General features: G+C 36.7%; 3 protein-coding genes and 1 long non-coding RNA gene across 9 annotated transcripts; 2 read left to right on the top strand and 2 right to left on the bottom strand.

The window, feature by feature from the left end:
- The first annotated feature begins 42191 nt into the window (after window positions 1–42191).
- On the top strand, window positions 42192–58389 carry LOC140686962 (uncharacterized). The gene is made up of 6 exons (XR_012060975.1): window positions 42192–42216; window positions 42294–42530; window positions 54737–54953; window positions 57616–57684; window positions 57769–57854; window positions 58174–58389. It is a non-coding gene; the product is annotated as an uncharacterized lncRNA (long non-coding RNA).
- Window positions 58390–145342: 86953 nt separating this feature from the next.
- PAQR3 (progestin and adipoQ receptor family member 3) lies at window positions 145343–173213 on the top strand. 4 transcript variants are annotated; one of them, XR_012060928.1, is made up of 9 exons: window positions 145343–145729; window positions 148984–149146; window positions 154983–155138; window positions 157943–158140; window positions 160991–161081; window positions 163977–164125; window positions 164652–164782; window positions 166793–166912; window positions 172621–173213. XR_012060928.1 is itself a non-coding variant. In XM_006198226.4 (6 exons), exons 1-6 carry the CDS (start codon window positions 145545–145547, stop codon window positions 164117–164119), a joined length of 936 nt encoding a protein of 311 aa, XP_006198288.1. In that variant the 5' UTR covers window positions 145343–145544; the 3' UTR covers window positions 164120–166738. The 4 variants fall into 4 exon arrangements, 1 of the variants encoding a protein (XP_006198288.1); XR_001460449.3 differs by lacking the exon at window positions 164652–164782; XR_012060929.1 differs by lacking the exons at window positions 154983–155138; window positions 164652–164782.
- Window positions 168333–285544, bottom strand: BMP2K (BMP2 inducible kinase). Of its 2 annotated transcripts, XM_072942056.1 has the most exons (16): window positions 285183–285544; window positions 235273–235391; window positions 232374–232479; window positions 228789–228931; window positions 225756–225877; window positions 223525–223606; window positions 219730–219862; window positions 209802–209905; window positions 208259–208338; window positions 204093–204253; window positions 201618–201802; window positions 200454–200552; window positions 199544–199725; window positions 196087–196244; window positions 189000–189110; window positions 168333–174035 (listed from the first exon to the last, which is right to left on the bottom strand). In XM_072942056.1, exons 1-16 carry the CDS (start codon window positions 285352–285354, stop codon window positions 172651–172653), a joined length of 3342 nt encoding a protein of 1113 aa, XP_072798157.1. In that variant the 5' UTR covers window positions 285355–285544; the 3' UTR covers window positions 168333–172650. The 2 variants fall into 2 exon arrangements, with proteins under 2 accessions (XP_072798157.1, XP_072798158.1); XM_072942057.1 differs by lacking the exon at window positions 189000–189110.
- On the bottom strand, window positions 253299–254888 carry LOC140686924 (uncharacterized). 2 transcript variants are annotated; one of them, XR_012060930.1, is made up of 2 exons: window positions 253778–254888; window positions 253299–253354 (listed from the first exon to the last, which is right to left on the bottom strand). XR_012060930.1 is itself a non-coding variant. In XM_072942077.1 (2 exons), exons 1-2 carry the CDS (start codon window positions 254502–254504, stop codon window positions 253331–253333), a joined length of 630 nt encoding a protein of 209 aa, XP_072798178.1. In that variant the 5' UTR covers window positions 254505–254888; the 3' UTR covers window positions 253299–253330. The 2 variants fall into 2 exon arrangements, 1 of the variants encoding a protein (XP_072798178.1); XM_072942077.1 differs by having other exon boundaries at window positions 253899–254888.
- Window positions 285545–288358: the final 2814 nt, after the last annotated feature.

The raw sequence follows: 288358 nt of genomic DNA, 5'->3' as shown, positions 1-288358 counted from the left end.
TTCTGCAGAAATACCTGGGGGCAGAGCCTCAGTCAGTTGGAACTCTATGAGTGAAAACTCTCCCGGGGCTGTTGCCAAGCACACACCTCTAGTACAATGATAAATAATGTTTGTCAGGATGAGCCGAAGACAGGTTAAGAGATTGATGTGAATCCTGCCTCTTCCTAGTGATTCCTTATTTTCATCTGCCTTTACATCTTTACAAAGCCCTTTTACATTATCTCTTCTGATTCACAACAACGTCCAGGGCAGTCATCAAGAGATGATGTTGGGATCCCTATGATACAGCTATGGAAACTAAGACTCAAAAAGGGCAAGAGACTTTCCCAGGTCACATAGCCAAGACCAGAGTCTTCTTTCCTTTTCAGCACCCACTGTATTGCCAGTTCCCGCAGGCACCATTCACACTGTGTTCTACATGAACAGGCCCCCTGCAGGTGGGCAATACAGCTGCCCTAAAAATGCAGCATGATATAGTGGAAATAGGAAGGGCTTTGGAATCAAGGACCTGATTTTGCTACTAACTGGCTGCATTACCCCAGATAATTTTTAAATTTCTGTGAATTTGAGTCTCCTCATCTGTGAAATTGGGTGATGATGATATCAATCCTTACAGCATACATACATTACATTAATATACAGCAAATTATGGAAAACACCTCCTAGAGCATTTCTTTCTCTGCCTTCCTCTCCTCTATTTACCACATTGTCCCTTTAGTCCAGGAAAAGTTTAATGTAAATCTGTTTTGTAATATTCTAGCTCTTTGGAAATCAGCAAACTATATACCATAATGGTGACTCTCTCTTTAAGTGGAACAAAATTAACCAGAGTATTTCATCCCCATGCCATGCCAGATGAACATATACAAAAGTGTTACAGGCTCTGACAAAAGAATTAGTTAAAATCAAGGGATATTTTTGAACAGTATAAAATAAAAATACAATATAAGACATCTTACAATTCTTCTGCCATCCCCATCACAAGGAATTTCTCTCTAACTTTTCTTTTCTTTCATACTCATTTATCACCGTGAGAGAGGTAGGTCTCCTCTCTCAAGTGTATCCTTGCCATTCGTCTCTCCTCTTCCACATCAAGAGGTTTATCAACTCAAATTTCTAGCATTGACAGTTGACAATTCTAAGAAACTCAGTTTTTTATTAAGCAGAAGAACCATTTTGTTCTCTGAGATTTATTTTTAAAAATGTGCAAACAAAAACCTTAATTAAATAGACTTGGGAAGCCAGTAGGAGGCCCTCTCACACCCTGTGACAATAGCCCAGCCCGATAGGAAGAATAAAGACTCCTTTTCTTTCCTGGCAAGGACTAAGCCAATGAAAAGCCATAGACTCTGTGTTTACCATAGTCCTCCCAACCTCCTTTTTCTCTCTATTACAGTGTTCTCCTTCTCTTGCCAAATAGATACTTGCATGTGGTGCACACACCATGGTTGCAAACTACGAATTGCAATTCTCTGCTGATCTCAAATAAATCCATCTTTTCTGGGGAAATATCTTGCAGTCTATTTGTTTCAGGTCAACAGATTCAACCTTCACTTTTCACACCATGCTCAAGTTCTCCTCATTTGGGATTCTCATTTGGGCAAATTACCACCTTCCTCCAACCAAAAGCTTTTGGAAATAGAGCTGAAATAGAGTATAAGGGCTAAGGGCATCATTGATCCTGCCTGCAGTTGAAAATCTGTGTGTAATTTATAGTTGGCCCTCCATATACACAGTTCCTCCATATATGCAGATCTTCCATATCTGTGGTTCCATGTCTGCAGATTCAACTAAACAGGGATAATGTAACATTACAGTATTCATTATTTTTTTTTAAATCCAAGTGGACCTACCCAGTTCAAACACGTGTTGTTCAAGGGTCAACTGTATACAGGAGTAATTTCTAGTTATCAGAATGACAGGGGCCAAGCTCACCAAGATGGCAGGATACAAGTTCAATATAAAAAAATCAATTGTATTTCTACATACTAGCAATAAACATTCTGAAAATGAAAAAAGGAAAACAATTCCACTTATGATAGGATCAAAAAGAGTAAAATACATAGGAATAAATTTAGCAAAGAAAGTGTAAGACACATACTAAAAAATACAAAACATCACTGAAGGAAATTAAAGAACTAAGTAAAAGGGAAGATGTTCCGTGTTCATGGACTGAAGGACAGTATTGTTAAGATAAAAACACTCCTTAACCTGATATACAGATTCAATGCAATCTCTAACAACATCCCCACCTCATGTTTTGCAGACATGGGCATGCTGATCCTAACATTCATATGGAAATGCAAGAAACCCAGAACAGCCAAAATAACCTTAAAAAAACAAATTTGGAAGACTCATACTTTCTTATTTTAAAACTTACTATAAAGCCACAGTAATCAAGACAATCTGCTGCTGGCATAATGATAGTCATACAGGTCAATAGGATAGAATTTATATCCAGATATAACCCCCTGAATTTAAGGTTGATAGATTTTTGGCAAGGGTGTCAGGGCCACTGAGTGAGAAATAATAGTCTTTTCAAAATGATGATGGGACAACTGGATAACTGCATGCAAAAGAATGAATTTAGAGCCCTATCTCACAACATATAAAAAAGTAAAACAAACCAAAAAAAACTCTCAAATGGATCATAGAACTAATGTAAGAGCTAAAAGTGTAAAATTCTTAGAAGAAAACAGAAGAGTAAATCTTTGAAACCTTGAATTAAACAATTATTTTTTAGATATGACACCAAATACTCAAGCAAAAAATATATAAATCAAACTTCATCAAAATTAAAAACTTTTCTACTTCATGGACACCATCAAGAAAGTGTCTTTGATAAATCTCACAGAGTAGGGGAAAATATTTGCAGATTATATATCTAATAAATGGGCTTGTAACCATAATATATAAAGAACTCATACAGTTCAATAGTAAAAAAAAAAAAATTAACCCAATTAAGAGATCAGTAAAAGATTTGAATAGACATTTCTTCAAAGAATATATACAAACAGCCAATAAGCTCATGAAAACATGTTCAAAATCGTTAGTCATTAGGAAAATACAAATCAAATCTACAATTAGATACTACTTTACACCCACTAAGATGGTTTTAATAGAAAAAAATAAGTTAAAACAAGTGCTGGTGGGGATGTGGAGAAACTGGAAGCACATACGTTGCTAATGGTGTGAAATGATGCAGCCACCATAGAAAACAGTATGATAGCTTCTCAAAAAGTTGAACATAGAGTTACCACATGACCCAGTAATTCCATTCCTAAGTATATACCTTAGAGAACTGAAAACACATGTCCCCATAAAATCTGTACACAGATATTCACAGCATGATTCCTAACAGCTAAAAGTGGAAACTACCCAAATACCCATCAATTGACAAATGATAAACAAAATGTGCTATATTCATATAACGGGATAATATCTGGCAATAAAAAGAATGGAGTACTGATATATGCTGCAACATGGATAAACCTTGAAAACATGCTAAGTGAAAGAAGTCATAAATGTCACATATTATATGGTTACATTAATATGAAATGTCCAGAATAGGCAAATCTAAAGAGACAGCAGATTAATGGATTCTAGGGAAGGGAAGGAGAAGGAATGGGAGTGATGAAAATACTCTGGAAATAGATAGTGGTGATGGTTGCACAACTTTGTGAATATACCAAAAAACACTGAATTGTGCACTTTAAATGGGTGACGTTTATAGTATGTGAATTATATCTCAATAAAGCTGTTTTTTTTTTAATGATACAAACCTACTACTGGCAATTTAGACAGGGACCAAGAATGCTAGACATTCTGAAATATCATGAGAGTCCTGTTCAAAAGATATTTTTAAATGAAACACTATTGGTATTTATTTCTGAGCCATTTATTTTAGAGCTAAATCCTGCTGTTTTTCTTACCTCGTTATCATAATCAGTGAAATCAGTGTTCCATGGTATAAAAGGCACAAATTAAGAAATCAAAAAATGTGGATATTAATCTGAGTTCAACTCCCAGAAGCTCAGGCAAGTTATTTCACTCCCCTAGGCCCCTTTCATTGCCTAACAGATGAAGAATGTGATGGTTAATTTAATCTGTCAAGTTGCCTGGGCCATGGTGCCCAGTTATTTGGTCAAACGTTATTCTAGCTATTTCTGTGAGGATGTTTTGAATGAGATCAACATTTAAATAAGTAAACTTTGAGTAAAACAGATTGTCCTTCATAATTTGGGTGGACCTCATCCAATCATTTGAAGGCCTGAATAGAACAAAAGACTGACGTTCCCAAGCAGGACGGAATTCTGCCAGCAGACATTCTTTGAACTTGAATGTAGCATCAGCTCTTTTTTGGGTCTCCAGCCTGCCAGCCCACTCTGCAGGTTTTTGACCATTCTCCATAATCACACGGGCCAATTTCTTCAAATAAATCTCTTTATACACATACACATACACACACACACAGACACACACACACACACACACACACACCCCTTATTGGTTTTGTTTCTCTGGAGAAATCTAACACCAAAAATATGCCTTAAAGGTCTAAGAGATCTAAACCTCCAGCAATATTAGCATTCAAAACCATATAGGTTTTGAAAGCTGCAGGTGCTTCCAGAGCACTCTGGAAGTTCCAATTGACCTTATCAATTCCACAGAGAAAAGACAGTCATTTGGTAAATGTCTACAGAAGTAATACTTTAGTTAACTCTCTTGCCTTATAACTGTCCTCTAAAGTAGAGAGTGGAATATAATGGTCCTTAAAAGTCTGAGATCTGAATCCAAAGCATATATTCATACGGGGTAAGGATAGCCAGATGTAAAATTCAGGTGCATGTGGTGTTTATTTTTATTTTTGGTACCACTGGCCTCCTTGTTTTTAGCATGCTTTGCATATTTTAATGGCAGAGATTTAGGCACCAAGGCAAGAGAGTAACATTTGGGGAAATAGGATCAACTCAGAAACACCTGACAGAATAGCACGTATACAAATATTTACTTTGCCCATGATTAAAACAAGTCCAAACACCGTTACAGAAGCTGATGTCATCAGTCTTCATTAATCATAAACACTAAATTCTCATTTTTTAAATATAGTCAACTCTATGTTATTCTGTGGTTATCCAGATGTATATTGTTCAAAGCTTTACCTGGCAACAAGAGTTTTTGCCGTTTAACAGCTCATTTGTACCTCCATCAGCTTTGTGACACTCATTACTATCTCTGGCAAAAGATTTGGCGAAAGAGACAGTTGATGCAAATGAGATTTTTAGATTTTCCACACTGTCCCTTTCTACTATGACCATGGATAATCAAGAATTGATTGTACAAAGAGCAGAGAATGCAGTTAGGCATTAGCTAAGGAGAGCTTCACACATAAAATCACTAAGAATGCCCTAAAGGGAGTATCAAGTAAGGTGGAGTAACTATGAAATAAGTTGATATTTTCCTGTTAATGTTATCTGATGCCTTCTGAGAAGTCTTAAGAGAAATGATTACAAAATTTATCACAGTAATTCATCAACCCATTTTACAGTAGGGGTACACATACATTGAGTTGCTTTACCTAACGCATATACGGTGATTTGGTAGAGTTGTCAGGAATCATTCCATTCAAAAAGTGTGTAATTAAACCCTGCTAAGTTCCAGATATAGTTCCAGGTAGGCACTGAGGATACAAAGACGGTACGACATAGCTGCTGCTTACATTTTAGTGGAGAGACAAGTAAGTAAGTAAATTATTTCAGTTTAACTTGGCTAATTCTATGATCAGGAAATCCCCAGAGTGCCAGGACATGTGAGAGGGACATTTATCCAAGTCTGGCAAGTCAGAGAAGTCACTTTGTAGGAAGTGATACCTAAGTTAAGTTGTAAGGGATGATTAGTAGTTGGTTTTAAAAAAGGGGGAAAGGTAACTTTATTTGATTTATTTTTTATTGAGGTATTGTTGAGTTACAATATATTGTGTGAGTTGCAGTTATACAGCAAAGTGATTCAGTTATATACATTTCAGATTGTTTTTCATTATAGGATACTACAAGATATTGAATATAGTTCTGTGTGCTATACAGTGCTTTCCTAGTTTATGTACAGTAGTTTGTATCTGTTAATCCCATACTCCTAATTTACCCCTCCCTCACCCCCTTTTTCTCCTTTGGTAACCATAAGTTTGTTTTCTATGTCTGTGAATATATTTCTGTTTTATATACAGATTTATTTGTCCTATTTTTCAGATTCCACATATAAGTGATAATCATATTTGTCTTTCTCTGTCTGACTTCACTTAGTTTGATATCCTCTAGGTCCACCCATATTGCTTCAAATGGCAATATTTCATTCTTTGTTATGGCCATAACATATATATATACACCATATCTTCTTAAACCAATCATCTGATGATAGGCACTTGGGTTGTTTCATTTCTTGACTATTGTAAATAATCCTGCAGTGAACATTGGGGTGCATGTGACTTTCTGAATTAGAGTTTTCATCTTTTCTGGATGTATGTTCAGAAGTGGGGTTGCTGGGTCATATAGTAGCTCTATTTTAGTTTTTTAAAAAAGGAACCTCCATACTGTTTTCCATAGTGGCCGTACAAATTTAGATTCCTATTAACAGCACACTAGAGTTCCCTTTTCTCTACATCCTTGCCAGAATTTATCATTTGTAGATTTTTTGATGATAGCCATTCTGTCAGGTGTGAGGTGATACCTCAGTGTGGTTTTGATTTGCATCTCTCTAATACTTAGCTACACTGAGAGCATCTTCCCATGTGCCTGTTGGCCATCTGTGTGTCTTCTTTGGAGAGGTATCTCTTTAGGTCTTCTGCTCAATTTTCTGATAGGGTCGTTTGGATTTTTGTGTGTGTGTGTGTGTGTGTGATATTGAGTTATACAAACTGTTTGTATATTTTGGTTATTAACTCCTGTTTGTCACATCATTTGCAAATATTTTTTTCCATTCTGTAGATTGTCTTTTTGTTTTGTTGGTTTCCTTTGCTGTTCAAAAGCTAGTAAGTTTGATTAGGTCCCATTTGTTTAATTTTGCTTTTATTTATTTTGCTTTGGGAGGCTGGTCTAAGAAAATGTTGCTACAATTTATCTCAGAGAATGTTTTGCCTGTTCTCTTCTAGGAGTTTTATGGTCTCATGTCTTATATTAAGGTATTTAAACTATTTTGAGGTTTTTTTTTTTTTTGTATGGTGTGAGGGAGTGTTCTAATTTCATTGATTTACATGTAGCTGTCCATGTTTCCCAAAACCACTTGTTGAAGAGACTGTTTTTCCCTCATTGTACATTCTTGTCTCCTCTGTCAAAATTAAATGATCATAGGTCTGTGGATTTATTTCTGGGCTCTCTATTCTATTCCATTGATCTATATGTCTGTTTTTCTGCTAGGCCCATGCTGTTTTGATTACTGTAGCTTTGCCATATCATCTGAAGCCTGGGAGGGTGATGCCTTCAGCTTTGTTCTTTTTCCTCAGGACTGCTTTGGCAATCTTCTGTGGTTCCATATAAATTTTAGGATTATCTGTTCCAGTTCTGTGAAAAATATGGGTTATTTAATAGGAATTGCTATAAATCTGTAGATTGCTTTGTATAGTTTGCCATTTTAACAATATTAATTCTTCCAATCCAAGAGCATGGGATAGCTTTCCATTTCTTTGAATTTGCTGTAAGTGGATTTTACTATGTTGAAATATGTTTCCCCTATACCCATTTTGGTAAGAATTTTTATCATGAATTTTATCAAATTTTTTTTCTGTGTCTATTGAGCTCATCAGATGGTTTTGTCTTTTCTTTTGTTAATGTGGTGTATCATTGTTTGATTTGCATATGTTGAAATTTCCTTGTGACCCTAGAATAAATCCAGCTTGCTCATGGTATATGATTCTTTTTATGTATTACTGGATTCAGTTTGCTAATATTTCATTGAGGAATGCTGCATCTATATTTATCAAAAACACTGGCTTGTAATTTTCTTTTTTTTGTAGTGTCTTTGTCTGGTTTTGGGTGATGAGGGCTTCACTGAATTAATTTGGGAGGGTTCCCTCCTCTTGTCTTTTGGAACAGTTTAAAGAGCATAGGCATAAGTTCTTCTTTGTATGTTTGGTAGAATTCTCCCATGAAGGCATCTGGTCTTTTTTTTTTTTTTTTTTTTTTTTTTTTTTTTTGCAGGTTTTGTTTTCATTGGTGTTTGTTTTGAGGTATTTTCTGATTTTCTCTTTTATTTCATCACTGACACTTTTTTTTTTAGTAACATATTATTTAGTCTCCATGTGATCATTTTTTACCCGTTTTCCTTTCCATGGTTGATTTTTAATTTCATACTATTGTGGTAAGAACAGATGCTTGAAATAATTTCTACCCTCTTAAATTTCTTGAGGCTTGTTTTGTGTCATAGAATGTGGTCTATCCTAGAGAATGTTCCACATATGCTTGAAAAGAATTTGTATTCTGATTCTTTTGGATGTAGTGTCCTGTAGATACCAATTAAGTTCAGTGGTTCTACTATGTCATTTAGGATCTCTGTTGCCTTATTGATTTTTTCATCTGGAAGATATGTCCATTGAAGTCAGTGGGATGTGAAAGTCTCCTACTACAATTGTATGCCTGTCAGTTTCTCTCTTCATATTGGTTACTATCTGTTTTATATAGTTAACTGCTCCTATATTGGGTAAATATATGTTAAGGAGTGTAATATCCTTTTCTGGTACTGATCTTTTTATCATTATATAGTGTCTTTCTTTGTCTTTCTTTATGGACTTTGTTTTGAAGTCCATTTTGTCTGAGATGAGTATTGCTATCCCTGCTTTACTGCCATTTCCATTTGCATGAAACATCTTTTTCATCTCTTCACTTTCAACCCATGTGTTTCTTTCACCCTAAAGCGAGTCTCAGGGAAAGGTACTTTTAGACAGAAATAAGAACATGGACAAAAACATGAAGAATTAGGAGAACCTGACAAGTATAAGCAGCTCTATAATCTGGATACTAAAGTGTGAATGATGTAGAATCAGGCAATGAGAAAGGAGACATTAAACCAGTCATGGAATTACCTCAATTACCTTTGTTAAGAAGATTGAGCTGCATCCAATAAATGATGAGAAGCCATTGAAGAATTTTAACTATGAATAATGTGGCTGCATTCGTGTTTCAAATATATCATTCCAGATAGATAGAGTGAGTGGGTTTGAATAGTAGGGAAGATGATATGAACAAGGGAAAGCTGTTGAAAGTATTAAGATGAGAAGCTCTTAGCTAAATAAAAGGAAGTTCAGGTGAGGAGAAAGGGAGATACTCAAACATTTATAAGACAAATTGTCAGGATTTCTAAATACTTGGTTATAGTAGAAGAGGCAAAGGAAAGACTATAATTGCTTCTAGGATTCTAGGCAGGAAACAGATCAAGAAACAAGCGAAGAAGACTTGGTGGGTAATGAGTTCAGTACTGGCAATGTTGAGACCATCCAAGGAGAGAGAACAAACCTGCATTTTCATATTCAAGTGAAATTCAGGTTAATGATGATATACATATGGGAATTATCAGCATAGTAGATCAAAGTATGAGAGTGAATGAACTACTCAAAGAGACAGCATAAAACATTGGTTCTCAACTCTGGCTGCCTATTAGAAGCAATTGAAAAGATGCTTATGCCCAAGCATATGTCAGACCACTGAAATCAGAATTCATAGAGGTGTAACTAGAGTCTGGAATTACTGTATAAGTGAAAACAAAGATGGACCCAAGACTGTAAGCCCCTGAAGAAAACAAAAAAGAAATTATCAGAAGCAAGTATATGAAGAGAACCAGAAAAAAAGAAAATCTGCCACTACTTTCCTACTCTCAGTTGTACTCACTACAACAGAATGAATATGACATAATTGTTGTTTTAAAAATAAACACTGTGATACGCTATCATCTCATAAATCCTTGACCACCACAATAGCAACCCACTTCAAGAGTTCACATTCTACTTCACCAGTATAGAATTACTTAGCTGGCTATGCCTCATCATAAAAAAATGTGTTCCCAAAAGTTTCATTTCCTTTAAAGGATGGTGAAACACATATTATTTTAACTGATCAGATATGTTCAATAATTATAAGAGCTCAAAGATAAGATCAAAATTATTTATGGAACAAATAACTTTCTTCTTAAGGATTTATATGTTTAGCTATTTTATTTTTCTTAAAGGACTGTTATTTGTGGGGTGGAATAGAACTTGAATACATTACAGGTTGAAATTTAAAAGTTAATGTACCTATTTATATCTATATTTGTAATATTCAGCACCCAAGGTATATATAGAATGTCTGTTCCCCAAAGTTATACTATAGTTTTATTGACAGAGGCAATATAAATACACTCCTTTTTAGATGTAACTGGAAGTGTGATTATGACCTCTAACAATGGTAATTCAAGTATTAATTACCATCCATTTCAGGAACTGGCAGCATCCATCAATTATAGCATTAGCTACACAGCAATTGCAGCTGGAAAAAGTAGAATTAGTGTATAAACTACTGTCACTCACCTGAAATTTTACACTTCTAATTAGTGAGCCAGTAAAGCTGTCAATAACTAAATGCCCAATGATTGGCCTTAAAGACAGCAATTTCCCAAACCTTCCTTAAACTTGCTCATCCAACATTGTTATTGCATTTCTTCCTAGTTCAGAATTCAAACCGTCTGAAATAAAACTCTTTAGTTTGGCTTTTGGTAACATTCCTTAACACTTAAGAGGAACAACTGGACAGATGGATCATGGGTGGTATTAGAACTGAAAATTGTTTCTTCTAATCCAGGACTCTATCGCTGAGTTGAATGGACTCTTGATTTCCTTTATAAGAGATTTTTCAAATGAGCCTTTGAAGAAGTGTGGAATTTGTGCTTCTTAAATGCACGTGTTCTTCCCTCTCATTCTCAGGCTTTCATAAATGTTATTTTAGATGCACATACTCTACTATGTCCTCCAAGACTAGCTAATTCCCACTTATGCTAAAGGTTCATAGATATCTATTTGCATGAATTATTTGTATTGGGAAAAAAAGATCTGTTTTGTATGGGTGACTCAGTTTCATGTGGGTGAAGGTGTGAGGGGATAAAAGATAGTAAATGAAACTTTCAAACATTCTTCTTGGTCTGTTTCAAACCACATCTGTTAAAATACAGTATTATCTGGTAAGGACAGACAGGATATGTTTGTTTGAAATCAAACATAATCAATCTCCAGTATAATTTGCTAAACGCTGAATGATTAAGTTTTGAAATTATGGACAAAGGGTTTTCTCTGTAATATTTCCAAAACGGTTAACTGATTATTTGGGAATCAGTTCCCACTCAATGAGTATAATCTCCTTATATTTAGATTACAGGATTACCTGAAAATGTCTCCACGTCTCACATGCCACATTAGATGTTTTATCAATAACAAGATACATTCAGAATATAATATGGATATAAAGGTTGAAATGTATTAAGCAGCATTTTCACTTAGAAGGCTGAATCTGTGTGTTGTGGTGAGACATCAAATCTAATGTCAAAACCTCCTTGTAAGACAACACAATTTTTCATAATGATGAGAAATAGCAACCAAACTGATTTTTAAATTAATTTACTGGTCTCATGTGTCATTAAATAGTATATATAGATTGTATAATATAAGAAGGTTATACTCTTGCCCCCAAAGAGTTAAATCAAACACTTGGAGAGAACTGCACATCTTTCACACGCTTTTCTGACCCTGCTACAGAGTTGATGGAATATCAGGGCGCCTGGATTCTTAGGATACCCTCGGGGGTATCTTTAAAGATTTATGTAAAAAGCTATATGGCACCAATAACAAGGTAGACTCATGAACTCTCACTGTCAAAAAGAGCACTACACTGTGAATATAACAATAGATATTTTGCAGTGTAATGGGAAGCAAATGCCCCCAAACAAAAATTCTTTTAAATTAAAATACCTTTGACTAAAATGAAATAAAACTTTTTGCATTAAAATTTTTACATAATGGAACTAAAGACAGATTATGGGAATAATGGGATTCCTGATGTTTTCAGCTAGAGTTGGGTGTCTGACTGTCTTATGGAAAAGATATCCTCTGTGTCCTATTTGTATCCTCTCCATCCTCACACAATCCATGAGGCACGCCTTGTTTTGGCAGGCTCCCAGCCAGAAAGTCAAAATATTAAGAAATCAGTTACAAAGGGAGGTGACTCATCTGAAAATATTTGCATTACACTTCCCACTGAGCAAGAAGCTTAAAAAAGGAACTTAGTAATAAAATTTGGGGGGAGAAAGTCAAATAAGAGTTCAAGTAGAACTCAACTTATCTGTTCAGGAAACTGCTACACAATTTGATTCGTATAGTCTATTTTAAAAACGTATGTCCATATTTTACTGACAGCAAAGCATAAGGCTTGAGTGAAAGAAACTTGCCATTTCTCTTTGTTCTCCAAATCTATGCTTTCACCCACTAAAGTCTACAGATATTCTAATCAATCATTCTTTAGGGGTACCTTCCATTTTTCTACAGTCATGGGAGAGTCACAAAAACTTCGATGTATAACAGGAGAAGTCTCTCAGTCTATAACCAACTTGCCTACCTTTTCTTCACATGGTGATTCAGTGCTTGTTCAGACACTGATTTTCCGTTGTCCACTCACTTTGTAGTTCTGTGTGCAGTGTTTCTCACGTGCTTAGTGTTTTATTGGGACAACATGGTCCTTATGTGGGCTGATAGTTTTTGCTGGCAGCATCATTCTTTTCCAAAGCCCAGTGTTTGGTGACTCACTCTTCCTTGTTATCCTACAACCATTCCCTGGCCTGGATCTCCAAGTATTTCTGAGATGCTGTGTTCCAATGGACTTGATCCATGCACTTATCCTACAAGGAACCCACAATCGTGTCTCCTGTCCCCCAGGTGAGCCAACCCTTAAGTTGTGCAGCATGTGAACTGCACAACTGAACCTGGTTAGGTGGTATGTGGGGGAGCTGTAATCCAGCCCTGCTTCCCTGGCTAAGCCTGTGTCTTAGCTCTGGGTTGTAGCTGCCCAGAGAGTGAGCCTTTTTCTACTTTACACAAAAATCTAGTATAGGGCAGTCAGTGGTGGCCCAGGTCTAACACCATTCTGGTTTAGGCCACTCTCCCTGCAGTCTCCTCTAGGGTAGATTCTATTCTTGTATAATCCATTGAATTGCCTTAATGAGTCTGAAACAAAAAGCTATTAAGACTTTCCTGCTACCACTCTTCCCCCACCTCATAAGGAGAAGCTAAACTTTAGGAATAAAGACCTGGTTCCTGTTCTGAGTGGCTGGGGGAGATGGGAAATGAGGTAGAGCCAAGAAGTCTCTTCAAATAAATCTAAAGCAAAGTATTGAGAGAAAATGAAAAAGAACAATTAACACCTCACTGTATGCCAAACTCATGTTATCTAATTTAATCCTTACAAAACTTGGGAGATACTATAATTCTCAGTTTACGGGTAATGAAACTGAGGCAGAGAGATTACCCATGAGGTGAGGCTGAAAGTCACATACTTACTAAATGGCAGAAATGTTAGGTAGTTAGATAAGTGGGGGCACCAGGCAGATAGGTGGAGGAGAGGGGGATGGTCCAGAAGATGACATTATGCTCACCTTCAGCATAAAGGGTCTTTACTTTTCCTTAATGAGCACCAGCAAGACACCGGGTAAGACCCAACAGACTGCGTGGTATAGTGAAAAGGACTTAACTGGACATGACCTAATGTTCATTGTACTATAATTAACACTGCGAATTAGCCCCTACCCTTGAGTCTTTCCATATATACTATGAGTAAGGACATGCGCAAAGGGATTAAACAAGACTAAGCACTCCAGGGACAAGAGCCCTCAATCAATCAAAAGACCACCTCTAAGCAAGGGTATAAGAGAAAGTGGAAACAAGAACACCTCGACTCCCCCTTGAATCAGCCCACCTCCTGCTCTTAGAAGCATACTCTTCTTTTCCCAAATAAATCTTTAAAAATTTTTTTGCTACAAAACACTTTCCATCTCCCATCTGTAAATCTTATCTTTTGGGTAAGACAAGAATTGGGGTCTATTCCATTTTCCTTTTGGGTAACAGAATCAAGACTTGAACCCAAGCATTCCTGTTCCAAAGTCAGTGCAATTAACCACTACCCCATGATAACTCTATGACTTACTCTGTTACAAAAGTAATTTGGGAAAATTGTTCAAAGGATTTGTTCTCTAAAAACTATGAAGCAGATAAAGCCACTTTGGAAGACAATTTGGCAGTTTCTTACAAAGTTAAACGGTCTTACCATAGAATCCAACAATCAGTCCTGGATATTTACACGTCTGATTTGAAATTTTATGCCCCACCAAAACCTGGACATGAATGTTTATAGCTTTAACTATAATTGCCAAAAATGAGAAACAACCAAGACATCCTTCAATAGGTGAATAAACAAACTGTGTATCATCCTTACAACTGAATATTACTTAGTAATAAAAAGAAATGAGCTATCAAATAACAAAAAGATATGAATGAATTTTAAATGCATATCGCTTAGTGAGAGAAGTCAGTCTGAAAAAGCTATATACTATGTGATTCCAATTTTAATTATATGACATTCTGGAAAAGGAAAAACTATAGAGACAAAAGGATCAGTGATTATAGGGAGTTTAGGGGAGGGAGGATAGATTGAACACATAAAGCACAGGGGATTTTTTTAGGGCACTGAAACCATTCTGTATGGGACCATATAGCAAAATCCATAGAACTTGGCAGCACAAAGAGTGAAACTTAATGTATGAAAATCTTTAGAAAATCATTTAGGAAGTCAGGAGATTCCAGGAAAGAATGGTAAGAGAATCTAACTATTTGACAAAGGTATGAAACAATCTCACTGAGGGGCATGTGGGAAAAGATACTAACTTAAATAGCTTTGGAAATTAATGGAGTTGGGAAGACTAAAGGCAAACAAATGGACCATAATCACTGTACTCTACTTGATAAAGTTGTTTCACACAGGTATAGGGTTAACAATTGCGGAATTGCTGTACATGTACACTAGAATTTAATAACTAAATAGATAGGAGATGGTAGAAACCAGGTTTCTCACAGTTGGAATATAGATACATATGGTTACATGCATAAATATTTATAGATATACATTCTTTGCTCCATCTGCTGAGAAGGCCTAAAAGAAATGACATCAAGTAGCAACAAGCAGACTTTGCACCCAGATCTTGGCTTCTAATACCATTTTTCAATAAAAGAAACCATAGCTCCTTGTAGAAATGGCAAATTCTAGGACTAGGGCAGAGAATATACAAGAGGAGATGGAGCATCTTTTACTGCCAAAAAGTAAAGAAGTACACACACACACACATATACACACACATACACACACATACAAGTTGATGGGGATATGCAAAGAAAAATATGTTCCCAAAGGCCAAACTGCTAACAGTTTGGACAATAAAATAAAATAGTATTGAATTATAACACAAAGTATAAATGTAATCCAAAGGAGAATATGAGAAGATAGTTTCAAGCTATACCATTATTACCCAGCTTCTACTGCAACGTCCTAAGAACAAGGCAAAGAAAATTGGAAAGTCTAAGCTTTTTCAGGAGCTGGTGAATAGACCTGTTAAGCTGAAATAGTGACCTCATGTACAAGATTGATATTACAAAGGAAGCCAAGGCCAAACTATCGTGAACCTTTATCTTATAGGCAATGAAAAGGCTGATGAATATGAACTTCAGTGTAAATCATGAAATCAGGGACACTGAAAGTCTATAAAGTCAAGAGGATCAATTAGAAAGCTATTACAGAAGTCCAAGATAATAGATGCTGATCAAGAACTGTGGCAGTAGGACTGGAGAGAATAAACCGATATTTGGAAGGAATAATTAATAGATTTAATAGTGAAGAAGAATAAAAATGAGTCAAGGCTAACTGAAGTTTTTGAATTTAAGTGAGTGGTAGTGCCATTAACTAAAAAAAAAAATAGAAAGAAAAAACTGATTTAGGGGAAAAAAAATCACTTAAAAAATCCACTTAGAATAGAAATGTCTAACAGAGATGCAAGTTCATAATTCAATTGTAGTAAAATGCACCTGGTAAGCACTTTATAAATTCCTGTTAATAAATGAGTAAATAAACAAAATCAGAAGATCTACTTTGGAGATAAAGATTATAGAATCATCTAAATATAATAAAACTTGAAATAAGAGGCTAGATGAGATCTCTAAGAAATGCCATGTAGAAAGAAAAAAAGCTGACAATGATCAATTAGATGCCAACAATAGGAAGTAATATAAATGATATTTTCTGAAGATAATATGACAAAATTAGATGACAATAATGAAATCTGAGACTACCTACTTCTATGTATCTTAACTATCAGGTCTGAGAACAGCATCCACATGACTTTACTATTTGTTCCAGGAAATTCTTGACCAGGAATATAAAGCTATAGACCAAAAAATAACTATATCATTAATTTCAGGAAATTCTTGCAAACCAATTTGTCCAGGAAAATAGCTCTGGGCAAATATCTTTTGTGTCATTACAATAGAATATTTATGCAGGCAAACAGTTTACCTATCAAACAATAGTTTACTTATCAAGACTCTCTTCATGACTCTAACCTCATTTTATCCTCAATATTAAACCATTACGTCGTGAAGTTTGCCCAATTCAAATCACTTTCCTACTCAAAGACCTATCTTAAACCATTTGAACCCAGAACTGAAAACCCTATACAAATCTTCCACTGATCTCCTCCTTCTAATACAGTACAAAGGTCATAGCAAAGTGCTGTTCTCCCTTCCTACAATAGGTCATATATCTTTAGCTTTGCTTTATTGTCAGGTTTTCTGGTGGACTTCTGGGCAGTTGATAATTGACAAATATAAAATCAAAGAAAGTCTCACTTCTGGGGAATTTGAAAAATAAAGTTAAAATATTGTTCAAATCTTAAGTCAAAGAGGAAATCCAAACCAACATTGCTGAATGTATGTGAACATACAATACATAGGATACAGCTAAACCACTGAGCTAAGGAAAATATACAGTCTAAAATACATATGTTAGAAAATAAAAATAACTACAAAATTAACCTTAGGAAAGCAAAATAAGGGGATTAATGAAGATAAAGGCATAAATTAATGAATTAGAGAACAAAAACAGTAGGATGAATAATGTATCCCAAAGCTAGTCCTTAGGGGGAAAAAATTAAAAGAATACCCAATAAAAACCACAAAAATTTACAGTAATTGTCCTGTAATAAACATTACCAAGTTCAATTAAAACGAACAGAAACATTAAAAAATGCAAAAAAGATTTTGGACTCCCAGACTTTTTTCTGCAGAAAGCAGGCTAAGATAAATATCCAAGTTGCAATCATGGGCCATTTATTACATGAAAAGAAGAATGACTTAGAGGGTGGAGCCAACATCTACAGGCAAAAGTTCACACAAAGTAGGACCAGACCCCAGTCAAGGAACTGGAAAAATGCGCCGACATAAATTTCACAATTGCTATGGACAAAGATTTCTATGTGCATCATACTTCCCATTTGTTTAGAACAGCAATTCAATCATCTTATACCTATGTCACCACTATACATAAGATATATTATGGATCTCAGATAATCTTGTCTGCTTGGTTCACAAATGTTTAGATCAAAAGGAACATTAGTAAAGGAGGTATATCAAAGGAACAACATCTGACAAACCTTATCCACACCTGAACTTCTTAGAAAACCTCCATAATTAAGACAATAGAATTTCATTTAACACTACCAAAACTAAATCAATAATGTCATTTAAGTAACTCTTCAAAATAGCCAAAGAAAAGCCAAAACATGTCTGGAGATACAAGCACATGTAAAAATATAAAACTTGGCAGTAAAGATTTACACCAACATCATACTAGTGATGTTATGTTTGGAGAGAAGAGAAAGAGAAATGAATGAGGGAGGGATCTTATCTACCTGTAATGTCTTATGGCTTTAAAAATAGAAATCTGTAGCAGTTATAGCAAAATGTTGATATCTGTTTCATTAACATTGTGGGCTTATAGATCTCTCTTCCATTGTTTGGGGAAATTAATCTTCAAATATTTCATAATCAAATATAAACATTTTAAAAAGGAAATTGGTCCTCCAATCAACAAATTATTTGTAAAGAATTGGTATTTTTACTATGCCTACACTGACATGCACAAAATCTCAAGACCAAATGAAATAACCACAAAATGTACTTGTGTTGTTCAGTATTTATACAGAAAGGTTAGGAGTTTGTTTTTCTGTTTTCGTTTTTGTTTGTTTGTTTTTTGGTGGAGGATAACCCAGAAACAAAGGATTCCTCAAAAGTAAATTACAGAAAGTCTTGGGGATTGTGTCTTGGAGAATGCCTGCTTCCAAGCTTAACTTAGAAATTGACACACTGTAAACTGACTATACTTCAATTTTTTTAATGCAAAGATTAAAAAAATAATAAAGCTGAACAGGAGGGAAAAAAAGTAAATGAAATGACCCATGCACATATAATTAATCTACAACAAAGGGGGCAAAAATATACAATGAAGAAAAGATAGTCTCTTCAAAAAAGTGGTGCTAGGAAAACCAGACAGTAAAAGACTGGAATTAGAACATTTTCTCACACTGTATACAAAAAAAAAAAAAGATTCAAAATAGATTAAAGACTCAAATGTAAGACCAGAAATCCTGAAACTCCTAGAGGAAAAAAATAGGCAGTACAGTTTTGACATAATATTAGCAATATTTTTTTGGATCTGTCTCCTCAGGCAAGGGAAACAAAAGCAAAAATAAACACATGGGATCTATTAAACATAAAAGCTTTTGCACAATGAAGGAAGCTGTCAACAAAACGAAAAGACAACTTAATGAATGGGAGAAGATATTTGAAAATGATGTCTGATAAGGGGTTAATATCTAAAATATATAAAGAGCTCATACAACTCAGTATCAAAAAAAATGCACATAAGATCTGAATAGACATTTTTCCAAAGAAGACATGCAGATGGCCAACAGGCACATGAAAGGATGCTCATCATTGCTAATCATCAGGGAAACAAAATCAAAACCACAGTGGGATATCACCTCACACCGGTCAGAATGACTACTGTCAAAAAAACCACAAATAAAAAATGCTGGTGAGGATGTGGAGAGAAGGGAATCCTAGAATGCTATTGATAGGGATCCAAATTGGTACAGCCACTATGGAAAATGGTATGAAGGTTCTTCAGAAACCTAAAAAATAGAACTACCATATGATTCAGCAATTCCACTCTTGGGTATTTATCTGAAGAAAAAGAAAACACAAATTCAAAAGATATATACACCCAAATGTTCATAGCAGCATTATTTACAGTAGCCAAGATATGGAAATAACCTAAGTGTCCATCAACAGACAAATGGATAAAGAAGATATGTACATAACAGAATAATACATAGTCTTACAGAAGAATGAAATCTTGCCATTTGCAACAATATGGATGGACCTGGAGGGTATTATACTTAGCAAAGTATGTCAAAAACATATAATGTATGTTTTTACCTACATGAAGAATCTAAAAAATTAAAACAAATCACTGAATATAACAAAACATAAACAGACTCACAGATACAGAGAACAAACTAGGGGTTATCAGTGGGGAAAGGGGTGGGAGAAGGGGCAGGACAGGGGTGGAGAATTAAGAAGTACAAACTACTAGGTATAAAATAAATAAGCCACAAGGATATAACATATAGCACAGGGAATATAGACAATATTTTATAATAACTTTAAATGGAGTATAATTTATAAAAATATCAAATCACTATGCTATACATCTGGAACTAATATTGTAAATCAGCTATACTTCAATTTTTAAAAAGTAAATAAAATGGATTTTCAAGTGCATAATTTTGCCATCTACAAATTTATGACCAAATTAAATTATGACTACATGATAGGCAAATGTAGGAGAGTCATCTTCGTTATTTGGACATTCATACTGTCATAATTGGCAGGAAATATGGTTCCCTACTTGATGGAAAAACAGAATGCTCAGAAATGTACCAGAGTTTACTATTACATATTATATAATTGCTATTATACATTCTATAAGTGCTGAATCTAGCAATTAAATGACATAGCAGAATGTAGACTTGGAGCATATCATCTAATGTCTATACAGATAAAATATACCCAGAGAGTGGAGTTCTATGTCTAAAATCCCTCCTGTACTATAAAGCGTGTCAGTTTGCTTTATGTCTTTCCTTAGGGAGAGTAAGATGTCTACCAAAGCAGAGATCAGTTTAGTTCTCTGAATGCAACTAAAAACAGGACAGAGCAACAAATCAAATAACTGACTCCTTAGGACGCAATGTACTCGGGTCCTCTACCTCATATTGCTACTTTAACAAGTGTATAAATCCCCATCACAATTCATTTAATCTTCAAAATCATCCTATGCATTTTTCCCAAGAGGATTAGCATTGCAAGGTACTAGGTCACTGTGCTTAGCTATCCTAAAACATAAGAAGATTTTAAATTGCTTACGATTAACAATCTCATTTTCCCAGAATAAGAGAGGACTATGTTTTTTAAATTATGTACTTGTGGAAGATTATGAATTTGTCCTCTAAGTGCTGTAGATTCAAGTTATCTAAAATTGGGAGTATTTGCCAACTGGGGCTGTTTCTCCAACTCTTTTACACTCTGACGTGGATACTGTAGGAACAGCAGGTATATGATGTGGGGGAGAGAGCCAGGCTTCCTTTTCACAAGCACCGCATGTTGGCGAGAGGGGTTTAGCCCTTGTAACTATCAAAAAATCCCCAAACATAACACTCTAATAGTACCTAATATCATGTGGAAAATTTTGAAACACATTCACTGTTCTAGATATTCTGCAATATTAACCAAAACCACAATTTTTAATCAACATGGAAAATATAATCATACTACCCTGCCCAAGTAATTATGGGTCCCATTGCCCCCAGATAGTTTAGTTAAGCTATAGGTTTGCTTATTCTCCATTCTTTTTGCCCCCTCCTCTCCCGCTGTCAGCAATTTTGCCTTCAAGGTCCACATAGTTTCTTGTCCTTTCAACAAATCTCTGATTCCAACATCTTCTGAGGAAAGAGATTTTTTCCCATATTTCAGGAAGTTTAAGGCAATAAAGGAAGAAGCTGAGGAGCAGAGCACTGGCAGGGAAACTGTAATGTTAATCTATACCTTCTGCTTTTAATTATACATACAGCACATAATTCAGATTAATCCAATGCCTTAGACACCATAATTTCACCTTTAAAAAAAGTTATAGTTACTTATTTCTCTTACTCAAATACACAGAAATAAAACTCTCATAGAGTTAATCACTTGATTCCCCCTCAACACACACAGAGGTACATAAATGATCAAAATATTTAAATCTTAAATGTATTAACTTCTTCATGTTAATAAAAGATTTTCTCAGTAATCTGACAATGGTACTTTGGTAGATTACTTTCTCAGTAATCTGACAATGGTACATCTGCCATTTGAAGTGTCATTGCCGTGAGCAGAGAGGTGGTACATTAACATATGCTATACAATAAATGTCTTTCTCAGCTTCATTTCCTCAGAGAATGCTTTTAGGGTGTGACACTTACAGAACTCAGCAGAATGCAGCAAAAGCCCTATTGAAAGTTCACATGGAAGCCAAAACATCCAGACAAGCAGAGGAGGGAGGTCAGGTGTAATGCAGCTGGCGAGGGGCTCAGGAGCTGAGTGAGTGCCCCCACCAGCACTGTCAGGCAGAAAGGCCTTCTAGCATTGCTGTAAAAAAGGGAAGATGTAAGTGAGGGAGGAAACAGGGGAGAAATTGTATTAATGCCCAGGGAAAAGAACTCAGAAAGAAAATGGCTAAACCAAGGCTTCACGTGTGACAGAATATTTCTCTGCAAGAAGCACGTCTTCATCCTCTACCTCAGACCATGATATCTCTAGCTACATAGCTAGTGGTTCAAAATTCATTTCAGCCTAATAATGGAAAGAAGAAAGCGTAAAAAAATCACTGAAACTTATCAATGACTCAAATTTTGTCATTCAGATTCTTACAGATACACAAGCAATTATCATGGAAATACAATGCACCACTGTTTGAATTCCCCTCTCTTACTTATGACCTACTCTACCATTGATCAATATTTTTCATATTTATTCTTAATTACCTCTACTCCAAGTTCATGAGGTTAAATTCCCATTAGTATAGTTGCATTAAATTACCAGACTATATTAATTTAAAATATCTAAAATTAAATGACCAAAGTTAAAAACCAGCCTAACTGAATAGTTAACAGAGATCCATTTTCTGTGAATACTTGTAATTAAAATTGAAGCAAACTTTGAAAAATTTCCAGTGTTAAATTTGCCATTCACGTTTGGGAAACACCAATTGGGCTAAGGAAAACAATACAGTAACAGGGAGTAAGTAGAAGGTAGAAAGGTCTAAAAGCTGTAACTGCATTAGTGAGTGGTCATCACTAATACATTATATATGATTATATAATAGTTATATATGACTACTGAAATATTAGGCAAAAATAAATCAAAGTCTCTCCAAAAACATATTGTCAATAGTCAGATATATGACTGTTAATAGTCTATAAGAAAATTTTGGTCAATGAAATTTTGAGCTTCAATAAAGTATATTCTTCAGTTCCAAAGAAACAGAGAAAAATGTTTTCCAAAATTCAAAAGTTACATAAAATATGCTTTAAAGGAAACATTTAATAAATATTTCTTTAATGGAATTGTTGTATAACTTTAGCAACATTCAGTCAAAAGCAAGCACCACATAGTTTTATTTATTTTTGTTTGTAGCTTTCCTGCCATTTTTAGGGATTTGCGTAGGGATGGAAAACTGCAATAGCTCAGTCTTCCATTGGAACCCAAGATCCGTAAAAACCACTTAATCACTAAAAAAGAAGCTTTAAAAATCACTTTGGTAGCAATTCTTTATATAATTTATAAAATCCTCATTCTTTAAACATACCAAATGCCTATATAATTTAAGCTTGCAGCATGAAGTATAAAGTTGGATACCCAAATAAATGGTGTGGAGTAGCCTTAGAGGAAAATATTAAAACTTACACACTCAGTTCTTATTTTAAGGCTCTCCCTAGGTTAATAATATACCCCTACAGTTGTTAAAACATTTCATACTTTTTTTCTTCCTCTCTCTCCCGTGAAGGTCTACATTTTTATAAAATGGCAGCCAACATAAATGATATATGATCATAAATAAAGTGATTTCACAAGTAGCACATGGAAATTACTTTATACCTGTAGACTTGTTGGGCATTACATTTAGGACAGATGGCTTTTCTAGGCCTAGTATCTCCTGGGATACCATAATTAGTTGGATTAGAATTCTATATGCCCATTCTTATACATCAAAAAAAAAAAAACCATAAAAATGGTCTACAACTTTAACTGAAGGAGAAGTACATGGACCTTACACTGGTCTCACATGCTGATTTGCCTGACCATGTGTCTTATGTCAACATGAATTATTTATATTAAAAGGACTTTAAGATGCAAGATTTATCATCACGATGCAAGAAGATAAAACGCATTCATGTTCCAATGGATTATTTTCATGTTTACCAATGTGTTCTTAAGGGAAACTATTTTGTCTTGCTACATCACTTAGTCAGTGAAATAAATTGAAAAAAACAGTTCTGATCTGTGTCCTACCCAGAATATCCCTTTGACTAGCGTAAAGCCATTTGTCTTTCTATTTCTTCACCTAGAAAAAGATACAGGACTTTTTGAAAAGTCGAAGCCTTTTGCCTGAGCAGGAATACTGAGAAAATCCACCAGAAAAAGACAAAGGGCCAAGTAGAAGCTTCTGAGAAGGTGAGGCACCAAGTAGATATGAAGGCCCAATGTCATGAATTCCGAAAAACATGCCAGTAGCTTTTTGGCTCAAGAATAGTTTTAGAATAAGTTAAAATGATTCATAAAATAATGACTGACAATTGTTAAAAATCCCATTGAAAATAAATTCTATTCTAAATATATTTTCAGTAGTTGTTCTAATATTAATAATTTATATGTATCAACATTAATAAAATTATTTTTATTTTTGAAATAGCTATTTAAAAAATAAGAAATCTTACTATGCTATTTGCATTACTAAAGATGCAATGTGGTATGGCAGGGAAAAAAATCATGAAATACATTGGAATAATGTTGTCATGAAATGTGTGGAACTTATATGAAGAAAGAGAAGTATAAAAGATAGCATGGATAAATGAAGATAATTCCTATTTTCCAAAATGGTAACACTGAAATTATAAAGTTGATAATTCTACCCAAAGCAATCTATGCACTCAAGGTCAAAATGCCAATGGGATTTATGTACTTTTTTTAGAAGAAGACAAAATTATGTTAAAGACTAAATTAAAAAAAAAACTATTGAAAAGGAAGTGTGATGAGGAATTAATAAGCTTATGAAGTGTTAAAACATAGTACAAAGTCATAATAATAATTAAGTTAGTGTGATATTGACAGAGGAATGGACAAATAAATCAAAGGAATAAAACAACGGATGCGAAGTATTCTGTTTGTGGAAAATGTGGCAATACAAACCGATGAGGGATTGCTAACTTATAAATCACAGTGATTACTGCCAGACATATCTGTGAGTTTAAAAAACATGTCAGAGACAAGAGTTCACTGTCTGCATTTCCCTGGACTTATGTGACTAGACCCCTCTCGTCACTTTACATGAAAGCCTTTTATTCTTCATGGAGGAATCGTTCTTATTACAGAATTATTATGATCTTGTCTTAACATCTCTGATATTAATTTAAAAGAAAAAGATTGTAGACTTGTTTTCAGTACTTACGTGATTAGTGCCATTATTCTATTTGCAAATGCCGTCTGATTTTTTTTTTAATCATGAAGAATGAGGAGGAAGAGGAAGATCAAGAAGAAGAGGAGGAGAAAAGATGGAGAGGGAGGGATAGAAGGAAGGAAATAAATAAGAGCAAACACATCCACTGCCTTTTATGTGGTTCATCATGTTTCTTAAAAACTTTTATAATGAAAACTCTCAAAGAGAGATCACTTTAGAATTACTCTTGTGTTTTTGAAAAGACCATGATGGTTCATTCTGTTACAGACACATTTTATTTGTTACTGCATAAAACATCGGCTTTAGCTGTGCTACCCTACTTTCAGAAGAACTAAAAATGATACTTAATTTTTTACAATTTCCACAGAGAACTTAATTTCTAGGAATAGATCAGAAAGTCAAAGTTCTACATTAGCAGTTGTGTGAACCTTGAAATAAGAATAAATCTGGGTTATAGTTTCAAGAGTTTCTTCTTTTAATATTAAAACAGTAAGAAAACATATAAATAATACCTAAAATCAAGTCTTTGTATTGAATATAATCTTATATGGGTTAAAAAGTACATCAGTCATTACTGATACAGCATTGGATGCTTTTAAAGTGTTGCAGTAATTATTATTGACATACCTAGAGAAAATAGCCAGTACATAGATTTTATGTGTTTTTTAAAAATAGCCTTCGATTCACTTGATAAATTATTTATAGAACTTTACAATATGAAGAAAAGACTTATGTCATTATTTAAGCTGTGCTATAAAATAACTACAAATGCAACATAGGTAGAAATATTGCCAATACAAAACTCCTAATAATAAAAGATTTTATCATTAAATCTTTTTGCAAATTCAAGATGAATGATGATGAGCTGTGTGTATTGCTAATAAATCAGAGTTGCCCATTATGTTATCTGAATCCACAAGTCTTCTTTTGTTACTCCAATAAGTAGAGAGGAAAGACTCCAGTTCTTGTCATACCCGAAAGATAAAATTACAATTGGGAGATGGTGTGCTGTGTAGTGAAAGATTTTAAAAGATTTATTTAGAAAAGAAAAAGTACACCTCCAAGAATGGGAGGCAAGCTGATCCAAGGGAAGAAAAGCAGCGGGTTTTGTCTCCCCTTCTCTTATATCCTCGCTTAGAGGTGGTCTTTTGATTGACGGCTCTTCTCCCTGGAATGCTTAGTCATGTTTGGCCCCTTTGCACATGTCCTTACCTATGATGTACACAGAAAAACCCACGGAAGGGGGCCTAAAACACAATGTTAATTATAATACAATGAACTTTGGGTCATGTCCAGTTAAGTCCTTTCTGCTACTGCGCAGACGTGGCTGTCAGGTTCTAAATGGTTTCTTGCTGGCACTCATTTAGAAGTCCCTTTATGCTAGAGGTGGGCATAATGCCATCTTCCAGACCATCCTCCCTCTCCTCCATCTATCTGCCCGGTGCCCCAACTTATCTAACTAAGGCACTTTGATAGCAACAAGCCATGGCTTTCTACTTTCAATAAAATTCATAGGGAAAAAACTTAGTAAGCTTTTTATCTATTGTATTTCCATCAGCCTCATGTGCCAATAGCTACACTCACAGTTCTTTTTAGTCCTATTTCTTAATATTACTATATTCCTTTAAATCCCCATGTTCTTACAACTTAATTATTGGTATCTTGAATCTGTCAAGCTTGAGGGGGAAAGCCATACCCTTAAATCATTTTTTCCATTTTTAATGATTAAAGGGTATCACACCTTCAATTGGAAGTTTATGCTGAGATATCTTAATCCATTCAGAAGTTCAAAGCAATTTAAAGAGCTCTATACCTTAATTTGCTCATTGTCACAAGGCTGAATTTTAATCAGCTCTTATAACTCAAAATCCTTCCCAGTTTTATGTTATACCGGTTGGAAACAGTTACCTCTTCAATTCTACAAGACCTTGAATTCATGTACTCCAGTTCTACTTCTCTACTTTCAGGTTAATTCTTTTCTGACCTTGTCTATTTCATATAATTCCTTATCAAGTGTAGCCACCATCAACCAACACACACTGCTAAAGCTTTGCTCTTTAATGACTTGCCTTAAAGCTTACAAGTCCATTAGATATATTATCTTGTTTTCACATCTTTGTAAACAACTTCACTAAATCTTTTGCCACCATATAACATAGACTGCCATCCTTCCAGCATCCAAAAATAGTTTCTTCATTGCCTCCCTTCATTGCTAGGCCAGTGTCACATATTTCAGACTATGACAACATCTCTCTTAGGGAACAATTTTTGTATCTGTCAGAAAAGGCTAAATACACTGCAGTAACAAACAAAAATCATGTCTTATCACATAAAAGTCTACTTCATGTTCAGGGAGGTTCAGCAATAGTTCTCTGTTCATCACAGTCTCTCAAGGACCCAGAATGATAGAGATTTAAATTTGACAGACACGTTTAAAATTTCTGTCACAGGAAGAAAGTAACATGGCAAACCATGCACAAGTTCTTAAGATTTTTCACAAGGAAATGACACACATGACTAGCCTAGAGCAACTTAATGTTATTATGCCTAGTATCAAGGGGACAGGTTAATGCTCTCTTACTATGCATGCAAAAAGACAAGGGCTGGATATATTTACTGATCAGCAATAATAATTTCCAAAGGTATCTGAAAGAGAAGAGCAGCCTTAAATAATTGTTTGCTTTTTCTTGATTATTGTTGTAATTTTGCAAATACAATACTTATAAAGTATGTAAATATAAAAAAGGTGAAGTGGCAAAAACAATACTGAATTCCTGAAAAGAGGTATGTATACTAGTGTAAGACGCTCAAGTTATTAACTTAAATTGTCAAATCAAATCACAAGTTCAGAACAATAAACAGAAAACTTAATCTCAAGGTTTTTTGAATAATTAATATAACCCCACATCTCTATCTAAAACATAATGATAGTCAATAATGTGGAAGAACAAAATACATCAAATTATTTACTGAACAAAGATGAAGTGAATTGTTTCCATATAATTCTTTCAAATACTTATTTAGAATACCCTTAGATAATATACTACTATTTACACAGCATTCAATCAGTAACTTAATTACAAATATGTAGGTATATTCTTTAGTGTTTTCATAAATAAAATTTTCTACAGGGTAGTAATTACTTGTATATATCTTTTATCTATTTCTGTGAAGATTATAAGTCACACACAAAGCAACGTGCAACTAACTAATCTCAAATTTTTGAGGGTTCCTCATTGTGTCATTTTTAATAGCTATTAGTGGCAATAAATTCTTTACTTATTTGAACTACTAGACTTCAAAACAATGAGACATACTATAGCTACATGCAGTAAACAAATACTTAAAATTCTTTTAAAAATATTACATTACCATATCTTACAAGTCTTGCTTGAAAAATACCTTGAAATTCTAACAAATTACAATTAAAAAGCAAGACATCTATATCTTAAATTTTAAAAGGTTTTATATAAAAATAAAAAATGTTTAAGCAGGGAAAGATTTCAAGCAACAGTGTTTAATTTTCTACCAAAACAACAAAGATAAAATATGGGTATTATATATCTACTCAGCTGGTGAAGAAGAAATAAACTATCTATACCTTTTTTAAAAGTCTCCTTATAAAATTTACATCAAATGAAATGCTCAGGTTTAGGAATCTTAAGTAAATTGGCCTCTTTTCATGTACTGTAATTAGAGTAAATTGGAGAGAGCTAAAATAAGTATAGACTTTTTAGTCAACATCCTCAAGGTCTTGGAGTTAGTTCTCTGGGCAGGCAAAGTTCCTGCTCACAATAAGTTTATAACCAGATGAGTGAATGAGACTGGAAAATGCAAATAAGAATAAAAATAAGAGGATACTGCTTATAAATACATTTCAAATAAAGAGTAGAAAAGTCAAGTATCATAGAAAAAAGTTTAGAGAAAGACCAAAGATAGTAGACTGTATGTACCTGAGAAATCAAAATGGGGAGTTTGCCAATTAATCTGAACTCTAAACTCTGTTCTGAGTAACTAAATTCAAATAACCTTTTACTTCAATTTCCAGTTTTTTACTCTTACTTTCTTTTGGAAAGAATTATAATTCAAAATGTTCTTGATTGCATAGAATTAACTTGTTTATAAATATGAAATTTTAAAGCAATACATGATATTTAAATAAACAATTTTTAGAAGATTGGATGAATGTGGGAAAAATGTATTTGTATCTATCTCAACTTCTATTTTCAATTCTTATGAAATTACAGGAAAAAAGGAACAAATAAAAATTTCTGGGAAATGATAATGGATGCCATGAGAGAAAGAATAGTGAATTCTTTAAACACAGAAAGAAGATATTCCTGGATTAACAGAGAATAACACCATAGAACACCACTATGTACAACTTGCTGGAGAGGGTAAATGATTGTGGAATGATATGGTCAGGCAAACACTCCACAGATAATATTTATAAAAATTGGATAAAATAAAATAAAGAGCAATTATTTAAATATGCCATAAAGCATTCAAATGCAGAAAGAAGGAAGAGAATTTAGCCTTTTAAAAATTGTAACCAACTTTGAGTTTTTGAGCCAAAAGTACTACTATAAGAAATGTTAAAGGAAGTTTTTTAATCTGAAAGTAAATGACAGTAGATGACAACACAGATCTACAAGGAAAGAATGAAGAGCATCAGAAATAGTAAAAGTATGGGTAAATATAAAACTTTTTTCTTTTCTCTTGCTTTTTTGGTAAGTTATAAGGCAAAAAAGTATCACATGTTATTTGTTGCTATGGAGTAAATATACACATGACAATAGTCTTAAGAAGGGGATAAACTGGAAATATATACTGTTACAAGGCTCCTATATTTTACAAGAAATAATTTTAAATTATCTCTAAGTAGACTGAATGGGTATAAACTCCATATTTTAATGTTTGTGGCAACCACTAAAAAGATGCAGAGATATAAATAGAAAGCAAACAAAAGTATACAAATAGTATTTTTAAATATATTTGATTAATTTTTAAAAGGCAAAAAATTTTTAAAGAAAAGAAAATTTGATGGGGAAACTTTTAAGTGAAAGTGAAAAAAAAGCAGCTCTAAATGTAATCATATCAATAATTACATAAAATATAAAAGACTTGAATCAATAGCCAGAGACTGTCACATAGATATAAATGAGTATCTTCTACATACAAACCTTAAAAAGCAAATACAAATACTAAAAGTGAAAGTTGCCTAAATATTTGTAAACAGCAAAAACAACTGAATATTAATATAATAAGAAATAAATTTCAAGACATGTATTTTTAGAGACAGTGAGGGATATTTCATCATTATAAAAGTCAATATATCAAGAAGATAAAACAATTATAAATATACTTGACTCAATAAAAGAGCTTCAAAACATATGAAGTAAAAACTGGAAAAAAAAAAGACAAATTTGCAATCTTAGCTGAGGACTTTAACACACATTTCTCAATGATCAGTAGACATAACTATAATAATGTAGATCTGAACAACACTGTCAGTCACCTTAAACTACATGACATTTAAAAACACTATAATGCTACAACTTCAGATTATATAGTCTTTCCAAGTCCACATGGAATATTAACCAAGACTGATCATATGCTAGACCAGAAAATTAGTCTCAATATAGTTTAAAAGATGAAAGTCTTAGGGTATTTTATTTGGCCAAAACTTAAACTGGAAATTAGCAAAAATAAAACATCTAGAAAACCCAAACTATGTAAAGTTAAATAACTTACTTCTCAGCAATCCTTAAATCAAGGAATAAATCACAAAAGACATTAGGAAACATTTTGAAGTGGATCATATTGAATTTGCTACAAATCAATATTTGAGAAATCCAGCTAAAGCAGTGTAGAGATTTATAGCATAAAATGCTCAAGTATTAGAAAAGAGAAAAGGTTTGGATCAAAGTTTAAATCAAATCAAAGATCTTGGCTACTGCACTAAGAAATGAGAAAAAGAGGAAATTAAACCCAAAATCAAGAGCTAAGGGAATAATTAAGAGTAAAAGTCAATTAAATATAAAACAAAAATAGAGAAAAACCAATGAAGCCAAAAGCTGATCTTTGAAAAGATCAATAATAAAACTAAATAATTCTATGTAGATTTATTAGGAAAAATAGAGAGAACATTTAAATTACCAATATCAAAATTAAAAGATGCATAATTCCTAAATACTATATCAATATTAAAAGGACAATGAGGGAACTTCAAGGTTAGCATTATCTTAATAAATTCAACTTAGATAAAATGGATACATAGTTTGAAAGACAACAGTCATCAAAATTCACTCAGGAATAAAAACATAAACTGAGACACTTGGATCTATGAAAAATCTAAATAAGCTTTCCACAATGAAAACAACAGGCTCACATAACTTTATACCCTCCTCAGTGAATTCTACCTAACACTTAAGGAAAACAAAAAGTCATACACAAACTCTTCCAGAAAACAGAAGGGGGCCAGGAGAAAACATTTCCCAGTTTATTTTATGAAGTCAGCATTATCCTCATAACAAAACCAGAAAAAGTTATTATTAAAAAAATTATAGACAGATACTCTTCATGAAAATAGATGTATAATTTCTTTTAAAAATTAAGCAAATTAAATCCAGGAATATATAAAATGAATAATATATCATGAATAAGTGAGGTTTATCCCAAGAAAACAAGATTGATTTAGCATTTAAAAATCTATTAATGTAACTCAATATATTACCAGGTTTAAAAAGGGTGAAGGAAAAGCATCTGATAAAAGTGAATACCTATTCATGATTAAAAACTCTCAGCAAACTAAGAAAAGAAGGTAATTTCATCAACATAGGGGACATCTACAAAAATCCACAGCCAACATCAAAATTAACTTCCCCAAGAATCAGGAATAAGATAAAGATGTTTGCTCTCATCAATTCTATTCAACATTATTTTGGAGGTGCTAGTTATTACAATAAGAAAAGAAAAGGAAACAAAAGGCATATATATTGGAAAAGAAGAATATAACATTTATCCCTGTTTCCATGATCATCAATGTAGAAAATCTTAAGGAATGTACAGAAAGCTACTTACTAGTGTTAAAATTAAATACAAAATGGAGACCAGACTTGAGAATTCCCTGCAGAAAAAAACATTCTTGCCACATTAGCAAGCTTAAATCTAGCTTATTTCATCAACACAAGTGAAACTTAACTTAGAGATATTTCTTATAAATGTCTGTGATACTTATTAAAAAAACTTAAGTCATCTTCTTAAAAATGGTATGAGACAATCACTTTTAACCAGGCCCTTGCTGTCTGGAAACCCTCTCTGTAATAACCAATCATTGCATAGGGTAAACAACTTTCTCATTTTCACTTTATAAGCGGTACTGTAACTTCATGCCTCTGAGCTTCGTATCAGTTTTACTTTTGAAAGCTCCCAGGTCTAAAACTATTATTACATGCATAATAAACTCTTAATATATACCACGTATTGATTTGGTGGTTTTAATTTTGCTATTTCTGAATTTTTGACATAAGCAAGGTTGCAAGTTATAAGTTCAATATATAAAAATCATTGTATTTCCATTATAGCAATGAATTATTGTGAAATTAAACTGTAATATCCATCAAAAAATATGAAATAACTTGGGATAAATTTAACAAAATGTGTGCAAGACCTACCCACTGAAACCTACAGGACATTGCTGAGAGAAATTTTTAAAGGCCTAAATAGATACTTCTAGTTTTCAGTCCAGTTTCCAAGAAGCTTGGAAGTCACCACTCTGTCCTAACAAGTTAAAAGCTAAACAAACCAAAAAGTCAGCAACTCTTCTCAGGTCTGTAAAAGAAGTGAGGTCACAGGGCAAACCACTGGCCCCCAAACTAGAGACTCCAAAAAGCAAATACAATCACAGTTTACAGCAGCAGAAACCTCTGAGCTGAAACCACAGGAATCAGGGCTGGAGTAGGAAAACCTGAACTGTAACGGACAAATTGCTGTAAACTCGGATTAAAAACTCCAGAGGACCCTGTGGTTTCAGAGTGGGGCACACTTTGTGAATTTTACCTACAAGAATCTTACCAGGTCCTCAAAGTAAATAATGGGGGAAAAAATCCTGAACTTCCAGCAGGAAGAGTGGAAAAGGAACCATTTTGAAGTCAGAACACTCTGTTCTTTTTTTCTTTTTAATAACAAGTCCTGACCTCAGGAGAAACTAGGTAACCAGAGCCCAATCAGCTGGGGTTTTATCAGAGCCTAACTGACCTCGGGGAAGTGAAATACTCAACTCCAGTCCAGTCTTGCCGTGCTGTCTCACCTGAGGTTTTGGTGGTGGGGAGTGAGAAGAATTTGTGAAGTGTCACAGTCTAGAGGTACAGGATCACTAAAGGACCGAGACCTAATCATAAGACTATATAACACGTCCCCTCTCCCATACTTCACCACCTCATTACAAATATGCCTATTTACAGCACTATAAATCAGAAACTTGAAACTACATAAATGTTAGAAGAAGTCTTTTAGGGAGAAGAAAAATTATATAAATCAGAAACTTCAAACTACATAAAGAAAAAAAGAGCATCAGAGAAAGAATAAGTGAAGGTAAAATAAAAACTTTCATTTTCTAATTCTTAATTTATCTAACAGACAACTGTTCAAACTAATAATAGTAACAATCTATTCTATTATGTATGTTTACATATATAGATATATATGTATAAGTGAAATGAATGAATGATACAGGGGATGGGAGGGAGAAATTAAGATTATTTTGTTATAAAGTACTCACACTACCTGTGAGGCAGTACAGTTTTATATGAAAGTGGACTTGGATTAGTTATAAATGTATATCCAGAATGAGCTTTTTGGACAAGAATTCATCTGGTATATACACTGCATTGAGCCAGGGTCAAGACGTGAGAAGACTTGGCCATGGACTCCACCAGAATTTTGCAAAAGCTGATGGGAATTGGTGAGGGGGGTGGTTGTCGGGGGCAAGACATTCCAGCTGGGGATTCTCCTGGCATGTTCAGGGACTTTGACTAGTATATTCTCTGGGACCAGGACTAAGAAGAAATCACATTTGGTTGGGGCCCATGGTGTCAGGGACAAGGAGATGGCTTATGTGTCTCTGACACTGGTACACATAAGGGGATTGAGCAAACAAATACGTATATTGTGGTTGATGAAAGCCAGATTTTCTCTACAAATACTCACTAATTACTTATTTTTTAATAAGTACAAAATATTTTTATAGTGGAAAAGCTTGGCAGAGAACACTTTAATCAAGTACTCAAAAGTGGGCATCACCAGTAATGGAAAATCCTAGCAGAGTATACCTCTTGATGTTAGATGCTGAAAAAATACACATCATTTCTGTTGTATTCCTTCTTAATACTCATAACCTGTTCAATAAATTTAATCATAAAGAAATCTCAAACTAACCTAAATGGGGGATGGGGCATTCTACAAAGTAACTGGCCCATACTTTTCAAACACGTCAAGGTCATAAAAGACAATGAAAGACTAAGGAACTGTTCAGGACTGGAGGAGACTTAAGAGACATGAAAACTAACTACAATACATGATTCTCAATTGGATCTTGAATCTCTAAAGGATCTAATTGGAACAAAAGGTGAAATTTGAATCGGGTCTGTGGATTAGATGGTGGAATTATATTAAAGCTAATTTCCTGATTTTTGAAGATTATACTGTGGTTGCATGGGGAAATGCCCTTGTCTTTAGGAAATATACACTGAAATATTAAGAGGCTATATCAGGAGCAATTTCAAATGGTTCAGAAATAAATAGTAATGATATAAAATAGAGAATGAGGGAAATATGATAAAATGTTAATATTTGTGGAAGTTAGGGAAAGGATACATGGGAGTTTATTTTGCTTTTCTTGCAACTTTTCTATGAGTGTGAAATAATTTCCAAATAAAACATTTTTAAAAGGACACAGTATATACTGAATATATTGAAAAATATATTGTAAAAGCTTACTAGCCAAATAAATGACAAGACATAGAAAATACAGTAGAGGCCCCATACAAAATTACTGTGATTACCAGAATGATTGTATTCTTCAAAGTTTTTTTTGACGCCAGAAATGAATACTTATGTGTGCAAAACTAAAGAATACAAATTATTAGAGAGTGTAAGGTAAAGAACACTGAACTAGAAATTAGGAGCCCTGAGGCTTAAATCTCTGACAATCTCCAGTTTAGTGTCTCATGATAGTCATGTACTTTCTTGAGCCTCAAGCTTACTTAGTTATAAAGTGAGTGATTGAACCATATAGTCCCTTTTATTTCTAAAATTCTATGATTCAACTTCCTCCAACTAATGGCTTAAATCAAATGACTACAACCTAAATATCAACTAAGCATTTGACTAAGCACAAACCAATGATAAAGCTTGTTGGACTACTATTTTCAGATGATCTTGAGTTTATTTGATAATATAGGGGAAAAATCTAAAAATACTTTCATATATAAATGTGTCTAGTTGGTTGTTTAAGATTAAACATTCTTCCTTGTTTCTTAATATATAATAGAAGAATCATGGCCTGAGTTGAATTTCCAATAATTGCCTGAATCAAGTCTTTGAAAAAGTGATTATCACATAGATCATATTTTCCTTCTTAACCCTTTAGTCCATTCTGAATTCAATTAGCATAGCCCATTAGGAAATTATACTAACAAACTCATGAGTTCATCTTCAGATGACTCAGGAAACCTTACCCCCTTGCCAGCCACCTGATATATGCTTGTCATTGGTCACAAGGTCAATTGAGGGATCATGTGTGGATATATCATTGCAAATTCATCACCAATATAAAAATAATTCACAAAGCATATCCAATCCATAATGGGCTAGTAACATCATTTTTCTGTAGGAACACAGGACATCAAATTAAGTTTGATCATATGTTATTAATCTGAAAATCTCAAAATCCTCCTCTTTAACTTCATACTCAGCTCAAATTTTAAATCCCTGCCGCTACCTTTTGTGGTGCCTTTTAGTGATAAATACCTCCTTAGCTTTGTTACTCTTTTGAGCAGAAGTGGGAGGCATAAAATCTGAAATGCATGTGCTTCTGGTTCTTCCAAATTTGTAACCTAGGAGAAGGCACTCACCTTTTCAGTCGCCCCCGTGTTGTTGTGTTGGCAATCCAATACACAAAGACACTGCTGTTAGACAAATTCCTCTGACTGATCATGACACTAATATGCTCATCACATTTTCACGAGTACAATAACTTACCTAAAGCTGAATTTTTAAACAGGATATTCACATGTTCAAAAGTAATATATTTTACCAGCTTACTAGCCAAAGAAATGAAGAAACAAACACGTGATTTGACATTCACTCTGAATCTTCTAAAGTAATCTCTTTGAAATGCTCCCTTCTGAAAGTGATCGCTAATGTGAGTAAATATTGGAAATCAAAAGGCAATGTATTTACATGAAGCAGCTCCATAATACCCTAAGTAGTATGGTAATGGACAATCCACAGCACAAACCTCTACACTGAAGGAACATAATCTGCAAGAAGCCAGGCTCTGGAAACTGGCAGAGCCCTCAGATGAACAGAGGATGACTTGGTGATTGGTTATCTGGAACATAGTTCAAATGAGTTTGGGTTCTCATTCCCACTTTGTCAGAAGAATGCCAAGAGACAAGCATATAAAAAAGGAAAGATCTCATTGTGCTTGAATATTACATTAACCTATGAGCACCAGTGCTCCCTTGGTCAGCTTTTTCAGGGCTTGCTGGAGCCTCAGCTCTGCTGACCTGGTAGGTCTGATTATGAATGATCAATGTGCCTATTTGCAATAAAACTCTTTGCACAGATCTGGACCCTCAGCCCTTATTCAGTCATGCAGATAATAACGGCAGTCAAGGCACTTGCCCATAACTCCAAGCTTCATTAAACAAAGGGAATGTCACCAAAAGTTCCTTTAACTGTCTTTTTGCTGCTAGGCAGGGAAAAATTGGCCATTCTGAGAAAATGGAATTTACAATGTTAATAAAACAAAGATTTGTATATCCCGGTGCTCTCTTTTGTACATTCTTGAGATAAAATCCACCGCGTTAGTGGGGAGCAGAGTGAGAAATGTGAACAAAGGATGCTGTGTACTTGAGGTCAGATTCTGCTTCAATGGAAATATTTCAATGGAATTTTCAGGTCTGTGACTGGGAATGGGGTGTTGCCACTCCTCTTCATTCATTACAGACACAACTGGTGTTAGGCTGGTGTTTCAAAGGTTTGGAGGTGGGGGAAGAATGGTTGGGGAGGCTCCAGAGGTGTGCAGTGTGGACTTGAAAAGAGGGTCCCTCTGTGGTACATAGAGGCATAATGAAGTCTGTCTATTTTCTGGTCTCCGGAAGGGTGTAAAGTTTTGGCTACCCATTTTCTCAGGACAAACATGTTAACAAGTCACTGTTGTTTGGGAGAAGTGTCAACTACAAAACTTCTAATAAGGGATGGCCATCTAAGACACAGTTACCCGTGCAACACCTTCTTCCTCATGTTCCTCACATGAATTCACAGTCCACCATACACCTTTGTCATCACTCCTGAATCACCCTAACGCATATGTTAGTCTCCCTACCTGTTTAGAATACTCAGTCATCTTTTTTCATATTCTTCTCTTTAACTTAAAGCTAGGCTTTCAGGCCATAGTTTATTTTTTTCTTTCTGCCTGAATAACCTGCTATGATTTAAAACTCACAGGGAAATGCAGTTTTGAATGTCAAAACAACCATAGTCAAAGTTTAGATTCCTTCAAAATCAACAAAATGGCTATTTCTGGATAATAGTTGATACCTGCACTTCAACTCTTAGGCAATACCAATTCAAGAAACATGTCAACAATGGAACCCTTGTGCACTGTTGGTGGGAATGTAAATTGGTACAGCCACTATGAAAAAGAGTATGGAGATTCCTTTAAAAATTAAAAATAGAATCACCATACAATCTGGCAGTTCCACTTCTGGGTATTTTTCCAAAGAAAACAAGAACATTAACTCAAAAAGTTATATGCACCCCCCCATGTTCGCTGCAGCATTATTTACAATAGCGAAGATGTAGAAGCAATCTAAGTGTATATCAAATGATAAATGAATAAAGAAAACGTAGTATCTATATACAATGGTATATTATTCAGCCATTAAAAAGAATGAAATCTTACCATTTGCAACAACATGGATGGACCTTGAGGACATTATGCTAAATGAAATAAGTCAGACAAAGAAAGACAAATATCATATGATCTCATTTATATATGAAATCCTACACACACACAAGAAAGATACAGAGAACAGATTAATGGTTGCCAAAGATTGGGGGGCTAGTGGGTAGGCAAAATGAGTACACCTCAGACCTTATGTCTACTTTTTATGAGTCAAAGCAGGAACAAATATTTTCAAATGATTGAGAACAAAAATCTGCCTGTGGTCTGAGGTATATGTATATGGCCATGTAGAACATAGTAAGACCAGTTGTTTCATGGTAATTCACTACTAAATGCTAAGAAAATGGACTCCAAGTTTTCTTGCCCAGTCAAAAGTTGACTGGTGAGCAACTTGCACACAGCAGTGGTCTGCAGAGCAGCCCTCTTTGCAAGCAAACAGCTTTCCCCTTTGAGTTCCTTTCAGACTTTTAGAACTGTATGAATATCTGCTCATGCAAAGCCCAGCACTTATTTATGTCTCCAAGTCACCCTGCAATAATTGTATGGGAAAGAAAATGTGGGAAAGGTCCAAAACAAAGGGGAGAAGGGATGGATGTGGTAATTTAAATGGTAATGAAATAAAAAGCATGGAGAAATACTATTCCCAAAATGCCCTCCTGAAAAAGAGGTCACACAAAGAATAACTGAAAGACCCAAATATGACTGGCTCAAAGGAAAAACTAAGGGAAGAGATTAGAGTTGCATTCAAACATTTGAAGGTCATTTACAGATGGGGAATGTAGATTTGCCCTGTGTTTATCTAAAGGTCAGAAATGGGATTAAATGGGTGAAAGTTGTCAAGTAGGAGATTTTGTCTCAACCTAAGAAAAGAACTTTGAATCACTAAAACTACCAAACTGTGGCTTGCTCAGGAGGTGATGTACACCCGATGACCATCTATGAGAGATGCTTCAGGAGAAGGTGTTAATGAAATGGGTGAGAGATTATTCTTAGATGATTTTTTTTAAATACTTCAGACTTTAAGAACTCTATAACTCTATGATGAGTTGGGAGCTAAGAAAGTTTGTGAAGTGAGTAAACAAATAAAAAGCTTAACATGCCTTTATTTACTCATCTTCAAGGCAGACTCGAGTCCTGATTGGTATTTTCAGTAGGGCTTACATATGTGTCTCTTAACTAGTAATATGATATGAACTTTAATTTCATGAACTTTAATTAACCTTGTTTAAAGAAACTTGAAGAAAAGTCAAGAAATGACAGAGTACTATTCTATAAAGTGATTTCATCTGTGAACACTCTCTATGGCATTAAGATGTCAAGGTATAAGTTACATATTTTCTTGGCTGTTTGGAAAAGTTTGATCTTCTCAATTCAGTTTCAGTAAGAGTAGCCCATTGTTCTAATTTTAAAGCTCATGGATAAGAAATTTATCTTCCTCTTTCCTCCCACACTCTTCCAAGGCCTGAAAAGCTTCTGCCCAATATCATCTATTCAAACTGAAAGACTGAGCAATTCAAAGCTCCCACTTAGGGTCTTGTGCTTTGGTCCAGCTGTATAATCCTCTTGTGGCTTCTGTGATTCAGTCTGTTCTGATACACCTCCCACCAGCTGGAATACGTCTTTAGGATTAGAGTTTCTTTTCCATTATTTTTAATCCAGGCAGTTTACAGTTTGTTCTGTTTTGTTTTGAACCCTGTATTATTAGGTCCTTGGCCTACTAGGATTTATTTCAGTATATTTCTACTAGATTATAAATGCTTGTAGATGGAATTGTTCATCATGGTAGGTAGGAGCCATTCACGTTTTAGTCTTTTTGTATTTTCCATAGCATTTAGCACAATGCCTTGCACACAATAGGTGTTCAGCCAAGGTATGTGAAATTCAATTATTCTTTATTTTTCCCGCCTAAGAAAGTATTGCCTAAAAAAGTAAAACAATGCTGAAATGATGACATTTGTAAAATATCATGCACAAAAATAATCTTTTGGTACTTTTCATTCATTTCAACAGTAATTGACCAATTTACTATTGACATCTACTAAGAAATTTTAAGTATCTGATCATCTACCATTCAAAATCAACAACTTTAGTTTTCCGGAATGAAAGAAGGAAAAAAGCCTGACTGAAGAGAGTAAAATCAGCTTTTGAGCAACTTCATGATTTCCCTACATAAACACTGTATTATTGACTTACTAAATATTTTCAACAGAAAGAAATCTTAGCAACTAACAAGTCCAACTTCCTGAAGTGAAAGACAGACTATTATATGTTAAGGAAATGACTTGTTTTGTTTTTAAACAAGAAAACCAAACTCTTGGCTAGACTTTTAAAAAGCAAAGATAGGGCAATGTTTTAGGGATGGCAGAAAAGGTATAAAGGGGCAGAAGCTTTCTTCCCTTTCTCGGGAAGTCCAGTAGATGTTGACAGTCCCTACTGGCATAGCCTGAATTTCTGCTGTGGTGGAATTCGATCAGTGGGTAACAGATAATTATGATGTATGGAAGACACTTACTACTTCTCTTGTTTCCATCTAGAAGAGGACATTTTCACTCTATTCCCCAGGGAGCAAACCATGGAAGAGGTATTCAAGCTCTCCTTCAACTCACTCCTCTTATGGGATGTGTGATTGATCTAACTGATAAATTTGGGAGAAGTAATTGAGTCCATTTGGCTCAGCATCTTCTGGGTCCATCTCTTTCAGAGCCTATCTGACTGCAGGATGCAAGCTTCTGGGCCTCTTCTCCCATGTGATAGCTTAGCAGCTCTAGACCTACCTTTGCAAGGGGGAGCATATAGTTCTGAGAAGAGAAAGGTTAAAATCAGATGATATATTAGCAAGCCCTCTCTGGCCATAAATCTAAAGTAATATTCACTAATTCAGCTATTACGAATAAGAAGGATTTTATGTGTCTGAATCCCATGTCCCATCTCTCAGTTGTTTCAAAATCTGCAAGAAGAAAGAGATGAACAGAATAGAAAAAGTCTCAAATTTTAACCTCGTGCATTAAAGAATTATAATTATAGGCTATCCTTTGAAATTATAATGATTTTAAGACCAATACAAAAAATTAATAGGTAAATCAGCCTCCAAGTTTTCAACATTAAAATAATCTGTATTCTATGTTTATACTGTGTTCCTTTTAATAAAACAGAAAAATTTGAACTGTTATTGCTACACTTGGTATCCATTTCTTGTGAAGGAAATTCGTATTGGCCAGTACATTAAATATATAGAAAAATTTATAATTTGTGGCTGTGGACAGCAGAATAATCTCATCAGCTTATTCATGCTAGCCTTATAATGAGCATTATTTCTCTTGGTATGAGAGACATTATTCCCAGGCACACCACATCTGAAACATAACCATATACTCAACCATCATATCAAATAGTATTTTGGGATGGTTTTCAAAATATTTTCACTCGTATTCTTTTATTCAACCCTTTCAACAGCACCATGAATTGAGAAAGGCAAGTAGTTTATCTATATTTTAACACTGAAAAAATTCACAGAGATTATGTGACTTCTTAAATTTACTCCACCAGTAGCAAGCTGATACTAGTATCCAAGTGTCCTGCCTCCTATTCCTACACAATTTTTGTATATTTATTATATTCTCATTATTGTACATACTAATAAGGGCAGCATTAATTGTAAGTGATTAAAACTGTATGATTTGTTCTTTGTTTGGCTGCCAAGAGCATATTAATTCAATGTAATTAAAAATATTTATTAAGTATCCAGCACATGGTTTAGCAAATAACAACAACAATGAAAACAATGATAATAATAATGGAAGGCTCTAAATGTGTTAGGATCTAAGAATGAATGGATAGATGGAAAGCCCAGGGGCAGCGTCAGCCTCCCCATGGTCAGGTTAGGTAATGTTCGAACTTCACCCTAACAGGGAACACCTGTGCTGAGCGAAGGTGGCTCTAGAGATCCCCCACGCACACAGAAGTTTTCCGGAATCCTGAGCTTGGAGAGGTTCCACCAACGTTCGGCAGCGCATGGGTTCTAACAGAATCCCTTAGCTCGTCTCCCCTGAGTGTTTTCCTAAGGCAGGCTGCCAGGGAAGGATAGGGGTATGTGCTGGAAAGCCCAGGGGCAGCAGCTGCATCTCATGGGCAGGGTAGGTAATTTTCGGACTTCACCCTAACAGGGAACACCTGTGTCTCCAGACAGATGCACGGAGGGGGCTCTCGAGCTCCCACACGCACACAGAAGGGATCCGGAATCCTGAGTGTGGGGAGGTTCCACCAACGGTCGGCAGCGCGAGGGTTCTAACAGAATCCCTTAGCTCGTCTCCCCTTAGTGTTTTCCTAAGTCGGGCTGCTAGGGAAGGGTTGGCGGTTGTGCTGGAAATCCCAGGGGCAGCGGCTACCTCCCCATGGGCAGGGTAGGTAATTTTCGGGCTTCACCCAAACAGGGGCCACCTGTGACTCAATGGATGGCTAGACGGATGGATAAATATGCAATTGAGGCAAAAAGAGAAGAATAAGATGTAACTCCTAAGGAGGACAAATGTCGTAATACACAAACAGAACTCATGACAATATATGCTATAACAGAGACAGGTACATTGTGCTAGGAGAACAGATGACAGAACAAGTCATTGTGCCACGTTTTGAGATTATTCTACAACTGTTGTACCACAGACCCATTGAAATGTTCTTTATGTTGTAAAGAAAAGAACTGGAGGTAATGGAGCATGAAAGGCCCATTGTCAGAATTTTTCAAAGAAAAATACCTTAGAATCCACAAAAATCAACAAAGAATCTAGGAATTTTAAACCTCAAAGAACTGAAATGAAAAACCCAGCCCTACATGTTTTTATTAAAGCAGTGACATCCAGATGGGATAGAGGGCAGAAGGGAGATGCATAACGCCATGTACATGTATATTTTGTAGTAAAAGAAAGCATTGAACCAAAGCATTAACCAGACACATTTCTAACCTTGACATGAGTTGCTGATGAAATGGCCCTTAGGATAAACAGCACAATTGGCCTTATTTTGACCTAAGTCAGCAGGGGCTTTTAGCAACAGTTCAGTCATATAAATGCCCTCTTGAACAAGAACAGAGCACATTGTTCAAGTTGTTCAAACAGGGCTGGCAGGTCAGTAACTGACACAAGAGAACTTGGGCAGAGGGAGAACAGGAAGAGGATCTCTTTCAGGAGTGGTGAGTGCTAAGGGGATTTAACAGAATGAAAGGAAACTGTTCTGGGAAAAATAGTATCTGAATCCAAAATACTTTGGCACTTTAATCGAATATGCTGCTTAGGGAAAAGGCAGTCTGCACCCCAACACCTGCTGGACCTAATGGACTCTGAAATGTTGTTTCAGAATTAATCAAGTCATTTAAAATCATAGCTGCAGTCTCCATTCACTACTCCTGTGCATAAATGTGCTGATCCCGATACTAATCCATGTCGGGTGACTTGAGCAATATATCACCATAATTGCCATTTTAGGGCTGCAAATTGGAGCTAAAATAACCAGATGCAAAAGAGATGGCCGTATCATACTCTCAAGATGGATCTTCAAAGTTCAAGGAGAGTTCAAGCATGGAAGAGGCAATAGAAAGGGGTCAAGTGTAAGGGGATTGTTCATGTTCAAGAGGAATTAACTTTACAAATATATTGTTTCTGAGGTGGTAATTGTCCCATCTTACAGTTATTCATACCTCATTTACTCGTTGCATTCTTCTCAAGCATTTAATGAAATGAATTTGATTTTGACAAAATATTCTATTTCAAAATTGCCATTAATTTTCAAGATTTTTTTATTCTCCTCTAAATTATCTGTTTTAAAGGGATAGAGACTAAATTTGGGAAATCTAATATTTCCCTAGCTAATCTTCTGGCAAGACTCCATGTCAGTTTTAGATATTTCCTCTCTAGCTTAGTCAATTAAATCATTGAACTAAAAAAAGTCACCAGCATCTCCAACATTCCAAATTCAAAAAACCAGGAAAGAGTTCCATCCCATTTGAGTAAGATGAAGGCAGTTTTCTAGTTTATCTGTCACAGTTTCTCACCTAGAGGACTGTAAAAGTATGCAGCTAACAGCTTACTGTATAGTTATTTGTTTGTATAAATATTGAGACAGATTTGGAAAGTTGGTAGCAAAAAACTCCTATGACTATTTCAGCATCAAAGTTGCTAGAAATGCCATTCATACATTAGCTTTGATCAAATCACCATTCCCTTGATATCTTTAGAAATCACCATAGAAAGGAAGCACAATATACTACCTCTATTTCAAAATCTAAACCTGTTAACATAGCACTAAGGATCTTCACAATCTGAAGCCTAAATCTAAACCTATCTGTTTAACACCTCTTCCTCACAAGCCCTTTCACAGTAGCTTCTGCCACAACACATGGCTCATTGTTATTCAAAGAACAAAGTTTGTTTAATCCTCCCCTCATTTTCAAATGCTCTTTTCTGTATAGGACATATTTGTTTCCCCTTTGTCTCTAGCTGGTATGGTTATAGTTACTCTTTAATACCCAGCTGAAATGTCATCATCTTTGTCTCACTAGCCATCCCGATAAAGGGCAGATAGTTCTTTTCTTGTTTCTTTTTTTTTCTTTTGATTTCCTGTAGTGAAGAATGCGAGCCTCCACTGCAATTACTTATCACAACATATTATACATATTATAGATATTGTTTTTGTGTCTATCACCTTCAATTACATTATGAGATAATAAAGTAAATAGACTAATTTTCATAATTGTTTCAATAATATACTAAATGTAGGTAAAAGCCATTTGTAAAATTATAAAGCAATGTTAAAATTGGAGTTGTCTTGCTATTATTATTTCTCACAGTAAGTAATATATCCCAATGTATCATACATATTTCTTTGGGACTATTCTAGCAACCGTCAGGATAAAATATTTGAAGAAATAATGGTCAAAATTATTCAAAATTTGGTGAAATTATAAATCTTCCATTCTAAGAGATTAAATTAAACACAAGCAGAATAAACACAAATAAAACATCAAGGCATATCATAATTAAATTGCTGAAAACTAAGAGACAATTATAAATATAGCCAGTGAAAAAGGACACGTTACACAAAACAGGGGAACAAAGATAAGAATAACTTCAAATGTCAAAAACAAGGCAAGCCAAAAGACAATTCAATGACATTTTTAAAGTTCTGAAAGAAAAAAATAGTAAACTTAGAATTCTATATCTGGGAATAACATCTTCAAAAAAGAGGATAAAAAATAAAGCTATGAGGATATATTGTACAACACAGGGAATATAGCCAATATTTTATAATACTTATCAATGGAGTATAACCTTTAAAAATTGTGAATCACTGTGTTGTACGCCTGTAACTTATATAATAGTGTACATCAAATATACTTCAATCAAATAAATAAGTAAATAAATAAATAAATAAATAACATTTTTTTAAAAGGCAAAAGTAGTATATTTTAGGGAAAACCAAACCTCAGATAATTTTTTTGTATCAGACTTCCATTAAAGAAATGTTAAAGTAATTCTTCAGGCTAAAGAAAGATAAAAACACATGGCAAGTTCAACATACACAAGAAATCTATGCATGCCAATATCATAAATATGTGGTAAATCTAACAAATGTTTTAGTCATTTTTGAGGTTTCTTTAAGAAATAAGAAAATATTTTAAAATAATAGTAATAGTATTTTGAGGTATATAATATGGGAAAAATTATAACAACAATATAACAATGGATTGAGGCATGAAATGGAAGTATATAGCTCTAAAATTATTATAGTATGCATAAAATGATATAATATTTTTGAAAATAGATTATAAGGTAAATAATGCACAAACTAAGTGAAATAAAACATAGGTTGCTAATACAAAAATGTATCTAAAAACAAACACTACAAAATATTCAATTAAACAAATTCAAATGGAAACAGAAAAAGAAGAAAGAGGAAAAGAGAATACAAAGACAAAAAAAAAAATAAATAGGATAATGGTAAAACTAACCTCAACCATGTTAATAATCATGCTACATATAAACTGTCTAAAATTTCCAGTAAAAAAGCAAAGATTTTTCAAACTGAACAAAAAATCATGACTGAATCATAGACTATTCACCAAAAAGTGAACTTATAATATAAAGACACAGATTAAAAGTAAAAGAATGGAAGAACAAAAAACATGCACACACTAAAAGAAAACTGAAGCAGCTATAGCAGTATCAGGAAAAGTGCACTTCAGGAGAAGGATATAACAGAATATAAAATAGACTTTTCCAAGTGACAAGTGTCAATTAGCTAAGAAAAAAGAGCAATATTTAATATGTATACTCTAAATAATAGTACTTCAAAATACTTAAAGCAAAAGTTGAAAGAACTAAAAAGAAAAAGAGACAAATCCAAAAAGACAGTTGGAGATTTCAACACTTCAACAAATCAATAGAATACAAAGACACAAAAAATGAGGACAGACAAAACTTGAATGGCAAAATTAATCTACCTGACATAACTGACATTATAGAACTCATTCCAACAAAGCAAGCTTAAATAAACTTAAAAGGATTAACATTATATAGAGTTTATATTCTGATCATAATGGTATTAAACTAGAAATCAATTTAAAAATATCTGGAAATGCCCAAATAGTTAGAAATTAAACAACACTCTTCTGAAGAACACATAGATCAAGTGAAAACACAAAAAGTGAAATTAAAAACTATTTGACCTCATAGAAAAAAATATACAACACATCAAAATTTGTGGGATGTAATGAAAGCTGAGCTTAAAGGAAATTTATTGCTTTGATTTAAATATTCATGTTGAAAAAGAAGAGCCTAAAATAAGTGATATGAAGTTCCACTTTATGAAGCTAAAATCGAATAGAATATTAAGTATAAAAAAGTAAAATAAAAGAAATAATACTGATATGCTAAATCAATTAACATATAACTAAAAATATAGACAAACAATAACAAAAAAGCTAGTTCTCCAAAAAAAATGGAAAAACCCCTAACTAGACTAATCAAGGAAAAAAGAAGACAGAAAGAGCAAACAAGTAAATTCAACAATTTATGTGAAAAGAACAAACTACTTGAAAGACAGAAATTACCAACAGTGCACAAAACAGCCCTAGATGTAGTAAGGAAATTAAATTTGTAAACAAAAATTTTCTCACGAAGAAAAGCAAAACCACAAGCCCGAATAGCTTTCTAGCTGAAATGTAGCAAACGGTTAAGGAAGGAATCATTCTAATGCTACAGAAAATATTTTAGAACATAAAGAGGAGGGAACACTACCAAACTCACTTTAAATGGCAAGCATTACCTTGATACCAAACCAAAGACATTACAAAAATAAGACAACTCAGAGACCAGTAACTCTCATGAACACAGATGCAAAAAGGAAAAAATCATAGTATTAACAAATGAAATCCAGCAACATTGTAAAAGTTAATGCATAATGACCATGTAGGGTATACCCAAAGAATGTATGGCTGGTTTAACATTTGAAAATTAATCGATTTACTTAATCAAACTAGGGTATTAAGGAGAAAAATAATAGTCATCTCAATAGATACAGAAAGTTCATTTGACAAAATTGTATACACAATCATGTTAAAAATTATCAACAAATTGGAAATAAAAGAACCTTCTTCAACCTGATAAAGGATACTTATAAAAAAAAAAGCCTGTAAGTAATATCATAATGGAGAAAGATTGAACACTTTCTCCCTAAAATAGGAAACAAAGCAAGAATATCCTCTCACTACTCCTACTTAATACTTTCCCTACTCTACCCAGTGCAATGACATAAGAAAACAAAATAAAACAACACAAAAGCATGCAGAGTGGAAAGGAAGAAGTAAAATTGTTTGTACATAGACAACCCTACAGAATCTAAAAAAAAAAAAAAAAATAGAACTAATACATGATTTTAACAGCCACAATATAGAATGTCTGTATACAAAAATCATCTCTATATCTAAATACTTGGAGCAAACCACTGGAAAATATAATTTTTAAAATTCTACTTATAATAGCATTAAAATATGAATTACTTAATGATAAATTTAACAAAATATATGAACTACTTGTAGAGTGACAACAACAAAAAATATTGCTGAAAGAAATTAATGAAAAATTAAAGAAAAATTTTAAAGGTGGTTTCATATACTATGATCACGGATTAAAGATTCAATATTTAAGATGTAAATCTTTCCCAAACTGATCTATACATTTGACAGAATCCCAGATAAAAATCCCATCATGCCTATTTTGTGGACATTTACAAATTTATTCTAAAAATTATAGAAACACAAAGAACCTAGAACACTAAACACGACTTTGAAAAAGAAAAAAGGTGAAAGTATATACTACCTCATTTCAAGATTCACTGTAAAGCTATCAAGAATTAATACAGTGATACTGACAAAATGTACAATGGAATAGAATAGTTAGCTTGGAAAAAGAACCACACCTGAATTCATTTTCAAGCCCAGTGTCTAAGTACTTTGATGGAAAGGGACAGTTCATTCAACAAATACTGTTGAACAGCTTACTATCAAAAGGTTTAAAAGTGAACCTCATCTATTCTGTCACACAAATTTTAACCTAAAATGTATTTTAAACTTAAACATAAAAGTTAATGGAATAAAACTTCAAAACAAAACATAGGAGAAAATCTCCATGACCTTTATGGTCAGATTTTCTTAGAACATAAAGCATTACTGAAGAAAAACTTGATAAACTGGACTTCATCAATATTAAAACTTTTGGCATTAAAAGTTTTCCAAAATAAAAAAAAGAATCCTTACAACACAATACTAGGGAAATGAATTATCCAATTTTTTAAAGGGGCAAAAAATTGACAAGACATTTAATAAAGTAAATATATGAATGACTAATAAGGACATGAAAAGATGGTCAACAGAACTTATGCTTCTGGCCAAGATGGAGTTTCAGAAAAAAAGATTTTTCCTCCTGCCTGAAAAACTAAAATACTGGATAAGTATGTGAAACAATGGTTCTCAAGACATTGGAAATCAAGCAATGAGAGATCAGCTAACCTAACAAGATTACTCCTATGATGGCTTCAGCATACCACTCGGAGAAAATGTCCAGGCCATGGTGTATAACAGGAGAAATTAGATGGAATGCAAAAGTCTCCCTGAGTTGAAGAAAATGTTGTAAGTCTGTGACAGTCAAGACAGCCAGACTTTGTAGGACACGGTACCAAAGAGAAGAGAACTGAGAAGACAGAGAATTCTAGAGATCTGAAGAAAGTCTCCTCTGAGTATTCAGGATTTATGAGAAGAAATTACTAAAAACTGGAGAGAAGACATCAAGAAGCATTAGAAAGGACACTGCCCAGAGCACACCCAGAGCCAGACTTGTTTGTTCTTATCAGACAGATTGTAAAGGCTCACACTTCAATGACATTTGGTAGAGCATTCAGAAGTGTTTTCCCGCAGTACTGGGGTAAATTAGCCATTGATTAAATAGTGTTATGGTCGTGTTTAACAAAGCTTAAAAGCAAGAACTGAAAGAATCAAGCTGTTTCCAAGTACCACAACATAAATACATAAATATTCAGAAATAATTATAGGATTGCAAAACTTCCAGGATCCAACAAGTTAAAATTTACAATGTCTGGTATCAAATTAAAAATTAAAAGGCATACAAATAAATGATCACAATGAGAAAAGTCAATAAACTTAATGCAAAACAAATATGACACAGATGATAGCATATACAAGTATATTAAAGTTATTCTAACTGTATTCAATATGTTCAAGAAGCTAGAGAAAAAACTGACATTTAAGCAGAGATATGGAAGATATATTCCTTAAAAGGACCAAATTGTATTTCTAGAGTTGAAAGCAAGGTCTTAAATGAAAATACAACTGATGGGATTAACAGAGTAGATATTGCCAGAGAAGAGAATAGTGAGCTTTAAGACATAGTTAAGAAAAAAAAAAAAGTTATCCAAAAGTACTGGTACTAAACATTACTTGCACTAAACATGAAGTAAATCATAACACTTGAAGACAGATTGAGATAAGCTAAAAATTATACTATGAACACCAACGCAACTACTAAAATTACACATCAAAAAATTATAAGTAACAATAAAACAAAGGTGATAAAATTAAATCATTGAAAAAAATCTCTATTAATGCAAAAGAAAGCAGACGAGAAGGGAAAAGGGAACAAATAACAAACAAAAAAGCAATATAGCAGAACTAAACCTAACCATACCAATGTAAATGACCTAGGACCTAAATGTCACAAAAGCAAAGATTAGCAGATTAGATAGAAAAAGATCCAACAAAATGCTTCCCACAAGAAATTTTTATATATTTTTATATATAAATGTTTATATATAAAGACACACTAGATTAAAAGTAAAAAGATGAGAAAAAATATACCAGGATAACACTAATCAAAGGCACACTGAAGTGGCTCCATTAATATTAAAGTAAATTTCTGAGTAAACAATATCACTAGGGATAAAAAGGATCACTCTACAAGGATAAAGAAGTCAATTCACCAAAGGACATAACAATTCTAACCATTTATTAACCTAATAACAGAGTTTCAAACACAGAAACTGACAGAACTGGAAGGAAAATAGATAAATCTACACTTAGAAGGAGATTTCAGCTCTCCTCTCTCAATAATTGATAGAACAAGTAGACAGAAAATCATTAAAGATATAGAAGACAAACAACACTAACAACAAAATTGGTATACTTGGCATTAATAAAGCATTCCACCAACAATAGCAGAATATGCATTCTTTTCAAGTGCACATGATCATTTACCAAGACAGAACTGTATTCTGGGTCATAAAACAAGTCTAATAAATTTAAAGGATTTCAAGTCTTATAAGGTATACTGACTATCTGACCACAAATAGATTAAACTGGAAATGTATAAAAGTATCTGAAGAACTCTCAAATAACAAACTTCATGGGTCAAAGAAGAAGTCAAAAGAGAAATTATAAAGTATTTTGAATTGCATGAGAATGAAAAATACAACATATCAAAATCTATGGGATGTTTTTAAGGCAGTACTTGGAGGGAAATATATAGCACTAAATGTCTCTATTAAAGTAGGTCTTAAATCAATAACACCACGTTCCTTAGAAAAGGAAAAACAATTAAACCCAAAGTAATTAAAAGAAATAAAATAATAAAAATCAGAGCAAATATGAATTGAATAGAAAACAGAAAATCAATTGAGAAAATCAATGCTTTTCAAAGTGCTTCTTTAGGAAGACCAATAAAAGTAATAAGTCTCTAACAAGACTAACGGGGAACAAAAAAAGAGATAACACAGATAGCTAATGCCAGGAATAACAGAGGCAACTTCACTACAGATTCTGCACATATTAAAAGGACAATAAGGGAACAGTATAACAACTTTATTCTAGTGGATTTGACACCTTAGATTAAAAAAAGATGCTCAATATCATTAATCAGTAGGGAAATGCAAAGCAAAACAAACATATGATACCACTCGACATCTATTTGAATACTAAAATTAAAGACATTAACCTTTTCAAGGGTTGGTGAGGAAGCAAAGCAATTGGAATTTCATTTACTGTTAATGGGAATGTACAATAGTAACCACTTTGGAAAACTTGTTCACAGTTTTTAAAAGGTTAAACATATACCTGACTCATAACCTAGCCATTCTGCTCCTATGTATTTACCACAATGAAAGCATATGTCTATTCAAAAATTTAAACACAAATGTTCATAGCAATTTTATTTGTATGGCTAAAAAGTAGAAACAGTCCAGATGCCAATCAACAGGTGAATGGAATGTACATTTGGTATATCCATACGGTGGAATGCTACTCAACAATAAAAAGCATGAACTACTATATACACAACATCCTTGATAAAAATTAAAATAATTGTGCTAAGTGAAAGATGACAAATAAGAGTACATAATATATGATCCTTCATATATAAAATTCTAGAATTTTCAAACTACTTATAATAACAGAAAATAGATGGAGGTTGGGAGGGGAAAAGAGGAATTTCAAAAGGGCACAATGAAACTCTTTGGATATGGATAGTGCATTATCTTAATTACGTGACGGTTTCACAAATGTATACATATCTTAAAACCTATCAAATTGTACAATTGCAATATGTATAACTTATTATACCAATTGTGTCTTGGAAAAGTTGATCTAAAAGTACTCAACCTCTTTAATTATCAGAGAAATACAAATTAAAACCAGAATGAAGTTAACACTGAACACTCACTAGAATGGCTAAATAAATATGACAATACCAAAAGTTGAGAGTTATGTTTTATTTGGTGGGAGGACTCAAGCTGGGAGGACAGCCTCTCAGATCACGCTGAGGGACTGCTCCGAAGGGGTAGGGGAGGAGCTAGGATATATAGGAGCTTTACAACAAAGACCAGGTAGTTGGAACAATAAAAGATGGCTTGCTATCTAAAGAAAGCCAGGCATCTCAAATTAAAGAATTTAGTGCTTTCAGGGTCTACCACTGAGCTATACCCTCCTTGCCAGGTCAGTTTCTTAACACCGCTATGCCTCAGTGTCTCTTGGAAAATGGGGATAAAAGTAGTTCCTATTCATTAGAACTCTGTGAGAATTAAATGAGATAAGGTATGTCGGCATTTAGAAAATGCCTGGAAGAGAGTAAGCACTCAGGAATGTTAGTCATGACTATTAGGTGCTTTACAGATGATGAAACCGAACGAAGCTCATAAAGATTTAATACTTTAGGTACATTATAACTTGGAGGAGGTATGCCACCGCATTTAAGAACTCTGGAGCCACGCAGACCTCATTCACATTACTTTTCTGTCATTTATCATGTATCCAACCCTGAACAAATAATTTCTCTTAGCCTTCATTTCTCTATTTGTAAAATGGAGATGATAATTGGGAATAATATCCACTTCATGCTTATTATGAGGATTAAATGAGATCATGTGTTTAACGTGCCTGGTCCAAAGAATGCACTCAGAAAATAGTAGCCACTCTTATTGCCCGAAGTTATCCAACTGACAAGTGGTCGGACCTGGATTTAAATGCAGTGGCTCTAGGGCAGGGAAGGGAATGGCTCAGTGGGGGAGTGTGTGTTTTGCGTGCCTGGGGTCCCGGGTTCAGTCCCCAATGCCTCCATTTAAATAAATAAATAGATAGATAAACTTAGTTACTTGCCCCCTAGGGAAAAAAAAAAAAGCAGTATATATATTAAAAAATGCAATGGCTCCGAATTTCAAGTGCGTGCCCTTTTTTAATAAACTCACTCACCAGCTCCTAGAATTCTGAAGAATTAGTAGATGCAATCAACACTTGGAAGGCTTTTTTCAAGTGCAATAAAATTAGTTAATTTTCCTCTTTAAAAAAAAAAAGAATTCAGTGCTTTTCTATGTATGGGAAGAAGCAAACATTTGGGCTCATTGAATTCATTCCTTTGACAAGCACCTAGCTCTCTAGGGCCAGTATCCTGTCCTTTCTTATTCTGAGTCCCCTCAGGGTGCACCTTGTGAGTGGCTGCAGAGGCTGGGCTGCAGGCATGTCTTCACTGAGGGGTGGTGGCAGCCGCTGATGACTTGATGGTTTCAGTATTCTTTGTTTACTGATACAGTTTGCAGTATTTTTTGTTCACATGACCAAGTGAAAACTGGAAACTTCTACATGTCAAAGTTATCTAAATAAAATTTAAAGGAAAGTAACAATTTAAGAACTATTCCAGCACATATGATGAGTAAAGGGTTAATGTATTACTTAGCTTTTACAAATTAACAAAAACATTCACAGAGAGGATGAAAGAGAATATTCTACTCGTTCAAAAAAAAATTCAAGTAGACAAAAAATATAAAAATGTTCAAACTCATTACTGATGAATGAAATAATTAGAACATCAATTGACAATATTTGTCTTTTCCAATTGGGTAATATTTGTCTCCTATCACAATGGAAAAAATTTTAAATAATAACATTAGTATTGGTAAGAGTGTACTAAATTTTATACTCTGCTGGTGGGAATATATAAAGACATATTCTTAAAAGATGGCAATTGAGCAACATGAACCACAAAATATAAATAATTTCATATTCTTCTAGCTCTTGCACAAAATTTTGTTTAGGGACGTTCATTATCCTGTGTTTATACTAGTGAATACGTGGAAACAACCTAGATATCCAAAAAAAGATTACAGTACACTAACAATGATAAATACTTGCAGACCCAGAGAAGTTATGCTGCAGAAGAACATATGTTCATGAAAATATTCAAATACTATAATGAATATTATATTCGGTATGATTCCAAATTTACAAAGATATATGCCTGGGGCAAAAAAAAAAAAGCCTTGACGTATATCAAGATTTTACATAATTCTTTCTGTGTTAATATTTCACTTAAAGGTGACTTTTTTTCTTCCCACTTTTCCAACACTTCTGAAATTTTTTATACTGAAGAATTACTTTCATAATTAGAAATTACTTTTTCTGATTATAAAAGTAGTTTTTCTCTTCCTTTTACTCAAAAGATTTCACCAAGCACCCTTCCTGGTCGCAGCCAGTGTGTGATGTCCCCTCTGTCTGCTTCCCCAGCACCCTGGACAGGACACAAATCTATCTCCTCAAGTAGGCTGCGAGCGCTGAGGGGGACAGGGCTGTGTCCTGTGCACTGAAGCACCCCGTGAATGCCGAGAGCCTGAAACAGCCGGCAGAAAAGGCAAAAGTCAATACAAGAAATGGAGAGAGGAGTTGGAAGAGAGCTGGGGTAGAAGAAGAGTATTTTCACCCCACCTCACCACCACAAGCACAGGTAAATGTAAACCTATATAATGTAGGTTTGCTTTCTTTTTCTCCTTCAAGATTTAGAAGAATAAAAACCGGTTAATGTTTCCTAATCCCTTAGTTCAATTTACAACATTGGTACTCAGACCACACCTCTTACAGCCATTTGGACTCCAGTAGTTAACTGCCCCAATTCAATCCCTCAGGACCCAGAGGCAGTGAAGCACAATGATAAACAAGAACCCTGGGGTCAGACTTCCTGGGGGCAAACGCTGCCCCCACCTCTTACTAGCTACATAACCTTGAACGAATTCTCTGTGCCCCGTTTCCCCTTGTAAAATAGGATGACTTTAAGATTAAATGAGTTGCTACATGTATTTAAAACAGCCTGTAATAAAGGGCTACATATGATGCTGGTAAAGTAAAATCATAAAGACTATATTATCCAGGACATGTAGCAGATAGGCTTTTTGGTTAATATTTACCACAAACATGGCACCAGAATCAGTGAGTCTATTGTCAGACACGTGTATGGTTGACTAACCTGTCCTGACAAAGTAGTTATAATCATTCACCGGAAAAAAAAATTCAGAAATTAATGAATCCAAATAGATTTTCAAGGCTTTCACAATTTTCACATAAGCACTAAAAAGTCATTCTTATTCCTGGTGTAACTTGTAATAGACACCAAATCTGAACAGCACAGAAAACTATAAAAGATGTTATTCTGATGAGAAACTTTTACCATCAATATCTAATTATTCATCATCAAAGTGCAGCTTCATCAAATTACAACTTAACTGTTCTTTTTAGTTCCATAGTTCCAACAAATGACAGTTTAAAATTGTAAACAAATAAAGACTTCTTTCCATTTCCTTGTTTCTGTCATGCATTTGCAAACTTATAATTTCTAAATTAATTCAGCTATAAGGATCAAAGAGAGGTGACAGATTTCCATGACTGATCTGATGCTTGCACTCACTCTCCTCTTTCTCTGTGGGCTTGTGTGTGTGTGTGTGTGTGTGTGTGTGTGTGTGTGTGTGTGTGTGTGTGTGTGTCTCACCAACAGTTCCTGTATGTCAACAGAGACATAGTGCTGAGAAGAAAGCTTGGTGTGGATACTGGGTCAGAGGCACAAAATGACATGTTTATGACAAGGCACAAACTGTTGTTTTACCTCATCTGCAAGATTTTGTTTGTCTTTTTCAGCCTCAGTAGAGTCTATATTCCATATTAAATGCCAAACAAGCCCCCTATGACATTGTGGAAAACTCATTCTGTCTTAATAGTGGCAGAGTCAGTGGCTCAGAGCAGCCCAAATGGGCCAAGGGAGTGCCTGACAGCTGCAGCTGCAAAAGAGAGAGAGAAAGGGAGAGAGGGGGGAGGCACTTCCTTCCTCTAAGCCCAAAGCGCCGCAAAGCGCCATGGATGGCTCCTAAACACAACCGGCCCTTTTGGCAGAGCTTCTGCATATTGGGTGTGCAAAACAGTTGCCTGTAGGCTTGTTTAAAAGAATAGAAAGAAAAAATAAGTGAGAGAGAGGAGAAAAAAAACATTTAATTAAGCCATAGAGCTAAGGAAATAAGAGGTTTCCAATTCCACCTCTATTACTAAATCAAATTTAATTTAAAAATTAAAATTGTCAATTTCAATGTCAAATGAATTCATACTGGCCTGTTTTTTCTACTTTGAATCTACTATGCCTATGCATGCTGGGTTTTACACCTTCTGAAGAAAATTTTAAGTTTAGAGGGAAGCTATCCCTGTATATAAACATATGTCAAAATAAGAATATGCAGGAAAGTGTCTAAGATTTCCAAAATACTGTCATTAATTAAAATATACTGGGCAGCCACCAGATACACAGAACTATTCTAGGAACAATGTAGGAAGATTTGACATGTGTCTCCAAACAACAACAACAAAAAATACAAGCTTAAGGTTTAAATATTTCAGGTAAATCTACTTTTTCTTCCCTAAATTACCCAAATTATCACATCAAATGTTGACTTACATTTTTGATGACAACTCAACTTAAATTGTAAACACTTTTAATGAAGGTACCAGGAAATATCCCTTTGGAATAAAAGAGAAAAAAATAAATGAATAAATATAAAAAGCCTCTATCATTTTCTACACCATCACCACCTCCAGCAGTTTCATAAGAAGAACAAAAATATTAGTATCAGTAAGTAACGATATTTAGGCATTGATGTCTTTCAAAAATTCTAAACATGTCATGAATATTAGCTAATTTATTTATCATGACAGAATGGACAAGGATTGTTTATTACAGACTCTCTGAAATTTCTAGTTACAGTTGAGATGATTTTATTAAAAGGGTTGTCAAATAATTGCAACATCTTTGTAATGTCTTAGAAGAAATTAAGAGTCAACGTTATTGATATAAGTATTCCTAGCCATATGTTCCTATTCTTTGCTTTTTAAGACATGGTGAATTTAAGTAGAATTTCCCTGAATTTACCAATGCGACTTTCAGGCACATTTGGTCTCCTAGAAAGGAATCTATATTATACCTCTGTGAGGGATGTCTGCAGGGGTAGAAGAGAGGGCAAGAGGGTGACTTGAGATAATCATTGCTAAAATGTTTTATTTGCACATGATAATTTCTCCTTTCATAAATATCAGCAAATATGCTTTTCTCCCCTCTCCCTCTCCCTCTCTCTCAGGATATCAGGCAGATAAGAGTTATCAGTAAAGGTCATCCTCAATTTCTGTACAGAAATGATCTGTCTCCGGTATGTAATAAACATTTATCCATGCCTTTATTAGCTATATTGAAGCTGACAGTTCTGTTAAACCATTTTCTTTCATTTTGCTAGGTCATGACGGTTAATGCTGCTAAAAAATCTCATCACTGCTTTTGATCACTGTATTGTCTTCCCTGTATTATCAGAATTTTGTGAAGGTAAGCACTGGCTGGAATGACCTATTAAAGTTACAGCCCGTTGAGTCTCTGGTTTTTTTTTTTTTTCCTCTTTTCATCACAATAAAAAAGCAAAGGAGTGCAAAGAATAAATTTTCCTCAGAAGGTTATATTTAGTTGGGCAGTTGACATGTTCAGCCAACTCTCAATTATCCACAGCAAAAGGAAACCAAAGCATCAAACATAAATGAAAACCACACATACTCCAAAATCTTCATTTTGGCTGCATCTTTCACCAGGGTATTCCCAGGATCTAAAAAGACAACTTCACATTTTACTCAAATCCCTTTCTTATCTCTAGGGGTCAGTTCTCAGGAAGTAGAAGATGAAGAAGAAGCAAAACCAAGAAGAACCCACCCATTGAAAAAACATCACAAGGCAAATGAGATATGCAACAGAAAAACATGGTGGAGGGTACAGTTTGCACCTGTGCTTTTCCATCCTTCCTTCATCCACATCTCATTCACAGCAACTTTAAAGACATGCTTGCTTTTGACAAATGAAAAACAACAAAATATCCATGAAAATATCTTCCTTTGTTAATGGGTTAAAGATCGTATAAAACAGGCTGAATATAGGTTCATTGTCAGTTTCAAGGAAATACCGTTCAGATCAATTAAACAAACTGTCTAAAAATTCAAACATATATCCTTTTAGTTAAACAAACATTTATTGAGTTCTTATTGCATGCCAGGCACTATGGGAAATTCTAGGAATACAAAAATGTGAATGGGTCACTTCTGCTCTCATGTAGCTCCTAAGGAAGAAGTCACAGAAATAGATATTTAAAATTGACACAGTGACATTAAAGCACAGAGTAGAAGCATCTTCCCCAGCCAGGGAGATCCTGGAAGATTTCTAAGGAAACACAAATTCCAAACCAAATCCTAAAGGGCCAGCACAGTTACGCAGGTGAAGAAGCAAGAGTTGGGGGAAGGACACTTCAGGCAAAGGGAATAGCGTGAGCAAGGGCACAGGTGTGCGACAGTTGTGTGTATTCACAGAACCACTGGGATCTCCAAGTTGTCAGAGCACAGCAATCATAATCATGGGGATGAGAAAGGCAAAGAAAAGGCAATTGATAAAACTAGAAAGCCAGGGAGAGTCCAAATCTTTGGGGACTGTGTCAGAAACTTACATTAGTTGTCCTTCCAACATCATTTATATGCAGTAAAGTAAGACCAACATAACCCTTAATTCCATCATCTATTTGTTCTTTCTTTTAGCTATTCAACAATTTTTTTTAAGCATTTACCACATGCCAGGCACTGTTAGAGGCACCATGATAGAGTGGGGAGCAAAACCAAGTCCTGAACTCACGGTGTGTTCATTCTGATGGGGAGAAAAAGACAAGAAACAAGCAATGACAAACACAACAACAAATTACGTCAAGCCGTGATAACATATCAAAGCCTATTTAAGCTCTAGTCTCTAAAAATAAATAAAGGCTGAATAAAGAGAAGATTGTGAGGTGAGAGAATGGGGAGCACGGTGAGTTGTTTTATACAGAACAGTCAAGACAAGACATCCCTGAGAAGGTGATATCTGAGCAGAGACCTAAAGGAAATTCATTTCAGGGAATTGCTTTTAAAGGAGAGCTGATCACACAAGCGAAGATCCTGAGAGGAGAGCACGTTTCTTGGCAAGTAGAAGAAATAGCAAAGGGGCCAGTCTGAAGCAGAGTGAACAAGAGAGAAGGTCAGGGAGGAGGGGTGCAGGGCAGTGAGATGCAGATTACTGCTGAGTACAGGGCTTTTCAAACTTCTTTGGAAATGATCTAAAATAATATATTTTACATAGTGACAAATATATGTGTTTTACAGATAGAGCCTGAAACAGAGGTATTTTTAAAGTTTCAGGAAACTGTATTATGTGTGGTACATTGCTATTTTCAATTGTACTTCATTTTTTAAAAAATTCTGGTCACAATTCATTAAATTTATCTTATAACCTATTAATAGGTCACAACCCACAGTAGGGAAAACACTGAAGCAGAGTCATTGTTCTTTAAAAAAAAAAAAAAAAAGCACATATTCTTTTAAAGGTGCCCAACACCGAGCCCAGTGCCAGACACGTAGGTATCCTAATATTGTTTGTTGAATGATTGGATAAATGAATGAATGAAAATAATTAGAAGTTTATTTATAAGGCTTGAAGTCTGAAGACTTCAAATTGGGCATTTCCATGCCAAAAAAAGTCTAACAACTGCATGCTCTTCAGATCATTGCTTATCACCAGGTGCACCAGAATGTACACAGAGTTTATTAATAGAAAATTAATGTCAGTCACTTCTCAAAGTGGACAAAGTGCTCTCAAAAAGGTCATTTACTGGAGGTAAAAGGAGAGTCCTCACAATTTACTTTTTCATTTTCTGAAACTCAAATTTTTTTGAATAAAAAAATACTTAAGATAAAATAATTTGGGAGTAGGTTCCTAATGATATTAATCGTTATTTTCATGGAAATTAATTCTTCTACCCTTATGTGACTTCCAACAGAGGATTAGAAAATCCTTAGATACAAGTGTGATCATGCGCCAGAATTTCTGACTGGCTCTTTTGATTTTTCTTTTAAAGAATTGAATATGAAGGGAACAATATTCCTCATGAAGTTAGCTATATGTATGTTTTCTAAAAGAACTGAATTAGAGTTCAGAAAATCTGATCTTTATTCTGTAGAACAATAACAATTGCTAAAATTGACACAGTGCCAGGCACTGCTCTAAGCATTTTACATACAAAACATTAATTCATTAAATCCAAACAATGGCCCTATGGGAGAAGTACGATTACTATCTCTACAACAGGAAACTGAGGCAGAGAGAGAGAAAACAATTGACCATATGCCATGCATTGCAACACCCTACACATATCAACTTACTTAATCTTCGTAACAGCATTATTTTAAAAATAAAGTCACCAAGGCACAGGGATAGATAACTTGCTCTCTGTCACAACTACTAATTGGTGGAGCTGGGACAGAATCCAGGGCAGTCAGCTCCAGAGTCCACGCCCCCAGAGAATATGCCACTCTGCTTCCTTTAGCTGTAACGTCTGTGCCAAGTTAGCCCTGTGAAATATGATGATGCCAAGTGAGATTTTAAGGAAAATGTGAGCTCCTTGGGAGAAACCAGCGGCCCAGCTGCACATATTCAGCATCAATCATTAGGTGACAATTTTAATATACTTACCACCAAGGACTTAGCAAATGTAACTTATAGAAATTTAATCTTATATTTTCCCCAACTGAATTCTCTACTACAACCTTTAAATTATCTTGAGTCTAAATTAATTCAACTATTAATGTCTCTCTGCATCTGTTTTTTTTTTTTTCCCCTTCCTTCTTACTTCCCTCAGACCCAAGTTTGGAACACTGTGTCTTTAAAAGTTAAAAATGCAAACATCACATGGAATAGTCTATGTGTCTATTTCACATCTCATTATTAAAACTGATAATTAAATATCTCTGAGTGCTCACAGATGTAGATATCTAGACACCTGTCTATCTCAGCATTTACAGCTCTTCCTGAAAAGGATGAATTTCCCTTAAGCTCTTCTTCACTTGCTTTTTGCTCATCCCGTACTTTTTACACATACATATATACATACAAGGAAAGAGTAGGGTGTTACCCTTGATGGTCTGCTCCTTAACCTAAACTACACTCTTTGTCATCATGATAATGGTCACATTATTAGTCAGGAAGCTTTGTTCTCCATGGGGACTCAGCATAAATATACCAGTAATAATAATTCATGTTTAAATGCTCTATCAACCTCACTTGGAGATGAAGGTTGGTAGGTAATGATAACTCTTTTCACTATCCTAAGTACAAATGCAAATAAACAGAAGTTTGTGGCACAGAATACCACAATGCCCTCTGACCTTCATGCATGAGGTCACAGGACTCCAAAACAAAAGATAAGATCCTTGTGGTCATGGGATTCTTAAAGGGACATCTCAAACCACAACCTGACATTTCTTAAGGAACTCAACACTGGTTAAACTCTACTCTAGGGTGTGGTCAAAAGAAAGATATCCTTTTATGAACAGGTAATAAAGCCTTCAAATTCCTAAAATAAATTCAGCAACTGAAAAAAATAACTAATTGAAATATCTACTTTCCCATGGTGATGTGGTATTTTAAGCCAGGCATTTTTTTTTTTTGTGAGAGCTTCCCACAGTTTGGATCAAAATGAATAAAAACAAAGGACCAAATCCTTAACAGCTCTACTAATATTTCTTGTTCTTTTTAAAAGTAGGTCTTGGAGACAACCCATGATAATCAAAAACTACATGGTGGTCAGGTCATCCTAATTTAACACTACACTCTGCTACATCCATAACCTTGGATAAGCCCCATTTCACAGTCTAAATCAGTTTTACAAAGAAGAAAATGTATTAATCTCTTTTTTTCCTTTTCTCCCTCAGAAATACTCTGGAGCTCACTGTAACGACTATCCTCCAAATGTTTGTTATAGTATGGTGTTATGGTATAAAAATATAACAAAGTCTTTCATGTGATCGAGACTAAAACAAACCCTCCTTCTATTACATTCTGTACCATGCTATGCTGAGATACAGCTGGGCTCAGGAGCCTGTTTTCAAATGATAATATCTTAAAGACTTCAGGAAGGTCATCCTCTGCACTGACACCAGGTAAAATGCAAGGGTAGGAATTACAGGAAAGAATAATCTGTCTCTTCTACTTAGCATCTTTCACATGACAGCTTCAAATCTTACCTGATATTGAGCAGAAATTTAAATAAGAAAGTTAAATCCACTGGGAAAAAAAAAATGTATCCAGCCACAAAGTACAAAACAAACAGAATGGGGTATCACCGTGTGGCAATTCCAATATATCCAGTCTCTATCGTTCAGTGGAGGTGTCATCCCTATTTTTCAGGCAGAGACAAGTAGTCAATAAGAAGAAAAACTATTGATCTACCAACAGGTTTAAATACAATCTTGAAATAAATTCTGTACAAAACCCAGAAGCCTTCCTCTGTGTAACAGTTAAATTACTGACTCCCATGCAAAACAAAAATCCTGCCCTTAGGCCATTATCAGCATGATCCTTCATTTGAAGTCTTACAGGCTGTTCAAGGGACAACCCTGATGGTTTGGCCAAAGGGAAACAATACACGGAGTAGCTCAATACAGGCCAAGTAAAATGGAGCCTCCCAGTATGAGAATATTAAATTATTATGGCTGCAACAGGGGGCACAATTGTTAGTGGCCCCCTCCCACTTATGGCCTTGCTCCTCTCTTCCCTGCGGTGAGTGTTCATTGTCATACCTAATATTCAAATGCTTTGATAATAATAAGATTGTCAAGATAATAGCAGGAAATGTTCAGGCGAAACTCAATTTCCAAAAGCCAGCTGTGTTCTCCTGATTGTTCTTCCTAAGAAGATGGCTTCAAAAAGCAAAAAATCTTCCCATTTAAAAATTAGAACAAAGCTCCTATTATATGTAAATACACGTGCACAGGATCTAAGTTTAGAAGTGCAAATGTATGTCAGCAACTCAAATACTACAAATGATCAAGAGGAAGGATGCTAATGAGAGAGAACCTCAAGGAAGCTTGCAGGAAAAGAAACAGGGCAGCAGAACAGGACGAATCTTTCTTAATCTAACATTCTGTTTGGGGCGGGGGTGTTTTTCCTCTATCCAAAGAGCTTTAAGTGGATGCATGAAGGAGACAAGGTCTTAAATCAGGGAATGCTCGCCCATGTGGGCATTATTGATGGCACCTAGTTAGAAGAAGCAGTTTGAGTTCCTTTATTTCCTTTCATTTGCAAGACATTCCAATCAATAGACCCAGTGAGGTGGGGTGTAATGTGGGTTTTTTCGGAAGAACACTAGTATTGTTAACATGTTCAATATCTGTACTTCTTAAGGTTGATTCAGAAAACCTTGCCCTTTTGTCCCAATAAAATAATGCTTTTAGGGAAATGCTACCCTTTTGCTTTCTTTTCTCAGTCAATGCTATTTGGTCTACAGCCATTTTAAATAAAAAGTTTCAATGGATTGAAAAAAAAAAGCAGCAGCTGGAGACTAAAGCCCTGCAGGTGGCTGCTGATAAATACAGTATTGTCACTTGCTGGCATAAGCCCTCTCTAAGTGTTCTGAATACAGGTCAAAAGGCTTAACAAATTCAGAAGTCAATTTTAAATTATAATCTACATGCAAGCAAATCCTCACCCATGCCACCCAAAAGGATTTCTTTTTTCCTTTCCAGTTACATAGGACTAGCAAGAATTTCATTCATCTTTTACACATAGACTTATATCAGTGTATTCATTTGTGTCACAGAAATGCATAGTTATTCTAGAGATTTTACAGCTTGAAACAATGGTGGCCATTTCTTTAAGGAGGAATAACCTTTTTTTTTTTTAACTCTCTCTCTATATATATATATTTGCAAAGAATATCTTTTAAGTACACTTTTTCTCTTTGGGGCTAGGGGGTTGTTTTAAACCATTTGGGAAGAAAAGCACTACAGAAAGAGAAAGAATTGCTTGGTTCCATTTTGACATCATTTGGGACCAGTAGGCACTCCTCCTCGATTCATCTCATTTGGCCACATTTGCTCTACGGCTCTTTGTCCTCTAGCACTTATGTTTCTCATTTTCACAGAATTAATTAGTAATTGCCTGTGTGTTTTTTCAGAAATATTCTTTTCCATATATATTTGCCCTACCTCCATACTTAAGTTTTAGATTTCCCAATGTCAAGGATAAGGTAGTTCTTTTATTAACTTTTGGCATTTCCCCAAAGCAAGCTTTTCTCTGCTCAACATGAATGTTTAATAAAATAATCAATAGTTTATAAAGAAGAAACAAGATCTGAGAAGGCTATAGAACAACTTCTTAACAGTGGTCATTGTTTTTTGTTGTTTTTTTTTTGCCGAAATGTAGTCAGAGGAGGGCAGCTATGTTATATAATCTAAACTATTTAGGTTTTTAATGATGAATATGTATTCTTTTATCATAAAATCATAATAAAATAATTTTTAAAGAGAAAAGAAGGAAGACCTGAAGAAGCACATTAGTCCCCACTGTGAATGACCTAATTCAAATACACTATCACTTTATTCATCAATAGCACAAGTGAAATGCAGAGATGGGGATGAAAAAGAGTTATGGATCTTGCTACAATGTGAGAAATAAGGAGGGTGTATCTGGACCTTGACCTAACCTATGCAAGTGGAGAAAATAAATGGCATTTCTTAAAAGGAAATGGAATGCCACCTCACCATCCTCTGTCTACTAATATTAACATTCATTCATTCCACAACATTTTTTGAACATCTACTCTATGCGAGGCATTTTTCTAGGCACTGAAGATACACCAGTGAATAAAACAAGTAAAATGCCACTGTCATTACTGAATGACATTCTATTTGGGGTAAACAGACACTAAACAGGAAAATATTGAATTGGTGATATGATGCTAAGGACCTTGGGAAAAAACAGAGAAGGGAAATTGGGACTGCAGTGGGTGGTAAGGATGGCTGCAGCTTCATAGACGAGGCAGACGTAGAGGGAGGTGACATCAGGGAAGTAGGAAGGACTGGAACACATAGGGTCTCGTGTGCCCTGTATGTTAATAAGTGTGGGTTTTTTTTTTTTTAGTAATAAAAAAATGCACTGGATGCATTTAGGCAGCAAGTAATATAATCTTATTTCCACTTGAGAAAAATAATTTTGTTACATGAAAGAAACAGTACAAGAGTAGAGACAGGAAGAAATCCAGGTCAGAAATATAAGTCTGAGGGACAATACATTTTAGAATGTTTTTAAAATCATGGGACTGCCTGAGACTACCTCAAGAGAAAGGATATAATGAGTAGAAAGGAGGGCTGAGGACAGAACTTGACTATTTCAAGTCTGGAAGAGGAAGCAGATAGGATTTGTCGGACACTCTGGCTCTTAAGTCAATGAGCCTAAAACCTCAGGTAGCAGAAGCCTCCATACCTGGATGCTACCTGTGAGTTACACAGAGCCATCCTTCCTCATCTTCCTGGAGCTGGTGTGAAAATGGCAAGGATAATACTTTTCCATTGTGAATATCTGCACTGAAGAGACACCATGGACAGGGAATACATGTTTGGGTTTCTTGACCTAAAAGAGTCTGGTGATTCAGGGTGAAAGGCTAGAGCAGATGTTCCATTTGATGAAGATGGACTCCAAGGCCTCAGAGAGACAAGCTGGTGAGAGGCAGGAGACAGAACAGGGGAATAATTAAGACGGGAAGAAAAGAGGAAAGAGAGCGAAGGACAAAAAGGAAAACCAGCACTAATTCAAGAAAAGAGCATGGCATAAGAGCAATGAGATGTCACAAGGTGTACAGTAGATGATTTTGGGTGGCACACTGATTCTGAAAAATATTTATGTACTGTGTATTTATTTTACAGTTATCTTTTGACAACTAAATTGGTTATTTTTGTTTTGCACTTCCAGGAGTGAGATAACTTTTCCTATTTTTAAAAATTTATTCAAGGAAGAAATTAAAAAATCAGCTTAAGGGAAAAATATATTAAGTTCTTAATCTCCAGAATCCTCAAGTTCCTTATCAATTCAATGGGATAAAGCCTGCCTTGCAGGGTTGTTATGATGACTAGCAATAAAGGTCAGAAAGCATCCAGTACAATGCCTAGCAGGTTCTCGGTAATAGTTAACAAATATTATTACTATTAATATTTTTAAGTACCTAACATGTGCCAAGTATAATAAAAATTATCTTTTTGATGGAAACATAGAAAACTCAAAAAAAAAAAGGCAAAACAAATTTGGAGAAACAAATATATTACAAGATTAGCAGACAGAAAAGAGTGAGTTGGTCACTAATGATATTATATTACAGCCAGAACTGAAGTTAGACGATAAAACTTGATTAGAAGAAATTAGAGACACAGAAATACAATTGGGAGTCAGGTACTATAGAGAACAAGGTAGTGGCTTGATTTTGAGATGGAGCTAAAGGATCCAAGATGAGGCTCTACTGATCAAGCTGCTAAGGAAACAAGAGAAGCAGGAGACCTTGACCTGGAGGCCTCCTGACCTGGAGACCTCTGCTCTGCTGGGCTCTGAGAGATCCCTGAAACCACTTAAACTGGGTGGTGAAATGTTATGTATGCAAATACCAGAGCAAGCAGTTTTCTAAACAGAGGGTCCATGTCTCCCACCAGATTTTCAAAGATTTGCGGCCTCAAATTTTTAAGTATTGCTGACTGAGCCAGATCAATTAGTCAACTGAAAACATCCAGAGGCTGCATCCCTACATAGGTGCTATTGGAATGGTTTTGTACTTTCAATGTCTGGGGTGGATGGGGCAAGTGTTGAGCTGAACCCGTAATGGGCAAGTCACCGTCCCCTCATCATTATTTTCCAGGGTGGATTTGTATTATGCTGTGGCCTGACGTGCTACAGGCTCGACAGAGAAGCAGTTAGTATATGAAAACGTTTAGCTGTAGCATGGCAAGATTTTCCTTAGATGACAATGACATTGATCTTGGAATGGTGACATTCTAAGCATTAGAGATGGCAGTGAGCATGCCCTGCTGAGTTCCTGCCTCCACCAGGTGGCCTTGACCACCAAACCCTGGGCATACCTCTGGAGAAAAGGGGGAGACCAAGGAGACCCAATTTCAGACACTCATACACCTAATCGCATTGTTCCCTTTGCACTGCTTCTTTCCTGGTTCAATAATAAACTGAAATTACCAGCAACCTGAAACCAAATCTAAGTCATCTTCCTACCAGTCCACCCTTAGGGAACAGTCAGCCAGCCCCAGGCAGCCATTTGGAGATTGCACTCGACCTATTTCATCACAACTCAGTACTCCCATAAATGTTTCATAAATGTCTATAATTCCAAAGACAAACCTAGAGTTTAGCACTGCAATTTAAAAGTTTATGGCATGTATTTCAATAGTCTCATCTTGAAAAAGATCTTTGTAAATTTCTGCAACCAGAAAAAAGCAAAAAAAAATGTGCCTCCCCAAAAAGAGGCCAAATTAAAGGGGAAAATGTAAATTCTAGCATACGTTTTTAAATATCTGTCTTTCCTAACTATGTCTAAACATTTATAAAATTTTCTCCCTACTGACTATTTTTCATTACATATTTTAAAGGTGGGGAAAAAAATGTTTCCTATGGTTGAAAGGATGCCACAATGAAAGTTCTACTAGGAACTCACCAGAAGATACTAAGTAACAAATCTTTTAGAGCACTAAAAGAAATTACAAGATCAAACAATTAAAAATGGGTTCATCAAATAGATGAATAGAGAAATAGACAATTCAACCAATAATAACTTCACATGTTGATTTTTCCAAGTGGAGGCTCAGTTTCTCCAATGAAAATAAAGCTTTCTTGGCTAAGGTAAGCAACAGTAATCAAAAACCCTACAAAACCATACTTGATTAAGGTCAGGATGACTAGCGCTTGGAATTTTGGTCTCTTGATGATGAAGACCCTGACTTCAAGAACTAAGAGAAACAGAGTCCAAACAGACATCATTAGCATAGTTTTAGAACAATTTTAGCTTTGATTATGAATGTGAGCTTCTCACCTTAGAATATATATTTTTCTCTCAACGTGTTCAGTTCACAGCTAAGAACAAAATAGGAGGTCAAGTACAGTAGTGGATAAGAAAAGTATAAAGGAGTATATTTTGTGAAGACAAATCAAACAGACATTTAAAGTGACATACAGATCAAATCCTCTTAGGGGAATAGAAAATAGTGACATTTTCCATTATCATAGTCCCCTCCTCTGGGTGGAGCACTTAGGAACTCCTAGTACTTGGTAACTAACCTACGCTGAAATGTACATTGGAGGTTTGTCCTCCCCTGAAAGGCATCTCCTTTCTTTCTCTGAAGTTCCTCTTGCACAGAGCTAAGGGGAGGCTCAGAGAGGTGCAGTGTGGGACAGAGAAAGGGAAAAAACCCTTTCTTCACACTCGTGCTGCTCTGAATGCGGACCATCTGTGCCCCCAGCTGGAGCGCCGGCAATGGTCTGGCACTTGAACCACACCATATTTACAGATCTAAACACAAATGGCTACTGCCTGATTGTTTCATGATTCATTAGTCAGACAAGCTCTCCTCTCCCGCCAGCACAGCTGTTACAGAGTAAACCTTTGTCACTTAATAGGCCTGATTATTACTTTCCATCAAAGGTATTGATCTGTGTCACCTCTACTTAAGGGAACGGGGGAGAAGAAAATGGGGGAATAAAATGTACCAGGAAAACATGAACATGAAGAAGAAGAAGAAGGAGTGAAAGAGAGGGACATTAGGCAGGATCAGTGACACAGTGACACTGGCTCCCTCCCTTGTTCTCTCCTGCGTGACCTGAATATCTGGATTCATGTCTTTGGCTGCAGTGACTGACTCTCTCAGAAAGAGGAGCCATACCTCACATGGTGTACAGCCAGGCCCCCAGACCACTGCAGTCACAGACCCTGACCACACAGATCATTGGTCAACGACGGGCACAGGGTGAAGTGAACCAGAAATCTGTATCAATTAATAAACCAAGCCAGTGTGCAGATCAAGTACAGGCTCTGGAGGAAATTTTTATAGCTCCTTTAATTATCTCCTTTGGTTTAACAAATAAAGTGAAGCTATAACCCTGGGCTGTTCTCTGACTGTGATGCACTGCGTTCGCCCAGGTTGAGAGGTGCTCCAGTCTGGCGGTCTGGCTGCCAGGCAGGCACTGTGGGGCAGAGTGCTGGCTGGGTACAGGAAACATCAGCTTGGCACCCTGGCCAGCACTCTGCTTCTCTCTCACCTCTTTTTACCACTTTCCTCAGTTCTCCTTTCTTAAAAAAACAAACAAACAAAAAACTCAAAGGAATAAAAGTGAGAGGATTTCCTGGGAAGGGGAAGACAAAGAAAGGCTGTCAGAAATTACACCAACTCAGTAAAAACCAAAGTAAAGGTTGTCACCAATATTCCCAACAGAACAATTATTTGAGAAGCAAGAATTTTAGAAAGGAAGACCAAAGATCATCTATCTAATCTTCTGATTTGCCTGTACACAAAGGAAGCCCAGAGACATTTAGAAGCTTCCTCCTGCTACACAGTTTTTCGGATGGGACAGCTGAGTCTAAAAGAAAAGTGCTCTGCTAACCAGTTCAGAGCTCTTTCCATTCCACCAACCAACCCTCCAAGTACCAAAATCTCAACTCAGGCAGAGATGGTTTTAACTAATACTGTACCTCCCACAGCTTTATAGAAGACAGGATCATAAAAGGATGAGACCTTTGATCAAAGCTTGTGGAATCAGCCTCAGTATAGTCACACTTTTGTAAAACATTCATATCATAGAAGAATAGTGTTTTACTCATATGGGACACACATGTGTATACATAAATATCACACACAAGTAACCCAACGCATGCAAGCTTACAAAATGGGCCTTGCTTTTACAACCATTCAACAGCTCCAGCCTTCTGAGATTCCAGCGTAGGCTGGTTTCCTTCCCTTTGTCTCCATAACACTCATAGCGATTGTTACCCAAATCTAGTATATTAATGAGACCTTTATTACCTCTTTGCCCCAGACCTCAGCTGCCAATTGCAGGCACACTGTCATTCCAGTTCACAAAAGGTCAACTGCCTTGCTAAGTACATACTGTTTGTTTTACGGTGCTCACCACAGGTGATGGATTGACAAGCTAGACGTTGGGACCCTCCATTGACGTGAGTGTCAATAGAAGCAAGAGACAAGGCTCACCCTGCCAACTCAGTCCATTCAGAACTAAAGGGGATGGTCAGAACCAGGCTTGCCTGAGTTCCTAACTCCAAAGGCACTGCTAATGAGTGCAGCATTGAGAAATATCTGAATGGGCCGTGGCCCTGGGGAGCTGAACAAGCCTATTTCATACGTATTTTATTCTTAGTAGGCCCTTGGCCAAGGGGACGATGTTAATGGCTTGAGATCTCTTCTGACTCAGCCCAGATTTTAATCAGCAAACTGGCAATGAAAGACCCCTTGTCCCATTTCCATGTCTGTAGTTCTCCGGGTGGTTTAATTGTTCCACTTGATATCCATGTCCCGGGCCATCTAGTCTTCTCCCTTTGCCCATTCCCAGTTCCCAAATGGCACTGGGAATTTTACTCTTTGGAGCAGCATGTTAATGAAGCCTGCAGTGTATGTTTTGGTACCCATAAAAAAATTTTTTAACAGAAATCGTAACTTTAATTTTTCTATATAAAACAGAATTCAGACTTGGAAGCAAATGAAATTTTACTGATAGCCAACTTTCAGCTTTTGAGCTTTCCAAACCAGAGTTTCTTTTTGTAAGTTATGTCTATCAGTTGACAGGACCAATATGATTTTACGTGGGCACACTTTGGCAACCAGGAACTCCACATAGCATAGTGCACTTGAAATTCATATAAAAAGAAAGCTGTCAGCAAGTAGAAACTGATTAAAATAAAGGGCATTTGTTCTTAACAGGGGAGGAAAATCAGCTTATAGCCACGAAAAGGAAACTGATTGGCAAAAACTCATGTGAAAATGCCGAAGTATTAAAAACACTCCTCGATGTTCTCTCTGTTTATATTCCACTTGATAATTCGATTTTGAATCTAAATATGCATTTCTCCCAGCATATCAACAAAAATGGACCTTACCTAGAAATCTATGTATGGTGGCAAATAGCATTTGAAAGTATCCTCTAAAAAAAAACCCTAAGAATTTTTTAAACATATGACAGATGGTTTGTTATGCCCTAACAAATTTGTGAGGCAGGAAGAATAGGTATACCACCTCAATTTTATAGCCAGGACACTGATGAGTTAAGATGTTCAGGATAGAGAAATACCATCAAACAATGTTTATAAAGCTCCTACCTGTGGGGAGCAACTGTCTGGAATGCAAAAGAGCTATTGGTTATAATACCAAGAAGACCTACATGATGGTACAAAGAAAGGGGAAGAAGAGCACTAATATCATTAGAAAAATGACCTGAATTCAAGGGCTTACCAACGGCTTTGTCTTTGAGCCATTGACAAAGAAAGCCTGAGAGAAAATCCACTTTCTGGCATCCAGTGGTGCTCACATGTTCTGGAGGTAGCCATGCAGAATGGTCCCTGAGTCTGAGTACTTTCTATCCAGAATAAAATAAAACATCTATGTGCAGTTAATTAAAACAATGTGCCTTTAAAAATAGTCATAACACTTGTTCTTATAGAGCTACATTATTTAACTAAATATACATGGAACAGCTGGGACTAAAACCCAAAAAATGCATATAGCAGATTGCAATGAAAACCTCCGGTTGTATTTAGTTACCTACATATTTTAATTTGGTGCATGCAACCAAAGCCAACAGTTTTCAGGGTTGGATAATTGTGTTTTCTCACTCCTAAAAATGGCAACATCAAAGTATGTTCTGGCAAATGCCTTTTACTTTAAATATTTTTCTTTATTTTCTCTATATTTTTTCTTTATAGGGTGAATGTTCACAGAAATTTTTTTAATGCACTGTATTTATTTATTGTATTTAATGCATTATATTTCTCATTTCTAAGTTTCAGACTCATCATGGTACACCTAAAATATCTCTAGTCAATGTGGTACAAAACTGGACTATAAAATAATAAATAAATAAATGAATGAATGAGTAATAGTCAACACTTCTGACTCACTATGTGACAGTCATGCATATATTAACTCACTTAATCATCAGAATACCCTATAAATGAAGTTGTATTATTATCCAGATTTTACTGATGAGTAAACTGAGTCACAGAGAGGTTAAATAACTTGCCCTACAACATACAGCTGATAGTGGCAGAGCTGAAATTCAAAACCAGGTGGTCTGGCTCCAAAGTCCATACTCTTAAACTAAAATTTACAAATAAACATAACCCTCAGAGAGAGGGAAAGAGAAAGAAAGAAGGAAGTAGGGATGAGGAAGGAAAGAAGAGAAAGAGAGAGAGAAGGGAAGGAAGGAAGGAAGGGGAAAAGAGGGAGAGGAATAAGAAAGCTTTAAAACACTCATTAAAAAAAAAACAGGAGGGGAGGGTTAAGTCTGCTTTTATAATGCAATGGGAAAATCTGAAAAAATTATCTGGAGGAATTAAAGGAAGTCTATTTGATAACTGGAACAGGTTTTATTGGAAGGAAAGCGCAAAGGGGGCGGTTGATGCCAATTGAACCCCGCAATGACCTTGGTGGAGGAGAAAAGACTGTAGATTCAGTCTGCCTGTGCCAGCTCCTAGGGCCTCCCTTCCAGGAATGCATCCATCTGCCCCAGCATCCCGAACATTTCAAATACTGCTCCTCCCCGCTTGGACTTAAGATGTCAAGGGATAAGACATCCGGAAACCTAAAATACAAGCGTAGTGATGCATGGTCACTTGGCAACAGTGGGGTGGGCTTAGCTTCATGCCAGCGAATGGAGCCTGCTTTCTTGCCAGCAGCCCAGACATTGAGCAAACAGATGATACAACAGAAGCAGGGGCACAGAAGCAGAAGGGATCTGCCCAGCAGAGGAGAAACCTTCCACACATTCATGGGAAAAACACAGAAGATAAGAAGAATAGATTATCACTGATGGTAGCAGCAGGATGTTTGTGATGAGAGAAAGTACTTGTAACTCAGTGATAATGTGGACATACTAACTGGGAACAGAAATATCCTGTAATGATATGTCACTTGGTGAATGCTTGGAGGAGTAGCCCACAAAAATGAGCAGAAATGCCAGTCTGTTTTTTGGACTTAGGTGGAGCTGGAAGTGAAGACCGTCAAACATCTTAGCACAGATGCCTGAGAGTTTTGTGGTTTGAAGGAGATGAGGGTTTGTTCTATTTTTTTTCTTTCCTTAATTTTTTTCTTTGATACATTAGCCCCCTTTGGGTAGCCTCCTCCAGTATTCAGAGACTAGAAACAAAGGCTTGATAGGCCATGTGACTCCATTTAGAACCTTTTACATATATCTTAGCGCAGGCATTTGCAAATAAAACTCAAATGAAGACCTTGAACTTCTAGATAGTGATTTTCTGAGGTAAACGAATCAGAATGTTGAGGAGAGTATTAACAATTAATACAGTTACCATTTAGTGAATGTTTATTATGTGCCTTTCAAGCATGGGATAGGCGCTGTGTGTAATTAATCCTCACAACAATCTTGAGCCAAGTGCTACTGCCCCTATTTTACAGAAGACCAGTGAAAGGCAGAGCCAGGATTCCACCTCAGGTTTGTGTTTCTCCAAAGTTCTTACTCATAATAGACGCTCCCTTAAGAAATGTCATCAGGAATACTGACCAGCAGTCCAACCACCAGTCCTGAAGTTTACCTTCAGCACACCCTCGGCTGGACAGGTCCACTTGACTGCTTGAACCTTCAACTCTTGGAACAAGCAGGAGTAATGACAACGATGTAACAGGAGTGGTGCAAAGAGCATGAGACAAAATTTGAAGAGTTGGATTTTGGACCTGATTCTGCTTCTAATTTTCAGTTTCCGTGGGCATGTTCTTAAACCCTCTGAATCCCTAGAAAATAATGGTAAAGGGACCTGCTCTAGCAGCTTCATCATTGAATGATTAAATGAAAATGTGAAACCAGGACACATTTTTTTTAACCTTTATATATGCCATAATCTTAGACTGTAACTGGATTACACAGCCTCAACCACTGAAATGGAGGAAGTCAGTGTTTTCCCTTAATCACTCCTCGCCCTCAAACAGCAGCCACAGTTATTAGATGCTGCCATGAGAAACACTCTCCAAACACTGGAAACTGTGCAGGATGAGCCTGAGTAAAATGACCATAAATTGGGTGTAAGTCCAGCCCCAGGGCAAGAGAAAAGGAATCAGTGATTCAGTAATTCTTGAAGTGCTCTGTGCCACTAACAAAGGACAGAAAGAGATGAATACTTCTCTATTTTCTTAATATCTATTGCTGAGATTGGCATGTGATGAATGCAGGAAAACCAAATCCTGTTGCCTTCTGACTGCATCATTATGCAGAATGTTAATATTGCATAAATCTATGAGGTATTCAAAAATACCTAGACCGATCAAAATTCTATTTTTGCCTCCAGCTGCAAAATTATTCTGTCATTTGTCCTAGAAAGCTGCAAAGTCAGGACTCTTACAAGATCTTGCGGCTCCATATCCTTAGAAGTCGCATTTAAAAGTAGTTCCAAAACCCCCAGATTTCTATCAGTGCAATTAGAATTTTTTTAAGGATTTAACTTTTTGAATTAGGAACTCTTGAAAATCTGATAAAAGCTATGGATCCTTTCCCTAGATAAAGATGAACACACACACACAAACACACACACACACACACACACACCCCTGACTGTATAGGAAGGAACCCATCCACAGGCCCTCAGAGTTTACGGACCCTCAAGGTGAGAACTCCCAGAGCTCATGCTTGGCTGTGCAGGTTAATACACTGCACACACTGCACTTCCATGCTTGGCCGAGAGGAGACACGTGGACGAATTCCAACCCCCAGACCGCTCACTAAGCCATGCTACATCTGCCCAGAGTGGCTGCTGTGTTCTAATTTGTGCAAAGGTGCCATATAGTCACAGCACTGTCCTGGGACCAGCTCACACCTTTGTGCATGTCTCCTCCCAACCCCATGTTCAGTGACAGTCACATTCATGGCTTGAAATCAGCCATGGTGTGGGTATTTACACCAAAGAAATTAGCACACCCTACAATGAAGGGCTGTTCCCAAGAAGAGTGGCCAGCTCTTGAAGATTTACTGGCATATCACTGCATATGGACTAAGAGAGACCCTCAGAACCTCTATCCTGTATTATGATCGATTTGAAGTGAAAAGCAGAAAACACAATTTAAAATCTAAATCCCAATTTCCTTTCAGCCTGTACTAATTGCTTTTAGGGCAAGGGTACCTGGGCCCTGACTTGTTTTGAGCCCAGACTTAACAGCTAATGGATGCTGGAGAAGGTATTCACAGAGGGCTGCTGGAAAAATCGGTTCCCATTTGATCCCAGATGGGTCCAATGACAGCATCCTGAGCTATAAGCCTATGTTGTAAACTTTGGCAGCATTCAGAGCCTTAAAACCATTAAGAAAACAAAACTAATGATGGTTGCATACAATTTTAGAGATAGGGATTAAAAGGAAGAACCAATAGGGAAAGTAAATCTGAAGTCCCACACTCCTTGCGATGCCAAGGAAGGAAAGCCCTGTCTGTGGCAGGCATAAATTGCTGTGCACTGATGTCAGGTTTCTTCTGTAGGCTTTTTGAAGAACTGCTCTTTACAACTGAACTCTGTCTTAGGTTGGTTCTCTTAGGAAGGTAAAAAAAAAAAAAAAAAGTCAGGTCAAACGATTGATTCCAGTTTTGAATTACAGAGGGCTATTGATTTTTCATTAAGGTTCGTGTGTTGCTCTCAAGAGGAGGGAGAGAGGGGAAAGTAATTCATTGATCAGAGCGGAGGGCCATGTTCATTTATTGGCTTCCTGCCACGTCTCATTATTCCCGATTCTAAATGTATATTGAAGTCAGTTTATTTTCATCATTGCCTCCTGTCACCAGAAATGTCTCTCAGTAACTATTAGTTTAATCATCCTTTTCTTACAATGGTAATGAGTGATAATATCCAACATGATCCTGGATTCTTGGATGTTATTGATTGGGTTACAGCATTGTTCCTCCCAAGGCTCTAGTTAAGAGTCTGTCAACAATTTAAACGTCTAAAAAAAGGACATGAATAGTTTGCAGATTTTTTTAAAAAAATATATTTGAATTTTTTTTAAAAAATTGCAGTATTTTTACCATTGTTATTAAAAAAGTCTTTCCTGCTTTCCTGGAGGATCCATGGTTTTTGATCTATCTAACTTTAGAGAGTGCAGGAAACCACCTAAACCAGGTGTCATATATCTACCCAAGCCACTGGAACCCCCCTCTATAGAACATCAAGCACATGCAGAATAAATCAGGCATTCCACCTAGCACCCTAAATTTATTTGTAGGAACAATCTTTGTCTGGAGGGTCTTGAGCCACACTTGAATCTCTATTTTACATATTAGCAGACTTAGGTCCTGAGAGATTGAACCACTCAGGATCATCTGACAAAGTGGCACAGTGGGGACTAGAACCCATGTTCCCTGGTTTCTGTATCACTACTTGTTCCACAATACTATGCTGCCTTTTTGATAATCTATCCTTCTCAATTCATGTGATATTTATAATGCATAAAAAATCAGAAGCTGACTTTAATATCAAATCCTAGAAACATTGATATTGATTTTTTTTTCTCGTTGTGAGATAAGACCATATTTTCCCCTTAAGTGCTGCCCCACTCCTAGGTAATCAGCTGCCTACATTATAATGTGAGTGCCTACTTGCCCCCAAAAGTTCCCAATCTCAGTCCCTCCAGATCATCTGCCAAGCGGCTCATGTACATTAACGCTTCTGAATAAATTTTCCCAACACCCTGTGAGAGGTGGGAGGAATTTTCCCATTTTATAGATGATTTGGCCAAGGCTACAGGGGAAATAATTTACAGAGCCAGGACTCAGAGTCAAGCCGTCTCACTGACAAGGTCTCTTTCCACTACACCACAGCTCCCTCTGGTGCCAAAATTGACAGTGGGAACTACTAAAAACAACCATGCTGTACACGAGAAACTGACACAACATTGTAAGCTGACCATACTCCAATAAAAATAAAAAAATAAAAAAAAAAGGAAAAACAACTATGGGAAAACTATTTAAAAGATGCATACCAGTAAAGCAAGCTGGAAGATTACTGGAAGATATCACAGGAAAAAAATCCCATTCAGATTTGTAACCAAGAATACAAATTGCTTACAAATAACTACGACAAAAATGTATGAGACTTATATGACTAAAACTAGACAACTTTACTAAAAATGTGAAATAAGATCTAACTAAATGAAGAGACACAAAATACTTTAAATCTGTGAGTTAATTCCAGCAGGATATTTTGAAATAAAAAACATAATAAAACTGTTCTAAAATTCCTCTGGATGAGCAGACTACACAAACACAAAAGGCATTTTGAAAAATAAAAACAATGAAGGGGCACTCACGTCATAAAATATCAAAATGTCATTTAAAACTTCAGTATTTAAAACAAATCAAGAATCTGTATAAAAAATCAGTGGACATATCATGGAACTAATTAATTGGCCATGAAACAGACTGTGACATACATAGTAAAGGAAACAATAAATAATCAGAGAAAAAAATTATTATATATTTGAAAAAATTAAATTGGATATTCATTGTACAAAGCACAACAAAATGTATTTCAGATGAATTTAAAAGTGAAATGACTTTTCAAATGTTCTAAACAGGAAGAAAATAGAGATAAATATTTAACTTATGGAAGTATTTTATCAGTATAAAGACAGTGAAAAAAACATGATGGAAAAATAGATTTTACCACATTAAAATGTAAAATGTCTATTCAAACATCACAAACTACAAAAATTAGAGATGCAAGTCACATACATGTAAAAAACATGTTCTACCTCATTAGCATTTAAAATCACCAACTGAAATAAAATCATAACATTTCTATCTATTGAACTGGCAAAATTGTTTCAGATAATAATAATCAATGCTCTAACGAGACAGATACTATCACATTACTGATAGGAAAATAAATTGGTAATCTTTCTGAAAAGAAACAGACTGTTATGTTTCTAGAGCCTTTAAAATATTTTGAGAACTTGTGTTCAGGAATTGTATTTCTAGAAATCTAGCCCAAGGAAATGGCCAGATATGTTTCTAAATAAGAATCTGTATAGAAATGTTGTTGAAAAAAAACCAAAATATGAGAAATAATCTAAACAAAAATCAAAGAAAAAATTAGTTGGGTAGAACCATATAATAGAGTAGCACACAGACACAAAAAATCATGTCTTGAAAGATATTCAATAATATGAATAAATTCTCATCCACAAAAACAGAAAAATCATTGTGGTTCCAAATGTGTAAAATTGAAAAAGCAATGGGAATGAGGAAAAAGAACAAATAGGAGAACAGTTTAAGAGTTAAAGGATTAGACTCAATCACTAAAAGGGTGTGGGAATAGGGACGAGTCAGGAATAATTCCCAGGACACTGGCTCAGGTGCTGGGTGAGCAGGAGACCATCACCAAACTGAGAAATACACATGATAAGGTTAAACGTTGACCTGGCTCTCTAGACACAAACGTAAGCTTCCGTTTTTATACCCAATTCTTTTAATCCCATTGGGTTTTTGCCCCCACTACCACAACAGGGGTATTTTAGATACAGAGGTAATCTTGACAGAAACATTCAACAAACTACTAACCCTCTACAATACACACAGCGCTCAACTAGAGGGCAAGAGAGGTACAAGGCTGTAAGGAACGGCATTTATATTCCAATGGCTTTTCCACTAAGCATCTTGAGAGTATGAGGAATAGCTTAAAAGAGAGAAACTGAGTGTAATATGTCAGACAGAGAAAGACAAATAATATTAGCACTTATACGTGGAATCTAAAAAAATAAAACAAACTAGTGAAATTAACAACAACAACAACAAAACCAAACGCACAGATGTAGAGAACAAACTAGTGGTGACCAGTGGGGAGAGGGGTGAGGCAAGATGTAAGTAGAGGATTAAGAGGTACAAACTACTATGTATAAAACAAATAAGTTACAAGGATATATTGTACAACACAGGGAAAACAGCCAATATTTCATAATAACTTTAAATGGAGTCTAATCGATAAAAATTTTGAATCACTATGTTGTACATCTGAAACTAATATTATATTGTCAATTACCTACACCTCAGGTTTTTAAAAAAAGGCAATGTAGTAGTTTATAAAATGCTTTTCATAACTATAAAAATAGGGCACAATGTGTGCACATTGTCATTTTAACTCCATTAAGTAGATTTGCATAAGAAAATGCTAAAAAAATTTAAAAGACAATTGTATTTACTAACTGTATTAGGGTTGTTGGCTTATAAATGATTTCTTCCTCTGCCTTCCAAATATTCTGCAATACTGTTATATGTTAAATTTTTGTAATAAAGATAATTTTAACAACAGTTAAAAAATAGATTGATACTTTTTTCATAATCTTCATAAATTACTTAATTAAGCAAAATAGGTATTTATATTAATAAGAATTTAAAGTAAGATTCACTGGGGCAGCACTCGGATCAGATAATCAGTGTTCATGTAATTAAAACTGGCTGTAGAGTGTGTGTGTTTGAATGCAACATCCATGCTTAAAAAATTCCTCCAAAGTTCTCAAAATTAAAAAAAAATTCCAATTTAACCCACTGCATAAATTGTATACTTATGACTCAGTGATAATACTAACCCTCCGTCCCTCAAAACACGTACCTGTAGCTTGGATAGTGGTTTCGTTCTGCACACTATATGATAGTTGGTTCGATTAAAATTTTAAAATATTGTATGAAAAATTAGGACGTAGATATTCCTGCAGCATTCCCTTTTTAGAAGTTTCCACTAAAAAAAGGAAGAATAATAGCTTGAATTCTGAGGCAACAAAATTTAGTGAGGTGAACCAGAGAATGGAAACCACAGACTTAACATTTCAATCCCTAATCTGTGCTCAAGGCAAGTCATTTAAGTTCTCTGAGTCTCACTCAGTTCCATATGTATAATCTGCAAAGGAAGATTTGTCAGATATATAATATTAGTTTCAGATGTACAACATAGTGATTCAAAATTTTTATCGATTAGACTCCATTTAAAGTTATTATGAAATATTGGCTGTTTTCCCTGTGTTGTACAATATATCCTTGTAACTTATTTGTTTTATACATAGTAGTTTGTACCTCTTAATCCTCTACTTACATTTGTCAGAGTTGTTGTAAAGACTAGAGATACTGTAAAACATCATGTAAAGTAAGAGTTTACTATTCCATGAATTTTCTGTATATTATCTTATGTAATCCTCAAAACAATCCTTTTATTCTTTTCTCCATTAAAAAATTTAGGAAACTGAGGCACAAAAGCGTTAAACAACTTGGCCAAGGTCACACACCTAGCAGATCTTAGATTCAAACCCGGGCAGTCTGACTCCAGAGGGTCAGTGCTAAATCACTACACCAGCCTGCTTCAAAAGGGCACCGTGTACGTGGAAGCTGTTAAAAATAACAGTAATTGTTTTCGTTACAACTGGCATCATCAATGCTGCTTGTCAAAGAGCTTCCTACTCATTCAACATTCTCACAAGCAATGTTGTTTTACATTGATTTGCAACTCAGACAGAAATAGAATATGATAAATACGTGTGAATTGGTTAAAAATAACTCGTTAAATAGTTAAAAGTCTTACAAATATAAATCTAGAAGTGATTGCACCTTATAGTTCAAGGTAAAAAAGAATGGCAGATGTAAATTGTGCCAGTGCACCATCAACATAAACCATCAGGGCACTATATATTACTGAGCAACCTCTACTCTGCACATATATCTTAATACAAGCAATACTTTTGACACCAATCACTTCCCGAGATAAAATACAGTGTGTAGGGGAGTAATTTCAACACCACATAAAATGGCACCCTCCCACAAAAGAAACATTCACTTTCATACAAAAAAAATATGCTCACAGTGTTGAGTAATATAGCCACCAAACACAAAATAAATGCAGGTCTCTACTCTCCCCTAAATTGCTATATTTAGTCTCATTTTCCAACCTGAATGTTAATTTCTTTCCCACAACCGAAAGTGAATCTTAAGAATCACTCAGTTCTCAAAACTTAAGATAACTGTGTATTTTCTCTATGCTCTTTTTCTCCTTGAGATTTATTGAAATTTCTTGGCCAAAATAAACCATGATTCTAAACAATAGCTGCTTCCTGGCAACAAATAGATCATTCCAGTATATAGCCTCTCTCTCTCTGCCCTCTATTCTCCTAACAAGCTCTAGATGGGTAATAGGTGCCTACTATTTGTTGTCCAGTCTAAAAAAAGCTTTTCATAAGCAGTGCATTAAACACACTCTGTGACAAACATCAAGACTGATGAATTTTCACCTAGAATAACCCTCAGCATGCGGCACATGTCAGACTTCTAAGAACTCCACACACCATAAAGGCATACATTATTGCCATTCAACCACCACCAAGAGAAGGCACGTGGTTAGGAAATGGTTTTCAAAAACAGAAAATGCTTTTTGCATATTTTTAAATCTTAATTTGGTCCCATTAAGGTTAAAAAATTCTATGAGAAATTAGGATTTTTAGATATTCCTATAGTGTTCCCTTTCTTTCTCTATTGAAGTATAGCTGACTTACAATGTCTCAAGGTACACAGCATGTATGTATATATATTCCTTTTCAGATTATTTTCCATTATAGATTATTATTAGATATTGAATATAGTTCCCTGTGCTATACAGTAGGTCCTTGGTTTTTTTAATCTATTTTGTATATAGTAATGTGTATCTGTTAATCCCAAATTCCTAATTTATCCCTCCCCCACCAACTGTTACCTCTTTTAAGTTTCTCTGAAAAAGGAACAATAATAACTAATCCTGAGGCAACAAAAATTTAGTGAAATGAAATCAGATCATGGCAGCCAATCAGACCTAACTCAACAGTCAATCAAATTGGTCAGTAAATTTTTTAATGTTATTCTATACTACAGGCCACACTGGTGGAGCTGGTACCAAACTACAGGTAATTGTTGGATTTCATCAGCCTGTTCCTCTGATATACTTTAAAAATGAAAATGATGGGCCTGTTATTTCCAAACCTCTCTCATCCTAAGAACAGGTACCAAATGAGATCGCTCTGATCACTGACCATTTTGCTACGATTTGCAGTAACAATCACACAATTATGCATTTGGAGTCAATGAATATTGAGAAGCATAAGACCAGTAAGAAGAGATATATTTTTAATATATATTAAAATTAGATGTTATTCTCAGTCCCAATCCTTTTAGAGTTTGCCTAGAAATAAGAATCCATCCTGATTCACATAGTTTCCCAGAAAAAAAATTACCATCATTAGAACATTATTTCATACTCCACCAGATTAGGAAAGGAAAAGAATAGATCAGAAGAGAGGGGAGTCACAAGACAACCAAGGTTTGACTTTATGACTAGTTTATGGTACATACATCACTGAAATAACTACTAACTTTTTAGACCAAGAATCTGATCAGCATTTGTCCTTGTTCCTGGAAGGGAGACTCTAAATCCTTGGAATTTCCTGAGAAAAAAAGAGTGTCTTTGTAATTCAGGCACTTTTTGACTCATATTTGAGTTTATGCTAATTAAGTGACTCATGGTAGGACCCTAGGTAGCTTGAGGATGAAGGCTGACTATGTTATTAGAGGATTGGGGCTTTGACATGTGATAGATGCCTGACTTCCCAAATTCTGGGGTCTGGAGATTGAGTTCAGTTATGTGGACAGTTGTTCAATCAGCCATGCCTACATAATGAAACCTCCAATAAAATCTATGGGCACCAAAGCTTGAGGGACCTTTCTGGTTGACGAATGCATTGATGTGGCAGGAGTTTGATGCACCCTGATCTCGTGGGGAAAGAGCATGGAAATTCTGCATTCAGGACCCTCCCAGAGCCAGCCCTGTGTGTCTCTACATTTGGCTGGTCCTGATTTAGATTCTTGAAAATAAAATTTAATGGTAAGTATAGTTCTTTCCTGAGTTCTGGGAGTTACTCTAGCAAATTATTGAATCTGAGGGAAGTGTTGTGGGAATGCCCCAGATTTGTAACCAGTTGTTCAGATGTGCAGGTGGCCTGGGGACCCCCAAATTTTCAGCTGGCATCTGAAGGGAGGGCAGGACCATGCCCTTAAACCTGCAGTGCTAACTACACAAAGTTAGCATCAGAACTGTATTGTAATACACCACTGAATGTCCCCAGCAGGTATCTATGTGCCTACATGGTTTTTTTTGCTTTAAACTGGTTAAGGAAAACCCAAGGACAGTGTATCAACTATCACAGTTGTACAACTGGAGCATGACAGAAGGGAGAATAAAACCCAACTCTCCAAGGCTATTCTTCTACCCATAAAGATAGACTGCCTTGCCACACATCACGGAATCATTCACGTTTCTATCAGCCCAGTTTTAATATCCAAAAAATACATTGGAAATGTTCTATTTCAACCTGAAAGACATCAAGATTGATACTTGCCTCTAAAGAAGATTGTAACACTGTCCCTGAAGAAATTTTAGAGTAAATAATATAGTTTCCATCTTCACATTTCAGTAAAGTACTGATGGGAATGTCTGCTTACTAGATAAAGCATATCTGTCTTTTTCATTACCTAGAAGTCTTTGGACATATCACTCAACCTCAGATTTGCAGACATTTTCTGCTTCTTGATTTCATTTCCTAACATCAGCAATATAAAATACACTGAGACTTTATATTCATATCATGGATGAATTCTAAATATAAGTCGAATTTATAATCTAAGTCCTTCAAAGTTTATGTAATGGCTTTGCAAAGAGAGGCACAATACAGACAAGAACATAAGCAAAACGAATTCCATCATAATGAAATTTCTCCCATTTTGCCTAGATTATCTCCTGCAACTTTTTTTTCCTTTTCTTTTGAAAGCTAAAGTATATCAAAAGCTAAGATCATGGTTTAATGATTCTGGGTATTACACTGGATCATAATATAAAGCTGGCTACTTTATACCAAAATATAGTCAATACTGAACTCTTCTTCCCATTAGAAATTATTCATTTATTTTTTGCCATGTGATTCTTTTAGGTAAAAATTTCCTGAATTTTGCATCCTTAGTTATTTATTAAGTACTTTAATTTCTTTCTAAAAGAAAATCCACATAGAAATGCTGTTTATTTGGTGAAAGAATAATAGAATTACAAAAAAAAATTTCAGAAATGAACAAAAGGAATTTAAATAATTTGCTCAAAGTCATGCCACTAGAGAGGCTACTAATTGCCAGAATCTGGGATTTTGGAGGGGATGATTTGGGGCTATTTCTACTATATTACTGATGCTTCCATCATTGAATGAAGAAATTACAGAATACAAATCAGGAAGAAAAAGCAATGAAATCTTGCATTATGCAAGACCATTTTCAAATAAGTATGACAATGCTAAGACTTATCAAGTCTTTATATGAAATCTTTATATGAAGTAGAAAAACATGTGGAAAGAGACCCACCAAGTTAATGATGATGAAAAGTCATATTGGGGAATGGAAGACAATTTTTATGTTTTACCTTGCGTATTTTTGTAACATCTGTGTCTTATTTTTATGATTATGTCAACTTTGCAACTCAAACACTAGACCTCTGAGAAGAATTTTTCTCTTTTTAAACTTCTAAAATTGTTTTTGATTATCTCCAAAACCAGGTTGATTTACTTTCACACAATGGAAAAAGATAATTAACAAAAACCACTCTTTTTTGCAGCCATAGTGTGCTCATTTCTGGGACACATTTGTGGCTGTAGATCAAAAAACATTAAAGTAAACCTAATAATATTTTTAAAGCTTCATGGATGGACACCTAAAGGGCCAGGGGCACTGGCATATTCCATTCTGTAACTAAAGCATAGAGAACATATCACTTAAATCTATAAAATCACAAAGGCTCCAAGTAGGTGACCACTGATTCAGTTCCATACCCTGAAAAATTGGACTGAATCTCACCAAAGGAAGAAACTTTAAAATTAAGTAAGACACTTCTCAACATAGCTAGTAACACTATAACCTGTTTTACTGATGATATGTTTAGGCAGAACATATTGAGAACTCACTCTAAACACAAAAAAAATAGTTCAGATCAACTTACATATAATCTTATAACAGGATATAAGAGAAGTTAAATGCAAAATACATGGATTCTGAAGTGTAAAACAGTCTGTGCCATATCTTACTGAGGATCTAAGAGCTTTTAGAGATTAAAAAAAGAAAAGTCAAAAGATAGAATTGCAGCATACATATAAAATGCTCACACTTGACTGCCACATGTAGCAAAAAGCATATAGTGTAATATGACTGTCAGTCAAAAGCTAATTACAGGATTTAAAAATACATAGGGCAGTATAGGTATTGAGGTCTGGTCATGAGACAAAAGGCTATGGTTTAAGGTGAACAGCCTTCAAAGCCTGTCAGCACATCTCTGAGACTATATACAACTGATCTAGAAGAGTTGAAATTGGGGACTTTCATGTGAGATCTGAGCCCAGGTGCCCCACCGTACCCCTGAGAAAGAGCTTGGCCTATATTTACCTTTTGAAGATTACAATGAGACGCTACAATAAACTTTGTTCTTGTTCTTGACAGATGAGAATACCATATGGGTAACCATGGATCAGAAATATTTCAGTATCTACATCTATGTTCTTAGGTAGACATTAATATGCTCTTCCAGTCACAAAAACTCTTGGGGAACTCACTGAAGTGTTACAGATTCTCAGGATCAAATCGCTTCAGCCACCATGTGCACTAGCAGGCAAAGGTGTGACGGATGCAACGGGTGACTGTCTAGCGTAGATGAATGACTGAATATCTGAGTAAACAGAAGCAAGAAAGAACAGAAAGATGTAGACATAGTCAGACAGGGAAAAGGAGAGAAGGCACGAAGAAGAGAGGGTAAGAAGTGAAGAGTGCATTTGGGTGGAACAGGGAGTCAAACTGGATAATTCGCACCCAAACCCATGGCTCTTCCAGAGCACAAGGCTTGAAAAACCCATGCTGGACATGAGCAGTATGATTTGGTAGAAAACGTGATTGATTTAATGTCAGGAGATTTGGCTCTAACTAGCAATGTGACCTAAGATGTGTCACTTAACCTTGGCCTGAGCTTCATTTTTAAAATAAAGGCATTAGATTAGATTATCTTTATATTTCCTTTAAGATCTAATATAGTGTGATTCCATTTCTCTTTTTGCTGTGTAGCAATTGTAATCAAATCAATGGACAGAAAAGAACCATAGTAGATTATCAAATTAATGAGGATAAAATGAAATCCAAGATTTAAAAGCTCCTCAGAAAGTATTACATGTTTTATAAGTGTTAGGTATTATTATCTCCATTATTAATACAAAGTATCTTATCTAGAAATTCTAAAATAAAAAGCACTTTAGATTAAAATTTCCAAATATCTAAAAGTGAGTCCACATATTTCTACTTAAACAAGTGTCGACTTTGATATGTTTTTATACTATACTATATCTTTTTTTCAAATCTCTACTCAGGGTTACTTTGAAGTTCCATAATGGAGTAATAAGTCAATTATGTTTAGGTTTGCCTTTTCAATTTGATTGGAAGCATCTTCAGGAATCTTGTTATTCATCCATGTATACATAAAACCAGTGACAATGTGAGATAATATGGACAAAAAAATTCCTTTGAAACTGTAAAGAGCTATACAGACACCACATTCCTGGTAAACCATGAAGGACTATATACACTGCCTTGTAAATTAAAGAACAGAAAGAGAAGGAACAAGTGCTCAGTGAATGTTGGGATAACTTTAAATAATTTGAGCTGAAGGATGCAGGTTCAAAAAGTTATGCACAACAAAGATGTCATACGCATAAGAGTGAATCTACTGATGAACTCCTCTCAGGTTGACTCCCAAGAGTCTGTTGGACAAGTTTTGAACCAAAAATACAAAAGAAAGAATTTAACCCCGTCTCTAGAGTTAGAATCCAATGACTATTAACTTGCCAAGGATGTCTGCAGTGGATAATAATCTGGTATCCCTAATCTTAAGAAGTGTGAAGAGAACTCAAGAAAAAAGTTGTTAATGAAAAAATTTAACAGAGAAAAGATCCATTGCACAATAGATGACTAAACAACAGCCATTCTCTAGTTTATCAACTGCTTCACCCACGTCTCTGTAAATTGTCTAAAAATAAAATGAGAATGCAGTTCATTTATGTGCTCTGCATTCCACACATCACATTTTGCCATTATATCAGTATTACAATGATATAAATCTGAATAATTTGGCTCATCATCAACATTAAATTTAAACGGAAAAAAAAAACCTACAACGGAAAGGAGAGTCTCAAAAAGTAAAATAAGACTTTTTTTTCTTATTTACACAATCTCCAATCCATTCTTTACAACCATCTCTCATTATACAATTTTGTTCAATTTGTGAGCTTTTTTTATGTTATCAATCTCCTCCCACAACATTTTAATCACCTCAAACTTGAATTCCCTCCTACAGTATTCCTGCAAATTCTTCCAAGTCCTTTAATTGACAAGAGTCATTGTTCTTTTCCTTCCTATGACTTTTAATTCATAGTCTTGCTGTTAATTACAACATCCTTTAAAAAGAAAAGCAAGAGAAAAGTTGGTGACTACGATATCACTATAAACTATCCAGCAGTAAAATTCAACACACTGAACACTTTCACTAGCAATTCTAATATTTTCCTATTTGCTTTATTGGGCATACTTGGGTGTTCAAAGCAATTTGCTAGCAAAATGTCTGTTACAGTTAGACACAGTAAGTTAGCCTGTAATTAGGAGCTATAGGACCTCACCAGGCTTAATTGGGAATGCCTGCTTTTGATCTGTTTCTGAGATGAGAGAAGGCAACCTGCATCAGGGGAGAAGTTCAAAATGTCAACTGGTAGAATGCACACAATACCTGTGTAATGGCAATCAATTCATCATCAACCTCTTTATCGAGATGACTTTCTCAATTGTTTGTTCATTCTTTTCTCATGCACAAACATTGCAGACAGATATCAAGTCATAACAAATGTCAACTATTACAGAACAGGAGGGACAATGGAAATAAGACTTCCAAATAAAAAGAAGAATGTAAAAAATATAAAAATTTAGCATTTTTAGTATTTTCCTTTTGATAAATTCTTTTAGATTCTACACCCCCAAAATTTCATTTCAAAAACTTATTATAACAAAATTGCTACAGTGATCATTAATAAAACTCTCCTGTTGATGAACCTTATTTTAATACTGTTAATCTTCTTCTTCACCACCACTACCACCATCATCTTCCTCACCAGCAGCATCATCATATTTAAATAATGTCCCCTGAAAGAAACTCAAATTAAATGGAAATGGTACTTCTAAAACAAATGGATTTAGAGATTATACCCTTTAAAATTATGATATTTAGATACTGGTTGGGGGGCAATTTTTAATAGGAAACCACCCCCAATGGATTTAGTAAGGGGTTTAAGTTGAAAAACTTGTTAAATATAACTTTTTAGGGAACAAATTTACTACTAAAACCTATAGTACTAAAATTCCCAATTTAGTCCAATTATCTGCAGGTTTACTTGTCTCTGACCCTGATCTTGTCCACCATATCATCACCACATCATAGCAATTCTGTCTACCTGATTAAGGAAAGATATACAAGCTCTGAAAATTTAATGAGCTCTGTCCTGTAAAGTGAGTCTGAAGGACAAAGGGCTGCTGTGATTGGGTGGGTGTGGGTGGGTGTATGTGTGCGGTTACAAATGTTGACTGACAAACATCTAGTGTTTATTTTCAAACTTACAAAGTAAAGAATTCTCAGGTCTCTATGCTAAGAGGGAAGAGAAGAAAGATGGAATTTTTTAATACACAATTTATCCCTAAAGTTCACTGTAACCATGGAGTGTGACATTTATTGTCTCCTATTAATTCCTGTTAATGACTAGCAAAGTGAGTGTTACTCCTTCTTCCATGGTGACTAATCAGAAACAAAAGCATCATATCCTAAATGCCAGAGTAGGAGTGAAAAGGAGAAGCCCAGGGAGCATGGAGACTCCAGAAATCCTAAATAATCTCTGGTGGCCACAGTTTTGTAAGCTCTACAGAACTCAGCGCTACTGCACTCTCATCTTCAGTTTTTAACTTTAGAAACAGGGTGTGCATTTCCTCAAAGAGAAGGAAAACAGCTGTCCCTTACTACCTAAGACTAAGGGGAAAAGCCTTCGCCTCTGCCATGATGGTGTTGTTTCATATCGTTTGAGATCACGACAGTCACCATTTGCACCAACTCTCTGCCAGACTCTCAAAACATAATATATTCTTCTACTTTTCCTGCAAAAACAAACAAAAATCACCTCTCTTTCCGATGATGAGACCTAAAATGAAGTCTAAGTATTCTCAGTCATTCTGACACACATATTCAGCCATTTTCTACATTATAGGTGGCCACATACACCAAATATCGTAAAGCAAAATCTGTACCTCTATACATTCAAGTCAATCGAACAAGCATTTCTTAAATACAGTGGCTAAAAGCAGGGCTTGGAAATCAGAGAGACCTGGGTTCCAAGTATGACATGGCCTTTTAATATTGTGTGATCTTGGACAATTTATTTAACTTCCTTGAGCCTCACTTGTCTAATTTATAATGTGGGAATAATAAATTATCATTGTGAATAGTACATAGAATAATTATGTTAAGTTCTTAGTATTTAGCTCCTTGACCTCTAGGACAGAGAAATCCTATTCCCTATAGGAGCCTTTGTACCAGGTTGGTTTGTTGTTGTTTTTAAAACGTATTGTTTATTTACATGTGTTACATATGTAAACATATACTTAATTCTGATTTTTCTTCTTTCACGTCATCCACTTTTTTTCTTTTCTCCTCTTCCTTGTGTTTTCCCACCCATCCCCAAATCTTTCTCTCCCAGGAGAAAATGGGCAGAAGGATATGGTGACAATGAGGAAGGCTGATGGAAATGTGCAGAATTTGAAGGAAGAACCAATTAATTTCCCATTCCTCTTTCCTCCGTCTACCATACACACATACACACACACACATACACACGCACACATACACACACACTCATACACACTCAATACTTGGTTTTAATTCATTCATATAAATAACTCTGATCAGTTTTAGCTACAACACTGGTCTATGTACCAAAGTGCCCAAATCTGAGTCCCAAATTTTGCATGTATATCTGTCGGCAGCTTTAAACCTTCGGTTCTACTACCTTTCACTTTTTAGAAACAAAATCTCAGAATAAGAAAACCAAATGAGAAAAATCACTTTTCAGCTACCAAGTAAGGCTAAATCATGTTGTGATTATGCAAAGTATTAAAAGCTAAACATAAATTTTCAAGAAATCAAACCCCTGGGCCTCTAGAGATTTCACTTCAGGGCGTACTATATAGAAAGACAGCAAAACTTAGACTATAATTTCTTAGAATGAGAGAGAATAATCAGAGGAAACAGACAACGCTACTATTCACACAAACATCAGCATTTGATTCTGAAACAGTTTCCACTTTGATAAATAAAACATATGCATCTACACATATTCATCTTCTAAAATATTAAGATAAGACAAATATTTTTAAGATAAATATTATCAATCAGAATTTTCATCATGGAAATACTCTGTCCAATACAAGAAAATAATTTAATTCCTAAAATTAGTATTGTTTTAATTTATAGATATATTGAATTTCACATGTTAAAAATACCAACTCTAAAAATTATTTTTTTTCAAAACAATGAAAATGAGTATAGAATCTGAGTCATCTAATTTTCTTCAAAAGTAAAACTATAAGTAATATAATTTTCTTATACCAAAGATTCTGTGGAGAAAAATTTTTCTTTGGTTTCAGATCATTGAAATAGGGAGTATGGCAGTAATTGTTTTAATTACCTCTTTACTTAGCCTGTCAGAAGCATAGCTAGTATGTTAAAATAACATGACTCAGAAAACTTCATCCATTGTGGTTCCAGAAAATATTGGACAATTAGTAATTTTTTCTTGATATAAACGTATCCATAATAACATAATTATTTATTAATTTGATTTTGTTTCTGTCCACAAGGGTCTTTTAGTGAGGACAATGGTAATAAGTACTGTGTGAATAAATTAAAAACTTTGACACTTTTGTTGCCCTCCTTATCCCATTACTTATTTAATGATAAAGACTTGCGATCTATTTTCAGCTTTGTCTGCAGTATCGAGCAAATCTTCAACTCCTCTACTTCTCTCATCTGTACAATTGACAAAATACCTTCCCTACATCTATCACAAAGTTGTGAATCTCAACTCACTTTGAAAAAAACACTACCAGCTAAAGGGGCAGAAGAGCTTTAATAGTCTTGCATGTTCAACAAGAACATATTCTGGGGGCATTTACCTAGTGAGACTCAAACATAAAATCACTGTATTCGAATTCCCATAGATCAAGCCATACATTTTCTTTCCTATAGGAATTCTTCAAGAATCTCAGTTGTACAATGGCACTCCCTTCTTTTCACATTTTGGTAAATATAGAAACAACATCATATTATAGTCTAGAAAATGGACATGTGTGTATGGCATGCGCTTCTTTCTTCTTTTTTTAACTTCTTATATATGGATATCTTTTTTCTTCAATTAAATAATAAACTCCATCTTGTATATACCATACATTTTAGTCCCTCACGCAATACCTGACCCATATAAGAAGTACTCAACAAAAGTTTTATTGATCTGTCAAATATTTACTGAGTGCCTATTGCATGGCAGTACAGGAATATAGCAGCCAAAGACACAGACAGGCTTTGTTTTATGGAATTTACAATCTATAAGGGGAGACTTGAAGAAAATAGTTGTTTAACTTTCATTCATCACATACTCATTGAGCACTCACATCAGTCAAGAGTAAATAGCCAAATATCTTTCTTTATAATTGTAATCATTGTTCTGAATAAACAAGGCACCATGGTTCACAGATGAGATGCATTTAGTTATCACAGCAGGTCTCTGTGAATTCCATCAAGAAAATTTATACAATGCAGTAGTACTCAGCCATAAAAAATAAAATAATGCTATTTGCAGCAACATGGATGGACCTGGAGATCATCATTCTAAGTGAAGTAAGCCAGAAAGAAAAATACCATATGATATACTCATATATGGAATCTAAACAAACAAAAAAGACACTAATGAATTTATCTACCAAACAGAAACAGATTCACAGACATAGTAAATGAACTTATGGTTACTCGGGGAAAGGGGATGGGAAGAGATAAATTGAGAGTTTAAGATTTGCAGATACTAACTACTATATATAAAATAGATAAACAAGTTTCTTCTGTGTAGCACAGGGAACTGTATTCAATATCTTGTAGCAATGTATAATGAAAAAGGATATGAAAATGGATATGAAAAGGATATGAAATGCGTACATATGTACGCATATGTATGACTGAAACATTATGCTGTACACCAGGAATTGACACATTATAAACTGACTATATTTCAATAAAAAAAGAAACATTTATTGAGCTCTTACGAGAGTGAGAGCTTTTGCAGAAGTCTTGACTGATCCCACCCCTCCACGTGAGAGCTCATCTGCACCGTGTGCCTTTGTCCCAGATTCCCCTTTTACTCTCCCTGCACCCATGCTTTACTGTCTTCCTTCATGGCTGCTGCTGCTATGACCCATTTCTCTGTAATGAAATTGTTTCCCAAACTCTAAGGACAAAATTCAAATATACACAAGTCAGGTAACAAAATCTCGCTTTTAAAAAATGCTATAGAATGTCTGGCTAACTATCAGGTATGCACATGACTTAGAAAAATGGTTTAGGGTTTAATGTCTATGCCTACTGAAACCCTTCCAAGGTTTTTTATCAACGAGGGCAGCAAAAGAAATAATACTGTCTCCAGTTTCCAGGTGATCCACCCAGCTTCCAGGTACCTCCAGTTCGGTGAGGGAGAGGGTGGACACAGATCCCTACAGACCTAAAATAGGATTCTAAAGTGAGCTAAACTGCTTCTCATCAGGACCTTTTATTAATAACCTTTCTGGATTTGATGGATCATGTCAGTAGGACAAATAAAAAGCTGTTCTTGTGAATCGAGGGTGGAAGCTCTTCCTTCTCAAGAATCAAAGAGGAGGGACCTAGTCCTACTTTACCTCCCTCTCCAGCTTATTTACTCGTGTTGGAAGGGAGCCTCCGGAGCCTCCAAAACAATTAAAGCTGAGTCTGCTGTCTCAGGAGGGGAGGTCTGCATGTGAGAGCCGGCAGGCATGGCGAAGCCCTTCCACCAGCCAAGTGCTGGCACAAGGTCTATGCTGTGACATTACATGCTAGAGGACAAAATCACAGATGCAAAGGGGGGAAAATTTGAATCCTGTCCCCCTTCTTTACCTTAGTCTATCCTCTGATCTCTACCTCAAACACCCTCCCCCAAAAATTAAACAAGAAAAGGCAAGCAACGAGCTAAACCCACCACTGAGTGTGCACAGGAAGACGGGCTGGAAGGGTAAGTCGTTTCTTTGAGCTCATCTCACATGCAGCCAGCTGAATATAAATTTCCCTCTATCTCATCAAGCTCTCACTGTTTGGCCTCCTCTGACTGATATTGGCTCATCATACTTAATCTAGGGTGAAATTTCCTCGTCTGAGCTAAATTACTCGCAGCCATCAAGGGAAGCGATATTTATTTTTCGTGGGGCTAATGACCTGTCCCCCAGACCCACCCACTGATGGTTATTTACTGGGGCCCAGATGCTTGAGCTCAAAATGAGTGCTAATGTCAGCAGGTGCCATCCCTCATTCAGCTCAGTGATTGAATTGGAGCGATCCCATTGACATTGACTCTGTGACTTTTAAGGCCATTACCCTCAGCCAGAGATGAACCTCTCATCATGGCTATGACAGTGACAGCTGATTAGCGACAAATTACAAGCAGGAAGGTACAGAGGCTTTAGTGGGCAAGGCAGGACCAGTGGTGAGGGTGAGGTGTGGGGAGAAAGAGCAGTAGGAAGAGAGAGAGAGAGACGGAGGGACGAGAAGAAGGAAAACATCACACATCCCTCTTCAGTGTGTTGTTTAATCAATTCTTAGCTATGGCCCCTGAGCATAGTTTTGTTTGGCATCTATTTGTGTATTAAATTCAAACACAAGAGATTCATATGTATGTAAACAGACACTCAGGACTCCACACATAAACCTTGAACAGGCAAAAACCCTTATTGGGGAATTTCGGCTGTAAAAGAGAAGAACATTTAAAAAAGAAAAATAATCCAAAGACTATTCGGGTACAAAAAAAATTTTCACTAAGCAAAGCAAGTAACTATTTTCTCTCTTTTCTTTTTGTGTATTTGAAAATGCACTGACCCCCCAAAAAAAAGTCTTTTGGAATTTGTTTACAAACTGTTTTTAGAATTTGCAGCTAGATTGTTTCAGTACAGCCTTATGTGGATTACTGCTTGAAGAACACGGATGTGAAGTCCTACATAGTATCTTAAACTGAAGCTCATTTTAAAAAGCCATTCAGCTCCTCACAATATTTATTCAGGAGACTTTAAATCAAAACTTTTTGGGGAATTTTTAATTAAATATGAGTTAAAAATTATTTCCTGAAGATGCTTTAAGTTGAAATGGGTTTTTCTTTGTTTTCTGTCAAGGGAGGTATGGTGTGGATTGGCATGGGGTGCTTTGTAGCTTTTCACGTGATTCCAAACCTCCGTGTCCAGAAAGGAAAAGGTTAAGTGAGAATTCTAGACAACTTGAGATTTTGAAAGTCAAAACCTGCAGATTCAAAACACATTGACAGTTGTTTGTCACTTATACCTCAATTAAAAAATAATAATAATAAAACAAAAACAACAACAAAAACACTGATTGTTGAAGCCTCAACACTTGCTAGTACGTAGCAGTTTGGACAAATGCCCTGAGGCCTTTCTTTTTTTTAAACACTTTTATTGTGATATGATTCCTGTACAGTATACTACACATATTTCAGATGTACAATTTGATGAATTTTGATAATTGTATATACCCATGAAACCACCACCACAATCAAGATAGCTACCATTTCCATCACCCAAGAGGTACAAATGCCCTGAGTTCTGAGTGCTGCATACCATGTGCTGAGGGTGGGGCAGGTGTTCCTGCAGCAGAACAGCCTGGCCCCTTGCTCCTCTGCAGCCTCCACAGCCCTGCCACAGTTAACCCACCGGTGACAGGAGGGACAACCCCAGCACCCACCCATCGGTGCAATGCAAGGCACTACGAACAAAACCAAGGGAAAAACTGTAGTGTCCTCCTGCCTTTTGATCTTCATACTTAGTCCCTCTTCTTTCGGTCCTCCTTCCTTCCACAACTATCATCCTCCTTGATTTCACATACACTCTCTTGGAAGTACCTGCCACTTGTCCAGGGACGACTCCCAACATACCTGGTAGCAAATAAGATCAAATATATTTTTTTGTGGAAACCGTAACAAAATGTAACACCTCTTGCAAAATACTGTCTGCCTGGTTGAAGCTGACTGAAATGTCTGCAAAAATATGAAGGGGATGTGGGGCTGCAGGCGCTCACCAGCTGGCAAGGGCTGGTTTTACAACATCTCCTCCCAGCTCTGTGGTCAGGGAGCACAGGATGGAAGCTTGACACTGGCCAACATAGGAAAGTTGACAGCACAGAAATCAGTAATGCTACAAAATCAAGACCTTTTTTCTTTCCTTTTCCCAGAGAGCCAGTTGTTTAACTTTGACCAGCACACCACGCACGTATTGCTGTCCGTCGTGCAGAAGCACATTTGAATTCTGGGGCAAGGCCAGCCTTTGCGACACTGGAGTGGGTGGGTAGGGAGAAATATGACTCTGCATTGCATGATTTTCTATCTTCTTGCTGATAAATCTTCACTGAGAGTTTCCATGACGGATGTGCCTATTTAAGATTGATAGCCAAAGGGCAAGAAGCCTACTTCCTGATAAGTGCTCTTACATCCGCACTCATGGTGGAACCAATAAATACTTACTAATCATTGTCTTGTGATGATAAAACATAAAATTTATTCACAGCACTTTTTAGTTTGTCTCAGATTTGAAAGGGGTCCTTCTTACCAGAATGGGAATGGTCAAAAAAGACCTCAGCCATCCAGAGGCAATAAAGGAAACTGATGGGTTGCAGCTGCATAAAGTAATGAGTTCAGAAATCTTTTGTTCATACTAAACCACAGAAAATGCTGAAGCTTTATTCAAACAGCGAATACTGCTTTTCATTACTGAAGTCACTAAAAACTGTCTTGTCCCTCCATATACACGAGCTCTCCATCTTAACCGGATACTCCTGTGGCCTCAGCTGCCATGTGCATGCTCTGGACTGCACACTCCCTTCTCCAGCCAGTTCTACCTTTCATACCTACACATCCAGCTGCTTACTGGACAGAAGCACTTGCTTCTCCCACAGGCACCTCATGCTCAACATGGCCCAGGCTAAACTGACAGTCATCGGAGGCCCCTGGCAACCCAATCCTCCTCCCATGTTCTCTGTCTCAGACAACGGCCGTACCTTCCACCTGGATTTGCAGGATGAGTAGGATTCAGCACAGTTTGGGGAGAGGAGCAAGAGAATTTCAGGTGACATGCTTGGGAGCCCGAGGACAAGGGAGAGCACAGCACACTGAAATGACCAAGTACCACTCAAGAAGTCATCCTTAATGCCTCTTTAGCCCTCACCTTTAACTTCCGCACCAATGAACAATGTAATCCTGCAGATCTTGCCCTCTAAACGTCCCTGTAGTCCATCCACTTCTCCATCTATGCAGCTACTATGCCCGTTCAAAGCACTGTCACATCTCGCCTTGACTATCCCACAGCCTGCACACTGGTTTTTCCCAGTGTCTGAACTTATGTTTCTCCACTCTGCTCTCTGATTTCCCACGATGCACTTCCCACAATGACTGGAAATCCCTCTAAAACAAACACCTGACCAGGTCACTCTCCTGCACAAATCCTTCAGTGGCTTCCAGGACCTTTAACGTGAGCTACAAGCCCTGGCTGACCTGACTCCCGCTGACCTTTCCAGAGTCAATTCCCGATGTTCCCATATCACGCTCTACGATCGTGCTCTTCTGAATGTCCTTGGGTCATTTCAGTGTGCCGTGCTCTCCCTTGTCCTCGGGCTCCCAAGCATGTCACCTGAAATACTCTTACTCCTCTCCCCAAACTGTGCTGATTCCTACTCATCCTGCAAATTCAAGGCTAGACAGCACTGCCTGCAGGAAGCTTTCCTTGACCTCTCAAGGATGGCCGGTGGGATGGCCCCCCTCCTGGATGTTGCAGCAGGGCCCTACAAGCACTTCCCACAATGACTGCTAATCTCCCTGTTTCCTTCTCTAACTTATAAAGTTTGTTCACTAGTGTATTGTCTATGCCCTGCAAGTGCTGTGCACATAATAAAGACTCGACAAATATTCATCAATTGCCCAGGTGAGCAAAATGGATTAAAATTAACAATAAGTTCCAGTTATCAAGGTTCCATAGTGAGAGGGCTGTGCCTTCAAGACAAAGTGGGTCTCAGATTTTAAGAGTCCTTAGGCCTTCCCCACCTCCCCAAATCTTCCCCATCACGTGCTCCTGCTGGCTTTGACTTCACATTTTCAGAAGCTTTGTCCTACACCCTTTCTCTTGGGGACCTGCCAACAGTGTCTAACCTGCTCATACCCTGATTTGGGTTCTTCGTGTACCCTATGTTATCCCAGAACCTGACTCTGAGCCCAGAAATCTCAGCCTCACCTTGATTACTCTTCTGTGTATACTGACAGCAACTTGAGATCATCTGCTGGGCATTTTTCTTCAAAAGGCAAAAAGCCATCACTTAGTAGTAAAGCAGACACTGAAAGGCTATTTCAGAGGAATAATTCTTTTCTGACCACAGGATCACATAGCTGTTTTGAGCATTGCATATAGAAGATTTTACTGTCTAAATCTCCTCCTTCAAGCCCTCTGAGTCATATTTCTCTTGTAGGAAGAGAGAGAGACTAAGTTCTGAGGAACTAAAATTGTATCTGATATTTATAACCAATGTAACTGGGACCACAAAGTCAAGGCTATGAGCAAAGTAAAAAACTGCACGGGAAAGCCGAGGTGTAAAAAGAGATGAGCCGAGTTCAGAGGATCAGCAAAACAGAATGGGATCAGCAGCATCTACCCAAATCTGGGTACAAAACCAGAGGAAGATCAAAGCAAAAGAAAGATAAAAATGTTAGGGAATCAAGAGGAAGGTGAAGGCAGTTTCAAGGCCACACCCTAGAGTGGCCATTTGTTTAAGTCCCCAGGGAAAACTGAGGGTGTGAGTTGGTCCAGCACAAGGAGGCAGACGCAGAACTCAGATATATGAGAAACTGTTTGGCATTAACGACTACTTACAGCAGTGTGATCCTGAGTAAGCTACACAACTTCTCTGAACCTTAGTCTCCTTATCCGAAAAAAATGGGATTCATTATCATGTATGCCTAATAGATCTATGGGAAGAACTGAGATAATATACAGAAAGTGCTTAGGCCATTACCCGGCAAATATTAAGTGTTTAATGAATAACAGTGATTATTATTACTATTATTATTATTATTACCATTTAGGTTGAAATTAATTCAGAAAGTGGCCCAGATCACACCCATATATTTTTCTCCATGTACCAACAGTATTAGTTAAAACTTATCCCAAGAATTCCTAGGCCCGTTGACCTACCTTTGGTAGGTCAATAATTAAATCACCCTGTTCCCCATTCCTAAGTTTGGAAGTAATGGAGAAATAGATGTGTAATTCAGACAGATGGAAATCGAAACATCAATTGTATTACTGGCAAAATCAGGCTGTAGAACATGGGTGAGATTTTCAGCCATAAACCTGGCTGGCACTTCCTTGAATCAGACTTGTACATCTGGACACAGGCATCTGGACCAGCACAGGGCAGAGCTGTGCTGCCAAGTTCACTGCCAAGCGAGGTGATCTGACAGGGGCACACCCTCTGTGCAGGTTTGGGAGGGTCTGGGCAACGCTGTTTGCTTCTTCTCCCAACTCACTTGTCAAAGCAGGCTCTCCTCCTTCTCCAGGGGTAAAGAGGGGCCAGGAGGGATCCACAGCTCCCCTGATCAAGCCCCTCCCTGGAGACAGGAGTGGGGAATAAATGCTCCCACCTAACATGGTCACAGCCACTGTGCCCTCCAAATGCTTGGTTCAGATCCTACCTTAGAATATGTATTGTCTCAGTCCACAGAAATCCATGGACCTATCAACAGCCTAACTTTGCTTTCTTGAAAGAAAGCACTATTACACTATTTGAGTGAATAACTTGCTGTGAGAGACACTGAAGGACTGGACACTTTCCACAATGGAAATTTCCTTGCACATCCTTGTCCCCTGCAGCCATTTCTCCCTACCATCTTGCACCTGGGCTTGGCCCCTAATGCTTCCTCTCCAGCCCTCCCGATTAATCCAAATTGCTCAATAATCGTTGATCATCCATGGAATAAATTCTGTCTCCTCTGAGAACTGTCCTTAACCAAATGTTCCAGAAACTAGCTGAACTTCTGCTAGCCCCCACCCACTAAAGCCTTATCAAACATTCCACAACTTTCTGCAAGTTAAAACACCCCATCAGAGTTTCCCCAAGCTTGACATTCTCAAATAAAGACCCAGGCTAATGGTGCTCTGGTTTATCTTCTTCCACATTGGTTTTCTCTATTGGATCATTCTACTAGATTCATGATATCAAACTGGACCATGTTCAATATCATTATAATGCATCTTAAATGCAATATATGCATCTATCAAACCTTAGAGAAGTAGAAAATTCTAGGCTGACTGAGAGAAAGTGGCTATTGGCTTCACAAGTAAACCAAGTTACCTTAAGTGTCCCCTTGTGGTCTGACGCTGATAACCGCCTATTTAATTGTGGCCTTCTCAGCAAATTCAAACAGTTTAATCTATTAACCTCATTGTGATTTTAAGCTTGACATGGCAAAATGATGTGTTAGAGGTTTCACCCCAAAAAAACCCAAGGATGATGAATAAAAAAAAAATTGACTACACTAGCATAATCAAATCAACATAATCCATTGTGTGCAGTACTCATTGCTTCAACAAGTCAAAAGATTCCTTGCTTACAACCTATTTTGTGCAGGAAAAATCAAATGGTAGAATATGACAATAGTGATGCAGTCTGTGGTGCTTCAGATGGCCGGGCAGTGAAACCATCCCCGAGTCACTGAGTCCAGACTGCTTAAAGTTAAAGCAGTAGTATTATCAGAGAATGAGGAGAGAATGAGCCTGTGGCCCCATGCGGGGCCCATTCACCATGGTGTGTTTGTGAGACCGAGTATCCGAATAAGATAATGTTCTCCTCACCATTTTGACTGGTCAATTTGGATGACATATTTTGGGCATCTCTGCTGATTCCATGACTGCAACTTGTACACCGTCCACAAATCCCCATCTGCAGCTACAGATGGTCCACATTTTTTTCCCAGTGTTTATAACAGCTCTTGGAGGTGGGGGTGGGGAGAATGAAGGTTTCGCAGCCAAGCTGCCCTCGTCAGGTGAGTGTTCAGTCCTACTGAACTACAGCGCGTCCAAAAAGCTAATTTACGGGCCTATACTAATTCAGTGCTGGCAAAACATGTCCCAAGAATTACACTGCAGATATAGACAAACGGTACCTAGCAGGAAGTCATCTTTGGTACATTGCATACCATTGATCTTTAGAAACTGTTGATTGCAGGGATGCTTTCCTTTCAGAATAATTTACATTTCCAAATATGGCTTGGATACCATAAAGCTGTGCCCTCCAATACAATAGCCATTAGCCACACTTGGTTATTAAAGTAACTAACACTTAATAATACTAAAAATTCAGTTCTTCCATCACACTAGACACACATAAAGGACTCAATAGCCACATGTGGCTTGTGGCTACCGCACCGGACTACACAGAAACAGAGCACTTCTATTACCACAGAAACTTCTATTGGATAGTGCTGTCTATGAGGAAAACGGCTTTATCAACAGTGAATATTTTTCCATAATTTTTATCGACTCTCAACACCTCTTAAGTTGCCCAGTGCTTTTTTTTCCTTTCCCACAAACATCTTACAAGAGATTTTTATAATAGGATCAACGGCTTCTTTTTGGAAGGCACCAGAATGACAGTCCTAAAATATCCTGAAAACCTGTGGTGACCCATTGTCTCCAGACAATTAAATAACCAAATACTAGGTTTGAGACTCTTGCTTTCTTCATGGAACTGAGATGACATGTAGACTTAGAATGGCTGTATTGCTCAATTGACTTCCTCTCCTTTGGCCAGTTCACATTTATTAACAGCTAACTGGGAAGGACCTCCTGGTCTACCTTACTTAATGAGCATATTAGCCAGCAGAATGCTAAGCATTCCCTATTCTAACCGTCACAACACAGGTGTATTGTTCTTATCTTATCCACATCCCAGTTTCATTTATGAGAAAATTAATATTGAGAGAAGTTAGCTTATTGACTTATTAAAATAATTCAGCAGAGCCAAGACATAGGCCAGGTCTATCTGACAACACTCTTTGCCTCTAACTACCAGGGAAGACTGTCTCTTGTTGAGTTAGAAGCCTTATGAAAGCTCATGGGAGCTTATCCAAACAACGCATCAGTGAGCACACTTGTATTATGATCCCTTAATTCTTTCCATGGAGTTTATGATGCAAGAAAGAAACATGCTCTAGTAGCTACACCAATCATTGCTTTCAAATCTGATACTTTTTAACTCTACCCAGAATCACGCGTAAGTGAGGAAAACTTCCCATAAATCCAGGGAAATCCTTAATTGCTCACCTGGCACTGCAAATGACAATAGCTTACACTCATAAACACAAACAAAAAATTGTTAGGCAAATAATGTTTACAGCTTTTATCTTTTGTTGGTGGATAGTTTCCCCTGCTCCCTTCTTTTCAAAAAAGAAATATAACTGATGTTAAAAAATTGTATGTAATAAACACGTTAAGAGATAACTGAAAGAAAAGTCTGCCATTTCTCCATCAAGGGTTTAATCATGTAGTTTTTCACAAGAAAACTGACTCACATTGTTGGTGTCATTAACAAAATTTCCCTTCTGCCAACTGTTGTACTTTTTGTTTTGTGCCAGTTGGCTGCTGTCTTCGATAGCTAAGGCAGCTGCATTTCAGCAGAGAAAGAGGCACAGAGAGATTAAAAAGCCTACTAGGATTTCTCAAAATAAAAGGAGTTGTGTGCCTGTGTGTACACACAAAAAGGGTGTAAATAAACCTTCTCTTGCAAAGGTATAGGGCTTATGTCATAAGAGAGAGTATAGACAAGCTAATGGAAACCTTTAAGGAGAAAACCTCAGAACAGTATAGCTACCTCTTGAGTTTAGTCTTGTCATCTTCGGGTGAAAAATGATACTTTTATTATTGCTGATGTTATTACCCTACTTTAAATCTGTGTCACTGTCACACAGGACACTATCACAAAGGACAGCCCTGTATGACTAGTTCCAAAGGGGAACTAGTCACATGAAAGAGATCATATATTTGTATATTTATTTAAATAATGAAGTAAATTATCCTTTAAAAAACCAAGATATTATGATAATTTTCCATCAAATGATAGCAAAGTTTTTGAGGAAAGGGTGCCTTTTAAAATACATTCGAAGTTGACACAGGAGCTAGTTAGTGGTTGTTTTTAAATAATTCTACATATTTAATAATTCTACATATCTCATCCTTTTTTTAAGATAGACGAATACACTTGTTAACATTTTGATTGAGTCTTTTATCCCAGGAAGGTACTTTTAAACTTTTAATTAAAATAAAACATATTCAAGGACCTGATTATTTGAATCATTATAAACCTGCAAATCATTAAAGTGTTCATTTATTCATTCATCCATCCAACAGGTATTTGTTAAATGTCTTTTATGAGCCTGGCAACATGCTAGGTACTGGGCATTTAACAATAGTTAAAATTCAAGGTGGCTTTAAGTTGATAAATGTAAAGCAATACTTAAAAAATGCCAAAAAGGCTTTTTGTAGAACTAAACAGATTTATAAAAAGTTCACATTTTAAAAATAAGCATGCAAGAATAATTATAAAAGTAATGGAAAAAGAGCTATCTAGGGAGAAAACATACGAGATATTAAACATACTATAAATAAAACAGAAGACTCTGGCACATGACTAGTTAGATGAAAAGAATAGAATAGAAAATCCAGAAACAGACTCAAATACACATGGATATTTACTATATAATATAGTATCATATATAATATAGGTATCATGGGCATAGATATAGTTTTTAATAATTATTTTGGTATTACAGAATATTTGGAAAAAGATAAAATAGAGTATTTCACATCATATACAAAAATGAATTCCAGTGAATCAGATCTAATGTAAAAAAAAAAAGAAAGAAACTATACATATACTAGAAGAAATTAAGTGGGAAAAAACTTTCTAACTATGACTTTAAAATCCAGGTTCAATAAAAGAAAATAATGATTATTTATTATTATTATTATAAATTTATTACATATGAGTTTAAGAAAATATCATTAGCAAAATAAAAAAATCAGGGGAAAATAGTTACAAACATAAAGTGGGAAAAGAGTTAATGTCTCTAGTAAATAAAGAACTCTTAAAAACAGGGAAAGACTCAGAAACCTGATAGAAAGATGGGCAAAATATATAAGTAGACAACTGACAAAAAATTATTAAAAGATGACACATAAACATGTGAAAAGATGTTCAACTTCACTTATATATAAAAAAGAGAGAAAAATTAAAACTACACTGAATATTTCTCACCTGATCAAGGAGAAAAAAATTCAAAAGCTTGACAGCATAATGTGTTGGCGAGGCTGTGGGGAAACAGACATTCTGATACATTACTGCTGGAAATGAAGAACAGTGCATAATGGGAAGGGAAGTTTACCAATATCTAAAAAAAACACCTAAAAATATCTAAAAATCACTGTGCAATTGGCTCTGAATTGGGCCTCAGTCAGGGCGAAGCGGTATTATTTATTGGACCACTTCAGACCTCAACGTGAGACTCTGAGATCACAGCAGGGAGAAGGGCACTCACTGTGTTGCACGTGATAGCTGACTCTTTACTTAGGCCTCTTGGTGAGTGCTTGCAACTCTGACAGTAAATACAGCCCCATGTGTATTTCTTGCTATGGAAAGGGAAGCTGAGTTACATCCCCAAAGCGACCCAGCTAACAAGCGATGAAGCCAGAATCAACCCCAGGTTGGCCTCCTGCAGGAACTCTTGTCTCCTCTGCATGAGGCCACCTCGTACCTCATAAAGATAAACCGTGCAGAGTCCTGAGGGACTCTAGCTTAGCTGCAAAGGCCAGTCCTGCTCTTGGGTCCCCAAAACACTTCCTGCTTTCTACCACAACCATGACGTTTTAATCTGCCTCCTAAAGGTCTGGCATTTCTAGAACATTCCTGGGAAGCATCCTGACTTCCTGTTTCTTCATAATCTAAATGTCTACACCTAGCCTCATACAAGAGATATATACTGGAATAATTTTTAAAGTACTAGAAGAGAAGGCTTGCTACTTAAAGGAAATATTTTGTAAAGCAAATAATTCTTCAGTGATTCAAATATTTATCCCTTATGTTTTTATAAATTTAAATATTTAAATGAAGGGTTTCTGGTCATTAGAACATAGCAATTTTATAACTATTTTGATCACAGAGCTATTTTTAACTTTGATATGAAAAACTGAATAGTGTTACACTTTTCTCATCTTTAAAATTAGAAGGTTGGAGTTGAACTTGATATTTTAAAAGGCTGCATCCAACATGAAAATCCTAGTTATTAATTTCTGAACTCTGCAAAGCACTTCATCACTGTCAAAATATTTTAGAATGCATTCTCTCATTAAATCCTGACAATAACCCTGATTCGGCAGAGAGTGGTTATTATCTCCATGTTCCTGATGGGAACCCAGGCTTCAACCTGCTCTGTAATGTGGCTTGGATTGCAGCATAGAGGAAGCTAGAGCCCAGGATTTCCAGCTCCCAGCCCCACATCTTTCCGCAACCTAGAAATGTATGTCTTGAATTCTGGGTCTATACAGAGATATGGTCCTCCCTCAGCAGTTGGGGAAATGTAGCTCTACCAACAACCTAGACACTAAGAGAGACAGTCAATAATCAGGGCTGCCAAGAGAGTTTGCTCCAGTAGGGGAAAAAAAAGGGGGGGTGTGTATGTGTGGAGGGGGTCAGGGGTACTCCTTAACAGGAAGAAAAGGCTGAAAACAGAAAAATGAAGCAGAATGTGGATTGATACCAAACATCATCAAGCCAAGGGCCCAATAATTTGTACCACCTGCCTTGATGCCCTACCCACATCTTTCTTCTATACAGACCCCTGCAGACAGCGTTCCATGTGCATCTTCTTCAAAGTGCAGTCCCAGGCCATTCTGTACAGAGAGAGGAGTGAAGGCCAAAGAAGTGTGGGGCACGCTGGCAGGAAGTAAGAAGCATTTGAGAACATCCAGTGCTCTGAGTAAAAAATACAATGAGTAGCCTGCCAGTCAGTATAGGTGCAATTAAAGTTTGCTTTCTATCCATGTCCTTAGAAGCTGCTGAGCAGATGCTGGGATGAATGATCAGGAGTTCAGGGCATCTTCCAGGTAGAAGGAAACATTTAAACAGTCTCAGGTTGTGATAATAGCAGTGGTTCTGCATATGATTGTATCTGGGGGCCTTTTTTCTTGACCAATGCTCTAAGATAACGTTTATTAGAAAATCAACTTATTGGACCTTCATAATGGTACTGAAAATGAAACACATAGTAAAAATAAATGAATAAGAAATCAGGTTTGAGGTCTATGGAAAGCAATACATGTGATCTGTACCAAAACAGCTACACACTTTCACAAAGGCTTATATCTAAAATTGGAATGCACATTATCATTTTTCAAATGTTTTCAAATAGAATTCCCCCAGTGATCTTGTGAAGTAGCAAGAGGGAACTCTTTAATTGAACTACATATACAACCAGAAAAGCATCCAGATCACTGGGCCATCACACAGCCTGAGGAATCTTCCCAAAGTAAACACAACTGCGGAAACCATGCCCAGTTTAAGAAAGAGAAAACTGGCAGCACCCCAGAAGCCCTGCAGTTAACCGAAGTCCCTCCCGACACTTCCCCACCGAAGAAAGCACTCCTCTGACTCCTCACAGCACAGCTGCATTTTGACATGTGTTCTCAGTTTCCCTCTTAAAGATGAGGAAACTAGCGTTTAGAAAGCTGCAGCGGCCTTCCCACAGTCATACAAGTCTCCAGCCAGTCTGCTCTCCTCACTCCTAACCGAGGGCCCTGTTCTCTATCACATACTGCTAGATTCTCCTTCAATTTCCTGAAAAACAGAGGTGATTTTTGTACCCTACTTGTTGTGCATGTCCATTTAATACTGAGAGCAGCCGCAGTGATTAATTTGAATATGCATGTCAAAATATGACTTGTTATAAGAATATTCCCAGCAGCAAACACTACTCCCGCTTGCTGCCTATCTACCCTTTGGTATAAATGGACTCACACTGGGAAAAGAAAATTTCTTCCAAATTTTTAGTCCTAACGTCACTTAGCTAAATAATTACATTCATGTCATCTTTGGAATGCAACATTACTAATATATTTTTCTTTTTCAAATCCTGGTGAAAAACTCAAATATTTTCGAAAGGAGAAAAACTTCCAAGCAAGTAGCTACAAGAGAAATATAAAAACAGTGTAATCCTGACAACTACCAGATAACAACAGTTAGTAGTCTCTATAAAGAAATAGTGCATTTCTTCGAAAAAATTAATGCAATTAAAATTTTAACCTCCCTCTATTTTTCTCTGATGGGCAGACATTTAAATGAGTTGATCTTACTCTTTTCTTTCAACTTGAGGGAAAAGAATTTGTCATAACACTGATGACTTTTCAAAGCCATCACCTTACAACTTCCAAATATTACAGAGTAAGCTTAGTCCAAAAATTACTTTGAAGAATCAAAATATTTTGTTTAACGTAGAATAATTCTGCTACTAACCTCAGAATTTGGCCAACAGATCAGAATTCACACAAGCCTGAGCTTTTAAAAAAGCGAAGTGATGACTGCTCTGCTAACACTTCTCATGTAACTGCAGATAACGAGCCTACAATAGCTGAAGACTATTAAGATTATGCAGAAAAAAACCTCATCCCTGAAAGAGTGGGTAAGAAAAAGGTTTCACTTCCTTTTTAATGTCAGCATTAGAAACCAACTGGAAAATAGAAAAAGTAAAAACAACTTCTGCATGAGGTAATATAGAAGCACCATTCTTCTGATTGCCCTGAATTATTCAAAAATATAATGAAATTCCAGGAAACATCAGATGCTGCGGGTACATGAAGATAATTTTGTTTTTATAACCAATTTCAGGCAGATAAATATTAGAATCCTTTCCAATTTCTCCCTTATGAAACCGAAGTGTCACCAAGATTTACAGCCCCTCAAGTTCCCTTTTCCGAGGAACATTCATTTACATAAACAGATAATCCTAGATAAAAATTTCCATTAGACAAAGGTGAAATGGATCAATTTTCTCTGCCAAGACAAATCTTAAATCTTGAACAGATAGGGTCATTATTACACCAGCCCCATTTCAGAAATAATGTATTTTTAAAAAATCAGCCGATAGCAGCCATTTCCAGCTTTCCAATTATCTTTAAGAAAAGCTTATTCTGTGGACAATAAAGCACATTACTGCACAATATGATACAGTCCATAAAGATCACAATGTTTTATGAAAGGTTAAAGAAAGCTCAGCACATTTAGGGGAATGTCATAACCCGCAAAGTCTTTCAAGACTCAGCTGCAGCCGTGGGCAGGCTGTGCAAACATTGTGCGAGGCGATGCAGAATTCCTTTTTCAGTATCAAAACAGTGAAAAAGAAAGCATATGCCAGGATGCTTCTATTGTGAAACCTGGGATTTCTACAGATAAGATGAGAGAGGAAATGAAACCACAAGAAATATCTCTCTTCATTTCTGAAGCCATCAGATTCACTCAATAGGAGAGTTCTATGCTGACAAGAAGGCAACTCTATTTTCTTGGAACCCAGTGCCAGCTTTCTTGTTTTCTCTTCAAGCAACTTTTTTCATGCTATTTCATCAATATTAATAAAAACTACAGCAAATAAGGAAAAAGGTCTCTGACTTTTTCCCCATCCTTCATAAAATGCCCTAGTAGTTTTAAACGACTAAGGAGGAAGGGATGTGTGCCGTGATATTCAAAGTTATAATTAAGTAAAGGAAATTAAAAATTCTCTGATGCCTGATAAAAGATTGTTTCACTATAAGAGTATGGGGATTTGGAGATCAACACATTTTCTTCTTCTGTACTAACGAACCACTGCAAGAAACGGTTTCAGAGGCTAATGCTCCCTTATCAAATTGAGAAGAACTCACTCCACAAAGAGAACTGATCAGCTACTATGGGCAAGGCTACAAAAGGGAAAGGACATAAAGGAGACTCAGTCTCAGTCCCTCAAGAAACTGATGCATATCAAAGGGGGTGGGGGTTGGACCACTTAAAGGAATGTTATATTTAGCTTAAAATTAGAATGAAGAACAAGATGGAAAATGATCCCGTCAGATTCATTCAACCTACCAGAACCCTAAGAACAAAGTGATGCTGCAAACACCTGAAATCATAGTTTAAGGTAAATAAAAGCTTTGAAGAAGCTTAAGAGAGTCCCTGATACTTAACTCCACATTATCCAGGGATGGGGGAACAGCTGTATCTTTTAAATACCATGAAAAAGAAAAGAAGTCATCATGAGAGGACCCACTGATGTCTAAATTATTATTTTTAAAACTTGGTTGTTAAATAAAATTCAGTTGCTTCATATCAAGTACAAGATTTTATAATTTTGAGATTATATAACTAACACTGAGTTTAGGAAATAAATTACCCTTGACATCATCATAATCCAAACAGACACTTAGGCCATATTTAAATATTTTATTTAGAGGAAACAGCAGAGGCTGAGCTAAATATGCTCCGTTTATTCTTCTAATAAGATAAATAGCTTAGAAGATGTGTCTTAGTCCATTCAGGCTGCTATAACAAAATACCACAGACGAGACAGCTTATAAACAGCAGAAATGTATTTCTCATGGTTCTAAAGGCAGGAAGGCCGAGATCAGGGTGCCAGCAATGTTCGGGTGAGGGCTCTCTTTCAGGTTGCAGACTTCTCGCTGTATCCTCACGTGGGAAAAGGGCAAGGGCGCTCTCTCAAGCCTCCTTTGTAAGGACATTAATCTCCTAATGCCCTCCCAAAGACCCCACTTCCTCTACTATCATGCTGGGTGTTGGGGTTTGAACATGTGAATTTGGCAAAGACACTGATGTTCAGACCACAGCAAGATGGGAGAAGAAAATGGTGAGAAGAAAAACTACCCTGCTCTGTATCTCCAAAAGGCCAAAGTTTCTGTGTGGTGGACCAGAATAGCAAGGGAGAGAGAATGAAGCCCCCTAAGTGTCATTTGCATGATTGAGATTTATAAGTTAAAAAAAATTGACGAGATTGGATTGCATGTTTCTAGGACTGAGACAGGTAGACTGAATAGAGGCAAAACTCTTCTCTTGATTGAACATTCCCACGCAGCGCTAGAGAGAAGAAACCAAAACATCGGCATTTCCACTCTAAAAGCTGTCCATCCTGAACTTGCTAGCGCCCTCCTACCAACCTGTCTGCCTTCCTTTCTTCACTTGCCCAGAGGAGGAAACATTGGGGGAAAGTTCAGGAGATACTTCCCTTCCATGTCCATGTAACTGGTGCTCGACTATGAGCAAAATTCTTATTACGAATAGAAAATGAGTCTTCGGTCATGTAATGAGCTGGGAAAAATAATTTTATACTTCACACTTTTTGGGGATTAAAAAAAAAAACACCTTGAAAAGTACTTGGAATAGGAGATAAGCCCTCAGGGGGCCAGGCTGTGCTCTGAAGAAGACAAGGAGAGAAATGTTTGTTTTCCCAATGATGGGGGAAGCCAGGCTGGAAGGGAAGCAGGTGCAATCAGAGAAAAGGCAGAAGGTGCACACAGTGACTTGTCAGAGCCTTCCAGATCTTTAATAAAACCCACAGAAACCTCACTGAATGTTTGATGTGAGTGGATTCCGTATAGAAACCAGTAAAACAGCAAAACAGTAACTTCAAAACACCCAAGGCAAAGGTGGGAACAGAAACCCATGAGCCAGTGAAATCTGCAGATATCTTCAGGAAGCCTGAACTCTAAAGGGCAACCCTACCTTGCTCTCAAGGTTAGAGTGGTCCCAACTATCAGTCTGGAATAAGTTTTCTAACCCACCTTTTGGTCTATAAGGGAACTTTACAAGATAAGTCAATATGGGAAAAATGAATGAGGAACTTCTGGTATCACTTTTACCAGCACACTTTTCCGAGTGTAAGTGCACCTTAAATGTCATTTTAACTTTTTATGTGCATGTAAATAGCTATTATTTCAGTTGCTGGAATATTAGTCATAACATCTAATGATGTGGAGATTGTTGCCTTATAAAACTCACAGCTGGGTGGCTACATGGCTCAAGGCAAAAGCCTATTTTAAAATCCATTGCTTTAGGAAGAGAATGTTTATTAAAACATTATATCTATTAAAAATATATGATGCATCATTGGTCATTCTCTGTGTTGTAATGCCAACCACAGTTTTCTCCAGCAAGGGTTTTTGAGTTGATACCTGGAAACCTGGCAAGGCCCACAGCCTAATTTACCAGTCCATCAAAAAATAAATAAATCCCAGTAACCAGAAAGTAAATCACCAAAGGTGCCTGCACAGCAGCCCATGAACTCGTGTTTACACAGGATCCATGGGGGTAGCTTTTGCTGTCAGTCAAGTATTTCTAAGCTTGTAGGGAAGTAAATGTTCAAAAAGGAGTAAATGTTTGATCTCTTTGTAACAGAAGTTAAATGAATTAATAATAAAGATACAGTGAGTGGGGCTCATATTTGTGAAATAGAGAAGTGAGATGAGAAAAAAAGGACAAGCTAACAACTAGGGTGACAAGGGCTAAAGAAACATTTAGAAAGACAGGTCACTTTATGCAATTAAGCTAGACTCTACCTTCAGTAGTTCTCACAATGTTATTCAAGTTATGGAGAAAAATGGATTTTTCATCAACTTAACAGCAACAAACTGAGAATAACTTGTAAATACAAACAATTTCCAGAGAGATTTCTGACTTTCTTAATGTGCCATCAGTCCAACCCTGCTGCTTGCTTGTGCTTAAAAAGAATACTTAATCTATGGATTTTCTATCACCTAAAATAAATATTTGATGAAGATATACTTGGTCTGAACCCAGCAGAAGTTCCATAAACATATGTCACACTGAATCCAAGTCTTTTAATTGCACTGATTTCCTTTCTGCTACCCGACTTTGCACAATTATTTTGCTGAATGCTACTTTCATCCAGATAGACAAAGAAAGACAGAGATGGAAATGTTCAAAGAGGGTCAGTGTGACAAGGCACATGGAAAATTTTTTCAATAAGGCTGAAATTTGAGATTTAAAGGAAGGCTCATCTTTGACTTTCAACTACCTTAATTCTCTGTTCTTCACTCTCTTGGGGATGTAGAAGCAATGAAAAGGGTTATAATTGGAAAGCGGAACTAAGTAATTAAGCAAGCAACTTGAGCTAAGCCAATGGCACAGAACCTATAAATCGATCTTTCCAGAGTCCAATTGAGTGCTCAGCTTTGTGCTGATCTTACTTCTCTGCTTTCCTTTTTTCACGCTCATTCACTGGTCTGTAGTCTGTTCTACGCATCACTCAGGTCCTTGCTTCAGGACCAAGGCACTCATTTCCCTGTTGCCTGGATGTGCTGGCTGCTGTGAGTCACAGCTGAGATCCCCCTGGAGTTTTGCTCTCAGCAGAAGGGAGCTTCCTTCTCCCAAATCAAACTCCTCAGGGTCAGCCACATATCCAGCAGCTGGTCAATATGGGGATACGAAGGCCCAGTCCCCTCACCTCAACTTAGGATATCTCTGAAGGGCTTTTCAAACTTCAGAGCTTCGTGTGGGATCAGCTGAGAGCTCTGTTGCAACTGTACCACAATTCGGCTCTCCTTTTGCCCAATCCTGCTTTCCAAACAAGTGTTGCTCCTAAAAGACTCCTTTAAAAATTTTCTGTACACAAATCTCTGGCTCAGATTGACTCCCAAGAACCTGACCCACAGAAGGGTCTTTATTAACTTATAGCAAAACTGAACTGAGACACAGAGAGGAAAAACCTCACTGAGAACCACCCAATGTCTGTCTATTGCCACTTTTTTGTTCATGACCCCTCCTTACCGCTCCACCGAAGAGGCACCCCCTTGCTAATAGCCATCTACCTTTTACCAAGGAGAGAAATAATACTGAACTGTCTAGAAAAGTGAGATTGGGGAAAGGAGGTATGGAATAATTCAGGAGAACAGTAAATGTCTCAATATCATCTTATTCTAATACTCAGTGGCCTTTCTGGGACAATCTTGGTCATCATATTCCTGGAGCAGGAAAAGGAAATAGAACTGAAATTGAATAGCTTATGAGAATACCCAACAAAAACCAGACCCATTCTAATCAATTTCCACCTTACTAAATCAGAAATTCCCTTGAATGAAGCTTTCTGCTGTAGTCCACCTGGGATTCCACAGTGAATGGAAATTTCAAAGCTTTCTTACTGCAATGTGTTGGAAGGTCCAGGTCACCTCCATTCACCAAGTCCTTTCTCCAACTACCACGTTGTAATAGGTAAAATTATTCTCCTGTCCTCAGAGTAGTTCATCCAGACTTATTTAGAGGAAGAATAAATGTCTCAAAATGCAGAGTTTTTGCTTTGGTAGTCATGATATATTAATTTCCTATTGCTGCTTTACCAAATTACTATAAACATCATAGCTTAAAATAGTAGAAACTTATTATCTTACTATTCTGTAGTTCAGAAGTCTGAAATTGGTCTTACAGGCTAAAGTCAAGATAATGGCAGGGCTATATTCTTTCTGGAGGCTCTAGGAAAGCGTCTGTTTCCTTACCTCCCCAGCTTCTGGAGGTTGCCTACATTCTTTGGCTTGTGGACCCATCTTCCATCTTCAAATTCCTCTCTCTGCTTCTATCACTACATCACCATTTTCTTCCTCTGACCTTCCTGGCTCTTTCTTACAAAGACCCTGGTGATGACATTGGGCTCAATAAATAATCCAGGATAATCACCCTATCTCAAAACCCTTAATTTAATCACACAGGAAATCCCTTTTGTCTTGTAAATTAAAATATTCACAGGTTCTAAGCATTTGGGAGTGGACATCTTGAGGGAGGGAGAGCATCACTTGGCCTACCATACACGGCTATTCATTTTTACCAGGAAATGAAAAAGAATGATCTAACTCCCCCAGGAGAACTAGTTTTAAAGTTCAAGTCACAGTCTCACCTCATAAATACTGGTTCAGTGTCTTCTCCTAGTGCTACAGCTGCATCATCCAACATCACTGTGCTAATTAGAAGCTCACCCATTCAGCTGCCTGGATTCTGCTAACTCAGCTGGGACCTTTAAATTTAGTCAAGCTATTTTTGTGGAAATTTTTCCCAAGTTTACAGGGGTGGGAAGCTAGGAGCACAAGCTTCTTTTGGATATGCAAAAACTGAAACAACTTGGTGACTGAAAGTACACTCAAATACTTTCATGCACAATTCAAGAATCAAAGCAAATGGAATTGCAGAATTGGATAACTTGCAGGGCTTCTAGGGGGCCTATTTAGTGAGTTCTTTCATTCCACCAGTGAGAAAGCTAAGGAATAGAAAGATTAAGTCAAGCTGATTAGCCTCTTGAGTAGTAAATCCGAGACATGATATCTGTACCTTCTGCTTAATTGCCAGGAGGGGATGAAGGGAAGAAAGCAGGGGGAAATAGGCATGCAGGAAGGAAGAAGGAAGGAAGGAAGGAAGGAAGGAAGGTAGGAAGGAAGGAAGGAAGGGGAGGGGATGGGAGAGAAGGGGAGGGAAGGGAACAGGAGGGAAGGGAAGGGAAGGGAAGGGAAATGATTTGGGCATCCACCCTGCACCAGACCTCACACAAGTCACTTTTCTTCATATTATCTATGTCATCCTTACAAATATCCTGGTGATAGAGGTATTGGCTTCATTTTTTATAGATCAGGAAACCAAGGTTCAAAAAGATCTGGTATGTCCACTCAAGTGCAGACACCCAGAACAGTCAGCTCTCAAAGAGGATAAAGGGGAAAATGAATCAAAGTCATGTATAATCCCAATACTGATTAAAACAAAAGTAGTCAGAACTTGGTACCAAATGAATTTATATAAACATATTTCCTTGTAATTATATCTAATATTTAGGAACACATTTACCACTCCACAGATGTCCAAAAATATAAAAATAATTTTAGTGCAACTCATTAAGAACACTAAATACCACATGTGTCACTTGACGAGAAATCACTAAAAGCTTGCTAAAAATCTAATTTCTATTTGCTTCCTACTTAATCTCTTTTTTCTACAGGTTAGAACAAAACCAAGTTGGGCAAAGAAGTAGTGCTTCAGTCTCCCTCTTCCTTCCCTTTCTCATTTAATTCCTCCATCCTGTCTTTGTCATCCTTGAATCTACAGCCTCTTAAACTCCCTTTGCCTTTGCTTAAACTAGAGCTTCCTCCTTAAGGGCCCATGGGCTCATTGATGGGGCCCAGAACTAGGAGTTGTATAGCTGGAGGGGGTCTGACAGTCACCAGACAGCTACAAGCAATGAAACCTTCAGATATGCACTTTTAATGCACTTTCTATTAATCCAAGAAATAGAGAACATAATCCCAAATAACTGAGAAATGAGCATTACTAAGGAACTGAAAACTTAGCTTTCCGGGATTCCCAAGCCTTTTCTTCTTATCATTTACTGCCTATAAAGCAGGAAGCACAGGAGATTTATGCTCAACAGTTGGCTTAAAATCATATAAACACCCAGCATCATTCTGCGCTATGCTACAAAATAGGACCTGAAAGTTGTACATGAAGTGAAGTGAAGTTTCATAAAAAAAAAAAATCACAAGTTGCCGTTGACTCTGAAGATATTTACAGAGCTGTGTTCTACAAGTCCTGCAAATGAGCTTCTCCCCTAGCCTGGAATGCCTCTCTAGCTCCTCCACCAGACACTCCACTCTTCACACATACACACACGAACACACATACACCCTCGCCTGGCTGAGTCTTTTCAGTCCTCCTTATCAGGCAAGGCCTCACAGACCCTCCAGACTAGGTTCAATCCCCCCTCATCTTCTTATTGTCTCTGGAGCTCTTCTCACTGGTGTTGGTTGCCTCATCCTTTGTCAGTAGGCTAGGATAAATGTTTGGGCACCAGGTTCTGGAGCCAGTCTTCCTGAGTTCAAGTATCAGCTCTGTCACTAACCAGCTGTGAGATCTTCAGTAAGTTTCTTAATCTTCTGTGCCTCAGTTTCTTCATCTGGGAATGGGAGATCAGAGTTCTCCCCTCCGAAGATTACTGGATGGAAGATGTGCGACAATACATGTATAGCATTTGGAAAAGTGTCCAGCACACAGTAAGTTCTACACAAGTGTTTGCTATTATTATCCATGAGCTGTTGATTCTCCCTCAACAGACTGTAAGGTGCATGAGAGCTAGAGCTGTTTCTGTGTGGCTCCCCACTGCACTGCTAGTACCTAGGATCTGTGCTCACTAAGTCATTTTTGAAGAAATAAAGATGTGAAACCGCAGAGTTTCCTCTGCCACCATTAAATCTATCTCATTCGTGGACCCAGCCACATTCACTGCCGTCACTGCTGTTGGAGCTTCTATCATCACTGCTGCTCCAGCACCTTTACTGCTCGTTTCAAGCATCTGTAGCTCAAATGGCTATGGCAATTTAGGAAAAAGAGGGGCAGTTCTAAAGTACAGTCGTTCTAGCAGCAGCACTGTTAACAAACGTTTTGCTGATTCAGTTTGCATTTCACGGCTAACAAAAAGCCCTGGCTAAGCTTAGGGACAGTAAAGGCAGAAACTAAAATAGTCAAACTTGGAAACAGAGAGTTGATTGGTGGTTTCCAGGGAAGCGGGGTAAAATGGGCAGACAACGTTTCAGCTATGCAGGATGAATAAGTTCTGGGATCTAATGTACAGCATGGTGAGCACAGTTAATAATACTGTATTACATACTAAAAATGTTCTTTAAAAAAGTAGATCCTTCACAATATAGCACAGGGAAGTATATTCAAAATCTTATAATAACCTGTAATGGAAAATAATCTGGAAAAAATATGTATATATAAAACTGAATCACTTTGTTGTACACATGAAACTAATACAATATTGTAAATCAACTATAGTTCAATAAAGAAGAAGCAATGAAAAAACAACAACAAAAAAGTAGATCTTAAATATTTTCACTACAAAAAAGTAAACATGCTAGGTGATGGATATGTTAATTAGTTTGGTTGTGGTAATCATTTCACAATGTATACATATATCAAAATATCATGGTGTACACCTTAAATACATAAATTTTTCATTCGTAAAAAATAAGCTCCCTAAAAAAAGAGTGACAAAAGAAAAGAAGGCAGGAGTTTTAAGCTTGGTAAGGAATAAAGATGGTAGAAATTCAACAAGTGCAAATTCATAGCTAGGATCCACCAACAAGATATAAAATAATAAGAACAATAATAACAGAAACAACAATGAAAATACTAAGATGCTTTCCAGGAGGCACCATAGCAGAGGTGTCATGAGCACAAGATCTAGATCCTGACTCTCTGGGTAAGCCCAGCTTGATCACTTAATTAACTGTGAAATGCTAAGCAAGTTTAACTTTCATGTGTTTCAGCTTCCTCATCTGAAAAATGAGGATAAAAACAGTACCAGTCTCCCAGAGTTACAGTAAGGATTAAACGAACAACTTTTTGTGATGAACTGGAACAGAGAGTGGCACAAAGGAACCATTCAGTAAATGTTGGCTACTTCTGTTAAATCAAAGAATGTTACAACTTTGTTAAATTAAAACTCATTAAGTGGAACACAGGGTGCCAGATAGTGGTCAACAAAAGACCACAATAGAAGTTGAAAGAGAGTTCTTCACTCACAGGTCCTAGAGGAAGTATGTAACATGCCTCAAGGGGCCACACTTTCAGGAGAGCAATAGGACCTGGGGCAGTTGCCTTTAATAGGGTCCAGGGGTGGGGTGCTTTGGGGTTCCACGGCTGAGGCCAAATTGGTCGATTCAAACCAAAAAGAGTAGAGTTTTGGTAAGCTGAAAAGGGGTCTTATCTAAGGGGTGCCCAGGTGAAGGCCCTAGGAGGCAGGGGAAATTTGATCTTAAGGACTATTGGGGAGGTCCTAACAGGAACTTATTTTGTTTGTGCCTCTGCGGGCTGTCCTATAGGGTATGCATTTGCATGAGAGGACTCAGTGTCAGCTTAAGTCCCCTACAGGTTGCTTGGCCAAACAAAATGGATGCCCAGGCAGCAATACAGTGGAGTAGCTTAGCTAAACTCTGGACAAAGAGTTTTCACAAACATTGTCTCAAGGGACCAGTGGAGAGAGTTCTCCATGCATATGTGGTGTTCACACCCACACACACATATATCATGATCTTTTATTCCCCACCTCACATTATCACTACACCTTGAGATAGTAAGTGCACACTCTCTCAGTCCTTTTCCTGGGGCTCTCGTACAAATCCAAGGGTTCTATCTCAAAAAGGATATCATTATCAAAAGGACATGATGATCCTAATGTTTATAAACCTAATAACAGAAGCCAAAATACATGAAGCAAAACTGACAGAACGCCAAGGGGAATTAGAAAAATACACATTTATAGATTGGTATTTAAATGCTCTACTCTCAATAATAGCAAAGAAAATTATACAGAAAATCAGGATAAGTACAGAGGAAGTTCAATCGTGTATGAATTTCAAAATAGTTATACTGTATGAAAGAAGCCAGATTCCAAAAAAAAAAAAGTAGAAACTATATGATTTTGCTAAAGCAGAACTTGGGGGAAATTTAAAGTAACAGATGTGTATACTAGAAATTTTTTTAAAATCTCAAATCAATAATCTCAGTTTCTACTTTAAGAATCTAAAAGGAAAAAATGAGTTAAAGTAGGGTAACTTAAATAGAAAAAGAAACACTAATTATCAAGAGGGGACCTGCTATACATATTAAAATAATACTCGGGAAATTCTGAACAAACTTATGCCAATAAATTTGTCAAGTTAGATAAAATAAATAAAAATTTTAAAAGATACAAACTACCAAGGCTCACTCAAGAAAAAGCAGATAACATGGACAGCCCTATATTTCATTAAAGAAGTTAGATTTATAGTTAAAAACCTTCTGTCTAAAAAAACTTCAGGCCCAGATGGTTTCACTGGGGAATTTTACCAAGCATTTAAGAAAGAAAGAATGCCAATCCTACATAACCTCTTCCAGAAAATTGAAAAAGAGTGAATACTTTCCAATTTATACTATGAGACCAGCATTACCCTGATACCAAAAAAAAAAAAAGACAAAGAAAACTTCAGACCAATATTCTTCATGAAAACATATGTAAAAATTCTAACAAAATTTTAGAAATTGAATCCAATAATATATTAAAAAAATAATACCACGACAAACTGAGGTTTATCCCAGGAATGTACTGTTGCTTTAACATGAGAAATCTCCCCATGCTATTCAGCATATTAACAAACCAAAAAAGGAAAACCATATGATCTTTGCAAAATAAGCACATAAAGCACTCAACAAAATCCAACATCCGTTCTGATAAAAAATCACATAGCAAAGTAGGAATTGAAAGGAATCTTCTCAACCAGATAGAAAGCACCTATGAAAAGTTTACAGCTAATATCATACTTAAAGATGAAAATTTGGAACAAGACAAAAATATCAATTTCATAACTTCTGTTTGACTCTGTACTGGAGATTCTAGCTAGTGCAATAAAGTAAGAAAAATGAATAAAGGGCATACAAATCAGAATAAACAGCATGTAAAACTGTCTCTATTCACAGACAATGTGATCATCCGTGTGAAAGTAAAAGCTACTAATAAGTGAGATTTAAGGATTTAAGGATTTAAGATCAGCATACAAAAATCAGTTCAATTCCTATATGTCAGCAAAAAGTAATTGGAAATTGAATGTTTAAAATATCACTTATAATAGCATAAAAATACAAAATACTTAGGAATAAATCACACAAAAATGTGGAAAACCTGTACACCAAAAATCTCAGAATACTGTTCAGGGGAACCAAAGAAAAATAAAATATGTAGAAAGATATAACATACGCATTGATCAAAAGACTCAAAATTGTTAAGATGTAATTTAACCCCAAACTGATCTACAGATTCAAAGTTCCAGCAGGCTTTTTACAGAAACTGACAAACTGAAACTCACAAAACACATATGTAAATACAAAGAACTTAAAATAGTCAAAAAGAAAAGAAAACAAAAATAGTGTTGGAGATTTAATACTACCTGATTTTAAGACTTCTTATAATCAAAGTTATGAGGAGAATATGGTATTTGTATAAATATATACCAACAGATCAATGAAGAAATAGACCCACACATATATGGACAATTGTTTTCCACATTGCAAAGGAAATTCAATGGAAGAAGAAGAGTCTTTTCAACAGTGATGCAGGAACAACTGGATGCCCATAATCAAAAGCAAATCCATGACTGCATAGGGACAAGAAAGGTATGAGGGGATTAAAGGAAGGTGCCATGGAAAACTTTCGGAGACAACATATTTCTATATATTAGCAAAAAAACAATTGAAAAGTAAAAGTTAGAGAGCAGTATCATATACAATAGCATCAAAAATACCTAAGAAATTTATCGCTATGCAAAACTTCTCTGAAAACTATAAAACATTTCTGATAAGAATTAAAGATCTGAATAAATGGAGCAAAGGACCACATGCATAGATTTGAACTTTCAACATTGTTGTTATCTATCCTGCCCAAAGTATGTATACATTCAATGCAAACCGTATAAAATCCCAACAGTCTTTTTTGAATAAATTGACAAGTTGATTCTAAAATTCATATGGAAGCGCAAATGATCTAAATTATACAACACGGTATTTTAAAAGGACAAAGTTGGAGGACTTACACTAGCTGATAAAGCTATCAAGACAGTGTGGTGTTGGCTTAAAGAAACAGGAACAAATAGAATAGATCGGAAAGCTCAGAAATACATCCACAACACTTCTGGGCAATTGATTATCACCAAGGTGTCATGTAAATTTACAACGAAAAGAAACTCTTTTTTTGCAAATGTTCCTGGAACAATTAGACATCCAAGTGGGAAAAAAAAGTAAACCTCAACTCCTACCTCACTCCATGCACAAAAGTTGATGTGAGATGTAACATAGCTCCTCACAAAAATTCTGGAACCATGAAGTTTCTAGAAGAAAGCACAGGATAATATTTTCATAATCTTAGACTCGGTAAAGATTTCATAGAAAAATAAAATTACTAGTCATAAAAAAGACTGTCTTATCCTTCTAAAATATGAAGTATTATTTTAAAAGTCCCTTTCCCACCATCCACAATACTGCCTCCCCACTCCCTTCTTCAATACAATAAGTTCTTTACAATTAATTGTTGTGGGCAGTGGTATCAATATTGTTATTAATGGTGGCAGTGGTGGTGATTGTAGAATTAGTGGTAGAAAAGAAAGGAGTACTAGTAGAGGAGGAGAAACAGGAGGAAGAAAAAGAAAGAAAAGGAGGAGCAGCAGAATTTAGCTATCCCTCCACTAAAGGGCAAATATGAATAATTCCAGTTTCTCAATATTACAAAAAAGCTACAATAAACAGCCCTGTACCTGTCTCCTTGAACATACGAGCTAGTATATCTAAAGTGGAATTTGGTGATCATAAAAATTGCCCTCAAAGTGCTTATACCTCATTAAAGTCTATGAGTACATAAGGCATTTAGGGGGAGAAAAGCTGTAGCTTCTGTAATGTCACTGCAATTGATTCCCTTTGCAAAGTATAATAAATGTTTAGTTGTGGTTTTGAAAATGTGCAGTTTAGTGAGAGATAGACATAGATACAAATAAGCACATATGGTAGAGTAAGAATTATAGTATAGGTGTGTCGAGTTGCTCAGGAGTAAAAAGTAGAAAACTGCCTAGGAAAGCCAGGGAGGATACACACACGCAGGCACGCACACACACGCACACACACGAAAGTATCTGAACTGAATCATAAAGAACAAGTAATCTGACAGACTGAGAAAATTGAGAGAGAGAGAGAGAAGTCTTGGAAGAGCAGAACATACCATCCAAGGGGTGCCTGCAACTCTGTCTTCAGATACCATCTTGGCATAGGGTCCCCAGTAACTTCAGGAAAATCACAGATGTTATCAGAGATAGAAATATTCTTCAACCAGTTTTGCATTTTACATATGCTGCATCTAAAACTCAAGCCCAGACTGATTTTCCCAAAATCATAGGCTTGTTACTGAAAAACTCAAGGGCAGAATTCAGGTCCACTTATTTTTAGTCCACTGTTGTTTCATTACAATGAGCTGCCTCCATGAAGCAACAAGGAAAGTTTAAAAAAAAAAAAGAGTACTTCTACTGTAATAAATATCCTTTTATTCCAAATTCATCAGGTTCAAATAAATAATACTACTTTCAGACAACATACAAAGATAATTGTCATGGTGTCTCTCTAGCTCTATAAAATCTGAAAAGGTCTTCTGATTCAGAATATGTTTTATTGTTAAACATGGGTTTTATAGTCTAATTTTTAAATTGACAATCCATGAATACTAGTAGAATAACTAGACTTACCAGAATATTATTATTAAGTAGAAGCTTAATGAATTGTTTATAAAATCAATAAATTACATATTGAATTACATAATTTGCAATGCACTGTACTAGGCACTTTAGAGCACACAGACATTGTAATTTGGCACCTATTACCTACCCTGCAGTTCATTTGTGCTACTCAGTTTAACTCATAGGATATGACATCCGAAATATCTGGGTTTATATGCTGGCTCCACTTACTTGCTACGTGATCTTGGCCAAATAATCAAAACTCTTTAAAGCTTTGATTTCCTTCTCTATAAAATGAAGTAATAATATTACCCAGTTTATGAGGTGCAGTGAGTATTAAATGAAATGAATTCAAAGCAGTCATCATATTGCTTGATACACAGTTAAATGGTCATCAGTCAGCACTGGCTGACATCCTCATAATCACCATTTTTATCATCTTCATCTTGCCACGATAGTCTTGGTCCACATCTTAGCTTAGGTCTAGAAAACAGAGCCTGGACCAAGATTAAGTGCTGGTGCTTTCTTGGGGGTATAAAAACCAGGGCAGTGAAAATGAAGAAAAAAGGAAAATGAGGCAAGAAAGGATGCAAAGCCACACAAAAAGACTTCCCTGCTAGGTACAGCTTCATAATGAACTGTAAGAAGACATACTAGATCCCTCAGCAGAAGCGTACTTGTTTGGCCATATGCAGCTTCTTCAGATGAGTTATGTGGCTGTGTGGTTGAAATTGTCCAAGGGAAAGAGGAAGAAGGGGGCAGGGGTATTTACTTTCTCCCTCCTATCTTCAATCTCCCATTGATCAAAGTTTGCTTCATGGGAATTAGCACACTGTACTTCTGGACTGTGTCATCCAGCTCCTCAGGTGGCTACTTAAGGTGCCAGATGCCACACCAGTACCGTGGGATTCCGTTCAAGTCTAAAATGATTAGAGGAGTCAGAAATTCTGAGTTGTAGCCAGTAAACCTGACTGCACTGTGGCAACCACAGAGAGTGACAGGGGTTACTATCCAAGACAGCACAGAAGATCTGTGTCATATATGCTCTGGTTCTCACATACCAACAGCTTGAAATTAGAGACTCCTAATAAAGGTGTATTGGTCGGGTTTTGCTTCAATAGTGCTGCATAACAAACAAACCACCAAATTCCAATAATTTAAAACAAAAAAAGCTTATTTCTCCCTCACAGGTCTGCAGGCTGGCAGTGGATTGGCTGAGTTCAATTAGGTTCAGCTTGGCCCATGGTCAGGCTGGTTTCTTGAGGTTCTGATTCTGGAACCCAGGCAAAAGGAGCTGTGGCTGCCCATGGCATGTTCCTCTCATAGCAGATCGCAGGCACTTAAGCAAGGCAGTCGGAAACTTCCCATGTCTCTTAAAGCTTTGGCTCAAAACAGGCACACTGTGACTTCTGTGAAAAACAGCAACAACTCACAAAATCAAGCTTATGATCCACATTGTGCTTCTAAAATCCCTAGCAGTGCCCCTAATCAAACTGACCCCCATCATTGATGTTTTCTATTTCTTGAGGATAATCTGTATTTATCAATACCAACAACAGCATGGGTATTTATTTTAACTAATTTGGTTTCCATAATCACATTCTGAATCCTTTGAGGTATCACTTCTTCTAAGTCATTTCTTTGTACTGAGATTTGATTATTGCACACAACTTGAATTTTACTTCATTAGCAACACCATTTGTTCCTATTAACACCCCCAGAGACAAAGGACATCTAGAGAAATGTAGAACTCCAAGTACCATGCATTCATGAACTGGAATGAAAAGTTCCTAAGCAATAGGGTTCTTGATACCAAGAATAGCCTAGCTGTTCCCTAGCCTTCTTCCAAGCCCCATGTGTTTGCTTAGTTAACACACTAAACTCTTTTTTTCTTTTTACCACTGCCAGCATTGCAAAGTCAAAATAGCTGTGGAGGAACAAGCTGTTCTGCCTCATGTCTCATCAACATTCCTTGCTCAGTGTATCAAAACACAGAAAGCATACAGAGCAAATGCGGCAACTCCAGAAAGTTCTCCACTGGGGATTTGCTTCCTGTGAAACTATCCACAGCTGCCTACTCAGAACAGCAGAAGAAAGGTGGGTCTCCTAGTCAAATCCAAATGAGGTCACAGCAAGCAAGTATGGTTTTAAACTCTCATTTCATCAGTTGAAAAACAAAAGTCTATTATGTAGGCTCACATGAACTAGTATCAAGAGTAAAACCTGCAAATAAGTATTCTTTCCAAAGGACCGATTTAAAATTATTAGGGGAAGTTATATCCTAAGTTCATTTAAAAAAAAAAAGCCATTGAACTAACATTCTAAGCCAAATCACCTATTCATCTAGGAAGGATTTTCATTTCTAATAGCAGCCATATTGCAAGATGTCCTGTGCCAAGTGCGTAAGATGGATCCATTTAAAAAGCAAGCTAAGAGGAAAGATTGATAAGATGATCACTGCCACTTTCATTCAGTTCAGGTAATCAACTTTGCCTTTAAGATCGAAAAAAAAATCAACAGGAGAAAGATTAATCTATTTGTCTGCATTTGAACATATATAAAATTGAATATTCAATGTACAGTCTTTCTCTTATTCATGATCTTGCAATTCAATTAATATCTATCCCAACAAAATAGTTTCTATTTGTATAGTTAAAACATGAAATTCTCATTGAACATGAAAAGAGATCAGAGTTATAAGTAGGATATTTGAATTAATACTTAATAGTTAATTACTATTGTAACTTATAGATGAGTCACAATAAAAATAACCAAAGAGAACTTTTGCTAGACAGTTGTGATTTTTTAGAATATTGGCAAGAAGCTGTTGTCTTTCCAATAAAAGCCAAGATGATCTAAACTGCCAGTCTCCTTTACCTCTGCTTCTACCTTCCTGCCACATAAAAGGAAGAAATATCCCAGGTGTTCTTTCCAAATGGCTACAATAGACAATTGTGCATAGACACATGGCAATAGCCACATGCCTTACGTTCCAGCAATACATTAAGACCAGAAAGAGAAAGAGCTACAAGAGGAATAATACAGTACAAAAGACAATACACTAAGTCTCAAGCTTGAGCAATTGCAGATAGAGAAACTGATAATTCTCTGACTGCAGAGGTCATGCCTAAAACAAACAAACAAAAAAAGGCCAACCCAAAGTGGATTATGAGGGTTTACAAGAGAAAATGGTACAGAGCTAGGTGAGAAAAGAAGAGATTATGAACAAGACAGATCTAATCTTGTCCACATCCTCTCTTTGCTTTAAAGTGTTTCACATATTTTGGTAATAAAGTGTTTACAGTCATCATTAGCCCTTCAGACTGAGTGTAATAGCATATACCTGTTTTGAAATTTGCTGTTTTACTCATTATATGGAGAATTCCTCTACATATTATGGTAAAGAGCTATGTAGCTATAATAAAAAACACCTAGCAATACAGTGACTTAAAAATAACATTATGGGTCTTCCATCAAACAGCTCTGAGGAGAGCAATGCAGTTTGATGGGACAGTTCTGCTCCAGTCCATCATTTGAGATTCCAGATTCCTTTCATCCTGCTATTCCACTATCCCCCAGGGCATCACTGTCACCTGCACGGTTGAAGCTGGATGACTAGAGATTCCAGCTGGAGGAGAAGAAAAGGCATGAAAGAGGCACACCCACTGCCTTCAAGACTAGGGCTGGAGTTTACACATAACACTTCTTACCTTCTATTAGTGAGAACTTCACCACATCCAAATGCAAAGGGATACGGAAAATGTGGTTGAGCCTCCTTTTTTTAAAGTCACTGTGTTGGTGGGTCCCTTTATTAGAGCAGTTTAACTTTTTACTCTAGGCACATGGAAAGAGAGAACAAAAGTTGGACAACCAGCAATCTCCATATTTCCAAAGAATGGCATGAAAAAGGGCGAGTTTTATTAGTACCTTTCAGAATCTACATATAAAAAATTATTTCTGTTCACAATCTGTTCCTAAATCACAGGAAAAAATTCAATGGAAGCAATCTCAGAGATAACTAGTTTAAACCTCTAACACATGAGAAAACTGAGGCCCAGAGGAATGAAGCTGCCTCTTAAGCAGCTAGTAAGAAAAGCAAGACTGGAATCCATGTTTATACATTCTCAGCCCAATGTTCTTCACAGCCTGGCATGAATTAGCTAAGATATGCATTTGCCTAAGTCATCTGAACACCTCGAGTCAGTCAAGGAAGGTCAGGCTCCAAAGTAGACTTTTTCCCTCTCCTAACTTAGGTGGTTTGGCTATCTAGCCAATTCAGAAGTCCCAATAAATGCTATGTTCCGTTTCATACTTTAATGTAAATAATTTATTTATATGAAGGAGGAATTGAGAAAGATTTGGGACTGGTCTGTGCATTTAGCAGCATCTTTGGCCTCTGCCCACCAGATGCCAATAGCAACCCTCCCGCTCTCCAGCTGTGACAACCAAAAATGTCTCCAGACATTTCTAAATGACCCCTAGCGAGAAAATTACTCTAGTCATTGATTTAAGCTGTAAGGGGGAAAAAGAATTAAGACACAGACAAAAGATCTCAGAGAAAGCTGTATGAGTGAGCAAGAATTTGCCATCCCCTAGAAAAATATTCCCCAATAATGAGAACACATATCAATAAACTCTGAGCCACTCCCTGGGTCAAGTTCTGGAGACGTGGCAACATGCCCAGATTAGCTTGTGGGGTCCAAGAACAGAAGGGTCTTGTAATCTATTGTCCCAGTAAAGTCCTGGGAGATGCTAGTATCTCAGAGGAGAAACAGTTGCAGAATATATCTACATGAACCACGGCACGGCATGGGAGAAAGAGAGTAATTCCTGGTCACTCAAGAGTGGCCTGGAAATAGTAGAGAAAACAGCAGACCAGAAGGGGTCACATAGATGGGACCAAAGGTCATCTCTGCAGCAACCAGAAAGGAGCACTGATGGGGGACCAGGCTAACTGGGATACAGCCCAGGGACACCTGTGTGGCATGATGTTAAGGATCTGATGGTCTCCACATCACATCTTGCTGGTGCTGAAGGCAACTCCAGAGAAAGAGGAGGGATTGCCCAAATTTTATGAGGTTAATTTTCTGCTACTGCAACTAAAAAAGAGGCTGTATATTAGTTTCCCAGGGCTGTCATCAATTTACCACAAACTAAATAGATGAAAACAACAGAAATTCATTTCTCACAGTTCTGGAGGCTGAAAGTCTGAAATTAAGAATGTCAGCAGGGCTGAAGTCTCTAGAGAGGAATCTTTCTTTGCCTCTTCCTGCTTCTGCTGGTTGCCAGCAATCCTTGTCCTTCTTTGACTTGTAGATGCATCTCTCCAGTCTCTGCCATCACCTGCACATTTCTCCTCTGTTTGTGTTCACACATTTCCCTCTTATTAGAGCCTACCCTAATCCAATATGACCTGATTTTAGGTTGATTATATCAGCAAAGACCCGATTTTCAAATAAAGTCACCCTCCCAGACTCTGGGTGGACATGAATTTGGGTGGGAGGGGCACTATTCAACCCAGTTACAGGTTACAATAGAAGTTAACCAATCTTTAGAAAAATAAAATTATATCTTTTGCCTTCCTGAGTTTGTGGCTTACAGTTTGTACCAATCACAGACAATAAAGAAAAAAAATGTAACTTCACCAGTAACAGCTAAAAATTGTATATTCTAGATCTCGACTAATTAACCATTTGTCTACTATGTTTCTGAGGAATATTTAGATTCTTCTTTCAACATAAAAGACAGCTGTATTGTAACATGTGCTAAATCATCCACTATAAAATCACTGACATGTATAATTGGTTCTTAAAACCTTTTTTGAAAAATTAACTAACTTGAGTTAAAATTAAAAGAAGAGAGTATGAATAATTTTCACCTCACTTATTTGTAGAAACCATTCTGCCTCAATGTGCTTTTCTTCTCTTGCAAAACTGGTCAGGGATATCATGGCGTCAGCACTAAGAGAGAGCATTTGTGTCTAATATGTGATTTGGGGCAAGGCAAAAAAAAAAAAAGAGAGAGAAGAGATAAAGGCAGAAATGGTCTTACTGACAAAAACCACACCCTCATATAATCCACAGGTGAACTCCAAAATATGCCTACATTTATAGCAATTCATATTTCTTTCTGTTTTGACCCATATCATTGAAACAAACATGCAAAATAAGAACATCAGCAATGCACCAGAATGAATCTGAGGTGGGAACTTCTGATGGAAAGAGTACAGGGCTTATTATAGCCCCCAGTCTGTCTTTTTGTCTATTTATTCACACAGGGGAAGAGGAACACGAAGAAGATAAAACTGGAGAAGACAGTAGCCATTCCCCCACCAACAGGCAGACAGGTGTTGATGAGCAGACCTGCCCGAATCGGCCTCCCACCTCTGTCCTGGCCAGCATGTGGCCACCACCTCAACCACCAAAGACATGTACGCTTGCATGTACATAGGTGCAAATTATACAGAGAAGATATGTGTGGTACACAAACAGGTTTCCAGTTCCTACTAGGTACTAGGCCCTGTTTTACACAGTGGGAAAAGTGAATATCAAGAATGCAGAGAAGGAAGGAAGGAAGGAGTCAGCCCCAGGAGAGGTGGTATGGAGACTGAGTCAGGGGACACTGTCGCTTAGCAAGGACCCTCAGTCCCATCCCTGTTACCTTAAAGGTTTGGAGGGGTGAAAAGACTAATGCTAGTGGGATCAACACAAACCTTTTTAGGACTTTTCTTCTCTCCCTACTTCATCCCTGAGCACATCACTGTCCTGTTCCAATCACATGATCTGCTCACAAAGGGAGAAGAAATATAAAGAAATCTAAACAGAGGGGTTTGTGGAGCTTGTGTCATTTGCTAAACCCTAGATAGGATTCAGATAACATTTAAGACAAATGAATCCTGGGAAGTAGAGTTACATAAAATTTCTCAATCATATTCACCATTTATTTTGTGGTAATCCATCAATCTGGTGGGGTGTTGAAGAATGTGGCAAGCTGAATTAGCTTTTAATACATCCAAACACAGCATCTAGATCAATTACCAGAGTTTAGTTGTTCGATCACCCAGATGTGTCCTTAGTACCTGAAGCTAAATAGTAACTTAAGATAACCTCCAAGTCATAAGGAGAAACACAATCACGTGATTTACTAATTTTTCTGTTTATCCAGCAAGCAAGCCAGCCAGCCAACAATACTAATTATCCACCTATTATAGGCCAGACCTTGGGCTAAGCAGTTAGGGATATCAAGAAGAAAAGAAATGGTCCCTGTCCACAGGAAATTCATAATACTGTACAGTCGTCTCAAATATTTTTTACTGCACACCACCATTGGGAAAAGAAGTTTGAGCACATATGTCCAACATGAAAAACTTACATTTCTTTATTTCTAAATTATAAACAAGTTAATACTGTACGAATAAAGAGTGTATATATCATATACAATACTACTACTATATTCAGAAAGTGTATGTTTATATGTAGATAAATTATATCAGAAAACACACAGACAAAAATTGAAGGTAAAAGGAATGAAATGAAAAATAAATAGTTCTAAACAGAGTCAGAGAAAGAGTTCAAAGGGAAAAATCAGACCCTTAAATCAGTAACATCAGCCACAGGACTGAAGGACAGGACACTGCTCTTTCGCAAAGGTGGTCCTAACAGGAGCCCTGCAAAGCACGGCAGTGGCCTCAGCGTTGTTCCATCCACTGTTCACGCCACACTGCCCTGTTCCATCATTAAGATTACAGCACACAAGATTCCCAGATGTGAGAGACTAGTGTCAGCTAGTCCTACATAAATGATTTAGAATACAAATTTGGGAGACAGAGAAAAATAGTTTTGCTTTGGAAAAATCCAAAGCCACCTTAGTTTTAATTTTGTGTGGAAATGTAAAAGACACTTCAGGATACTAACTGAAGCTTAAGTAGGAAAAAAACCATATTATCCACAAGTTCTTTTTTGCAGTCATTAATAACATAACAATGAAAAGCCAAATTCTGCCACATTATTGGCAACCATCGTTAGATCACTAAAAAGAATGATCTTATCATTGACAGATGCTAAGACTCAGTGGTTTGAATCACACCATGTGTTACAAATTAAAAGGGCTAAAATCACAATAATGCTAATCTGGAAACGAAGAGGAGAAAAACAATTGTTAGGAGCTGCAGGACCACCATTTAAAAGTAACCACACATATTAATCCCCCAAAATTGTGCATGGAATTAGATAATATATTAGCCCAGGTATGCACTGAGCAAGTCATGGTCCACTCTGCATAAAGCTTTCAATGGGAAAAAGTATCCATAATATGTTTCTACTCCTATTAAAAAGATATATTTATACGTTTATGCATGGGGGAAAAGTATAAGAATATATGCTGAGCTATTTACTTATATATGGACGGGAGTTGGAAAGAGAAACTTTTATCTTCTTAAACATCCATACCTCTAAGTCTGAATTTTATAAGGATAATTCACTATTCTTATAATCTGGAAAAAATGCAGAACTATTTTTAACAAACAAACAAAAAAACCTACTGAAAGAAAGCATATTATAGTGTAATAGAAAACATACAGGACTAAAAATCAGTAGGCTTGGGTTCAAAAAAATCAACGCTGCCACTCACCAGTCATGAAATAGATGGTCATTAATATTGGTGATGGTGCTGGTGCTGGTGCTGGTGGTGGTGGCTGTTATAGCAAGAAAATTCAATCAATTGACTCTAAAGGACCCCTTAAATTTGCCTAAGTCACCTCTGCTCTAATTTTGCCTCTTTCACCTGTATTGTATTCCAGCACTGCCCCCTACCCACTATACGCTGCATTACAACCTGCTCAAAAAGATGCTTTCTCCCCACCTGTGATAAAGCAATGCACATACCCAAAATAGCATACAATGGACTTTAATCTTTACAAGGCCTCCTGGCTTCCTCCCCGAGACTACAGCTAGAGGATGGGCAAGCAAAGCTGCTTGGTGGAGGATGACATGTATGTATTGAATGGTCCTATCTGGAAAGTGAGAACTACGACCCTGACTGGGAGGCTCCCCAGCCAGTGACCCAGGAGAGCACCTTGTCTCCGTTCTGCTGCTGAATGACTCCTCCAGACCTGAGCAGCCCTGGTTCTAGTTTCACAATCACCTCTACACAGAGCAGCACCCAGGGCCAGTCCTTTGACTCTCTGTCTGGAAGAACACTCCAGGAATGTATGTCAAAGTGAAGCTGTCTCTCCATGCTGTACTACATGAGTTTACAGAGAGTGATTCCTGGGTAGCTTCTTGAATTTTATCTCAGCAAACATTTAGCAAGTGCTGTATAACGTGCTAGATACTAAGTCAATAGCTGGACATGAGTAAGATTTGGCCCCTCCCCTTAGTGTTCCACATAATAGCTAGTATCTCAAACTGGTGCATGTAAACAGAAGTAAGATACATATCATCATTCATAGGTTCATTTCTTCATGTTAAAAATGAAGAAGACCTGGGCCTTATCCTCTAAGAGTTTACTTACTAGTATTTGGTTTACAGTGATACATAGAAACAGAAGTGGGAGATAGGATTTTTTTAAAATTTATTAAGCATTTACTATGTCCTACTCACTAGGCTGGATACCAGGGATACAAAAAAAAAAAATCGCTACTTCCCAGAAGCTGATAGGAAATAAACAAATTATAGAGAGTGAGGCAGGAAGAGCACTGCTCTATGACTGGTCAACCTCTTCCTGGAGGATTTGAGGAGTTTGTCCCGGAGGAAGGACATGGAATCAGACCTTAAGAGATCACTTCTTGCTACGTAAAGAACAGAAGAGATGGAGGGTGGCCAGGAATACCACCAGACACATGGAGGGAGAAAAGGACAAAGGTAAGCAGGGGGTCCCAACTGTGCCAGGCTTAATCCAGGATAAACATGTTGGAATTTAGGGGCCCCTGAAGCCAGCAGTGAGTTTATTAGAATGCATTGAACTCTGGGGGATTCTCAGATCATCTTTAGTGAATAAAGGCTCTGGGGATAAACTTTAATTGAGAATAAGGAATGTGGGAGAGCCCTGAAGATACTCCAAGTGAATAGGGATAGCAGCTGGCGGCTAGGACCGAGTCAGACTTGTCATCTGTGCTCAGGGATCTGCTGGCGCCTGAGAACACTGCTTTTCAGTAGTTTTCAACCTTTAGTGAAGGAAAGAATCGATGCTGTTTCTTGTAAATTCTCCAGAGAATCTGGTTCTATAGTTCTGAAAAGGAGTGGGTCTAAGATTTTGCTTTTTTTTTTTTTCTTAACAAACATCCCCATGACTCAGATGCAGATGATCAACAGACCACACTCTAAGAAGCACTGCTGTACCTAAGGGTCTGATGAAAGAGGGAAAAATTCCACAACTCTGAGATACAAAACCCTAAACATTTCAAAAGTGTACCAGAAAATCAGATACTGTCACTGGATATGACACACTGACGTGCCAGAACCGCACACAGAGCTGCAGGGGTAAAAACATTTTGCACATTTGCCCAGAAGCATCAAGAAAGTGATGTAAGCTTAGAAAAGTGTTTTTGTAAATACCCCGCGATAGCAATAAAGAAATTGCTATTTCTGGACATGCTGCTAATTCGGCTTTACGCTTCCATCCTATACCCACATGTTTCTGAAGGGCTGGACTCGGCACCAGCTATGGCCACATGACGGAAGGAAAAGCTGAGCCCCAGGTGGAGGTGAGTGGGGCTGATGAACGGCGCCTCGGCACGGGAACCAGCTACATCTGACCAGTTGTTTCCTGAGCTCAGCCACACTACCCACTCTGAAAACAGAGAAACAAGTCAGAAATGAGGTTGACAGGGCAGTTCAAAAGGAGACATAAGAAGAGGAGAGAAGCTTTTCATCCATCTTCGGAGCTGAAGTTTGCCTTTAAAAATAATGTTTTTCAGTTTTCCCAACGAAAATAGGACAATGAGTTTTCTTCTTCTGGGCTAAAGATAAGGTAAAACCGCAAAGCCATTCAAAAACCATGTGAACTTAATCACTTAAGGTTTCTTTTTTTTCTTAAATTTTTTGAATCTAAGTTTCTAACAGTTGGGCTGATTCATATTTAGAAATTTCAGTTCAAATACAGGAAATAAGTTGATCTTTTTTTTTAACCAACTTTAGAATCACTGGATTCTCAGCCGTCTGGGTATGAGGCTCAAGTCAAGGGCGCAACGATTAACATTCTGCAGGAAAGGAGTGACACCTGCAGGAGGACTGTGTCACTACATGGTAGAATCCACAGCAATACTCAAAAATCAAGCAATTCGTCAGTGCACACATTACACACTCAGTTCGTTGCCTGGCATACGACAGACTCTTAACAAAAGATCATTGTCGCTTGTGTGATGGTGATGGTGGCTGTATATCCTTTTGCAATGCATTTCTTTTTTAACATTTTATTGTGGTATGATTTCTGTAAACTACACATTTCAGATGTACAATCTGATGAATTCTGATAGATGTATACACCAGTGAAACCACCAGCACCATCTAGATAACTAACATTTCCATCACTCCCCGAGAGGTATAAATTTCAAATTCCCAATTTGTCCCTTCCCACCCCTTTTACTCCCTGGTAACCCTAAGTTTGTTCTCTATGTCTGTGAGTCTAGTCTATTTCTGGTTTATAGATAAGTTCATTTGTGTCCTTTTTTGGATGAAAAGGGTCAGAGGCTATTCAAATTATTCAGATCATTCTTCTGTTTTTGATAGAAATGCTTCCAGACAGATAAGTCTGTCTTGTTTTTTTTTCTTTTTTTGACCTAGTTATTTTTATTTTTTTATTGAAGCATCGTTGATTTACAATGTTGTGCTAGTTTCTGGTGCACAGCATACTGATTCAGTTACATATATTCTTTTTCATTATAGGTTATTACAAAATATTGAATATAGTTCCCTGTGCTATACAGTAGGACATTTTTATTTATTTATTTTACATACAGTAGGTTTGTATCTGCTAATCCCAAACTCCTAATTTATCCCTCCCCCTTCCCTTTCCCCTTTGGCAATAAGTTTGTTTTCTATGTCTGTGAGTCTGTTTTGTAAGAAAGTTCTTCATTTGTGTCATTTTTTTTAGATTCCACATACAAGTGACATCATATGATATTTATCTTCCTCTGTCTACTTACTTCACTTAGTATGACAGTCTGTAGATCTTCCCATGTTGCTGCAAATGGGTATTATTTAATTCTTTTTATGACTGAGTAGTATTCCATTGTATAAATATACCACATCTTCTTTATACAGTCATCTGTCAATGGGCATTTAGGTTGCTTCCATGTCTTGGCTATTGTAAATAGTGCTGCTATGAACATTGAGGTGCATGTATCTTTTCAAATTAGAGTTTCCTCTGGACATAACGCCCAGGAGTGGGATTGCTGGATCATATGTCTATCTTCAGTTTTTCAAGGAGTCTCTATGCTGTTTTCCATAATGGCTGCACCAAACTATATTCCCACCAGCAGTGTAGGAGGGTTTGCTTTTCTCCACACCCTCTCCAGCACTTATTGTTTGTGGACTCTTAATGATGGACTTTCTGACCTGTGTGAGGTGATACCTCATTGTAGTTTAGATTTGCATTTCTCTGATAATTAGCAATATTGGTCATTTTTTCATGTGTCTATTGGCTATTTGTATGTCTTCATTGGAGAATTGCTTGTTTAGGTCTTCTGCCCATTTTGGGGTTGGGTTGTTTGTTTTTTTGTTACTGAGTCGTATGAGCTGTTTGTGTATTCTGGAAATTAAGCCCTAGTCAGTCACATCATTTGCTAATATTTTCTCCCATTCTGTAGATGTCTTTTTGTTTTATTTATGATTCCCTTGGCTGTGCAAAAGCTTGTAAGTTTAAATAGGTCCCATTTATTTATTTTTTGCCTTTATTCATATTGCCTGGATAAACTGCCCTAGGAGAACACTGCTATGATTTTTATCAGAGAATGTTTTGCCTGTGTTCTCTTCTAGGAGGTTTGGTGGTGTCTTGTCTTACGTTTAAGTCTTTAAGCCATCTTGAGGTGTTTGGTTTGTTTTTTTTTTTTTTTCTTGAAGTACTTCTTGATCTGTCCTCTTGGCCATTCTTCAAGCTGGTGTTTATTTAAAATTCTGGGCTCTATCAGTGGTGATTTTGTATCTAATAGCATTTAATTATTAAAAGAAAATACATTAATCTAAATTAAGAAACACATCTTCACTTAGTTGAACTGAATTGTACTGAATGTACATTCATTACCAAGAAAAAAGAAGTCAAGAAATAAGAAGATAAGGACTTGTGTCCCAAGATGTCAACTTTTTCATTGGGATATAAATTATTTTTCTTTATATTAGTATCTACCCCCAATCTTAAGAAGGCCCATTGGCAGACTGTACCAACCAACCTTGAATATTTCCTTGGATCTGACTGATTTGTTTACTTACTCTTTCAAGTCTCTTCAAAAACATGAACAAAATGTATAAATAAGCCTTGGGAATTTATTCCTCAGGAAAATAAAAATGCCCTAGGAGAAAGGAAATGAACATTATTGATTGATGCCTTTTCTACAGTAGACAGTTTGTATGTGTTATCTTATCTGATTCTCTTGACAGCCCTGTAATGTCATGTAGTTTGTTTAGAATGATCTTCACCTAACAGATGAAAAAAATAAAAGCCAGGAGAGATTGTGTAACTTGCAAGTAAGTGATGTGGTCCAGATTCAGCCCCATGTCCATCTGGGTCTAGAGCACATGTTCCTTCCATAATACCTGAAAAAAATGTATTCTAAGTGCTGGGTATGAATTTCAAACAAAAAGACTCAGTATGACATAAGAATGTTACCAAGTTGTACCAGCTTTATGGTGTCCAGTGAAACATCAAAATAGAAAGAAAATTTGAAGGGACTTGTTACACATTAATGGTACATTAGTGATGAAACTATGCTGATCATCTGTGGGGGCTTTTATATGTAATTTTTAAAGTGCAGCCATTTAGAGATTAAACCTTATAGTGCAGTGTCTGTACAACATTTGTGAGAAATCTAACCTTGCTATTGCTATAAACAGTTTAGGATAAAAAACCCTGACTCCTAGAGTAACGAAGAAGCTTATCACATTTAAGCTTTATTGATTTCTGCTGTGCAGTATGTTACAGTGTATTTAGAACATCATTCTTATGGCTAATATAATTGTGCAATTAGTAAAAACAGATTTATTTGATCCCAATATTAACTCTAAAGATTTTGATGTAACATTATTTTCTCATTCCTTTATTTAGTAAAAATTTATTGTAAAATAGTATGGTGTTCTGTATAAAACTAAGCATGCAACTGCCATAACCATGACCCAATAATTGCATTTGGGGGCATTTATCCCCAATAAATGAAAAAATTTATGTTTGCACAAAAATCTGTACTCTAGCATTCACTGCAGCTACATTTGTAATAGCCCCAAACTAGAAATAACCCAGATGTCCTTCAACAGGTGGCTGGTTAAACAAATTGTGGTACATCCATACTATGGAAAACTATTCGTCATCAAACGGAAAAAATTATTGATACATGAAACAACCTGACTGAATTGCCAGGGAATTATCCTGAGGGAAGAAAGCCAACTCCAAAAGGTTACATACTATATGATTCCATTCAGATAACATTCTTGAAATGACAAAATTATAGAAATGGAGAACAGATTAGTGGTTGCCAGAGGTTAAGGCAGGAGTGAGAGTAAGAATGTAGCAGGTGTAACTAAAAGAGACCACAGGAGAGATCCTTGTGGTGATGAGAACATTCTGTACCCGCTGGTGTCAGTGTCAGTATCATGACTGTGCTGTTATACTACCGTGTTACCACAGGGGGAACCTGGGTAAGGGTACAACTCTATTATTTCTTATAATTTCATGTGAGTCTACAATGATCTCTGGGGAAAAAGAAAGTTTATTATAAAAGAAAAAGGAACTACAAACAGAATAAAGATTCCTCAAAGGACAGTAAATATCTACAAAAAAGGAAGATAATTCCACTGCAGTGTGGTCAATTCAATTCTGCAGTTTGCATAGATGCCAAGGAGACACAGAGGAAAAGAACTGAATCTGTATCTAGAATAAGGGTATGTGAAGTTTCCCAGAAAAGGTGATACTGCAACAGAGCAGTGAAAAATTAGTAGGAGTTATTCTGGCAAAGAAAGGGGAGAAGTTGGAAAAGGGCATTCCAGCCAGAGGGAGCAGCATGTATAAAGGTAAGGAGGTTGGAAATAATGTGGTGACTTCAGGAATCTGTAAGTAGTTTGGTATGTCATATGTCTGGTAGGTAAGGGGGCTGGGAGAGAAAAGGCTCATCTCAATCCTAAGGCAGGTCTAGGTCTCGAGGTAGATTGTTTTAAAGGGCTTGAAGGACATCCTGTAGCGTATAGCTAGGCATTAGAGGTTTGCCTGTCTCTCTGTTTATAGTAGTAAATAAGACTTAGGTTTTAAAGGGCATGGAAATGGAGATTGAATTGTGAGTTGAAGGTAGGGAACAAAGGTAGCTAGTGAGATATGATAAGGATTTAAATGACAGCCATAAAAACAGGAATGGAAAAAAGGGTGGATTTGGGAGATTTAACAGAGACAGAGTCGAATCCAACAGTATATGGTGACTGTTAGAATGTGAGAAGGGAAAATGAGGGAAGAATCCAGGGCATAACTGCAAATGAGTAGGACTAAGATGCTGCTCTCCAGCCCAGAGCAGACATCCCTAATTAATAATGATACACTTTACAGCTCAAATCAACTCTCCCAGGAGCCACTATTTAGCCATCAGGATTAGCAAATGAGTTGTATTTATTTTCCACCTCTTAACTTAAATGACCTGAATTTCTATATGGGTGGTGATGCTATCCATAAAAATGGGTGAAACAAGGATTGAAGAGAAAAATTTTGAATTTCGCTTGATGTGTTCCTGAGTTGGAAGGTCATGAGAGACATTCAAGTGGAACTATGTAATGAGAAACTGGATATTTGGGTGTATCAGATGGAAATCTGGGAACCAGTAATAGTAAATGCAGAAATTAAATTGTAGGAATCAAGACATTTACAGTCTAATCACAGTATGTAAAGGGACAATAAAAAGAAGATCAAGAGTATAACCCCTAAAAACATGAGTATTTATGCAACAGACAAAAGAAGTGACCACAAAAGAGACTAAAATAGTATGTTAAGAAAAATAAGAAAACCAGGAAAGCATGGTTACTGAAACTGAGGAAGGAAAGACAGGGAAAGTGAAATGGAGCAGGACCCTAGGGGGCCTTCCCAGGACAGACCCACACCCCGTGTCCTCTGCCTGAGTCTGTAGAAAAACTTTAGTCAAAGAATAAGTTTAAGAAGTGAAAAAAATGCAAAAGCAAAGGAAAGCAGTCAAACAAGACCAAATAATAGTAGTTTAGTCATCAAAGTCAAGGACCTTTAGTTCCTCCTCAAGGGCTATAGATAATACTCTGAGCCGTATCCTTTGAGCTGTCCTGTAGGTACCGAAACCCCACCAGGTGGAAGAAGTTAACTACACGATGACCAGACCGTGGCCACGACACAAGCTGCCACAATTCCGAGAACTGGCCTCAAAGAAATGGGAACAAACCGATTCTGGAAGTAAAGATTATCTGTACTTAAAACAATCAAGATGATGCTGACCAGACCATCGCATGACTAATTTCAGGATGACTGTCAGAGCTGACTGTGCTGTTCTACATTTAGTCCCCTCCCTCCACCTATACGCCCCTGAAACTTCCCTTTATAAGCTCTTGCCCACTGATCAGCAGTGGACAGTTGACTTCCAGATACTTGCTGGCCTCCGGAATAAGGAAAACTTTCCTTTCTACCAACACTTGCCTCTGGAGTATTGGCTTTTAAGCGATGAGCAGCAGGACCTGAGTTCAGGAACAAAAGTGGTCAGCAATTAAGGGCTGCAGATGAGTCAGTAAGATAAGAACTAAAAAGAACCTACTGACAGAGACTGGAAAAATGGTGATGGTGGTGACCACAGATTTTGGATCCAGCTCAATACAGGCTGATCTCATCTTAAAATCTTAGTTGCACTGCAAAGACCATTTTTCCAAATAAGGTCATATTCACAGGTTCCAGGAGGACACATCATTTTCTGCGGGGGAGAGAACACCATTCAACCTACTACAGCTTGATCAACTTGCAAAATGCATTCGCCCCAGGCCAACAGTCACAAAAGTCTCAACTCATTACAGCATTAACTCTAAGTCTTCCTCTCCTATCTCTTATGAGGACACCAGTCATTAGATTTAGGGCCCACCCTAAATCCAGGATGATCTGGAGATCTTAATTACATATGCAAAGACCCTATTCAAATAAAAGTCACATTCAGGGTGTCACAAATAAAAAGCACAATTTCAGAGCTAAGAGTTTTGGTTTTATTTGAGGACTTACTAGGGACTACTGTCCAGGAGACAGCCTCTCAGATAGCTCTCTGGAACTACTCTGAAGAGGTAAGCAGGGAGGTCAGTATATACTTGCAGAAGGGGTACATGCAATCAAACACACATTTCTGTAGAAGGTTACTGCTATGAGACACAGTTATCTTAGTTAATGATTTTAGTACTTTTCTAAATATGAAAAGATACAAGAAATCAGATTCATAAAATTTTTACCCGGAAATACCTGACTATCTGAAGGCTTATTCTGCCAGCTTTACCAGAGCAGAGTGGCTCAATCCTGACCTCCACCTGAACTCCTTTCAGCTGTGTGGAAGGTCAGCCACTGCAGTGGCCAATGACTCAGTCCTCATACAGCCAGATGGTGAGCAACATCTTTAGTTGGCAGGGGTCCTGGAGGTTAGGACTTGGGCATATCTTTTGAAGGCTACAACTCTTCCCACTACAAGGGCTTTTTTGGGAAATGATTGATTATAAATCTGGAGCAATAATTGTGCATGATGAGCCAGGAACACCTGGACACACCAGAGAGAAAGAAGCTATCCAACACTACTACGGTCTTAAGAACTCAGAAGCCAGTTTGAAGAGGCTCCCACTGACCAAAGATGAAATAATTTGAATATCAATGAAAAAATACCTGCAATGAATTGAAAATGATCAAATATCTTCAAATTCATGAGTTCAAAGTAATTTTTTAAGTTGAATCAGTTACCTCATGAAGATAACAGGGAAGCAACTTGCTATCTTGAAACCTAGGCAAATAAAAGAATAAAACATTTATCTTGCTCTTGCCATATGAACTGTACCATTGGGTAACCAACTAGTAGATGAGGAGCATCAACCTATGAAAATTACTCCAGTTAACATAGGGAAACAAAATGATAGATTTTATTATCACTATTTTGCAACCGCCATGAATTAATGGAGCTAGGTATCAAACATCAATGGATGGTAACATCAAGAAAGGAAAAAAAAGACATAATTGCCTCCATATGAAAGAACACCCTACTACTTATCCTCTTGCCAAAGGGATCAAACAGAGGTCTGATCAAGCCTCTGGACCTTGCTACCAATTTGCAGAAGACAGAGGACAGAGTGACATACTGATTATCATGATTCCATGAACAGCTGAATCCAGACTGTGAGAAATACTATGAGTTCTTTCACAGATAAATTGTAAGCAAGAAAGGAATAGAAGAGAAACTGTACATTTTAAAAAGGACTTAAAGATATATCAAGTTTTTTAAAAATGGGCAGACTAAAATTACCATGTCACAGGGTACACACGTGGATAACAAAACCATCAGGAGACTCAAGGTTACTTCTGGAGAGAGGGTGGGGACTGTGATTAGTGTGGGGAACCTGAACAGGATAGTGGAGTAGCTGGCAAAGTCCCATTTTGTTGCAGTTTATTTGTTTGGACCTCTATTTTTATTATACAATGAAGAAGATTTCGTTTAAGTGTCTATTGAGCTAACATTATTGACCAAAAAACGTTTCAATAGAGCTGTAGAACAGAAGTTCAATTACCATGAGATAAGGAACAAAAGGAAAGCCAGAAAGGGAGACAACAAATGTCCACTACTGTGTCTAGCAGTGTGGCAGGAAGGGGAGGAAAGAGATAAAGGGTTAAGGATAACACAGAGCAGAAAGAAAGGTTTTCCCTTTTCTCTTTGCTTGTTTGCTTTCAAATGAGTGAGATGCGAACATATTTATGTGCCACAGGGAAAGAAGAAACATAGAGGAGAATGCTGGAGATACATCTGAGAGAAAGACCATTGACAGAGCTGGATCCACAAGGAGAAGAAAGGGAATAAGATCAAGAAAACAGCTAGCAGGTTGATCTTAAGTCAGAGGCTTGAGAGGTCATTTGTACCAGGACAAAGGAAAGGAAACAAAAGGTGGGCTTTATTTTGGGGTGAGCTTATAGTGGAGGGCTAGCAGCAGAAAGTTGAAGTTCCCACACGCTGACCTGTGTGTTCTCTGTGAAAGAGGAAGGGGAGACCTGCTAGTGTAAGTAGTGGGTCGGGGTCTAAGGTACCCAGCAAATGTTAAAATATCCAAAGCGGTGTTGAAAGTTCCATAGAGATTGTAAACTGAATTTGTGGAGATACCAGGTCATGCCATTTTGTCATTTTCTTCAGCAACTTGGGTGCAGAAGTAAAGAGCATACAGTTAAACTGACGAACTGTTTGTCGTTCATTGTTCAGATTAGACTAATTAGGCAGGAGAGTTGAAATCACTGGCAAGGAACTGGTTGTGGTGATGGGGAAGGAAAGAAGGAGGGTACTGATAAAATGGGGCCAAGGGTCGAGACAACTCCAAGGCTTAAGAGACTGAGTGAATAGAGATTTAGGGATAAACACAGATTTTAAAGGAAAGATGATGAGTTCATTTTTAATATTTCAGGTTCCTACATCCAGTTCTATATGTGAATACAGATGCACAGATAGGAGATCTGGCTTGAAGCTACAGATGGTGAGTCATCAGCTTAAAGATAGTACCTAAAACCACAAAAATATACAGATTAAAAGTAGAATCTATTTTTTAAAAAACTGAACAATCCTGAAACACACTCTGGTTTAATTGTCAGGTAGAGAAACAGCAACTATCAAAAGCCCCTGGAATGGACAGGCCAGAAAAATAAGGGAAAAATCCACGTGAATATTGTCCCAAAAGTCTAGAAAGGAGTGTTTAATGGGGGAAGTGGTTAAAATGTTAATTTGCTGTGTAGATTTGCAAAGATGATTATCTAAAAGATGCCTTATTCATCTTTGTTTTCTGGGACAAATGTGTGGCACATAGTTGGATCTAAATCAATGTAAACTTCTATGCTTTGTCCATTCCAATACCTGCAAGTCTCACTCCAACACTGTGTTAGAGTTATTTTTTAAAAATGAAAAAATAATATACAAGAATGAAGGAGGGGAGGGATGGGAAGGGTAAAAATATCTCACTCACCCCAAATGCTCCATGGAGCCATCCCATGTCACTCCATCCCAGATCACTTAAGGTCCTCCTACAAAATAAGACACAATCTGAGTGACCCCAAACCTCCAGTGTCTGTGGGATACAGACTGACTCACAGCAACAGTAAAAATTCATTTCCTGGCTCTTGGGCCCACGTAAAACAATGTAAGACTTCCAACAGCTTGAGAATGTCCTACCCCTCACCAAAGTGTATTAAACCCAAGATGTGTCTCACTGGTGCTTATGATGAGATTCTCTCATGAGCTCTTACTGGGCGGTTCAGTTCCCCAGCCTGTCACTTCAAGGGCACTGAGGTTTCTGCTAGATGCAGCTGTGGATCCCTCACCGTGTTATACCACTACCAGGCACACCCCTGAAGTCTTGTGTCAAGCATCAGGGCTAAAGAACCCTCAAAGTGCCAAAAGTCCATGGCTATCTGTGGGGAACCGTGCCCTCTCCCCTTTGGGTGTCATCTGTCAGAGGTGCCCCAAAGCAGTGTTCCTCCTGTTTCCACTGCCTTACAGACCTGAGTGGAAGAGTTCTTTCCATTCTTTTTACTCATAGACCTCTTTTTCTCTCTAGGACTTAGAAATGGGTTGCTGCTATATCCATTTTTTCATATTTGTCCATTTATTTCATAAGTGGCAGGGGCAGGGGGCGGTTAAGTGCTCAGTTTTAGAGTGCTTAATTTAAAAATTAAACCACATAAATGAATTAGAGAGAACTGACTTGGGTTATAAGTTATTGAAGTCAGTTCAGAAGTCATTTTGCAACAGGTTCCATGAAAATCAGAGCAGTTGCCATTCTCAGTTCTCTGTCTCTGATGATCTCTGGGCATTTTTCTACTTCTGTTTCAAATACGAGATTAAAAGCTCTCTCCCCACATCTTCAGGCCAAATTCCCAAGAAAGAAACTGACTGGTCAAGCTAATTACCATTGCTCTTGCAAGACATTTGTGACAGGACATCTCATGGGCCACTTATCCACCTTTGGGTCAGCGGTGGCCACAAGGTAGCCTCAAGTGGCACCAGCATGAATACATGCAGAAAGAGCCTCCCAGAAGAGGTCTATGGGCATGGCAAGCATTCTCAGGCATGATCTTCCTCCACTAGGAAATAAGAATTCCTATACACAGCAATCTTCAGCAGAGCTAATATACTGGGCACACAGTAAGTTCTCAAATAGTTTTAGTGTCATGACTTAAAAAAAAAAGACTCATTTCCTTTACATGACATCTAAGTTCATTTAGGATATATCTCAATTCATCTTTCCAGTTCTATTTATTAATATCTTCCCTTGAACTCTAATAATAGAGGGGTACTAACAGCATAACTTGCATTTTTCTAAGAATGTTACATAATTCACTGATTTAATCACCACAACACAAAGTACTGTTATTAACCCTATTTACCAGTAAGAAAACTGAGGCAGAGAGGTTAAGTTCTTGTACAAGGACTCATACATAGTGAATTCAAAACCAGGTAGCTGGGCTTCAAAGCCCAGAAGTTAATCACTAAACCATACTGTCTCTCAAATATCAACCAGTATTACTAATACAATAACAATAAGTAAATAATGGGTACCTTCAATGATTTTTATCATGCATCCAGCCAAAGGAAGGACTAAGAATTCTACACATAGAGATGCAAAACTGGTATTTTGCCCCGCTGCCATTATGAATAAACATTTGCATCATAATTCATAGCCAGAAACAAAGCTGCAGCATTTCCTCTAAAGCACTGCATTAGCTGCACCTCAACTTTTGTTTGATATATTCCATCTTTTCAGGTCAGTAGATCTTCTCATTTCCATTGTGATTTCTTCATCAACCCACTAAATACTTAGTAGTGTTTTGTTTCAATTCCAGGCATTTGGGGAGTTTTTGTTTTCTTCTTTACTTCTAGTTTAAGTCTATTGTGGTCAGAGAAAACACTTTGAATAGTTTCAGTGCTTTGAATGTTGGGGCTTTCTTTGTGGCTCAGCATATGCTCGATTTTGGTAAATATTCCATGTACATCAGGCTTCCTCTATTTCCAACTATTTCAAAGGACTGACCTTAGCTGAGAAAATCTCGAAGGTCCCTTCCGACACCAAGTTTTGGGAATACTGAGCATTTGGGAATACTGAGCATAATACTGAAGAGTTAACTGTAGTTCTTACTTGTCTTCCAGTTACTCTTTTCCCCTTGATTCTTCAAAATGTAATACATATTGCTTCTAATTAAAAACAGAGGAAGAAAAAGCCACTTGTATTTGCCCGTTCAGTTCTACGCTCTTCTCACAGACGAGGAGACGCGGGCCACCGCAGATGCGCGGCTCTCAAACGGCGGGGTAGCCTCGTCCCGTCCCAAACCCGCCAGTCCTGGAGCACATGCGCATCCTCGAGGCCCCGCCCCCGGCCCCGCCTCCCTCAGCCAGGGCGGGCCGAGGGGCGGGGCCCGCCACGGCGTGCTGACGTCAGAGAGGGCTGCGACGCCGCCGGGTCCGCCGGGGAGCTGACGGCGGTGGCCGCTCAGTGCGCAGAGCGGACCCTGGGCAGCTGCGGGATCGTAGGATCTCGCGCGGCGTCCCCGGGCTCCGGGGCGGGGGCTGCGGCGGCGAAGCCCCCTCCCCGGGGAGGCGGGGCCTAGGCGAGCTCCCCGGCCGGGGAGCTGCGGCGGCCGAGAAGGATGCATCAGAAGCTGCTGAAGAGCGCGCATTACATCGAGCTGGGCAGCTACCAGTACTGGCCCGTCCTGGTGCCTCGCGGCATCCGCCTCTACACCTACGAGCAGATTCCCGTGTCCCTCAAGGACAACCCGTACATCACCGATGGCTACCGGGCCTACCTGCCTTCCAGGCTGTGTATCAAAAGGTACAGTCTGGCCGCCTCCGCTGGGCGCGCCTTGAGGGGCGCGTCGGCGGCCCCTCCTCCTCATCTACTCCCTTTTTGTCTGGTCTGCCTGCTGCTTTCCCCGCTTTTCTCCGGGCACATCGTTTCCTAGCTGCCCCATCCTTTTCATCCTTTTCTGCCACCTCTCCTCGCTTGTTACCTTTCCTTCCCCCCGCCGGGGTACTTGATCCGTGGAATAACAATGGTAACCACGATCATAATCACCAACTCTCCCATGGCGGTTTGCTGTTTACAGAGGGATTTTATATCCTTTATTCCATTTGGTGCTTATTGGGATACGTGTTGGAATAGACCCCACTGACAGTGGCTGAGCTGTGCTTGCCCCTGTGTATACCTAAGCTTTGTTTATTTTTAAGGCGGCCCTATGGAAGTTCGTATATTTGGGGCCAGGTAAATGCCTGTATAATAGGAAACAAGTTCACATGGCCATATATATAGAAACTGCTGACTGATTCATTCATTCAGCGGATACTGTGGAACCCCTGTTAGGTACCAGGAGCCCTACGAAGTCCTGCAAAGAACAGCAGGCATGGCCCTTGTTCTCATGAAGCTACCAAGATCTAGCCCGGATGACACACATTAAAGAGCTAATGACACTATTACATAATAACCATTGTGAAAAACGCTGTGAAGGAAAAGCGGTATAGCAAAGAGAGCCTATAACAGGCACCACCCTCCACTAGAGCACTATAGAAGCATCTTTAAGAAAGGAATTTCTTCATCTAAACTCTTAAAACTGAGTCCCTTGAAAGCTGGGGATTAAAAAAACAAAACTGAAAAAATTTATAGTTCCTAGACTAGCTTTCTGTTAAAAATCACTGTATGTACTTAATTATAGGACCCCACTTTAAGAGAATTAAGATGCAGGTGTTGGTTAGCTCCAGGTGACTGTGGTGACAGATCCCACTGCTGGAATGTGGGCTATTGAATTGCTCAAGCAGCAACCACATGTCTGATTCTTGATCTTGTTTTCAGCATGATCTTTCCCCAGTACCTTTGCTCTCCCTGCCTGGAAAGTGTTTCTCTGACTCATGGTCACAAGGTGATGTCACTGTCCATCCCTACTTGACTTCAATAAATGGCCCACAGTGCTTCACAGTTTGAATCCTAAGTACTATTTTCCTCCCCATTGCCTCCTTTGCGTAAGTTACTCATAAGAAATCAGATCTGGGCCCTGCTGTGGATGTGGAGTTACACAAGAATAGAGCAGATAGTGAATTGCCTTAAATAGTTTCATACCCACCTGGTCGTGGTCCTCTGCATTCTAATGTTAGGGTCCAAATCTCATGATTGGAGGAGTGAAATATAATGCTTTAGATCTTGGGCTGTTGAGTGAAAAAAGTCTTGGGTATGCAGATCTGCCTCTAACAGCTGAGGGACCTTGAACAAAAGTTAACCTCTCCCAGCCTTAATTTCTCTATTCTTAAAAATGAGGGTAATTACAGTATCTTCTTCAGAAATTACTAAGGACTAAATGAGATTATGTATGAAAAATGCTACACAGAGCCTGGCACATAATAAGCACTCAATAAATGGTGACTTGCTATCACCCTGATCATTGAATTTGAAGTTGAACAGATGATAATGATGAAGTTGATTGTTGGTTTTGAAGGTGAACAGAGTGTAGGTCTAAATTCTCATGGAACAGGAGTAGACTCTCTACTGGAGATACTCTTCCAGGTGCTCTTCCAGTTCAGCTTTTGCCCTCTCTTCTTTAAGCTGCCAAGAGGGACGAGGACAGATTTTGAATATAAGGAAATGTTTTTTATGTCACAGCTGTTCTGCCAGTACTCTGTTAGTTGAAAGGAGCATACCAAGATTGTGTCTCTTCGCTCAATTAATCAGGTTATACTGGGTTTCACAAAATGAAAAGGTATTGGCTGTCAAACAGTCCTGTGGTTAAATGTGTTTCCTCATATTCCTGCATCTCCCTGCCCCCAAGATAAATAGTCTTTATAGTTGCTGCTTCTACAGGATAAAGTCTGAAATTCATGATACGATATCCACTTTATTCTTGATGATCGTTTGATAGTGTGAGACACTGCTGTGTTTATAGCATGGGAAAATGAGAACCATAGTGACGACTGCAAATTCAGTATTTTGGTTATACATTAGTGCTTACTAATGATGATTCTGAATCAGTGATGGTTAAAGACTAGTTTATACAAAAGATTAGATTTTGCAAGAGAAATGCAAGAGCATTTTAATCTTTAGTCATGATGTCACCTTTTGATAATCAGTTGTCCACAGCTGGAGAAATGCTTCACAAAATTAAGGAAGAAGCTGGAAGGGACTTGCGGCCGAATCTAATACACCTCCCTTGTTTTAGAGATGGAGAAATTGAAGCCAGAGGGGTTAAGTGACTTGCTTATGATCCCAGAGCTAATTTGTTGTCCAGGGTGGGAGTGAAGGGACCCGGAGCCTCCTGACTTCTGGTCGTTGCGGAACACTCTGCACTGACCTGTGTTGTCAACACTTCTTAAACTCAAACCAGTTAGGGCGAATTGAAAGAGGGCAGTTAGTACTGATATGAAAAGTAAACACTTGTTGTTCCTAAAAAGTGTAAACTTACTCCACCTGAAAACCAGTTTGGTTTCAAAACAACCACAGCAAAGTTGATACAGCATGCCTGTCTTAAAGGAGATTTCTGGTGGATCAATTTGTATTTATTCTGCTTCTCTCAAGTCCATTTAACTTTGTTATTTGCATGAAATGAGTACTAAAAAGGTGTTTTAAGTTTGTGTCTACCCTTAAAACTTAGCAAGTTTTCAGAGACCTATTACTGAAAGTCAGAGTACGCTAGCTAATGCCCAGTTTTAATCTGTACATTCGTTACTGTAGACATTTAGCATCTAATCTGAGCAAGATGCTGTGCTTGGAACAGTGGTGTCATAAAGATAAATGGTACCAGCCATCTGGAGTTAATAAGCTGGAGGATGAGATGGAATTTATACATAAATAACTCTAATCGAGGAAGGAAATGGTAAATATAATAGAGGTGAGCAAGAAAAAACTAAGCTCTCAGGATTGATAGAGGTGTGGAAAGATTAAGTGATATATCAAACTTAAAATGGCAAAAATGGGGTTAAGGGCTTAAAGTTACCAGTGTTAGATAACCCAGAAAATTGTCCCTAATCTTTTACATGCTGACAACGAGCAAACGAGCAAGCAGATATGAATCTGAGCTGCATTTGTGTTTTGTTTTGTTTTTCCAGTTTGTTTATTTTATCTAATGAGACAGTAAACATCTGGAGTCATTTGCTGGGTTTCTTTCTCTTCTTCACGCTGGGAATATATGACATGACATCTGTGTTACCTTCAGCAAGTGCGTCCAGAGAAGATTTTGTAATTTGTTCTATTTGTCTGTTCTGCTTCCAGGTAAGTCATTCCACAAACACTACTATTGGTACAGAGAACTTTAGTCAGACAAGCTGGGGCAGGTGCCCTTCACACTCACCACTTGCTTTCAAGAGCCACAAAGTAGCATATAGGTTAGCGTATTCACTTTTATAATATTCACTTTTATACAGGCACCAAAAGTATGCTTTTATGAGAGTATATTTGGATGTTATTAGAGTATATTTGTAATCCAGTAAGTTTTAAGGATTGAGAAAACACCCTTTCTTTTTTTAGACCTCTCTACTTTAAGAGTAGTATGTAAAGATAAGAATCTCTGATTGTACTGTTTGCTTACTGAAGTAGAACACTGTTGCCTACTTAAAACCTACCTGAAGATTTCTCATCTTACTCCTGTTTATATGTCTGCGACTTTTATGTTTGTTTCCATACCATCTTAATTTTAATGTCTTTTGCTGCTATTCATCTTTTCTGTCACCTTAATGTTAATTTCCTTTTGTCCTTTTACACTTGCCTAGTTTCATGTACTTTCAGTTTCTCCTCCTCTCTGCCTCTTATATTTGTTAGCTCCTCAGCGCTTTCATTTTTCTTCAAGAATTTTTAAAAGTTCCTTTAAAAGTTATGTTTAATAATTTTTCAAACAGATAATTCTAAAGAAGGAAACAAATGTGGACCAAAATCTGGTTGATTTAAAAAAATTTTTTAAATGCAGAGAGTACCCAAAAAACCCATAAAAGTGAAAAGAAAAGCTGTCATCCCCTTCCTCCAAACAAAAGCCAGCACTCCCTGTAGCAAATCTATAGCAGATCTGAGAGAGGAAGGGCTAAGTCAGCTGCACAGTGTTGCTTGTTGCTTTCCTTGTGTGTCAGTTTCAGACCTTCATCATTTGACTCAAAACTTTGGACTTAAATGACCAAGAAACAACATTGGAAACATCTCCCTCCCCTTTCTTCTAATTCTTGTTTCTAGAATAATATTTTAAATTTCTTTGAGAGAATGAAAACTATGTATTTTTGTGTGTGTGTTACAATTAGAAAATTATTCTTTAAGTATTTTTTATAGTATGAAGAGTGCACATGGTACTTTAAAAGAGTCTCAGGCTTAATTTTCTTCCTGATTGGAGCCTCAACATCTCTTAGAATCTATCTGCATTTTTAAAATGGAAATGAATCAATTTCTTCATAGTTAAATTTTTAGATGTATTTTATAGACTGCTCTTAACAGTCATTAATAGAAAAACAGGTTTGTACTCTACTGTTAGTTACATGGATATCATCTCCTTTGAGGATCTCACATGCTTTCCTCTGCGCCTAGGCCTGCCCTTCACCAATTCACCACCTAGCCACAGCTGGTGTTAGTTCAGGGAGCACATTAATTTCCATAGTGGTTTAAGAAAGCTGAGAAGATGAAGTGATTAAAACAGACGCCACTGAAGAAACACCCTAAGTGTTAGAGTGACATGCTGAGGATTGATCAGCAAGACAGTAAAATCTTGTTCTAACTGCTAGTATGCAACCTGCTAAAGACAAATGACCACATTTTCTCTACTGAAAAATACAATTTATGTCGTTTTTATTTTTATATTATATTTATCTCTTGTTCACCCAACCTTCCCAAATTCGTAGAGTCAACAGGCAGCATGGTAAACCACAAATAGATGTATTTATTTTGATTTACATTTAATTTTTTAAAAGCATAGGATATTTTCTCTTTTCACTTCTATTCTTTTTATATGCTTGGTACTTTTCTACCAACCAGATTAACAGAGTACTTTCTGAATAGTGAGTTGTAATTTCAGGGGCTTTGAACTTTCCCAGAGGTCTTTTCTATCTTAGAGAAGAATAGAATCTGAGAATGCCTTTCCTTGGATTGAGTTTATAAACATTCATTTCAACAAATTTTTTTTAATACTTTCTATTTATATCCAGGCACTAAGCTAGGCATCGAGGATATGCTGCTGAACAAAACCAGCCTGTCATAAAGATCAGGTCACCCAGATAGGCCAGCAGAAAGAAGAATGAGGCAGGGCATTTAAACAGAAAAAAGGGTTTGTTTTAAGGCCCAGAAACAAGGGACAGCTTAGCACTTTCTGGCCTTTAGGTGTTTGTAGTGTGATGCTAGGAAAATGGAGCAAGAGGAGGCTGGAGACATAGGCAGAAGCCAGATCTTGAGGTATTTGGTTACGATGGCAAGGAGCTTGGATATAAGATGTCATACTATAATCATCTGTCTACCTTGATGTAGTAAGGTATTTCACAGAAACATACTCTCCAGAAAACAGTAACATACTCAATATGCCAGATAATTTTTCAGTCAGTTTTTTAAGCAGCTCTAACAACATATCCCTTTTAAAACAGAACATACTAAGTATAGGTTAACTTTTTTTTCCAGTTGAATGAAAGATCCTTTAAATTCTATAGTGCTTTACAATTTTCAGAAGTTTCACTCACATGATTTCATATAATCCCATAATAAACCTATTTCTTCTACCCCTGTGTTACCCCTCCCCCATTCCCCTTCCCACTGATTACTATTTTTATTCACTAGTTTGTTGTATTTTTTAGATTCCACATATAAGTGATGTCATACAGGATTTCTCTTTCTCTGACTTATTTCACTTAGCATAATGCCCTCCAAGTTCATCCATGTTATTGCATATAGCAAAATTTCATTCTTTTTTACAGCTGAATAGTACTCCATTGTTTGTGTGTGTGTGTGTGTGTGTGTGTGTGTGTGTGTGTATACACACCATATCTTTATCTACTCATCTGTTGATGGACACTTAGGTTGTCTTCCATACCTTGGCAATTGTACATAATGCTGCTATGAACATTGGAGTGCATGTATCTCTTTGAATTTATATTTTTACTCTTTTGGGGCATATACCCAGGAATGGAATTGCTGGGTTACATAGTAGTTCTATTTTTAATTTTTTGAGGAACCTCCATACTGTTTTCTATAGTAACTGCACCAGTTTACATTCCCACCAACACTGTATGAAGGTTCTCTTTTCTCCACATCCTCGCCAATACTTGTTATTTGTGTTCTTTTTTGATGATAGTCAATCTGACAGGTGTGAGGTGACAGCTCAGTGTGATTTTGATTTTCGTTTCCCTGATGAATGGCAATGTTGAGCATCTTTTCACGTGGCCATCTGCATTTCCTCTTTGGAAAAGTGTCTGTTCAGTTCTGCTCATTTTTTAATTGATTTGCTCATTTTTTTGATGTTGAGTTATGTGAGCTGTTTATATATGTTAGATATCAACCCCATATCGGTCATATCATTTGCAAATATCTTCTCCCATTCAGTAGGTCGTCTTTTCATATTTTTTTATTGTTTTCTTTTGCTGTGCAAAAACTTTTAAGTTTAATTAGGTCACATTTGTTTACTTTTACTTTTGTTTCCTTTGTTTAAGGAGATGGATCCAAAATAATATTGCTGTGATTTATGTCAAAGAGTGTTCTCACTGTGTTTTCCTCTAGGACTTTTATAGTATCCAGTCTTGCAATTAGGTCTTTAATCCATTTTGAGTTTATTTTTGTATGTGGTGTTAGAGAATGTTCTAATTTCATTCTTTTGCATGTAACTGCCCAGTTTTCCCAGCACCACTTATTGAAGAGACTGTCTTTTATCCATTGTATATTCTTGCCTCCTTTGTCATAGAGTAATTGACCATACGTGCATGAGTTTATTTCTAGACTTTCTGTTCTGTTCTGTTGATCTATGTGTCTGTTTTCTGCCTGTACCATACTATTTTGATTACCATAGCTTTGTAATACAGTCTGAGGTTAAGGAGCATGATTCCTGTTCTTTCTGAAGATGTTTTGGCTATTTGGAGTCTTTTGTGTTTCCATAGGTTAACTTTTTTAAAGCTCAAATGTTGTTTATGAACACTAAATATTTTACTTTTGATAGCTTAGTGTTTCACTTTCCACTTTTATTTTCCTTTTCACAATGAAATTAGTTTTATTGTTGTTTCTTACTATTACTATAAGATATACTTATATAGAAATTCAAGCAAAAAAAGTATTTGGAAGAAAGTGAAAGACATTTGAAATTACCCTTCCACATTTGACATTTGGATTAGAATCCCTCCAGACATTTGTGTATGCACAGCTGGCTCACATTTGCCTGCCTACATTCCTATGTACCTCTTTATCTGCTGTGGTCATCTCTGCTTGCTGTTTTGTGTCACCCAACATTGTAACAATGAGGTCTTTCCCTGTAATGAGAACATACACCTTGATGTTCTCTGGATTTACTGTGTTTAATCTCAGAGATGATCATAGAAAACAAATAACCAAGCTTCTTAGAGTTATGTTTAATTGGGTCTGTAAATTCTGGTTTGTAGCTTAATAACCAAAGCCACAGACCAATAAGGATTGTAGATAGTGGATGAAGAAATGAGATTGTGGCTAGGAAGCTTGTTTTGAATATTGATATTGAGGCCGTGGGGACTGATTGGGTTTCTTCTAGGCCAAGCTGTAGAATAGCTGGGTGACCATTTACCTGTCCCATTTTCCCCATTCCCCACTGTCCCTGGTGTAGTGTAGGCTCTAGGCATTGCTTCCCAGGGCTGCCCCTGTACCCTCTCGCCGTAGCTTTTTGAAAGGTGCACTTAAACTCTTCAGTAGTAGCACACATAGCCCGTAACAGTGAAGCTAAAACTCCTTGTTTGAGGACTTGTCATAATCATATCATGAAGAAGTCCACATGACATTCCTTAGTGGTTCTGTTTCTCAATATGCTGCTTTTCCTGGGGGCCCTCCAGCAAACCCGTGCACACCTTTATTTATATCTTTGATGGATGCCAGGTCAACCTCAATCCAGCTCAGGTGGCACCCCTTCTGTGCAGTGTGAAGCTCTTTTCCTCCCACCACTCCCACCCCTCTAAGTACACACGTGCACCCACACACCCAATCCCCTCCCTCCTCCATTTTCTAACTGTGCTCTGCAGTGACTTTTCCTTTGGCGCTTCCGACATCACCATTTGTTCACTTGTTTCAGAAAAATCTCTTTGAGAGTAGAGGTTTCATCTTTGTGTCCCCAGTACATGACACACAGCAGGTATTTAATGACTAGAGGGAGTTCAGCCATAGAAACCTTATCAATCTTCAGGGCAGCTGATTGAATCAGATTAGCTTTGCTCTCAGTTTGGCAACATCTAAAATCAGCATAAGTCATAATTATTTTTTCTCCAATACAACAAAGCCATGTTTAACTTTAACTTAAAAATGAACCCTATACAATGAGTCTCATACAGATGTTAAGTCTTAAATTAAGTGAAAAATGTAAATAGCAGAACAAAATGTATGATTCCATTTGATTAACTTTAAAAAGTATGTATCATATTTTCATGTATGTGTGTAGACTTCTGTATCATAGATGTTTGATATGTTCATTGAAAATATCTGAAAGGACACATAAAAAATGTTTTCAGTGGGGAATAGATTGACTAGGAGGGACTTTTTTTTTACATCATACATTTCCATGTTTTTTGATTTTTTAAAGACATGTATTACTTCTATAGTAAGTAGTTTTAAAAAGGAAACATTCATGAATCAAAATAATTCTCAGTAGATTTCCTACTACTATGCTATTCATCGAAGTTTTTTGTATTCTAAAATAGCTATCATTTTAGACTTTTTTCTTTATGATTTTTATCCCGATTTTACTGATGAGGAAACTGAGGCTTAGGGAAACGGCATAACTTGCCTGACACAAAGTTAGGATCCAAGGCCAGGTCTTTTTGGCTGAAAAGCCTGGGCTTGACCTAACCACTTCCCTGAACATCATGCATGAGTTACTTTAATTTCTTTTGTTTCACTTTTGTAAGATTTGTTTTATCTTCCATAGGTCTGTATGCTTTGCTCTGTGGGCTATCATCTTTTTTCCTGCCATCGATCAGAAAAAACCTGTCGAAGATGGATGGCATTAGATTATGCGGGAATTTCTATTGGAATACTGGGCTGTTATGTCTCTGGAGTATTTTATGCATTTTATTGTAATAATGTAAGTAACTTAGAACATTTTACATTCTATCTTTCATATAGGTCTTGGGTTTTCTTGCCATGGTTCCTTTGAACTTATGAATAAGCACATAATTAACCTGTATAAGAAGTGGTAGAGTCTTAGGTAGGCATAAACTCATTTTTCAAAAGGGCCCTATGATCTCTAACATCTGTTATGAGTTTTACTCATTTTACTAATTTTCCGTAGAAAAGAAATACATATGTGTATATATAGTTATTTTCTGATATTTAACTTAGTGATATTAAATTAGTAACGTTTCCCCCACTAAATCTGTATAGCTACATGGTTCCTCAGGTGTGCATTACATCTTTTATTTTTATATTTATAGACTTAAAGTTAACACTTGATAAAGTTATGAAGCTGGCTGCTTTTTTCCATTTTTCCGTCTTATCCTTTGCTCCTCTCAGTGGGAGAAAAAAAAAAAAGGAAGGTTTATCTGTGAGTATGTTGACCCATATTTTTATACAAAAAATACATTTTCCTTTCCTTAGTCTTATATTTGGAGGCAGGCCTAGAGACAGACCAAGTGGGCGGTGAGTGTCTTTAATAAACATTTGAGTTCTAGATTAACTGTTTTCTGACCCTAAAGTTGCAAAAGTCATTTATGGCCTTGTGCAAAGCAGCATTTGAAACACTGTGATCAAGTTATACAGCAGCTGATCTAAATATGATGGCCAACCAAACTACCTCATCACCCCATGACTCAGCCAAGAAGGCAAACTGACTCTTCCCTTGGGCTCAGTACATCTCCAGGTCTTCTGTTCAGAAAGTCCCCATCAACCCTACCTTCTTTTTCTCCTGCTCTCCTACCATACCCCTTTTTTTCCCCCCTTTTATCCTTTTAGTTCCCCCTCTTTCAGAGCCGAGATTGAGCTGCTCTCCCAGGAGTGGTATACCTTCTAGTCCCTTCCAGTAACAGGCCTAGAGCCTGTCCTGCCCAAGCCCTCCTTGTGTAGCAGGTGATCCAAGCCACATCCCCAGCCTTCACTTCCCGGGAGGATTGGCTGCAGCACGGGATTCCTCTGGCTGTTGGGAGTTCTTACGTAGGATGTTTGTTGCAACACAATAATAGAACTGTCAACACTTTCGGAGCGTAAAACTCACAAAGCGAAAAATCATAAATTTGGTTTGAACATAAGAATGTTATTAATTGTAACCACTTATACATGAGCCATTTGCTTTTTAGGCCTGATTACTTTGGAAGATAAGCATATAATTAAATATATATGCAATTAGCCTTCTTGTAAATTGATTTGATTTTTAGTAATGAACTCTATTTATATCTGCTTACCTTTCACAACTTATTCATTTTGCATGAAACTGTTTACATCTTAAAAAAAAAAGGAACTTGTGAGTACAGTCATGTAATATTTTAATTGTTTGCTTATCTTGTTCTGTATTTCCCTGAAACCTGTTTTTTGTTTACCTCTTCCCAAACATATCTGATAATCAAAGAGACTAATGGGACACTTTTTGTAAATCTCTTTTCAGAAAAACTACAAGTCCAAAGTAGATTAAAGAAAAAAAGAGAACTGTTAGAGCTAATACAATCCATGATTATTTAAAGGAAAAATTGTTTTTTTCCCTCTGGTATCTAATCATTTCCAGATATTCAGGTACTGTAGTGACTCTTTACCTTTTAAGGAACACAGGCTAATTTGAGAATGAGATTGAAAACTGGACCCTCTATCCTGGGTAGTGTGCTTTGGGGCATAAACTGACCAATCTGACATATGAATTTCAGGAAGTGTCATAGTCCCAGAGAAGTCCTTGGTAGCCCAGGTTAAGGACTCTGCCCTAGGTGATGCTAACTTTTGAGAGTCAAGGCCAGCTTTTCAACCACTCATTTACTTAAATATTATGTGAGTCTTTCAAACTTAGTATATTTTTAAATGAACATTCTTCTGTGCTTTCCCATTCTCTCCCCAACACACACACACACACATACACACCCCTCCTAGATCATCTTTTATCGTTTGCTGCACTGATAGAAGCCATCTTTGTGGCTTCTCACACTAGAAACAGTTGAGTCATCCTCTACTGCCCTCTCACACATCCAGTCAGCCATTAAGACTTTAGTTTATTCAAAAAATGTGTCTTGAATCTGGTGCTCACATCTGTCTTCCTTATTCAACAAGCATCCAAGCTCCTGTTTTCTCCTTGAATCAGTTACCCTAATATCTTCTACCTGGCCTCCTGTCACCTTTTTTTTTTTTTTTTTTTTTTTTTGGTGGGGGAGGTAGTTAGGTTTGCTTAATTGTTTTTAGAGGAGGTACTGGGGATTGAATCCAGGACCCTGTATATGCTAAGCATGCACTCTACACCTGAGCTGTACCCCCCCCTTTTTTTAACACTCACGTCAGAGTTATTCTAATAAGTCAGTTACAGCACTTACTATTAGATCATAATCATTTGTTTATATGTCTGCCTCTCTCATAGCTCATGAGCTTACCCACTGAGAGAGCCCAGGTCATAGTCATCTTTGTTTCTACAGGACTTAAGTTGCCCCTGGCATATCATAGGTACTCTGGAAATCATAGGTACTTGTATGAATGGATGTGTTCTTTGTAAGCTCGCTTTGGGATCTAGCCTATGATCCTAAGAAACCTCACGGTTGTATACCATACACATTGTTGGAAGAAAGGAAGGCAATCATGTTTGGAAATGAAAATACCAAATAAATAGAGTTTGGAGTATGTAATGTAGAAGCCAAAATTAAAAATAACTCTCTTCCTTCCCATTATTGTTGGTAACAATTAAAATGTGATTTCCTTTCCTTCCAGTATTGGCGTCAAGTGTACTTGATCACAGTGCTTGCAATGATCCTGGCAGTGTTCTTTGCGCAGATTCATCCCAGTTACCTCACACAGCAGTGGCAGAGGCTCCGTTCCATCATCTTTTGCTCTGTGTCCGGATATGGAGTGATCCCTACTCTTCACTGGGTTTGGCTCAATGGAGGAATCGGTGCTCCTATTGTACAGGTAGGTTCAGTGTGATCAATATTTTTCCCATTTTTTGGTCCTTTTCAATTTTATTCCTTTTGGTAAAGTAATAATGTAATCAAGGCCAAGTGGGTGGTCTGTCATTTGAGAGCATATTTATAATTGCAGAATGATGCAATAATTTTCACATCATAGAAATAAACAAACACACCTTGCATGAATAGTAGTAGTCTACTGTTTTCTTCTGAGGTGTATTTCTCTGTGAAATGATCCTTTTGTTTTTTGAGATTTTATCAAATTTATTTTAACTTTTGTTTTTACATTACAAACATTTTTTTTAGTTGAAGTATAGTCAGTTCATAATGTGTCAATTTCTGGTGTACAGCATAATGTTTTAGTCATACATATACATTCATATATTCATTTTCATATTCTTTTTCATTATAGATTACTGCAAGATATTGAATATAGTTCCATGTGCTATACAGTATAAACTTATTGTTTAATTATTTTGTATATAATAGTATCCTCAAGTCCTGAACTCTGAATATCCCTTCCCACCCCCTTTCCCCACTCCCTGTAACCATAAGTTTATTTGCTATGTCTGTGAGTCTGTGTCTGTTTTATAAATAAGTTCATTTGTGTTTTTTTTTAATAGATTCTACGTTTTAAACATGTTTCGTGTGTATTTTTTTCTTTTTCTTTTTACTTGAAGAGCCTAGGTTTTTTTTAAGCTTTTTGTGATGGGGGGGTGATTTAGGTATGTTTGTTTTTAACAGAGGTACTGGGGATTGAACCTAGAACCTTGGGCATGCTAAGCCCATGCTCCACCACTGAGCTATATACCCTCCCTTTCTGAGATGTAGTTCTCTGTAAAATGATCCATTCTTAATTCTGTCTACAACCCTTAGTATGTAAATATCCAAGTCCTTACTGTAGAGGAGGACTCCCAAGTTTCCAGCTTTGTCAGCTGGGTCAGGGATAATGCCAGGGGATAACACAACTGTGAAAGTAAGAGCAGTTGATTCGTTTGTTTAGTTTGTGGAGGAGGAGGAATTGAATTGGGAAGGATTTCTTCTTGGACCTGTTGAGTTTGAGTTACCTGCGGGATGTAAAGCTGGAGATAGGGTCTGAATTTAGCTCAGAGTTTGAGACCAGTGATAGTGATTTGAAAATTTCTACTGTCTTGGTAGCTGAAGCCATGTGAGTATATTCCACCTAGCAAGGGAAATACATTGGGAAATGAAAGAAGCACTATTACGGTGAGGTACTACAGGGGGATATGGAGTACATTAGGAAGAACCTCAGTGAGAATTCTTCAGCATTCTTGAAAAGGGGATTAGAAGTAAGACTTAAGTCCTTAGAGATTCATATGATGATGCTTTAAGTGTGTGCTAGAGAGTAAACTTGAGAATTTTTAACATAAGTAATTATGCCAAGAAATCTAGCAGAAATCATATACACTTGTTATAGTGGGACTTTTGGGATATTGGAACTTAAAGGCAGGTTTTATTCAAAAGAACTATATTTTTTTAGAAAAGGAGGGACTAATAGTATGCTTACATATTACTTGCATCAAGTTGGCAACAACTTGGTAGAAAACATTTGCATATAAGAAGAGACTGCGATGGTGAGTTGAGTGACTTGATCTGGCTGCACTGCCAACTTGAGGACAAGGGTGATGCTTTTGTCATAAGATTAGGAAACTGGGAGAAAGGTGAGGTAGTAGTGATGAGTAACTTCAGTGATCCTGTGAAAACATCATTTTTATGACAGTTTTGATGCCCTTAGAATAAGTAAGAAAATAGAATGGGGAACTGCCACTCTAGATTTAATCCTAACCAGAAATGAATTATTGACATAGAAGTGAAAGAAATTTGGGGATGAGATAAACACATCCTTTTAAGATTATAATGACAAAAAAAGAGAACCTGATCCTTTAAGCCAGTAGATTTTAGAGAAATTAAGGGGAAAGGGAGGAATTTTGTATTCAGAAGTCTTAAAATAGAAATATGTCTTAGGAAGACAGTGACCCTCTAAGACGGAAATCTAATATTATCACAGGTTATTCCAGTGCAGAAGCAAAGGGACACTTTCAGAGAAGTTCTCCAATAAGCTCTAATTTTAAGAAGATAGAGAGAGAGGCACTTAAACAAAGATAAGATGTTCCAAAGAGCTAATCTTGGGAGGTAGGGTGGAGTTGTGCTCTAGAAATTTTGAGAAATCTGAGGTTAATTAGCCTGAGAATGTAGGATTTGGGGCAAGGGACCCATATAATTCTCAAATATTTGTAGAGGGAAGAGAAGTAATTTGTCTTTATTAAATGGCTTCTTATAAATTAGATTTATAACGGAATTAGGAACAATGTGTATAAATCACAGCTGGCTGATTTTCTTAGGGCAGGTAAAAGCTTTCCAAGATTGCTGTGAGATGGCCTGCTTCATATAGTTAGTGTTTAAGAGAACCATTTGTTTGGGATGGTGGAACAGATGTCATTGTTGAGCTGAGTCTCTTGGGTCCTCTCCAGCCATAAATTCTTCTTTAGTCTCTTTGCTTCTTCAGCTGGTAAGTCCATCCCCTATGTCTTCCATCCCTGCACCTGTGTTGTAGGTGGCGCTGGGTGCCCCGCAGAGCTCCACATGCTGAAGCTCCAGCTGCTCCAGTGCCCTGACCTCTAGGGCACTCTCTCCGCCCCACGATGGTGCACTGCTCCCTGCGGTCTTGACCGCAAGGTTTCTATCGTTAGAGACTATCTACAAAAGCAATTCAGATTTAATACTTAAATCCCACCTATGAATTCTGATTTTAATTTGATGAAGTGATTAGGTTTGTAATGAACTGGGAATTCACAGTAGGGAGATCAGTAAAAAAATACGTTTTGCTTTTCAGGACTTCGCACCGCGTGTGATTGTGATGTATGTGATTGCTCTTCTTGCTTTCCTATTCTACATTTCCAAAGTTCCAGAAAGGTACTTTCCAGGTAGGTGTCACTTTTATAGTGATTCTGAACTTTATTCTGAATATATGGTGGAGGTATATGCTTCAGATCATCAAAACTTATTTTTTTTCAATATTATTGATTTTAGAATGGCTCTTCTACTCTCAAGTGTTATCTTAAACTTTTAACTTTCAAATGGCTTTCACAAACTTTTTCTTTCACTGCCACAGTATGAGTCCAATAGATAAGGTTCCCACCATTTCATGATTACGAACTTGTGACAAAGCTGGGAGTCTCCCGACTCCCAGCCATGGCTTTTTTATGGAGTATTGGTTAGCAATTACCATTTACTTCCTTGTATACCAACTTTTGCATAAAATTAATTTATATATGCAGAGACCCATAAAATAAACAAGAGACAAGGAAAGTAAGAGGATATTGAAAAGGAGCCAGGTTTAGGATCACCTCACACTGTATCTGTCCTAAGTTTCTGTGAAATAGACAGAGCTCACCAATCTGGCTTTCAGCTTCCTGGCACCCAGTGCTAAGAGGAAAATAATGTAAGTTAAGGGTCCTCATGTCACCCAGATAAACACAAGTGAGTAACTTAAGGACAGATTTCCTTGCTTCTTCAGTCCAGAGGGGAAAAAAAAAATCTTCTGATGGAAAAAAACTAAGAGGGCACTGGGTAGAGTGAATAATGTTCTCCAAAACATGTATCTGCTCTGTTAGGAGCTTCAGCCCTGGAGCCGGACAGCTTGGGTTCCAGTCCCCCGCCACCCCCTACCAGCTGCATGGGCTGAACAAGTTACGTAAGCCTTCTCGGCCCAGTCTCCTCATCTGAAACATGTGATACTCCTTTTCTCTCAAGGGGTTATTGTGAGGATTAGATGAGAAAAGGCACATGAAACACTGACTTCCTCACAAGTGGTAAGCACTCTGTAAATCTTAGCAGTTGTTACCATGATACCCCTTAGCCCCAGATTCATAAGTGAAACACGCGGCTTAGTAAGGGACAGAGTGACGGAAGTCCAGGTGAGCTTTGGCTCGAGTCCAGAATCACACGAGACATACAGCAGTGGTCTTTCAGTTTCAGGCCAGAAGTAGGGGAGCAGTTTAAATTCAAATTGCAATTGTCCCCCCTTCCTCCTGGGGTAAGAATCTCCTACAGTGAGTCGAAGAGAGGGTTATGGCACTTGTCACGTGTGTTGGGGAGGAAGAAAGTATGAGAAACCTTTACTAGAGAATGAGTAGACCACGGGCATTCCTCTGTGCACTTGATTTTTCACCACCGAGTTTTAAATAAGAATGAAATACAAAGAAGAACCTGAGTGTAAACGTTAGGCTTCAGGAACGTAACTAGGACATGTCCCTGAATTTAAGACCACCCATCCTCCAAGCAGGGTCAGAATTTCCCTCAGAAAACAGTTCTGGTAAAATACATTTTTGTATCACTTTATTAATTATTAATGTCTTCTTCATAGATGTAGAAATAAGAAATAGAAAATTAAGCAGTTGAAGTTCTCTGCATTACGCAGTTATGGCCATAGTGTTTTTAGGCCTTAAATTCAGATCAAAACTTCCCAGTTGTCTAATATAGGACACCTATAAAAGGTCAAATGTTATGTAACTTAACTTTTCTCAAGGTGAACTTGACATAAAACGTGCTCCACGTAGCTGAACGTGTGGAAGTATAGGTACATTTAAGCAATGGAGATACAGAGACCATAAATTGAAATCTCAGATGTTCATGAATGAATGGCTTAGAAACCTTGTCTGGCCAGTCCTCATTTATTACCTGGTCCTAAAGAGAAACATGTGTAGTGGTGGTGGAATGGTGGACGAATACTGTGAAATCAGAAAACTTCAACTTCATCTCAGGTTAACTTCTTAAAAATATATAAACATCACAATGGTGTTTGATGGGTTCAAGGATCCCCAGAATGTCCATGGACAGAATTTATTGGCTCTGTAATACTTGTTATTACAATTAATCAGTTTTCTTTATAATTCTCAGTATTGTATGCTTTTAAAAATGAGTCTGTGAGCTTCACTAGGCTGGCAGAGGGTTCCATGGCACCAAAAAAATTGGAAGAACCTCCACAGAAAGGATTCTATTGACTTAAAAATCTCCATACTGTACTGATTATTATTCTTGGCAAGAAAAGACAGTGATGGTTAGAGACTATTTACATTACATAATGTAGAAGCACCATGAGTAAGAAAAAGTTATTTACAATTAAATTTCTATAGCTCTGTATTTTGTTATTTATTTACTTTGTCATTTTTCAAGACGCTTCCCACGTTAGTTATTTACTCTCCTTGGAATTTAAACTTTAACTACAAAGAGAAATGAAGTAGTTATCCTAAGTTGTATGTGAATTAATCAGTCTTAGCTAATTAACCCATTACTAATTACAGTTTGCCAATTATTCCATTAGTCTGATATCACAAGATTTGGGTTTGAGCTTTCTCTCTACACACCTGCTTAAAATACAAAGTGCTTCCAGCAGACTTACACCCAAACACAGCAGTGTATCTGCTTCATACCTGACCAATTTACAGCACTAATTTCCTTTGTTTCTCTCATGTGATGTCTTTTCTTCACCAGGTATATAAGTTGAGACGTGGGAGACAAAAGGTCAAATTCCTGAAATTAACCCAGTCTTGATTTTGAAAAGACATTTGGAATAATATTTCAGAAATTCACCAGGATACTTTATGAGTAAAACCTTAAAGTCAGACTCAAGTACAGTCTTTTTTTTTTAGAAAACATTTGGGTAAGAATTAATCTCCAGTCAGTCTCCAGGTGCTCTGAGATGGCCAAAGTCTCTTTGCTGCTGAGACGTATTTCCAAAGCCACAGATGGTAATATATTTTTATTTTAATATCAAAATATTACAACCAATATTCTTTTCTCTCTACCTTCCCTTCCAGGACAACTAAACTACCTCGGGTCAAGCCACCAAATATGGCACATCCTTGCAGTAGTGATGTTATATTGGTGGCACCAGTCCACAGTGTACGTCATGCAGTACAGACATAGCGAGCCCTGTCCTGACTATGTTTCACATTTGTGAACTCAGGTATGGCCGCCTGATGTATTCACTTGTAAGCAATATATAACGGGGAGTTGTATGCCCCACTATTTCTAAGATTCCCACGGGTTTTTCCTCTTCCCTCTGGTTTAATACATCATGAGTAATACTTTATAAAAATGGGAAAATATACTTGGGGATCTGTAATAGTCACTGCTTCATGGGCCCTTAAAACTACTAATTCGCTGCTTGTACAGAAAGTGAAAAGTAGTTGGCATTTGTAAGAAACATCTGAATAACAATGGATGTGAAGCCAGTGTAGAAGTAGTACTCGTTTTACTGAACACCAGCTTAATTTCCTTAGGAAGGGCTCACCTCCATTAGAAAATGGAGCCATCCTGTGTGATTGCTGTAATAGTAGGTATTTACAGTCGACGATCAAGTTTAAGTGCCTAATCAAGGCAAGGGTTGCGACAGCCTGTGCTTAGCACAAGCTGATGTGATTTTGAGTAATCACTAGCCTTTAAATTGATGGTTTGTGAGAATCCGGCACTTAAGATATCATTTCCTTCAGCTGTAGGTTCTCCTCTCCCTAGAGACATTGGATTTTTCAGTTTGCTAGAACAAAAACTTTAGACCTCTTCTCCTTTAAGTTGAGAGAGGCATGAGAAGAGGAAGAGAACTTGCATTGTCATTTCCCATCAGGTAAAAATCATATTAAAAACTGCTTACATGACCAGGTGACAAATTCTGTGGTCTAATAACCAAGTTATTAGCCATTTAAGCTTCTCAATTTCAAGTAATATTATTTAATTCCATGTAATAATTGAACTCTTGCCAGTGGATGGCAGATTTGGGGTTCCAAAATTCCTGTGGCAGAACAGTTTTCACCTGAGTTCACAGTCTTAAATGTCCTGATGATGGGGGTTCCCAGCCACATGGGTGCTACTTTCAAGGCCATAGAATCCGGAGGGCTCAGTTCTCGACCCCAGAATGAACCTTAAGCCTTAGAACAAAGTCATGTAGACGCCCCATTTGATGACATGATTATTCACCTGTGCTCCAGTCTGTCCCTGTTTATGCATGTGTTATTGTACTGGTAACTCACAGAATTGATATATACTATCTAGTATTTGGGCCTGAGACTTTAAATTTGCTCTTTATTGTATATACTTGAAAAATAGATCCCTCTGCCCTATCATACAACATAGTGCTCCTATTCTCTGGTCTTTTCATTTGTGTAAGTTAAATCCCTTAAAGCAGCCATTCATAAAAACATGTCATTTACTGGAATATAAAATATTACCCAAGTTTCTTAATGGGTTGACATGAGCTGCTCTAAATACTGGTATATCTTCAGACCAATGGAAGTTGTGAAAATCAGGAGGTGTGACCGATGGTGAAGCTTACTCCCCAAATGCCATTTGTACATCTGGTATTTAGAATGTTTCTTTAATGTGCCTCAGTTTATGCATCTGTAAAATTCTGTATTTCTTTTCAGTGTAGTGTTTTTGGAGTATAAGTTCCCCACACTAGTATTTCAGCAAGGAGAATACCCCCTTAGGAGGCTAAGGGCGCACCATATTGCACCCATTATTATGATGGGACACCACTTTGAAAATGGCCTTTTTACCTCATAAGGCCAGAAATTTGATTCATATTCTAAGTGAGGGAAGGTTTTGGTGAAATGATACTAGGATATATTTTCCCTAAAACATACCTTATTGGCATATATAATATTATTGCTTTTAAATAGAAATTTTGTCATTTTGGCCAAATAAAATACACCTGAGTAGTTATAATTAATTTAAAAGTGAAGGAGACATCTAGTTATTTTAGGCCTGGCACCATTTTTATTATATATCTTCTCAAAATCAAAACATAGTGAACCTTAATTTTCATGTTCTTTTAATTGTTACTCTATTTTTTATTATAGTGTATGAAGTATTTCATACTTGCCATCTGACTTAATAGATAAAAAGACCATACTTTAAGACTTTTTTGAATTTAAAAAGCATACAGGTCTTACTGTAGAGAGAATTAAATTATACCATGTAAACATTTTGTCTTTTTATGAAAATATTAAATATTGTAAGAAAGCTCTCTCATTTTTATCTTTACTATGATGTACTTATTATTAAGCAGGGAGTGAATGAATGTGGGTTGCTGTCAGCTATAACCACTTCTGTGTATCAGCATTTATTGACCACCTACTGTGTGCACATCACTACTGGCAAAATTTTTAAGGCATTGTTAACATTAAAGAATAACTATTTAAAAATTGCCTATGAATCTGAGCCTTATAATAATGTATATTTAAGTTATTTGTTTTTATTATAGATTTATTAAAATAAGATTAAAAGTACACTATTCAGCTGCAGTACTAAAAAAGACTGGTTTTAATTTTACCACTGTGTAAACTATAAAAGCTCTTTACCTACAGACTTTACAAGGACATTTTAAAATTATCCATGGCTGTTTTAAATTGCCTATAGTGATTTATAAGTTTGTAGTTAACTCATTAAAGAGAATTATCTTTCTATATAAAACCATTTTCAAATAGCAAGATAGTGCTTGTCTTTTTTGTTACTACAGAGTGCAATTCAGTAAGCTGCATGGCAAAATGTGTATTATGTAAATAAACTGGGTTTACTAAATATATTAAGTGCTGCTTGTCATTCTTTATAATATAACAGCTTCAAAATCATATTTTAGAATCAGGAATGAAGATTCAGGGAATATGTGTCACTTCTTATGGCATCCCACCCGGACAGAATAACCGATTTGAAGATTGTGATTGCCTGGCATAAAGCTGTACAACTCTCCATTTGGCAGGTACCTACCTAGAGATACCCTTTGCCCTGCATTAAACGTCAAGGGGCAAAGCCCACACTTCTGGGTTCCTGCCACGTGCTGAGCTGAGTAGGTCGGTATTCACTTGTAATCATCATTCTGGGTAACTTCACCCCTGCCGAAGTGCGTGCAGTGAAAAATCAGCTCAGCTGTTACAGGAGGGGCAGGAGTGTCTTTCACGTGGATTATCACAGTATTCGTGTCTATACTGAAGAGAGGTTCAGATGCTGCTGTGTACCAACGTCCCCTGAAATTCTGCACCAGACGACTTCCTGAATAGGAGAATGAAAGTGATCCAAATCCGAACCTACCTTTGAGAAAACATGTTCGCAAGGGAGAGAGAGTTATGGTGGGGGTCTCTCGTGAAAAGTTACTGTTCCGTCCTTAGCGGGCGGGGATGTTAGCCGCCAAGGTTCTGGTCTTGCTCTCTAAACCTGGGATCAGAAACACTACGGAACATACATGTAAATCAGTAGTGCCCACAATCTGGAGCAAAAGTGAACTATCTTTAAATGTGCAACATATAAAACCTCAGAAGCTCATGCCTTCAGTATGAGAATATTAACTACATCTTACCTATGACGCTAGGGCGGGGCTTATTTTAAAAGGGATTCGCTATTCAAAATAAACGGCTGCCACTGCAGCATAGCTTCTTCTCTAAAGAAGGTAACTGTAACTGAGTGTGAAAAGTGGTATATGCCACACTCTTCTCTTTTTATGGAGCTTTTCAGCTTTTCTCGTTCGTGATATTTTGCTCCTTTGTACCGTTTATTAAAAAGAAACAAAGCCCTTATTTTTCCACATAATTTTAGATAAATGTTACTCCTTCTGAAAAAAAAAGTTCATTCACAGCAAATAAACTGAATCTTGCCACAAGTCACCAAGCTTCAACTCCAGTTTGTGAAATAATACATAACATAATATTGCAATCTTGATACCAAATGCAGTAAATAGGTTTTCTCTTTAATATACCAAAGCCTCCTTTCTGATATAATCAAGGATTGCAATACATTGCTTAATCAAACAGTTTTCAAGTTAAATATGTTACCAGTTTCAAAATAGTGTAAAAAAATAAATTACGTATAATGTAAACACTATGCCAAACATTCAAAAACTACTTCAAAGTCTTACGTTTTTACCCTACCTTCATCATTGTACGTATCAGTAATTATAGTGCCTGAGCAAGTTGTGCTGTTGTTTTTGCTGAACAAATACTGAGTCGAAATGTGTTTCCGTCCTTAAACCCAAGACTGAGCTCCTTAGAGATCTAATCCACTTCATTTTTCTGTTCTGTTAGCTAGTACATAATAGGTGCTTAATGTTTGTGGTACAAAAGGAAGAACTGACTAGAAGTTTACAACCAAAACTTTCAATAAGAAGACAAATAATGAGACTCCAGAAGTCAACGATTATAAAGAATATGCAATCCATTTGGGATTTATTGCATTTAAAGGAAGCAGACTATTAAAAACAGTAGGTATGATAAATACAGTAAGAAAATAACTTTAAATTTCAAACAAAACAAAGTGAATGAGGGACAGAATTCAGTCAATAAGAATAAGCAATGTAAAGGCAACATACTAGTAAAATCAGTTAGTGCTTAATTAGATACAGGACAAAAAAAAACAAAAACTTGTTCTATGTCATAACAGTTTCCTAACAGCTATATCTGAGGATTGAAATTAGCTTTAGAAAGTATGTTTTTAACAATTAGAAATATAATAAAGATGTAAATCAGGTTTATTAAAAGTTAAAGTTCTTTGCTTAGTGGTACATAAAAGGCTTCAGAAAATTCAAGTTTAACAAAAAATGGAAGTGTAATCAAAGAAAGTGCACTTAAAGCTGTTTGCCAGCAATTAAAAAGTAGCTTACTGTTACTAGACTGCTTACTATTCAACGACTTTTCAATCACAAAAAGAACGTAGTAATAAAAACAATTCTCTTTCAAAAGGAGCACAATAAATTTTTAAATAAAAATAACCCCAAATGGTGGCCCTTTGCATTTTCATCTGCCTACCTTATTCTTTTAGTGGCTTTTGTCAACCCTCACTAGGAGTGAATGTTCTTTTAGTAATGATTGTGGTTGCAATTCCATTTAAAATTTAAAAATTCACATTAATTCCACGGTAGAGAGATGTGCTGTGTGCATGCATGCGTGTTTATACATTTATCTTAATATATAAACACCACTGTGTATAAGTTTTCAAATAAACTATCACGTTATTCTCACAGTAGATATGTCATCTCATTCTCACAGTAGATCTATCAGCTCGATATTGGACCTAAAATGATAAGTAATTGTGCTAAAAAAAAAAGACAAAGGACAAGAAAAAGCTTACTGCACATTCTACATAAAAACAAATGTACCCCAAATCCTCAGACCCAGTGATATTAATACACATGTACCTTCTAGCAATGCTGACATGAAGTACCAAATCGTAAAATAAACCAAGCAGAGAAGAAGCTGAAGAGCGGGGAAACGACTCCTGCTGCTCGCCAGCCTGGAGGCGTGGGCTCCACCTCAGTATTTCCCACCAGCAAGACGAGGACAAAACAGTCTGTCACTGTCAGGCAATAATCAGGGTAGGATCAAAAGCTGTGTCTATCTACAGTTCCAAATAATGTCATAACTGTGCCCGGGGACACACACACACAGGGAGGGGTGAGGTGTGTCAGTGGAAGAATTACACTCTTTCCCAATGGATACTTCTCAATAAATATTCTAGTTAGTTAAACCTTCATCCAGCCTGTCACCTTTCCTCCTCCACCTAATATACATACCAAGCAACTTTTGTGTGTTAGCACATACATTCCTCAATGCCATAGAAGCTGATCTTTTTAACACTAACATTTTGCTGAAGTGATAATATTAAAATAATTAAGCAAGTGGTCCACTTTTTAAAAGATGATTTAAAAACCAACAGGCATTCTTAAAGCTGTTAGGACAGAAATAACTTTGGCCTCAGACTTTTGCTAGCTTCATAATACTTTACTTCCCTTAGTGATGTTCAAGTATTGCAGGTTTAGAGTTATGACTACTTTACATGCTAAAGAAGCTCAGAGGACACCTGATTAATAGAAACATAATTTCTTTTCAACTTTCCTTCCTTGAATAAGAATTGGACCACCCCAAAATAGAGCCAAACCTTTACTGAGGGCTGTGTGCGAGTACATGTTAAGCTCCTTCATATATGACTTGGGAGCTTTGTTCTCATAATTCTCATAAGGGAATTACCTGGGCATCAGCTGTGTGGAGTGACCTCCATCCTAACAGAAGTAGGAGAGAACATGATGGGGAATGAAAAGCAACCCTAATTCTCTACTCCTTGGGAAATGCCTCTACTTCAATAGAAAGGAATCTCCCCATTTCTATCCCATTGGGTCCCCTAGTAAGTTCTAAATGTTTTCTCTGAGCTATAATCTCAAAAGGAAAGTCACTGGGGTGTGATATAATAAACTTAAGAATGTAAATATTTTAAACTATGTCAGAGTGTTTCCTTAGAATTATCCAGCATTATAAGCCAAAGTGTCTATCAGTGTCTACATCATTTAAAATTATTCAGTGTATTAAGAAACAAGTGTAAGCAAGGCCTTGGTATCAGATGGACTCTAGGTGTTTCGTGTTTACATCCCAAAGAGACCCCTTCTAAATTATGAAACTCATGAGGTCTAGCAGAGACCAAGGCTAAGTAAAATAGCCAAAGAAGCATACTGGGTATACATTAACCAACGGATTTTTGCTTTTAAAAAATTGTTTGATACAAACCTACTGTAGTTCATGAATTTACTATGTGTAATCATCAACTTCACTTTTAAAAGAAAGTTATCACTTGAATCTACTTTGTAAAGTTTTAAAGAAGATCTACTTGAGCATTTGCATTAGCAGGATTAATCAACCTGAGAATCAGAAAAAAAAAAAAGGTGCAAACATAATATTTGCCTTTGGCACAAGGACAAGTAACTGGTGCAGTCGGGCTCGAAAAGTACAACTTTACGCAGTAATGACATGCCTGGTCTGCCTCTGCTACGCTGTGATTCACATATTGCTTCCCCGTTTGTCTACAAATGTCTATCTGATTTAAAACATAAAAGAGAAAAGAGAAGTGATAAAAAAAAAAAGATACGGTTTAGTTACATATACTTTGCTGCTTTCCAAGTGTAGATCTGTGGAAACAGGCAAATAGCTCATCCCAATTGGGGCATTATAATTAAGAGAGTCTAATAAGGTTACGCATAAAATACATTTTAATTGGGCTCAAAGAGAGTTAATTTAAAATAGAGCAATCAAAGAGAATGCCAGTTGATAATAGTTTCCACTCCTTTTTGTAAATAGCTTTAAGGGTTCTAGTAACTTCTAAATGTTAATTTGATAAGGAAGGACAGTAAATTATAACTTAAAATGGAGACACAGGAAGCACAGATACCATATTCACATTAATTCATATATGTCATTTCTATCTTATTAAACAATTTCTATAAAATCTCAAGTTTCTAATTAGGATTTGTGATGTAAAAAAAAAGGCAATTTGGTAGCTGGGTTCTTTTCGCTAAAGACAATCAACTAACTAGCAGAGTTCAGATGCTAGTCGCTCATCACCTGCCACCTACAGCCACTCTGAGATCTTGTGTTAGTGCAGAGGTACTTGCAGCAGGATGTGCGAGTCCCGCCAATAAGGCTTTGTGGGTTCCACTGTTCTGTGCACTTTATTAAAACTACTCTACCCTCCAGACCGAACTAAAAAATTGCTGCTCATGACTTGGGGACTAGTTGGTGAAGGTGGTAATTTAATAAAGTACATTAGTAAATGCAACATGATTTTACACTGTAAACGTCTCACAAACTCAGGGTTTCAGCTACATATTTTTTCCTAAAAGAAAATTTCTATATAACCCTTGTCCTCACTCCCAGTTTTTCCAATATTCTGCTTTCTTAGACATGATAAAGTTTTGAGCAAGAAGCCATTATTCAAAACACAGAACACAAAGTGTTCCTTAAGTACTGAGTGTTTTTTTCTTTTATGTTTTTCCACAGGTCAGATATTTCTGTTTATTTTCTAGGCTTCCACATAGATATTCCGTATTAATGGCACTTTTTTTTTTTTTAATGAAACAGTTTTAGGCACAACAGTCAGTGACTTCTGGCTCTGCTTTGTAGAGAAAGGTGTAAGGACTGCATTCTCCAGATTATAATTTTCTCATTCTTCATGAGAACTTGATTTTTGTTTTGCGTCTTTTACCATGTGGCAATTAGAAGAGACCTTAAAAAAAAAAAAGTCCACAAATGCAGCTTGTGTATGTACAAATTACCTTGGTTTTAAATGCTGGAATTCTGGAATGAGCCTGGGACATGCACACAAATGTGACACTCAGTTAGAAAAAGAATGTCACAGCCGTCCAGTCCCAGCCTTTCAGGGGCTGCCCGACTGGAAAGGGGCCATGCTTTCCCCGGATTTGCGTGCTGTCCCGTCAGTAGCTGAAACCCTGGGTTAGGCTTTGCCATTTCGCTCCCTTTGCTCCTGCGTGGGAGGGACATGGAGTCGCGACCCTGTGCAGACCCTTCCTTTTTCTATTTGGTTTATTTAAAAATCACCTATTCTGATTGATCTATAAGAATGGATGGTATAAAGAGCTATACAAATAAATTTTCTTTCAAATTCATAAAACTATGCCTACTCTTTTTTTGGAAACAGGAGTTAATACCAAGAGTCTGTCGGAAGTCTCTACTGTTTAGAAGGAAACGGAGCAGCACCGAACGGGTCCAGTTCAACTGGCTGGGGCTGTTGGGACTGATGTGGAGGGATGCTCTGCACCACGAGTTCTGTGAAGGGCACGGCCCCAAAATCATCCATTTTCAATGCCTCGGCCCCGTGGAAGGCCCCATGCAGTGAATTTGGCCTGGGCCGCCCGGGCAGGACGGGGTTGTCGCTCCGGCCCTGGTGAGGGGGGTGCCATGGCAGGTCTGGGGGGTGGAAGGGCTTGGCCCCGAAGGGGTCCAGCAGACTCTCCTCGGGCTGCAGGCCGTGCCCTCTGTCCTTGCCATCCGTCAGAGCGACGCTGATGTTCTCCTTGGAGTCCGAGATGGTCAGGAACTCGTTGCTGCTCTGGGAGTCCCGGCGGCCCACCCGGCGGTGCCGGCGGGCCCTCTCCGGGGTGCGGTAGGCGGGCTTGGCCGTCTTCTTGGCGCCCGTCGGGGTGCCGTGATGCCGCTTCCCGTTGCTCTTGGCCACCTCCGGCTTCGTGCGCCTCTGGCGGGAGGACAGTTTCTGTAAACTCCGCTGTTTGACTTTTGGCTGCTGACTCCCAGTTATTTCCTCAAAGGGCACCAGCCCAAAAAGGTCCTCGTGGCTGTCGCTTCTGCTCGTGGCCGTGGAGAAGGGCTGGAATGGAGTCGACCCAAAGATATCGACACTCTGGGGACAGGCGGGGACGGTCACCTTCCTGCTGAAAGGCGCCTTGGTGAAGACATCAAACTCCTCCGGCTCGAGTCCCCCTGCAGGAAGCCGGGGCCCAGGGGAGAGGTCCTTCCCCTGGCCGCCCTGTGGGGGCTGTTGCGCACGCGCTGCAAAGAAGGGGACAGCGCCAAATACATCAAACTCGGGCTTGGGAGCCTCGGCTCTAGCATCCGAGGGGAACTGGGCTGGCGCGAGGAGTGTTACACCAGAATCTGGGAGCGGGCCGCTGCCAGACCCGTCTCTGTAGCGGGGGCTCAAGTCGCTGTACTTGGCTTTGGCCTGCTCATAATCAGAATCCGAGCTGTGCTTCTCTTCCTCCTCCTCATCTTCTGAATCCATGAGGAGAGGCCTGTGACCCAGATTTTCCGGTTCAGTATCATCATCGTTAAAATCTCCTTGTTCTCCCTGGAGAACTTCTTCATCATCTTGCTCCTCCTCTTCACTGCTCTTAGGAGAAGGGGGGTCTGATTCAAAATCACTTTCAGATTCATCATTCGCCTTTGGCACCTGACCGTGTACTGACAAATTATCTGAGGTTTTCTTTCCAGTCCGGTGGTCTTTAGGTACTGGGCTTGCTTTTCTATTCTTGATGGCGTTTGCAGTGCTGTTTTCCTGATTCCTGGATATATGTTCAATTTTCTTTTCAGGAGAACCTGAAGAGTCAAAGCAAAATGATTATATCATTCCAGTGCATTTCAAAAACCATTTGCCAGTAAACAGTATGTACTGACACAGAGCATTACAGAGCACGCATAGCAGTTCCCTTGGAGGAAGACATATTGGTAGCTCTTTGTCCTTAGGCTTAGGGACTGCACTTGGCCACAAGTCGATGAACAGGTCCTTCAGAGAAGACAGACTTACTTGTCTCTGTACCCCACACATCACCTACTCATAAGAGACCCTCACTGACAGCTGTCTGATTTATAGCGTCCAGAACAGGACTCTGAATATAATACACAAGCAAGTTTTCTCCCCCATTTCAAAATAAGATTATCCAGCCAAATGCCCTGCTCAGATTCCATGCTTACCTAATAATCTTCTCTTTGTATTTCAACTCTGTTATAAAGTTTTCCTACAGAGATCAACAAGCATGAATAGCTTATCTGCTTAGCTATATGTTTCACTGTAATTTTTAAAATTGGCATTTGGGTTTTTGTTTTTGTTTTTTTGTAAACAAGTGTCTTATGAGTTGGGTTAGCATGAGTGTATCCCCAGAGCCTGATCAAAGCTAAGGACCAGGTCCTGAACTGAGGCCATACCAAGGACATCTGCCTTCCCCAGATGACACCTCTTCCCTTAACCATCACACACTACTATATGTTACATTAAAAGCACACTCCTCTTAAAAAAACAAAACAAAAATAAAACCCTCAACTGTCGGTATGTTGACTGTATGATAGGTAATAAAATTCCATCAAACAAATACAATGCTTTGCAATTTCATTTTTGGGTATGTAGATAGCATATTTACATGAAAATATAATGCTCTCTCAATACATTGGTGTATTACATCGATTTTCCAGAGGTAGGGAACAATCTGAATTGATCCAACCACATATCCATTCATCCCTTCTCCTCCTGTAAGATCAGATATTTTCAAAACACTTAGCTAGGATTGGAAGTACAGTCTTTAGTCATGGAAACTAATTAGCTTATGATGGAAGGACCATTGCTTTCCCATGATTAACACAGTGGTCCCTATGGCATAGGGCACCTCTGAGTGATTTCCTTCCCTTTCAAAGTCAGCACCGTTGTCCTCTCACCTCTGACCATTCCCTCTTGGTCATATTTGTAGAGACTTCTCTTTCACTAACATTTTAAACATGTGTGTTCCCCAGGGTTCTGTCCTTGGCTGTTTCTCTCTCTCTGCGTGCCCCTCCCTGGGTCCTAACCACTTGTGTGTTAATTGCCATTTACACCGTAATGACTGGATCTCTAATATATAACCTTAAATACTCATCTGCCCTATTCATCTAATACTTATCATGAATATGTATATCCTACCATTACTTCCAGCTCAGTGATTTCAAAAGAGATCTTTCCTCCTAAAATGTGCTCCCCACCAGTTCCCTCTAAATTCGTGAACACTTTCATCTACCAAGTTATGGAAACTAGCAGAAATCTGGAAATCATCTTCCCTCTTCCTACCAAACAGTTAAGTATTTTTAGTCTCTAGAAGCCGTTCCCTCCTGTCCCTCTGCTGGCTGTCGATTTCATTCCCTCCTTATCCTCATCTAGCAGCTCTTCAGCTGCTGAACTCAGCTGTCTGCCTCCAGTCCCATGTCCCGCAAACCGCCCCTCTATGCTGCCACCAGAATGACTTCTGAAACACTCATCACATGGCTACTGCTGAAAACCTTTCAGCGTCTCTCTGAAGTCCCAACCCTCAGCCCAGCCCGGGGGCCCTTCTATGGATTCTGTCCTGCAACATCCTTGGCCTCAAACTCTGCTGTCTCCCCCAGGTATTTGTCATTATAGCCACACCTGAACTCTCCCTGCTCAAACTCAGGCACGGCACTGATTTGGATAAAGGTTTTTTTTTTTTTTTTTTTGAGCTCTCTTGCTATCTAAGCCCTTAAGGTTTGCTATCAGAAACAGGAAACTAATCAATTCAGGCAGCAAGGAGCACTTCGCTGTTTTAACCTCTCGCTGCCGTTGTAACACGGGACCGCAGTCCGCAGTCCTTCCAGCACTCCCACTCCCACTGACTTGCCAAGTGTGCTCGGCTGTATTTCAAGACCCAGCCCATGTCACAGCCCTTCGGAGGCACCCCTCAAAAACTACCCATATATGGTGCCCCTGATGAACCTGGTACAAGCCTTAACTGTAGCTTCACCGTATGACAATTATTTGCTTACTTGTCTGTTTTCCCTACTCGATTATGAGCTCGAGACACAGGCCTATTTATCATTTACCTCGTGTATCAATCATTTCTACCCTCGCACTGTGCTCAATCTTTGTTGAATAAAACAGTGACTACTCTGAGCGCCCAGCTGTGGCTACACACACACCAGTACATTCAGAACACAATCAAGTTACATAGAAAAAGAAACCCTTTACATCTGGAGACGTCTTCAGCTCAGAATTCAGCCACTCACATTTTCTCGATTCAACAGAACATTTCTCAGGGCACTTTTCTACATGCTGTCCCCTGGGCATACGTTGGTGAATAAAATAAACATGGTCTCTGCCTTCAGCAGTTCAGAGAGCCTGAGTAAACGTAAGCTGTGACTGGCGCTCTGAGGTAACAGAGCAGAGGTGCAAGTCGCGGGGCAGCGGGCAGGGGTGCGTGACACCGCTCTGGACGGTCAGCCGAGGCCTCCCTGAGGCGGCGAGAGTCTGGGCAGCTACATGAGAAGGAGCTGGCCGTGCAAAGGACAGACAGACGGCTGCTCCAAGTGGAAGCCACGGCATGTGTGAGGACCAAGTCAAGAAAGAGGCTGGCATGCTTGAGGGACTGAAAGTAGGCCCGTGTGCTTAGAGCACAGGGAGCAAGGGGAACACTGGACCAGATGAGGCAGGAAAGGGAGGGGTAACCAGCAGATGGTGAAGGTCTCGTTAAGGCCATGATAAGAAGTTTGGATTTCGTTCTAAATTCAGTGTGCAGTGTGGAGCTGGGGCAAGGCTTTATTCAAAATGTTATGACTACTTAAATTGTCATGATCAAATTTACATTTCAAAAAGATAACTGACTGCTATGTAGGAAAATACGAGGAGGCTGCAAAAGTGGGGAGATCAGGGAAGAGGAAATTGTAGTAACTCAAGTTAAAATTGTGGTGGTCTGGACGACGCTGCAGCAGGGAAAACAGAAGTGGCAGAATTAGAGATTGGAGAGGAAAACTGGATGGATGTACTGCCATTAACACGTAAAGACAGTAAAGGGTGAGTAAAGAATATGTTGGGAAGTAAAGGAGATTATCAAGAATTCGGTTTTGGACACAAAGTTTGAGGCATCCGTGAGACATTTAAGCGCAAGCATCTGTGTCTTGAGCACAATGGCTAGATCTTGGCTGGAGAAAACAGATTTGGGGGTCACCAGTATGCAGAGGGTATGTCGAGAGAGGCACAAGTCTGAAGGAAATCCCTGAGAAGGAGAGGACAGAAGAGGAAAAGGTGATCCAATGCTGAGCCCCGGGTGTAAAACATTTAGAAATCAGCAGAGGAACCTGAACAGCAAACAAGAAAGTGCCAGGGGAGGGAGCAGACCACTGAGCTGGGTGATGCAGAGAAGTCAGCAAACTATGGACAGACAATGGCCACTGGCTCTCCTCGGTTGTGCAGGTTGCTTGCAACCTTGAAGTGGGGAGTGGGAAGGAAATCCAGTGGGGCTGAGGAGGGACAGGGAGAGAAGACGTGGAGAATTCCATCAGCTTATACTTGAATACAAATACGATCTTCAGCCATTATTTTATCTGCCAGTTCCTTGAAACCAGCCAAGAGCTACATACTGTATCTTTACATATAATGAGCTTATCTTAAATCCTAACAGATTAGAACCAAATCACAGGCAGATTCCCATTTGACTTCTCCATAGAGCGTACTGCTGATATTAAAAACAAAGATTGCTTTCAGTTTAGCCGTTGCATTTATTTTCATGAATTTGTGTTCAAAAGCAAAAACGGTAATGGCAAAGACTGGCACCCATCCCTCACATCGGGACAGTCCCTCTAAAATATATTTTAACTTACTATGTCCTCAAGCTACTCCCCTACCCACAGAGAGCTACAACATGCTCCCTCGTGCCTGCTCATGGACACCTCCAAGAACATTCCCATATGCCTCCTAAAGTTTCTTCTGCAGAACACTATTCCAAGAACCAAACAGTCTTGTGGTCTCAGGCCGCTGAGTTTATGAAATGCTGCACTTTATAATGTGCCTCCCCCCTTACCTGGAAGATGCTCATCGTATTATAGGTGCTGACACAAAAAGGTACACAGAAGAATCTGATTTTATAAAACCTAGGATTTCCCAAATTTGTTCACTACACTTTTATTTACATGTAATGCCTATGAACCTTTATAAACAATGTTGCAAAAAGCACTTGGGAAAAATGCTACTCTACAATTTCCCTGGAACAAACTCCATTTCTAGTGCACACAGTTCTGTTCCTGGAAGTTTTCTGGAACATTAAAAATGGGACAAAGTCCTTCAATTGACCTTCTTTTTGTATTCTTACTTTAAGCCCAGTCTTCTAAAGCAATCGTTTCCTTTACCCAGCTGCCCAACTCTGCTCTCCAAAGCACAGTTCTCACTTTCTACTTTCTACTCTGTCTGCCCTTTGTCAGCTTCTCAAAGTTGTATTGCTAACAGATATGTCTGTCTTTGTTGTAAAGTGCTATGCGGATCTACTTTTTAAATGGTGAGTGTGGATATAAATTTGTGGGGTTTTTTCACTTACCATTTTTAATGCACCTTTACAGGTATCAGTATAGTCCACTATCAATTCTGGCATAAACATGAAGAAACACTGTATGTATACTGTTTAACTATTTACCTATAGACCCTCTAGGTTGTTTCTAGCTTTTCAGCATTTTAAACGGAACCATGATCATGGACTTCTTCTCTGAGAGAAAAAAAACCACCACCAAATATCCCTCTTTGTTAATAATAATTTCAGTTTATCTATTTATTGTTATTCTCTCCCTATGAACAATTAATACTCGGCTAACAAAGTTAACCCAGTAACAATCTCTGATAAGATCACAGCTAAATCCTCTACTCTGCTCCCTCATACATGAGGAATATGTATACTGTTATGAGAGAATAATGTAAGAACAGGGTCTATTTTGTAGGATTGTTGTAAAGAAAGGACTTAAAATAGTGCCTGACACATAATGAGCACTCCATAAAGTTCACTGTCATCATCTCCAGGGCAAGGCCCAACTCAGTTATCTCAGCCATCCTTCTCCAATTTCCTATCAACTTTTCTGGACTTGATGGCTGAAGATAGATCTAAATGGGAGGGAAGAGGATGGAGAGGGCAGAGGAGGGTACACATCTATGGCTAATTCAAGAGTGGCTCAGGTCCACTGTAGAATTGCCCAAAAATAAGGAGGCAAACAAATGTATATTCACACACCACTAGGGTGCAATCTGGATCCCAGAAACTGTATCTCTGATTTGTAAACAGCCAGAGTTGAGAGCACAGCAAAAGAAAGAATGCTTTCAAATAGAGCAAGAAGAGATACATGCAGCGATCTATCCCATCTTCATGGTTTCAGATACACCCTTGAAAAGTATGGGCAACTGGGGAAATTTCTGGTTGGTGTAGACGACTGGTTTTACTTCTTTGTTGTCACTCCTTCATAAAACTAAAATAAGGCGATCAAAAATACCTATCCAAATTCCTTTTTTCTCCCATATTCTCACAACCCATCCTGACACTGCTTAAATGTTTCTTTCTCCGTCCTTCCCCTCCTTTACAAAGCGGTGTAGGGTCCAGAGCAGCAGGAGACCTCTCCTCCAGCATACTGAGCGCAACTTAGACATGCAGCGGCACGAAGCACAATTTAAGTTCATGTGCTCATCTCTGCCGCACCGCCTGCTGGGGAAAAACTAAGTTCCAAAGCTACAAGTGACAACAATCTGAGAAGAGGTTTCACTTTCTGTAGACTCGGTGTAGTCTCATTGTCAAACTACAGAAAAACTGAGAAGGAAATAGGAATTACACCAAAATGAAAATTCTTTCAACATATTCTAAGACTTTTAGTTCTGTCTCATAGGCACAAAAGACTGTCAAAATAAGTATTACAAATTATAAAGTTAGTTACCAAATGTACAATGTATGTTGCTTTGAAATGTGACTTCAGAAAACAAACCATGGTTACCAAAGGGGGAAGGGTGGGGAGGGATAAATTAGGGGTTGGGGATTGACATATATACATTACTGTATATAAAACAGGTTAACAACAAGGGCCTACTATATAGCACAGGGAACTATATTCAATTTCTTGTAATAACGTATAATGGAAAAGAATCTGGGGAGAAAAAAATATATATGCATATATATGTATAACTGAATCACTCTGCTATTCACTTGAAACTAACACTGTAAATCAACTACACTTCAATAAATTTTTTTTTTTAAAAAGCAACCTCATGGCTGAGTGCCATCAACTTTTCTTCACCTGAACATATTCCTGTAACAACAACAAAAAATTCAGATATTCCTACTGTTTGCTCCTGGTGCCAGACTGTTTCTTCCAAGTTGTTAGAGTAAATATTACACATTTGATTTACTACGAAACTTAAATCGGGATTATTTCACTGCTTAAGTTAATTTCCCAAAAGGATAGCCTAAATATATTGCCTTTTAATTCAATATATCCCAAATCCTAATAATCCCTATCTTTACTGAGATTCGCATTATTAACATAAAAATGGCTGGTTTTCAGGCAGGCAGAAGGGAGCTATAATATTTACAATAAGCCACTAGGAACATGTACTTAAAACATAAACAAATGTCTAGACTGTGCCCAGGATCATATCTCAATTGCTGCATTTTTTCACAATTAATTGATTTTGGTAAAACATTGTAAAATTTCATATGCTGACCAATTTTTATTTTTGGTTCTAAGTAGGGCACTCTTCCTTCCTCAAACTAAATACAGTAGGATATTGTATTTTGATGGCTTATAATCAGAATATTTTTATTTCTGTTATGTGCCTTGGAACTACAGACTGTAAACATTTCAGCTTTTTGAGTAATCCTCATCTTTGGAGGCTGGGTTTGCTTGCTGCAAACAGCCAAAATCCAACCAGAGCCAAATCCTGAGAATAAAGTGAGTGACTAACATAGACAAGGCAGATTTGGGTAAATCTTTAAGAACAGCAATGATGGGTTATTAAGTATTAAATTCTCTTGTGTAGCAAGCAGGTAAACTGTCTCTTGAGGAAATTCCTGGTTAAGTATTGAAAAAAAAAGTCAGAGCCATGGAAGTCACTAAGTGTCAAGAGAACTGGTACTGATTTACACACGTAAGTTCTGCTTATTCTCACTGCTTCATGGCTTCATATACCTCATATTTACAATTTTAAGGTAGTAGTTCAAAGCCAACTAAAGCAGTGCTTCAACTGGTCAGTACGGTCTGTAAAATAACAGGCATTCACTAAATAAGTGAGAATACCAAATTCACTGTTTGGTAACTGTCTATTTAAAAATATATAGCACACTTTCCTTCCTTCATGAGCAGAGGATACTAACTGAAAGTGTCCTTTGATGACCTGCGTTCTCAGCTGAAGTCGGGTTACTACTTGGTGTCTCACTGTCTCTCTGTAAAGTAGGAGTAACAATGGCATCTGCCTCATAGAGCCGCAGCCGGGATGAGAGAGCCCATGTCGAGTGCGTACAGCAGTGCTGGCACGCTGCAGGGGCTCAGCAAGGGGGGCTCAATTACTGTTACTGCTAATGCATCATGCCACCATTTCATAATGATTTACAGAGTACTCACTATATACTGCCCATGGTACTGAGAAATGAATTAAAGAGGACAGTAACTAAGATTGTCCTGAGCACAAATGCAGGGCCAAGGGTTTTTCATAAGAGTATCTCTGAACTCCCCACCATTTAGGCTCCCACAACATCAAGGTGAAAATGCTCTGGAAGGTTTTCTAATCTTTCCTCTTCAGTCTTTTTAACCACATCTTCAAAAATGTTCCCCTTGCTTTCCATGTCTGATCACTGTTACGGCTTTCTACCAAATCAAAGATATGCAACCAAAGCTCACGCCCTGGATTTCTTATTTCTCCTCCCATTTCTTCCTTCATCCTGTTTCATAGTTTCAACTATAGCTTGAATGCAAAAACAAACAAAACAAAACAAACAAGGAGGGATTTTTAAAGATACAGCCCAATCTCTTTTCGTACATAAAGAATCTGAAACTAGGAAAAAGCTGAATGACTTGCCCAAGTTTAAGGCCATAGTGATTTTTCTGCTGATGACACTAGTTTAAAACTCTCACCTGTAAAAAATTCTACAATTTACCTACCAGTAGAATATCACTACCAGCAAACATTCAATATAGCTTAGCACCAACCTCCTACAAAATACAACCACATACTTGTCCTGTGTTTTTTTTTTTGTATCCTCTTTACAAAGCTACCTCTGAAAAGTAAAAACAAACAAACAAAAAAACTAATAAAATGAACACAGTATTGTTTCTATTTCAGCAAATAGTTATTTGTTGAATACTCTGTACCTGAGTATTTAACAATCTGTAGGGTTAAGTTCTAGAAATATTATAAGGCTTTATCAAAAATGAAAGAATATTCAACTTTACAAAATATGGAAGATTAACTTCCAGAAAAGTCCCTGCTTCCTCATATACAAAATAAGGACAATAATGGAACTTACCTGATAGAGCTGAACATTAATAAAATTCATCTTATCTAGTGAAAGTTCATTAACTATTAAGGTGTGAGAGAGAGAAAGTTTATATTAGATTATCAAAGTATATTGATAATGAATTCATTCATCAAGGTGTTGTATAGCCTACAAAGACAAGACATTTCCTGACTTCAAGAAGCCTATCAGTCACTTTAATAGTTGTGAAACCCATATACCAATCCTGATTCTAGTGATCTGGGAAAATGACTGACCAAGATAAAAATAATTGGGAGGTTCTGAAGAATCAGCTTACCTAACCAAACGAATTTAAGAACACGAATTCATCTATTCCATGCTCAAGTTTTCATAAAAGGATTATTTCTAGATGTTAAAGTTTCAAAGACATCACAGTCTTGCACAGTCCAAAAGAGGATTCCAAACTTAAAAGCTCAAATTTACATCAATTTTCATAGGCTTTCATACACTTATTATTAGTATCTTTTAAAACAAATACATTGTGAAAAGAATGAGATACTAGTTCATGCCACACTATTTTAAATAAATATTGCAAATGTATCCTTAAATTACATTAAGTGAAACTTTATAAACTATATCCAAAAATTTGAAATATTTAGAATATGTCCCAGAAATGTGGGGAGAGGAGCATATTTGCATAATACCATTCATATTACCTTCTTCTAATCAGGTTTCTATCTTTTAGAGGACAGTTCTTTTAGTTATAAAACAGGTGGTACATTTTTAATCATATAAGAAGCTTCCAGTTTCAAGAATATTTTGTTCTGATGTTCTTTTCCTTGCTATCGGATTATAGGGGATGAATGGCTTGAAACTGCTATTGTAATTACATGCCTTCTGTTGTCTCGTCATTTAGGGTATAAGGGAGGGGCTGGAAGACTTTACAGCTCACTTTGAATTGGAAGCATACTGCCTGCCATCATTTCTCAGCAATTTACCATGCCAGACCCAAGGATTAGTGGATTAGAAGGTTTTACCAAAATCTGTACAATTTCTCTGAAGACAGGCCAAATGACCGGCCTGTGTGTAAGAATCATACTAGTTGTGAGCAGTATTTGCCAGCCACGTTAAAAATGCCATAAAACCAACATTTCTATTACATTACTCATATTACTGTAGATTTTTATTTGAAACAGGCCACTTAACACCTTTATTCATTTTGCTACTATTTACAGAACACAGTTTAACATAAGACAGAGCTGGATTCCTACTTATAAACAATCTGATCTTAGGCCATTGACCCCCTCTCTGAGCCTCAGTTTCCACTGTATATATATAGTAGAGTTCCATAAATGGTAACCATTATTGCTGACATTCTGGAACAGAAAAATTCTTCATCTTCAAGAATTACTAGAATCTAAAGGTATAAACAATACACCTCATCATGGCTTATAAGCATTTAGACTGACAATCTGTAATAATTTATGTTCCAATAAGTATTTGCTGTATCTAATGTGACCTTTCCCAACCCGAAATTCAATTCCACTTCCTGTCAGATGACATGACACAGGAGGTAAGTCTGGAGTTTGGGAGAGTAGGGGAGGGAAATTCACCAAACCTAATTAAAAATGAACTGCAATACAAGAAATCTAAAATATCAGTGACAAAATTCTTCAAATACGGTATGTTTCAGAAGTTGAGAGTGTTTATTAAAGCGAGGTGGTCTACGCTATAATTCACAGAGCCACACATCCCACGTTAGTATACAAACTAACTGTGGCACGATGCCTCGGGGAGAAGGAAGGCTGGGTGTGTTTCAGGACTGGGAACAGACACCATGCTTTTAACATGATGTTTATGTGGACACTGTCCTGAATACTGATAGCTAATGCTCTAATAAAAACAGAAATGGCACCACTAAAACAGCTCTTGGTAGGGGACAGCTTCACAAACAGGTTCTCCACTATACTGAAAGGTTTCATTCAGTTAATTAGCCTGTTATTACTGGAACTCTGTACTACTAGTTGGAGAGCACCTACAAAACTTATTTAACACTAAGATTTTGGAATTTAGTGGTAAGTAGGAACAATAATATTTAATAACAGTGCCGCCACCACCAGTCACAACAGCAACCAACACCGAGGATGTCTGTGTGTGTGTGTATAACATTTTCTCGTTTGGTCCTTTCGTAATCTCATCAAATAACTAATATTATCTCCAGTTTAAGATAAAGAAACCCTACAAGAAATCAGGCCACACCCAGTATCACATGGTTAATCTGTGCCAGAACTAGGATTCATACCCCAGGCTTTATCATTCCAAAGTCAATTGTTCATTGTGATACACCTCCCTACTCATATCAGTTTAGTAACCTACAATAGAAGGCATATATAGTCTCATTATAATTAAAATACCAATTTGTGGACTAAGATATTCCCTTTATATACAGCACCAGATTCTTGGTGTAATTATTTGATTTCTGTATAGATGAGTAATTATAAAATTTAATTTTGCCCATAAAGAAATGTCTAAAAATAAGAAAAGCTAGATTTGATTCATTTTAAGACAAGGTCTACACCAAAATATTATCTTCAGCTAAGCTTCCTAAAAAGTCTGATAGTGACATCATAGCTAAGGCAACAAACAGAAAGATGCATCTATTTGGACAAACTAAGGCAGGCTGCTGACGGTAGCAGATCCACAGTACACACGGCTAAGAAGGAGCAGCAGCAGGTATTTTTGCCTCTGGACCACAAAGGTGTGGGGCCTGGAGTTACGGGCCCATGGGGCAGCCATTCCTCTAGTTGCAACTCCTTCCCCCTGTTTTGGAAGCTGGACTTCAACGAAAATTCACAAGGAAAACTATGTCCAACATAGAACTAGTCACCCAGACAAATTATCAGTCAAGTACTAGGTTAGGGAAAAAAAGATATTTCTAGGCAGCAAAGTTTATAAGTTTTCCTCTCATGTATATACACTTTCTCAAGAAACTACTAGAGGAGTTGCTCTACTAACCAAGAAGGAGGAAGAGAGGAGATCCAAGAATTCCCAGAAAGATCAGCGGGTAAAAGGAAACACTAGGACGATGAGTGTGTGGCAGACACAGGAAGCAACCAACTCCCACTGCAGAGCTTCATGGGAGACGTAATCGAGCAAAAATGAAAACGACAGCCACCTTAAACTGGGAGGAAATTTACACTTCCATGCGGAGATGATGAATCAATGACAGGGTACATAGAAAACCAAGGGAACAAAAACATAGTCATTTTTATAGACATCATTAAAATTAACTCTAGGAAAAATAAAACCTTAGAGATGAAAGGAAATGTTATCATGGCATACTGGACCTCAGTGGTAACAAATATTTACATATTCAGAAAATGTACACATTGAACACTGGCAACCAACAACTGTGTCAGAGCTGTACTGGAAGGCAGGGAAAGGACATGTGCTTCTGATTCCGGCTGAGTGCTAACAGTGTAATTAATCTCCACCATCATTTTCCATAATAGGAAGTCTACAGATATTATCTAAAACTGAAGAAAAAAGTAAGAAATTGAAGAATAAGTATGTCATATTAAAGTGCCGGAAGTGAAATATTACCTCTAGGGAGTTTGAACAGGGTAAGGGGACAGGGACGGAGCAGGCGGAGAAATGACGTTTTTCAGTATAAGCCTTGTTAAATCCAACTTTTTAAAGCAGATACATAGATTATTTTTACCTAAAAACTTAGGTTAAAAATAATTTTATAAAATTATGATAAACTGAAGAAAAGCAAAGTAAAAACTAAGCCATTCTAATTTCAAAGTTAAGATGAAAAGTTTTAATGGAAATTTTGCTTTCAAAATAAAAAGAACACAACTAACAAAGCCGGTGTGAGGAACTAGATTCAGGACAGCGGGTCTTCTTAAATGCATTTTGCCTCTAGAATTCTTCCAGCATCTGCCTCATGACTGAATTTACCTTATTCTCTATGGGGTTTACCCAAAATTAAATTACGTTCAGTAATTGTCAGCTCTCAAGATTCAAGTAAGCTGGCTTATCAGATACTCATCACTCTGTATTGTACACAAACACACACTCACTTAGACCTAGTTTCTTACCTTCCTTCTGTCCTAGTCCTATAAATCTCCAGATGCTCACACTGCCAGGTGCAAGACATTTTCATTGGGTAGAAATCCTTTTTCTTTTTCTAATTTTTTCCTAAAGCTTATGAAGAAGTTAATTTTTGTTTCAGAGATTTAATTATTTTACTATTAGAAGAAAATAAATGCCTTCAAATAGTTAACTGCTATTTAAAAAATATTTATAACAAAGTATTTCTAGCTTGGTGATGAACAGGTCCGTGGCAGTAAGTTATTTTGGGATTTTTAAAATTTTAATTATGTATTTTGAATCTGATAAAAATAAATTAACAATGCTAATATAGCAAAGTGATCATCTTTTCTTCTCTCTGAAGGCACATTTCTCTGGTGACCATTATCTCCTTTATTCCAGCCTATGTACTCAATTTTTCATAACCAAACTATTCCACTGTTCATATTAGCACTAAATCTAAAAATATTTTTGGAGGGGTAGCACTGATATCAAAGGACATTTTTATGGTCATTGACCTAACACTAAGGACAGTGAATTTTTAGGAATAGTCATACTTTGTTCATACATCCAGTGAATATTTAAATGTACTTACTGGATTAGCTACGGGGAAGGATTCAAAGAAAACTCATGTTTTCAACCCTTAATAAGCTTAAAATCTAATAAAGATGTTAAATACAGCAAAAGAAAAAAAATAGCAGCAATCAAGCTCAAATCTGTGAGCGTATTTCTAACCTCAAAAATCCTAGGCCAACCCCAAAATAAGGCAGTCCAGGGAAAAAGGCAAATCAGTGAGGCTTACTCTAATTCCTGATTCTACTCTTCACTTCCCCAGGTTCTTTCTGAGCTATTAGAGAACAGAGAAGACGTCGCATAGATCCGTGCAAACCCAAAGGATTATGCAATTCCCTCCAGAGAATGAATGAGAGCTAGTGCTGAACCCGCTTTCTGCCACAAATTGATCAATACAAAGTCACCGTGTTCTGTAGAGCTTTTGAAGACCATCTGAACTATTAGAATTTTTTTAAAAAAGTAACATTTTATGACCTAGGGTATTGGAGGAGTGAAGGAATGCATCTATGCAGATAAAACAGACACAGAAAACTGTCTTCCCCAGTTAATGATATCATGTCATTCACAAAAAAGATAACTGGAAGAAAATGAACAGAAAATGACCCAAAAAAATGGACTATTTTCAATAAATGTCAAAGAGTAAAAACACAGAATGTGAAAGTATGTAGAAACACTCTTAGTTACTGTGCTACATGTTCTGGATAACCAAATCTCAATGATGAAAGGCTATGACATTGCCTCAATGTATTCATCAGAAATTTCGGACACCTGTCTTACTTTGGCTTTACATTCATGCATTTTTCTTTTGTTGTTCTCTCTTGCATGTATTTCTTTAAATGATAGTGATGATGTTACATATGTAACTTGCCCAAGTGAGAAATAAAAGGAACAGAACCAAAAAACATGGTTGACAGTTACCTTGAATATATGAAACAAAACTTTTACCTTCTAGGAAAGCATGATTTCCTCCAATACAGTTCCCTTTTTTTTAGGTTAAACTCAGGTTTTCCACTATAACCATATACACAGATGAATCTATTTATGACAAAGTGGTGTCCAACTCCATCCTAGGATCTTCAACAGTGCTAACTGGGTAATTACTTTGAAAATACTATTATAAATATTTTTTAAATAGTGGATAATAACAACTTTTACATTTTGGCTTAAAATCAAAACAAGGATGTAAGAAGAAAAGAGTAGGTAATTTATCACAAATTGTGACAAATACAAAATCACCAATACTTTTTAAATGCAGCTACAAGAGCATGTATAAACTAGGAAAACAGAATATTTAAGCAAAAGCTAAGTATAAAATGTCTTTAAACATATCTTAATATTAAAAGGAGAGATATTTTCATGCATAAATTTTTTCAGTAGTACCCAATAGTCAAGGCAGAAAGAAACAGTTATAGTTCCATTATGCAAATCTGCATTTTTCTGGGTTGGCAAAAGGCACAAATTGAAGAACCCACTGGAAAGAACGTTTGGAAGACTAGAATGGCTACAGGTTAAAATAATTTCCTGTTCTATTTTCCGTAACTAGCACTTGATTATTACTTCGACTTTACATGAATAAAGTTTCTGGCTCTTGTGATCGTTCTTGTGTGTACTTTTTAATGATAGTGATGACGTTACATATGTAACTTGCCTGAGTGAGAAATGAAAGGAACAGAACCAAAAGGATCTTCTGGAGGATGCTCATGTGGAGCAGAAAGTGGCTCTACATTCTTATCTGAGGGTGCTCTCTCCTCGAGCCTGTCTGCAAAAATAAGACGAAACAAAACAAAAAGTAAAATAAAAACAAAAGGATCTTTAAATTAAAAAAAGTGTCAAACAGTTTAATAAAAGTGAAAATTAAGCAAAGCAATAGCCTTCTTGAAAAATTTTAGCTTCAAAGTTCATTTGTTTAAGTATTAGGGGGTGGTCCTGAGTTTAATTCATATTTGATGCTACGAAGCCGAGTTTAACAATATAATCACAGTGCTAGATTTCACTAAATACAATTAACCTAATAAATGACTTGCTTTGGTTTACTTAAATACCGGTTGTCTTTCAGTTGTAACATATTGGATCTGAAGTTAAACCCAGATTACTAAACAGAGACGTATTTGGCAGACTTTCTCCAAAAATACATACGGAAAAAATACTGCAAATGGTCGCTCATTCATAAAATAAGTAAATCTTATTTCTCAATAGCAATAAAAAGTAACTCATTACACATTACTTCATTTTTATATGTTATTGTTCATTTCTCATATTATTTTGTTAAACCATTCTCACACATGCAGATACAAAGATGGAGATGTTTCTCTACTAAATTAAAAGCCTTAACAACAGAATTCATTCTTTCACTCAGCAAATGGTAGAGCATCTAGTATGTGCCAGGCACTCTTCTAGGCAACGGCCATGCAACGTCAAACAAAAAGAGGACTTCTGCCCTCGTGGAGTTTATATGCTGGCATGGAAAAACCACCGATAAGCAACGAACGTGATGAGAAATATGGACAGTATGTTTAAAAAGAAAAAAGCTAGAAAGAAAAACATAGACAACCTAAAAGCAACTAAGGGAGTGGGCACAGGCTGCAGTAACAGAGTGGTTCTAATAGGTACCAGGTGAGAAAAGACCCCAAGGAGGCGGGAGTAGATGACCCCTGGGGAAGATCATGCCAGGCAGAGGAAGAGCTAAAGCAAAGGCTGGCAGCAGGGCTGGGTCTGCTGTGTCTGAAGTAGAGTTACTGAAGTACCTTAATTCCCTGGTAGTGAGTACTTTCCCGTTCCTAATCCCTGCACACTTCAGGCACTTTATCAGTTGAGAACTTCCAGATTTTATAAGATGTCTATCTATCCTCTGATTCTTAGTAATCAAACATACAATTAGGGACCCAATCTGCCCTTACAGATATTTTAAACATTCCCAGGACTATACTTCTCATATTTAAGGAATTATATGGGTAAATTATGCTGGTTTCATTTGAGTTCTAACGGATCACAAGATGGGAAGGGAGAATCCAAACAGAATTCTCTAAAAAATGACTTATAAGCACAGAGTGAAGCAAAAGCCCCCAGTGAAAGCAGCAATCTCTTAGAACAGTGCTTCTCAAATTTAACGTGCATTCTAACCACTCAGGGATTTGTTAAAACGCAGAGTCAGACTGGATGGTGCTGGAACAGATGTTGAGATTCTGCACTTCAACAGGCTCCCAGATGATGTGACATTGCTGGTCCAGGGAGCACACTCGTGAGTAGGCCACAGCCTAGAGTCTACAATATCCTGAAAATACTTCATTCTTGCTATGGACAACTGATTCTTTAAACACCATCACTACACAATTATCCGCTTGTATGGCTAAAACTAATTCTGCAACGTCCACATGAAACTTTGGGTTGTCTAAAATTTTACTTAAAATTTTGTTGAAGCACTAACTAGTATTTTAAGGCAACTCATCTGATAACTGATTTATTCACAAATGAAACTTCCAAAACTTAAGAGGCTCTTTTTAAATCCAACAGAGAAATGGATAACAATGAAAATTTATTTTAGGTGTTCTTTTTCAAGATATTAACTGTATATTTAATTCAGGAAATCACTAACAAATGGTGATTGTACTATGAAAAAATGCTCCTTTCATATTTTGTTGTCCAACTCGCATTGAGAAGAACTTAGTTTCATAGCACTTTTCTGAAAAAAAAATAAGGTTGGAGAACACTTTATATAACCAAGGGTCTTTAATTTATTGTGGTGGGAAGCCACAACCTGACCTTAAGGAGAGGCCTATGATTCACTGAGTCACAGAGGATGCCTGTGGGTTACCAATGTTATTGGGCTCTGGGTACATTTATAGAGCAACTGTAAAACCAGGGTTTATTCCTTGTATCAGAGTCCTCCTGGACTGCCCCCTGTCCTTCCTCCATCTCCCAAATTCTGGTGTACAAAAGAGTGAGGACAAAGCAAAAAGACACTGGCGATGGACAAATGGGAGAGACTACCTCAGAGTGAAAGCCACAGCCTATCAATGCCCAAGATCCTTCATTCTTGAATATTGAGACAGAGCATATAAGGATACATATATTTATATATAAGTATATAGGTATTTAGGTCTAAATTAGGACCAGATTCCCTTCCTAAACCATCTGCATCATAATTGCCAGGATTCCTGTATAAAATGTAGTTACCTGGGCCCTATTACTGACCTAATGAATCAGATGATCTGAGTAGGATCTTAGAAATCTACATATTAACATACTCTCCAGGTTTATAAACCACTTGTTCCCAATTGTTTCCAGCATATAAAAATGCAAAGTTACCACTAAGGTTCTTTGAATCCTCATGCTGTGGTGTATTATCTCCATCCATCTATGATAAAGTCATGGTAAATGTATAAAAAGCATCATGTAATTATGACAAGAGTACAAACACTATCATGTAGGGGTAAACAAGTATTTTTTTATATGGGAGACAGTGTTCTATACAAAGTTCATTTATCCAATTATTTCAAAACAGTAATCAGAATAAACTCACTATAAAATGAATCATGTTCTCATTGTTCCACAAAACAGAGCACCAATTTTCCCATGGAGGATTTTTTAAAAATCATTTAGATTTCTAAAGTTCACATGATAATCTGGGTCCCAGGGCACAAAATTAAAAAAATAAAAATACACATTAATTTTTTAAATTATCAATTACCTATAAATAAAAACTAACAAAGTGGCAGAGTTATTTTTCAAATACAGAGTTACTCCTAAGATGTATCTAAGTTCCATTTTCAAAGAAGAGGTTTTCATTAGAGCAAAACCTGAGCTTGTTTTGTCCAACGTAAGAAACTTACCTCTTCCTGCCTCCCTAAAAGAGTTGTGTGGTGAATAAAGACAGTATCTTTTCAAGAATTTTAATTGACAAAGATGGCAAAAATACAGGATTTAAAATCCTAGAATCAAAGGGTATTTCATAATATCATCAGACGATTAATATACTGTAAAAAGTTAATTCAGCAGCTTAAACGGATAAAGGCTTGAATGGCCAAACGGTTAATGAGTAAGACTAAACACTACAGTCTTCACCTGATACTTCTAATACTGTTCTAAAATATCTGAAAAGTTCTGTTGTTCCGCATCAAAGGAACAACGATAGGTCTGAATTAGCTTGAAATGGTAAGAGTTCACGTTTTACAACAAACTAATTATATATACAGAAGTTTGTATCTATTTCACACTGTGGCTTCAGAGGAAAAAACCAACACATTCAGAAGAATTTGCAAAGCAGCCACAGTCTTCCATTTCTTCTACTCTTCCCCTTAGTTATTCTGATGCAAATGTAAACAGAAACAATAAATCCATCAACAAGAAAAATATCCCATTAAGTATTACTTTTAATTAATATTAAGAGCTACACAACTATTTGAATAAATGCAAATTAAAAAGATTTCCCACAGCAAACACCTGTATTCTAATTAGTGTTTAATGTATTAAATATTATGACAATTAGATTTCTAAAGTTTACATACTAATCTGGATATTCTGATACAAAAGACCATGAAAAATATAAACTTAAACTTAAAAATATATTTATATTTTATATAATATATTTTATATTTATATATATATATATATATATATATATATATATAATTGAGACTAGCTTTATTAACAATGCTTAATTTCAATTTAATGTTTTGGTCTTAAATAGGAACAGGTAAAAAATTCTGAACCATAAATAATATTCAGTTACACTGAAAGCCAAAACAAGAAGAATCAGGTTTATATTTTACATGTTAAATCCCTTTGCCAGCTGGATTCAACCGTTTTCTTAAAGATCACTAAGAAACAGTTTTTGTTACCAACTACCACTATTTTGGAATTTTAGTATCTCAAAACACAATTTTTAAATTACTTTCTGAATAATACAACAAGTAAACAGCATCCTAGACAGCATTTCTTTTTTCTTTAAATAAATAACCATATCCCAATGGCACTGTTTCATGCAGAACAATCATTACATGGCAATGCCTACATTTTTAAGAACCATACATAAAGGTACTCAGTTTCTCACTGGAAAGCTTTCGTAAACAAAATGTAAGTTATCTTCAAAAGGACTTTAGAAAATTGTTGATAAATATCTGTGCTGAGGAAAAAGATGAATTTGATATTTCAAATACATCGATAATTTATTCATTGGTTTTGGAAAAAGTTGACAGGGACAGAGGAGCCAACCAGTAAAGACCAGCAATCAATTTTCATGACACCGATAGTCCTACTGCAACTCAAGGTTCTGGAAGAGGTCTTTTGCCCATTCCTGTAATTTAAACCCTATCAAGTAGATCAAATATTAGATACCTTATTGCCTGTGAGTGAAAGAGGTGCTAAAGATGACTATTACAATTAAGCCAAATTTGGGAGAAAATCTTTCTAAACTATATTCTATACATTATTGGTTCCTTTAGAAACTTCATTAAAGACAGTTCACCTCTTTGAACCCCATTATTATGACTATCAATGATTAAGAGAAAAACAGGCATTTTTCCATCTCCTTCCATGCTGTCATATGTCACTTCCACTATTGATGTGTTTGCCCACAAAGCCCCTTCTATTTGGTTTTTTAATTGCCAGCTGAGAAACTTGATAATTTAGATATAATCTTAAAATGCTGGTTATCAGGCAATAAATTCAGAAGTCAACACCCAAAGGCTTACACAGAAGGTGAGAAAAGCAGAAGTGGCCTTTATGAAGTGTCCAGACTCTTTAAAGATACGATTTCATTTAATTTTCTTGACAAGCCTATGAGGTAAGTATCATTATACCCAGTTTATAAGTGAGTTAATGAGACAGCAGTTAGTGACTTTAGGGAGATTAAACCTAGTTAAATGACATGGCCAGGTATCAGAATTCATGTTTTCTTGTACTATGTGCCCATTTAAGTACATCAGCCTAGTGACAGTGATTTCAGTAGCTCAGGGGCCATCTGGGCAGTTTTCCAAATGGCTGAGTTGCTCCAAGTCTAACCTTCAGATAAGGTTCCTCCTGCACTTTCATTTGGAACTTAATATCTTTCCATAATTAATACTGCAATGAAGCCTGAACTTTCTTTGGCATATGCACGTGTGTACAAATACATACACAAATTACACATGTAATCTGACCTTGAAGTTTGAAAGCAAATAGCTGGTTAAGAGTTCTGCATGCTAAACCCAATTTTTATGAAGTCAGGTGTACATGCCACTCTTGCCAATGCACAGTAACTAACATTTGGGTATCACTACAAATTCTACGGAGCTTACAATAACATTTTCATAAGGTACAAAATAATGTGACTACTATACCCATACAATAATAGATTTTTTTTTTTAAGGTGGAAGGAGGAACTTTCTACCTAAGGAGTAGAAAATTCTGATTTAGCAAACCTTTAGTTACCATCCTGGTCAAGACACATTAAAATGAATATTTTACTTTTACCTTTTGCTTTAAAAATAATCCCATAAATTATAATAATTGGTTATGTCCTGTATCTCCCTGCCATCTTCCCAATATAAAGAGATTCCTTATTTCCTTTTTCAAAACCTTGTTTTTGGGACCACTCAATATAAATTGTAGGAAAAATGCCAAACAAAAAAAGTTGTGGTTTAAAAAAAAACTTTTTAATAAAAAAAAGTAAGATTGGTTTTATCAAAGTTAACAAACCTTTATTAAAGGCTCAGAACTCGTTTTTATATCTGTACTTCATCATCAATTTAATGTTCTTCAGTATCATATAACCAATATGTAAAATACAAATTTAAATTCCAAACAACTACCCTTACATGAATTCAGGGCATTTATAAACTTTACATAAAATATATACCAATTTGGAACAAAGCATTTCATCTAATAAACATTCTCATAAGGCCAGTTCCCCAAAACAAAACAGAAACTAGGAACTATACCTAGGGACCATTAAGACCTCCTTTTCACATGCAAAATGGGAAAACACATTTGGCACCCATGCACACACACATAAACACAAGCCTCAGAAACCTGACAATTACCTCCATACTCCAGGAGTAAGCTTTTTGCTCCTGTTTTGCAACTTCCTCAAAACACTCCACACATTCATTCTCCAAAAAAAAAAACTTTTCTAAAACATGTACGGTGAGGCTTGACATATATATTAGGCAGTTTAAGAAAAGGCAATGATTTCAAGTAAAAACATTGAGATATCTGATTTAAAACGGAAAACAATTTATTTCACTTTTGCCATACCGGACAACAAAGCAGCCCTTTTATGTCACCGCTCGTTAAAAGGGCATTACAAGACATTAACATAATGCAGCAGCCCATGTTTTCTTTCAGGCACTTTCAAAGGGCATCTCAGACCCACAGTATCTTCTATTGGGTGTGCAAGAAAACAGAGCTGCAAAATGATTAGTAAGGCAAGATACTAAAGTCTCCCTTTTTATTTGAACATTGTTATCCACGTTTTGGAGATATCCTGAATTAACATTCAAAGATAACGCAGTATTTAAGTATTAGGAATCAGCATATTATCAGCAATCTTGGGTTTAACAGCTACTATCAAGCAATTGATTTCTAATGCACACAACATAGTTCGCTAGTATATGTAAAAGAAGATGGCCTGAATTTTGCCCTCAAATGCACAAAAAGAATTTTCTATTTACCACCCCAAAACAGTCTTTGGCCTTGCTGAATAATTATAGAGCTGTTATTTTACTGCGAAGCAAAATAAGCCTTCAAGTGTCCCTTACTTGATCTTAGAAGGTCAAATTCTCTGTCCAACAGTTCCTCTTCTGTTAACTTGGAGAAGTTATCCTCTCCAAATGGATTCCACCCTGACATATCAGGTGGGTTACTGATGTTCTTCTGATTTGTAATATTTGCAACTGCCTCTTTATCAGCAACTGACCTACAGTAATAATTAAGAGAGGAAAAAGGAGAAAAAAGTTAGAATTGAAATTTTAAACTGTCCTGGTTCATACTTTATAGATATTTGGAAAAGCAGATCATTTGATCATGATGGAGGTGGCAGCTAAGGGCATGGATTGGGAGGAAGACCAGCTGGGATTTGCATCACCTCCATAAAGGTCACTAGCCGCGTACCCTGGGCACGCTCCTTAACCTCTCAGGTCTCAACTTCCTCACCTGTAAACAGGAGCAGCAGTGTCTACCTCATAGGGTAACTGAGAAGATTAAATGGTTTAATACACGAAAAACAGACAACATAAATAAATAAGCACTTAAAAATATTAACTGTTATTATCATAGTGAATAAACCTTCAAGTGAAAACCAGTTGCCATATGAAACAGTATCACCCTAAAATCACGACTGAATAGGGTGATCTTATGTCCTGGTCACGCTGAGACACCACAATAATTTTCCTTTTGACAAAAGCATCCTCTGTACAGCCACCAACAAAAGGAGAACTGCTTGCACTGCTTTATGAATTGCCTAAAACTAGATGAGGGTCACTTTCTATATAAGTTATTTATGATGCTTAAAATATCTACATAGTCTGGAGCCTAGGATCACTGGTTCTATGAAAGTATCAAAAGGTCTCTTGGCTTTTAAGGGAAGATGAGAGTCTAAAGACTTCTTAATCTAAGAGTTCGTGGGTGCCTCCCCCTCAACTCATCCTGGAAATGCAGCACAGGCACGAGGCAGTGTGACAAAGTTGTCTCGTTCATTTCATGATTCCGATCCAGACCTTCTAACATTGGTAGCGGAGGGAGAATGTATGCACTTCTAAAGAAGTATCTCAGTTTTTCAAGCCTTGACTCATCCTCTTAAATTCTCCTTCCCCTTGGGAGCTCACTTCCACTGCCATCACACAGGTCTTTAAAGAGAAGAAAGGGCAAAAGTTGCCCACTTAATCCTCTAGCCCAAGCCCCTTCAGTAAAGCTGAGACAAGAACAGAATGTATAAACACTTACTAAAAGCAAGAGGAAAATACATATGATAATTGATCTATTAAGGAAGACTAGATAGTTGTTCTTAATAAATATAACTTAGATATCTTAATAATAAATATAATTCAGTTTAGCACTCACTCTGGGAATGCATCAGTGGCCAAGGTCTAATAAGCCTGCCTCCACAAGACAGAACCTCATCTCTAATTCCAAAACTATCTTCAAGGACTTTCAGAGTCCTAAAACACCTCCCTTTCCTGTTCCACCCTCCCATCTCCTGGGATAATTTCATAATCTCACAGGAGTGGAGTAAAACAAGTCCTATACACTTTCACAGATACCCAACCCAATGTTTTCCAAACTGGGGTGTGCAAGCTGATTTTGATGATAAACTGACTCTTTTTAAAGTCACACGGAAATTAGGAAACATACTTATCTAACATATCACACCTGTGGCTTCATGAACAGCATCAACTGAAGATGAGATTAAGTAGGCAGTGCTTTGGGAACACACATAAGTTACAGGTATCAGCACCTTGCATGCCGTGTGTGCCCCAAATCTTTAGATACTCATCTTCCTTCATAACTAATCAGAAGTTCAGGTAGTACAGAAGCTATGGGACACTGGCATGAATTCTCTCATGCAGGGTTTCTAATTCATGACTTCATTCTCATCAGGGACACAACTCTGTTTCCAGAGGCTGGTCTTCCCAGTACAAAGTATACATAAGTATATATGCTGTGTCAGAGAAGATAGTTTAATATCTTTGCATTTTCCAACTACAAACACGAGATATAATTTTTGATGCTAGTTAACATCAAAAGTAAAAAAAAAATCATTAATTAATACAACAGCCTCATTAGTATCTTAATATCAAGCAGAATACCTGTTTTTAATGAAGAATAAAAACTATTCTATTCTTATCCCTAGGGGACTTATTTGTAGGTATGTCCTTTTTGTTAATTTATTAGATTGCTACTTGTATTTCACAGATTATATTTTAGTGGATTTAATTTGTTTCAAATGTATATTATTTGTTTTAGTGTTATTCACAATAGTGCTATTAATTTATTAAAGAAAAAAGTGTTACATGAGTAAATCAAAAAAGCACAACTAGAGTAGGCAAATGACAAAGAGTTTGGCAAATATTGCTCTGGGTCTTTAAACGAGCCTTTGGTCTTACGCCCTGCTCTCCACTTATAGACATACTTACTTGTTCTAATTCATGCACATCAATTTTTGATTTAGGAAAGCACTTCAATAAATCCATTTCTTTTCTCCTATCCTCCTTCCCCTCCAATCCTTTCTCTCACTCTTTCAATCCCTGCACCTCTTTTCTTTCACACACCGACACACATACACACACCGACACACACACACAGGCTGGGAGGTATACTATAGCAAACTGCAAACTCCAACTGCTCTTGACATGCTCAGTGACCACCACACTACTGATGTCACTGTTTCGCACACCCAACCCAGCCAAAGCTTGTAGACACCAGCCAACATTTCATATCCTCAAAAAGTGTTGTATGAGAATTTCTTTAGTGTTCTAGTGACCAAAGTTCTAACAGCTACTTCCTCCTATGTATTTAAAATTATCAGGATGTATTCATGAGGGTCAAAAGATTCTTAATTACAAAACCCTGAAGCATTCCTCATAACAAAGCTAAGTTTGAACACAGTTGTATCACAGTTGTTTAACTTCTTGTGATGTTTTCAATAAGAACTATCGATGAAAAGTAACTCCACTAACCACGGTACATAAATAACCAAAATGCACTATGGCTGTGGTAACAATAAGCCTGCCGTATCATACCATCTTTAGAAAGAATCAAATGACTCATTACAACTTTTTGTACCTGTTTAAATTAAACCAAATTAGGCAATTTCTATGAGTATAAATACTATCAAATTAATTAAAATAACATATAAGTAGAAAAAGTTAAATTAACTTGTCTACATGGGTTTTTTTTTTTTAACTACTAAAGTAGTTCATTAGAGTTTTGCTTCTATTGAAATGATAAAGAAACATCTTAACATATGAGCTAATAGTTTTCTTAGCCTTAAATGCTGCTGGATGTTGCTAAGCCTTATCTGCACATAGCAGAATTAACTGATGAAAATGGAAAGGGTGAAAGAGATACACAGGGACCAGCAGAGAGCACCCGTAAGAGAAGGGGAACTCTACAGAAGGACGGACTCCAAATCAGCTCAGGAGCCACTTAGTGACTCCACTCCACGAGAACACCCACTTTCACAATAATTTCCTTTGCATTCACTGGAAAAACACTTGCCTGTTGGCACCATAAGAGGAGTCCATTATGGTTCCAACCTGAGCTGGAAGCGATGAAGTGTAGGCCACTAAGGCTGGTGGGAACTCTTGAGGGGAGGTAAGATATTCCGGTGATGCCTGTTGAGACGGCTGATGTTGGGCTAGCATTTGCTGCTGTAAGAAAGCCTGCTGATACTGCTGCATCTGAAACAGAAAACGCTGTTATACAAAACAACACTCAGGGTCACGGAAGCTGAATGAGCAGCTCACTACCAGAACACTACAGCGAGGTGAAATAAATCTATTTAAGAAGTTGTTCAAGTGGACTTATTGTCATGATCATTTTGTGATACACACAAACATCAAATTATTACTTCATATACCTGAAACTAACATAATGTTATGTCAATTATACCTCAATTAAAAAAAAAAGAAGCAGTTGTACAGTTAGGCTCACCTGGCAGAATTCAAAAATTCTCCTTTAAATAATTTAAGGAAAAAACAATAGAGTAGCTTAAAGTCACTTGGTATGGTGGTTGCTGTAAAGAAAGGCCAAACTATTCTTGGAAGCAAATGCAACTGTCCTTGGGATTCTTTCCTCTTTTTTTTTTAATTCAACAGACATTTGCCAAATGAAAAAGATATATGGCAAAAGATCCTGGGTAATCGATAATTTCCCTATACTATAAGAGAAAAATACTGTTAGTTATGATGTTCCAAATCCAGGTGTGAGATATTGATACAGATATAGATAGTTCAGGTCAGTTTAAGCTGTGTGAGAATACATGGCTGGCTTTGTTAAAATACATGTTAATTAACTAACTTGAGTTGACTTTGAATTATTAAGTAATGAAAAATGCCATTCACACTGTGAATTCCAATACTAGAATGTATACTCAGAGAGACATCCCTAGAAATTATATAGCACCTACCATTGTAGGATACTGTGATGCGGAAGGCTGTGGCTGATACACCGAATGCGTTAAAAACTGTTGCTGAAGTATCTGCTGCTGTTGCATTGCATGTTGATACTGTGATTAGAAAAACAAGTTCATCAACTTTATTCATGCCTTTTTTGTGCCACAGTCTTTCTTTTTTAAAGTGCTGATCTTACTGTAACCAACGACTTGGGTACCCAATAGTCCAGATACCGATATGAAATAGCTATAGTCAGTAAGCAACTATAACTTAAATCTGCTTATTGAAACTGGTTTCCAAATTATCAATGAAACCTAACAGACTCAACTAAAACCATTTCCAGCACAGTCTAAGGACATTTGGAAGAAACCTAAACCTAAACACATTCACCAGCTGATGAAGACCCCTGAGTCCAGAAATCCCCACTCTCCCCTGCCTCGCCTTCAGTGACATCTTCTGGCCATCCAATGGCACCCCTACATAACCACCCTTGACTCTGGGTCTCTCAGTCAAGACTAGAGGATGGGTACCCCATGAGAAGTGTCATGCATATAACTGGTTCAAAAATATTTTAGGAAATGATGAAGGACAATGATGACAGTTATTAAATTTAAAATAGTTTAGTGAAACTAGATATGTGCAGGATCTGATGAGGCAAAGGACACAACAGAACTTGAGGTCATTTTTTCCTACTTCCAACTCTAAATGCCACCTCTACACACACACACACACACACACACACACACACACACACACACCCCCACTAACACAGGCAAAAAAAAAGAAAAACAAACAAAAAATCCAAGACAATGTTACTTTTGAAAGCCTAGTATCACCTTCCAACAGTAACATTATTAGTCTGTATATCTGAACTCAAAATGTAACCTGAAAAAGATAATATCCATCATAAAATGCAGTACTTATTCAAGATGCCAAATGACTGATGAACAGTCTTTGCTTCATAAATCCATGATGCAACCTATTTCAGCACAGTATTCTTAAGTATCTCACAGAATGCAAATAAAATACATCTTCTTTAATAATCAGGAAATTGAGCAAAACGCTTACTTCAATCTAGAGTCCAAGGTACCCACGGTACGAAAGGGAATTTACTGATAGTCAAGAGCCCAGTGAATGTCACCACATAACTTCCATGCCCGAAGTAGCAGAAGAGTTACCTGCTGCACGTACGCATCCTGAAGCTGCTGCTGCTGCAGGTGAGGGCGGCGGTGCTGCACGTGAAGCTGCTGCAGCCTCCAGTCTCCCTGCTGCAGCTGCTGCAGGACCCGATGCTGCTGCGGGGGCTGCTGCGGGGGCGCCTGGCCCAGTAAAGTCTCAGGGCCGCTGCCAGGTCTCAGCGCTCCTAAAAGGGGTTTCCCCAAACTGTCATTAACGTGCTCGCAATTTCAGTAAAACGGCTCTACTTCAAAACACTCATTTTGATCATCATTAACCAAGGCATTCCTACATTCATTTTATAGAAACTTCCATGTGCATATGGTCTAAAGGGATTATTTACTATAAGTACCCATGAAAGCTAACTTTGTCAGCTACAACTCGTGAACAAGTTCACATCTTAGAAACACGTCCTCTTTCATCCTTCATCTCATGAACGCACCGGCCAGGTCAGTTTGAAACGCTCCAGACTTCTCACCTGTACCATGCACATTATGAGTCTGTGTCTTTGCTGGCATGACTCCCTGCCACTTTCCACCCACTGCAATTCTTATCCTTTGGAGCTCGCAACTCTCTTCCTTGTTCTTCATCTAACGCTTCCACTAAGTTTATAACATTTCATTCTGCCTCACACACATTCATTGTTTAAATGGCTATTTCCTAACCAGGGCCCCTGAGGGGTTTTATAAACTATGGGACATTCATACAATAGAGTATTACATATCTATTAAAAACTACATAGATCTATATGTACTGATATGCAAAGTTCTCTACAGTATATTAAGTTTAAAAAAATCAAGTTGTGGAGAACTATGTATAGTATGAATCCATTTGAGTTTAACCCAAAATGAGTTATTTGTATCTATGTATATTCATGCAAGAACATAAAAAATGAATGGGAAGATGTGGACCAAACTGCTGCTAATTTACTCTGGGAATAAAAAGAATGGAAATCTCTATTTTTCTGAATACTACTGTATTATATGAGTATCTTTTAGAAATATATTCATGTGTTACTTTTTATATAATATTTAACAGGAAAAGAAATGTTAAGAGATGTACATATAGGGGGGAAAAAAGAGTATTTTTTTTTCCAACTGAAGCTGGAAGTATGTAAGAAAGAGAAATGCTGCCCCTGACAACGGGCAAGCCTGACACAGTGAGGTGGTGGTGTTCTTCCGATAAATGCAAACAGTTTTACAGACCACCACCACCAGACAAGGCCACCCTGTGATGGATCAGGATAAGACCACCCCTTAATCAGGTCTCAATGCTGACAAAATCAGGAACACTGTCCAAACCATAAAATGGCCAAACCTCTCCCAACCATGGCTAACACGACTGAATGCTGCTTCATTTCCAAATGAGGCTTTTGCTTCCCTCCTTCTAGATAAAATTTAAGATACCTAATGATATTACACCCTGCTTCCACAAACGTACCTACAGCAAGCCCAAATCCTTTAATAAGAGTTTTCAGACACCATCTTACTGAGACACTCCCATAGATTTCCAGGGTATCAGAGTAATAAACCAAATTTATTCAACTATAAGTGTGTTCCTAGTGGTCTTTGGCTGGAGGATCAAAACACATGACAGATAAGACTAATAGGATCCTCAACCCCAAAAAGTAGAAAACCATCACTGAATGTGTCCTAGGAAACAAAATTTTCCTGGATACCATGAACCTTGCTACTTTCTTTTCATAATAATAATAGTAGATGTTCTCCCACTTTACAGAACAGTGAACACAAAAGACTTCAAATTCTCCTTTTTTCCCTTTTCTATAGAATATTCCTCCATCTGGTATTCCTGATCCCCACAGATGTATGCAGCAATACATCTGGTAACATAAATACTGCCTTCCCTGAGCATTTGCTTTACTTAATAGTAGAAATAGTACTTAACAGTGAACATCTCTTAAGGACATATGTGGCAGGCATTATATTAAGCAGCCATTTAACCCTCACAACAGCCATCCTATGAAATAGGTACTAGCATTTTCATAACATCTATTATTAAAAAAATGGGAGAAACAGGATTCAAATCTAGGTTCATGAGACTCAAAGTGTGGGCTTTTAACCATTAGTGTATCCTAATTTAAAACATTTTAATTGAAACATTTTAACGTTAAAACTTTGAAAGGCCAGAGTTTCAAATTCCTCCTTTCCAATACAATATACAATTTTCTATGCTCCTGAACTTTATTATCAGCCTCAAACCCCACTAGCTGATGACTTTAGGGGTAAGCAAATTGTAAGCTTTTTGGACCACACTTTCATATTGCCAGTAACTTTCCTTTGCTGACAACTTCAGGAAAACAATTTGTTGAGTTTATCAGACATCAGTAGCTTTGTTTCTTAAAGCAGATGTGATATATCTGCTCCACAACACTAATAATTAACACTGCTCGGAAATCAAGCCATAAAAGGTTTGTTTAAGTTAACTACAAAGGGGATGAGGTTGGCAGGGCGTGTTACCTTTTGGTCTGTGGTTACCAAATTCACCAGGAGCAGGGACTTTAACAGGGGTTGCTGAACTTTGAATGGTCAGCACACTGGGAGTGGCAGTAGTGGAATTGGCCTTTGGTCTTTGTCTTGGTGCAATTGAGGTTTCTGTTGGTCCAATGGTATCTGTTATTCTACGAGAAAAAAAAAAAACACATTTCATTTCAAATACTGGGATTACTTCTAAATTACTGGTTTTATAAAGCATCTATTTCAACAGACGCCTATTTATTATTATTAATGACCACGTTAGCCCTCTTGGCTTCTTCCTAAGTCTCCTTTTCAAACATTAAATGTTTAATGAAGATAGGAAAGTAAATAAAAATAAACCTAACCACTTTTCTCAAGCCGGTATGCTATCATTCACAGTCAGCCACTGAGGCCGGAAGGAAAAGAGTAGAGGATTGCTCTTAAGGAGATAAAATAAAGGAAACAAACAGAAGCCTTCTCGATAAGGTTTTGGGCAAAATCGAGAGCCAGCTTTCTAAACTAGTCAGAGAAATAAAAACAAGAAGCAACAATAACCATCTCCCTTAGCTTAGACTCTCAGCCTAAGAAAGAAAAGATCACACCCTAGGGTGCATAACATGCAAGAAGCCAAAACTATTAAAAGATGGAGCTACCAACTCACATTCAACTTCCTGGATCTTTAGCTTTGCTTTACTTAAAACAGTGAATGGAAATTATATAAAACTTTTCCCACTAGGTCTTAGTGTAGGCCACAGATGGGAGTGGTCAAGTGTAAACATAGTTTTAAAAGCAAGAGACACTACATATAATTTGAGAAGATACAGATATTTTCTTTTCTCTTTCAAAAAAAAAAGCCAGGAAAAAATCTTACACTTACATGTTTATGAACCCTGCTTTCTATAAATTCTAAATACTCAAATACTTTAATAGGGTCTATGTTCACTATTCAAAAGGAATGCAATGCAGTCTCTTTACTAAGTTTCCTTAGCACATTTTCAAATGATCTGACACTTAACATTTTTGCATACACATGCTTTATCAAGCACACATCTGCTGCATTTAGAGAAAGTCCTGTCCATTGTTAACAGCACAGATCTACAGTTCTTGCCTATATCTGCAGACACCACAAGAGGGAGCCCTGTCAACACCTATCTTTCTAAGAAAGACAGGAAGCGAAATTGAATGGAAAGATTTTGGAAAATCAGAAATACATTGTGTGTGTACTGTTTTCTAAAAATAAAAACATTTATGTTTTATATGGGATGGAGATGGTACAAGTCATATGAAAACTGAACTAAAAGGCAATAAAAGATCATGTATACATATAACCAATTACCTCTAATTTAACCTAATCAAGTATTTATTGAGTTCAAATTATGGATGTGGCACTAAAACCAATGCTGTATCCTCCAAGCTCAAGTAAACTGTGGAAAGTATTACACACAATATTTCTATTTGTCCATCCATTCTTTATTAAGTGGGAAGTATAGGCCAGACCTTACCAGGCCTCGTCCCTGTTCTAAATCACTCTGTAGAGGAGTCACAACACACACGAGCGCAGCAAACCTCTAGAAAGCATACTGAAGTTCTGCAGACTTTGTTTAGTCTACTGTTTCCTGATTTATTTTACTAATGTACCAATATCTATTATGCAATTATTACTGATATCCAGCAAATACAGCGAAGTATCCATCCTTCAAAGAATTTACAGTCTACCTACGAAGATATGGCAGATGCTTATGAAAATATAAAAAAACATAAAACAGTAAAAATAATCAACACCAAGCCAGCACTGGCAATTGTTTCATGGAGGAGTAATTCTACCTTTAACCTAACTCAGCTGGGAAGGCTCAGGTGAGAACTGAAGATGAAAGATGAATGTGATTCCATCAGACAGTAAAAGGAACTAAGCAGTCTGTGTGAAGAAGTGGGAAGAAAATGCCTGGACAGATTAGGCAAAGTGAAGATACAAACTTAACTAAAATGAAAGACCGAGTAACAGTAGAGCCACGCAGCCTCATCTGTACTATTACAGCAGACACAGAGCTGTTTTCCCTTCTTCCTTTCTCTTCTTTCTCCCTCACTATCACCTGAACAATCTTCCTAAACTACAAACTCTCTCTTAAAATTCTTCAGCGTTTCCTTCTGCCAGGACAGTGATTCTCAACCCTCCCATCTTTAAGATATAAGTCACATAAGTTTCGTGTGTTTAACAGTCCCGAGAGCAGATGTAAATCTGGGGAAGGAGGTAGGGAGCTTTTAAGAAGTAAAGCAAAAGTGCCACAGATTGAAGGGTAGGGCAGGCAGATAATACTCATAAAAGCTTTAAAACATGTAAATAATGATACTAGCTACTTAGAGATGTCTCCATTTCCCCTCTGGAAATATGCCTTATACATGAAAAAAAAAGATTAACAACTTTTTAACATTTAAAAATTTTCCAAGTACTTTACTGATACTATCAATAAAAACTAAATTTATATTATTGATCAATAAGCACCAACAAACCCTATTGTTAATACACATAATGTATAGATTTAACATACTATGACTAGCACTGTGAATTTTAGTTAACTATTTCATTATTTCATCTGCTTATAATTATATGGCTAAAACTTGTGTCAGGGTGAAATGAGATTCAAAGCATCATCCTTATTCAGTCGACTCATGCTTTTTAAAAATCTATGCCTATTTTCTTAAAGATTTAATCATTGACACAATAATTATTTGAAAACACAAGTAACAATAAAATGCTGCTGCCAAGTCCTATGATTGCACGGATGTGCCAACAGATAAGACAGACTGTCAGTCACCCTGGAATTCCTGCAAGTCAGACGTAACTTTACTCCTTCGACTTTTACTCAAACGAATATTTTAAATTCAAGTGAAGAAAGATAATATTTCTTAGAGCAACACCATATTTTTTTTAAAACTAAGTCATTCCCAAGTGATATTTCAACAATTTGCAAATAATAGAATATTTGTAACACATCTTACAACCAAGTCCCAAACAGCAGAAGTGACTACAAGGTGAAAATTCACTGGCCTAACGGCCAAAATCCAAATTTCTCAGCATGCCATATAAACCAAGTTGCCCTGACTGGCATTCTGTTCAAGTCATTTCCCACCACTCCCGTAGAATGTCCCCTCACCACACTCAGCCTTGCAGGTTCCCAAAGGCTGTTCTTGCTTGAAATGCCTGCCTGCTGCAGGCTCACTCCCCCTTGTTCCAAGTGACTTGACTGCTCCTCCTTCAAGGAGGAGCTCAGCAACCCCTGCCCTCAGGGAGGGGATTCTTCCCAAGCACCTGCTTCCTCTACCCCCAGTCCTTCCCCTCCTCCACTCTGAGTGGTCTGACACCTATGAAGCTGTAATTGTTCACTGGTCTACCTTCATTAAAACGTGAACTCCCTGAAAATAAACTCTGCTGCTTCTTTGCGTTCTCAGTATTTACATCTTGCATATAACTAATGTATGACAAATATATTTTATGTATTTTATATCAAATAAAATACTCCACATAAGTAAAATATAATACAAAAGAACTGTGACCAAGAAATCTCCGCAAACGTAATAGTACACCTGTCTGATTATCTACAACATAGCCTTTAGTTTATTAACTTTCAGACTCTTTTAAAAAAAATAGTCATTAATTCAATCATTTGTCAGATTTAGGACTTAACCTGTGTAATTTGTATCAAATACTAATGTAGTAAATAATAAAAATTATTTAAAATATTATAATCTCTTTATCAGTCTTAAAAGTATTACCAGTACACCATTCATACAAATTATACAAAGATATTTTTTTCTTTCCATAAGTTAAAAAAGTCATACTGGCTATCAAGCAAAACATAAAATTTCATAAATTAGTTGCCATGTGATGAAATAAAGACAACCCCCCCAAGTAAAATGACCCAATGTAACATCACCAGTTACACAATCACTTTGTGACTGCTGAGACAGTGATGTCAAACCCTGTTATCTAATACAAAAAAAAAAAGCTTATTTTGAACTTGCTGTCTAAGCTCCATACCACATGCAATAAGGAACACAACACTTTTCGTGGGTGAAGATCATATTTAATCAATGACACTTGCTAGGATTAAAAATGAGAACTGCCCTTTTTTTAAAAATGCCTTTTCAAATTTCAGCATAGCTTTGCCTACCTGGCTTTTATTTGGCTTTTCCTAGAAGCTGCTTCACTAGCCGTCATCGGTTCAGGAAGAGTTGAAGGAACAGAAGAATTCTTGGAAGAAAAAATAAACATTTTCATTTTAGTTTTCATTTCAATCACAGAAAGCTTTATTTAAACACTACAGATATATTCTTAAACTTTAAAAGTCCTGACTGTGAAATACTATTTCTTTTACCTCAGACCTATAAATTGTTCACATTTATTTGCCAGATCTAATCTGCAAATGTCACTGCATATTACACAAATGTCACTTTCACATTTGTGTTCCACAGAAACCCTTGGGAAATAAACAGAACCTTATCATTATACCCACTTTACAAATGGGTGAACCCTGGGTATAAAGGATTATATTATACTTGTAAATCAATGACTATTCCACACTTTAGAAAAAGAAGCGAAGACCAAGCACCTGAGTAAGGAGCTGTTTTACACAATGCAGGTGATTTTCACGACCCTGCTTGTCAAGTCTAGAAACAAGAGCAGAGGCTTCACTCATCTGTTTACACTCTATACATTTGGCTTACAATAAGTACTCACTAAACATTTGCTGAGTGAAAAGCTAAAAATCCAGGCAAATGTCAAATAAAGCTACTTCATTACTAGAATGTTAGTAATGACTTCCAGATTTAACTAAGAATGCATTACACTGACATAGTAAGAACTTCAAAAAACAAAAAGGTACCAACTTCCCTCTTTTTTCTTAGTGGGGTAGATTACGTTGAACACAAAGGAAACTCTTAAGAATAAGTCAGGCCAGAATGATCTTCACAAAGTTGAGAATGGCTTAAAATCAGTGACTTTTCCAGACTGTTATTAAAATTAGCAGAGACTTGCCATATACTGTTAATCCAACATAGTCAAGTACAGTGTGCAGACACTGGATACAATTCAAAGCCTTTGAATGGGTTTAGTGATTACCAACTCATTATCTTCCCTGGACTAGACACCAGATTTTATATTCATTATTTCTAATCCTCATAATTACTATCCCTGTTTTACAGAAAAAGAAACAGACAATAAGTAACTTCCCAAAATATATAAAATCAGTCACTGATGAAGACAGAATTGAACCTGGTTCTCTCCATTTACAATGCCTATGCTCTTTGAGCCAAGGTAGCCATACTTTCTCAGTTTGCAAAGTGCTTAGTAGTTCAGTAATTTTTCATGACACCCCTGGCCCTACCTTCCCCCAAATCTGAAAGTCCTGTTTTTTAGTAGTTAGACCCAACAAATGTATAATAGTAGTTTGTGCTATGTTAGACAAATGTTGCAGTGTTTCTCTCAAAGAAGCAAAATATCCTGCAGTACCCCCTTATCCACTGTAGCTCCCCAGAGCATCACAGGGCACAGTTTGGCAACTGTGACTTTGTATCAAAAATACTAATCACAAACATACTATTAGACCACCTGTCATGAAACAAGCAACAAGTGTGTATATATACACACACACACACATATTCACAAATGATAAAAATAAGACTATAACTTCATATCCTACTTGAAAAACTACTTACATTTATGTTGGAGACAGGACAATCCTTTTTGGCAAATTTAAATGCAAAATAGGACACTTGAAATATATCAGGCCTACGCTCTGGATCTGGTTCAAGCATGAACCCTGCAAAAATAAATTAAAATGTTAAGAAGTTTCATTGAACACAGAAGCAATTAGGGGCACATTAAAAGGGTAAAATATACACATATATACTTTTTTCCATTCCAAGATCAGTGATGATTCCAGCAAACTTTGTTAACATTTATACAAAATATAAAAATTATTATCTTATATACCAACTTTAAAGAGACAAATCAGTCCTAGAAGAGTTCTGCATTAGAAATATAAATGATAAATATGAATATTCTTCTGAGATATGACACACAAAAAAAGTGAGTTTAGTAAATACTGTGTAATTATTCAAGAAAGTTCTAAAGCCACAGTAGGGGTCCTTATTTTCACTATTACCTAAAATACTAGTACTTAAGTGCTCCTGAATTATTAAGGAAAGACTAAATTGCATGCATTATAATCTATTTAGCAAAATAGGACAAGACTGGCACTATAACCATCCTAAAACATGCTTCCTTCCCACAGTGATGCTAGCAATACTCATCGCAGTTCCGTACTTCGACATGCTATCTGCAGCACGTTCAGAAGCACAAGCATAGTTTTATGGTTCTATTACAAACAGATTTCAGATCAACCTTATTGCTTGAGAGGCCTGACCTTTTTTCTAACCAAAATGACCACTACCATTTGTCTATTTCTTGGATAGCTTGTTAATTTACAATTTTGCAAGAAGGTTGACATTTATACTCCATCTAGAACTGAAAAATCCATATTTTGTTAAGATATTCTCCATGATCTAATTCTGCTTCACTGATTAACTCTAAGTTCTTATCATATTCAAATAATTTTAAACCTATTTGCAATGTAAAATTTACAGTATGAATCAGATAATATTCTGAAATTTCCTAATAAAATTATGTACAGAGATATCAAGGTATATAAACAGCTAAATTAAAATTATAAACCAAAATGAATTAAATCTGCCTTTCAAACTCAAGTAATATTTGAACAAACACTGTGTAATACATCTCCAACAGCACGATAAATTAATTTGGTTAAGAACATGGTTGTTTGGCAAGTGACACTAAACACAAACTTAAAAATTTACTTTGGAGATTCTGAACTCAGTTTTATTACGTTCTGCATGTCACTTGATTTTATATATTTTAAAAAGTTAACATATATCACTCATAAAATTGACTTATTATTTTATCACCACTGTTAGATGGAAATAACTCAAAACACTGAATTCTAATGTTTATTGGTTTATATTCAACCTCACTCCAGAAAAGATTTGAGAAATTTACAAGATTTGTTTTATCCTCCAGAATCGTATTTTATCTTTTTTTTAAATTTTATTTTATTTTATAATTTTGGAGGGGGAGGGTTTACCTATTTATTTATTTTTAGAGGAGATACTGGGGATTGAACCCAGGACCTTGTGTACACTAAGTATGCGCTCTACCACTTGAGCTATATCCTCCCCCCGTATTTTATCTTGATACCAACAAATATTCAATGTGTTAAAAGGAACAACAGTACATGATACAGGCATAAATTTAAACAGGCTTTTAACAACAAACACTTATTCATTTAATTTTCAAAAATCAAACAAATCACAAAAAACTTTATCAAAGTCACAAACTTAAAATTCTACTTTTCTAACAATTAAGTTTATTTGGTCTTTAAAATCTAATTTCACTAGTAGCTAATTATAAATATGTATTCCTCCACAGGACTTAAAGTGACATGCAAAACTATAAGATTTTTTAAATATGTGAGAAAATTAAGACCAATGAAAAATAGTGGCTAAGGAAAAATAAAACAAAACAAAAACCTGGGTAACGATGTCAGTAAAGAAATCGCGTATGTTTGGTCTTAAAAACGCACGCCAAAAATCGAGCACTCTGCTTTCTCGCCGTCAACACAAGTAGGGTGACATGATCCATTACATTAATCACAGTGTCCTTAACACAAAGACAAACCAGGTGCTAAGAAAAAGCACTATTCCTGATGCTGAAAGCAGAGTCCATTCTCCTTTGCATCTTTCTAAAGATGGCTCACTCTGAGTGAAAAATATCCTTAAGGAATCACATTTAGTAATATAGGGTCGGGTCTTACACACTCCTTCCGTGTGGACCAGTGACATACCACCTACATGCAGCTCAGTAGAAGAAATTCTACAGGAGCAGAGAATACTGCAGGACGAAGATCCACTTCTCTGGCCTGGCTTAATCTAGGAAAAGCTTTTGAAGTGTCTAGACAGGAAGAGAATGATCCTTCAGGTAATGCTATACTTTTTTCCTTTTGTAGTAGATGAGAAGCATTGAAGGGAAATGAAAAATTTGAGATTTTATGTTCTCTGATCGACATCTGTAGAGGTAATTCTCTCTCTCAAGTTAAGAATAGCACAACATCCCCTAATGATTAAGTAACCAGGCTGTGGGTAGAATTGATATCATCTTGTAAGGAAACAAAAAGACTTCTAACTACCCTGGCGCGTGTTTCCACGTGGGAGACATTTTCCGGGGGCAGTTTAGTTTGTCTGACTGTACTGACCCCATTTATGTGGCATAAAATCTGCCTAAAAGGTCATGACTAGCATTTATTTTAATAAAGTAGAACAGAAAATATTACAGTGCATTATACCGTAAGTATAAGCAAAGTTTCAAGACATTTGTTTCACATGTGTGTGCGTGTATGTACCAGGTCATCACTAAAATGTATTTTTTATTATGGATCACAGTCAAGTAGTTTTAAAAACCACTGTGCTAGCGATCTCTATTACTATAGTGCATTCCTCTCCAAGGAAGGACAGTGATTTGTCTAATTTAGACTAGAAAAAAATAAGCACCCACAGGTGTCCATCTCTGCTGCTTTCTTTCAGAACAGTTTATTCTCAGGACATGTATGTTCTCTACAGAACCACGTTTTGAAAGTGGCCCACTTCTGTGGAAGAAGTCTAGGCTTTCCGGCATTGTCTATGACTGGATGTGAGTATATCTGGGAGTTGAATATACATTAACAGGCCCATTTGGCTTCAGATCCAAATTCTGTTCTGCAATCTGCTTTATCAGTACTTATAAAATATTTTACATTTAATATTATCAGCCACTTAAAAGGAAAAAGGAAACAACTCAATGAGACATCATTAAAGCACTTAATAATGTAATTTCCCAAACTCTCCAAAAGAATGCATTGCAAAATGTACTCCTAGATTACTGAATGATGTAACCTGAAGTGTAACGGTATCAGTTCCAACCCAGCTAAACACTGAAGCATATCCTCCAATAATGACAACTTCAGTTTTTAAGGAGGTGACCCAAAGCCATTTTCTCTCACAATAATTAAACATTAAGTTCAGTGTTTAATTAACTCCTACTTCATGACAATAAAACAGCATCACCTACAAAAATATACTCTTAAGTGGAAGAATTAAGGAATATGTGAGTCTAATTCATCCAAAAGTGAATCAAGTGATTTAAGTTTTAAAAAAGGCAGAGAAGCTAGAATACACCCTTGTTTTCTCAACTTAAAAGGATCACGTGAATCATCAAGACCATTCCCACTGACCTTGATTCTACTACAAATATAAAACCGACTTTTAAGAAGTTGGCCACATAGAAACAAAAAGGTGTTTCTCTGCTCCTCCCAACTGTGTGACTCTTTCTATTGACACAAACGCACTAATACAACCTGAAAACACAAAACAGCCTCAGCATTGACGGTTGTATATGATTAAACCACCACAGTATTTCCAACTGATTAAAACCCACTTGCATCCAAGGCAGCTGAACTAATTACGCTTATTCTGGTTTTGCGACATCCATGCACATTCCAGCACAAAGAGCAGCTAAGGCGCAGCTCAGCAGGGGCCACGTTAAACATGGCTTCATCAAGGACTCACACCAAAAATTAAGTGAAGTAGTTCCCATCCAAGTTACATAAAAGGATGGACCCATGCCTGAGCCTAAGTAAAAGTTAAACCAGCACCTCTAATCTAACAGTTCAACAAAATTATTAGGAAAATACTTTGGACAGAAGTCTCAAAACAATGTTCCTGCTTAAAAACTGTTAAAATTTTTTCCTTCCACAAAGACATCTTTTGTCTCCCACAGACTTCCAGTTACCACAATTATAGTAATTTGCCTGAAAAGAGAAATACTCACTCTAATTTTGTAACCATAAATACTTCGAGCATTAACGTGTTATTTTTGTCTGTGGACCTATGAAGAGTATTACAGAAAACTTGTATGTTAGGCATATGTATTCTATAGACCTCATTCCATAGACTACTGAAGTCAAATCAAATTCAACAGCTAATAATAAACACGTTCAATCATAACTAAAAGACTAAGTGGCACTATTAATATGACAGGATAGTCTATCTGGGATAGTTCTGGTAGCTGTTCCTAGAAGTTATTGATCACAGCCCTCTCTCTACACCTCCCCAAGTGGTAACCCCAAGAGCCAAGGACTGAAAACCTCCAGGGAAACCCTATCTTAAACTCTGATTTCTTTTCAAAACTACATTAAAATGTCCGAGATTTAAAAATACATATATATAGGATATAGTGGATGAGGGCGTAAATGAAACAAGATGGACCATGAGCTGATAATAACTGAAGCTGGGCAGCAGGTACATGATAATCCACTGCACTGTTCTGCTTATATTTCTAAATATTTTTTAACTTCCATAATAAATTTTAAGTGAATACAAACAAGCAAACAAGTTCCTGGTTTCCCAAAGAAAACAGGTATTGAAGTAAATTTATTTACTATCATAAAGACAAGAAAAACAAGTATTGGTAGGATGCGGAAAAAAGGGAATCCATGTGCACTACTGGTGGGAATGAAAATTGGTGCAGCCACTATGGAAAACATATAACCCATCAAGTCTACTTCTGAGTATGTATCTGAAGGAAATAAAAGCACAAACTCAGAAAGATATCTATACCCTCATGTTCACTGAAGCATTATTTATAGTAGCCAAGACATGGAAGCAACCTAAGTGTCCATCAATGGATGAATGGATAAATAAAATGTGAAAAATACATACACACACAGTGACAGACAGACAGACAGACACACACACACACAAACACACTGGAATATTATTCGGCCATTAAAAGAGAAGGAAATCTTCCTATTTTTACACCATGAATGAACATGAGGACAGTATACTAAGTGAAATAAGTCAGGCAGAGAAGGACAAATACCAACTGATCTACTTAAAAAAAACAAAACATACAGATACAGAGAACAGACTGGTGGTTGTGAGAGGTAGGAGGTGGTGGATGGGCAAAACAGGTGTAGGTGCTCGAAAGGTAACAAACTTCCAGTTATAAAATAAATAAGTCCTGGGGATGTTATGTACAGCATGATGACTACAGCTAATCACACTCTATTGTATATTGTATATTTCAAAGTTGCTAAGACAGTAGATCTTAAAGAGTTCTCATCACAAGGGAAAACAATGTGTAACTATGTGAGGTGACAGATGTTTACTAGACCTACTGTGGTGATTATTTCACAATATTACATCAAATCATTTCACTGCACACCTGAAACTATGTAATGTTATACGTCAATTATATTTCAATTAAATACGTAAATATTTAAACCTAATAGAAGAGCTGCTAAGAGCTAGGACACAGAACCATAAAGCAACAGTAAGTCAGCAGCCCCAAAGCAAAAAGACAAAACAAAACAAAGTCTTCTCCGTTGTTCAGTATGAATCACTATTTAGAGGTGAGAAAAATAATCTTAGTAGTTACATTTAACAGTATGTTCTGGAATATATGATAACTTCTGGCAAATCTTTGATATCCACCATTAACCTGCAAACCCAAGTTTGGCTTCAAGGTATCCAAAGAAATCTCTGCAGGGAAAGTACATCCTAATGAGTATCTGACAGTAGATGCCCTGACCTTCACCCAGAAAATGAGAAATCAGGCTAGCTCAGGAAGAAGAAGAAAGACATCAGTAGTGGTGGTAGTTACTGCAGAAGTAATGATGGCAGCATTAAAGGCCGTCTCTCACCGAGTACTTAGACACCCTAAGAAGCTTTTTTCATAATTCATTTTATTTTCACAATAACCCTAAGAGGGACGTAATTTTAATATGCTCATTTTAGAAATAAAACTGAAGTAAATGGAGCTGCCCAACATTCTGTACCAACTAAGGGACTAGGGAGATGCAAGTCCAGGCCCTTTGGCAACAGAGGCCTGATTCTTAATCTCCACAATATACTTCCTTAACCACCATGACAGAAGCTAAAAGCAAGGTGAAGCAGCCAGCCTTCTGTTCACTCATCGTAACTCTTCGGTATTCCTGTTAGTTATGCTTCTCATTCTCCTCTGAACGTTCTCCAGTTCAACTCTTAGGCCCATAAACGTAAAGTGCTTCTCTCCTCACTGTCCACCACCATCCACCTCCATTACTTACTTGTTTATTGAAAAAGTTAACAGAAGCTAATAAGAAAAATTCTAAATAATTGCTACTTTTAAGAAGAAAAAGTCTGCAGAAAATTAATAAACTGAGCATTATGGACAGTAGGTAATAATACCCTTGACCAAACTGGTGATAATCAAACCTGCATTCAAATACTTATATAACCACAAACCATGTAGTTTAACAAAGGTTAAGCAAAGCTATTTCATTCTCCAAAATCCTGAGTCACATAAAATAGATGCAAGCAGCATTAGTAAAACTATTAAGACTAAAAAGATATGTCTTTTTAATGCTTTATCTCATATATAAATGTGGGAGCAACTACATTGCATGAATAGATAATTGTCAATAAAAAGTTTCCCTTTCAAAAACTATGCACACAGGTATGCAATCTCTGGTTTTCTGAAGGTAGGATTTATTTGAAAGCAATGTAAATCACCAATTACTTTATTACAAAAGTGGATACAGAAAATACAGAAACCTAAATAAAATGGTGGGAAACAGGCAAGCTCACATGTGAAAAATGCAAAGAATAAAACTGCAAAGAATCTAAATGTTTCCTAAAAAATATTATATTACAGATAAGTATGTTCTGGTTTTCAAAAATCTCTATATTGTTAAGTTTTTACTACTCAAGATAATACCTAAAAAGTAAAATCCACAAAGGCCCTATGACAGGAGATAAAATACCAACATTTACTTGAAGGCTTTTATTTTATTCAACCTTGTTTTTCCATTTCTGCTTAGTTCTCAGAGATAAGTTCAAAGACATTAACACACGGTTGAATTTATACTAACATTGATAAAAACTAAAATCTGTACATTTATCAACAAGTAAAGCAAGCATGCGATGCCCAGTAAAGCATCAGTGAACTAGAGCCCAGTTAGATCCTGAAGTTATCAGCAGTTGTTTACCTTTCCCACCTTCCCGTTATATACAAACACATACCCACACACACACATAACAGAGAAGGGGGAAAGAAAAACCTAACACAAGAACAAAAGATCTTATTACTATAAGCAAATTAAATCACGAGTCAGGGTATATATACTGCCCAGTCTCTCATACAATACTGTCCAATGAGAATACTAAGTTTCTAAGACACTGCAAGATCCTCAATAAAAATCATCAGCCTAACTGTGATTAAAATATTATACTTAACAGCATAATAGTGTCACAGTTACAATGATTTACAACAAAGGGCTTCAATAAATATCCACACGGATAACCTTCTAAACTTCAATGAGCCAGAACACTCAACAGCCAAAGTAAATCCCTCAATCCACTTTTTGAGCATTCCCCTTGATCAGAGTTCTTTCATGCTTTTGATGTCCTAGATTTTGGACAATGAAGGAAGAAAGCAGCTGGATAAGAGCAGCTTATGGGTCTGATGTTTATGCAAATATACTCTAAAGGTAGGTTTGCTCTTTAAAAAAAATTCACATTCTGCAAAATGGCAGGCTAAAAGTAACAGGGCTCATGGGGAAAAGAGAGTTGGGACAAACCAATGAAAAACCATACAGCTCTGTCACTAGCGCACTGACAAGAACAGTCATTGGCACCTGGGAAGGTAACTTGGGCTCCCCGGGCAGGTAGCTTAATTTGGCTGAAAGCTGCCACAAGGGCATAAAAACACATCAAAACAAGGTTAGGAGGCTCTCAATCAATAAAGATAAAGGTGCAACTCTGAGACAATGGAGATGACATTCAGGGGGCCATCCACTAGTAGAGAGCCACACAAATACTGACAGGTAGCACTCTCTGGGAAGAAAATCCCCAGGTACAAGCACCATATTCAATGTCCTCCAATTAGAGCTGAACATCTTCGTGCTGGTAGTGCAGCAGCCAACCTCAGGGCTATTTCCTTTCCCTGCAAGTTATACGACCATCTTCCCCACTCCATTACTCTGCTTCCCCTTGCCTAGGAAAAACATTTCACATGAGGCATGTGATTTTTGTGTTCAACTGACATAACTCTCTAATTTCCAACAGAATGAGCAAATCCACATTACAGATGTAAAAAGACTGTGCTTTAAGTAAATTTGCAATTGAGGCTAGATATCCTTTTATGCTCCATCTTCTTTTGACTATTTTTCTTTTGGAGTGTTTGCCCTTTTCCTTTTGAGCTTCATAAACTACAAAAGATAGCCATTTGTCAAGTGTGTAACGAATTTTTTTTCCCATTTATCATTTGACTCTATGCTAGGGTTCATGGTTTGAAGGGACTTTCAATGGTTTAAAGTTATATATTAATGGATTCATCTTTTTTTTTTCTAGCTCCTGAGATTAAAAGCCTAGTTTATAGATTACCTATTCCAGTGTTATAAGTGAATTTATACCTATTTTCTTCAAGTATATTTATGTTTTATTTTTCACATTTAAGTCTCTGATTTATCTGAAATCTTAGTATAATGTTCAAGTTAGAGATTCGGCCTGATTTTTTTATCTACACATAGATAATAAACTTTTGCATTTCCATCTGTTTTCCTCACTACATTGAATTGTCATCTTTATCATACAAAACCTCAAATATATTTCGACTGATCTTCTTTTCTATTGCATTGATCTCTGTGGCTGGAGGCTATGACAGAGGATGTTTAAAATGGAGAAAACATAGCAATGCTAGAGACACTTTAATTAAAACAGTACTGAGCTGTGCTATTTAAATACTGCAGCTTGCTAACATAGTTTAACATCTAATGGTCCTCCCCCTCCCCCAAATCATCTTTTTCAGAAATTTTACCATGTGCACATATAAAAAATTAAATTATAATATCTATCAAAAGGAAAGGAAAAACTCTCAAAGGAGTTTGGAAGGAATACTGAAGTATTCTTTTGGAATCAAAGGCCACAGGACTTTTCTTTCTGATACTACACTTAGGGGGCTTTCCAATTTTATAATCAATACAGAATAAATATTGAAAAGGGTGGCAATATAAACTTCAATCTAAGATTGTCAACACTTTGATCTGAAGAAGCAATAGATCTGGATATTTAAACTTCAAAAGTACAAAGACTGAATAATTAAATGTTATGGTGTAAGTTTTTCCAGAAATTCCAGTTTCACTAATTATATAATCTCTATGTTCTATAAAAGCTTATCTAGAGTTGAAAAATGCCCATGTACTAATCAGTAATTAGGCAGCTTTCATTTCTATAAAAGCCTTATAAATATCTTTTTAAATGTATTTCTTCACTATAGTTTCACAAAATTATAACATAAAATTAAAAGACTAGGTTTAATATGTGTGTATATTGTATGTATATGTGTAACTGAATCACTTGGCTGTACACCTGAAACATTGTAAATCAACTACACTTCAATAAAAAATTAAATCTTTTAAAAAAGAAAAGGAATGGAAACAGCAAGCCGTTAAGTACAGTATCTCACAATTTTTTCATAAATTTTCCAAGTACTTACTTATTAAGCAATGTATGTTATGGGAGTAACGAGAATTGTCTGGGATGGTGAAGCTGCCATCACAGATGGCAACCTGACTCTCACCAAAAGGAAGAGTGAAGAAACAAAGTTTATACAGTAAACATCCTAGTGCCTGTAAAACAAAGAAGCATGAATATCATCAGAGCTCAAGTATCAACTTAACCACAAGACCCAAAAATAAGCCACAATCAAAAACTTAATATATTATTTAAAAAAACCAAAAGCCTTATGTTTCTTTTCAATCCTTTCAACTTAAGTTGAAACAAATTAATGTGCTTAATTTTTTAAAAGACATTTAACTGTATCATTCCCATATTTTTCTATCACATCTGTAGCTAGTTGGCTGAATTAAGGCTATCATCGAACTCTAGATCATGAATGGTATAATTAAAACTAAAAGTGGCTGGTTCCTTCTGGGGAAAAAATTACACTTTCATTTCTTCCACAAGGAAAATCTATATTTAGTACATAACTAGCTTATAATAACCAATAAAGTAAGCACAAGGTTCCTCCTAGAAGCATCTTTTTAAAACTTCACTATAAAGCATGTCTTAAATTCCTGAAATTCCAAATGAGTTAGCCAGCACAGTTAAATTTATCAGACAACCGTCAATACATTTTCACTGATCATTCGTAAGTACATGTCATTATTTCACAGTATAAAAATAGTTTTATATTTCTGTGTATATTCCTATAATTTTTATTCTACATTGTACTAATCATATTTGTACCTGGGTAATCTATACAAAATTCAAAAGGGGAGGGCTCTGTCTGCTTCACTTGCATGGATTCATACACATCACAGCACCAGCAAATCTAATTGCTGACAATGAAGACAAAACACCCTAAAACACAACTTGCATCTGGAAAAGTAGCATAGGAAATATTTAGCTAAGCTGCTAATAGCTCAAACCTGAGAAGCAGTAATAAAAAGTGGTTTTTGCTCAAGAAATCATATTGTCACAAGAAGTCACCTACAAGCCTTAAGAGTATAAAGAGCATTTCTAATTCTAAACAGATTGTATAAAATTATCCAATAGTTACTACACAATTACATCAGCAATACTGAAATTTGGGCAATCTAAAATTTAGAAAATCAGCATTCTTCTGTTGGATTTTCTCCACACATCAACTTAGCAAACCTAATTAACAAATACACTAGCTTTATAACTACTATGAAGATTACAATAGGCAGAAACACCTTTGTGAGTTTAACAATATTAATTTATAAAACATTATCTTCAATATTATAACAGACTTCCAATGAAAAAAGTTAAAGACTCTAGAAATTTCAATGTATTAGTTCAAAATCATTACTTAGTTATTTACTATATAACTAACAAAACTGTAAAGATTCTGAATAGAAATAACCAATTCAATGTGGCTTAAAAATTTTTGATGCTTTTTTATATAAGAAAGATATTTTCAGCATTTGTGCAGCAAATTGAGCATAAGGCTTCCTTAACAGCACTAAAAACTGTATTATTAGTGGTGTAATATCTGCATTAAATTACACCTTTCTTCTGCACACATGACAGTTAGGAAAAAGAGGTCTGCATTTTAGCCAGTTTTATCTTGTCAATCAAACCTTCAGTAATGTGTCTTTTGTTAGAGTAAATGTTGTGGGAGTTCCCAGACAACAATTTTAGATAGCAATGCCAGTATACTTAAAAAACAAATCTAAAATACTCTGCTTCACATAATGTGAACACAATGAGGTGTCCTAATTTTTTCACACCAAAGGCATTTCCCTCTTTATCCATTTGATACAATGAGAACCGTTCAAGAAACAGGAGGGAGCAAATGACCTCATTTTGAAGGCTGAGTATCGCTATCTTCAATTTTCCTCATTGAAAGGTAACATGAAGCATCTCTCACTGAATTTCCTAATGCTCAATAAAATCAGCATGCTATTTCTCAGGATAAAAATAACCTACAATGGAAACTTCAAAGCAAAAAAAAATTTTTTTCCCAAAATATATATGCTAAATGAACACTTTAACCTCAATATTATAACTCTCTGAATCAGCATAACTTGAAATAAGATCAGAAATATAATACTTAACCAATATGAATTGAATTTTTTTCTGGATATTCTTGAAGTCACACCTAAAATGTTGCAGCATTTCACCTGAGCTAAGACAAGCATGAAAATGGCATCATGGAAATTAAAATTCTATCTCTGGTAACAATATAAACATAGATTCTGTTTTCTGATTATTTTTCTGGCTTTTTTATCTTTGAGTATCTGTCATCCCACAGCTATACGCAGTAACCCATTATAGAAATACTGCCCCATACACTAATCTGTGAACGATACAAATTTTAAACTTAATGCTGACAATTTAGTATGCTGTCTGGCATGCATTCTAAGCCTTGTGAAAAATGAACAACAACAAGAGATTCCCTCCTTTCTGTTAAGATATTGGATAACAACAATCAATCATGTGCTTAGAGACCAAGGTTTTTTTTTTTTTTTTTAAATCAACTCTTGATTTCAAAACAGCAGTCAAGCTATGATGTCTGCCGCTTCCTCTGCTGTTGAAATACTTTTAGGTAATATGGATTTCAACATTAGTCACAAAATTAGGCCAGAAAAGACTTCCACAATCACCTTTTCTAATACCTTTTCTAATTTTATAAATTAAGATCCAATTGAATTTGTTTTCTACATTATACTGTAAGCCACTTGCTGTAAGCTATTTAATGAGTCAAATGTTAGTGCTAAGGAGAGCAAAGTGAATTTGAGTCATACCAGCTGGTGATCTATAAGCAGTATCAAATTAACTAAATCAAACTTATTCATGGTTTGATTCAATTACGTACACTAACACAAGATTTAAGAGTCACTGGTGAAAAAGAGTATATTATATAAACAGATGAAAAGATATTATAAATACTTTTTTTTTTAATTATCTTGCAAGAATCTCTGGTATCCCAACCTCCATAATAGAAGGCCAGGTGAGGAGCACCGAGGAGATACTCATTTGGTTTCACATATTATGCTCGAATACTTTCTAAACAGTATGCTTAAAAAACAAAATAAACATGACTGTTCTTGTAAACTCCAAAACTATTTCCAAAGGAATATTTTTCCTCTATACCTCATATGGTCACTAGTAGTAGATATGGTTGACTACTTGTTGAATTTAAATGAATTCACACTTTAAACAGTTTCCTGCTAGTTTATTAAACATAGCCAAAACATATTTTACTCATAAAGTAACTTTTAAAAAGGTATTAACACTCTAACATAAAGTTCAACTATATGAAGACATTATCTACCTCAATAGTCCAACCCAGATTTATATACTAAATGATAAAGAACCTCAATATATAGAGGTTAGTCAATGGTATGTTTATAAGTTTGAAAAAGTTTTACTCATGTTAGTTTCCATTAAAAAGATCCTAAAAACTCCAGAAAATTATCAGCATTATTACTTAAGAGTTGTGTCCAGCTTTTCCATACTATGATCAACCAAAACTGCAGTCCAATCAAAAAAAAAGTTAACCATCATATATAATCTAAATTCTAAAAAAAAAAAGCTGTTAAAAAAGTTAGATTATCTGGAAATCCCTTATTTGCTTTTTTTTTATACCTAAGCCTTCCATCTCAGGATTAAGAAGATAAAATGTGCTATTATTTTTCTTCTATCCACCACTGTCTTCTACTCAATAGGAAATACTTTGTGGGGGCAAGGGGAAAATAATCAACTGAACTCAGTTTCTTTTTTTAATTTGGTTAGTGAAAATGTCAGCCTTTCTTGGCCTTACCCAGATATCAGCCTTGGTGGTGATAGGTTTCCCTCCATAAAGGTTGATCATTTCGGGGGCTCTGTATGACAGAGTTGTATACCTGGCAGTAAATAAGTAAAATGGAGTGGAGATATAAAAAAAAAAAAAAAAAAAAAGACAGATACTACATTGTTTCTACATAAAGTACGATAAAAAACCTTTAGGTTCAATAACATTATAAAGAAATAATACTATTTTAAAAGCTCATTAAAAGTCCATCAAGGATTAAACAATACAAAGCATCTATACACATTTTTATTCAACAAGTACAACAGCATCTCTAATAATATAAAAAATGAATTTTTAATAGAAAAATTTTCAATAAAGACAACATATTGGAAACATAGTTTTCCTTGAATTTCTTATATGAAAGATACAATTTGACTATAAAAATATCCTTATCAAAATATTTTGGTCTATTAATTTAAAAGTAAAGCTTCTACCCTCTCAAAAAATTAGTTTATATATGTTTACTAAGCAGTTTGTTTTTATAGACTCTAGCATAATTCCTTACACATGGTAGTAGATCTCCTTCAGGTTTGTTTTTGTAATTGTTGTTTTACAAGTAACCTAGTTGCCGTAATTATAACTATACTAATTAAGTACACTTCTGAAACTGATGGCACAAGCAATTTGGAATTAGAAGATACTATGGATAAATATTTACCAGTATAAAAACTTCAAATCCAATATGAACAAAATATCTGAATTAAGTTGTGCTCAATTTCCTGGCAGAAATTATTAGATATCAAAGGAGCTCCCATATTATGGCATAATTTAAGATTCATTTTGAGTGTTGATACGTTTTATTTTACATGAAGCATCTTGAAGTTCAACATTCTACCATCTTACTTTATCCAAATTACCCTGATTGGTGAGACATTCTGAATGATACTACAGTAGAAGAGTGATCTAAGACACCAGTATATAAACTGCATGAGAGCAGGACTTTTTTCTGTTCACTGCTATATACTGCAGTGCCAACAACAGTGCCCACTACATTGCAGGCCCTGAATAAACACCTGTTAGCTGAATAAATGGTTAGACCATTTCCTCCTCAATTGAGCCACAAAGCACAGGAACACATGAGCTTGCATTCATCGCTACTGTAAAATTCTGCTGAACCTTACTTAACTGTACTTCAGATCTTAACAGCAAGAAATGAAGCTTCCAACAAGTCAGAGATGCTTGAGCAGAATCCTATAGCAGCCATTATATACCATAATCCAATAACTTTTAAGATTATATGTACCTACATATATTCACAAAAAGCCAATTTAATAATTCATTGTTCTGGTTTTCTTCAGGACATTTGTATGTTTACTAAGGAGTTTGTTTTTATGGAATCTAACATAATCATCATATCCTGAGTGGAAACACGTAAGTCTAGAAAACCACAGTTTGGTACGGGTGGGCCAGAGTAAGATCAGTTCTGTCGAGCTACTTCAAAACACACGTTGCAGTTCAAATGAAAGCTCCTAGACAGTGTTAAACAACTGTGAATTTGTGAGGAAATGAAGAAAAAGAACTTTAAAAAGGCAACTGTTTAGAAATTCCTATTCTGACAGATCTTTCTACATTCTGCATCATTTTATTAAGTAATCAAAGAATTACAAATAGTACTATTTTCTAAAACTAGAAAACAGAAAAGTCAGGGATGGTCCCTGGAGCACTCTAGCAACCATGGAAAGTACAAGATTAAGAAAACAGAAGGCACACATGAGTTCTATTTCTACTGAAGAGTCTTCTAATACATTATTATAAAGTAACAAGTTTTCCACATAGTTTTCAATGCATTAATTAATAGGTTAATCTTCTTAATATTAAATATGAAGTAAAAGCCTACATGTTTTTAAATACTTTAATTTTTTTCCTAACATGCACAAATCCTCAGTATCAATAAAACAAAGATGTTTAACTGAACTCAACAATAACCTAAAACTCCCTTTAATGAGTCCACTAATTACTATAGTTTATATAACAAACTTCTTGATAAACTTGTTTACCATGTAGATGAAAATTTTGTTTCCATGGTAAAATGCATTTCCTATTGAACTCAATGAGACATAAGCTAATCGGTGTCTATGGCACAGAAATATCTTAAAGAGATCTATAAATGGAATACCTAAAGTTATATTAGCTGGGCTGGTCACAGACTCAAGTTAACTAAAATTCCCACGAGATGAAGTGCAATAAAGACAGACACTTACTTTTTAATTTCTTCTTCTACTGTATTAACTCCATCTTTTTGAGGATTAAGAAATTTATTTGTGGCACTGCCAAAGTCACAAAGTACATAGTTTCCATCATCGTTCAACAAAATATTTTCTACCTTCAGAAAAGAAAAGCAGTAATTAGTAGTATTCTCAAGGTGAAAATTACCTTTTTACAACAGTGTTTTTACTCAATAAACACTAAAGAGCTTGTGCCATGTGGAGAGAGAGAGAGAGAAGAGAGAGAAAGACAGAAGATACCTCAAATTGTAAGAAAGGAGAAATAATTCAAACCAAAAATATACCTTACTATATCTACTATTTCTCTTACTAAGCCCAAAGAAGTGCTTCTCCCATCCCAGGACGATTTTTGCAAGGGCCAAGAAACCCTAAGTCCTCTCTGAAACCGTTTCTATGAAAGAGAAGAACTAACAGCAGTCAGAGTCTACACTATACCTTTATTCTTCTCCTAACACTTCAGCTTATCTGTAGAAAAGTAACAAAAATCATTACAATTCTACTTCTGATTGACTCCTAATTCCACTTTTATCTAATATACTACACTGAAAAACACGGATTGACTTTATGCCTTAACTTAGAGATCAGAATTGTAGAAACTTAAATAAAATTATGTGCACAGTTTCTAGAACAGGAGAGTCTGGGTTCACAGCCCAACTCTGCCACTTACTAGCATATGTACCCTTGGACAATTTGCTTAACCACTTTTGTGCTTTAGTTTCCTTACCTATAAAATGGGGGAAATAATATCTATTACATGGAATGGTTGTAAAAACTGAATGAACTAAAACATGTAAAGAGCTTAGAACAGTAACCAAAATAAGGTAAGTGCAGGATAAAAGATAGTATTATTATTAACTTTTTTCACAATAGTTTTTCCTGAATGAGTAATTCTCTACACTACCAAAATACTCATATCATAGTTTCTTTATCATTTTTCTTCTTTACTGCATTTTAGTCTACTTTTAAAAGATTTACATAAAATGCTTATATAAGAAATCTACTTAAAATAAACATACGTTTGCATAAATTTACACATGTAAAAAGAACTAAGTATTTGAAGTATGGGTCTATACAAAATTATGCAGTTCAATGTCTTTTTTGTTTTAAAATCAAGAAGATTCAGTTGAAGACATCAACTTTACATTAAAAAAGTTAATGAGCTACAACAGTACAAAAAAATCAGACCAAATTATTAGGGAGAATGTGGAAGTTACATATTCAAAAGAACTGAAATGAACTATATTGGTTATCCAAATTAAGGGACAGAGGTCTGCAGTCATGCATTTTAAGCTCGCCTTGACTTGTATCCTTTTATCTTAGGTTTCCCTAGATAATGCTTTCATTGTTAACAACTTACATTCTTTTTTAAGATTTTTTAAAAATTTCTACTGAAGTATAGTTGATTTATAATGTAGTGTTAGTTTCTGGTGTACAGCATAGTGATTCAGTTATACATACATACATTCTTTTCCATATTCTTTTCCCTTATGGTTTTATTATAGGATATTGATTAGAATTCCCTATGTCATTCAGTAATAGGAACTTGTTGTTTATTTATTTTATATATAGTAGTTTGTATCTGCTAATCCTAAACTCCTAATTTATCTTTCCCCCACCCCCTTTCCCTTTTGTTTCCTATCTCTGTGAGTCTGTTTCTGTTTTGTAAATAAGTTCATTTGTATCATACTTTAGATTCCACATAAGTAATATGGTATTTATCTCTTTCTGACTTGCTTCTCTTAGTATAATAATCTCTAAGTCCATCCATGTTGCTGAAAATGGTATTATTTCATTTTTTATGGCTGAGTAGTATTCCTGTGTGTGTCTGTGTCTGTGTGTGTGTATGTCTTTATTTAAACATCTGTCGATGGACATTTAGAACAACCTATATTCTAAGTGACATACTCTATTCTCTTGTATCTTAAGAACATTTTATTAGCTCTTTTCATAAATTTTGTATAATTAGTCAGAATTGGGAGTCATTCATTCATTAAATGTTTACTGAGACCCTGCTACGTGCCAGGCACTGTTCCAAATGCTTGGATGCCTCACTACAAAAGAGCAAAGTCCCTGCCCACATGGAGCTTACATTATAGTGGGAGAGGACAGAAAATAAACAATAGGCATAATACATAAGCAAATTATATAGCATCTGAGAAAGCAACAAGTGATAATAAAAAGGCAGAGCAAGCAGAGAATAAAAAGGTTAGGTTGTAAGTATACATAAGGTGGTGCAAGGATGGGATTCACTGAGAAAGTGAATCTGAGCACACCTAAAGTTGGGGAAAGACTGGCCACAGCATTTCTGGGCATAAAGCATTTCAGGAGGAGGAATTTTTGTAATCTCAGTGTGCACAGGTATCAAAGAAGACATCTATGGTTCTAAATAATATGTGTAATTATAGCTCAAGCAATATGATACTAGGAATATTCGGTCCCCTTTGGGGACTTTTTCCAATGTAACAAGTGGGTACCACATAAAAGAGGTCAGATTCCACAAAAACGTAAGATAAAGTAGCCTTAAAGTGACAATCACCACCGAGTTAAGGTAAATGATGTAAAACTATAGAAAATTATAAATACCCAAGTAAAGAGACCCATTTATAGTCCTTCCAGTATCTTTGGAAAACACCCTGATGATTCATATAAATTACAGGAAGTAGGAAGAGTGCTGAACTGGGAAGAACAACGTAGAGGGACATCTGACCTGTGTCACTGATGTTCCTATTTTTGTCCATATGAAACCTTAAAGAAGCCTACTCTGTAAACAGAAGCAGAGTAGGGAGCATAAAATCTACCTCTACGGTCATGCTAGAAACCCTCAGGGTCATGGAAAGCACAATTTCAATTCTACTGTCAGTCTGTACATGGCCTCAGGAAATGCAGCACGGGACAGAAAGACCAATCTCAGTGCTGGTAATAAAAACTGGTTTAGATGAAGACAGTCCAAGAACATTTTAACTCCAAAGTTTAAAATGTATTAAACCGTAAGAAATCTAAAATTCGTACCTTCAGATCCCGGTGAATTATTGGAGTCTTACACTGATGCAACCTTGCGACAGCTTCACAGGTATCACAGAATATCTGTAGCACTTCTGGTTCCGTAAAACCTGTCTGCAGCTTCTTATTCATCTGATTCACAACCTGTCCAGCTAACCAAAAAAGTAATTTTGAGAAGACATATTTTTAATAAATGAAGACTACTGCAAACAAAGAAATTAAGAAATGTCTTTACAGTCTCAGGTAATGGGAAACTGCTTTTTCATAATATTCATGTAAGGATGCTTATTATACCATATTGTGCTGATTCAACAACATACATTTTTTTCACATTTTTACATCTCTGAAATGAGAACATCTTAAAATAGACAATGTTCTGCTAATGCTATTGGCTATATTTTTAAACATTTTAACATCTGCAAAATCAGGTATACCTTGTCACTAATGGCATCACAGATCTGAAGAAATAGTTATTCTACACTGTGCTAACTTTTGGGTAAACAGTGGTAAAGAAAAAGAGTCTCTACTATCATGGAATTTATGGTCTAAAAGGCACAGATGAACATTAAACAATCACACAAACGAATACTCGTCACAATCATGTAACAACAAGGATGATATGAGAGAACCCTAAGTTTAAATTGGTGGAGGAGGACGGCAAGCAGAGAATGCCAGAGCAGTCCTGTCTAAGGAAGTGATTATTTACGTTGCGACTGAAGGTTAACTAGGGAGTTAACCCAGCAGAGATTTGGGAGAAGAATGCGCTGGTGATAGCAAGTGGCACATATCAAGGCCTCTGGTTTGCAAGAGCTTAATGATTATGAATAACTTTTAAAGAGAACCTCTACAGATATGGTCTAGAAAGCAGAGAAAAGAGTAAAGTATATTTTAGATTTTATCTTGAAAACCAAGGAAACTTCCTGATCTGACTTTTTTAAAGGTCCCCTTGATTAGGGGATGGAGGAATCGCAAGAGCGGAAATAGAGAGCTGGGTTAAGGGACTAACGCCCTAAACTGGGAAAAGATAATGGGTAGATAACTTACTAAAATCAAATAGCCACACCAATGAGCCCTGAGAGGATTATATAAAACTATAGTAAATTTTAAATAAATGAGTAAAGAGCTCTATTTAGTCACTTCTAGTATCTCTGGATAACACCCAGATGCTTAACATGAATTATAGGAAACAGGAGGTGTGCTGAATTAGGAAGAACAGTGTGGAGGGACACTGTCATATATACATTATACAATATATTAAATATTACAATATACTACAGTAATTGATCATCCAAAAATGATAATTCTTAATTATTAAGAAAAAGTTTTCTATCATTATACTTTAAGAATACAAATAAGTACATGATTCATTCAGAAAGCATTCTAACAGAAATCAGGTTTGGAAATTGAAGAAGGCAATGTTATGTTAACTTGAAACTTTTCTTTAACAAGTTCAAATAAGTGACTGTCTGTTATTTTGTAATCTGTAAGAAGATTTATACACATCTGCTCCTTCCATCATTACTGTCTAAAAGCATTCTTATATATCTTCTGAAATAGCTGCTTTTTTCTTAGAAACTTAAAGTAGAAAAAAACATTAAATTTGCCTATCAATCCCCAACTTTCAGAAAACTCAGGTCTACTTGGTATTATTTGCCAGAGTGTCATATAAGACTGAGGCAGCAGTTTCCTCCATTTTCTTGTTTGTCAGATGTCCTGACTTGTTTTATCTAAAAATTAAACAGTTTTAAAAAAGTATTTTATTGGTGTTCATTCACAGTCTTTAAATACCATTTCACAGCTAAAGAAATCATAACTTTGAACTCATTCTACTCCTTCCAAATTTTCAATGTTGTAATGAGTAGAATAAATTTTAAACAAAAGTCAACCCTCTTTCTTCCTCTCAGAGATCTTTGGACTAGAAACCTTGAATCACAAAATCCAAGTCCTCAGAAAAAGCTAAAACCCGTATTTGAGCTGCATTTCAAATGTAGAAACAAATAAAATTTCATTATTCAAAATCATGTTCTGAAAATTAAAAGTATTCTAATGAAAAATTTAAAAATCAGATTCAGAAAGCAAACAATATATACTGAAGGTCTTTTAAAACAAGAAGCACATAATTCCCAAATCATTCCCTATTTTTCAAACAGGTATCATCTCCTAAAGAAAAATTTTCATACTCTGTCTAATTTCATCATTAAAATTTAAAAAGTCAACATTTTTCTAACCTCTTAAAGTAATCATCCAACAATCTTCATAACTCTGAGATTACACTTATTACCATTTAATTTAAAAAGCCATACAGTCCAACCTATCACTCCATGTAAATTTTAATACTTGGTTTTTGTTAACAAGAAAATTAAATTTTATCTGCAATAGATTGCACCATTGGTCCCAAATACTCACTCCCCTAAAAAGTGAAGCTCATTTAGTTCCCTTTTAAAATGTCTTCTGGATGGCAATTAATTAAACTCATCCACGGTTACGATTATTCTTGATTAAATTATTTTCAAAAAGTTACAAGGAGCCAAGGACTATTAGTCAACCCTAACCCACTTAAGAATTAGTGTGTTAAATGCTAGAATTCAAGAAAGTAGAATAAAGAAAATCAGCTTTTTTTTCCTTAAAGAGATCACAATGCTTTACAGTAGAGAAGAGATATGAATAAAGAAAAACCATCTAGAAAACATCTAATTTTTATATTATATATGGAAATAAATTACTAACAGATCACAATAGATAGTATAATATTGATTCAGTTCATTTTCCTCTTACAAGACTGGAGGAAATAAGACCACATTTCCTCCATTACCATCACCATCATCCTTCTCCTTCAACATTCAGGAAGGGACAACAGTTCCTGGTATCATAATTAACAGTCATAACTGTCTTAAAAGAATCTAAAAATAAACCAGGGTTCCCTATAGCCCAAACTGCCAGATATAATCTAATGGGAAAAGAAAAGGGCAAGTTTGCAGGAAATACTGTTGCTTGCCCCCTTCACACACATTTAAGTAAAAACAATTTTTCAGAGATTTTAATAATTATTATTGTAATTCTTAAGGCATACTGAACAAGTAAATATTTCTTTGAAACTAACACATTAGATTCAAATAAAATGTGATTTTTACCTTCTAATGTTTATAAATGACTACATAATTTTATACAAATTATAGATAAAAATGTATCCTTTAAACTTATTACATGTAATACATTCAAAGATAACATAAGACAGTGCTTGAAAAAAATATTATAATACTAATATGGACACAGTATGCTCTTCTTGGTTGGATTATAAAAGAAATGCACAGGAAACATGAAAGGTAACTGCTCTTTACCTGCTTAATTTCCTGTTTTAAACTCAAGAGCATTTTTCTAATTGTCTGTTTACATGCTCATATCATCACTGCAACAGCTATGACTAGATTTTAAATCTTTTCTAACAGCATTCCTTAATTAGACAAATAATTAAAACTTAGATTGCATTATGTGTCCAGAATTAGGTGACAGCTGCCCAGGGAGAAATGAAGAAACCCAGTAACCCATTTTATGGGCGAGCTTTTTTAGCATAAAACAATTGCAGAAAATACTTACCTCGACAATATTCCATTAAGATAAGCACTTCCCATACATTATCACTAATTGAATTAACAGCACAGTCCAAGTAACCCACGATATTTTTGTGACCAGACAGCTCTTTCTGCAAAAAAGAAGCAAAATTTTAAAAATTGGAAAACACACAATCTAAAGCTCTATTGTTAGCGATGATGTGAAGTCTAAATTAATATATTTAAAGAATTTCACAAAGTAAGATTTAAAAGTATGGAATCCGACATCTCAAAAGGTCCCAGTTTCAATGGAAAATTTACTTACATGTCACTGTCATCTTCTAACAGGCAAATATTCAATGAATACTTACTTTTTAATTAAATGAAGAAGAAGATGGTTCATTCAAAAGTAACTGTCTCCAAAAGTGAGAGTATGAAAGTCTTTTGGGACTAAAAATAAAGTATCAGAACTTTTACTTATATTTCTATCTCTAAAAAATAAATATATTAAGCTCTAATATTTATGAACCAAAAATTATACTCTCATTTGTTTGTTTTGTCTGCACCATATTGCAATTTATGAGTATGTAGTTAAGTGAATTTATGAATGTATGTACTTTTAACTAAAGACCCTAAAAAATGAACAAATAGCTAAAAAAGTTTTCTGTAAAGAAACCATAGATTAAAGATAATACTAATAGTACAAGTACAAGGAAATAAGAAGAAAATAGCAATTCTGACATTTCTGCTCTTAGTACAAGACAATCATCAACACATAATAAAGTTAAAAATAATAATGAATTAAGTTAGGCCTGTCTATGAATTAAAAAACAATGATCAAGAATACTACTTAAAATAATATTTTTTAAAAATAATAATTTACATCCATTATCATTAAAATAAACCTAGTTTTAACCGTGCAATGTAATTTTAGATATTGGCTAATGGCAGCTAACATGGGAATAATTTATAAACATAAACAATGGAGGATGTGTCATCAAAAAAAAGCCGGAAGACCACTGCTCTAAAGAGCTCATCTCCCCTAAAATACCTTGTTTAAAAGCATAGGATTCGAACGTTGCTATTGTTGATGATTACTATATGTTTATGTATCTCAAAATTACACAAATCCTATTGAAAGGAAGAATTATGGTACAATAGTACCATATTTGAGCTCAAGTTAGTTAGAAAACTTAGTCTAAGATGCCCTCTTACCTTGGGGTAAACCTTTTTATCCTTTTGACTAATAGCCGTTCTTTAAAAAAAGCAAGTCTCAAAGCCTTATCAACTCTAGTGTAGCTAAGGGACAGGGATAATAGCAGAATTCAGATTAAGTTAGATTGTATAAACGTCTATCTTCAAAGAAGAGAGATCAAAATATATGTGTTGACAAGGATGTTGACTAAAAATAAGAAAATCTCCTTCTTAGCAGTTGGGTAGGAGTGTCAATAACAAGTGTTTACAAGGAAGTAGAAAAACTAGAACCCTCATATACTGCTAGTTTGGCTGCTACGGAAAACAGTTTAATGGTTCCTAAAAAAGTCAGATATGGAATTGACCCAGCAATTCAACTCTTAGATACATACCCAAAAGAAGTGAAAAGTACTCAAATAAATAAATATATACACATAATTGTAGCAGCACTATTCACAATAGTCAAAAGGTAGAAACAGCCCAAATATCCATCCACGGTTTGAAAAAATATTCCATCAACAGATGAACAGATAAACAAACTGTGATATATATGGTATACATAATGGAATGTTATTCGGCCATGAAAAGGAATAAAGTGTCAACAAGTGCTACAATGTGGATGAACCTCAAAAACATGCTAAGTGAAAGAAGTCAGACACAAAAGGTCACATATTGCATGATTCCATTTCTATGAAAGATCCAGAATAGGTCAATCCATAGAGACAACACAGATGGGTGGTTGCCAGGGGCTGGAACAAGAGTAGAATGGGGCGCAACTGCTGAATGGGCAGAGGGGTTCCTTTAGGAGCAATGAAAAGGTTTTAGAACCAGACAGAGGTAGTTGTTGCACAACATTGTCAATGTACTAAATATGGCTGAAATGTTCACATCGAAATGTGAATTATAAAATGTGTAACATGAATTTAACCTCAATAAAACAAAAAGTTAAATATACATATTAGCACTTAATAAACACTGGATGAGGAGGAGGAAGAGGAAGACGGGGGAACAAGAATAAGAAGCCATTCAGAACACTGACAATAAGCAACCCTAGAAAAAAGGAAATTTTTATTTTGTAACTTTTTTTTAAACTGTTTAGTTAAGTGCAGTTTTCTTTAATGGCCTATTAAAATATTTTTCACTTTTCCTGAATTTAAAAAGAATTTTTTTCCTCGTTGAAGCATACTTTACCATATACTACAGAGTACATACACACACACACACAAAGGGTCCACTTTACAGCATGATTTTAAAAATGAAAAAATGAAAAGCAAAACTGTTGTTTGTGAGTACAAACACATACAGTGAATGTATTAAATACCCATGGAATAGGTAAGCACCAAATTCAGGACAGGGGTTTCTTTCTGGGTGAGGATAACAGCATAAGGATAACAGAATACACAGAAGACTTCAAATTATCTGTAAGATTTTAACTCTTTGCTGAGTAGTGGGTAAACTGCTGTTCACTAATTCTCTAAATTTTTCTATTCCCCAAATATTCCGTAATTAAATTATTTTTAAAAGGAAAAAAGAAAGCAGAGTAGCTTGCCTGTTGAACTACAACAGGGAAAGGAGGAGAGGAAGGAGTTGGCTGCATTCAGCCGTAAGTATGGCTATAAGGAACATCCTTCAAAGGTTTTCTAGATATACATAGGCCAATAAGCAGCTTACCTAAAAGCTGGTTAATATTATGGTGCAAAACTGAAAGAAAATACACCAAATTTTAAAAATGGAATTACTCTTTTACTTACCATAATTGTAATTTCCCTTTTACAAATGTTGAGGTCTGTCACGTTATTGACATACATTCGCTTCAACGCATGGCGGAGTCCACCATGAGTCCGCACTAGGAAAACTGTGGAGAACCCACCTAGAAGAACAAATACCAATTAAATAAAAAGAATCTGAAACTACTGCTGAAATCATGTAACATCTTAGAGAAGCTTAATCTCAGAGGGAAATAAACTGTACACAAGACAAAAATTGGAACAGTAAGCAACTAATATACTAAGTTAACAGCTGAAACATGGGCTTCCTGTGACAATCATGAAGCAGCACATACCGGATAACATGCTTCTCAGGTGAACATGATTCTCTAATTTTAAAGTTTACAATAGTAGTATCATTTGGATGGGAATAGTTCTTATGTAGAATGTGGAAAATGCAACGACATAACTATATTACTATAGTTTAGCAGTATTCTAGTGACTGCCTACCCATCTGACTCCCCTTCTCTGCTACTTAACATGAGACATCAAGGGATCAGATGTGTAAGGCCCTCCCTCCTCCCTCCTCCAGGTCCAGGGGATGAACTAACATTGTTCTACGGTAATAATGGGAATCCCATTTCCTCTTGTCAGCAACTGATTTAGGACTGGACATGTAACCAGTTTTGGCTAATGGGACAGAAGGGAAGATCTGCTAAGGGCTGCAGGGAAAGATTTTCCTCTCAGGAAAAAAAAAGAGAGAGAGAGAGAGAGAGGGCTATGAAGAAGGGCTTGCTCTTTTTCCAGCTTTTGGATTTTCCTATATAAGTATATAATGCTTAGGCCTATGGAAGCCATCTGTGGCCACGATGGAAAAAAGAATCAGAAAGAAAAGGACCCAGAACACTGACACAGTTAGGCTACTGAATTAGACAACTGTAGATCCGCCGCCTTCCAGAACTCTCATGTAAGATGATAAATGACCTCACTATTTATGTCATAGTTACTTGGACAGTCTGTTAAACAGACCCGAGAGAGCATCGTATCTGAAACGCATAGCCAGGTATTCTAAAGAACAAATGTTTTTGTCACATTTAAAACGAAGTTTTCCACCTTCAGTTTTTAAAACTCATTTTGACATAGAATATTTTGTAGCTTAATTATAATATTAAAACAAAAAAATGGTATGTCACTTTTATCAATTTGCTAGTCCTTCTAAAGCAGCAAATTCAGCAACGATAAGACACTAGCACTCCAGTTCAGTACAAAGCACTCAAAGGAAAAGTAAACCACTGGAGATAAACAACAGGGGAAAAGAGCTCCTAGGACATGCCAGAATCAGCACAGATTCATTCCAGAGTCTAACTGCAGGTATAAGAAACTGTACGACTCCCATCTTATGGATATGGATTTCCGTGTATACAGTTTTGGGGAAATTAAATCAACTACCTCACAAGGCAGTTACCAGGAGAGAAAAAGATGATGTTTGGGAAAGGTACTTAAGTAAAAGTTCTAACAATGCAGGGCATTTCTTTAAAAGATGTTCACTTAGCATTAATTTTATGTGCAAGAATTAACAAATTAGTAGCATTAATAAAGTTCTACTTAAACTAGTCAAATTTTATTAAAAATTAGGGAAAATGCTAAAATTTAGACTATTCTAGATATGAAGGTAGTATGGGTACAGGTGAAGATAAATCATTTATATAGAATTTATTTTGAGACATTCTAGAGATTCCCCTAGAGCAATGCTTCTCCAACATAACTGCATTAGAATTGCCTGGTGAGCTGGTGGTATGTGTGTATGTGGCGGGGGGGGAGGGGCAGGGGGGTTAATATTGAATAGTTTCTAGGTCCTGACCTCAAGTCTGATTCAGAAGGTCTCAGGCCAAATATATGTATTTTGCTGAAAATTCCCCTACTCATTTTTCTTGTTTTGTATATGTTAAGAATATATAATGGATATAAACTGGTTATTAACTGGGGCAGGGCAGGTGGAGTCCCCCAGGTGATTCTGAAGTACAACCTAGTTAAGTACACAACGAACCAGGGCAAAAATTCCTGAAGGAACCATGGATCCTATATATCCATTCTCAACCACCCACATAACAAAGTAATTTTAACCCTATGAATTAGGAAAATTAGGGGGAAATATTAAGTTTTATTCATAAAACTCCTGTTCCTAAAAGTTAAAGTTCGACAACTGCACCAATCCTAAATCAGAGAAAGATCCACCAAAATGTTAAATTTTCTACGTGTTCATCAACTATGATCTGTACCTAAACATGGTAAATAATGGTCAACAGTACCTGCTCTCGAATGAAATGGGATTGTTTATATTTCTCCAAATACTATATTTTCCAAAATTATCTGATGAAGTTTTTAAAGTTAGCTAATAATATTTCTGTTTGAAGAAGGCACTCAATGGGAGGTAACTAGTTAAGACATTATAGTAATCCAAGAGAGGACTATCACCTGCTTGCCACCAATTCCTCAACACATCTTCTTCACAGAAGTCTTTCATGACCAACCCAATCCATGCTCATCACTCCCTCTGGCACCTCCATCTAGAGTTTTGACTATATTTTTACCTATTTCAATTTTGAACTCATGTCATACATAAATCAGAAGATCACTGGCAGTATCCACAAATTCCACTTATTATGTATTTCTATGTCCAATTCAATATATTGTTCAAGTCCAGTTCAAGACACAGTTGTTAAATTAATGCTAAATTTACAATTCCAAATATGGGATTATGAAGAATACTATAAACTTTCCAAATGTTCTCAAAATCCTACAAAAATAAAAGAACCAGTGACAGATACTGGTCTTTGTTATGTTCAAGAGGTGATTACTGCTGGGGCCCCCAGACAGCTTCAGGTTGGACACTGGTCCCAGAAAAACCAACTACTTCCAGTGAGCCTGAATCTAGGGGCTGAGATCCTGCCCTTTGGGACCTTGACAGGTCTTGGCACATAAACAAACCTGGGAGCAATAAAAATGTAATAGGCTATTTGGACAAGCACTGAGTTTGAGAGACAACCACAGGCTGAGGCAGGGTTGAACAACAAGGTCATGTCATCTCCTACATAAGGCCACTCCTTCAAAACTGAGAGAAGCAGTCATTTCATCTATGTGTAGAAACCAACCCAGAGAGTTAAGCAAAACAAAGAAACAGAGGACTATGTTCCAAATGAAAGGATAAGATAAAACCTCAGAAAAACCACCTTACTGAAAGAGAGAGAAGTAATTTACCTGATAAAAGAATTCAAAGTAATGATCATAAAGATGCTCAGCAAACTGAGGATTAGAACAGATGAACAGTGAGAATTTCAACAAAGAAAGGGAAAAACATAAGAAAATACCAAATAGACATCACAGAGCTGAAGAATAAAATAACTTAACTGAAAAATACACTGGAGGGACTAAACAGCACACTAGATGAAGCAGAAAAAAGAATCAGTGAACTCAAAGACAAGCCAGTGGAACTCAACCAATCAGAGCAGCAAAAAGTAAAAAGAATGAAGAAGAGCGAAGATAGTTTAAGGGGCTTATCTAACAATATTGAACAGACAAGTATTAACAATGCAGGGCTCCCAGAAGGAGAAGAGAGAAAAGGAAATAAATCTTATTTGAAGAAATTACAGCTGAAAATTTCCTTAACCTGAGTAATTAAACAGACCTTGAGATCCAGGAAGCCCAAAAAGCTCTAATTAAGAGGAATCTAAAGAGACCCACATCAAGACATTATATTTTTGACATTATAGTTAAAATGTCAAAAGTTAAAGACAAGCAGAAAACATTAAAGCATCAAGAGAAAAACAACCTGTTACATACAAGAGAATCCCGTACGACTATAAGCAGATGTTTTTAGGAAAGACTTTGCAGGCCAGAAGGGAGTGTCATGATACATTCAAAGTGCTGAAAGGAAAAAACTTTCAACCAAGAATACTGCACCAGGCAAAGTTTTCACTCAGAAGTGAAAGAGAGATAAAGAGACAAGCAAAAGCTAAAGATGTCCATTACCACTAAACAGGTCTTAGGAGAAATTTGTTAAGGGGACTTCCTTAAGCAGTAAAAAGAAAAGGTAGTAATTAGCAGCAAGAACACAGATGAATGAACGAATCTCACTGGAAAGATAAATATACAGCAAAGGTAGGGATTAATCATTTATAAACTATTGTGAAGGTTAAAAGCAAAAGTAGTAAAAAGAACTATGATTATCACAGTTAAGGGATAACAAGATTAAAAGATGTAAAATGTGACATTAAAAATATAAAATGTGAAGGAGAGAGAGTAATAGTGTTGATCTTTACAACAGTATCAAACCTAAGTTGCTATCAACTTAAAATAGACTGTTACAGATACACTTTTATGTGTAAGGCTCATGGTATCCATAAAGCAAAAACCTCTATGGGCAAACTCAGAGATATCATAGGTTCAGTTCCCAACCACTATAATAAATAAATATAATAAGGCATATTTCAATAAAGCAAACCAGGGATTTTCTGGTTTTCTACTATATATAAAAGTTACCTTTACACTAAACTAAAGTCTATTAATTGTGCAATAGTATTATGTCTTTAAAAAACACCAATGTGCATACCTTAATTTAAAAATACTTTATTACAAAAAAATGCTAGCCATCACTTAAGCTTTCAGTAAGTCTTAGTAATAACAGCAAAGATAATTGATTACAGATCACCATGAATATAATAATGATGAAAAAGTTTAAAATATTGCAAGAATTACCAAAATGTGACAAAGTGAGCAAACACTGTTGGAAAAATGGTGCTGACAGACTTACTCAAGGCAAAGTTGCCACAAACCTTTCATTTGTAAAAATTCAGTATTTGTAAAAATGCAATAAAGGGAAGCACAATAAAACAAAGTATGTCTATAGTAAGCATACAAAGATAAAGAGAAAAGAATACAAGCAAACATCAGAGAAAGCCATCAAACCACAAAAGAGAGCAAAAAAGAAACAAAGAACAAAAAATGCAGAAAGAAATTAGTAAAATGGAAATAAGCACATACCTATTTATAGTTACATTAAATGTAAATAGACTAAATTCTCCAATCAAAAGACAGAGTGGTTGAATAAGATTTTTTAAATACCAATCTATATACTGTCTACAAAAGACTTTTTATGTAAAGCACATACAGACTGAAAGCAAAGGGATTAAAAAAATACTCTATGCAAATGAAAATCAAAATAAAGCTGAAGTAGCTATACATATATCAGACAAAACAGATTTAAAATGAAGACTATATAGTAAGAGACAAAGAAGGATGTTACATGATAGAGAAATCAATCCATAAAGAGGATGTAACATTTGTAAATATATACGTACCCAACATAAGAGCACGTAAATATATAGAGCAAATATTAACAGAACTAAAAGGAGAAATAGACAGCAATACAGTAATACTAGGGAATTTTAATACCCAACTTACATTAATAGATAGATATTCAGACAGAAAATCAACAAGAAAAAATAAGCCTTAAATGATACATTAGACCAGATGGACTTAACAAATATTTATAGACCACTCCATCCAAAAGCAATAGAAGACACATTCTTCTCAAGTGCATATGGAATATTTTCCAAGATAGATCATATGTTAGGCCACAAAAAAGTCTAAATAAATTTAAGAGAACTGAAATCACATCATGCATCTTTTCTGACCACAATAGTATGAAACTAGAAATTAATTATATAATGGAAACTGAAAAATTCAAAAATATGTGGACATTAAAGAATATGCTACTGAACAATCAATGTGTTAAAGAAGAAATCAAGAAGTATACCTTGAGACAATTGAAAATTAAATGTAATATGCCAAAATTTATGAGATGAAGCAAATGTAATTCTAAGAGGGAAGTTCACAGTGTCTAACTCAAGAAACAGGAAAAGTCTCAAATAAACAACTTAACTTTACACCTCAAGGAACTACAAAAAGAACAAAGCCTAGAGTTGGAAGGAAATAACAGAGACTAGAGAAGAAATAAATGAGATAGAGACTAAAAAGGAAATACAAAAGATCAATTAAACTAAGATATGGTTCTTTGAAAAGATAAACAAAACTGACAAGGAAAAAAAAAAGGCAGAGGACTCAATTGGAAATGAAAGAGAAGATATTACAACTGATACCACAGAAATGTGAAGGATCTTGAGACTACTAACCAAGTGAAAAACCCAGAAGAAATGAGAAAAACTCCTAGAAATATAAAATCTACTAGGACTGAATCAAGATGAAACAGACAACCAGAACAGACCAATTACTAGTAAGGAGACTGAATCAGTAATCAAAAACCTCTCCACAGAAGTCCAAGACCAGACAGCTTCATGGGTGAATTCCACCAAACAGTTGAAGTAAAGTTAATAACAATTCTTTCCAAGCTTTTCAAAAAGAATAGATGGGGAGGTAACTCTTCCAAACTCATTTTACAAGGACAGAATTACCCTGATACCAAAACCACACAAGAATATTACAAGAAAATTACAGGACAATATCCCTGGATGCATACAAATGCAAGAATCCTCAACCAACAAAACATTAGCAAACTGAATTCAACAGCACATTAAAAGGATAATAAACCACTGATGAAGTGGAATTTATGCCACAGATGCAAGGACAGTTCTACACCCACAAATCAGTCAATGTGATATACATCATTAACAACATGAAGGATAAAAATCATATGATCATCTCAATAGATGGCAAAAGGTTGACAAACTTCAACATCCATCTATAATAAAAGCTCTCAACAAAGCAGGTATAGAGGCAATGTACCTCAACCTAATAAAGGTCATATACAACAAGCCCACAGCTAACATTGTAGTCAAAAGTGAAAAGCTGAAAGCTCTTCCACTAGGATCAGGAATAAAACAAGGATGCCCCCTCACAACTTTTATTCAGCATAGTATTAGAAGTTCTAGCCAAAGCAATTAGGCAAGGAAAACAAAATTAAAAGCATCCAAATTGGAAAGAAAGAAGGAAAACTGTCACTATTCACAGATGATATGATATTAAATATAGAAAACCCTAAAGACTCCATTAACTATTAGAACTAATAAATGAATTCAGTAAAGTTGCAGGATACAAAATCAATACATAAAAATCTACTGCATTTCTATACACTAATAATGAATTATCAAAAGAGAAATTAAGAAAATAATCTCATTTACAATTGCATCAAAAAGAATAAAATACCTAGGAATAAATTTAGCTGAAAAGGTGAAAGATTTGTATATTGAAAGCTACAAGACACTAATAAAATAAATTGAAGAAGATGCAAATAGATGGAAAGATATTCCATGCTCATGAATTAGAAGAATGAATATAGTTAAAATGTCCATACTACCCAAAGCAACACACAGATTCAATACAATCTCTATCAATTCCAATGGCATTTTTCACAAAAGTAGAACCAAAAATTCTAAAATTTGTATAAAAGACCACAAATAGCCAAAGCAATCTTGAGAAAAAAGAACAAAGTTGGAAGCATCACACTCCATGGTTTCAAACAATCTTACAAAGCTATAGTAATTAAAACAGTATGGTACTGCAGAAAAACAAGACAGATGAAGCAATGGAACACAACAGAGAGCCCAAAATTAAATAAACCCAGACATACACAGTCAATTAATTTATGAGAAAGGAAACAAGAATATACAATGGGGAAAAGATAATCTCTTCAATAAATGGTGCTAGGAAAATTAAACAGTCACATGCAAAAGAATGTAACTGGACCCCTATCTTACACCACACACACAAAGATTAACTCAAAATGGATTAAAAACTTTACTGTAAGATCTGAAACCATAAAACTCCTAGAAGAAAACACAAGCAGTAAGCTCCTTGACATAGGTCTTGACAATAATTTTTGAACCTGACTCCAAAAGCAAAAGCAACAAAAGCAAAACTAAACAAGTGGGGCTACATTACACTAAAGGTTCTCATAGCAAAGGATATCATCAACAAAATGAAAAGGCAACATACTGAATGGGAGAAAGTATTTCCAAATCATACATTTGATAAGAAACCAATGTCTAAAATATATAAAGAACTCATACAATTCAACAGCAAAAAAAAAAAATTGATTTTAAAATGAGCAGAAAATATGAAGAGACATTTTTCTAATGAAGACATACAGATGGACAATAGGTACATGAAAAGATGCTCTACACAATTAATCATCAGGGAAATGCAAATCAAAACCACAATTAGAGATCACCTCACACCTGTCAGAATGACTATTATCAAAAAGACTAGAAATAGCAAGCGTTGGAGATGATGTAGCTAAAAGACGACCCTTGTGCACTATTGGAATGAAAACTGGGGGCAACTACTATAAACAACAGTATGGCAGGTCCTCAAAAACTTAAAAATAGACCTACCTAAAATACGATTCAGCAATTCTATCTCTGAATATTTATCTGCAGAAAATAAAAAGACTAATTTGAAAAGATACATGCACTCTTATATTCATTGTAGCATTATTTACAATAGCCAAGATACGGAAACAACTTAAGTGGCCACTGATGGATGAACAAATTAAAAAACTGTAGTTTGTATGTATGTATATACACATACACATACATACATACAATGGAATATTATTCAGTCATAAAAAGGAATCTAGCCATTTACAATAACATAGATTAACCTTGAGGGCATTTATGCTAAGTGAGATAAGTCACATAGAGAAAGACAAATACTATATGATCTCTCTTCTCTGTGGAATCTAAAAATATTTTTTAAAAATTAAATGTGAAAAAAACTAAGCTCATATAGAGAACAGACTGGTAGTTGCCACAAATGGAGGTTTGTGGGTTGAAAGAAATGGGTGAAATGTTTTTGTCTTTTTAGTTTAAATAAATTAAAATATTTAAATAATGGGTGATGGGTTATTCTAGATTTTAAAAGACATTACAACCAAATTCAACACATAATCTTCGATTAAATTTCAGTTTCAAAAGAAACCATGCATGTTCTTTGTGGTGGTGAACTATCTGAAAATAAGTTGTAGATTAATGTAATCTTACTTATTAATATTTCATATGTATTTAAACACATATACATTCTTAAAATGCATATATTACTCTGTATAACCACAGTACTTCTGTCCCATCTAAGAAAATGAACAATAATTCTTCTAATACAATCCTGATTCAAAATTACACATTTTTTAAAAATCTATAAAGAAAAACTGGTAAAATGTTATTAGTAGCTGAATCTAGACGAAGGGCATATGGTTATTCACTGCACTACTCCTTCAAACTGTCTGTACATTTTGAAAATTTTCATAATAATGTTGGAAGAAGAAGAACAAGAGACCCAAGATATTTTCCCCAGGTAATTCCTCTCTCCTCTGCCATCCAACAACCCACCACCACCACTGAGAATTATTCTACAAGAACGACAATGTTGCTGATTATCCAGACTCACAACTTCCCCAAAGACACCATTAGTCCCTTGCCAGAAAAAATGTTTATGGTATCCTAGAGACCTACTGCTCCAACATCCCAACACACAACAAGCACTTTATGTTTCTCTACTGTATATATTATCAGATACGCAAATCAACAAGATAGAGGCAATACTAAGTTGTCAGCAACTTCTGGTTTCAACCATTGTCAAAGAAAACAAAGTCATTTAAGTATCTTCAAGATAAGTGGAACAGGTACTTATTTGGCTGTGGGATTTGGCCAGAGGAAAGCTCCTCCTATCCAATGACCACTGGCCTGTGAGACAACAGAGTTTCGTTACTCTAGGTTAAGGCAGACTCCAGAAGTTTCTTTTTTTAAAGTAAAAATATCTCTAGAAAGGATTACTAACTTAAATTCATGCAAAGTTACTTGTATCAGTGTGTGCCATCTAGTATAAGGCTTAGTCAGGTACATCTGGATGGGGAACAAGAGGAGGGGCAGCTGGAAACAAAATGGCAAGAGCACAACATTCATACAGCTGTGACTATATACAAAGCATTGCTAAGAACATTAGCTTATTCAGTTCTCACAGCATCATGAGGCAACTTAATATCAACAGCAATTTAATGCTATTGCTATTCTATAGATGAGGAATAAACTAAACATGGAGAAAGAAGGCAAGAACCTAGTCCAGTTACAGAAAGCTGATAAGAGGATTGTTTTTTTTTTCTCATAAATCTCATGTTCTAATGATTTCTACATTCACACCTGTCTTTGTAATGCCAGAGGAAAAGTCTATGAAGGGTCTGGGAATAACATTACAATTGTGGAGGAACAAAAGAAAAATGGGATAATCAAGAAAGAATAATGCCCCCTCTCCCCTAGAGGTTTCTTCTTGGTGGAATCTTACTTAGTAAGCAGTATTCCTTACATAGAAGAGCCCTGTAGGTCAAAACCATGTTTGATTTGGACAGCACAGCACCTTAGAAGACTGATGTATTTCAAATGACAATCTAGATTTTTCAGTTTCTCTTAAAAAAAAAACTTGAAAATAAGGAAACAGAGTCCTCATTCCTATATGACATCAATCAGATGGAGATGTCAGCTGCCATCCCCTTTACACAGGGCATGTGCTCTGCAGTTCATCACAGCTCCCTCTATTCTTGACAGTTTCAATGATTCACTGGCCCACTTCACTTTTTTTTTTTAATTCTTATCTTTTTAATTGAATTGTAGTTAATTTACAATGTTAGTTTCTGGTGTACAGCAAAGCGATTCAGTTATATATATATATATTCTTTTCCATTACAGCTCATTACAAAAAAATTGAATATAGTTCCCTGTGCTATACAGTAGGTCCTTATTCTTTATCTATTTTATATATAGTAGTGTGTGTCTGTTAATCCCAAACTCCCACTCCACTCTTGTAAATTACCTACCCCGGTCTGTGTAGGAATAACCCCTACAACAAGAACTTCAGGAAATTTATCCATCACAATGTTTATACCTGTTATACTTATTCACTGCCTCTCTCCTCGACTGGGTTGTAAGCTCTATAAAGACAAAGACCACGTACAACTCACTTATCACAGTATCATCAATGCCTACTACCTTACCTAGCACTCAAATACTTGCTGAGTGAATGACTTAACATTCATAAACTGGTTCTGCAAGAAGTCATCTTAATTGACAAACTGCAATTACTACACTGATCTTCTATGAATAAAAAGCAATTAACCTCTGATTCATCATTTTCCCTTGGTGTTGACCATTCTTTTAATATACAATACAGATTAAGAAACAGAATTTCACTTCTTTACCATGTAAACCATTAAATCATTCATTCAGCAATATACATATTAACTGCTCACAAGGTGCCAAACACAATTCTAAGTGATAAGAACACAATTAACTATAAGGAATTCAGAGAACCCCCATTGTCTTTTGTGAGGTTACATCCCAGAGTGACTGAAACAAGATATACAAGTAAAATATCCGCTGTATGAGGTGATACACTATGAGGAGAAAAAAATTAAAGTAGGGACGGCTGATAGACTAGAAAATTGTGTTGGGGGGCAGGGATTTGGCTAAAATGTTAATCTAGATGTGTAGGGAAGGCCTGGGGTGACCCTGAGTAAAGACGGGAATTGAGAGAATAAGCCACACAGGTATCAGGACAAGTGCTTTCCACATAGATAGGAGGTGGTGTGCAAAGGCCTGGCGGCAGATACGTCTGAAAAACAGCAGAGACCAGAAAGCCCGGAGCAGAATGAAAAACGGGGGTGTAATAGAAAAAGAGGCCAAAGGGTTAAAAGGGAGCCAGATTATACAGGGTTTCATGTATGTGTGAGGGTAAAAACTTGCCTTTTGCTGTCAGTAAAATAGGAAGCTACAGGATGGTTATGAGCAGGAGTGACAAGACTGGATTCATATTTTAATATGACCACTCTGGCTACTGTGTTGGGGACAGAGTGAAGGCAGGCAACATTAGAGGTAGGGAAGCCAGTTTGTAGGCTACTGCAGTCATTCTCTTGAAAGATAGTGGTTTTGGCCAGTGCAGTGGGAATAGTGAGAAATAAGAAAATTCTTGATGTATTTTGAAGGTAGAGCTGACCAGATTTCTTGATGATGCTGGATGTGAGACAAAAAAGGGAGCTAAAAATGACTTCAAGGTTTTTGGACTGAGGAACTGGAAAGATGAAGTCAACATTAATTGAGATGGAGAAGACCATGCTGGAAAACAGCTCAACAAGGATCTCTCATATTTCTGCCTATCTTGCAAGCAGAGGCACTGGCCGCCTTTATTCTGGACCATCTTTTCAATATTGTCTGCATAGTGAACAGCGTTTGAAGATAGAGTGAGTATCCCTCTGGAGCAAAGGGCAGTTTGTTTGCTGCCCAGCATAATAAAGATAATATCTGCTCCATCTCCCTTGAAGCAGACTTAATGTCCATTATAAAAGATTCTAGTTCCCTAAGCTCAGGGTTCCTCTCCATAACACCATCCACTACGTGTATGAGCATCACCTGGCCCTTTCACATTGCCCTCTGGGAACTGAGGCTCCGGGCAGTGGAGCAAACACTGATATTCTGGCTACAGGTATTGCTCTCATAAAAAACTTTGTCTCATGTCTTCTGCCAGCATCTAGGAAACTAAGACAGGCTAACTTGTCAGTTTACAAGTAGTGTAAAATCTCAAAATCTTAACAGTTCTTGACATACAACAGGGAAGGTTTGGGGCAGAGTATCAAGAGCATAGTTTGGGGCATGTTAAATTAGAGATGCCTACTGGACATTCAACTGGAGATATGGAATTGGCAGTTAGATTTCCAAGCGTAAAGTTTAGAGAAGTGATCAAAGTAAAAGAGATACATTTAAGAGCTATCCTTACTTATGCCTTAGTTTTTTATCGATTGTTATTTATAGCCACAAGGAGGAGGATAGTTTTATTCCTACAACCTAAAAGATTGCCCCCACAAAAATCTCATTATTTGAAAGTAAAGCATCATTATACTCGTCACCAAGGATGTTCTAAAATCAATAATCTTTTATATGCTCTTAGTGGATGTGGAAATTGGTAAAATATTTCCACCATAACCATATTTAGAGATTATATACCATATATCAAGAAACTTAAAACCTTAAAACCTTTTTGTCATGATGTTATTTATAGAATTCTACCATAAAGAAATTGTTAGTGAAGATGCAGAAACATATATTTTCAGCAACATGCAAATAATTATGTAAATAATGTCACAAGGGATGACATATTGTGTAAGCATTAAGAATGCTTACAACAGGGAACTATATTCAATGTCTTATAATAATTTCTGGTTAAAAAGAATATGAAAATGAATATATGTATGTTCCTAAATGACTGAAGTATTGTGCTGTACACCAGAAATTGACACAACATTGTAAACTGACTATACTTCAATAAAAATATTTTTTAAAGCTTACAAAAACACTAATATGATTGTTAAAATATAACATACTAAAGTGGGCACTCTATATTCATGGCTTCCACAGTTGCAGATTAACCAACTATGAAAACATTTCTCCCCCTCCAAGAAAAACTCCAGAAAGCTCCAAAAGGCAAAATTTGAATTTGCCACAAGTAGGCATCTATCTACACAATATTTACATTGTATTTACAACTATTTACATAGCATTTACATTGTATTAGGTATTATAAGTAATCTAGAGAGGACTCAAGGTACGCAAGACAATGTATGTATTTTATGTGCATATGCTACCCAATTCTATATAAGGGACTTGAGCATCCTCACATTTTGATGTCCCAGAGGGGGCCTGGAATCAATTCCTTGTGGATACCGAAAGACAGTTATTTATACATAACAATCTTAGTTGGCTTCAGGTACAGCTGCATTCAAGACACCAAGTATCTGTCTTTCAACCGGTAAAATTCCTTTTTTCGTACACTAAATTCAGATGCATTCCTTTTGTTTACCGTCAAGCCAAATCCTAAACAGTTAACAAGTACCTTAGCAGCTGGATCAAGTCTTAGAAGTTAGCCCTCACCTGTAAGATTATTTCCATAGGGATGCAAATATCATGTATTTCTCATCGACTGAGAACCACATATATAAAATGTTTCCAAGAAAGAAACTTAACAAACAAAAAATCAGTGATTTAGCATTATGATACTCCTGTGTTCTGAGTGTTAGATAACAGCAAGATAAAGTGGGCTGACACCATACAGATAGTTCCCTATAATGTTTAATATATCACTTTAGGATCCAGTTTATACTAAATAAAAGAAATTATATATTTGCATATGTAGACATTATATGCCCAGAGACTTACATATGAATATCATCACCAAAATTACTAACATTGATTTTCCACATGACTGCCAAAATTTAACACAGTTCTCTAACACTTCTGTTTGAAACAGACTTCAGAGACCATCACAAATTCTTTTCAGTACTATAATGTGGGAAATTTCCCACTTTCTGAGACTGAACAGAATTTCAAAAATAGTTATACGCTGTCCCTAACCAAGTCAACTAACTGAAGAGAGATAAAATTTTTGATGGGTTTCAGCATTTGGGGGCGGCGGTGGGGGAAACTGTGTGGAAGCCAGACAAGTCAATAAGTTAATTTATGTATTTTATAAAATGGTACTGAAATTTCTTAAATGACTTCTGAAACATGTTGTAAGAAATTCCTTTCTTACTGGACAAAAATAGACCTTCTTGATAGAGATTACTTGATAAAAATATTCATTTACGTGTAATTTTTATCAAAAAGATCAAACTCATCACCTTAGATACATATATATACACCAACTTTTTAAATTATTTTTATAAAGTTCAGAAAGAAAAAAGAAGTTCCTGTCATGTTTAAAATTAACAAGCCTTGAATCTGTCATCTCCTGTATATATGTATGTGTGAAATTCTGTGTATGTGTTTTCATATGCATATGTGTTTTCACCTGCAAATATTGAGCAATACATATAACCACAGCTTTACAATTCTATACAATATTAATAATTAAGTGTATAATGATTATGTACTGCACGATTAGCAGAAAGTGGGTTTTAGAAATTTAGTCAAGTATTTACTGTCTTACTCTAGGCCTATTTCATCTGTAAAATTGTGCTAACAATTACAGATCATCTCCAGGCATTCTTCAACTCTCAGGAACTAGGGATTACAAAGTAGTCTCAAATACCCCACAATCTAGCAGGAAATATGTATAAACAAATAAAGTATCATAACAAGTGGCATAAGAGAATTATGTTCAAAGTACATGGAACCAAAAAGAAGTTGTAGTATATGGAAAAAAATCAGAAAAGTTGTCACTAAAGAAGTAATCTAAGAGTTGAATCCAGAAGAATGTACAGGAGTTTCCAAATAGGTAAAGTAAAGACATGGGGGGGGGTGTAGGAAACAAGTGTAAAAACATCGGAGGTGGAGCACCTCCAAAATAGAAAATCAAGGAAAGCCAAAAATCTGTCCTTCCAAAAAAGCAATAAGAAACTGGCAAAATTTGAAAAATTGTCAAAACCTATTTTTTCACGACTCTGGAAATTAAACAAAGACTTGCAACAATTCAAGGAGCTTTTATTCAAGAAAAATGACAATTTCAGTAGAAACAGTGAGCTTTGTGACATTTTAACTTGTCCTATTTTCATCATTCTCTCCCAACTCCATGGTAGTCTTGAAAAGATAAAGCTCACAACCACAGTAACTACAAAAATTACTAGCCTTGCAGAAAATGGAAGAAACAGGATTGGACTTACCAAAAAGCCCAACTCGTCACTATTAGACATGCCAAGTAGCTCCCTGGAAAAGCTCTATTCTCAGGGCTTAACATAACTCAAACTGTGCAAAAAGCTCTATCACTAGACTGTTTTTTTTTAACAATCAGCAACAACTGAATAACAATGCCGCTGTCTTATGAAATGATACAAGCTAAGGACAATAAGAAGTTGACCAGAAAAATTTACATAGAAAAACTGGAAATGAGATTTTATAGGGAACCTTAAAAGCTCTGACACGTTCCTGGGAACTCAGAAGACCACACACATGTACAGAGTAGAATGACACACCCAGGGAAGCACTGGGAAGGCCTAGCCTCTCATCTCTAGGCGACACTGAAGCTCTGCAGAAGAAGTGCAGGCTAAAGCAGAATTGTAAACTGCATCAGGGAACTGAATTCTTGACAACACACACAGAGAGCCCGCTGGCAAAAGCCGGAAGACGTACTGATTCCAGGTGTTTAATGAAGTATCTGTTCTATCATTAGCTGACCACTAACCTAACTAAGCAGAGACTTCAGTGGCAATTCATTAAAGAAAGAAAAAAAAAAAAAAACACTCCAGGAAAGACTAAACATAAAACCACCACAACAAATCCTGAGAAGTGGAAGACTCTGATTTACAGAGTTACCACACTGTTATTTAAAATGTCCAGTTTTCATTTCATTTTGAAATTTTTGATTCAAAGACACAAACAAGTTGAAAGTAAAAGAATGTAACATACATACCATACAAACAGTAACCAAACAAGGTGCCAGAAAGGCTATACTAATATTAGATGAAGTAGGCTTTAAGACAAAAATAGTTACTAGAAACAAGGAAGGGCATTTTATAATAATGAAAGAGTCAACTTATCAGAAAAATCTAGTAATTATAAACATTTATATACTTAAAAGCAAAGCTCCAAAATACATGAAGCACAAACTGACAGAAATGAAAAGAGAAATAGATATTTAAGCAATAAAAGTTGAAGAATTAAATACTCCACTTTCAGCAATGGATAGAACAATAGACAGAAGGTCAACAAGAAAATAAGACTTAAATACTATTACCCAACTGGACCTAGAAGGTATTTATAGAATACACCCCTCAACGATGGCAGAGAGCACATTTATGAAGTACTTATGGAACATTCTACAGGATAGACCACATGCCACAGCATAAAAAAGCCTCAATATATTTTAAAAGACTGAAATCATACAAACTATGTTCTTCAACTACAATGGATTAAAATTAAAAATCAAATGCAAAAATAATTCACAAATAAAACAACATACTCATAAAAAACCAATGGACCAAAGAAAGAATCACAAGGGAAATGAGAAGACACTTCAAGGTGAATGAAAATGAAAAAAAAAAAAATCATACCAAAACTTGTAAGATGCAGTTAAAGCAGTTCTTGGAGACAAAATCATAGCTGTAAACAAATGCATTCAAATAGGATGAGAGGGCTCAAATCAGTAACCTAACTTCCCATGTTAAAATCTAGAAAAGGTGAATACATTATACTCACAGAAAAAAAAGGAAATAATAAAATTAAAGTAAACATAAATTAGAAAACAAAAAGCTAATAGAGAAAACAACAAAACCAATTTTTTTCTTTAAAAAGATCAATAAAACTGGTAACATCTGGCTAAACTGACCAAGAAACAGAAGAGACACATTACTAAAATCAAGGATAAAGAAGAGATACCATTACCAACATCACAGAAATAAAAAGGATTAAAAAGCAACTTTATGTCAATAAATTAGATAATCTAGATGGAATCAATGAATTTCTACAAAGATACAAATTACCAAACTGAGACAAAAATAAATAGAAAATTTAAATAAACCTGTAGCAAGTAGAGATTGCACTAGTAATCAAAAAACTTCCAAGAAAAGCCCAAGACCAACGGGCTTCACTAGTGAATTGTATCAAATGTTTAAACACCAATTCTTCACAAACTCTTCCATAAAATAAAAGAGAAGGGAACACTTCTCAATCTATTCTGTGAAAACCCAACCACTTCACAAGAAATTACAGACCAACATCCCTTGTGAATATAAACGTGAAAATCTTTTGACAAAATACTAGCAGACCAAATCCAGGAATATACTTAAAAAAAATTTTTTTAAAGTATGTATATATGTATGTGTATGTATGTGTATACACACACACACACACACACACACACACACATTGTGACCAAGTGGGATTTACCCCAGGAGTGCACAGAGTTGGCTCAACATATGAAAATCAGACTTCCGGGCAAGATGGCGGAGTAGAAGGACGCTTGTAAGTCACCCTCTCCCACAAATACACCAAGACCCACATCTACAGACCCACTCAGCCAACCAGAGCACCTGCGGAACTCCAACAGATCATCGCCCTCTTCAAAAGATAAAGACGCCAAAAATCTGGTAGGAGAAAAGGAAAAAAGAAAGAACAAACGGCAAAGCAGCGCAGGACGGGTCCCGCGGGGAGGGAGCGGCAAAGGAGGACTGGCGCTCGCTCGCTGGGTCTCCCCTCTCCAATTGAGAGGCCAGCGGGACGGAGGGGGAGCCTCCGAGGCTCGAATCTGTACAGAGCAGCCCTTGTCTGACAGAACTAAGTTAAACAGGCACAGAGCGTCCCCCCGACAACCAGCCTGAGATGCGGGCCGGCAGCAGCGGGCAGGGCCAGGCTGCATAATCTGGGCGGAGGACGGGGGCGGCTGCACGGAGGAAACTCCGGGGGACTGCAAGGGGCTGGGCGCCGGGGCTGTGGGCGTACAGGACAGAACAACCTGGGCCCTCCATAAAACAGCAAGGTTGATGTGCTCTCGGGGGAAGGGTGCATACCCCCATCTCTGAAAACACGCGGAAACTTTTCAAGGGAAGAGGGGCGGGGCCCAGGCAGAGCCGCCATATTCTCCGGCGCTTAACACCCAGGCGGGGGCAGAGACGAAACTTGCGTCCGCACCGAAGGGCTTAGCAGCCTCAAGGGCCAGACTGAGACGGGCCTACAGCCCTGGGCAGATAGGACCCTTCCATTCTGGTACCCCAGAGAACTTGATCCACAAAGACAAACAAGCATCTGGGTCTTGGCTCGGAGCAGGGACGAGGCTGCCCCTGGGTCTTCCCCGAGCCCACCCACGGAGCGCGACCAGGGCGGAGCGCCGACCGGGGCGGAGCGCGACCGGGGCGGAGCGCCGACCGGGGCGGAGCGCGACCGGGGCGGAGCGCCAGCGCAGAGCGCGCAGCCGCACAGAGCAGCGGAGCTACCGGCGGCGCAGGCAGTGGGAGAGCGGTCCCCCGCCTGCCGGGCAGGAACACAACCCCTGACCGAGGTGCTGGGAAGGGGCACGACCCGCCCTCCTGCCTGGCCAGTCTGCAACATCTGACTGCGGCATCCGGAGGGGCAGTGACCCGCCCGCCCGCAGCAGAGGAGAGCTGCATCTGACCCCGTGTTAGGAGGAGGCGCGATCTGCTTGCCGACAGGTGCTGGGAGCAGCACAGAAGAGGGCGCCAACGGAGGGCCTATGAAAACAAGCTGAGCTTCCAAAACAGGACGAAGACAGAAGGACATCACATTAAAAGCACACACACTCCAGGAGAACACCGACAACCCCCCCTTTTTTTTTTTTGGTTTTTTTTGCTTTGTTTTTTTTTTTGTTTTCTGTTTTGTTTTAATCTGTTTTTACCTGTTCTATTTTCAATTACTCTTTTAATTTTTACTTCTTAATTCATTTCTATTTCTCTTGGGTTTTGATGTCCTGTTATTGATTAGACACAGGCTTCAAACACATATATTCATCTCCCCACCCCCCCTTTTTTTTAAGGTTTTAAAAGGACTTCTCCACCCGATTAATACTCTGCTTCAACCCGCTCTTCTATTATTCATTATACATTGTTTTCAAACCCTCTTTCTCCCTTCTTTTAAAAATCTTTCTCTCTCTCTTATTCTTTTCTCTTTTTTTCTTTTTTCTTTTTTTTTCCTAAGTTCTATTCCTAAATAGGCATTAGATAGATAAAATCCTTAAGATCCAAAATAGACAACTGATACTCCATAAACCACAGTGCCAGAGAGGTATGAGCAAGATGAAGAAGCAGAGAAACCTTTCCCAATTAAAAGAACAAGAGGAATCCCCTGAAAGAAAGCTCAATGAAATAGACATCGATAGCCTACTAGATCAAGATTTCAAAAAAGGAGTGATCAAATTGCTGAAGGAATTAAAAGAGATAATGCTTAGAGAAATAAAATATGTCAAAAATGAAATTGAAGCTATAAAGTAGAGCCAAGCAAAATGGGAAAACTCAATGACAGAGATGAGGAATGATCTAACAGCTGTGCAAAGCCGACTAGTTAATGCAGAGGAACGAATTAGTGATCTAGAAGACAGGGCAACAGAAAGCACCCATTCAGAAGAACTACAAGATAAGCAAATAAAAAATAATGATAATAGCATAAGGGACCTATGGGATAATATAAAGCGTCCCAATCTTCACATAATAGGGGTCCCAGAAGGGGAAGAAGGATCAAAGGGAATTGAAAAGGTTTTTGAAGAAATCATGACTGAAAACTTCCCAAACTTAAAGAAGGAATCAGATATACAAGTACAGGAAGCTCACAGGGTCCCAAACAGGAAGAACCCAAATAGACCCACACCAAGACATATCATAATCAAGATGGCCAGAGTCAAGGATAAAGAAATGACTCTAAAGGCAGCAAGAGAAAAGCAAAGAGTGAACTACAAGGGAACCCCCATAAGGCTCTCAGCTGATTTCTCTACACAAACACTACAGGCCAGAAGGGAGTGGCAAGATATATTCAAAGCCCTGAATGAAAAAAAGATGCAGCCTAGGATACTTTATCCAGCAAGGCTATCCTTTAGGATAGAAGGAGAAATAAAGAGTTTCACAGACAAAAAAAAGCTGCAGAAGTTTAGCAACACTAAACCCATGCTAAAAGAAATATTGAAAGGGCTATTCTAAATAGAAAAGCAGCAGGATGCTACAGAAATGAGAAACGAACAACTGGAAAGGTGATAACTCATGAATTACAAATAAAGAAAACACGAAATTATAAAAGAAGACATACAAATCACTGAGACTGGGAGAGGGAGGCAGGGAAATATAGAATTTTTTTTCTTTCTTTTTTAAATTTTTTTAACAGTAGGATGGGTTTGAGATCATGTTATTATCAGTTTATTAAAAACGTGTATAGGTTAATAGATTTACAAAAAAGGGTAACCACAAGTCAAAAATTTACAAGGGAGTCACAAAAATTAAATAAAATCCATGATAATACAAAGGAAAATTACCAAACCACAAAAGGAAGAAGAAAGGAACAAAGAGGATATACCAATTCAACTGCAAAGATAAGTTCAAAATGGCAATAAACACACATCTATCATTAATTACTGTAAATGTTAATGGACTAAATGCTCCAGTCAAAAGACATAGAGTGGCAGAGTGGATAATAAAGCAAGAACCTTCAATATGCTGCATACAAGAGACCCACTTTAGGGAGAAGGACACATATAGATTGAGAGTGAAAGGATGCAAAAGGATATTCCATGCAAATGGAAAAGCCAAAAAAGCAGGTGTTGCAGTACTGATTTCAGACAAAATAGACTTTAAAACAAAGGCCATAAAGAAAGATAAAGAAGGACATTTTATAATGATTAAAGGAGTGATACAAGATGAAGATATTACACTCGTTAATATATATGCACCCAATATAGGAGCACCTAAGTACATAAAAGAATTACTAACAGAGATAAAGGGGGATATTGATGGGAATACAATCATAGTTGGAGATTTTAACACTGCATTAACATCACTAGACAGATCTTCCAGACAGAAAATAAACAAGGCAACAGAGAAATTAAATACTACAATAGAAAAACTAGATTTGGTGGATATTTTCAGAGCTTTACACCCCCCAAAAATAGAATATACATTCTTTTCAAGTGCACATGGAACATTTTCCAGGATCGATCATGTACTTGGACACTAAAGAAACCTCAACAAATTTAAGAAGATAGAAATTATCTCAAGCATCTTTACTGACTACAATGCCATGAAACTGGAAATCAACAACAGAGAAACAAAGGAGAAAAAAAGAAAAGCATGGAGATTAAACAATATGTTATTGAAAAAACAATGGATCAATGAGGAAATCAAAGCTGAAATTAAAAAATACCTTGAGACAAATGATAATGAAAGCACAACCACTCAAAACCTATGGGACACAGCAAAGGCAGTGCTAAGAGGGAAGTTTATAGCGATACAGGCCTTTCTCAAAAAAGAAGAACAATCTCAAATAAACAAGTTAACCCACCACCTAAATCAATTAGAAAAAGAAGAACAAAAAGCCCCAAAAGCAGCAGAAGGAAGGAAATAATAAAGATCAGAGAGGAATTAAATACAATAGAGATTAACAAGACCATAGAAAAAATCAACCAAACCAAAAGTTGGTTTTTTGAAAAAGTAAATAAAATCGACAAACCTCTGGCCAAACTCACAAAGAAGAAAAAAGAGAGAGCACAAATTAGCAAAATAAGAAAGGAAAATGGAGAAATTACAACAAACAAAATAGAAATACAGAATATCATACGAGAATATTATGAAAAACTATATGGAACCAAACTGGATAACCTAGAGGAGATGGACAAGTTTCTGGAAACATACTGTCCACCAAAACTGAATCAAGAAGAAACGGAACACTTGAACAATCCGATCACTAGAAAGGAAATAGAAATAGCAATTAAAAACCTCCCTACAAATAAAAGTCCAGGACCGGGCGGCTTCACCGTGGAATTCTACCAAACATACAAAGAAGAACTCATACCAGTCCTTCTCAAACTCTTCCAGACGATTGAAAAGGAGGGAATACTCCCAAACTCATTCTATGAAGCCACCATCACCCTGATACCAAAACCAGGCAAAGACACTACAAAAAAAGAGAATTATAGGCCAATATCACTGATGAACATAGACGCCAAAAGCCTCACCAAAATTTTAGCAAATAGAATCCAACAACACATAAAAAAGATTATACATCATGACCAAGTGGGGTTCATCCCAGGGACACAAGGCTGGTTCAACATACGCAAATCAATCAATGTAATACATCACATCAACAAGAGAAAGGACAAAAACCACATGATCATCTCAATCGATGCAGGAAAAGCATTTGATAAAATTCAACACCCATTTATGATAAAAACTCTCACCAAAGTGGGTATAGAGGGAACATATCTCAACATAATAAAAGCTATATATCACAAACCTATAGCCAGCATAGTTCTCAACGGTGAAAAACTCAAAAGCTTCCCACTAAAATCTGGGACAAGGATGCCCACTATCACCACTCCTATTCAATATAGTCCTGGAAGTCCTAGGCACAGCAATCAGGCAAGAGAAAGAAATAAAAGGGATCCAAATTGGAAAAGAAGAGGTAAAAGTGTCATTATATGCTGACGACATGTTACTATATATAGAAAACCCTAAAAGGTCCACAAAAAAGCTACTAGAGCTGATCGAAGAATTCAGCAAGGGAGCAGGTTACAAAATTAACATTCAAAAATCAGTTGCATTTCTTTACACTAACGATAAATCAACAGAAAAAGAAAGTAAAGAAACAATCCCCTTTAAAATAGCACCCAAAGTAATAAAATATCTGGGAATAAATCTAACCAAGGAGGCGAAAGAATTATACACAGAAAACTATAAACCATTGATGAAGGAAATTAAAGAAGACTTTAAAAAATGGAAAGATATTCCATGCTCTTGGATTGGAAGAATCAGTATTGTTAAAATGGTCACACTGCCCAAGGCAATCTACAGATTTAATGCAATCCCTATCCAATTACCCAGGACATATTTCACAGAACTAGAACAAATCATAATAAAATTTATATGGAACCATCAAAGACCTAGAATTGCTAAAGCATTACTGAAGAGAAAGAAAGAGGCTGGAGGAATAACTCTCCCAGACTTCAGACAATACTATAGAGCTACAGTCATCAAGACAGCATGGTATTGGTACCAAAACTGACATATAGACCAATGGAACAGAATAGAGAGCCCAGAAATGAACCCACAAACTTTTGGTCAACTCATCTTTGACAAAGGAACAAGAATATACAATGGAATAAAGACAGTCTCTTCAGCAAATGGTGTTGGGAAAACTGGACAGCAGCATGTAAAACAATGAAGCTAGAACACACCCTTACACCATATACAAAAATCAACTCAAAATGGATTAAAGACTTAAACATAAGACAAGATACAATAAACCTCCTAGAGGAAAACATAGGCAAAACATTATCTGACATACATTTCAAAAATTTTCTCCTAGAAGAAATAAAAGCAAGAATAAACAAATGGGACCTAATGAAACTTACAAGCTTCTGCAGAGCAAAGGAAACCAGAAATAAAACAAGAAGAAAACCTACGGAATGGGAGAAAATTTTTGCAAGTGAAACCGACAAAGGCTTGATCTCCAAAATATATAAGCAGCTCATACGACTCAATAAGAAAAAAATAAACAACCCAATCCAAAAATGGGCAGAAGACCTAAACAAGCAATTCGCCAAGGAAGACATACAAATGATCAAAAAACACATGAAAAAATGTTCAATATCACTTATTATCAGAGAAATGCAAATCAAAACTACAATGAGGTATCACCTCACACCAGTCAGAATGGCCGTCATTCAAAAATCCAAAAATGACAAATGCTGGAGAGGCTGTGGAGAAAGGGGAACCCTCCTACACTGCTGGTGGGAATGCAGTTTGGTGCAGCCACTATGGAAAACAGTGTGGAGATTCCTCAAAAGACTAGGAATAGACTTACCATATGACCCAGGAATCCTACTCCTGGGCTTGTACCCAGAAGGAAATCTACTTCAGGATGACACCTGCACCCCAATGTTCATAGCAGCACTATTTACAATAGCCAAAACATGGAAACAACCTAAATGTCCATCAACAGGTGACTGGATAAAGAAGATGTGGTATATTTATACAATGGAATACTATTCAGCCATAAAAACCGACAACATAATGCCATTTGCAGCAACATGGATGCTCCTAGAGAATGTCATTCTAAGTGAAGTAAGCCAGAAAGAGAAAGAAAAATACCATATGAGATCGCTCATATGTGGAATCTAAAAAACAAAAACAAACAAACAAACGAAAACAAAGCATAAATACAGGACAGAAATGGACTCATGGACAGAGAATACAGACTTGTGGTTACCGGGGGGGGGGGGGGGGGCGGGGTAGAGGGTGGGAAGGGATAGACTGGGATTTCAAAATTGTAGAACAGATAAACAGGATTACACTGTATAGCACAGGGAAATATACACAAAATGTTATGATAAATCACAGAGAAAAAAAAAAACATATGAAAATCAAGCATGTAATAAAACATATTAACAGAATGAAGAATAAAAGCACATGACCATCTTAATAAAAACAGAAAAACATTTGAAAAAATCCACCACTTCCATGATAACAGTACTCAACAAACCAGGAATAGAAGGAAAGTTTCTCATGTGATAAAGAGCAATTACCAAAAACCCACAGCTAACATCATACCCAATGGTGAAAGACTGAAAACTTTCCCCATGATATCAGGAACAACAATGTCTGTTTTTACCATTTCTATTCAGTGTTGTATAGGAGACTCTCGCCAGGGCAATTTAAATAAAAATAAATAAATAAATAAAAGACCATTCAAACTGAAAAGAAATAAAATTAACTATTTGTAGATGACATAATCTTGTACACAGAGAAGACAGAAAATCCACACAGAAAAGCTATCAGAGCTAATAAACAAGTTCAGTAGGTTACAGGATACAAGATAATTGCAGCAAAAATAAATTATATATACACTAGCAATGAACAAGCTGAGAAAGAAATTAAGAAAACAATTCCATTGACAATAGCATCAATCTTTTTTTAAAAAGTTATAAAATTTAACAAAAGAGATAAAAGACTTGTATACTAAAAACTACAAAACATCACTGAAAGATATCAAAGGTCTAAATAAATGGAAAGCCATCCCTCATTCACAAATTGGAAGAATAAACTGTTAAGATGGTATAATATTCCCCAAGTACTCCCCAATTCCTCATTAAAAAAATAATAAACTCCCAATGTCCCTATCAAATCCTTTTTTTTTTAAGAACTAGACAAGCTGATTCTAAAATTTATATAGAAACTTAAGGGACTCAAAAATACCAAAACAATCTTGAAGAAAGTTGGAAGACACACACTTTCAAATTTCAGAACTACTTACAAAGCTACAGCAACCAAGACAGAGTGGTACTGGCATAAGGACAGACATTTGGGTCACAAAAATAAGCCCATACATTTATGGTTAATTGATATCCAACAAGAGTGACAATGCAATTCAATGAGAAATGGTGCTAGGGCAACTGGACAGTCACATGTAAATGAATGCGAGTGGACTTCTACTTCAAACCATACACAAAAATTTAACTCAAAACGGATGAAAGACCTAAACATAAGAACTAAAACTATAAAACTCTTAGAAGAAAACAGGTGTAAATCTTCATGGCCTTGGATTAGGCAATATATTTTTAGACATGATACCAGAAGCACAAGTAACCAAAGAAAAAATAAATTGGAATTCATCAAAATTTTACACTTTTGTGCTTCAAAGAACACTATTAAGAAAAAGACAGAGACAACTACTCTGTTAATAAAATATTCAATTTGACACCCTTTTTGAAAAACTGAAAACATAATCCAAAGAACAGAAGACATTTACAAATCCCTTATCTGATAAAAATCTAGTATGCAGAATCTATAAAGAATTCTTACCATTAAACAATAAAAGATAAATAACCCAATTTTTTAAAGGGCCAGAGATTTTAATACAACTTTCTCCAAAGAAGATATACAAATGACCCAATAAGCACATGAAAAGATGCTCAGCATTACCGGTCATCAGGGAAACACAAATCAAAATCATAACGAGGTACCTCTTCACAGCCTCTAGGATCGCTACAATCCAAAAGACAGACAACATGTTGGTGAGAATGTAAAACAACTGGAAACCGTCATAAATTTCAAGAAAATATAAAATAGTGCAGCCACTATGGAAAAATTTTGGCAGTTCCTCAAAAAGTTAAACATAGAGTTACCATATGACCCAGTAACTCTATTCCTAAAAATATAACCAGAAGAACTTTTCTTTTCATATGCATTCACACAAAAACTTATACATAAATGTTCATTATAGTATTATTCATTACAGCCAAAATGTGGAAACAACCCAAACTGATTAATGGACAAACAAAATGTGGTTATTACCCAAATAATGTAATATTATTCAGCCATAAAAATGAACGACATATAGATATATGATAAAACACGGATGAAACCTGAAAACATGTTAAGTGAAAGAAGTCAGACACAAAGGCCACATATGATTCCATTTATATGAAATGCTCAGAACAGGTAAACAAACAAAGAAAACAGACTGCTGACCACAAAGGTTTAGGGTAGGGAAGGAAAAATGGGAAGTGACTGCTAATGAATACAGGGCTTCTTTTTGGAGTAATGAAAACATTCTAGAATTAGATACCGGTGGTGGTTCAAACGCACTAAATACAGATGGTCCCCAACTTACTGTGGTTCAACTTAACAATTTTTTGACACTATGATGGTGCAAAAGCAATATGCATTCAGCAGAAACTGTACTTCAAATTTTAATTTTGATCTTTTCCCAGCCTAGGATATGCAGTAAGATGTTCTTTTGTGATGCTGGGCATTGAGCTGCAGCTCCCAGTCACTCCATGACCACAAGGGGAACAACCCACTCACTTCCAACCATTCTGTTTTTCACCTTCTATACAGTATTCAATAAACTGAATTACATAAGACGTTCAATAGTTTATTATAACACAGGCTTTGTATTAAATGATTCTGCCCAAATGTAGGCTAATGTAAGTGTTCTGAGCATGTTTAAGGTAAGGTAGGCTAAGCTATGATGTTTAGTAGGTTAGGTGAATTAAATGTTTTCAACTTATGATATTGTCCATTTACGATGGTTCACTGGGACACAGCCTCATCATAAGTCGAGGAAAATCTGTATACTAAAATACAAAAATCATTAAATAGTACACTTTAAACCGAGTTCTCTGATATGTAAATTATATCTCAATAAAGCTCTTATTTTAAAAATTAGAATATGTCCAAGGAATTACAACTAGCTCCTCATAGCTGACATACAGGTCCCAAAACATGAAGATATGGGAGATAAGGCATGGTAAAGAGTCAGATACAATTCTAATCACGAAAGATCATTGCTAAGATGTTTGAACTTTGTCCTGCAGGAGAAAAGGAAACCATAGAAGAATTTAAAGCAAAGGTTTATATTCATCAGATGTGCACTAGAAAGTAATTCTGTAGTAATTGCATTTCTATACAAGAGCAGCCAAGATAAAAATGGAAAAAAATAAAGACAGCATTTATGACAGCAACAAGATAATAAAAGCACCAAGGAATAAATCAAATAGAGGATGTATAAAAGCTGTATGAGGTAAATTATAAAACATTAATGAAAGACAAAGAAAATTGACATAAGTGGAGTTTTATATATCTATACATTTATGGAAAAGAAGGCTCTATGTTACATAGCTTCCAATTTCTCACAGGTTATTTGATAAATTCAATGTCATTCAAATAAAAATCTTAGTTTTTCATGGAACTGGATACGCTGATTCTAAGACTCACATGTAAGTGCAAAGAATTAAGAATAGCCAACAATTTTTAAAAAGAATAAAATACAGGGATGGGGGTTAGTCACTTTACCAATTATCAAGATTATAAACTCTGATAAGATTATGTGGTAAAGGCACAGAGGTAAACAGAGAATCACAGAATAACACAGAAAACTCAGAAACAGATCTACTTACATATGAAAACTGTAAAAAGAAAAAATATAAATGACATCAGAGATATTGCATTCATATCATTGGGAAAAGGGTAAATTAATCAATTAGATCATTACCCCATAATACATCAAATATAAATTTAATAATTTAAACATATTAATATAAAAAATTAAACATTAAAAGTTTACAATACAGTAAAATATATGTATGAATTTGAGGTAGGGAAGACTTTTTTACATTAGACATTAACAAACTCAAAATGATGAATACTAATAAAGTTGACCACATTAAAATGTAAATTACAATTTCTTTTTCTAGCAACTACAGATTCGTGGTAGACCACCTTTCCTAGTACAGTAGTCCTTAAAATGCTGGATATAATAACCATGGAGGCAGATCAAGAGAACTGCTTGAAACAAGAACAAGTAGAAAGGTTAAATCCATAAGCTGCACTGGAGCCAAAGGCCAACACTGGAGCAGGGTAGAAGGCCACAATGGGACCACCACAGAAAGCCCAGATCCGCAAAGTACTTCACCCTCAGTGTGAAATAGATACCAATCCACCCTGCAGATGATGCTAAAGAGATACATGCCTTGGCCTCAGTCTTGGCTCTGAATGAAGTGAGAGAGTCTCCTGAGTCTTTCTAAGCAAGATCCAAATTGTCAGAGATTTGGAACTCAACTACCTGTATTGACCAAAAAAAAAAAAAAAAAAAATCTAAGCCAATAATTTAAAGCAGCCCTGGTGCGTACCCAGGGGTCTGGTACAGATAAACTCAAATTTTCTCTAGAGGAAGGCACTCAGACCTCAAAAAACCCCAAGCAGTGAGAATGTATGAAATGTGAGCACACAGTAACAAATATTTTAAAAAGAAGGAAATCACTGAGTATTCAAGAAACTGGGCACCATGAACAAAAGTCAAGGAACAATCAAACTACCCAATGAGACTTGAAAAGACTAAAAACTACTAGAATTACCAAACATAGAATATAAAATAACTATGTTCTTCATATTTAAAGAAACAAAATAGGAAACTGAAAATATAAAACAGGATTAAGATGTTATCAAAATTGACAAGGCCAAAAAAACTGGCCAGGCAATTTTACAACACAAATTGAATTCCTAATGTGAAAAATACAAGAACTGAAAAGGGTAAACTGCAGATGAAGCATACCTGACGGAGGAAAACTGAAAGATATATCTGAATTCAGTAGAGTACTGACATATACCAAAATGCAGCACAAAGGGTCAAAGATGGAACATGGGAAAGAGAAGTTATGAGACTTAGAGGAAAAGACGTGGAGAAAAGACTTGGAGAAAAGACCTGGAGGACTTGGTGAAAAGATTCAATAAACCTCTGTCACCTAAGAGAACTGGGAAGAAGCATCGTTAGAAAGGCTATGGTTGAGAATTTCTCCAGAACTAATGAACACCACCAATCAGCAGATAGCAGATTCAGAAAACCATACTTACACCATCACAGGGAAAGAGCACACCATCAAAGAGCAAACAAAGCCACCAGTGAGAAAACACACATTATCCACAAAGGCAGAGTGACCAGCCTCTCAACAGTGCAAGGAGGTAAGGAAGGCACAGAATGAAACCTCCAAAATGCTAAAAGAAAGTAACTGTCTGCCTAGAATTCTGTATCAAGCAAAACTCTTTTTAGAATGAAGATGAAATAAAAACTTCTCAGGCTAACAAAATGACCTTTATTAACTTTAAAGGAAGAATGTGTCAGCGAGAAAGCAGCTGAGCCTAGAGGGAAAGTCTGCCGTACAAGAAAGAATGATAAACAAAGAGGATAACTATTAAACACTGACTTATAAAACAATAAGCATAACGTCAAATTTGTAGATTAAAGAGAAGTGACAACAGAGGCAAAATCCTAGACAATAAGATCATAAAGCAGGAGAGAGTGGTGATGCTACAAAGGAGTTTGAGCATTCTACAGTTCTCATAAGATTTGGCATTTAGATATTAACTTCCATCTTGTGTTAAACAATCACTAAAAGAACAGGAGAAAAAAGTATATAACTTCTGATGTAATAGAGGGGGGAAAATGAAATAAAGAGAACCTTAATCAGTCCCAAAAAAGCAAAAAGAAGGATTTTAAAAAGATAATCTAACAAGTATTGCTTAAAGAGACTGAAGAGGAGTCAAGGGCAGAAGCAGGAGACAAATTAGACAAATTAGAACAGTATTTCAGTGTGAAGAAAAGGTCTCAGAAGGATACGTGAAGACTGTTAACAAGAGGTTAGGGAGACGTTAACAGACACACCCACACACATGCACACATACCCACACAGCTGCTTCACTAGTCCAGGCGAAAAATAAGAAGGTATTCATAGAAAGGAGATGTCAAATTAATCTCTAGTTTCTCACTTGGGTGACTATGTGTGGGCTTCCCTTCCGACAAAGACAAAGAAGTTGTTGATTTGGTGAAAAGCTCAGGTTTTTATATTTTAATAGTCTGGTATCATGCCTACAACAAAGGCAAGGAGGTGTGGACTAAAAAGATGGAGACTTGGGGAATTTTTGTTTGTGAATAGATCTATCACACAGGGAGACTGAGGAGGAATAAAGGACAGGTAAAACACCATCACCCGCAAAGGAAAATGAGCTCACTGAGCATTCCGGAAAGTTCTAATATCATCTTAAAATATTTGGGACAACTGCTATTAGAAAAAAGAAATGCTAAAAGATAATTCTGTTTTAAAAACTTCTGAAATACAGTGAAAGGTTTACAAAGTTAAATATATTCATCCTCCAAAAACTTGTTTATAATTTTAGCATATATTAGATATTTCTTCTATATAAGCAAGGCAATTCAATCTAAAGTCCATTAACAAATTAGTCATTTGCCATTTTTTATTTTAAATATTTATCATACAAATTATATTTTCATTAAATAAAAATAGCTCTACTTCAAAGTTTTGAAAACAACTATAGTTCAAACCGTTCCAATTTAAAATAGTAACATGAAATGATCAGAGGAAAAGGCAAAGCCTATTTTTGTGAGCACCTAGAAACTAAGCTAACTTGATACTAAACTGGCACACATAACTACATTCCAGGATTTGGTTCACTGAATTAGAATGAAAATCATACATAACAGCCCATGGTTAGCAAATAAAAACCACTTAAAAATGTATTACTGACTACACATGAGGAAGTCAGGAAGCATGGCAATTCCACATCATTCAATCCAAAGTAAGATAAACTTTTTTTTAAGTCACAGAAGACCTAGAGTGTACTGTACAGGATGTGTAAACTCCTCCTGGCACTATCCTTTATCCCTACACTGGCCCTAACATGTTGACGCTTATGCATGCACTTTGTGTAAGAATCTCAAGTGTGCCAAGTTAACACAGTGCCTTCTGTAATTACTTCAGAAGGGGAGGAGGGGACTACTGAGAAAAATTCCAGCACAGAGCCAAAGTTTCAGCAGAGAGACAGTATCTGTTACTTCAAGGCCTGATAGCAAAACCTTGGCTCAGAAAACAAATACTTATTTAAATATTCTGTGTAAGCCTAAGAAAAGCACTCTCTACAATGTTTCAAATCAGTTTATCTTGATGTCACCAAACACAAACAAGACTCAAATTGAAAGAAAAGCTTGTGTAATTCCTCCTTTTTAAAGACAGCTCAAATCTATTTCCTGATTAATTAGACCTGTCAGGCAGAGTAGAGCATATGCTGCTCACCAGCCTCTACCAATCCCTGAGCTTAATATTCCATTGACTAAATCTGTATTTATCCTGCTAATAGAAAACCATCCAGTACTATCATCCAACTCAGTGCTTTCCAATCACTTGACCCTAGGGAAATGACATGTAAATGACAGAGTCTGCTTCCAACCTGAGTTGACCAGCAGGGACCTCCAACCAGAACAGGGCCACTGTGAGGGCTGAGAAGAAATCATCTTGGCACACCTATAATCCATCTTTGGCATACAGCACATCAGTAAGGAAGAACTCGGTCAAACTCTTCTGATACTCAGAGATAAGACTAGACACACCCTTATAAAAATCTTATGTACTTTTAATTGAAGAGCCAATCAAAAAATTGTACATAAAACTCTTTAAATACACACAAATATTTGAATTAGCACCAGAATCTCCTCCAAAAAGTCATGTTTATTTATAAGTTAGAAACATAAATTCTCTATACACTTTTACTTCCCATTATTTTCATGCATTTACAAACACCTATGGCCACAATTATTTAAGCTATTAAAATAACAAAAGGCTGAATGCCATTTTTTAATTGTAAACATCACAGGGAATCAAGGAACATATTATACAGGCAATTTACATAATGTCTATGTACTGTCCGAAATCTTCAGAATTCATATATATGTAAATTTTCCTGAGAAAAGAATCTATATAACTTTCATTAGATTCTCAAATATGCAATCCAAAAAAAGTTATTTTTTACTACTTTTATTGGAATATGCAATAAATATCTTTCTCCAAATTCTGGTCTTATACATATATCCTCTTCCTTAAATTATCTACAAACTGTCTTCTAAGGGTACCTGATCTTTGATGACCTCAGATTTCTTCTCTGTAAAAATGGGAATAATGCTGTTGCCCTGTCAACTTAAGAATTGGTCAACACATTAGATTTGACAATGCAGGAGAAAGTTCTCTAGACAATTAGAAGACCCTATCAAAATATATCAATATATAATAATTTGATAATATTTATCATTGATGTTTTTATCTGTATTAGAATTGTCTGTAAAGACACTTAAAATTTCGGACAGAACAAGTACCATTAAAAAAATCAAAACAAGTTTTATCTTAAAAGTACTGATATCCAGACTTTAATTCTCTCATTCAGCCTGTGGATCCTTAAGACATGTAGGTTTATATTAGAATATATTTTATTTGAAAGAGCATAATAGTAATTATGTGCATTTTTGGTTAACAATGACTATATTGAAACTCTTGAGTAAGAGAATTCTAGGTACCCACTGGAATGTCCCTAAAAATATTGCCCACCTGAAGCAATCTGCTCAGAGACTAATGTTAGAAAGTGACACCTTTGAAAGTACACGATCACAGCTTTTCTAAAAATAAACTCTTTTCAGAGTAAAGTAATTTACAGAAATGCAATAGAAAGAAAGCTAAGGAAAGAAATAAAGCTAGTATTTCCTCCTTTGGTGAGGCTCTCTATATATTAACAATAGCTCTAAAATTATTCCCATAGCCTACAAATTATTAATGCACTGTCCCCTTTGACCTTAAAGGACTAGTAATAAAGATGAGAAAGCCTTGGAAACAGTTCAGTCAGGTTTCTCACAAGCACTCAGCAGGTACTGTGCCCCCTTTTCCTTTGTTTCTTTCAACAAAAATCTTACCAGATTTCTGGTAATTCTCACATTTATGGCTTCAATATGTTTTTTTCTACTGATCCGACTTACCTGCATTTGGGGTAACTGGTGCTTTAAAAACATACCAGATTGCAAGACCCTCCTAGAGTCCATGTCTTTTTATCTTTGATTCCTCAGGCCAAATGATAAGGCAATATCCAAATTAAAGGCAATTATCTCCTCCCAAAACCATGATAATCAAAAAATTTTGAATTGCTGAAAAGGTCAATCCATTTACAATATAATGTAAAGCATATGGGACTAATCTTAAAAAGTTGTAAGACACAAATGAAAACCTTCACTAAGAAACAGAACAGATTTTAATAAAATAGAAAGACATGCTATGTTCCTGGAAAGGAACACTCAATGCTGTCAATACGTTTAATCCCAAGTTAATATACAGTTTTCATGTAATGCCAAAATCCCAACATCGCAGAATCATACAAAGTGTTCATTAAACCTGAAGTTTTCTGGGCTGTTCTCTAAACCTAGTATTAAATCTTGGGGACTGAAGTCCAGGAATCTGTTCAATAATCAGGTAAAGTTTAAGAACCCTTGCATTAGTCCTGCTAATGACTGATCTGAAGGCCATTAACAGAGAGGATATTCATCATGAACTGTTTTGATCACTGGGAGAGTTTTACTTCTCTGCCTCCTAGGACACTGGCTAAAGGAGAAAGCAGCCTGTGGAAACAGCAGCACTGGCATCACCTGAGAGCTTGCTGGTGCTGCAGAACCTGCAGTGAAATAAGCCCCCAAAGACTCACTTATCAGAGTTTGAGAAACAGCACATTAGAGAACAAGACTCCTCGAGCCACAGTTTAAAAATTAATACATCTAAAACAAACCAGCTACTCAAGTAAACGGAAATGCACATCCCTCCTGAACTTCCCTGCTCTACCACCAGTCCCTAGGACCCCTCGTCATGACTCCCAGAAGACTGTAATGCAGTCACTATATTTGACCTCCTTTTCCTTTATTTCTAGTCACAACAGCTCCCCCTCCCTTACCCTCATTTTCTTTACTAAAAAGTCAGAAAAGCAGATTTTTAGAATGAATGCGGGTTGTTTTGTTTTTCTGGTTTTGCTTTTTTTTTTAATTATTATTTTGCAAAACTGAAAAAGACCACAGATAAACTTAGTTTTCTACTACTACTACTTTTTCTCTCTCTCTTACATCTCAAAACTCCATTCACAGGTCTGAAGCCTGGGTAGTAAGTCTCATTTCACAACTTCCATCTCACCAGAAGATCAGGTGCATCAAATTAGCCAATTCTTACACGATGCTGTTCAATTTGTCTTTTCTTCCCAAATTCAGCATTATGCTAAGCTTTCCTTGGGGCTCCCTGGCCATACAACTGTTAAGTAAAAAAAAACAAACAAAAAAACCTTACACCTTCAACTTTTCCCAGTTTTCCTAAATGTGACATAACTGCCATTCTACAACACATCACCTGTTTCCTTGGCCTGCTTTTCAATGCTCTCTTCACCCAATTATAACACTCCTGCCTCTCGCCCAAACTGCAATTAACTAGTCATAAGATGGGGGCTCCTCCTATGTTCTTTTTTCTCCCAACAAATTTTAATATGTGGCTCTGCTAGCCTCTGGAAAACATTTTAAGTAGGACACCGTATGTATGATTTTACAAGTCTATGGAGGGGAGAAAGACAAAAATAAGTTAGTACAACATACTGCATTGAACTCCATGGGCAATATAACTAAAGTACAAAGAGCTGTAATGAAAAAATTATGTTTGGAATACCCTCAAGCCAGCATTCATTCTCTTTTCACTTAAGCAGGCCCTGAAATTTCATCGTTTTAGGAAGCCTTTCTTGATGAGAACTAACAACATAAGCCAAGAATCTTATTACATAAACAGCATCACAGACCTAACTCAAATTAAACATGCAACTGCTTAATACACATATCTTCTAATTCAGCAGCTTGTTTATATAATCCCACTTATGATTAGAGATAAATAGTAAGCAAGAATGCCGTAACTTCATCTTTGGAAGGTACCACTTCAACACGTTGAAAATTTTATTTTCAACCTCTGTGAATGATCAAGTTAAAAAATTCACTCATTTGATCAGATTCCCAACATGAAATGTATGAAATCCCAACTTAGCAGTGGATCGGGTTCTGACAGCTTCTAAAACGACTCTTTGGCTTTCAGAACATTTCCCCACAGAATTAATCCTCCATTAATAATTAAGGTCTCATCTCACATCAGCCTGTAGTCTAGTACTAATAGAACTACAACACCTAATGTCTCTCTAAAAAGACATTACTGTGGGACATTCTTTCAGGGTTCCAACTTGAGAAGCCAAGAATACATCTTACCATAGCCCAAGCATCACAGGTTTCACCCAGCCTACCAAAGTGTAAGAAAGGGGTTCCCCCAGATTCAAGCCACTAGTAGTGCCCATGTAACTACAAGCAGTAACTCAGGCAAGTTGCCTACAAATTCTAAAACAGGGCCTAACTTTTCTCTGGTCATGTGTCCATCTGAGAATATGATGAGAGCCATAAGCCCTCTCATAAGAAAAACGAACACGGATGTCTATGAACGACCCCAATGGCAAAGTGTAGGGTCCACACAATTAATTGTACACTACAGACCAGTACTGTCCAACATATGTCCAACATAATGACAGCCTCCTATGTAATTTTAAATTTTCTAATAGCTACATCCAAAGGTAAAAATCAGTAAATTTAAATATATTTTATTTAAACAAAAATACCCAAAATGTGATTATTTCAACATGTAAGTGGATGAACTTTAAAGACATTATGCAAAATGAAATAAGCCAATCACAAAAGGATGAATACTATCATTTCAATCACATGAGGTACTTAGAATAGTCAAATTCGGAGGGACAGGAAATAGGATAGTGGTTACCAGGGTTTGGGAGAAATTGGGAACAAGGAGTTAGTGTTTAATGAATACACAGGTTCCATTTGGGAAGATGGAAAAAGTCCTGGAGATGGATAGTGGTGATGGTGGCACAACAATATGAATGTACTTACTGCCACTGAACTGTAAACTTCAGAATGTTTAAAATGGTAAATTTTGTTATGTATACTTTACTACAATCAGGAGGGGGGAAAAAGACATGTACTCAAGAGCCAAGATTGAGAAAAGACTTTTTACGCTCTATCAAGGACATTCTTGAGAAGCTGGCTCTAAAACTGACCTTAAAAAAAAAAAAAAAAAACCTGCCTTAAACTGGCTTTTAAAAACATACTGAGTGCATGTGACAGTGAAAAATACAATGACTACTAACATATTTTGGTGCCAACAGTCTAGATTTGTGTTACAGTAATACTATCTGCTTGATCCACTACCACCATTGCTTTTGAATCATCAGTGCAAATGCCAGTACAGTGTAAAAGTCTTTGCAGTATTAGGAAAATAATTTTTGATCCCCTCAAAGGGTCTTGAGGACCCCTCCCCCTGGAGCCCACAAACCACACTTTGAGAACCATTACTGAAGCCTATTCATGACAAAAAAGACACAAAGACCACAAATAGGCTTTATTTTTGCTTTTGCCTGTTTTGTCTTTCAAGAAGATAGAAACAAACAGGTTGATATGCTGAGCAGACACAGTAGGTAATAAGGAAGAAGTAGAAGATAGAAGAAAAATCGGGTAATTGATGGAGAAGAAACAGGAGGGAAAATACAATCAGAGGGTACAGTCTCTAAAGTTGGAAGTAAAGGAGAGACAGATTATTAGAGGTAGATGGGGGCAAAGGGAGTTATACTCCGGCTTATAAAAAAGCTCTAAGTCCTAGGGATGTAATGCAGCATTGAGACTATAGTTAATGTTACTGTATGCCGTCAAGAGAGTAGAATTAAAACTTCTCATCACAAGAAAAAAAATTATAACTATGTGTATATGAAAGTTGTCAAGAGAGTAGATATTAAAAGTTCTCATCACAAGAAAAAAAAGTGTAACTGTGTGGTGACAGATGTTAACTAGACTTACTGTGGTGATCATTTCACAATATAGACAAGTATGGAATCGTGTTGTACATCTGAAACTAATATATGTCAGTTATATCTCAATTAAAAAAAACTCTCTACTTAGAAAAATACAGATACTAGATAAATGCTTCTTGATAATGATGGTGATAATCCCATAGTTTAATGAAATACATTTTAAAATTTTTTGATATAACTTTTCTTTTAACTTAACTTTTCACTTGCACATGTATAAAAATATGCCAAATATATCATAGAAGTAATGTCAGTCATTTCTCATCATGTCATTTTTAAGAAAATTGTTGTATGATGTCACATGAATTTATTTTCTGCAGACTCAGAAGTATAGTATTCCAGGTTTAAGTCAAATGCATTTGTGTTATGATCTAATAAACTAAAAATTTAAAAGAACCTGTGTCTTTCCTTTTTCTTTTGAACAAATGGAGCACATAATGGTTAAAGGAAATGCAAAAGGGCATTTGATATTATACCTCATCAGACTCCAGCTTCAAAGTTCCCATAACCTTGAACTAGGAACAGAAGGAGTCGGGGGATAAGAATTCAGCTATTTCTCTTCTTTTCACTTCCTTTCCTCCCCAGCAGCAGGTCCTAGATATTACTATGCTAGATTCAACTGACGAAGCTGAAGTAAAGCAATTTTATGTTACTGATTTTACAGTTCACAAATTATTTCACTTAGACTGAATCTTTCTAGACTGAGAAAACACTATTTCGGGGGCAGTTGCAATTTTAAACTGTTTAATGTTAATTCTGACATCTCAAACAACTGCAGCACATGTTCTGATGGCCTTAGGAAAGAGCAAAGTGGGAAAGCCTTAACTCAAAAATGTTTGTGAATACCTCCTCCACCTCAGACTCCTCAGGCACCCATTAATACTCCAGCTGCCTCCAGAATATTAAAAGTCCCCTAGTCCCTTAAGCCTGCTCAAGGTCCCACTCCAAGCAAAGGCCAATGCTTGACGTGCACAGGAGCTAATTAAGGAGGCCACATGTAGTGGAAAGAGTGCTAAATTAAAGTCCTGGGACTTAAATTCTGCTCTCCATAACCAACACCAACAGTGTGACTTTTGGGTTCATCCCTTACTCTACTTTCTCATAGTTAAATAAGGGAACTAAAATTGGATAATTGCTACAATTATGGGAGATTTAATGATGCACTAGCATTTCAAAATAAAGACTGTTAGTCCAACAACACCGAAGGCAGTTAATAGACTACTTGGGATATTCTCTGAAGGAAGCTGAGAAGGTCTTAGCCTTAATTCAGATTCCTGTACACAATCCACCACCCCATTCCTGTATTTAGTCTTTCAAAATGCAAAATTCAGTAGAATTGACCTCAAAATATCCATAATGACCCACCACAACCTTTTATACATGTAGCCTTTATTAAGAAAGACAGCCACTACTCTAAAGTGAGAACACATTTGAACCTTGATTCTGAAACAGGAGGTTCTCATGGCAGAAATTTGTGGGACATTAGAATAGTTACATCCAACTTTGAACATGATGGGTTCATATAGCACCTTGCAAACTCGCTTCCAATATTCCTTAGGGACAGGGTACTACTGGCAAAATGCCACACACAAACGCATTTTTTAAAATCCATGGATCGGCAACATTTCTTAAGTTGCCACTTCAGTGAACTGAAAAACATAAATCCTGTAACAGCTAGCTTCACTGGGTTTTTTAAAAATATATAACCATCAATTTGGATTGAGATCCTTAGAACTATATAAATAATACTCTGCTAAAAGATGAAAAATTAACAAAGATTTAACAATCTAGGTAACCATTCACTAGGATTTGAACTAGGCTAGTTGGTAAACAAACAAAAAAACCTATCTAGCTCTACATTACTGCACTGCAACGCCGGTTAATTAGCTTACAAACTTCTGTTATTGATCACAAGAGAGACCATTAAAAGCCTATGCACAGCTGAGCACACACACATCCAACTTCTGGAAAAATAACTCAAAACACATGTCCTACTGAGCATGAGTCAGTGGCATCATTTTTTTGTACACAAAGAATAGACCATTAACATTCAGTAGGAGAGATTCTGCTATGTAGGCCAGAGACTGAGAAAGTGGGTCATGGCCAGTGATGCATAATCCCACTCCCTAGAAAAACAGTCCTGACAACACTCATTAAATAAAATATTTTACTGTATCATGTGTAAGTCATTTCAGTACTAATACCTTAATGACTCCAGAATGAACAGTAAAATTTAGACTAACCACCAACCATCTCATTTAAAAGACAATACTTAGGTATGGAAAACAGCTCTAGCCAGCCCTAACAATGGCCCAGCCATAAAAATTTTTAAAAGAATAAAAATTTTAAAATAAGAATTAAGGAAAATAAATAAATGTAGCAATTAGGCAAGGGAAGTGGAGTCTTGGAAACCTCTCTTCCAGGGTACCAAAGAAGAAACACAAGATGTTGAGGGTGATAATGATTAGTTACTAACAAAACTACATAAAGACTTTGTTTGCTACCCTCTGGTCTGTTACGCTAGACTTAACAAATTCTCTGATCTATAAAAAATTTCAGTGTTTCTCTACCTAGAAAATGAGCACCCCCAATAACATACAGACTAGAGGGGTCCCCCAAAGTAATGATCATGTGTTTCCTTCACCCAAAGCATTAAGGAGATGAGATCCCCTTCTTGTTAACCTCTCATTCTCTTAGACACTGGCTGTCGCATCACACCTTCGTACTATCAGCCACTCTAGAGAAAGTCATAGCCACTTGACCATTTCCAATACTATTACTTCCTTAAGATTAGGTACTCAGAGCACATCTGCAGCTTGCTCTCTTTGTCCCACAGTAGTGAGATTCTTAAAGATGACCTGGGTCAAGGGAGCTTAGACTAGAATATTTCTGAGAGTCATACCAAATAAGAGGAATAATGCAGTACCCACAAAACAAAGATGTACTATTTGTGTAATCATAACAGAAACAGAGCAGGCTAAGAATCCAAAAATAAATTTGGTCATTTTTTTAATCCATCTATGTAATGCTATACCTACATTATTATCAAATATCTCTATCTACTTATTTTACTTTCTATAAAGGGACATACCTTAAAAAACAGGGCCAATCTGCTCCTAAATATCAACTGAACAAATACTGTTTTGGATTTGACAAATACTGTTGTTATACAATTGATTTACAGTAAATTTTTACAGGCCTTCTGACTGCTTTTCAAGTCAAGAACTCAATCACTTACAAATGTACTGAGTACCTATCGTAAGTACAGCACTGCAAGAGATAAAAGATGAGTGTAAGCCAAATCTTAAAGGAGCTCTTAATCTTACAGGAAACTTTTTATTAGACATTTTATTGTAGGAGAACAAAGCTATGCAAAACAAGTGCAATATGAGCAACAGTTGCTACACAGGGCATCAAGGGAAGGCGTAATTACACTCATTTGGGTGCAAATGGGGTTTCACGAAAAAATAAAGATTGCAAAAAAGTAACTGTATTTTAACTGCATGCTGCAAGACTCCATTTCAACTGAATTGGGGAGGCAGGTGTCTGCATTCCAGGCAATGGTAATAATATAAATTGAAAAATAGGAGTGAGAAAGTATGAGAGAAGTGCAGAAAATATCAAGTACATGTGCAGCAATAATACACACCTAACTAAGGTTACCATGAGAGATGAAGGCTAGAGAGGGGCTTGGAGTCACATTACAGAGGACCTGGAATCCCAGAGGAATGAGTTTGTACTTCAGAAGTCCACTTCAGGAAGAATAAATTGGAGGGAATACAAAAGCAGATTTCATGAGTAAAGAGCCTGAGAGGAAAAGTCCACATGAGAACATAATTCTCTAGGAAGTAATAGGGACCCAAACTACACCTGACAGCACTAGAAACAAAAAGTAACTAATTCCTCACACATGTCATGGTTAAACTTTCTATCCATAAACTCAGTCAGAGAAAGTTTACCATAACCCTTCCTCATATATTCTTTACAAATAAAAATGTAAAAAATGATAACATTTACTTCCAGATACCCTCCTAAATACATATATTACAAATGAGTCACTTGGAGAATGAACCCAAATTATTAAAATGACAAAAACAGCAACTAAGGTGGCACATCCTTTGAAACAAACAGCACTCTGAAATGCCACACAACTTTATTTGATTCCCTATCTCAAGGATACCACATAAGGCAACTTCCTAGAAAAGGCATTTTCCCAATGATTAAGTAACAATTTTGTATCATGTGATAAAAAATAAATTGCTCTCCTATGTTGAAGTTTGCCAAAGAACTCAAATGCATGATAATCAATCTTTTCACTATGGTCTCAATCCTAAAATTGTTCATCATTACCCCTCCTTTCCCATGCTCCTCTCTTATCAGCTGGAGAAGTAAGAATCAGTTACACAGACAGAATCAGAGAATGCTGAAATCGGAAAAAGATGCTACAGATTCATCTTTACCCACTTCATTTTTTTTCTTGAGGAAAGTGAGGTCAAATGTCATAAAGTGAGTTAGTGGCATTAATTGGGATTAGCAGCTGGTCCAATTTCCTTGTTTTTTTGTTTGCTTTTTTTAATAGTTGCCTCCAAGAAGGCATCATTTCAAAATTTAATAAAATATTAAAATAGGAAAACTAGTAGCAAGAATTGTTTCACATTTTAAAATAATATCCATTGCAAAATGCCTCTCCTAAACGCTACATCCAAACTATGCTCTTAGTGTTACTGGAATTCTACAAGACTAGGACAAACCCAAATTTCCAAAAACAAAGTCCCTCTGTGGAAAGGCCCAACAACCACTTTCCTGCAGAAAGACTCGAAACTTAGCAGAAATGTGCTGACTGATCTCATTTGTAAAGATGATACACACAGACAGAGAATCTCCAAATTAACTAAGTGCCGAACTATTTAAAACAGCTCAGTCATTAACCACTCAACTTCCCAACTCAGTCCCCTAAAAATAGTGGCTTGTGGGTACATGAATGGTTCACCAGATGGATGCAGAATAAAAGCAAGGAATGAGCAGTCTCAAGCCCTTGCATATGAAACCTTATGCAGCTTTGAAATTGCCATTCAGACTCAATTTCAAAATTCCACATCAAGGCTTTAATCATTTTGATAGCTACCAAATGTTTTCTAAAAAATGTATACGCTCTAGTTTAAGTTTTGACAAAAAAAAAAAAAAACAGGAGGGAAGGGGTGAAAGAGAAACCCAGATAATATACAAGATCAGTAAAGAACGTCAAAGATCAGGAATCCATGTAAGGATGGACATCAATTCTGCCTTCTATCTTCCTTAATACTAACAACATCAATTTTCTGTTTTTCCCTCCTGTGGAACCCATAATGGAAAGCAACTAAAAAACATTAATTTATTTCCATTATTTTTAATGACCAAAGACAACCTCTCCAATTGGCTCAGCATGAAAATGTCAGCCCTAACCACACAAAGTTGACTACAGCTAAAAGCAAAGGAATTTGACATATTAGTGCAATTTAGCACCTTTACTGGAGATAAATGTATAGTTCCCATTACATATTTTTGAAATATTGAAAGCTGGGAATTGTTTTACTATTAATATTTTGTCCTTGAATAAAACTGCCATCTCTAGAGAAAGTGTATCAGCAATCAAAATTACATCCTAGGAGCTATCCCTACAATGATAACATAAACAACCCAAAAGAGAAGTTATGTGTTAATTAGATTCTACATAATATCCTCTGCTGTAAATTACTTTCATATTATTGTAAAAGCATATGCTTATATCAAGATCAAACTTCTGTAAGCCTGATTGAAATTTTAAAATGATATGTGGCTGACTGTCATATAATAATTACCTAATCAAAACAATTACGCTATTTCACAAACATAAATGTGATACTTAATTCAGGATAAATGTAATACCTAATATAAAAGCCAGTTATCATAATGCCAGAGTCAGATTTCACTGTAAGCTTATAACCAAATCTGAACTTAATACTGACCCATATTTACTGAGAGATTTGGCATGCACTGTTAGGTATTGTCACACGTTATCTTGTTAATATCACACATTATTCATCTTCATAACAGATAATAACTCTGTGTTATAGAAAAGGAAACAATGCTTCCTGATAGTTTAATTCAACCATAACAAAAGATTGCTAGACAGGAATTAAGGATACAGAGATAAACAAGACTGTGCTGAAAAAGTTCATCATCCAAAAAGGCTTTCAGAATCAACTGTAGAATAGAAAACAATTTCAGAATTGCATGTAAAAATACTTTTCATTTAACTTGGCCACCTTTGCTAAATAAAGAAAAATATAATGCCAACAGAGAAAGAAAACTTAAGGGGGCAGCCACGTTATTCTTTCTTTGCTGTTTCAAGGAAGCTAACTGAAATGGCACTTCGCCTTCAACAAACTTTTGTCTTCAAACTTTGTGTTCACCAAAGTACAAATCAACGTCTCCAGGCCCCCGCAGAAGACCTCTGAGGGGAAAAGAATTAAAGAACCCTCCATTGGTGCTTCTTAATTTGCTAGTTAGTGCTTGAATTCTATTAAAGTATTCTCTGCCTTAAAAGAAAAAAAAAGATTTAAAAATCATTTCCTTCGAAAAATGCTGAATGTCCGTGATATGTGAGGCAATTTTTGTGACACAAAAAGCAATTAAGACAGAGTCCTTCTAGCCTCAAGAATTTTACTATCTGCTAGAGGCGTTGAGACAGGAACAATAATTAATCACCTCAGCGTTTCCAAGTGCTTACATAACTGTATCTCAAGACAAAAGATTAAAGGTGATAAGGGGGTAAAAAGCAAATAGCTACAAATGTCCACAGGAAGAAGAGAGTAATGTAAACAGCAGTTAGGAAGCTAGAATCAGACAGGCAAAGGCAGAGCGAGAGGCAAACACAAGGCTCAGTCACAGGACAAGGAGAGGAGCACACTGTGGATGGGGCCAAGAGTATTCTCAGGAAACAACCACAGCAAAGATTTAGAAGGCAGGTTAAGGATCCTAAAAAATGGATCAAGTAAGACGACTTCTCAGCGACTATTTGCTCCTTCCCCTTCACGCCTGAGTCTCCAGGCATCAGATTTTCCTGGTATTCCTTATGACTCTCGGCAGCTCCCTTTAGAGTCTCTGCCTACTCTAAATCACCAGTTCTCAAGGTATCGTTCCTGAACCAGTAGTGTGTGCATTGATGAGCAAGCTGGCAGACATGCAAATTATGGGCTCCGCCCAGACACACAAAATCAACTTTGGAGGTTGGGCTCAGCAATCTGTGTTTTACCAAGCCCCAGCAATCTGTGGTTTACCACAGCCTCCAATAAATGATTCTGATGAACTCTAATGTTTGAGATCAATGTTCCACAGGAGTCCTTCATGAGCGCCTTATCCTTCTCATTCAACACTCTCTCCCTATATTCAACCCCTCCCAAGGATGAAAATAACAGCCAAATGCTCACTGATCAGAAATACCTGACTCTAAAGGTGCCCAAACACCTTTGCTGAGCTCCACACCATCTATTAAACTTTCCACTTGACATTTATTTCCTCCCAGTTACCTCAGCTAAACAGGTCTGGAATTACAGGATATCCTCCCAACCCACCCCCTCAAAAATTTGTTCCTTCTTTACTCTTCCCCATCTCAGTAAACGACACCACCATCCAAGAGTTGCATAAGGAAGTCATTCTTCACACTTCCTACAACACTCCCTTTCCTATCCAGTTCACCAACAGGTCTCCTCATTTAAGCATGAATAACACTGGTCTCCATCCCCACTGCCACCATCTTAACTAATCATCTAATCTGTATGCCTCAGTCTCGAGCAACACCATGACCTGACGAAAATATAAATCAGAGCATGTTACAGCCCTAATTTAAATCCTTCAGTAGCTTCCTGCTGCACTTTCAGATAAAAATCTAAAATCCCCAACATGGCATACAAAGCCTGGGATCCCGATCATCTCCCCAAAATCATCTTGAGTCCTGCTTCCATGGGATTCACTCACTATAGTCCATAGCTATGGACAGACTTCAGTTCCTGAAATTCTCCCCTACACAGGAACTTACCTATTCATGACATACTTCACACCACCCCATTTTCACACCTCTGCCTTTACTGAACTTTTCTCATACTTTAGATCCCTATTAAAATGTCCAAAAAAATACTTCATCTTCCAATATAAAATAAAATCAGTTATCCTCTCATAAAACCCTGTGCTTTAGTTTCATGACAATTATCAAAATTGTTAACTATGTTAGCCTGATTATTCTTGTTTGTTTAATATTTATCTTCTACATGAGACTGTGAGTTCCATGAGGTCAGAGAAATATGTTTGTTTTCCACTGTATATATATAGCACCTAGTACAGAGCCAGGCATAAAAAAAGGCATTTAATAAATAGTTATGGAATAGTAACAGTTGTCAATATCTTTGTCAAATCCTCCACTTCTGCTCACTCTAATTTCTCGGGAACTTTAGCTTATAAGTTACTGGGTTGCCACAGATAATTTCTGCGAATGAGATACCGTGTTTAAATAACACGGCATGTAATCCAAAAACCAGTCCTTTAACAAAAACTTGGAAGGTTACATTGAATTATATGTGCTTGACAAACTGACACTGTTTCAAGCTAAAATTTACATATAGCTCTACCTCAATTCTACAACCCAAAGCTGGATTTGCACTCCTGAAACTGGACTGTTTTTGAGGAGAACTATGAAAACACCCCACTGTGATATCAGTCCTGTAAACTTTGAGCAGGAACTAAGAAGGTGCAAGTTGTCAGCATTTTCAAATATATAAATACTTAACTAGAAAGAGATTACGACACAAAGCATATAATATTTCAGAGAGGAAACTATTCCAACAGTTCAGTTATAACATAGGGTTTTTTAAAAATTAAATATATATAATTTACATACATACATGTGCATGTATATGTATATGTATGTATATACACATATACATACATACCTATACGTACACACACACACAGTGGATCCTCATTATGTGGGGAGTTATTTGTAAATCTGCTTACTTGCTAAAATTTATTTGTATCCCCGAAAGCAATACAATATCCCCAAATCAATACAATGGCATTTTCACAGTCATTTACAGACATGTGCATAGTGATGAAAATTTTGAGGAGGCCAGCTGGGATCAATGAGGTATTGCTCTGCCTTCTTGTTTCAGCTCTCATCCTGTAAGCAAGCACCCATTTCAAGGTCTATGTAGTGTTACGTTTTTCTCATTTTTGTGTTTTTTATTGGTGATTTTGTTGTTTAAAATGCTCCCCAAGGATACTGCCCAAGTGTTGTCTACGTAGTGTTTCTAAGCACAAGAAGGGCATAATTTTTCCTTTACAGAGGAAATACGTATATTAGATAAGCTTCATTTAGGCAAGAGTTACAGTACTACTGGCCATGAGTTCAGTGTTAATGAGTCAACAATATATATTAAACAAGGCGTCTATAAACAGAAACACACATAAAACAAGGTACCTTATTGACTGGCTGACAAAAATGTTGTGAAAAGAGGCTTGCTGTATCCTAACACTGTATTTCCCCTAAGAGAAATGACTCAGTATTTGCTAAATCACCATTCACTACTGGGAATAATGAGAATCAAATACGTATATGGAGTTGTGGGGAGACAGCACTCATACCAGGTTTACTGAAGACTCAAAGATACTGCAGAGGTCATCCTGGGCAAGCTGCCTGTGTTTGCAGTAGCATGGAGAAAACACCTCAGAACATAGCATCTACAGAGCCTCGGCTCTAGTTAAACAACGCAGACATAAAGCAAAGTGTAAAATCTACTAAGTTTGTTTTTTGATCTGGCTTTGCTTCTACTCCTTTTGGTACACCCTCTCCCCAGTTCAGGAACTCTAAACTTTAGTATTTTTTTCAGAAGCATTTGCTCTAATCTTACAATCCGGCAAATGTATCTGTAAATTACTGAATGACTTCTTGAATGTAAATTACACTTGTGCTTAAACATCTTGTCTAAACTGTGACATTACTCATCTGGAAAGAAGAGGGGATATTAAGCACCTAAAATAACAATATGTCAAGATCAAAAAGTAAACTGAATATAGTTAATTCCGATTGTGTGCATGCTGAAGAGAAGACACACACAAGTGAACAAAGCGAGGCTCAGGCTTCCCAGGGAAGCTTAAAGCCTAGTTCCAGGAGCTGGGGTGTTGAGTGGGGAAGTACCATCTTCCAAAAGGGTTTGTTCAACCTTCCTCTTAACACTTGATTATGGATTCTTCCAAGAGAAATGACAAATTTATGGCACAAGTCAGTGGAACACTCTAACAGTGACATGAGTGACTGAAAGAAAATTTTTGAGTGAGCGCTCCCCTTTTGAAATTCATTTTTATTTTCGTTTTCCAAAATTATTTTCTATTACAAATTGTGTGCTTAAGGTAATAATAGGACATGCTTGGTCCTATTAGCAGTTGTAGAAATCTAAACCCAAAGTCTAGACTGATGAAATGTCAATGATTTACTTCTATTAAATAAAAGGCCCGTCAGGGATTTAGTGAAATGAACTGAGTCTAATATTACTCAAGCCACACTTCAATTAGTTACTACAACAACTCAAAGACAGAAGTACAGCATGTGCGTTAATAGCCACATCTTCTTAAAACTTACTACTCAATCTAAACCAACACTTGAAACTCATGTAGTAATAAACAGCTAGGAAATTTTACAGCATAGTAAATCTGTCTATCAACACCAATTACCATACATTCATTGTTTGAAAAGCTAAGGATCCTCCTTCCACCTCTCTTAAGGTTCAGCTAGGTTCATTATTAGGGGCAATGGCCTGCAAAACAAAGACATCCGTCCCTGAATAATTCAAGATTTCTTTCTCTTTAGAATACTTTATAGACAAGAACGTTCAGGATTTTCTCTTGTACTAATCAGCTATTGTTTACGGCATTTCAAAAAACACAAGCGGACTCTCAGTCTACTGTCTTCAAACCAAATCAACAGCTCTCAGAGAACCAAAACGACTGTCTTCGCACTTAAAAGGGCTCCTTATTTCTTATGACTTTTTCAAAGTATTTACTTTGTAACACCATTCTGCAATTAAAAACTCAAAAGTCAATGAAGTATGCAATTAAACAAGAGAGCATCTCCTACAAGCCAATTATACAAGAAATACAAAATTCAAGTGGAGGATTTTTTTTTAATGGAGTAAACTTTTTTGTAAGCAGACTTGCAACTGCTGACATAGCCTGGTAAAGATAATGAAGGACTGAACACAAAACTTCCCAAAAGAAAGTTAACCCGTTTTCGTAGCGCTTCTTAAAGTACTATCAAAGAGACATACTGAAGGGGTATGACTAGCACCTTGTCTTTTAGAGAAGATTCTAAATAACAAAGATAAGTGGATTTTAAGTTCACCTACCCCCCCAAGCAACCTGCTAACTGAATCTGGGGCAAAGTATCACCTCCATCATGCGCGCACACAGAAATAAATTGTTTTTCAAACTGATGAGTGTGCAAGAGCAAACCCCGGCTTAACACCAAGGGTTGCAGGGTCCCGTGCCCTGCGGAGCGGGTGTGGAGGAGGCCAACGAATGACACCCGCCTGAGCCACCGCTGGGAGAGAAGAGCCCCAATCGTGCTCGATCTGATCCTCTCATGAGTCACTTGTCCAAGCCTGACACCACAGCACTCGCTAAGGCGTTTTCTATGCATTTCCTTGCATCAAGAAGGGCTGAAAATGACTTAAACTAGTAAGGAAAGAATTGTGCACCGGAGCTGCCAGCGGCGAGAAAAGCCGGCTTAAGAGCCCCCGCTGGCCGGCGGAGCAGGCAGAAGGGGGAAGAAGAGTTAGCCTAGAGGGCGAGGAGGGAAGCGGGTGAGAACCGGGAGAAGCTACCACCACACCCCAGCCCTCCCTCACCTGCCTGCCCGAGCCTCCCCGGGCGCCCGTACCTTCGGCCAGCGACTCCTCCAGGGTGACCTGGTAGCGGCCGACCGCGAACACCCGGACCCCAACGGACGAGCTACCAGAGCCGGAGCCGACCCCGGCCCCGCCGGCCCCGCCACCCGCCGCTCCGCCGCCGCCGCCGCCCTCCGACTTGGGCATTCGAGAGAACTTCTTCATGGTCCCGCCGGCGCGCTGGAGGGCGCGGGGAGCGCGCGAGGGCGAGCGAGAGGGAGAGTGGCCGGCCCGGCGCGCGGCCGGGCGTCCGCGAGAGGTCGCCGCCCCTCGCCCGTCCGAGGGTCCGTGCGCGCTGCGGCCCGCCGAGCCTCACATTCCGCGCCCCCCGAGCGCACTTCCCCGGCCCCTCCGCCCGCTCCGCGGCTCCGCTGCAGCTGCCCGGCTCCCGCAGAGGGCGGCGAGGAGGGCGGGGACGGGGCGGGGCGCGAGGGGGCGGGCCCGAGTGCGGGGGCGACGCCGCCGCCTCCGCCAGTGCCCCGGGCGCCCTCGCCGCCTCCCCAAGTGCCCGGAGCGCGAGCCCCGGAGGAGGGCGCGAGAGAGGGAGATGGGGAAGGGGGCGGGGCGGCCGGGCCCTCCGGGGAGTGGGCTGGACCCCGGGCTGCACACCCTCTGGACCGCAGCCCGCAGCACGGCCAGCGCCCCAGCCGAACCCGTGCCGCCCGCCACTCGCGGCCGTTGGCGGCGCGGCGCCCCTGCCAACCGGTCGCCGAGGCCGGGGGCCCTGCGCAGGCGCGGTGCCTGCGCCGCCGGAAGTGACGGTTCCGGCTCTTGTCACGTGGAGAAGGGGACGGGGGAGGTGATGGTGGGGGTTGGGGGCGAGGGTGAGGTCCGGAGCCCCGGGTTTGGGGTCCCGGCCCAGAGGCTTCAAGCCTGGCTTGTCGGGTCCGGGCTTCGATCAGGGAGGTAACCCAGGGGCTGGTTTTGGTGCTGGCCGTGCGGCGAGGTCTGTCACGGCTAGCAGTTGGTATGTCACTTTGGGGGCTTAAAAATGCCACCGACAACTTTACCCCCGTTAAGGAACTTCTTGCTGCATTTCTAAGCCGCTTTTCCAGACCTTCTCCCCTGAGAATCTTCTTCCGCTCGCCCACCCCCGAGCGTGGGAGGTGGGAGCAGCGCGGAACTAGAGCGGATTCCAGTAACCCGACTTCTAAAGCCGTGGTGTCGCACTCTGTAACAGACGCCGGTGCTAGGAAGCGTTTTGCGGTTTATAAATTACTTAGGAGTACTTTCAAAATTTCGTGTGTGCTGTGCAACAGCCCCGTGAACTGTTCAGAACAGGTATTAAGTCTGTTTAGAGACCTTTCATCACCTTTGTCCAAGAGAGCTTAACGGACTCGCCCAAGGTCACATGGCTGGCTTGTGGCAGAGCTACAACTTCAGGGGACATCCTTTGATACTTAGTTTCGTACTTGGGGCCATTCTGGAAAAGGCTAGCGTCAGATCGTTGAAAAACGCAGACTTAGGACTGTGTAGGACTGCTTGGAAGCAAAACCAGCCATTGGTTTCTCCCACTCCTTTAACGAAGAGACTTAACCCATTTGGAAAAAGGAAGGGAAAAAAAAAAACGCATTGCATCCATTTCATAAACTGCAGGAATCTCAGTGCCTGCGGGGTGAGGCAGGCAACGTGAACGTGGTGTAAGACTTAAGAACGGTTAAGAATGGAAAATAATAGAGTATGTGTAAAGAGAGCAGCTGATTCTCAAATCCAGCCTGCTTTTTCCACGTATGAATACAGGCCCACTGTGGCCAGAGGTTCCAGTTTCTTAAGAGAAGCCAGAAATCTGGAATTTTTTTTTTCCTAATACGGCATTTCCCAAATTTTGTTAAGTGTAGGCCAAATAAATTGTGCCTGCAGGACTTGAGTGTGCACCTTCTATGAAAGTAGATGAATGTGGTTCTATCCCAACTCCTATTTATTTATCCAACTTTTTATGAGATACAGGCAGAAACATTAGAAAATGTACTTAAGGCAAAAGCTTAGGGCTTAAAATCCTGCATTTTTTCTTCCCGCCTGCTATTTCAAGAGAAGCTATTTCTGCCAACGTTGAAACAGTGCTCTGAATATAGGCATTTTTTTTTGCTGCATAACCCACTAAGCTAAAACTCTTCATCCAGAGACCTGACCTTTAAAGCACATTCCAGCTCAATGGATGTCAGATTCTCTGTCAGATAATTGATGTGGTGTGACAATTGGGGATTTCCATTTGGAAATAAGCTGACCCTTCTTCTTACTGTGGGGAATCACTGTGGAGTCTTATTCCTACAATTAGAATTACATTTTTCAAGCAGAAAAACTGAGAAATTTAGTCACTTCATACAATTCAAAACTACTATCAGCCTAATACAACTTCACCTGATGACAACACAAGAGTAAATAATGTCCTATGATCAGTTTGTGAGCAAATTTATCACAATAGCTGTGGTTTAAAAAAAATTACTTCTCTGTACTCCTATAACCTGAGTTCTGTTATGGAAGTTGATCATTTGTTTAAGGCATACACCTCCTCTCAAAAATTTTGGGTAACATTAAGCAGTGTGTTCTTTAATTTTTCACCAGACAATAAAATTTGGATTTGTGTGATCTTCTCAAAATGTTAGCATCACAATACTCTATGACAAACATACTACTAATAAGAATGCAAAAACATTGTGTTACTAATAACAGGAATGCCAAGCATTTACACTAATTACCCAAAGATGTTGCTGTTACCTGTCAGACTGTATCCTGCTAGCCACTTGGTGAGTGAAAATTGACTGTCCTTAAACCATTTTTTAGGCAGAAAATGAGATACTAATCAGTGGAAAAACTATATTGACAATTCTAGTCTTTTGGTTTGGGCTCATTATACCATGGCTATGCAAGAACATTCACTTTGGCTTCCTATTGGAAAATAAAATCTCTAGAAAAAAAATGTGGATAATGTACATTCTGACCATCTTAAACACTGTCATTGAGGTGACTTATAATAAGAACACAGATATAGAATAGTTTAATAAAGGTAAAAGATTCAAATTACATTTCAGGTCTTTTTTTAATACCTATGTCTGTCTTCCAAATGTTTACAACTGTACTACTATAAAAATTGTTGGGAACTCGCCACCTAATAAAGACTTATTTTTTTAAGCAGCTTGCTTCAGTTTGCAAGGTTTCATATTACGATATA

This window comes from Vicugna pacos, chromosome 2 (genome assembly GCF_048564905.1).
Source record: "Vicugna pacos chromosome 2, VicPac4, whole genome shotgun sequence".
Taxonomy (NCBI): domain Eukaryota; kingdom Metazoa; phylum Chordata; class Mammalia; order Artiodactyla; family Camelidae; genus Vicugna; species Vicugna pacos.
The sequence above is the reverse complement of the archived record's forward strand: the minus strand, read 5'-3'. Positions and strand labels throughout refer to the sequence as shown.

What these genes read in the sequence shown, in the direction of transcription:
- PAQR3 (XM_006198226.4), top strand. Translation starts at nt 145,545, where the DNA reads ATGCATCAGAAGCTGCTGAAGAGCGCGCATTACATCGAGCTGGGCAGC. An exon ending in ATGCATTTTATTGTAATAAT is followed by an intron (nt 155,139 to 157,942) that starts GTAAGTAACTTA and finishes CTTTCCTTCCAG; the next exon opens with TATTGGCGTCAAGTGTACTT. An exon ending in TCCAGAAAGGTACTTTCCAG is followed by an intron (nt 161,082 to 163,976) that starts GTAGGTGTCACT and finishes CTTCCCTTCCAG; the next exon opens with GACAACTAAACTACCTCGGG.
- BMP2K (XM_072942056.1), bottom strand. Translation starts at nt 285,354, where the DNA reads ATGAAGAAGTTCTCTCGAATGCCCAAGTCGGAGGGCGGCGGCGGCGGC. An exon ending in GGAGGAGTCGCTGGCCGAAG is followed by an intron (nt 235,392 to 285,182) that starts GTACGGGCGCCC and finishes TTGTTCTTCTAG; the next exon opens with GTGGGTTCTCCACAGTTTTC. An exon ending in ATTTGACCTTCTAAGATCAA is followed by an intron (nt 189,111 to 196,086) that starts GTAAGGGACACT and finishes TTATTTTTGCAG; the next exon opens with ACAGGCTCGAGGAGAGAGCA.
- LOC140686924 (XM_072942077.1), bottom strand. Translation starts at nt 254,504, where the DNA reads ATGTCCTTCTGTCTTCGTCCTGTTTTGGAAGCTCAGCTTGTTTTCATA. An exon ending in TGAGGCTGCTAAGCCCTTCG is followed by an intron (nt 253,355 to 253,898) that starts GTGCGGACGCAA and finishes TTCTCCTACCAG; the next exon opens with ATTTTTGGCGTCTTTATCTT.